General features: G+C 43.3%; 1 protein-coding gene across 1 annotated transcript; it reads left to right on the forward strand.

The window, feature by feature from the left end:
- The first annotated feature begins 17,860 nt into the window (after nucleotides 1-17,860).
- Nucleotides 17,861-145,949, forward strand: KCNG1 (potassium voltage-gated channel modifier subfamily G member 1). Its single transcript, XM_085619143.1, has 3 exons — nucleotides 17,861-17,994; nucleotides 141,850-142,655; nucleotides 144,705-145,949. The coding sequence occupies exons 2-3, from the start codon at nucleotides 141,897-141,899 to the stop codon at nucleotides 145,473-145,475; spliced, it is 1,530 nt and encodes a 509-aa protein (XP_085475269.1). The 5' UTR covers nucleotides 17,861-17,994; nucleotides 141,850-141,896; the 3' UTR covers nucleotides 145,476-145,949.
- Nucleotides 145,950-288,358: the final 142,409 nt, after the last annotated feature.

A 288,358-nucleotide genomic window follows, 5' to 3' on the forward strand; every position in this document is an offset into this window, starting at 1 on the left:
TGGTTGCCAAATGTCACGGGGGTGTGATGTAGCAGTCATTTTGTTTTTTAAATTATATATGTCTATTACATTTGTTTCTGAAATCCGGTTCGGAAATAACCATAAATAGAAATATTACTGTCCCTGAGCTTGCAATATGCATTTATCACACACTTTCGGCTAACTAGCCTCACACTAAAACTTATAAGAGCTATGTCAATTAGATTATATTCATGGGTTTGATGAAGGGGGTCCCCAAATTAAGTTAAATCTCCATTTTCTCACTTGTACTTACCCCCAAGGTGCAGGACTTCGTATCATATTTGAATATCATTTATACTTAGAAATTTGTGTCTTTATAGAAACAATCTAAGAAGTAAACCAAGTTTGATTTAGTCAGTTGAGCAGGACCTCAAAAGAGAACGATTATAGAAAAATGATACAAGAAGCTCTCCATACCTTCATTCCTATTATTTTCAGGGATTAAAATGAAAGTCCTACCGAGTTCGGCCTTACATTCTCCGCCCCCATCAAAAAATAGTAATGTAATGGGGAGCCACGGCCAACGGCCAATTGGTCAAAGGAGCCGCGGGTCAAAAAACTTTGGGAACCACTGGGTTAGGGGACTGCATACATTTTGTACATTTGAATGTAGCACTGTGTGTCTTAATGCCTGAGTCATTCTACAAGTGCATGGACAGTGACTGGATAGTTAGAGTGCTGGTAGTTGACAGCAGGGTGAGTTTATAAGTGCTTGTCTTACGGCACGGTGATTAGATAAGGTCATGGTTCTGTCAGAATGATAGCAGAAGTGGACAGAGAGTGACACTATGATTGCTGAACTGCATGCCTGCTACCTGTATTTTTGCAGGAGTGAATCAGTAGTCTGCATGGGGTTAGGGGACTGCATAGATTGTGTACATTTGACTGTAGCACTGTGTGTCCTAATGCCTGAGTCATTCTACAAGTGCATGGACAGTGACTGGATAGAGTGCTGGTAGTTGACAGGAGGGTGAGTTTATAAGTGCTTGTGTTTCTGCACGGTGATTAGATAAGGACATGCTTCTGTCAGGATGATAGCAGGAGTGGAAAGAGAGTGACACTGTGATTGCTGAACTGCATGGCTACTACCTGGAGTTTTGCAGGAGTTAATCAGTAGTCTGCATAGGGTTAGGGGGCTGCATAGATTGTGTACATTTGGGTGAACACCCTAAATATCGATTCCAAAATATCGACTGCCCAGAATATCGAAGTTAAAATATAGAGTGGACAGAATATAGAATTATCAAAATATAGATAGGTCAGAATATCGAAATTGGGGTACAAAATATCGATTTCCATAATATAGAATTAAAAAATATAGAATTCCATAATATCGAATTTTAAAATATGGATTACCATAATATCGAATTTAAAAATATAGATATCTATAATATCGAAAAAATTTTAGTGTTATGTATAGTAGTATATGTGTTAAAATTATGTATTATTTTTGTAATGTATGTTTAATTTATTTAAACTAATGAATGTTATGTAATTTAATTTTTGCATAATTTAATTCCGTAGCGGGTTGTGGGTTTATAGGGGAATAGGGTGGGAAGTAATGTAATTATGGTTAATTAAATATTAATTATATTTATATGTTTTGATAATTAATTGATTGATAATTAAAATTGGTAATTAATTTTCATTAAGTGGTAATTAATTTATGTTAATCGATTAATTGATAATTATGTTAATTGTATTTTTTATTATTAGGAGCGGGTTGTGGGTTTGTAGGGGAATTGGGTGGGAAGTAATTTAATTGTAATAAAGTGAATAATTCTTTTTTTATTTATGTGTATTGATAATTAATTGATAATTATTTATTATTTGGTAATTAATTTGTATTAATGGGTACATAATTTGTATGAATTGCTAATTAATTTTTAATAATTGCAAAATTATGTTTATGAATTGATTAATTGATAATAATGTTAATTGTATTTGTTATTATTGGGAGTGGGTTGTGGGTTTATAGGGGAATTTGGTGGGAAGTAAATTAATTGTAATAAAGTAAATATTATTTTTTTATTTACGTGTATTGATAATTGATAATTAATTAATAATTGGTAATTAATTTGTATTAATTGGTAATTAATTTTTATTAATTGTTAATTAATATTTTTCAATGCTAATTAATTGTTATTAATTGGTAAATATTTTAATTAACTTTTTATTGGCATTGACAATTAATGTAATCTTATTTTAAATTTAAATCATTACTTTCCCTACTTTTGCACTCTCAGGAGTGGGAATAGTATTTGTTACCCTCCGCTATCCAACTCTTTCCCTACTGTTGCACTCACTGGAGTGGGAATAGTAATTTTTACCCCTACGCTATCTAACGCTTTCCCTACTGTTACACTCTTTGGAGTGGGAATAGTAATTTTTACCCCTACACTATCCAGAATGTTCCCTACTGTTGCATTTACTGGAGTGGGAATAGTAATTTGTACCCCTACGCTATCCAACGCTTTCCCTACTGTTGCACTCACTGGAGTGGGAATAGTAATTTTTCCCTTCCCACTATCCAACGCTTTCCCTACTGTTGCACTCTCTGGAGTGGGAATAGTAAATTTTATCCTCCCGCTATCCAACGCTTTCCCTTCTGTTGCACTCTTTGGAGTGGGAATAGTAATTTTTACCCCTATGCTATCCAACGCTTTCCCTACTGTTGCCCTCATTGGAGTGGGAATAGTAATTTTTCTCTTCCTGCTATCCAATGCTTTCTGTATTGTTGCACTCTCTGGAGTGGGAATAGTATTTTTTACCCCTACGCCATCCAACGCTTTCCCTACTATTTCACTCTCTGGAGTGGGAATAGTCATTTTTACCCCCACGCTATCCAACGCTTTGCCTACTGTTTCACTCTCTGGAGTGGGAATAGTAATTTTTACCCCTACGCTATCCAACACTTTCCCTACTCTTGCACGCTCTGGAGTGGAAATAGTAATTTTTACCCCTACGCTATCCAACGTTTTCCCTACTGTTGCACTCACTGGAGTGGGAATAGTAATTTTTACCCCTACGCTATCCAATGCTTTCCCTACTGTTGCACTCTCTGGAGTGGGAATAGTAATTTTTACCCTCCCACTATCCAACGCTTTCCCTATTGTTGCACTCACTGGAGTGGGAATAGTAATTTTTCCATTCCCGCTATCCAACGCTTTCCCTACTGTTGCACTCTTTGGAGTGGGAATAGTAATTTTTACCACTACGCTATCCAACGTTTTTCCTACTGTTGCACTCACTGGAGTGGGAATAGTAATTTTTACCCCTATGCTATCCAATGCTTTCCCTACTGTTGCACTCTCTGAAGTGGGAATAGTAATTTTAACCCCTCCGCTATCCTGCGCTTTCCCTACTGTTGCACTCTCTGAAGTGGGAATAGTAATTTTTACCCTCCCGCTATCCAGCGTTTTCCCTACTGTTGCATTCACTGGAGTGGGAATAGTAAGTTTTACCCCTACGATGTCCAACGCTTTCCCTACTGTTGCACTCACTGGAGTGGGAATAGTAATTTTTCCCTTCCCGCTATCCAGCGCTTTCCCTACTGTTGCACTCTCTGAAGTGGGAATAGTAACTTTTACCCCTACGCTATCCAACGCTTTCCCTATTGTTGCACTCTTTGGAGTGGGAATAGTAATTTTTACCACTACGCTATCCAACGGTTTCCCTACTGTTGCACTCTCTGGAGTGGGAATAGTAATTTTTCCCCTATGCTATCCAACGCTTTCCCTACTGTTGCACTCTCTGGAGTGGGAATAGTAATTTTTACCCTCCCGCTATCCAACGCTTTCCCTATTGTTGCACTCACTGGAGTTGGAATAGTAATTTTTCCATTCCCGCGTTCCAACGCTTTCCCTACTGTTGCACTCTTTGGAGTGGGAATAGTAATTTTTACCACTACGCTATCCAACGTTTTCCCTACTGTTGCACTCACTGGAGTGGGAATAGTAATTTTTACGCTCTCACTATACAACAAAAGCTCGACTTTTTTTACATTACTTTTATTATGTTTACATTTTAAGCTTTTTATATTATATTATGCATGTTTTATTTAATTGCTTTTAATATTTAATTACTTTTATATTATTTTTAATACATTTAAAAAATTCGATATTTTAGCTAACTATATTTTAACATTCTATATTTTGGAATCGATATTTTAGTACTTACCTGTTTGTAGATAGGGAGTCGATATTCTGTCCTTCTATATTTTGGCGTCGATATTTTGGGCATTGTATATTATGTCCCTCGATATTTAGTCACTGAACCGTACATTTGACTGTAGCACTGCGTGTCTTAATGCCTGAGTCATTCTACAAGTGCATGGACAGTGACTGGATAGTTAGAGTGATGGTAGTTGACAGGAGGGTGAGTTTATAAGTGCTTGTGTTTCTGCACAGTGATTAGATAAGGGCATGGTTCTGTCAGGATGATAGCAGGAGTGGACAGAGAATGTCACTGTGATTGCTGAACAGCATGGCAACTACCTAGATTTTTGCAGGAGTGAATCAGTAGTCTGCATGGGGTTAGGGGACTGCATAGCTTGTGTACATTTGACTGTCGCACTGCGTGTCTTAATGCCTGAGTCATTCTACAAGTGCATGGACAGTGACTGGATAGTTAGAGTGCTGGTAGTTGACAGGAGGGTGAGTTTATAAGTGTGTGTGTTTCTGCACAGTGATTAGATAAGGACATGGTTCTGTCAGAATGATAGCAGGAATGGACAGAGAGTGACACTGTCATTGCTGAAATGCATGGCGACTACCTGGATTTTGGCAGAAGTGAATCAGTAGTCTGCATAGGGTTAGGGGACTGCATAGATTGTGTACATTTGACTGTTCCACTGCGTGTCTTAATGCCTGAGTCATTCTACAAGTGCATGGTCAGTGACTGGATAGTTAGAGTGCTGGTAGTTGACAGGAGGGTGAGTTTATAGGTGCTTGTGTTTTGGTACTGTGATCAGATAAGGTCATGGCTCTCTCAGGATGATACAAGGAGTGGACAGAGAGACACTGTGATTGCTGAACTGCATGGCTACTACCTGGATTTTTGCAGGAGTGAATCAGTAGTCCGCATGGGGTTAGGGGACTGCATAAATTGTGTACCTTTGACTGTAGCACTGTGTGTCTTAATGCCTGAGTCTTTTTACAAGTGCATGGACAGTGACCGGATAGTCAGAGTGCTGGTAGTTGACAGGAGGGTGAGTTTATAAGTGCTTGTGTTTTTGCCCAGGGATTAGATACGGTCATGGTTCTGTCAGGATGATAGCAGGAGGGGTCAGAGAGTGACACTGTGATTGCTGAACTGCATGGCTACTACCTGGATTTTTGCAGGAGTGAATCAGTAGTCCGCATGGGGTTAGGGGACTGCATAGATTGTGTACATTTGACTGTAGCACTGTGTGTCTTAAAGCCTGAGTCATTCTACAAGTGCATGGACAGTGACCGGATAGTTAAAGTGCTGGTAGTTGACAGCAGGGTGAGTTTATAAGTGCTTGTGTTACGGCACGGTGATTAGATAAGGTCATGGTTCTGTCAGGATGATAGCAGAAGTGGCCAGAGAGTGACACTATGATTGCTGAACTGCATGCCTACTACCTGTATTTTTGCAGGAGTGAATCAGTAGTCTGCATGGGGTTAAGGGACCGCATAGATTGTGTACATTTGACTGTAGCACTGCGTGTCTTAGTGCCTGAGTCATTCTACAAGTGCATGAACAGTGACTGGATAGTTAGAGGGCTGGTAGTTGACAGCAGGGTGGGTTTATAAGTGCTTGTGTTTCTGCACAGTGATTAGATAAGGACATGCTTCTGTCAGGATGACAGCAGGAGTGGACAGAGAGTGACACTGTGATTGCTGAACTGCATGGCTACTACCTAGATTTTTACAGGAGTGAATCAGTAGTCTGCATGGGATTAGGGGACTGCATAGATCGTGTACATTTGACTGTAGCACTGCGTGTCTTAATGCCTGAGGCATTCTACAAGTTCATGGACAGTGACTGGAAAGTTAGAGTGCTGGCAGTTGACAGCAGGGTGAGTTTATAAGTGCTTGTGTTTCTGCACAGTGATTAGATAAGCACATGGTTCTGTCAGGATGATAGCAGGAATGGACAGAGAGTGACACTGTGATTGCTGAACTGCATGGCTAGTAATTGGATTTTTGCAGAAGTGAATCAGTAGTCCGCATGGGGTTAGGGGACTGCATAGATTGTGTACATTTGACTGTAGCACTGTGTGTCTTAATGCCTGAGTCATTCTACAAGTGCATGAACAGTGACTGGATAGTTAGAGGGCTGGTAGTTGACAGCAGGGTGGGTTTATAAGTGCTTGTGTTTCTGCACAGTGATTAGATAAGGACATGCTTCTGTCAGGATGACAGCAGGAGTGGACAGAGAGTGACACTGTGATTGCTGAACTGCATGGCTACTACCTAGATTTTTACTGGAGTGAATCAGTAGTCTGCATGGGATTAGGGGACTGCATAGATTGTGTACATTTGACTGTAGCACTGCGTGTCTTAATGCCTGAGGCATTCTACAAGTGCATGGACAGTGACTGGATAGTTAGAGGGCTGGTAGTTGACAGCAGGGTGGGTTTATAAGTGCTTGTGTAACGGCACGTTGTTTAGATAAGGTCATGGTTCTGTCAGGATGATAGAAGAAGTGGACAGAGAATGACACTATGATTGTTGAACTGCTTGTCTACTACCTGTATCTTTGCAGGAGTGAATCAGTAGTCTGCATGGGGTTAAGGGACTGCATAGATTGTGTACATTTGACTGTAGCACTGCGTGTCTTAATGCCTGAGTCATTCTACAAGTGCATGGACAGTGACTGGATAGTTAGAGTGCTGGTAGTTGACAGGAGGGTGAGTTTATAAGTGCTTGTGTTTCTGCACGGCGATTAGATAAGGATATGCTTCTGTCAGGATGATAGCAGGAGTGGACAGAGAGTGACACTGTGATTGCTGAACTGCATGGCTATTACCTAGGTTTTTACAGGAGTGAATCAGTAGTCTGCATGGGGTTAGGGGACTGCATTGATTGTGTACATTTGACTGTCGCACTGCGTGTCTTAATGCCTGAGTCATTCTACAAGTGCTTGGACAGTGACTGGATAGTTAGAGTGCTGGTAGTTGACAGGAGGGTGAGTTTATAAGTGTGTGTGTTTCTGCACAGTGATTAGATAAGGACATGGTTCTGTCAGAATGATAGCAGGAATGGACAGAGAGTGACACTGTCATTGCTGAACTGCATGGCGACTACCTGGATTTTGGCAGAAGTGAATCAGTAGTCTGCATGGGGTTAGGGGACTGCATAGATTGTGTACATCTGATTGTCGCACTGCTTGTCTTAATGCCTGAGTCATTCTACAAGTGCATGGTCAGTGAATGGATAGTTAGAGTGCTGGTAGTTGACAGGAGGGTGAGTTTATAGGTGCTTGTGTTTTGGTACTGTGATCAGATAAGGTCATGGCTCTCTCAGGATGATATAAGGAGTGGACAGAGAAACACTGGGATTGCTGAACTGCATGGCTACTACCTGGATTTTTGCAGGAGTGAATCAGTAGTCCGCATGGGGTTAGGGGACTGCATAAATTGTGTACATTTGACTGTAGCACTGTGTGTCTTAATGCCTGAGTCTTTTTACAAGTGAATGGACAGTGACCGGATAGTCAGAGTGCTGGTAGTTGACAGGAGGGTGAGTTTATAAGTGCTTGTGTTTTTCCCCAGGGATTAGATACGGTCATGGTTCTGTCAGGATGATAGCAGGAGGGGTCAGAGAGTGACATTGTGATTGCTGAACTGCATGGCTACTACCTGGATTTTTGCAGGAGTGAATCAGTAGTCCGCATGGGGTTAGGGGACTGCATAGATTGTGTACATTTGACTGTAGCACTGTGTGTCTTAATGCCTGAGTCATTCTACAAGTGCATGGACAGTGACTGGATAGTTAGAGTGCTGGTAGTTGACAGCAGGGTGGGTTTATAAGTGCTTGTGTTTCTGCACGGTGATTAGATAATGACATGCTTCTGTCAGGATGACAGCAGGAGTGGACAGAGAGTGACACTGTGATTGCTGAACTGCATGGCTACTACCTAGATTTTTACAGGAGTGAATCAGTAGTCTGCATGGGGTTAGGGGACTGCATAGATTGTGTACATTTGACTGTAGCACTGCGTGTCTTAATGCCTGAGGCATTCTACAAGTGCATGGACAGTGACTGGATAGTTAGAGTGCTGGTAGTTCACAGCAGGGTGAGTTTAGAAGTGCTTGTGTAACGGCACGTTGTTTAGATAAGGTCATGGTTCTGTCAGGATGATAGAAGAAGTGGGCAGAGAGTGACACTATGATTGCTGAACTGCATGTCTACTACCTGTATCTTTGCAGGAGTGAATCAGTAGTCTGCATGGGGTTAGGGGACTGCATAGATTGTGTACATTTGACTGTAGCACTGTGTGTCTTAATGCCTGAGTCATTCTACAAGTGCATGGACAGTGACTGGATAGTTAGAGTGCTGGTAGTTGACAGCAGGGTGGGTTTATAAGTGCTTGTGTTTCTGCACGGCGATTAGAGAAGGATATGCTTCTGTAAGGATGATAGCAGGAGTGGACAGAGAGAGACACTGTGATTGCTGAACTGCATGGCTATTACCTAGGTTTTTACAGGAGTGAATCAGTAGTCTGCATGGGGTTAGGGGACTGCATAGATTGTGTACATTTGACTGTAGCACTGCATGTCTTAATGCATGAGGCATTCTACAAGTGAATTGACAGTCACTGGATAGTTAAAGTGCTGGTAGTTCACAGCAGGGAGAGTTTATAAGTGCTTGTGTTTCGGCACAGTGTTTAGATACGGTCATGGTTCTGTCAGGATGATAGAAGAAGTGGACAGAGAGTGACCCTCTGATTGCTGAACTGCATGGCTGCTACCTGGATTTTTGCAGGAGTGAATCAGTAGTCTGCATGGGGTTAGGGGACTGCATAGATTGTGTACATTTGACTGTAGCACTGTGTGTCTTCATGCCTGAGTCTTTTTACAAGTGCATGGACAGTGACTGGATAGTCAGAGTGCTGGTAGTTGACAGGAGGGTGAGTTTATAAGTGCTTGTGTTTTTTCCCAGTGATTAGATACGGTCATGGTTCTGTCAGGATGATAGCAGGAGAGGACAGAGAGTGACACTGTGATTGCTGAACTGCATGGTTACTACCTAGATTTTTGCAGGAGTGAATCAGTAGTCCGCATGGGGTTAGGGGACTGCATAGATTGTGTACATTTGACTGTAGCACTGTGTGTCTTAATGCCTGAATCATTCTACAAGTGCACGGACAGTGACTGAATAGTTAAAGTGCTGGTAGTTGACAGCAGGGTGAGTTTATAAGTGCTTGTATTACGGCACGGTGATTAGATAAGGTCATGGTTCTGTCAGGATGATAGCAGAAGTGACCAGAGAGTTACACTATGATTGCTGAACTGCATGCCTACTACCTGTATTTTTGCAGGAGTGAATCAGTAGTCTGCATGGGGTTAGGGGACTGCATAGATTGTGTACATTTGACTGTAGCACTGCGTGTCTTAATGCCTGAGTCATTCTACAAGTGCATGGACAGTGACTGGATAGAGTGCTGGTATTTGACAGGAGGGTGAGTTTATAAGGGTGATTGCTGCCCGATTGGGGAAGTCCGGAGGTGGAAATATGAGGTATTGTTATACTAAGAAACAGCTGCTTGAGATTGGGGAATCGGGGGTAGGAGGGGCAGGTTTAAGCTAGAAGAGACCGCAGGGTCTGAATCTGATTTTACGAGAAGAGGTAGTCTCAGATGTGGTTTGCTTAATGTCAGATCCTTGCCTAAGCACCACCTGGAAACCCAACTGTTAATAGAAACCCATGAATTACATGTGCTGTTCATGACAGAAACGTGGACACACCCTGGTTCTGATGTGGAACCGGGATTGGCTTGCCCACCTGGCTATAAAGTCTTCCATAAGCCTCAAACCAGTGGGAGAGGAGGCGGAGTGGGGGTTATTTTTAAAGAAGTATGGGACTTCGTCCCTTTCTATATTAATGAGTTAGAGGGCATTGAAGTTCTGGGATTTTGCATAAACGATCCTAAGGGACAAGTACTGACCCGTATAGTCTGCTACAGGCCTCCTGGGACAGCTATCCCTCAATTACAACAGGGGTTGATTGAAGTCCTGAGTTATTTGGCAATGACCCACTCTAAACTGCTTATTGTGGGGGATTTTAATTTGTGGCCCAATGGGGACCTGGATTTGGGCTATAATAATCTTATCCAATCCTGTGGGAATGTAAATCTACAACAATGGGTTACCGAGCCAACACATAAGGGGGGACATACGTTGGACCTAGTGTTTTCTGATGAGCAGTTAATGGGAACAGTGGATGTCCTACCGGTGTGCTGGTCAGACCATCATCTGATTGCTTTTCAGATATATAACCCCAGAATGAATAAACCGATTATCAGGGAAGTCAGGAACTTTCAAAGTAGGGATTGGAAGGGACTCCTGAAAAAGGCAATTATATCTCCAATATTTCTGACAAACGAGGGCTGTGATGTAAATAAGCAGGTGAAAGAGAACTATGCAATATTCTGTGAGCAAATAAATACTAGGTTGGACCAGATTGCTCCGGTAAAAAGTCTTAAAAAATTAGGCAGACCGTCAGTCCCGTGATTTAATGAAAAATTGAGAAACCTGAAATGGGGCTGTAAGCAAGCAGAGAAGAAATAGCGAAGGGGATATGCAGATGAAGATAAAATCATCTGGAGAATGGCAATAGCTAAGTATAAAAAATAAATTTTTGTAGCAAAAGCAGAGTTTTTTGTGGATACTTTTCAAAAGCCACAAAATACTAGTACTAGAAGTGTCTTTAAGATAGTGGATGATATGGTCAACCCGGACTGTTCAAAAAACGAGATTCTGCCTAGCCAGGAATTATGTCACAGTCTAGCAACCTTTTTTGAGGACAAGATTAGTAATTGATGGACTCAAAATGGGTAATACGCCTAAGGAATTACCACCTGCAATAGGAGCGAGACGGGTAGGGGTGGACAAATCATACTCCTTAGACCACTTCAACACACGCTCTATGGAAGAGTTCAATAAAATGGCCTTGGGGGTCTCTACTGGATCCCTTCTGGACCCACTTCCACATAAAATCTTGAAGGAATTGGCTCCTGAACTCTTTCCAATACTTCGGCAAATCTGTACTCAATCCCTGACTAGTGGAACTGTGCCGACCTGCTGGAAACAGGCGCTAGAAACAGGCGCTGGTGACACCCCTCTTGAAAAAAGCATTGCTTGACCCAGCTTGTCCTAAAAGCTACAGACCCATTTCTCTACTACCATACCCAGTTAAAATCCTGGAACGAATAGTCAGTGAATCACTCTCTCAGTTTTTAGAAACCAACAACATTCTGGACGATGTGCAATTTGGTTTCCGTCCTGGTTATAGAAAGGAGAGGGAGACCGCCCTGGTGACCGCTATGGACGATCTACGTATGCGAGCAGACAGGGTGCAGTCAGCTATCCTGATTCTTCTTGACCTGTCTGCCGCATTCGAAACGGTAAACCAGGAGGTCCTTCTGTCCAGGCTTGAAGAGGTTGGGGTTGTGGGCACTGCCCTGAAGTGGTTTCAATCGTATCTATCTAATAGACAACAGGCAGTAGCCCTCCCCTTTTCGTTCCAAGTTTTCCAACATCTTGCATGGTGTCCTACAAGGATCTGCGATTAGTCCTATATTATTGAACATCTATATGAGCCCTTTACTTGCTGTTATGAGGGCTCATAATATTAATCTTGTGAACTACGCAGATGACACTCAACTTATTCTGGCTCTAGAGGGAGATCAATCTGTATTTCTGGAAGACTTCCATGCTTGTCTGCGGGACACAGCACTTTGGCTCAGAGAGAATTCTCTTCAATTCAACGCCGACAAGACAGAGGTCCTGCATTGTGTAGTAGGTAGAATTCCCCCTACACTCCCGTCTGATTTCTGGCCTATTCCCACTGCTACCCCATTGGCCCCCAGCAATACGGTACGTAACCTGGGAGTCATGTTCGATAATAGACTAACTCTTGAAAACCATGTAAATAAAACAGCTGGGAGCTGCTTTTCTTTGATCAGAGCATCTTGGAAGATCCTCCTGATGTTCTCAAAACAGGCTAGAATATTGACAGTTAGAAGTACCATCCTTAGTAGGCTGGATTATTGTAACGCTCTGCTGCTGGAATCTCCAAGATATTTGATTGAGAGACTACAGAGAATACAGATCATGGCGGCTAAGTTGGCACTAATAAGACCAGGTCGCTCCTCTGCCTGTCAGGCACTCTCAGAGTTACACAGGCGCCCAATATCGCAAAGGAAACAATTCAAGGCACTATGTATAGTATTTAAAGCTTTGCATGGCCTTGGACCCAAATCACTGCAGGACAAATTTACATGGTATGCCCCTCCCCGAATTCTTCGTTCCTCTTCGGCTAATTTGGTGAAGGTGCCCATAGCCAGAAATACTAAATCAGGAGGCAGGGCCTTTAGCACGGCAGCTTCACGCCTCTGGAACAAACTTCCACTTGAGATTAGACAAGTGGATGATGTTTTCCAGTTCAGAAAAAGGATAAAGACATGGTTTTATCCTCAAGTATGTCCTTTGCCATCTTGTTAACTTCTTTCTTCTGGTAACTGCCTTCCATTTGCATCTATGCTCAACTAGACACTAGTATCACAGCGCCAGGGTACCCATAGGGTGACAGTTGCACATTACAAGTATTGATAATAATAATAATAATAATAATAATCTTGGCCTCTTTTACACTCACTGCCTTGCTTCTTTCACACAACTCTTTTTCTAACCACGTTTCTCACAGGTACTTTCACTTTTTTACTCTCTCTTATCTCACAGGTACTTTCACTTTTTCACCTCTCTCTCACCCAATAACACACATGAGGAGGATGTCTGTTTCATACACTCCCTTTCAAAATTGTAAGATTTTAATGATCACTTTTAGGTCTGAGGTGACAGTGCAGCTATATCCAAGACCTATTGCTTATAATAGAAACAGAGTTGTTTGTGTGTCCGCCCATTTCCACTATCAGCTTATTAGGAAAAGCCCCTTTAAGCCATTCGCTTGCAACACATTTTAGATCTGCCTAGAGGAGTGTACATCTGCCGCCTCATGCAATTAGCTGTTTGGGGTACCATTCTGCCTGCATTGCAATGCATAAAGGGCTATTTTAAACATTAAAATGTGCACTCAGCCATCTCCCTTTTTGTCACATTCATGTATTTGACCCATGCATGCGCCGTTTACAGATACAAGCTTTTTTTGTACTGCAGCATATTTTTTTTTTAATTATTTTATCATGACATAGTTGGGTGCCTCACTCTAACACAGCTTTTCCATCCTTCTAATTGCTTTATTCATGACATCAAAGGGCCACCTTGGGAGTCAGACCCTTCTGATAAGATAACCAATAAGCAACTTAGGAGGTATATGTCCTAGATGTGTACATGTTAATATGTGAGCACTTGATCAGAACTATCAATATCACACCCCATTATTATTGCCATCATCACGACAAACACAATAACAATACCTAACCACCACTACAAATTCCACAACCACCAATACCCCCACTACTAACATGACCACAATACCACCATCACCATCAATACCACCACCATCACACATAATATCACACCAATAATACACACAACCAATATCACCCACCACCACAACCATCAACATTGCTAGCACACTAAAAAAATAAACACCCACCACCATTGCCACCACCAATACCCCACCTTCACAAATATCACCACAAATCCAACTCCAACCAACACCACCAGCAGCTGCACAACTAATAACATCATCTATACCGCCACTACCAATTTCACTGCAATACAAATACCAACATCACCATCAGCATCACTGCATAAACTAAGACAAACACCAATTCCAAAAACAACACTACGCCACCACTCAAAACACACATCAGTGATACCACCAATAGCACACCAGTAATGCTATCCCCACCAATATCACCTACACCAAACAAATACATAGCCAGCACCACCCATATCATCACTACCACAAATACCTCATCATAAGATATCACCTCCAACAATGTTACCAACATTACCACTGCCACCATCAAAACCATGAACACCACCAACACCCCTAGTTTCACTACCAAGAGCATAACATTCAATAGCCACCACCCACCCCACCCCACTACCAATACCATCACCACTATACCAATGCCACCACCAATAAAACCACCAATACCACCACCCCCATTATCATCACCATCAAGTGCTGGCAAAGCCATTTCATATGTCTAACTTAAAAGTCCTATTGCATGGAAACCTTTTCACTGCATGCCTTTGTTTGCATGTGATAACACATTAAACCCAGACCTATTGTATTTACCAATATTTCTTCAAACTTGCAGTGGGGAAAACAAAGCTGTATTCCACAGTTTTGAACTTTTGACTTATAGACCCTGCAAACAGGGCTTCAAGTGGACCAGGTCCTTCTCTGTCATACACCCATCAGTAATTAAAAACTGACATTGAAACGAGTCCCCATTAGGTCCTTAACTTTACTGGCAAAAATTCGGGCTGAGTACTGAACAATGACTGTAAAACATGTTAAGAGAATCCATGCAGGAATACAGTTCCTGGTTACATTCTGCTTGATTTACTTAATATTGCAAGGACTAATAATGTTTGCTTTGGCTGGATGTTGCATTTCTGTAGTTTTATTTTTGTGCAGCATATTACTCTCATATAGTGCATACTGTGATTTGAGATGCCTCTAGCTGTCTTTGTGAGTCAGAATGTGGGTGGCTGTTTATGGTAGGGCATAATTGGGTGCTCTGGAGTTCAGGCTGAAGGCAGTGCAAGTGTCCAGAGTACTTGTCAGTGGGTCATACAAGTGTTCAGAATACTTGCTCATCCAGTGCTCGGCCTCTCTGCAGTGCACACATACGAATGGTCTCAGATGGCAATTGTATTTGTGAAACTATGTGAAAGGGTGTGAAGGAGGTATACAGCTGTTGACATATTGACAGGGCAAAAGAAAAAGAAAGAATAGTGCTTACAAGTGAGTTGGTGTGTACACAGCATTGGTGAAGTGAAGGAGTTGCAAGAATGTATATGCAGGAGAGAGTGGAAAGAGGGTGCTGAAGAGGAACAAGATGAGGTATGAGGTGTGCAGGTGGAGGATTTCAGAAAGATGTGAGGTGAACAAAATGTGTATGTGTCTGAAAATAAGACTCTATTGGAAAGAGGTGTAAAAGGAAGAACAGGAGTCATCAAGACTCCGAAGACCACTCCTGTTAGACCTGGCATCACTTGGCTTGATTTTCCCTGTCTTTTTGCTTCTGACCTCCTGTTTTTGACTGTGAGCTGCATTTTGTTTTTGCTGGTTTCAGGCAGTAGCGGCTCCTGGAGGGACTGCTGCGGGGCGGCTGGTGGTGCGGGGGAGGGTCAGGGTAGGGGGTAGTAAACTCCAGGATGCGGCCAAACGGAGGTAAGTAAAGAAATAAATAAATAAAACTAATTACATTGCACGCGCTGCATCGCCATTTGGCAAAGCAGCGTGCGCAATGAATTTTTTTTTGTTTCTTTGTTTACTTACCTCTGTTCGGCCGTATTCCGTAGTTTACTACCCCCCACCATGCCCCACCCCCGCCCCACCGCCCTGCAGCACTCCCTCCAGGAGCCGCTACTGGTTTCAGGACTTTGGATACTTTACTACTGCTGACTAGTGCTAAAGTGCAAGTGCTCCAAGTGCAAATTGTACTGGTGATTGGTTTAGCCATGATTAGCATATCTGATTTACTAGTAAGTCCCTAGTAAAGTGCACCAGGTGTGCCCAGGGTCTGTAAACAAATGAAACTAGTGGGCCTGCAGCACTGATTGTGCCACCCACATGAGTAGCCCTGCAAACATGTCTTGCCCACTTTTTCATTCTGCTTAAAGCCCTGCTTGCAAATTATATCTAACTACCAGCTAAAGATTAAAGACAAATCAAGCAGTAATTATTTCAAGATCTAATACGGACATACTAAGGGGCATATCTACAACGCAGTGATAGAAAATTATCGCCGCTTTTGCGGCCGTTTTCGGCCGAAAATCGGCGATAATTTTATCGCCTAATTAGCAAGCTCACGCTAACGCGTGAAACCTTGCGTTAGCGCAGGAATTCCTAACGCCCAGCTTTGCATCTCTAATGAGATGCAAAGTGGGCGCTCCTGACCTGACATGACAGGAGAAATGTCGCTAAGCGACATTTCTTCTATCATCAAGCCCCACGCCATGAAGCATGGCGGCAAACAAAGTAGCGATAACCCCTGTTATCGCTACTTTCCTTACGCCTGCTTCAGGACTGACTTAGCCATGATATCCTATGAAAGGTGGATATCATGGCTAAGTTTGTGAGGCCCTATCAACAAGCTAACGCCACATTTTGTGAGATTATCGCTGGGTTTCCAGTGATAATCTCACGTTAGGCAGTTAGCGCTAGGATTTTTATCGCTTTTGAGATAGCGTTGCTAAAAGCACGCTATCTCAGCGATAAAAATCCATGCTTGCCGGCGATAATTATCCTAGCGCTAAGTGCGCTTAGCGATAATTATCGCCGGTTGTTGCGCTTTAGCAGCAGAGAACTGCCGCTAAAACGTCGATAATGGGCTTGATAATATGCTCTATGGAATTCCAATTGAAACCCATGTTAGATGTGAAGGACATCTAACCTGAGCTTCAATTGGAATTCCATAGAGCATATTATCAAGCCCATTATCGCCGTTTTAGCGGCAGTTTTCTGCCGCTAAAGCGGCGATAATTTTATCACCTGGCTTGATAATATGCCCCTTAGTTGTGTAAAAATGCCACATAAAAGGTCATTTACAAACAGCTGGACTTTAAGGGAAGGATTTTTGTTTTCCGGGTAGAGTAGCAAGTGTACGCTGTTAGAGCAGTGACATTTCGGGCAACCCTGCCATCCCTCAACCGCTCTCACCCCACGGACACGTACCCATCTCTGCGACAAGGTTGATGACCGCGCGCACTGGACACCTTGCTTGCTCAGTCTCAGTACCGCTTAAAATCGCATTGTTGAGAGCCGTGGACTCACATTGAAGTTTAGAACGCAAAGTTCATAAAAGAACGTCAGATGCAGGCAGGGCAAAAGGAAATGCAGGCGAAAGGTCGCTGTGTGTCAGGGCTGTGATGATACTCCTGTGGCACGGAAGTGCAGAGTCACAACTTTCCATTCCAGTACACTGGCTCGGTTAATGTTTTAGAGGGTTGCGTCAGGAAATGTGCGTTTTTAACCACGGATTAGCGCACCAGAGCCAGCAAGTGACCAACACTCTGACCATGAGTCTCACCCGCCTCGTTAGAAATTAACACAATGCAGTGCAATGTGGGCACATGCTTCTCAGCACATGGAACAGTTCAAAGGCGAAGTTTATAAAAGAGCGCCCAAGACAGGCAGAGGGCACAATGAAATACAGGCGACAGGGTCAGGGTGGGGCTGCAGCAGGGGACAGTCAAGAGCATGTAACTGGGTTCAATCACAGAAGTCGTTGAGGCGGCTGGCTGGAGGCTCGCCACGGCTGGGGTTTAGCAGCACGCAGTCCTGCAGCCCCGGCGGCGCCTGCCACCCCCCTCAAGCTCCCTCCCTCTTGCGCTCTCTCCCACTTGCTTCTCTCTCTATATGTATTTCTATTCCTGTCTTGCCCCTCTCCACCATCCCTTCCAACCCCCTAATTCTGGATTTCTCTCAACGCATCCGCCTCCCTGTGGCCCCGCCCCTGGCTCCTCGCGGCGCACACACAGTGAAGTGGCTGCCGTCTCTGCAGCACGCGCACAGGCTGCGGCGCCCAGAGCCCGCGGAGTGACTTAAGTGAGCGGAAAGAGGAACACCGGAGCAAGTAAGTGCAGCGCGTGCCAGGGTCCCTGTCTGTGCACCCCTCTCCGGCATAGGGAGCTATATGTCCGATCGTTTTGCAACAAAAGCGCAGGCCCCCTCATCTGTGCATTAATTTCGCTCATGCAGAATACTGCGCTATATCCGTAAACTGGTTTACTCTTAGTGCAGGCAGCTAAGCGTGTGCTAGATTTTCAGCCAGTTCACTTGCATGTATATGTGCACCATGAAGCCCCCCTCATACATGCATCTGCAGACGGATCACGGGACAGACGTAGAATTCACGGCGCTACATCCATGCAATCGGGGCGCTACACTTTTTGAATGAGATGACCGCTCCTATATGGCGCCTACATTTAGCAGTCTGTGCACTCTCTACGGAAATAATTTAGCAGTTCAGAAGGAGGAATCAACCAGGAAAGTAAGCACTGGCCAAGCCAGGGGTGACTCGTGAGCACGCTTGAAGTTTGCTCCCGACGGTATCTGGCGAGAGCTCCACAGCAGAGAGCGCGTACCGCATACTGTGTACTGGCGATAAATCCCGATCAAGGGGCACATTATCAAGGACGGCGTTAACATTATCGCCGGTTTAGCGGCAGAAAACTGCCGCTTTTAAACCGGGGATAATGGGCTTGATAATATGCCGTAGAGAATTCCAATAGAAGCCCCCGTTCACACCAGAACATGGGCTTCTATGGGAATTCCATAGGGCATATTATCAAGCCCATTATCGCCGCTAAACTGGCGATAATTTTTAACGCCGTCCTTGATAATATGCCCCTTAGTTACTTTGTAACGCATGCTGCGGATGTGGTTTCAGGCAAGACTCTCCTTTTTCAACTTTATACTGCTTAGCAGTAGCAGCGTGTGCTCCAGTTGACCAGTTCCACATGGCACCGCACAATGGTTCCCATATGGATAGGGCAAAAGCACCAAGCGATCAGACGAGCACAGCCGAAAACACAAGATTAGGACTGGCTGACTGCGCCACGCGGAGGGGTGACCTAGGTACTCTTCCTGACACACAGGCGGTCTCCACCAGCCTCTTATGTTTTTAACCCCCTCTGTTTTCATTTAGTGTTGAACGTTACCCACCCACCTGTTAGTGATCAACATAAAAGAAATAATTGTCTACATGTGCTCTCTTTTTCTTTATTTATACGTTCTTTGCTTTTTAAGTTTTTTAATGAATTGTCTTTTTTATTGAGCTCCCTTTGTCTCCTTTCTGCTTTTACTTATCTGAAGCTACTTTTTTTTTTAAAAAAAACAACGTGTGCCTTGTCACGTGGGAGAAAAGGTTCGCATCTGTTTTATTCTTGACCTAGGCCTCCAATTTCACACTCACGCGTTTGGCACGGGTCTGTAAGTGCCAAAGTAATGGTCATACTTTGGACGTATCATTATGTGCGATCAAAGTTTGGAAGAACACTTCGCGATGGCTCTAGTAGTCACAGAAATATGTTGGTGGTACCGATATTTATTTAACTTATAATTTGAAAGACCAACCATAACTCAAGCAAGCAGATTTTGGAGGCTGTGATAAAGGGAAATCAATGATAAAACCTTATATGATACGGACGTTGATATTGCCGAACACTTTTACGTCAGCGCTCTATCCAGCGATATGCAGGTTGCTCACCCATATATGTTCACGAATGTGCATTAACCCACTGAGCAACCACATTGAGCGCAGTGCATGTTCGGCTCATTTCAGACACCAAATGGACATGGGGTAAGTTACTGTGTTGTTTCCAAGCTGGAATTAAAGTGTCTTGGGTCTGTCCGCTCTCGTCTCTGTTTCCCAGTCCTCTTCACCTCCACCCTGAAGTCTCCCTTCTCCTCCATGCTCCCTTAAGTATACTTTCTTCTCTTGGTTATTGTGGACGTTCCTGCTTTTTCAAGATTTCTCTGTTTTTTGGAAGTCAAACGCTGATCTAGACGCGCGCTTGCTTGATTAGTCTAAAGTTGAGAGACCCTGTGGTTGGTGTGGGAAATGTCATTGTTTGCTTACACCAGAGCTTGAAATGGAACCGTACAGGTAGTTGTTAGTGTCACAGAATGCCTGCTTGTCGCTCAGAAGTCCCCGTCCTCTCAGGTCACTTCTCCCGACCAATAATCAAGTCGATGTGGAAGGAAATGTCTCCCAGAATGGCAGACTCGCTTTATATTTACTGTGCTCATGATTGCAGATTGCAGTGCTCTGTGCGTTTCAAAATAGTACGGTGCAGATTTACAAGCCCCTTGACGCAAAAGTGGCGCAAGGGACTTGTAAATCTGCCCTACGTTTTCAGCACGTTACGCACTCATCCGAGTAGAACACCGCATCTGCTCCACTCACGAGCGCACCTGACGATTTGACCTGGTCTTCAGCGCTTAGAAGCAGTCCCAGGCTGCCACGGATGCTATACAAACCGTAACATAAAACAGCATACCAGAACAATGCCGAGGTGGCATTCTTGTGCGTTGTGCCTTTCCAGCACTGGTGGCGATGTCCGGGCGGCTGCAGCGGGGGTCTGAAAAAGATGCCCGTGGTTGCCATGGGGAAGAAAGTGCAGGCGCTCGCAGTGTTTGCAGCCTCACAAACCGGGTGCGGGCCCTTTAAGAGTAGAGCAGCTCCTCGCGATAGATCCCGGTACCAGCGCTCACTAAAGGAGAGTCGTAGACACAGTACCATGAGTATTCAGGGCCTCATTTATGAAAAGTGACGCATCACTGCGTGAAAACAGTGATGCGCCACTTTTCACTGCGCCCTCCCTGCGACTCCAGTGATGCGTCATATTTACAGTATGACGCATCATGTCGCAAGGAGTCACAGATACGTCAGTATTTCTGACGTATCTGTAGGCGCAAAAGTGACGCATCGCTGGAGTGTGTCACGAAAGTGACGCAACTCCAGCAATGTGTCCTTTCACATGGGGCAAGCCCCATGTGAAAGGGCCTGCGTCAGTGTTACGCCTGCTGTGAGGCAGGCGCAAGAAATTGACGCATTTGCACACTAGAAGTGGCGCAGTGAAATCTCGTAGATTTCACTGCGTCACTTCTACGACCCTTTGTTGCGTCAAAACGCCCCCCTTGCATACATTATACCTGGCACAGGTATAATGTGGCGCAGGGGTTTACAAAGTGACGCATCTACCTAGATGCGTCACTTAGTAAATATGGCGCAACATGGCGCATGTTTTCTGCCACTGGTGCGTCACAAAAAGTGACGCACCGGCGGCGCAAAAGTGACGCAGGGGCTCATAAATGAGCCCCTCAGTCTCTGCAGCAGCACTGCTTGAGTAGGGGGGAGCCACCCCCTTTCTCTTCCTAGCTCGAGCAGACTTCCCACGTACCTAAACTAGGATTTTTTTTCCGCTTTGTTTATTTACAAGCTGTTTTGCTTTGTAAATGTAGTGATAGTAATACATTTTGTTGTGTATGATTTAAAAATAGTCCACAATGCCTGCAATAAAAAATTCCCGTCTTTACCTCGCACCATACATTCTTACACCAGAGTTGTAAAAGTACCCCACCCTGTACCAGTGATTCTCCAGTCCACGTGATGCACAGAACTGTACGGGATTGGGAGCGGGACTTTTGCAAGAAAAGGGGTGTTGTATTTTTTAAAAGTTTACAAGCCCTTACTTGTGTATCTTAGTTATGATTATTATTCTCATATTGGTAGTAGTATTCCATTACTAAGTGATACTCATAACAACTTAGCATGGATGAATGGATGGATAACTTATGTTCGATTAACAAATTCAGCTACCAGTCTTCAAACCTGTGGCCTACAGTGTACAGTTCTCTGCAGTAAATGCGTTAACCTTCTGAGCTATCTTATGCGTTTACTAAGACAGAATTAACAGGCGTGCGTGCGATTTTTAAGTCAGGGTCACCGAACTTTTAGGGTTCAGTAGCTGCAGTTGCTCGTTTTTTTGCACATTGTGGTGCGTGTGTTTTTCTCGTTCTCTCCCTTGTTGCTCGACACAGCACTGAACGTGGGTCCGAGGCAGGCTCATGGCCCCTGTCCAGTCGCGCAGCATGGATGCCACGGACCCTCCTGCAAGCAATGAAGGTGTCCCCTTTGACTGCTGTTGTAGTAGACTGCAGCAATTGTCAGGATTCAATCTGCCACTTAGGGCCCCGGTGCCCTTGCACCTGCTGCACCACTGGCAGCCACGCCCCTGCTCCTGTCATCCTGTTGTCAGACCTTAGAAAACAACAAAGGGGCATATTAACAAGGCGGCAATATGAAATTAGCGCCGCTATTGCGTCCGTTTTCGGGTGAAAAGCGGCGATAATTTCATCGCCTTATCAGCAAAGACGCACTATCGCGTGTCTTGCTGACTTAGCGCCCGTTTCCAGCACGCCTCCGATCGCATCGCTAATGAGATGCAAAGGAGGCGTGCCTGACAAGACTCCCTTGGGAAAATATCGCGAAGGCAGCTTTGCGATATTAACAAGGAAGGGTAGCGATTTTCAAAATCGCGTTAAGTATGCCTTAATGCAGGAATTTAACGTCTGTTAAATTCCTGACTAAGGCATACTTAACAAGGGGGGGGGTGGATTTTGTGGCTAAGACCACAGGCCCTATCATCTAGGATATCGCCGTTTTCCACCATGGAAAACGGCGATATCCACACTATCTCTGGAATTTTTATCACCTCGGCGATGCGTGTTGTTAATAACGCGCAAACCGGGCGATAAATTCCAGAGATAGCCGGCGATAAATATGCAAGTGCTAAGCGCGCTTTGCGATATTTATCGCCGGACCTTGATAATATGCCCCAAAGTGAGCTACGGAGGTCCTACACACCTGCGAAATAGAAACCTTACAGGTGGAATCTGGATTTTTCTAGAACATAAACCTAACGCAGTCCACTTTCACGAAAATGAGGCCAACACCCCCTAAAGCAAAATCCGAGTTATGACTTCAGTTTCGCAGACCTTTAAGTGGGCCGGGTCCCGCCGGTGCTCAGCACCTGCAGTTCTAAACAGCAGGTGCTGAGACGGGTCCCTATCGGGCTCTCCATTTTTGCCCTCACCATCGGGGTGAAAAAAAAAATCTTAACTCTGCAAAAGTGACACCCTTCACTGCCTTTGGGGTAACTTCGAAGAGACTCATTAAAGTTCTTTCACGGTCTCATCATTTCAGGACTGAAGGATTGTCATACTATATTAAACGAAGTCATAGTTCTTGCTTATGCAACTAACAACCACTGCCAAACCCATATTTTGGCTTGCTGTAGGTGTAACGTCACTTGTTGTATTATGTACCTACCTGGATGCAATGTCACAGATTTTTCGTTTACGTGTTTTAAGCCACGCCCTTAATTACATTGACGACGCCCATTTGAGAGACCCCCTAGTATTTTCATCCCACTTAAAGCGCCGAGTCTCTGTTATACTTTCGCTGCTGCCAGAGTATGAAAGACGTGGCGCTGTAGGACAGACACTTGCTCCCGCCCTTTTCTTGAGCGTGAAACATGTTCACACATTTCCGTGTGATATTCGACCCGTTGTACTTCTTGCGGGAAGGTATGTGTGTCCCCGCTAACCCTCCTTTTAACAGATGGACCGCCGCTGCTGGTTGGTTGTACTCTCGCGCAGCACCAGTGTCTTGGTATAGCGCTCCCTGCAGCAGTCTGACTCTCTCACAGAGTGATATGAAAGGGTCATTAAGGCGTTCAGATTTCACGCTCGTAAACTCCTTGGCCGCTCTGCAGGGACTGCCCAGAGGGACGGTGACATATATGTCGATACTAATTACAATTTTACAGGAAAGTGACTGAAGTAGGTACACGGACGTCAAATGACTGACAGCCGCAGAAAGAAACTACGGCGTTTACAGGGGGAGTGTCTTTAAGTGAGTGAGCGAAGAGAGAGGATACTGATGTGGATGGCAGTGAATAGACTTGACATGCGGAAGTAGACTGCGAAGAGACCGCAATGAAAAGGAAGCGTGAGAGACCTCAAGATGGCAGGCAGGGTCACAAATGAAGAGACAGCAGGAAGAAGAGAAATGGTGCGTGAGACTAAGGCGGGGAGAGTGATTGCAGAGACAATGATATGAAGAGGGCGAGCAGGAGTGAGTGAGTCTCGAAGGGAGCCCCACCGCTCGCACACATCAGAGTAAGATGATGTCTCTTCTACTTTAATAATGACGCATATGAACACTGCTGTGATGCACCAGCAGTCTCCCCAGCAGAGCCACCTTTCAGTTTGTGAGACAGTTTCATCCCAAGGGGCTGATTCCAAGGTGCGAGTGCAGGAGGGGCGGAAGTTCACGGTGATTATCCAAATGGTCCCGGACGGAAAGGGGAATAACAGGTCGTTATTCTGCCCATTCCTGCAAATTTTTCTCTCTTCCGGTCGACCTTTCAGCGCGCAGATGTCTCCTGCATTTAGCAGGAGGTATCCAGTGCTCAGTCGGGGAACCAGGCGGGTGGACGGCGTCCCCCCACTTATTTTACTGGGAGCTCGATAACTGGAGCAAATGGAGCCACACATTCACTCTTTGGCCTCTCTGGGGCGAGATCAGAGCTCACGCGCTGGCTTCTCTGATGCAATCGCATCTAAGGGGTGAGCGAGGGGAGGCAATGAGTCTGATGGTGCAAGCCACATTTTGTGACATCACTTCCTGTCGTGACGTCAGTGTCCCCCCATCTGTGAGGAAAAACAGCGAGGCCGATACCAGGCAGGGGTACAGCTTCGATTGGTGCAGCAGGCGCAGTGGCACCGGGTCCCAGGGGCCTGAAGGGGCGAAGAACCCCTGATTATTGATGCATTATGTCTTTCAAACAGCAGATTGGGAGCCAACTTATTTCCATGTACTAGGCCCCATGACACACTTGCTACGGCACTGATGCCAGATGAGGGTTCGCATCCTGTGAAAAGCAGAATTGGTCAGGGTGGTATTCCCACCGCCCCTTCCCCGGGGATGCCATGTACCTTACTCGTGCTTGAGGTACTCTCAAGGCCGTTGTACCTGTAGCTGGACAGGATCCCCATGCTTCATCTGAGTTGCTGTAGCTGCAATGGGTGTGTCCTGCAGCTCTCACCAGGGATAATATACTGGCAACGGACAGCACCAACAGCAGGAAGTTGCTATACTTGTAATCAGGGAACTAGTCCTGAAAAACAGAAGTGGGGGGATTGATCAAGTTTGGCAGTATGCAAGTAACATCATGACGTGTGACATCACAGTGCGTGATATTACAGCGCGTGACACAACGGTGCGTGGCAACGCATGTGGCAACACAAGAAGTGGCATCACAACCAATGATCTTAAAGGAAGTGACATGATAAGAAGTGACATCAGATCTTAAGCCCTAACATACATTTTTAGCAGGTCTATCATGAGTACGTTTGAGCGCATTACAATAGTTAGCAAATTACATTTTGCGTCAGGGTTGAGCCAAATAAGTGACGCAACCCCGACGCAAAAACTGGGCCTCAACTTATACATTTGCTTTTTAAAACTCTGCCACAAAGAAATTGGCAACAAGGAGAATAATTACACTAAATTTGTTCAGCTTGATTGGTTGCAAAGTCTGCATTTAAAAATATTACCTGCTGTAGAGCTCTTTGAGTGCCAAATAAATCTCAGGGAATAATAATAATGGTAAAATAGCTCTGGATGTTAACGTATTTGCTGGAGAGGTCTGTGTTTTGTCTAGTTCTAGTTTTGAATCAAAGTAGCATAAAGGGTTATTATGTCTCCTGCAAAGCACATTATGTAACATGCAGAAGACAGATTTTTATTTTAGGTAAATGAGTGAGGTGGGTTACAGTTTATAACTCAGTTCCTTTTATTACATGCAGTTCATGAATTGTCGCTGGCTTATGTTGCACATCCTGCACATTCATTTACACAATTGTCACTGCATGTTGACCACAACAGTAGCCCCACAAGTGAGTCACTTGAGACATAAAGTATGATTTATACAGTAGATTTATGTAATTAGGATTATCCAAACGCAATTGTTTTCCCTTTTCCATTAGGTACAGATACCACGGATCTGACTTCTAAACTCAACTAGTGGATAACTTCCACTACATAAGGAGCCACAACGCGTCTCCTTTATTAAATCGGTCCTGACGAAAGCCTTTAGACTACCACAGAAGGCTGAAACATGTTGTCCCTCGACATTTGAAAGTACGGCAGACCAGTAACTCGGTCTTCATCCGCACTCCAACTTTTAATTTCTCTTATCAATATTCTTCAAATAAAGTTTCATCAGAAAAAACGATTTTGAGAATTTTAACACCACTACACCTGAGCACTATCACACCCTCTTCAATTTTTATGCCTGGACGCTACTGTAAAACCAGTTGGTCTTCCTCCTGGCGGAGGTCAGCACACATACAAATAAAAGACCCTATGATGATGCTGTACTAGTACACTCAAGCGGTGACTCAGTACATACCGCCATTTCCACCTGTGTACAGTTATGAGGGTTCTTTTATGACGGAACCAAGACCAAAAAGACCCTGGCTACACAGGACAAGTGGTCCATTCTTTATTGATTTTTTACTGTATAATGTGTATGTGTGATGTAAAGAGCTCTGACACCCTACATTGGGATGAGTAGCACTATAACACTGTAAAAGTAATACAACAAAATAGTGGTATATAAATTGTTATTTTGGTAAAATACTGACATTCTCATGACTGGCTTTAGGGCAGTGTGACTGGTGCCACTGCACCAGGTGCTGACTTCAGGGGGTGCAGAGTTTGCAAGTTTATTTTGGTTCTAAAAGCACCTGCTGACATGTTCCTTGCCTCCAGCAATTTCCATGCAACAATAAAAATGTCAAGTTAACTCCGGTGATTAATGTTCTACCTGGAGATAGATCTGAGTTTTGTCTAGTTGAAGTTTTAACTAATCATAAAATTGCACAGAGGGTTAATATGCCTGCTGCAAAGAATGTGTACCATGCAGATCACAACATGCATATAATGTAAATAGGTCGGCGGGTTACTGCTTTTCTAGGAGACAACCTTTTGTTACTTGCAGTTTATAAGTTAAAATCATAATATAGAACAGTTAATTATTACAGCATGCACACTGCAAACTCTAGATTAGAGCATAGATTAATGCTGCAAAAAGGATCATTTGGGTAGAAATTGATTCTTATTATTAAAGAGAAACCCCAATTATAGTGTTCCGGTTTCAATTCTGAGTTTGTGCTTTTCCAGACCAAGCACTGGATCACTGACATAATATCGACTACAAAAATATAGACTTACAAAAATATCGATGCCAAAATATAGAATGCCAAAATATCGAAGTCCTATCTCCAAACAGGAAATTACAAAAATATCGAATCCAAAATATCGTTGTAAGTAATATAGTTAGTCAAAATATCGAATTTTTTAAATGTTTTAAAAGTAATGTTAAATAAATGAAATAATACATATAATTAACTGACACATACTTAAAAATACTTAAATAACAGTAAACTTAATGAATAATTAAAGTAAGTAAAAAAAAAAATTAATACATATATCTTAACGTGATATTAATTAAAAATATTCAATATTTTCTGTGTAGGATAGCGGGCGCGTAAAATTTACTATTACCACTCCAGTAAGTGCAATAGTAGGGAAAGCGTTGGATAGCGGGAGGGTAAAAATTACTATTCCCACTCCAGAGAATGCAACAGTAGGGAAAGCGTTGGATAGCGGGAGGGTAACATTTACTATTCCCACTCCAGTGAGTGCAACAGTAGGGAAAGCGTTGGATAGCGGGAGGGTAACATTTACTATTCCCACTCCAGTGAGTGCAACAGTAGGGAAAGCGTTGGATAGCGTAGGGGTAAAAATGACTATTCCCACTCCAGAGAGTGCAACAGTAGGGAAAGCGTTGGATAGCGGGAGGGTAACATTTACTATTCCCACTCCAGTGAGTGCAACAGTAGGGAAAGCGTTGGATAGCGTAGGGGTAAAAATTACTATTCACACTCCAGAGAGTGCAACAGTAGGGAAAACGTTGGATAGCGGGAGGGTAACATTTACTATTCCCACTCCAGTGAGTGCAACAGTAGGGAAAGCGTTGGATAGCGTAGGGGTAAAAATTACTATTCCCACTCCAGAGAGTGCAACAGTAGGGAAAGCGTTGGATAGCGGGAGGGTAAAAATTACTATTCCCACTCCAGTGAGTGCAACAGTAGGGAAAGCGTTGGATAGCGGGAGGGTAAAAATTACTATTCCCACTCCAGTGAGTGCAACAGTAGGGAAAGCGTTGGATAGCGGGAGGGTAAAAATTACTATTCCCACGCCAGTGAGTGCAACAGTAGGGAAAGCGTTGGATAGCGGGAGGGTAAAAATTACTATTCACACTCCAGAGAGTGCAATAATAGGGAAAGCATTGGATAGCGTAGGGGTAAAAATTACTATTCCCACTCAAGTAAGTGCAATAGTAGAGAAAATAATAAATGTATTTTTATTTTTAAATTAATTAATTATTAATACAAAAACAAGTATTACCATTAATTACCAATCACACAAGAATTGATCATTTTTAAATACCAATACATTTTTGTTTAATTAATTAATAATTAATAATTAATTAACAAACAATTGTTTTTCAATAACAATCATTAATAAATGCAAATAATACCAATTAATAATTAATTTATAATATATTAATTAAGGATATACACAAATTATTTAAATAAATTTTTTTTCCAATTATATTACTTCCCACCATATTCCCGTATAAACACAATACCCGCTACAAATATTAATTGAATACAATTAACATAATTATCAATTTACCTATTAATACTAATTAATTACCAATTAATACTAATTATTTACAAATTAATAATTAATCAACAAACAATTAATTTGCAATACCAATTAATAATTAACTAATAATAATTAAATTACTTCCCACCCTATTCCCCTATAAACCCACAACCCGCTACAGAAGTAAAATGCAAAATTAAATTAAAGATATATTAATTAACAATATACACAAATAAATTACATAATTATTTATGTACAATTATATTACTTGCCACCATATTCCCCTATAAACACACTGCCCGCTACAAATATTAAATGAATACAATTAACATAATTATCAATTAAACAATTAATACAAATTAATTACCAATTAATACTAATTATTTACCAATTAATAATTAATCAACAACCAATTAATTTGCAATACCAATTAATAATTAACTAATAACAATTAAATTACTTCCCACCCTATTCCCCTATAAACCCACAACCCGTTACAGAAATAAAACACAAAATTAAATTAAAAATAATTAATAATTCCTATAAATTATTATTTAATAATATATAATTAAATTACTTCCCACCCTATTCCCCTATAAACCCACAACCCGCTACAGAAGTAAAACACAAAATTAAATTAAAAATAATTAATAATTCCTATAAATTATTATTTAATGTACTATAATTAAATTACTTCCCACCCTACTCCCCTATAAACCCACAACCCGCTACGGAATTAAATTACAAAAAAATAAAAAAACATAAAATTCAATAATTTAAAAATATTCTAACATACATTCCAATATTAATACATACTTTTAACACATATACTAACACTTAAAACACTATAACAAAATCGATATTTTTAACAACTATATTATTGCAATCGATATTTCTTACCTGTTTTTCGATATTCTTCACCACTATATTTTTGCAAGTCGATATTCTGTCCATTCGATATTAAAAACTCGATATTCTTGCTACTCGATATTTTTTTTTCGATATTATGTCTATTTACCCAAGCACTCTTAAACCATACTGCCTACCAGTATGGATGACATGTGACTCCTACAGCTTGTGGTCCTCTGGCTTATGTAACAATTCTTACACACTGATTCACATAAATATGATTGATTATCGCTGTGCAATTTGTGTGTGATGCAAAGTGCTCTTGACACTCTACACTGGTATGAGTGGTACTATCTAAATTATTAAATGCATCTGAAAGAGACTTGTTATCAGGGCACGAGTCGAGGGTACACGTGGGTCCACGGCGTCCACCCACTATTTTCACAGGGTGGACGCTGTCCCCCCTGACAAAAAGTTGGGCCCCACAGAAATATCTTGGACGTGTCCGGTGTAAGACGCGGGGGCACGTTCAGCAGCGCCTGTACGTTGTTTGCTTTCCATTCCCAGCAGCAACGTGCAGGCAGCAAGGAGCCTTCTCTTTCCACCTCCAGGTGTGCCAAAGATAAAGGCAGAAGTTAAGTAGCCATCAGGCCTCCTTTTGACCTAGTATCAGATCGGAGGCGGCCTGGCACCTCACCCTGAAATGCAAGGGAGAAGAAACAAAAGCACAGCGCTTGTTATCTCATCACAACTACTTAAGAGATGCATTCTTTTTACTTTGTTCAGGCCCTGCATATAAGTACATGCACTGTAAGGATGTCAGATGGGTTGGTGTGCCCCAATATTTACACAAATAACAATTTAAATCGCAGTATTTAATTTCTTTTGTAGCGCTACTCACCCCAATGCAGTTTTAGAGCACTTTACATAACATACACATTATCCATTCAAAATAAATCATGTAAGTGTGCAAATCAATGTTCAAGATGTGTTACTTGAGAAATTCAGGGTTGCAAGGTGTAGGAGTCAAATGCCCCTCATAGCTTACTGTGCTCTACTAGAAGGATTACAATTTATGAACTGCAAGCAACAAAAGGATCTCTGTGTTCAAAGCAGTAATCCACTTACCTATCTACTTAAAATAAAAATCTGTGAGCTGCATGTTACATGATGTGCTTTGCAGGAGACAACTTAAAAAAACCCAACATATTTATTGCATTTTCATTTGGCATATGTTATAACATACACATATCAGAGCACTATTGCATAATTGAGTGGTACATTTATGCTCACAATATTGTATAAGATGCACACCATGTGTGTTGCGATATCATGAATATTAAACCCGAAGAGGGTAGCAACAAAATAGAGGTTCAACAATCCCCAAACACCCTGTCCTCCTCCCTGCCAAGAACATTGGGTGATTATGTTTTGCAGGAGACAACTTCATCTTCTTCCTGCTGTGATTCAAATTTGGGACGACACAAAACACAGATCTCTCCAACAAATGAGTAAAACCTTCAGAGTTATCTCACCATTATAATTATTCCCTGAAATTTACTGGGCACCTCTGCAGCACATGCCTTATTCCCATAAAATATTTAAAAATGCAGACTTTGCAACCAATTAGGCAGAACAGATCTACTACCATGCTTTCCTAGTTGCTAATTTCTTTATAGCAGGTGATTAAAATAAATGTATTAGTTGAGGCCTAGATTTTGCGTCAGGATTGCGCCACTTTTTTGGCACAACCCCAACTCCCAATCTCATTTGTCAAATATCATAAAGCACTTAAATATACTTATGATACACCTGATAAACATATGCGTAAGATCTTAGTATCTGATGTCACTTCTTGTGATGTCACTTCCTGTGATGCAACATGGAATGTCACACGTCGTGATGTCATGTGCTGTGATGACACGCGTCATGATGTCATGTGTATACTGCCTCACCTGGTCAGTCCCCCCACTTCTTTTTATAGGACTTGTGCCCTGGTTGATATGGAGACTTGAGGGGCACTGTTAAAAAAGTTGGTGGTGAGGGAATCTGTGGTGGTGGTGGTCATCACCACCACGGTGGATGGGGAGGCACCAACAAACATTGTCTCACTGTGCGCCACCAGCGCTAAAGCCAGCCCCGGACATTCTTACAGTGCATGCATATCTCTTATATTTAGGGATTGAACAAAGTCAAAAGCAGGCCTCTCTTAAGTATGTGTGAAGTGATAAGGTGTGCCTTAGTTTCCCTTCCATTGCATTTAGGTGTGAGGCTCTTGATAGCCCCGTACCAGGATACACCAACAAAAGGAATCCTGATGGCCCCTTAACTTCGGTCTTTGTTATGGGCCCAGCTGGAATTTGATAAGCCCCCTCCTGGCCTTTGAATCAACGCAGATAACTTGCAGGTGCTGCTGAATGTGTCCCAGTGTCTGAAAATTACACCAGGTCATGTTTAGTATATTTCTGTGGGGCCCAATCACATGGCAGGTTGGACCGCATCCACTTTGTGAAAAGTGTGGACAGATGGCATCTACACGTGTGTGCCCTTGGCGTTTGTCGTGCTTTTCACCAGTGCTGCTGTACTTGTAATCAACAGCAATAACACATTAGCAGATCGCTGTACATGTAATATATAAGAGCAGCTCTACTCAACAGTGCTGCTGTTGTTAAGGATGTCACCAATACTTCAGGAGAGCTTCTGTTCTTGTAATCAACAGCAGTAGAAACACAGTAGAGCTGCCAAAATAGTCATTTAAAGCACCAACACTTTAGCAGAGATGCCATACACGTAATGAACAGCAATAGTTCTATTCAACAGTGCTCCTGTAATTGTAAATGGTGGCACCAAAACCTCAACAAAGGTGTTGTACTTGCAATTAAAAGCACAAACATTTAAGTGGAGCTGGTGTACTTGTAAATGACAGCACACGCTCTGCTCAGCTGCTCAAATTGTAAAGGGTGATACCAGCACTTCTGCAGAACTACTGTACTTACAATCAACAGCATGATCACTTCAGTGGAACTACTGTACTTACAATCAACAGCATGATCACTTCAGCGGAGCTACTGTACTTGCAATCAACAGCACCAACACTTCACTAAAGCAATTGAACTTGCAAACAACACCAACATTTCAACAGAGCTACTGTACTTGTAATCAACAGCACCAACACTTCAGCAGAGCTACTGTGGTTGTAATCGACAGCATCAATACTTAATCAGAGTTACTGTACTTGTAATCAACAGCATCAACAATTCAGCAGTTACTGTACTTGTAATCAACAGCACCAACACTTCAGCAGAGCTTCTGCACTTGTAATCAACAGCATCAACAATTCAGCAGTTACTGTACTTGTAATCAACAGCACCAACACTTCAGCAGAGCTACTTCACTTGTAATCAACAGCATCAACAATTCAGCAGTTACTGTACTTTTAATCAACAGCACCAACACTTCAGCAGAGCTACTGCACTTGTCATCAACAGCATCAACAATTCAGCAGTTACTGTACTTGTAATTAACAGCACCAACACTTCAGCAGAGCTACTGCACTTGTAATCAACAGCACCAACACTTCAGCAGAGCTGCTATACTTGTAATCAACAGCACCAACACTTCAGCAGAGCTACTGCACTTGTAATCAACAGCATCAACAATTCAGCAGTTACTGTACTTGTAATCAACAGCACCGACACTTCAGCAGAGCTACTGCAATTGTAATCAACAGCATCAACAATTCAGCAGTTACTATACTTGTAATCAACAGCATCAACAATTCAGCAGTTACTGTACTTGTAATCAACCGCACCAACACTTCAGCAGAGCTACTGAAATTGTAATCAACAGCACCAACACTTCAGCAGAGCTACTGCACTTGTAATCAACAGCATCAACAATTCAGCAGTTACTGTACTTGTAATCAACAGCACCAACTCTTCAGCAGAGCTACTGCACTTGTAATCAACAGCATCAACAATTCAGCAGTTACTGTACTTGCAAACAACAGCACCGACACTTCAGTAGAGCTGCTAAATGTTTGATAAACAGCACCAACATTTCAGCAGAGCTACTGAACTTTTATTCAACAGCACCAACACTTCAGAAGGGCAACATGTGCGCCAGAGCTATCATGAGAGGGCGTTTCCTCATGTGCATGCTGGGGAGTGGCCCCATGCATATGAGGGAATCACTTTGCCTCTGCATCTGTGCCATATTACTGACGTGGGCGCAGAAGCAAACATGACTTTAAGAGGTTCACTGAAAGTGCGCCATAAAAAAGGTGGCACACTTTCAGTGCACCTCCTAAAGGCAGCCCTCTGAGGGGGGAGAAACAGCATACCATGGACCCCTCATACATCTCCCTTACAGGCGGGTGCAGTCACTCACTGCGCTCGCCTGCATGGGGATCTCTAATCCCACTAAAAAAGGCAAGCTGCACAGTGAAACACACAGCAGCATTTAAACAGCTGCTCCATATTTCATTCGAATGCACTGCCACGTGAGTTTGTGGCTGCCCTGTGGGCCGTGTATTCATTCCAATACGGTGCACTTTCCTTGTTTGCGCAGGGCACACCTTTTAAAAGGTGCGCCGTGGCGCAAACAAGAAAAGTTCATCGTATTTGCAATATGGTCGCAGGTTGGAATGATAAAAAAGTTTTTCTTAATGGGAAAAAATGAAACAAGAAATGCAGTGCTATCCGAAGTAAACCAAGATCAGCACCTGACAGCGTAGAAAGATAGGCGGAATATTAAAAACAGTCCACTGCAGCAAGATAAAGTAGCAAATGGAGCAAAGAGGTGGACACAGAAACACAGAAATACTAAACATGACACATTGCATGAAGGGAATTAGCTGGGCTTCTGAAAGTAACTAATAGAACACTAGGGAAGGGACAATAATCAGTGTATGTGATGGCATCAGACATTATGAAAAGATAGGGAAGATGGCCATCAGAGACTGCCAGTGATGGAACTTCAGTTTGCTTAGAAATGTGTGAATGTTTCTTTAGAGGAGAAATACTTTGGGCTGAAAATGCTACTAAAGAACTAAAGGAGTAAAGAGATGATCCTGTGTAGATCAGGAGCAGACCTAGTTACTTTTTCCCCACTGTGGGCTTGATCATGTGGTCTAGAGGCTACATTGGCATATGGGTTTTGATCCAGACTTCCCCTATCTGCATTATATTCTATTGCAACATTTATATAGCACTTCATACCCTAATGTGGGTCACTGAAGCACTTGCCTACATGAGTAGCATTCTACACCATGTAGGGTGTTTGATTGCAAGTGTGTTGTCTTTGTTTTGATATTATGTGGAAAGTGTTTCCATGTTGTGCTTGAGTACCACTGAGGTGTGGTTACCGTGTTATGGGACGTAGCGCTTAGCAGTGTGATGGATGAAGGAGAATGAGAGTCTACTACACAGTTTATGATTTTCCATAAGTTGGCAGCTTTGAGCAGCTCTGCAAGTCCCTTTTTGGTATTTCATAAGTTCATATGTTCATAGTCCACTTAGATGTAGCTGGTTACTGCATTGGGTTTTTCATTCTAAGATATATATATTTTTAAAGTTTATGGTCCTGTACAGGCAAAGGTTATCAGGGAGAAATGGTGGAGAGATCTGCTGGGATGGACTTTGTAAATATCATCCTAAATCTGTGTCATTGTGGGATGACCTGAGGTGGCTGTACTATGTAGCTAGTTGTGACCTGCAGTGTTGGACTAAATTAGAATGCTCCATTGGCCAGCGGCATGTGGCAGATCTCTTTAATTATTCCACATCTGATAAAATGGTAAGGGGCGGATTCGTGCTGTGGATTAGTACACTGCTGGGTGATGGATATGACCCTTGGCAGTTTTGTCTTATGCTAGTGTAAGAGTGTCAAGCAGTAAAGGAAATGAATAGGCAGCATGTACAAACTAAAATCGACTGCCTAACTGCTGAGTGTTATGGTTGTAGTTTTAGTGTGGGTGATATCTTGTATTGTGCTTGCATTAGATTGCATTTGAATGAATGAATGAATGAATCTGAGTTTTGTATAGCGCATAGTTACCCTAGGGCATCCCAGCGCTTGTCCAGGGCATTTAAAACCCTAATGAGGTATTATGATTTATGTTGGGCATCAAGTTGCTCCAGGTCCCAGGGTTAGCATTTATTTGTAGTCATTGTTGGTTATTGGGATTAGGTTTGTGCAAGAACCATTCCAAAGCCTCTACTCCACCTTCTATGTGGTTAAGTACACTAGTAGGAAATTAGGTGTGATCATCTGTGGGAGAGAGGGGTATGGGAATTTCATGCATTGGTTAGTGGGATTAATAGACGAGCTGCAGGATATTTAGTTTTGTAAGGTGGCAGGGGTATGACGTTTAAAGGAGAGGTTGTTATCTTTGAAATAAAGTGTGGTCAATGTGCAGAGATACAATAAAAGGGATTAAGGCAAAAATGCATGTGACATAGAGTAGGCTGGACTAAGAAAGCGTAAGCGTATAGAGGATGGAAAGGAAGGAGAGAGACAGTTAAAATACAAAGTTGACAATCAGAGGTTTTAAGTTGAGGTTGGTTTTTCATGCAGTGTTTGTAGAAATGTTGTCAAGGTTTCCTGTGATAGCATGCAAAACTGTAGAAGGAAGCATTATTCCCATATGTTACAATGCTAGTGTACATCATGAGAATCCAAGAGTTCACACACACTACCATCACCCACCGGGTAAATACAGTTAAATGAATGTGTTTTCATGATTACACAAAACTGATGGAAGGAAACCACAGAACAGGAATGGACTATTTTTAAAATGTTTGTGCTCAATATGCTTCCCCCCTTTACCTCTGTTGATCAGGGTGGGATGAAGCAGAACCGAGTCTGTTTTAGTGGATTTGTTTAAAGTAATGTTTCACAGAGGGGGTAGCACTGAGCTGTCTCCAGTCTAGAGCACCCATACCATAGGCACAATTAATTGTAAGATCCTGCATTTTGCTGACAATCAACCTCTCTGTAGCAGTAATCAAGACACATACACAGAAAAGCCCTTCTTAGAAACATCCTCACCTGAGCAGTAGAAACTGCAGCCCCGCTCTTCATCCTTCCTAACGTCAAATCTTAGAGTGTTCAGAAAGAACAAGTCATCAGTAGCCCCTCTCAAAGGAGGCCCCCTTGATTATCAAAGGGGGGGCCTGTTTTATATTCCTTCCCAACCAGGAATGGAGGCACATGCTGCATTTAAACTTCCTCTATAATTGGAATCTATGGCAGTACATCAGCCCCCATCCCACACAAAGGTATGAACATACATTGTGTTTTTTGGGTAAATTTGTGTACATAGTGGTCTAAGCCCATGGAGCTTCTTGGTGCTAATGAGAAGGAATGTGTAGGTTAAAGAGCTCTTCTGTGGAAAAGCAGAGGTCCACTCTATAGTGCTGCCTTTGAAATAATCATCTATATAATTGCCTATAAGTAAGTCTTGTTGACCCTATTATAGACCTTTTTGATGTATAGACATTTGTAAAGCAATAAACCTGAGCCAGAGCAAAATCACGCGTAGAAAGGAAAAATCAGTTGCAGATGAACCCACAGTACATCCATGTTACCATGTGTAGAGTGAGAAGAGAAAACAGATTGGCCAAGATTACAGCAATAATCTTACCCTACCTATTAACGAGAAAAATTGGGCGTTAAGATATGCACAGACTGTAACATTTGCTTACACTGAGGTAATTTACTACACACGCTAGGGCGTGTGGGAGGACTTTGGTCAGAGCCTGTCAGGAAGGAAAATGTACACATTTTTGAGATGTAAATATGGCTTAGATTGCATCCTCGTGCTCATATTTGGGCAGTCATTTACAGTTTGTCAGAGTGAGCACTGTAATCTCTTGGGCTCTGACCATATCAATCTTGTGGTTACCCCTTCCATTTTAGAGGCAGAGCACAGGTGGGTTCGGTCAGCGTAACCTCATCTGGATCCACTGGTGGAGACCCTTAACTGGGCAGCCAATCCACCACTGAGCTGCCAAGTCCTAATGATGGCCACGCTGCCATATTTAGCATTGTACAACTTCACCATATTTTCCCGCCCAGGACCTACATGCCTCGCAGGGGAATATAGTGTCTCACACGGCAGTCTTGGCCAGGGAAATTGCTCTTGACCCACAGGAGCAGGGAGAAAACTCCCAAAACAGCTGGGCACCTCAGGGTTTGATTCTTGAAAACAAAAACTTTGCCAAACAGGAATACCTAGCAAAGTTCACAGCTTTTACTACAACCACTGTGCAAGTGGTGGCAGTGAAGGCTTTAGAGATCATCGGGCAGGGAGGACCCTCTAAATAGATTGGCTGGAACTTCAGCAGAGGAGGGAGGCCATACCCTCTGCTGACCTGGTGCTCTAAATGAGCCCTTTAACTTCTTTTTTCCCAGGTAACAGATGGTAAAAATAATATGGTATTTTTAATTATGTGAGATTATGTAAAAGTGGAGGAAAACAAAGAAACTGAGTTCCAAATTAAAAACGACTCACAAAGGAAAGTAAGTATTGGTGACAAGTTGAAGTCGGATAATAGTGAATCTAGACAGGTCATTTAGAATTTGGGGAGCAGGAGCACGCCCATAAATCAGCGTTCCATTTAGAGGTGGAGGAACCTCTGGATTTCTGACAGCAGTGCCTCACTGTGTTTACTAGTGGAAACCCTTGACCTCCTCCACTGGGCTGCCATGCCCTGTTGATAGCCACCTTCCCTAGTTTAAGGCATGGTGGTTCGAGGAATTGAAACTGTTCAATGGCCCCCAAACAGAGGGAGAAATCTGTGCTTAGCGAGTGCCTCATACAGGACACAAGTTCGGCAACGTTTAAAGCTTTTACTGCAGCCACCATACCAGTAGTTGTATTGAAGATTTTAGAGATCCCAGACAGGCAGGTTCAGATCTCTACATAGAGGAGGTGGTCCGCTGCCTCCTGAGGAGCAGGGCAATAACCTTCATTGACCTGGCTCTCTGACGAGTCACCCATTTGCCTCCAAATAAAGCCCAGGACCTGCAATAGGTGCGAAAATGGTTAGACCAAGTAGAACTGTACATACTGTGTGCCGTGGATGGGGACTGGGTAGGAAAAGTACATGTCTCCAAACACCATTTGAAGAAAACTACATGAGTCAATTTACAAGTTCACTCATTCATGATGTGTGTCTTGTCTAGAGAAATGAGTTTGAGACTTAGCCTGTCCTGCAAACCTGCCCAGGCATATATGTAAGGAAGCTTTGCTAACTAAGGCTTAACCACAACACAGAACTTGATTTTGTGACAGTGATGAGTATATCTGAACACTTGCATATGGCTTTTCCACAAAATGTCAAGCATCAGAATACCAAAAGAATAAGAATGTGCCATTTAACCAAGGCACATAGCAGTCTAACATTTAGGTTTTTTGGCATGACGTGCGGTAGACATGGAGGTAATGCATCTTTGATTCTTTTAGAGCTCTCTGCAGCGTTCAACACTGTTGTAACCACTGCTTGCTGATAACTCGTCTTCAGAGCCTGAGTATTGGTGGTTCAGCTCTATCCTTTCTTAAATGGATCGAGAGCATTGTTGTAGAAATAGGTAATCTGGTGTCCCATTCCTTTCGACTACCATTCGGTATGCCACAGGGTTCTTCACTTAGCTCTTTTCTTTTCAACTTGTATGTCACTTCTCTGGCTCAACTAATCAAATCCTTTGGATTTGCCATGGTATCGCACACAGACGACACTCAGGTTATTTTCAGTAACCAGTTCTATTCACAACACAGCAACCTGATTTCACAACTGTATGCAACAGATCAGTCAGTGGATGCTGGAGACCTGCCTACAATTGAATTCAGGGAAGTCTGAGGTCTTGCTTTTTGGATCCAATGTCTCCTTTTGATCAACTAATTTGTGGCCCCAGGAACTTGGGAATCTTCCTACCCCAGCAATAAAAGCAAAGAATCTAGGAGTAAACTTTGATACAGCCTTATATTTCAAACATCGAGTAAATGTCATCTCTTCATCTACCTTTTTATATAATAAAAAATGCTTAGAATATTTTTCGCTTCTTACCTCAGGTTCTCCAGAAAACAGTTGATGTAGCTCTCATCCTTTCAAAGTTGGATTATTGTAATGCCCTTTTTCTTAGCTTACTAAAGGGTCTTCTTGCTGTCATTCAGATTCTTCAGAATGAGGGGGATCGACTACTGTTAAAGATTCCCAGGCAGCAGTCCGTCAAACAAGCTCTCTTTTCTCTTCATTGGTTTTCCATGAAGAAAAAGCCTTATGTATTGCCTTCAGGGCCCTACATAATGCCGAACATGAATATCTTAAACACCAGGTCTGCTTATACATCCCACAAAGAAATCTTCACTCTTTCAAAGGCAACTTGGTTAGGGATCCAAGCTTTCAGCTTTCTAGGTGGGGTGGTAGGAGTTTCATCTCCTCCACTTCCATACTATGGAACACCACCCTCTTATCTGCAGAACTCGCTTGATCTGCTTTCATTCAGGAAATCCCTCAAAACATGGCGTTTTACTCTGTTTGCTCACAGATTCACATCTTTTTCTTTTTTTTTCTTTCTCATAATCTTTCTGCTTTCTAGTTGGTAGTGCCTAGACGCCTTCGGGCATTAGCTTGCGCTTTATAAATATCAAATCAAATCAAGTTAGTGGCACCCATAGTCCAATCAACACATTCAGCTTTTTGTTTTCTCTAAATAGCAAAGAGTGTGCATGTGCCAACATTTATTTGAAAATAAACATTACTGCTAGACTGTAACAATGCTTAGCAATATGGCCTTGGCCTACATATGTCTGTAGAGAATATGTAGGTCTTGTTTTAAATGCAATGGCCTATATTTTCCGTCTGCTGGCTATGTAATCTAGTAGTGTCAACCTAAGCCAGATTTTTCTTGGTTATTCAAAGGGGTTACATTATATACAAATATTCCAGTTGGAATAATGTGCATACGCACTTGTTGCTCCAAAGAAGTTGCATGAATCCAACAACCCTAAATTGAACACCCCCTAATTTAATCCCAATCCACCTAAACCTGATGTTTCAAATAGTAAATTGTTATCCTGACCTATGTTATTCCAAGCTGTTTTTATCATAATCTCTTCTGTCCTATTACAATTAAGGTGCTCATATTTACATTTTTACAGATTTTTACAGAAAATGCAGACAGAAAACTATATATTTTACCCACCTGTAATTATTTTTCAAATCGGAAAACAAGTTCTTTTTGATTGATTGTCAAAGCTGACAGAAATTTCTTCTAGACCAGTGGCTCAAATGGACAAGTCAGAAAGCTATGAAAATTGAGAAAGTTCGCTAATGGAGCTTAAATAGCTGCAGGCGTGTGTATACTACTACATGTATATTTTCATATGTGGTTAAGGATCCATCACATGTGGGTTTTTATAGCATTACAACCCATTAGATATTCAAGTATTAGTGTACCTTTAGCTGTTAAATAAATGCAGAAATATACTGTAGGAAAGTTGAGTATTATGTTAGGTCGGGTTAGACCTCACCTTGTCATACTATCACAGTACCCTAAAGATGGTCCTTGGATTCACAATAATAAATCCTTAGCTCAGTCCTTGTATTGTGTCAAACAGCAGTCAGGCTTTACTAGAGAAAAATATGTTAAGCATTTCAGAGTACCAACATGGACAATAAGTAATTGACACGACTTGAGAGAAATCCAACACCAATTTATAAAAATAAAGTGTATTTTATTTTAAATTATACCCCAAAATGAATGGAATTGCATAAATATAACTGGAGTTATAGATTGTAGAGGTAATAGAAAATCAATGCAAAATAATACAGTGAAAATGTAACATTGTGGTCAATGGGAAAAACCACTAGTGACAATCTGCTACTTGTAGGTCGAGTTGCGTTGCACCCTTGCAGGGTAAAGATGATGTGGGCCCCATGACCAAGACATGACAGAAGTTCACTTTTACCTGGCTTGAGAGCCCAGGTGCAGAGTTGTCCTGGCTGTCCTTGGTCCTGAACAGGAGCCGCGGAAGAGCTGCTTGTACATCATCCTGCTGGATTCGATCCTCCAATGTGATTGGACAGACCACTACTGCATCACCTTCCTCATCCTGGAGTCGGTAAGAGCTAGTAGAACCCAGCCAAAGAAACCAAAACAACTGAAAAGATATCCACGGAACATGAACTTGCACTATCTGAATGCGCTCTGCGTTAACATCCTGCCCCCTCCTATGAACATGTCGGATGTCCATGACCTTACGGCCCATTATAACCGCTCAATGGCCAAAGTTTTAGACTCTGTTGCGCCACTGCAGCTTAAAAGACTGTCCTCCAAACTCTCCAAATCTTGGTTCAATGATAGTCTTAATTCCGAAAGCAGGAATTTAAGACTTGCAGAAAGATTGTGGCATACCTATCCCTCCCTTGAACATCTCTACCATCTGAGATCCCTAAGAAGCATCTACAACAAACGCATCAGATGCTCAAAGGCCACCTTCTTCCGAAATCAACGAGAGCAAGCAAAAAAACTGTCCCAAAAAACTGTTTGAACTCATCAAGTCCCAAGCTAACAGTCATCCTAATCTATGGGCACTGGGTAGAGGGTCACTGCCGAACTGCGATGAATTCGCTGACTTCTTCACTGATAAGACCACTAAGATCGAAGCTGAACTACGCTCTGCCCTTGAACAACTGTTGATCAGTCCACTGAATGCCCTCCTTCCCACAGGGTTGGATGTCACTGGCCCTGCGCAGGCTTACCTTCCCAAAAACAAAGCAACCTGGAGCCTTTTCTAAACCTTGGATGAAAGCTCTATACGCAAAACGCTGGCTACTCTGAAGCCTTCTAATCACTACAACGACCCCCTGCCATTGAACCTCTTCTCCGAAGTTAGACCCTGATTACTCCCACTTTGGACTAAGATCGTCAATGCATCACTTCGACAAGGTGCAATTCTGGATTTCCTAGCATAAGGTCAAGTGACCCCGATTCTAAAGAAACCATCTGCAGTTTGCCCAATCTCTAACATCTCCACATTTGCAAAGCTCCCGGAGAAATGTGTGCTTGCCCAACTCTGTAACCACATCGATCACTTCTAAACTGCTGGACCAATGCCAATCTGGTTTCCGCCTGGGCCATAGTACAGAATCTGCGTTAATTCAGATTGTCGATGATGCGCTAAGAATGTTGGATCACAATTAATCTTGCCTACTGATCTTTCTCGACCTTTCATCAGCATTTGATACTGTCAAACATGATAACCTAATTAACCTCCTGGAACACAGGATGGGGTTGTCTGGGTCTGTACTAAACTGGTTCTCCTCATTCTTTCATAACAGATCCCAAAGCTTCAAGGTGAACCAGTCCCTGTCTCATCCTTCGCCGGTCACGCCAGTGGTCTCACAGGGTTCAGTGCTCTCACCCACACTCTTTAACCTGTTCATGGAGCCTTTGAAAGAAATTCTGATATCATCCAGCATTCACTATCACATGTATGTGGATGATACCCAACTATGCCTGAAGATCGCCTCAGATGAGGACATCTGGTCCCTCAACTCAGTCCTACTGGAAACTCATAGCTAGCTGACACGCAACCACTTGAAGTTAAATTCTCTCAAAACGGAATTCCTCCTAATCGCACCACAGAAGCAATCCCTGGTCATCGAACAATGGTTGAATCATCTCACTGCTTTTAACTGTAGGCCGACAATGTTGATTCTGCAACCTCTCTGGGAATTATGCTAGACAAAAGTCTGAACTTGCAGAAACACATCAGCCCCCTCTCCAAAGGAGCGAACTTCCAACTCAGCATTCTAAGGAAACTCAAACCTTATCTCCCTGCTCATGACCTAAAGGTGGCAGTGCAAGCCTTGGTGATCTCAAAGCTGGACTATGGTAGCGCAACCCTTTGCGGCCTACCTAGAGTGAAGACTGCTCCTCTTAGGGCTGCCCTCAACTCTGCTGCCAGGCTCGTAACAGGCACCAAAAAATACAACCATATCAATCCGACCAGTTGTCCCTGAACTGGCTTCCATATGAAGCTCGGATACAGTTAAAAATTGCATGCATGGCCATGGCACACAAAGCCATTCACTTTAATACCCCACTGTACCTCGCTCAGAAACTGGAACTCTCATGTGGTTCGAGAGCCTCCAGAAGCGCCAGCACCTTATTGCTTAAACCACAAAAATTCAAGAAATAAAACCTACTATCGAGCCTTCTCAGGTATGGCACAGAGGATTTGGAACTCCACCCCCCTGAAGTCAGGGTGAATCCTTCCATTGTCCTCTTCAAAGAGGAAGCCAAAGTGCTCTTGATGAAGACATTTCTGCCTCTGACTGGCTATTCCATTGGATATTGAGGTCACAGTCGCAGATCTGTGGCCCAGCTGCCAGGGTCACGAGAATGCCTTGGCTTTACATGACTGTGTATTTTTCGTTTTGTTGGTTCTGTTTTTGATTGTTTGTATCCCTCTTGATGTATAAACTGTAAAGCGCTCTGATACCCGCGGGTGTCATGTTCGCACTATAGAAAACTTTCAAAACAAATAACTAAAATAAACAGATGAAAGGGTGCTGCGGGGGAAAAGAATGCAACACAACAATGGCTTGGTTGCTGTTGTGAGTCGAAGGTTGGATGGATTTCCCTCATAATGCAGTGTTGAGTATAGGGGTCGGTTACCAGACTGGTGACCATCAAGCCCTGGCCGCGGTAAATGGTGCAAAAAGTAACTTCGATGTCTGGTGGTCCCGGGGTACACAGTAACTGCTTGTAACTTCATGGAAGTCAGGGCTCCAATTCTCACAGTGCACTACACCATCTGGATTTGGGCGATCCCTAAGAGAGCTCGATGGCCAGTGATTCTTTGGATCCGGAGCGTTGTTCTAACTGTAGTTTGCAGGGGACTAGTATCCCTCTTTTGCTTTGGTGATGTGGGGAAAGTCATGTTGTCGTCAATACGGGTCTCTTCTTGGTCCTTCCTCGATGCAAGTTGTTCAGAATTGAGGTTCTGCTGTCAGGGGGGTCCCTTAAATTCCTAGATTTAGCGGATTTAGGGGTGTGGGAGCTAGTTGCCAATGGGCAGTTAGTCTGCTCCTGAGGTGGCCACAACCGGGGTGAGGACCACTTTTTCTACCCAGAACCCTCTATTTTGCCTCTCCTACAGGTGGCAGAAATCTAATTTTATCAGACAAAGGAGGGACTAGGGTCTAGTTTAACGAGGTCTAGTGTACATGCCCCAGCAAGCTTCCTCTACGGTAGAAGGGTTGGAGCCTGTGGAGGCAGTAGGGTCACAGAAGGACCACAAATATGTAAGTGCAGGAGAGGGAATTCTCCTTGTTGGAACTAGGGCTCTCACACACCCAGCAAGCTAGGTGTCATGCTTCTTCATTTGAGCCTGCCCCTCGTCAGGTCGGCGCTGCAATACCTGACGGGCACCTGGAACCGTGGCTCTTTATCGGGGATCTTTTGTTCCTGCCGGTGGGTGCAGTAGCGTTGAGGGGCCTAGCGGAGTCAGCGGCAGGGTAGGTCGAACGCTGAATAGCGTTACACATGCTGGACCCAATCGGTGTCCTCAAAAAACCGCCAACCACTGTTGCAAATAATATTTGCAGACAGTATAGGTCTACCACCAGAATACGGGGTATGTAGATTCCACTTACCTTGTAGTGTAGATAGTGTTACTTCGATCCTGAAGAAGTGTCCTGATCATAATGACATTAGAGACACAAAACATGTTGATCACGTGAGAGCTGGGCATACACCACTAGACACATTACGACTAGTTTTTTGCCCCTCTCCATCTTTTCAATTAGGCAGTTTACCTTCGGAATAAATATTGGTTAGGACTAACTGACCTATTTTAACTCACACATTTCCTTACATCTACACACGCTAGGGCCGACCTGACGAGGGGCAGGCTCAAATGATGAAGCATGATACCTAGCTTGCTGGGTGTGTGAGAGCCCTAGTTCCAACAAGGAGAATTCCCTCTGCTGCACTTACATATTTGTGGTCCTTCTGTGACCCTACCGCCTCCACAGGCTCCAACCCTTCTACCATAGAGGAACTCCGTACCCACTTTGTACACCGAAATCTAATTTTCACATAAAGACTAGGCTGCTCACCTTAAAAGTGTGGGTAGCCATTTGGGGGTGTACACATCCCTGATTAGTAATTTCCCAACTGCCTAGGTGCAATTGTGCCTGGGGCAAGATGGTGGCTGTTTCCCCCACTGGGAGTCAGCAATGATGCATATCAGAGGCTGTGCAGCCTTTGAAGCTCACTGCCTTGATGTGCCACTTCACGAGCCTGCCCAAGCCTTTGTGCCTGACTCCTGGGAGTTATCACACTGTCTGGCGGGAGATCAGAATCCTGTCTTGGCGGTAGCAGGTGCGAGAAACATGGGCTGGCCAGCCCGAGCATAGTGGAGCTGGGGAAACTAGGTGGACAATCTCTGAGGTAGCCACCTAGGTGCATGACACATCACCCAGGACAAGAGATTTATGTCAGGGGTGAGAAGGCACTTTGTTTGAAACCAAACATGACATGTTTTGGCAGTACTGAAATGAAGCTGCCAACCTTGAGAATGGACAGTTGGCAGCCCATTTTATCCTATGGACTACTAACACAAATAATGGTTTCCAGTGGGAAGCGCCTCTATAAGGACATATAGGCTTGCACTTAAATGCCCTTGCCTTAAATATATTATACCCGGCCTCCTAGGCAGTGGAGGCCTTCCTTAGGGACGTCTGACATATATTAAAGCTAGTGTAGTGATTGTGCCACACATGGTGAGGGCACAGGCGAGTTCAAGCAGTTTGTACTGCTCCTGCAGTGTGCAATGGCAGGCCTGCTGTCCATAGTTTGCTTGGGTCGCCCAGGCTGGAATAAAAAGCTCTAGGGACCCCTTTACCACCTATGCCCTGAATACCATGCTTGGGACTTATAATGGTGCCAAATTGGGACTACCAAGTCGAACATAACAGTTTTGGGAGAGAGCACAGGCACTGGGTTCTGGGCAGCAGACTCCAGTGTACTATCAGAGCCATAAACTGGAGCAAAAAGTGGAGGCTGACCATACAAAAAGGGCACTTTCCTACATATACCATTTGCAACTTTGTTTTATTTCATAACCCCCAAAATAAACAAATATAAACACGGAAAAAATGAGCAGAAAATAATTGGTGCATAAATACAGACTGAAATGCTTCGAAAATAACATAAATCCTGTAACCATAATTGCCCTCCATCTTATCCAGATATATTTAGCACAGGAAACTCTTGCACAACCCATTGTGGATAAGGTGTTGATTGTTGTATCAGAGACTGAGGTACATAAACCCTTCTCCGGCTGTTATTGGCATAAAGAATGTCTTTGTTTTAACTAGTCTTTTGAACTTGCTGAAAAGGCATTTGAAGGTGCTAGATACATTGCTTGGTGCCCTTGGTAGTGGTGGTGATGGTGGAAGGGAATTGAAAGTAAAAAATACTAGGAACAGCAAAGGCAGCAGGGACAGTGGAAATGTCTTTCGGCACCAACAGCAAGTCTAGATGTTCCTAACTTATGCCACAGAAGTACTATTTTATTTATTTCTCAACTCTCAGGAAAGTGGTTATCCATATATCAGTATGATGAGGGTGGTGACAAGTTCAAACAGATCTGAGGTCTTTCTAGTGAGCCCAGTGATGTGTGTACTGGTATTTTGTGTTTTACATGGATGTTTGGAGTTTGCCAAGCTGATTGAAGTAGCTAAGATGTAATTGAGTGCACAATTGTAAGCAAGGAGCCTTTGATTATCTGGTTGTGCAGTTTGTTTGCAGGGGTCTTTTTTTGCCAGCCTCTTTTGGTTTGTTTCCTGAGAGGGCGCGAAAACCTTTGTTAATAGCAAATGTCTTTTGTTCTTATGGGAATGTGTGTGTGAAATGCTTTGTTTGATTTTTGTTGTGGAAGAAATGCACAGGATGTTGTATATTGAGTTCAGGCTGGCTACGAAACAGGGCTGCCACTCCCTGAACTTGTTCAGGTTGTGTCTTCTTTTGGTGATTTTTGGGTGGAGATTAGGGAGCTGAGGGGGTACATACGTTTTATGTGCTGATTCCACTTGCCCTGCGTGCACAAGACTATGGGCATATTATCAAGAAACGGCGTTAAAATTATCGCCACTTTAGCGGCAGCGGCGATAATGAGCTTGATAATATGCCCTTGAGAATTCCCATAGAAGCCCATGTTCTGATGTCAACATGGGCTTCTATCGGAATTCTCTGCGGCATATTATCAAGCCCATTATCACCGCTTTAGCGGCAGCTTTCTGCCGCTGAAGCGGCGATAATTTTAACGCCGTTTCTTGATAATATGCCCCTATATTCGTACATCAAAGCAGTATCTCTGTAATATTCGTAGCAGAGAAAAACCTGTGTGACTGCACATATCCGGTACTTTCATCAGAGCAAAAAGTGGATTTGCACTGAGCGCATTTTTGCTTGGCAAGCAAGTGCCATGCTTGTACCAGCTGCCCCCTTGCCCATTTTTAGCAGAGTCAAGTGGACTTCAGAAGTATCTGGCTCTGATAGTAGGCTGCAGCGTGGACAGCCTTTTGTTTGGGTCACAGAAATAACTTGTTTTGTATCAACAGTGTCAATTATCAACAATGTGCATACATGCACACTGTGTAAACTTGCTAAATAAAATATTTGACATTATATAATATTGACTTCTGCTGGGGGTGTTAACAACTGTTAATTGCCCATCTTGCAATTATGAGCCCAAGCACAAGGCAAATAAAGAGAGAGGAAAGGGTACTCAACTGCTCTTTACACTCCGCATGCAGATTATAGGACTATTAGCCCCCTATTTCACACTCTGTAAACAACAATCCTGCAGTCCCTGCTGCAAGTCCCCTAGCTTCACCTGGAAATAAGAATGCATACATTCAACATTACTTAATGCCAGGAATATAAGCTACGTGATTGGCTAAGCCATTCCCAGCATTCAATCGAAGATTCTGATTGTCAGTTTGGAAACTAGTAATGAATGTTAGTAGACATTCTAGATTCGATTAATGTATTTTACCAGAAAATATGGAAACTGACAATGTTCATGACTGCTCATTATAGAAAATAATTCCCAAAATATCTAGGGTCTAGCAAAATCTTAAATATAAACAGGTACTATTGATGCATATCGACGTCATTGAGTATTGTTGCATGATGAACAACCTCCTATTAATTAATCTGTAGTCTATAGCACTTATAGAATGCCAGCATCTTAAGGTGTGCATGTGCTGTTTGCATGTTTCCTGGATCACTCTTATCTGAAATACAGTGTTTTGAAATTCCTCCTGGGGCATGCAAAGTCCCATACTATTTTGATTTTCTTTGGAAGATTGTCCCATAGTCGTGTACCTTCCACGTGCAGCATTTTCCCACCAAGTGTACTTTCTTGTACCATTATAATAACTAACTACTTTTCCCATTCAGATGTAGTCTCTAAGCCTACAACTCCAGAGCTACCCCTTTATACATTGTTTTGGAGCCCAGTGTACTCTGATATCTTAAAAATGGAAAATGCTAAAAGTCGACTGATGGTGAACTCTGTCAGCAAAATATTATGTGTCTGCCTCTTAATATTATGGTCCTTGTGAGCGCTAATCTGCTGAAAACTACATTGGTAAATTCACTCTTACATGAAAAATGGAGCTGTCCAGCTTCTCTAAAGAAAAGTATCCTCTTTGGAAATTGTATGAAATCCTGTTGCAATTGTACCACAGAAGAAACATTTAAAAAAAGAAAATGCAAACTTAATTTCCTGGTAATGGAAAACGTGATTGCTATAGGGACCCTTTAAATTACATTAAAAAATGTGTGCTACCCCATAAAAGAGAAACCCCATTAGTTAGCAGACGGCTTAACAATGCTCTAACACAAAGTACAGAACCAAACTCTTCCAGATCATTACCCATCTTCATAATAATATGTTAAAAAAATAGGCATTTGATTAATAGTGATTCTGATCTGATTTCGACCTCTTTTCCACAGATAACATACAATCTACCCAATGCTGGTGATGCAATACCATGTAGTCATTATTCAAGATGTAATAAGACAGACACTTTACTCCTACGATTTCCAAATGGATTATGTCATTGTGGGCAGTGTACGTCTTGTCCCTTTTCCCACAACACAATTATTAAGTTTGACAGTTAGGTTAAAAAAATATAGGATCAATCAGTTTTTAAATTGGTTTCCTACATTAACTGTAGGAGTGTTGATGTGTGACTGTGGAGACATATATGTGGAGAATACTACTGCACCAATAAAAGGGAGAATATTTAAACATCTGAGACAGATTAAAATATTGATCTCCAATATGCAACTGTATCTCACATCACAACAAACATCAACAAAAGTGTCATCAAATGATTTTCTTTGTTATTGTTTGAATATGTCCGAATGTTGGAGGTAGCAACTGAGGGAAAATATGTTTTGCATTTAAGAGCGTATAACATTGGTTTTATAAAGTCCAAGAACAATTAGTGAACAATGGAAATAACAGCACTAAGGGTCTGAGTCAGACTATGGTGGACAGAGACAAATCTGTCATGATGGCAGAGTACTTTAATCCTGACATATGGAGGGTCCTCTGTCTGAGAAATTTAGCGATGTTTGCCAGCCCAGTGGAAATCTTTCAACATTGGCGTGAACCACCATGACAGCAGTTCCAGTCAATGTACTAAAATTTTGATGGACTGTGCCATTAAAATGATATTACAGTCCATCAAACCTTTAATATGTCTTTGTATTTCCCCCCAAAAAATCTTATAGCATGATTATGTTTTTGAAAATACAACAGTTAATGACCCTGACTCCATGTGAGTTGTAAGGAATTACCCTAAATTAGGTGGATGGTCAAATCACCAAACCTCAGATGGGCTGCCGGAGTAAGGAGTATGTCAGTGATGAAGTTGGACATAGTTAAAGCCCACCCAGTTGTAAATCAGGCATCTGGACCTTCAGTTTGGCGGATAGGGTACTCAAATGCGTCAGAGTACCCTCTACGCTAAACTCGAAATCAGCCCCTATCAAGGTTTTCCATAAAACACCAATTTGCTGTCCATATTAACATGAGCAAAGCTACTTTGTGTTGCAGAAACACAAATGTTGGTATAGTGAATGTCCAAATAATATGTCCAGACTCTGAATGGTTTAACCTAAAGGAAAGAGTACTCTCTGTAAGTTTGTGGTAGTGTTAGTGTAAAGAACTGAATATACTGAGACTGGAATAAGTGCACATTTGAAGTCAAGAACATTTGTTGCAGGGATTCATGTGCCCTGAAATATTTACTGCATGGAACATTGTAAAGCAGTGCCTAAACCTAGAATTGCTAATAGGCAAATTCAGCAAGAAGAAAGAAGGGCTTCCTCTGCCTGACCTTTATGGACCTTCTGCAGTGCATTCGACTGCGTCACCCATGATACATTATGGTACATTACGAGATCATTGGGAGTAGACACTGAAGTCATTCATCCCTTGAGTTATCTTTATAAGAAGACTGCAGCTAGAGTCCATGACCTTCACAAAGGAAATCAGTCATTGCCTCCTTCCTCTATATGGAAAAAAGATTCCTTGGTGGCTTACAATATCCTTATAGTGTATGGTTGGAGATAGTTTAAATCCTATGTACAAGTCTGCGGCCTGCGATATGGTCTCCCACTTAAAACTGCTATCCTGTCTCATAGAACTAGTGATTTACATAAAGGCTTTACATTGGTTACAGTCTTTCCTCTTGGACAGAACACAAACAGTTGCCTTCTCCCATTTCCGATCAGCTAATTTCTTTCTTAAGTGTTAAGTCGCTGAGTAGCACATTGTTCAACATTTATATGTCCTCTCTTGTGTACTTGGTCAGATCCATTGGTTTTAGTTTGGTATCGTACACTGATGATACCCAATTATTAGTGTCAATATTGAAAACTTTCTAAGACACAAAAGCCAAATTTGTCAACTGCATGACTAGGGTTGCAGAATGAAGGAGGAAACATTGCCTCAAATTTAACAGGGACAAGACTGAAATATTACTCTTTGGCAGCCTCTCATGATCATGGTATTTTGATTAATGGGAAAGTGAACTTTTTCATAACGTACTTTCTCTGGCACAGCTGGAGAACCTTTAGCGAAAATGCAATGGTTGCTGAGAAATCAAGCAGGCATTAGAAACGTTTTCAAAACTAAGGATTAAAGTGTTACTTCTGCATTGAGACCATGCCTTGTCATAACTGTGCAAGTGAGTTTAAAGAAATGGATTTTGAATTGTATTGTTCAAAATGTACATGGAGCCACTCACCACCATTCTCAAAAAAGCCAATGTACCCTTACACCTTTATGCCGATGACACCCAGATCGACCACGAAACCTCCACCATAGCGGACATGCAAAGACTCAATGACACCCTAACAGAGGTCTAAATATGGCTGTCCCAAAACCATCTGAAACTCAATCAAGACAAAACAGAAATCATCCTATTAGCCAACAAAGAGCAGACCCTCCGAATCACGGAATAAATAAAGTCTAGTGATACTCTCAACTGCACTCTCATCCCGGCTGACTCCATGAAATCACTGGGAATCACACTGGACCCCAACCTTGACTTGATCAAACACATCAAGAACACTTCAAGATGTGCCTTTTTCAACTTAACACTACCAAACAAAATCAAACCCTTCATCCCTTCAAAAGACCTTAAGCTAGTGACGCAATCCCTCGTGCTATTCAGATTAGGCTACGGGAACGCCACCCTCACAGGCACAGCAAAATCACACCTTGCTCATCTTAGATCAACCCTAAATGCAGGAGCCAGATTGGTGATGGGAGTAAAGAAATATGAACACATCTCACCCGCTCTCAAAGAACTTAATTGGCTCCCAATAGAGATGCGTGCTAACTTCAGAACTGCCTGTCTCACCCACAAAGCTCTGCACACTGGTAAACCCACCTATCTAGCCACCAAACTCAACAAAGCGGGACAGACAAGAAATCTCAGGAGCACCAATGGTATGCTACTCATCCCCCCCAAAAACCCACAAACAAAAGACCTTATCTCGGTCTTTCTCTGGAAATGCACCCAGAATTTGGAATGCCATCCCAATACATATCAGGACTAACCCTTCCTTTAAAGAAGTCAAAATCCAGCTCAAAGTGCTCTTCCTCAATTGAGCTTTCAAGAAGTGACAACGGACCTACATTACCAAACCGCCACCAACTGAGTATCCAGTCACTACGATAGGAACAACTCCTTACAGCATCTTCCTCTTGACCCGCACCTTACCCCCTTACTTTTGCCACCACCACTACTACTCGGCATTCGAATGCTACGTGACTTATGCCGATCAATGACCCGTCTTTAAACACTGTGGGGCAGATTTACAAGAAAGTGACGCATCTGTACAGATGCGTCACTTTCCCTGTGCCACCCTTAGAAACCCTTGCGCCACCATAGATGCGCCGTATTTACAATACGGCACACTATGGCGCAAGGATTGACAGATGCGTCAGCAATTCTGACGCATCTGTTGGCGGAAAAGTCACGCATTGCTGGAGTCGTGTCGCAAGCACGGCGCAACTCCAGCAATGCGTGTTGAGGCCTATTCCCACTACACTACGTCACTACTTATGCCTGCTTGAAGCAGGCGTAAGGTTTTGACGCAGTGGCGTCCTAAAAGTGGTGCAGTGAAATCTTGTAGATTTCACTGAGTCACTTTTACGAGGCCTTCCTGCGTGGGAATGCCCACTCTGCATACATTATACCTGATGCAGGTATAATGTGATGCAGGGCTTTACAACGTGACGCATCTCCCTAGATGCGTCACGTTGTAAATAGGCCGCATTGTTTGCGCCGCTGTTGCGTCAAAAAGTGACGCAACTGCAGCGCAAAAGTCACGCATGGGGCTTGTAAATCTGCCCCCTAGTTTACTGTTCCACTCTTTGTATACTCGACTGTCATTCGACAAATGTTGTAAAGCGCTCCGATACCTTCGGGACTGGCTAGCGCTATATAAAACTCCTAAATACATAAATGAATGAATAAATAAATAAATAAATATTATACTTTAATTCTGAAATATAGGAACAGTGTGCAGTGTCCAGCTTGGATGATTCCTCTTGACTGGCTGAAGTGGGTCATAAAAGCTTCCTTAGGCCTGCAGTGAAGCTGCATAGTAGGAAGGGATTCTGAGCCATAAGAATGGGGATACAAACATCCTTTTTTCTGGAAATCAATTGATTTGAAGCAGGTTTGTTTGTTGCATTTCTTTGTTTACTGCCCCAGTAGACAGTCAAGACATTTCCTTGTCTTCTGCTGCTTCCTAGTATCTGAGAACTAAGGAATAGTGTAGTGAGTTGAAAATAGATTTGTCTAAGGAGGTGGTATTTACTTACAAGATGATGAAAAGTAACTAAAAGTACAGTGGAAAAACCATGAGGCAGAAAGTGAGCAGCTTGGAGTTGAAGAAAAGAAAAGAAAGTTGGACTTCTCCATCTAAGAAGCCAGCATCAAGAACAGCATCTCATCAACATCAGAATGGCTCCTACCCTCCTCAGTTCAGAAAGAAATTAAAGAACCAACCATCTACTCAAGGAACACGTCATGCCCACCCAATAAGAACATCCATATACCCTTCCTTTATGAAACGATGATCACACACCTAGCTCTGTATGTCTGATAAGTAGAGACGCTGGAGCAGTGACAAGGTTAACACTGTCAAATTCCCCTGGTCATGTTTCCATACTCTTGTGTAACCACCCACCAGAGCCCCCAGTCTCTGTTCTTGATTGGTTCTCCGCCTATCTTGAAAATCAGAGGTAAATAGTCACTTTTGGCTAGTATATGTCCTTTCCCATCACCCTCATAAGCATGATCCCCATGGATCCACAGAGTACCCCCTACTTGTTCAAAGTTTATGTGCAACCACTTTCTCTTCTCATCTGTTCTCTTGGACTGCAGTTTCACATGTATGCAGATGATATTAAGTTACTTGTTTTCGTAGATGGAAACCGTCCAATGTGTCCACTCTCGGGTGCTGTTTGCCCCAGGTTAGAAACAGAATGGGAAGAAATTAGTTACAGATTAATTTTGACACAACGAATCATGCAGGTGGTAGGAGACAGCGTGCACCCTGATTCCCCTCCACAGATGATGCCAACAAGATTCGAGACCCTGCCACTCTTGTCTTTCCTTCGTTAAGAGCCTTGGCATCAAAGAGGATGCCAAACTTAAAATGTCAGTATATGTGTAAATTTCAATCCATTCTCCTTGCTCAGAATTCACGGTCACTAGGGAGCAATTTTTGCAGCCGTTGGCTCATGCCTTGATTACTGCAATACCTTATACCGCAGCATCAATAAATGTTTATTAAAAGTCAGGAGGCAAGACTGGTCACTCTTTCACCCAGCTTTGACCGAGCCACATCTCTTTTCATATCTACTTCATTGGCTTCCAATACAAGCTAGGCTTAACTTCAAAACCCTGTGTATTGTTCACAGGTGTGTCATGGAAAGGTCCCTCCCCTTCCTGTCAGGATGGATCCGTAGCTATTTCCTGGGGTGAACTATTTGCTGATGTCAGCATTATTTCTGATGGTGCTACTGATTGTCAAATCTACTGATGAAGCACTCGCTTTCTCTTACCCAGACTCCCAGGTTGGTAAGTCTGTTCCCGTTGACCTCAAAACCACTTGTTTTCATCTGGCATTCAGAAAAAAATCTTAAAACTCTTCTCTTTCAAGACCACTTTTATACTCTTTCTTTGACCTTCGGCCTTCCTTTCTCCTCATCTTTCTTCCTAGCCCCACGAGTCCTTCCATCGAAAGTGTGCTTAAAATATCCCCACTAAGATTAAGTAACACAACATTACAGAGGCCCAATTTGGAAAGTTAAAAGGTAAATTGCAGCAATTGCAATGAATTGTCCTTTCCTGTCTCTGCAAGCTAATTTAAGAGCATGGTGCAGAGAAACAAGATGGAAGCAATAAAAAAAAAGACATTTTGTTCAATTATGTTGCTTTTAGTTGTCTAGTTGTCAAAACAAGCTGCTATGTTAACACTGTGCAGACCTAGAAGAGCGTTGGCCAGCTCCTTGCAGAGGAATGTATTTACTGTTTGAAAGGAAAGTTTATTAAACCATCGATATATACAAGATATTAATGAGTGTGTCTTCTACTTACATGGCATGGAGGGCTCATTGTTAGAAATATTTCAGAATGTTTGACAGAAGCAGAGTTATTTTAAGTATGCAATTCTCATTTACAAAACATATATAAATAAACTTTATTTCAGCAACTTGAGCAGCTTCGATTCAAAATACAAAATAAATAAATCAATTTTGTTAGTTACACAATATTTACTTTAAATACTGAATATATTTTTTGTCAAGCAGCCGACTGGCTGTCATAGAGAATCACTGCATATGTTTAAAAACGATGTAGTTTTTATTCTTTATTTGTCTCAAACTGTACAGTTTTCAGAGGAAATGTTTTGCTTCACGGGGCTCGTTTAGGATCATCATTTCTCAGTATGTTCTTTTACAAAATGTCCTGAGATCTAAGAAGCACGTGTTGATATTACAATTGGGCAGCAGCAAAACAGAGCAACGCTTTTAAAACCTGTCTGATTGCTGACTTTCACACAAGGGAAAACATGTCCTGACTTGTCTGTTTCTCACATAAGACGTGCAACCTGCAAAATTAATCTCTTAACAGATTCTTTTTTTATAAATACACATGTATTTGTTGTGTATGAGTGTCCATGCAGGAAATGCAAAGTATTTGTCAGGATATGGCAGTATTGTATTGTATTGAAGCGTCTATATAGCGCTTATTACCTCTGTATGGGGCGCTGCAGCGCTTGTAGAAAGGGACAGAGTCACAACAGGAAGACTCGCGAGGCGCGGAATCAGAAAGTCAACGTGTACACAGATTTCTTTTGTAAACTCTGCCCTAAAGATATTGACAACAAGGAAAATTTGAAAGTAGATCTGTTAATACTTATTAAATTGGTGACACACGCAGGATGCGTTTTAAAATATCTTAGTGGAATAAGGCGCCTGCTGCATAGATCTTTATGCGCTCATCGAGTTCCAGGGTTAACAGCAGTAAGGTAACTGTGGTGGTTAATATAGTTAGTTAGAAACCTGCACTAAGAAGCTGCATGCAAACTGCATGGCATGCGCTAAGAACCTTAGAGTTTTTCTCATTCTTTCATTAGTTTAAGTTCACTAGAAAGGGTTTCTTTGGGTAGAAAGAAACAACAATTATAAGTGCTAAATGGTCATTGGTGTAATTACTCACACATAGAGACACATCAGATGTTTTTAAAGTGCATGTATATCTCTTCAATACATGGCTTTGAAAACACTAAACCTGTCCCCAAATCAGAGTTTGTATTAAGTGACAAGCTGAGTGCCTTTGTTACATTGATGCCATTGGCATCAAGATATTAAATTCCAGATGACTTTCAACTAAGATGAGAATCAAACAAAAGATGTGTTGATGGCCCTTTAAGTGAGGCATTTGTGTTGGGTCTAACTGGAACTGAAAATAAGAGACCTTCCTGGGCCCCTGCAGTTTGCTGTTCTGAACTCAATGCTCTCAAAGTGTGGGATACCACTGACTGTATCCTGGTGCTCTGTGACCACAAATGATGGACTGAATGCAGGATAAATCAAACATTTGCCCCAAGTCATGAGATCTGGGTTAAATCCATCATTCCTATGCTCACTACGTCACCCCAGTTTGGTCCCAGCCACATGCAAATCAGTCTTGACCCTGCTCCTCATGGGAACAGTCCAGCCTGAACTGCCAAGCGGCATCCTCCCTGGACCGGAAACAAGCATCCTGGGACCGGTCTTGGGATATCACCCCTCATCAGCTAGGCTAGTTTGAATCCAGTGGCACAGCAAGCAAGGGACCCCCTTCCTGCGAGGGGGAGGTAACACCACTCTCTGCAGCAGGCATCTACTGTTCCTGTGCTTGGGAGTCAATCACACTCCTCCCCAGAATGGTAGAAGGCCGTCTGGTGGCCAGCATGATCGAATGGCCACCGGAATAACTGGACAATAGAGTGGCAACTTTCTAAAAGTTGCCTTTCCTTAAAAGTGACATTAAATCCGACTTAGTCAAGTCAGGTTTTATGCCACGATTATTTTGATACTTTGAAGTACCAACTTTAGTAGTCCCATTTAGAAGTTAGCATGGCTGAGATGTCAGACTGTAACTGTACTTGCCAATGGGGTTAGTAGACATTCCACTGTAAAAATGACAATTTTGAACTTTTATTTATATATTTGATAGGTTTTTATAGCGCAAACTTGACCCTTCCAAGTATCAGAGTGCTTTACAAATTTGCAGAGGAAAGCACAATGAAAACAATAAATTCATATATGAAGAGGAAAAATACAGGATATAGTTAGCACCAAGAGAAGGAAGGAAATCATATGCAATGTTCAAGAGCAGAGGGTATAACTCAATAAAAGCCAAAGAATCATAGCCATTGGAACTTTAGGATCAGGCAGTGTCAAGAAACGGGAGGGTAGAGTCAGGACTGCTAGGTTTAAAGCACTGAAGTCACTGGTGAGGGTATTCATGATGTGACAGAGGGAAGACAGGTATCTTAGTATCTAGGAAAGAAATTTGTTCCTAAGGAGTACTTTGACTACTTTTTTGAAGGAAATAGTTGAGGGATTCTTTCTGACTTCAGGGGGCAAGTAGATCCAAATTCTCGGGGCCATCCCAGAGAAAGATCGCTTGTAAGTTTTCTTCTTGTAGAATCTCTGTGGTTTCAGAAGAAAGGTGTTGGAGCTTCTTGATGGACTGGAACCCCCCAAAAGTTTGAGCTTCTGCGCAAGATACTTAGAGGATGTGACATGGAGGGCTTTATGTGACATGCCGGCAATTTTTAGTTGTATTCTAGCTTCATATGGGATCCAGTTGAGGGATTTCAGGTCAGGGGTGATGTGGTTGTTTCTTTTGACCCAGTGATGAGCCTTGCAGCAGCGTTGAGCAAAGCTCTTAGGAGAGCCAGTTTGGATCTGGGCAATCCAGTCCAACCTAGTAATCACTAGGGCTTGCATTGCATTCTTGAAATCATTGGAGAGGAAGGGTTTTAGTTTTCTTAGAATGTTCATTTGGTGATTTGCCCCTTTGGTGGCGGCACTGATGTGCTTCTGCATGTTGAGGTTCTTGTCAAGAATTAAACCCTGTGATATCCTTGAGTCAATGACCTGTGGAATGCAGTTGAGGGCTTTTAGATGTTTAAACCATTTTTCAATGACAGGTGACTGGTTGTGTGGGGATTTTGTTTTTTTGAGTATTTAGTTTAAGGTGATTGGATGCTAGCCAATTTTGAGTTTTTTGAAGCATTGTGTTGAGGGAGCTGATGTCTTCTGGGGTGGCAGCTTTTAAGTAAAGTTGCATATCATCAGCGACCATGTGGTAGTGGATATTGAATGAGCTCAGAAATTCCGTTAGAGGCTCTATGAACAGGCTGAAGAGAGTGGGCGAAAGTGAGGAGCCCTGAGGGACACCTAATGTGACCAGAGTGGTGTGCGATATGGAGTTATTAACCTTGACTCTTTTAGTCCTATTTTGGAGATAGGGGGTGAGCCAGTTAAGGACTGTTCCTGTTAGCCTCATGTGGTGTCCCAAGAGGTCTGGTAGGTTGTCATGCTTACACGTATCCAATGCCAACGACAGGTCAAGGAGGTATATGAGACAGGATTGGTTCTGATCCAGCATATTAAGTGCATTGTCCACTATGTGTGTCCTAGCCAATTCAGTGCTTTACCCTGGACGAAAGCTGGATTGAAATTGGTCTAATAGTCAGAATTGTTTGATGTGGTTACAGAGTTGTATGTGAACACGTTTTTCAAGGAGCTTCGCCAGGGTAGGAATATTGGGGATAGGTCAGAAGTTGTTTAAGTCAGTTTGATCTGGTTTTGATTTTTTTAGAATAGGGGAAACCTGACTGGATTTTAGACAGTCCGGGATAGTACTTTGAAGGAGCGAGGCATTAGCAATCTTGGTCCAAAGTGGGAATATTGAGATAAGATCTCCTTGTAAAAATTGGGAGGTACAAGGTCATTGAAGAGCCTACTAAATTATGCGATAAGCAGACCATCAGTTTTATGACGGCTGTGCTCCTGCTTTCTCCAATGTTGAAAATGTATTCTGATGGAGTGGGAGCTGTTGGAGTAACAACATCAGATCGTCCATCCTATTGAGAGCAGAAAGTCTGATGTCCTGTTCTTGTCCACTGAATCCAGGCAGTTACAAACAGAAAACAAATAGTGACCCCCCCACACCCTGTAATTTTTTTTATTTTTCAGAAACATGCTCACACTTTGGGAGTTTGTTTCTGAAAAACAAAAACTGTTTGGTGTGTGCCATCAGAAAATTCACAGACATCTCACCAAAATTTTTATGCTTTCATGGGAGAATTCCAGATATGGTGGGCAGAAGTCCGGCCATGGTGATAGAGGGAATAACCTCTGCCACTTTGATAACAGTGCTGTAGCGCCACTGTGCGCATTTAATATTGGTCATTAATGTCCCTGTCTCTACACCTTACTGTCATTTACTACGGTCCTCTGTTGGATCTTGAACCGTGCCGAAAGGGGTCGGCTATAGGGGATCCCATCTAGTGATCTAATGAGGACCAGGAATTGGATAACTGACTTATAAACAATCAATTAGATTCATATATAACTCTCAAAACTACACCATACAAATACCTCTAGACAAAATCTCCTAAAGAAATGTAGTCGAGCTAGAATCATACAAATGAGTAACTCAGTTAGAGCCATACAAAATAGAAACATCAAGACCTGTTGACTAAAAACTTCTCTATTAGAACTCCTATCTCTCATTAAGACTATGCACAATCAATCAATCACTGGAGACCAGGCATAAAGAGATATAAAAGGATTTATAAATAGTTAGATTTTATCAGAAATTTAGGAAGTAAATACACAAAAAGTAGGCATTAAAGTAAGAATACAGAATAATCAATTTGATCTCTTTGGGCTATCAATAACCAACGTTCTAGAAGGAAAGTACATGAATCGTGTCGGCTCAAAGATTCTCTTCCATGGGGAGGAAGAAGTCCGGAAATAATGCACACAGCCTGTGCACCAGCCAGGAGAGTCCACCTGTCCGATAGTTGTCTCTCAGTCCAATAGGAAGTTACCCCAAAAATTAATGGATGAATGAGTCCTGCTTATTATCAATCCAGGGGCTAATATATTTTTCTCAGAGCCGGGGTGGCAAATCCTAGGTTACCTCATCCGATCAGACCACTCAGTCCATTGGTCAGTTCATATAGGATGCTTGTCAAGAGACCTAAACAAGACACATTTTACTGGAATATGGGTGTTTCAGGTTACATAAATGATCCAATTATCCAGTAGTGGTGGACTTAAACAAAGACCATTTAACTATGCAGATGAATGAGTTTGAAAGTGCAATTCCCCAGGCAGATGTTCCTGGTGTAACAACATTTGTACTGAATGGTCCGTGTGGGCGCATGAGAACCCCTGAAACAGGATACAGCTGCAATACTTTTGAAATACTGAGATATTCTCCCATGGAGACTGAGGGGCATATTTACAAGGGCTTTATCTAGAGATAAAACTAGCGCCCTATTTACAAGAAGATGGTAACATGCATAGTCGCATGTTAGCACCCTTTTTCCCAACGCCTCACTTTGCATCTCCAATGAGATGCAAAGTAGGTGTTACTGGGCGTACCCAAGATGGACTACCTTCCAAATATCGCTGATGTTTACATCGCGATATTTACAAGGCAGCCCACATGATTTTAGCACACATTAGATTTTGGTGAAAACAGCCGTTTTCGCCAAAACCAAACATCTGCTAAAATCCTGATTTAGCCATCCCTAACATAGGGGGTGGATTATGCTGATACGACCCTGTGGGTCGTATCAGCAAGGTTATCGCCCTTTTGCAGGGAACATCGCTGGAAAACCAGCGATGTTCCCTGCAAAAGTGCGATAACCTCGCTATCTCTGGAATTCTTATCGCCCTGGAGTAATGCGTTGTTAGTAACGCGCTACCAGGGTGATAAATACCAGAGATAGCCTGCGATAATATAATTATCGCTAAGCACGGCCAGTGATAATTATCGCTGGCCGTTGTTAATATGCCCCAGAGTCAGGCAAGAAGAAAAGGGAAAATATGCATAAACAAACCAAAAAGCCTATTATATTTTTAGCTAATATAATACAAAATATAAGCCTTCAAATATACATTTTCGTTATGAATTATGAAATTTGGATATGATTTGTGGTGTAAATATGTTCTAAAAGTAAGTTAGTCATTTGTAAATAACATGTGTATCTGAGAAGGTGGCCTGAAATATGCTGTCCACTAGTTCTAGTGGGCACCTTGTATCAGTCCAAACAACCCCTTATGGTGATAGGTTAAAGACAACCTTTATTGAAAGCTATCCTAGTGGTAGCTATGGAGAGCAGTCTCCATGCTATATCTTGAAGGAATGTAAAGCAGCTTGTTTTACCAGTCTATAATCTCTTGAATGATCAAATGAAAGGACAACCACACCAGGTATATATTTAAAATATATGTATTTAGGTTCAAACACACCCCTCTAGTCTCTTTATGAGACTGGAGTTCGAAGTACTTAAGTTACAAGTGATCAATCATCAGTAATAGCACAAATACATGTTTGAGCCATAGGGGCGTACCAAACCATATACCAATAAAGTGGTATAAGAACCATGACTGAACTAGACACAAGGCCTAGAGCCTGGAAAATCTTTGGGACCCCAAGGAACCACCCAAGGTAGTGACACAGGGGACCCACAGGGACTGTGTGCAGTGTGTAAACACAACCGCGGGTTCCCATTAGCTTCTATGGGCAATGTCGCGGTTGGAAATTTAAAGATTAGGGACACTTCTAATTGAGTCAGGACCAAACCCTTTTGGACTTAAGACGTTCTAGGACTAGCACCCACGGTAGCACTGGAGTACTCGAGTTACCTCACCCAGGGAAGCCGGGTGCATAGGTGTCTTTTGGTGTCGGGTCGCGTCGTCGATTGTAATGGAAGCCTGCAAAGAACTGCTGCTGCCGTGAAGATGAGAAGTGTCCGAAGAGATCCAAGCCTGGATCTAGGATGGAAGGAATCTGAAAGCAGAGGGGTCAGAGTCTGGGTCACTTGCCAGTGACCGAGGGCAGGATGGACCAATGCCCACAGATGTCGGGTGCTTCAGGTGAGTTGATGGATGTCTTGACTTTTCAGCCACGAGGTCCAGGAGGTGTCAACGAAGGCCACGAGCCGGATTCAAGCTGTCCCACAAAGTTTGTCGAGTGCTGCGGTGTCGGCATCCAGAAAGGACCCAACAAGCCTTGGCAACGGCAAGTCATAGGAATTCAGAGAAAGGACTGCGGTGCAGACCAGCAAGGTCTGAGGGACTCACCCAGTGAGGGTAAGTCAAGGCACGTCTGGAGCAACCAGGAAACCCCAAGCGGAAGAGGAGTTGCCTTCGTGGGGACCTGCTAGCCAATGGGCTAGTGATCGTGAAGGAGCCTCAAGTGGTTGCACTTTAAAACTGGCTCACGGGTCACTCGGGGAGTGGAGGCCAGCAATCTTTGGTACAGGAGGTGCTCAAGGCTGAGGCTACTCGGAGCCCAAAGCACAACTTCGAGGAATCCCAGGAAGATGCTGTTGCTGCTAAAGATCACGGTGTCCAGGGGTCACGGTTCCACATCACCCACGATGGCCATGGGCCTCAGCTTTGCTGTGGACTCAGGGTAGCCTCGGTGAAGTCTGGAAATCTACCTCTGGTGATGCAAAGACTTTGGCGTCCGGCGGGAGCTTCAGCGATTCAAACCAGTCAGTTGCTTCTTTGGTGCCTGCCAAGCAGGGGAGTCACTCCTTGACCCCAAGGGAGATTTCTTCAGTCTTCTATTCAGGATAGAACGTCGAAGGTCCAGGATGTATGTTGCAGAGTTTTGTCCAGGGTAATCTAAAGTCCTACGGACTGGATTCCTAATCTTATACTAAGTTTAGGGGATGAACTAACTCGAAGGCACCACTTATGGGTGGGTCTGAAAAGAGGGGTGGTTTTACCCATTTCCTTTGTCCAGTTTCAAGCCAGAGCAGGGGCAGGCAGCCCCTGCAACTGGTTTGAACTGAACTATGCACAGGGACACCAAATGTGCCCCAGTGCACGACTTGAAAACACCAGAGAGTGCTCCCGCCCAGCCCCAATACACCCCCCTTCGACAGGAAACCTATTGTCCAGGCCTCCCCTGCCAGAGTTTTGGTCAACAGCAGGAGGCCAGACCCATGTCTGTGGCAGAGGCATCCATTTTGTGATGCCAGGGCTCAGGAAAGTCCTACCGGGTTTGGCCAGTGTGAACATGTCTCTCCCTCTAGAAGGGTGGAATTCTACCCCCGCCACCAGAATTGGCGGGGGTGGGGTAGTATTCCAAAGCGTTTGACACCAAACACAACATGTTTCGATGCAGCCATTCAAAAGTTAGCATTTACCGCGAGGTTATAACGCACTTAGGAGTATATGGTATGGCTGTATCACAGAACAGCCATAAGGAAGTATTTACAAAAGCTGCAGAGGGACTCAGCTCATGCTTGGGCACCCTCTCACACAAAACCAAGCACTCTGCCTTCAGGATTGTCAAGGCCTGCCATAGGAGTGACTTATAGGTTTATATGTGCCTGTATATATATGTGGATATAGGTAGCCTATACCACTGTAAGGGGTGCACGCACACCCTTACCCAGGCTGCAGTAGCAGACCTGTGGTGCCATTTTGGAGTGCTTCCCAGGGGTGGCATAATACATGCTTCAGCCCCTGGTAGGCCTCTGAGGTACCTATGCCCTAGGTACATAGTATACCATATACTAGGGGCTTATAAGGCACTCCAGAATCCAATTAGATATGTACATAATGTACATGGAAACCATTTTAGAGAGGAAGCAGCTAGGCTGTGGTCCTGAATAGCAGGGCCACAGCCAGACTAAGGTCGAAAAACAGTGAAACACCAGCAAAAAGTGGGGGTACCCATGTGAAGCAGATCCTACTCTCCTACAGTGTAACTATAACGTACTACTTCATTTCGAAAGTACCAACACGTAACTTTATCTCGCAATCTTAAAAATAAATTTGTTTTAGGCACATTACATTAGTGCATATATAAATATTATTCTGTGAAAGTTTCATTGAAATTAGAATTAGCATTTACATGCAACACCATTAATTCTTCTCAGTTGATGCTCACTTTACCATGAGCAAATATAGTAATAAGCAACTCTTGAATAATCATTCATAATGCCATCTAATTTGCATTTTGTTCTGTTAATTCTTCGCATATGTCATTATCTACAGAAAACTATTTATTAATATATCCACATATGAGTCATCACTTTCACATTTCTAATTCACGTTAAAAGAATGCCATAGAATCTTAGTAAGTTCAGACCTATGTTATTCAAACGAGCAGTTTTACTTCTACTCTCCTCTTTTTCTGCAAGCTTTTATGTATATTATATGTGGTTGGGCTGCTCCAGACTTTGAGTCCCCATTGTTTAACCCACCTCGAATAATGCTTTATCGAGACATTAATTTGCAGGCACATTAGACTTTGGTTTTATGTTTGTATATGTGTATGTGCATTTTTGACAGTTAAATCATTTCTCATGGGAACTGAATTAATTATATAAAGAGCGAAGGAGAGAGAGAGAGAAAATAGACTAATATGAGTGTCGACTCCCTAAAAATATCAAGGTGTAACATCTTGCAGCCAGAGTAAACAATATTTTTGAGTGCCTCACTTCTTATTTCCAGTTGTCTCCTCATTGCTGATTGCTGTTATCTTTCCTGAAGTTCAAAATTCAATTTGAAGTCAACGACAGAGCACCACAGATAAATTCACAACCAATGCCTTCTATGCCCCGGACAGCTTGGCTTCCTTTATAACTAACCACAGAATTCTCCACTCAATTGTAAAAAAAGAGGTTAGATAGAATGGCCACTGGTTTTCCAGAGTTACTCACAGGATGAAATAGGTGTTGTATAAATGTGGCTTTGCTGTTGAACTCTGCAGGGCGCCATTTTGGACTAGCGAGATATTGTCGTGCGTGGGCTTTCAAAACAGTAGATGAGCTGAAGCGCTGTTGGAAGTGCTGTGCGGGTTTGGGGATATTCGCTTAGAAACTGGTGCAGACAACTTTCAGCTTTCTCCCCTCATTCTACCAAATTCAGAGTGCTCGTATGAAGCGCTCCACTTCACCTTTTGCCCGGGGCCACTGTGGCGTGATTTTCCTATGTCGTATGGCGCGAGAGGCAAGGTATTCCTGGAACTCGTGGCCCTGAAATGGAGACCGTTATCAGATTTTGCCTCCTCCGGCAGGCCCAGTATTATGAAGGTTTTATCCAGCACTGCTTTGACTTCAAGAATGCTGTGGATGACATCACTTCCACCATTGGGACCTTCGAGTGTGAGTCCATCATTACAAGGGTGCTGCAACCATCGTGAAAACTCCTGAAGTCAATACTGATTTTTGTCCATGAATTCAGGCTGGGTTTTCCAGTGAGGACAGGTCCGGGCAGCTGCTTCCCGCCCGGGATAGCACAAGAATGGCATTGGCATACGATCACGCCAACCAGAGTATCCATCCCTGGGAACCACACCTTGCTGCAAAGCCTAGCCTTAGTCTTCACCGCCCTTGTTGTCACTTTTGGGCAAGGTTAACTACCTGGGCCCACAGTTCTCTCGGGACCACAATCACCTAGCCACGGAGTAGTATTTCATGCATCCCTTCACTGAACTCATGGTGTCCCTCCACAGCTGCTGTCTTGTGAGCTGGTCATCCGCGGTAAACGACCATGAGCAGTCGAGGAAATATTGCCATCTTTTTATCTAATGCTTCTTTGACCCTAGCCAGGTTCCCATCCCGGTTGGTTACCTCTCCAAGCTCTTTCAGCCTCAGTGCCTTTGGACATGATTCTTGGAGGATCATTCTGATGAATTCTTCAATGTGCTCTTTTTCCTGGTTTAACCACAGGGCTTTTGTCGGCAGGGAATGACAAGACAGATAGTCGGCCAGGATGTTGGCTTCAAGGCGATAAGCAATGTTGAACCTGTGCCCTTGCAGTTGTACCACCCATCGTTCTATCCTGTGGGAGCTAGGCGTGTGGTCCCTGTGAACTGAGGGATGAACAGTTTGTGGTCAGTTACCATCCTAAACTCGTGGCCGTAGAGGTGGAAGTGTTGACAGGCCCACTTTATGGCTAGGGCCTCTCTCTCTCGATCTAGGTATACCTCATTTCAATTCCTGAGAGTGCTCTACTGGCGTGGGCTGTTGGCAACCAGTCCTTGTTGGTGTTTTCCTGCATGAGCACGGCAACTGGGCCAACAGGTCTAGCATCGAATATGAGCTTTGTCCTTTTTTCTGGGTGGAAATAAGCCATGGTGGTCTTGTCCAGGATGGCTTCTTAGATTGCCGTTAAAGCCTTGGCGGCCTGTGGGCGCCATTCCCAAGACACACCAAAATGTGTGAGAGCTCTCAGGGGCGCGGATAGAGACCCCAGGTTGGGTATAAAATGTCCACAGTAGGCAGCCATCCCCAGAAAACTGGGGACTTCCGTTGGGTTCCTGGGGGTTTGCGTGGTTTGGATGGCTATAGCCTTTTTCAGGTCTACTTGGAGGCCCTTGTGGGAAAACAGATACCTGAAGAATTCAATCGATTCCTGGTAGAAAGAACACTTCGCTTTGTTCAGGGTGAGGCCACAGTCGGACAGGCGGCGCAGCGTGTCTCAAAAGCACATATAGTGTTCCTCCCGGCTACTTGAAAATATCAGGATGTCATTGCTTAAATTGAGGACCCCCATCAGGCCAGATAACATCTCCTTGATGGCTTTTGGAATATCTCGGCTGCTGAGGAAATGCAGGAACTCAGCCTCTTGTACCGGCTCAAGCCCACGTGCATGAAGAAAGTCGTAATGTACCTGCTCTCCGGGGCCAGCTCCAGTTGGTGGTATCTGGAGTTGAGGTCGAGCTTGAAGTACCACTTGGCCCCGTTGGACTCCGCCACAATATCATCCATCATGGGCTTGAGGTGGCACTCCCTCTTGACGACCTGGTTCAGGAGGAAGATGTCGATACAGAGTCTGATCGCTCCCGGTTGCTTCGGCGCGATGTCCAGAGGCGGCACCCACGGGGTGGGGACGGTGACCTTCTCAATGACTCCCAAAACTGCAAGCACCTGTAGCTCTTTCTCTACTTGGCGTCTCAAGTGGAAAGGAACTCTCCTGTGTCACAGGGCCATTGGCTTGATGGAGGTGTCGATGTGCAGTTTGAATTGCTTGTGTTTGAGCTTGCTTAACCCCTTGAACAGTTGCAGGAGTCCGGCCAGTATGGAATACACATGTGATTCATGGCTCTGATTCACAAAGAATATCAACTCCAGATCTTCGGTCCTTTGGCAGCTTAGCAGCATGCCTTTCTTGCCTTCGGTGATTGGGAACTTAGCCCTGGTTGTCTGCTTGTCATTGGTCACTTCCACCTTGATCACGCCTCGCAACAGTATGGGTTCTGCCCCTCCATACGTGTGGATTTTTGCTGTGGTGTGAGCAAGAGAAGGTCATGGTGTAAGGAGCTCGTACTGCTCCAAGTCCATAACATTTACTGCGCCCCTATATCTATGAGGGCTCTCGCAGTTGTTTTCGTGACCTTCGGCAGCCGTCAGTGGCAGTCCATGCAGCCAGCAAATGACATGACAAACTTGTCCTCCTCCTTAAAGTGGGGTTGTGCACACCGGACTAGGTGTGTCATCCAGTGACAGCTGCTTGAGGCTTGCAGGTGTGGCTTGCAGTTTTACGAAGGTAGTTCTCGACCTCCCGCTGTGGCACACCTTGGCAAAGTGATTTGGTTTGCTACATCTGGAGCCGGTCATGCCTTTTGCACAGCATATGCCCGGCGATGAATGTTCAAGCCTGCAATTTCCTCACGGCCCATTGGAGGGCGTTTGCAGTGGTGGCCGTGTTGGACCTGGGCGTTTTTGTATAGCATCCACTCTTTCTTCCTTAATAGCGATAGTTCTGGTGGGGCAAAGCGTGTACTGGTATTTGTTGAGGACTGCTTCCATCTCTTCTGCCCTTAAGTTTGACAGTTCATGAGATCTGTCTAGTATGAGCATGTCATCCACCGACTGCTTGGCTAGGCGCAGATTGTAGTGTTCGAAATCTGGGTTGAGCTGAGGATCAAAGTGCTTGTTGAGAGCCCTTACTGCTACGTTCAAATAGTTTTCATTGCCCGTGTCAGGTAGCATCTCAAACAGGTCGTACAGCTCAGTGACTCCATAGTGCATGAACTGTGATCTTTTGATGGCGCTGTCCATTTCCCTAGTGCCTCGGAAGTATTGATTGACGCATCTAATCCATGACTGCCAGCATGGGGCAGCAGTTGCAGGGTCTGATTGCTTGCAGAATGGAATCTCTTGGGGGAGCTTCAGCGCCTGCTTGCTGTTGAGTGCCCATGGTGCGTAATGCCCTGGGCTATGGGTGTGCTGCACATTAATGAAGACAGCACACACACAGTGACTGTGGGTGAAGACCCCATGCGGTCAAACACCCCTTTAATTATCTGCTTGGGCTGCACCTGGCCCGGGTGTGTGTTACAGGTGGCAACTATGTAGCACAGAGGCTGAGTGGCTCTCTACAGATGTGACTACTTCTAATAGCTGATGGTCCACTAGCTATCTAGGGAAACGGCCACTGTCAGTTGAAGAACAGAGCTCAGACGGGCCTGGGCCAGTCTTGGGAAAAAAACAAATCCATGACTAGCAACAGTGACACCGCCCCTGTCTGACATCCATTTTCCTCCAGCCTCCTACCGTACGTAATTGCTTTAGCCAATGTTCAGCAACTCACACGTAGCATAGTAGAAACATCGGAACAGTTAAAAACAAGGTTAAAAATTGGCTTTGCAAAAAAGGTTCATCCTAACATCCCTTATTCTGAAAATGTCTTCATGGTGCGAAGGTTTGGGTCGGTGGGAGTGGGTAGGAGAAGTGTGGGTGGGCTCATTAACAAAGAATTTTAGTAGGGATTGTGTAGTTGTCAACTTCAGGCCAGCAACGATAGGGAAGGCCTCCTGCACCATTCTTATTTAAAGCCTAATTACTCAGACCTAGTATAACTCTCATCCATAGGCTTTTCCTACAGGCACCTCAGATTGTTACTGCAAGACCCAATTCAGAATTCTGGTGTCACAGACCACCCTTTTCATATTACCACTGAAAACCAGTACGCTGCACTTTTGGATCTGCTTGAGAACAATTGATGCCCTAGTGAGGGGTCTGTTTCTGTTAACACAATTCAACTAGTTGTAGTGCACAACGTAAGTGTTGGCGGAGTCTAGTTACCCAAGAGTGCAGGGTGTTGTGCAGGGTGTTGTGCAGTGTAACATTGTTTGCAACTCAACCCACCAACAAGCATGTGGTCCTGCCTTCACAGGACCATTTGCCACTTCTATTCAACCTCCTTTGAAAACTTCATCTATCATCAGCTGGGCTATTGCGGGTCTAAGGTCCAAGCTGAATTATAGCGTCTGGGATCTGTTCATAGATGCATTTGACTTGTGTATTTTGCAGGAGACATGGGCCATGGAGATTCTCCGGACATGTTTATGTGAGCTTTTCAATCCCTGAGGACCATACACGTTGTGGGAAAGCCTATGGGGGCCTATTGGTCTGGTCGAGAATTGCACTGACATGCACTGTTAAAGAGTTGTTTTACAGGTTCTCCAGACTTACGGGGCCTAATAATAATGTGTGATTATGCAAAGCCCCTTTTTATATTTAGCATTTATAACAGAAACACTAAGCATTCACACAAGTTGACCACTCAGCGATTACTGAATAATCTATTATATTTAACATAGTTATTTTGTAATCATTGCAGGCAACACAAATATTGCATTTGAACCTTCACCTATTATGCAAGATCTGACTAAACATCAGTATCATTATCGGCACCTACCTAACCTATTAGGTGCTTAAATAAAGTATTTGAGCAGGTCTGCACTGCAATTTGCTGACCTATCCATCAATTATGGCCTATGTGCTAGCAATTGTAGATCTAAGTCCGACAGTATTGTGAACCCAACTTTTTGGAGGGGTGTTATCAAAGTAACATTGCCAATATCTTATTAGATCCTAGGGTCTGAAGAGCAAGAGTGACTTTGGGGTCATCACTTTGGCTACAAGGATTAGTTTATTAATTTGGTGAACCCTCCCAAACGTGGGGCTGACTTTGTGTCATCAAGTAAAAACTGAAGAAGTATAAATTGAAATGCTGTTTGTAACTCCCATGTAGTTACTGTAAACTTTTATGGTCTAGTACCTACCCACTTGGGTCTAATAGGAAACAACATACAACCTGAGTTGATCATTGGGTTCCACAACAATCTTTTTGAGAAGCCTAAAAGGTCTTTTAAAAAAGATTATACATTGGTTGCTAGAGTACACAGGTCTCAGGAATTGGGCACTCCAGCATGTAGAGAAGCTAAATCACAACTCTTAGAAGCCATTAAGCTTGGAGACAGGGCCAAAATTGCTGAAGTCAGAGCCCATTTTAATCAAATCTCACTTGTTGTAAAATAAAACTGTGAACAGAGAACTTAGGAAAACCTGTTAAAATCTGCCAAAACAAATGATGTCAGAACCTTCTGATGTTCAAGGCAGCTGCCAAATAGCTATGAGACTGGAAGTGAATATTTACATGGGTAGATCATTTGAAAACTTTCTGATCTTAACCATTGCCGAATACCCTTATTAAAGACACAGTTAAATGCATGCTTTATTGGCTTAGAAAAGCCACCAACCATCCTACTACTTTTTCCTTGGGCGATAAGGTTCCAGCTTACATTAATGTAATTTTTAATGGTATTGCTGCCAGTGCTTCAATTGCCCCTTCATTGAAGGGTGCATCGATTTTTCCTGTTTTAAAAAAGAGTCGCCATAATGTTCCAGCAAGCTACCTTCCTATCAGTCTCTTCGACAATCTTCAAAACATTTTTTGTAAGCACCTTCTTGACAAGCTGATTGATTGAATCATGGATAATATTATTCTGAGGTATTACCATGCAGGATTAAGGAGGGAAACAGGCACTGTAGATTGGGTCTTCCGTTTCCTTATGGGCAAATGAAGAGTGGTGGACATTGATATGGGGGAACCTCTATCTTGGATTCATTGCTCTACAATCTTAGCTGGTCAGAAGGTTACGGCGTTATCCTTCAATGATGATACTGTTCTTATTTTCAAATCTCACAAGGGCCTACAGACCCTCTTTTCTTTATTTTGTGATACTAATGCCTTATAAATAAATGTAAATAATTTACAATTTATGGCCTTCAACTGGTGGAAAACTTCATATACAACTGGATGAAAATTTGCCTGTCTTTGAATCAGATTGGCCAGCTCCAAATTGTATTTTGGGAGAGGGTCCCAAATCCTAACAAACATTAGTAATGCCAATAGGTCTGATTCTCTCAAGCCAGACCTAAAAATCAATGTAGGTTCATGACGACCTCCCTCTTATCCATCCTGCTGCTGGAGAAAAACACCATCAATTGTCTATTTATCTAAGACACTACAATTAATGTGTGTGCCCTGAAAGTGCAACCTTAGGCAGCTGGATAAATAAACAAAATGATCACAGCTGCTTGGAGAAAAGCTCTTTTTGGTGGAAGCAGTACTCCTGCCTTCCAACCTGTGGGCTGAGCCAAAGCCCCTCTCCTGGTATTCCTCACAATAGTGTCACATCTGCACCGTCAAGCCAAACCATATAATCAGCCCTTTTGATCAAGGATAGGGACTCAGCTACACTTAGGTTTGCCAAAAAGGGAAACCCTTCATCTATTTTCCATGCTATAAAATTTTATAAAGCTCAAGCCATAAGTGCAGCTGTCTTGGGCATGAAGCTCTGGCATCACTGCAACAAGGCAAAGTTGGGGGGTAAATGAGAACCACTTTGTGAGGTCCCTCTTGATCTTAAGCCTGGGTAATCCACTACTCCCGTTAAGATTACATTTTACTTTGAAGTCAACTACTAAGATTGTATATCTAAGACCGGCCCTATATCGGTTTCATAGCTGGTCCACAGAATAGTTGCTCCCTTACAGAGACGCACTCAGTGATATCATCATTCGCCCAGGATTTAGTGATTGATTCATGTCAAGATGTCCATAATCAATGTAGGTTTAAGCGATTGCTGGCATAATACAGTAGTTACTAGACCAACACTAGTTGTTATTGCAAAGGAGAGTTATTGGGGTAATTTTAAGGATAGTATTGAAACATCAGACTCTTTGGCAGCCAGTCTCAAGCCTTCTTGCTTCATAAATGTGTATTCAAGAAAGAGGAATTTTAAAACTATATCAGCCCTTCGTTTGTTAGATCACTATTTCTAAAATTCAGATATGGCGTGCTTCCCATTGCTACTTTTACACCTTCAGGGGGGTCCTATGTCAGTAAGTTTAAATTGTGCCCTATGTGTGATAATTCAAAAGAATTGGAAATACATGTATTGTTCTTTGTATCGCTTATTCAAAACCTAGGGCTAGATGGATTGTGCCCTTATCTCGCTCACTGGGGGAGTCTAATCATGTTAATGCTCTCCGAATATGTCAAACTGATTCTGCAATGCTTGTAGTCCTTACTGTAGCCAAACTTTTATATGCCCGTTGTCTCAAAAGAGTCAAAATCCTGAACATGGGTATGACTTTTATCTGTTTAAATATTGCAAACTTTGTACACACTGTTATGACTCTTTTTTTAAGAAATGTGCTATTTTAACTTTTAAGGTTTTATATTGTTTTTAAATAATTTTGTATTTTGGTGATGGATTCAAAGATTGGACCTGACAATAAATACTGACTGACCCAATATCGTACAGAAACAGTATTTTCCTGTACCCAGTTTCACTGCTGCACTGAGATAAGATACAATGTACCCTCTTTTACTGTCTTAACTCTTTTTTATTATTTACAAACATCTGTAGGATTCTGACACAACAATGTGTTCCTTTCACTGGAAATTTGTCATCATGCATTATTGTATTACATGCTGCAGACTCAATTGTATCATGTGTACACTGCATCCTCTTCTGTCTCCTCAATTGTCGAGGTTCCATTCACATTTCTGTACTTACTATGCACCTAATATTTCTTTCCTAATTCCGTTTATTCTGCCTAACTTTTCTCTGCTCCTGATATTTAATTCATCTAGTATGGCTACCGTTTTCTTTTCTGTTTTTCTCTGTAATATGAAAGTAAGCTTTCATACACTTGTGGTAAGTAAACACTTTGGGTTTTCTGACAAATGCCAATGCAGCCATATGTTTTCTCCCCATGGCTATTTTCAGAGACTTCCAAATTTGGTTACACAATATAGAAAGATGAATACTCATATGAAATGCAAAAGAAAAGTTTCCAGCTAGCGCTGTGCTGTTCTTTCAGTTAATATTGTGTAATGATGTCCACAAGATATTTCATTAAAATGTAAACTCGTTATGTGAATATTTCTGTCTAGACAATGTGATCCGTACCAACAGACTGAAGAAGCTTACCAGACAGCTACAAATGACAGACAACAGTGACAAGTGTAATCTGTGGGCATACCTCACTAGACTCTATTTCCTTCAACTTTATTGTTTTATTACACTGTCCTTTGGTGAATTTATGTGAAGATTTCTCTGTGTCAATTTATGTAAATAATTTCTCACTGAAGACTGTAGATTTATTATATAAATACTTCATTGCATTCCGTGACATCAGATTGCAGTCTCAGAGATACTTTTTAAGTTTGTACATTTAGGTTTAGGGCCATAACTACTAACCTTTTATATGGTTGCAAACTCTATGAATGGGAGTTTGCAACAACACCAAAGTGGCTTCCTATGTCTCAATCTCATTTTAGAAGTTGGTAAAGTTTTAACAAGTTCAAAAATAGGATTGCTACTGGATACTAATTTAGTCTTTGGAAGGGCTCTTTATAGCAATGGTTTGCAAACGTAATTCTGGTTGTAAACTATGGAAAATTTACTGACCTACGACATGGGTGGTAATATATTTGTAAAATGTAAACGCTTCATTTAGACTCATTCCCCTTTGTGAATTGTGGAAAAATGGTTCTGAGGGCTTCAGTCAGAATACCACTGCCAAATTTCAAAGAAACTTTAAAAAAAGAAAGCTTCTTCATTAAAGCAGCCCTGTTTCCTTTAACAAAAAACTGCTTTAAAAACAAATCTTTATTTTAAATGCAGTCCTATACATGGTGGTCTGCCGAGACCTACAGTCCACCATCCTATAGCTGGGAGTAACAATTTGTAACATACCTAATGAATATTCATTGGGTAAGTTGAATTCCAACTCACACCAAGTAAGAATTTTAAGTACTGCCCCATCAGTAAAATATGACCACTTTTTATGACCAGCATAATAATGCTTCCGGCCATTAGAGACATTAACTTTTATTTGAAGAGAAAATGCACCAACTGGCAGAGGACAGATTTCCATGAGCCCAAATGGCAAAGATTTTGCTATGACTTACTCCTATAGTACACCTGCGTAACACCTGAATTCCAGGAGATAGCCATGATTCACTCAGGAGTACTCCTGGCTTACATCCGGGATTCAGAAATGCCAAGCAATGCTAGAAGAGTAAGTCATACATACCCATAGCAAAGTCTATGTGAATCGGACCCCATGTGTTTACATTTTATAGACTGGCAGTGCTGTTACATTCTCGAGAGCTTCTGACCCCCTGGCAATAATGACTCAGTCAATAAGCCAACCCAAATCAGAAAACCAGTTGAGCTGTAACCCATACACAATTAACAGCAATGTTTGCATTAGATGTGCTTCAGGTAATATGCCGTCCAATGAGATACGACAAGGACAGTAGGAATCTTTCATACATGAACAACACACTCAAGGATCACTATAATATGGGATATACATTTAAAAGCTTTATTTTAAAACTAAAACTGTAGTCTAGTTCAGAGAAGATGAATTGTTACCACAATGAATATGAACAGTAAGTCAGTAAGAAAGTTTATGAGTAACGGAAACAATAAAAAATATTCCAACATGGTTAATAAGTTATAGCACTAACACCTTCTTCACTACTTCTAATAACTATACTAGTTTTGCATCCAGTATATTAATAACACATTAACATAAAAGTCTCTTTTGAGTTTCAAAGATGGGCCACATCTGCATAACTTTTTCCTGAACAATAAGTTATATTTTCAACTTACAAAGGCATTTGTGTCATTGTGATAAGGCGCAGCCTACAGTACTACTGACCCGGCAGCCAATGAAGGCTAAATGCTTTGTTGCTTTAGTTATGACGAGTGTGCAATCAAGTCCTTCTGTGACCTGGTGTAAAGTCCTCTCTGACTTCTAGCTCTCTGTCTGGTTTTTATCGATTATTCCAGGCTTTGTTGAAGACTTTTACGATAGATATTCATCAAAGAGAATTGTTATGGCCTTTCAGCTATCTTCAATATTCAGACAGTGTTCCCTTGGACAACAAATGTAACAAGTAATTATCAATTTTCTAAAAACTCAATCATTTCATAGTAATGCTGAACATTATAAATGATCAAAAGCAATGATTAAATACTATACATATATTCATTAACCTTGATTAACATGTGTGCAGGAACAGGAACATTATGAAAAAGACTGTACATATGATTTCATCACACGTATTCATTTTTGATTAAATAATTAGCACGCACATGACATTCTCAAAATGGGAATTCAAAAAAGGAAAATTCAGGTCCTAAGAGGGGAAGACAAAACATGATATGTATGGCAGTGAACTGTGTGAAATAGTTTTGGTCCATGTAAAATAAAATTCTATATATTTATCACATTTAAGAATTTTACCCTCTTTCGAGCAGCTATAGCCTATCTTACAGGTGAACACGAAGGGGCAGATTTATATCGGACTTGCGCCACTTTTATGCCGCCGTTGCGTCACATTTGTGACGCAGCTGCTGCATCAACCCTGCGCCATGTTGCGCCCCATTTACAACGTGACGCATCTAGGGAGATGCGTCACGTTGTAAAGCTTGCGCCACATGTGGGTGTACCTGCACAGGGGGGGGGGCTTTCCGGCGCAGGAACGCCTCAGAAAAGTGGCTGAGTGAAATCTACAAGATTTCACTCAGTCACTTTTCTGGCCATGCTGCGTCAAAACCCTGCGCCTGCTTGAAGCAGCGTAAGGATTGACGCAGCATTGTAACGATAGGGCACCCCCGAGCCTTGCTGGAGCTGCGTCGCGCTTGTGATGCAACTCCAGCAATGCGCCAACCTTCCGCCATCAGATGCGTCACGCATCTGTTTATCCTTGCGCCACGATGCGCTGCATTGTAAATGCGGCGCATCTATTGTGGCGCAAGGGTAAACTTTTGTGACGCATCTTTCCTGGCGCATCCCTGCTGATTTGCAGGGATGCGCCAGGAAACATAAATCTGCCCCAACCTTTCTTGTAAAATTTTATTGATTTTACACCATCCATATATCCATGAAAATACATTTGTAACAGGATTTTCATCTGCAAGGAAGTTAAAGCATAGGCCTGAAAGAGCACAGAAATGCGAAAACATCGCAAGAGTGTGATATCAAGGAGCTTGAATAGGACACTATTAGACTAATGAATAACACTCCTTATAACAACAAACAACCTGTTGGATTATTCTGTATGCTTGAATAATGACAGAACAAAGTTTATGTTTTTTCTTTAAACATCATTTTTCATAAATTAGGATGAGTGTGCCGTGTTTACACACATTTTCTACTCAGCCTAATACTCTCAGTAATTGTGAAGTGTACTGAAATTTCCTACCCCATAGCCTACACACATAATAACAATGCAGTGCGATTAATTTCTTGTTAGGTTAAAGGATCACTTTTAGAGAACACACAGTCGTTTGAGATGTCATGAGTGATGTCTTAAATGATGTCATAGAGCATGTCATGAGTGATGTTAAATGTGAGGTCATAAGCAGTGCATGGTGGGGGCGTGAGTTATTGTAACTGGTGAATATCTGTTTCTTTTATTTTTAGTTCAAAACGTTAGTGTTGACACTGACAAATTCACCTAACTATAACGTTCCTTTAACCTTTGTTTCTGTCAGTGAATTTCTACGTTATTTTATAATCGAAAACCCATATTTTTTATTACACCTAACTATAATCTTTAATTAACCTTATTTTTCTTCAGTGGTTTCTAAGGTTATTTAAAGTAAATCAATTATTTGTGTGAATGTATGTAAGTATGGTAGTATTACTTTTAAATATATGTTGTGTTCTGACATTATTTTAGTAAAGGAATGTTTTGTATTGTAACAAAACAGAATATGGTTCACAGTTTGCAAAATCTTTGTAAAATGTGTGTGAGTTTTAAACATATATTCAATAGAAATTGTTTACTTGCTCAGTTATTTTAACTCTGACATCAAGACATGTCACAAGCAATCATTTTTTGAGGTGTCATTACTCTCATAATGACGCCTGTGCATAGCAGGTGTGCTGAAACCTCTCTCAAATGACGGAAATGCGTAGTGGGGAATGGGGAGGGACTGCCCTCTCCTTTTAGACCTCTCTCTCAAATGACGGGTGTGTGTAGTAGGGTGTGGGGATGGACTTCTCTCTCCTCTCTCTCAGATGAGGGTGTGTGCCTCTAAAACTATTCAAAGGATACACCAAATCACAAAATGCACAATCTGTGACCCAAAATCAAGCTTCCTGTTGAATTTGATGTAATTCCGTTCAGCAGTTTTTGCTAAAACCTATGTTAAAGTAGTTTATGAAAAATGCATAGGGATTTTGTGTTTTGGGATCCTCCTTTTTTTCTTGCCCCCTGTTTGACGGATCACCCTGAAACTTTCCAAAAAGGAGCTGAGGTAGATGAACTTTTTTTTAGGAAGATTTGTCAAATGAGGCAAAAGTTAATAGCAAACCAAAAAACGCTCTGTCTATGGAAAAGCAGATCTAACTATAACTATCTACTAGCTGACGACAAGTGGGTAATATACATATAATATACAAGTATATATGCATACAATAGATCCATCTGGATGCCCATTGTTTTCAGCAGTGGGTAAATGCAGTGCGATGCCCCACTGCCCAGTGTAGTGTTGAAAGAGGATTGTGTGTGGGTGTTGAGATGTATGGAGTGGTGAGTATGTGGTCCAGGAACTGCACTATTTAAACACTTAAAACTCCCCTGGAAGGGGCACAGGCTGGAGCAATTGAATCCCCATGCAGAGTGGTGAGGCACCACCAGGGTTCGGGCACCTGAAGAGGTGATTCATAGTGCCTTTCCCGCCTCGACACCAGTTAGTCGGACCCCTTCAGACTCCCCGGCCCCTCAACGTGTGGGTCCCTTTGAGTGGGACACATGCCATACTCAAAGCTTGCGAAGCGGCGATGTCCTCATAGCACCTTAATATAAAAACATCTTGACGCTATGCGAATCATATCATGGTAACAGCATGTTTCTCTTAACCACAGAAAGTGAGAGCAGAGGAGGATGCATGGAGTGAGTGATAGGAGATCAATCAATAGGGCACCAAGGGGCTGCGTGAGTACGTCACTAGAGAGAGGTAGTGGTATATACAAGAACAGCGACAAGGAGGAGTGAGAGGCGATTGAGGGGTGGAGGTGCAGGGAGAGACATGCAGATTGATAGAGCATGGCTTGATAAATCTAGGGATACCCAATTGATAAATAGATCAAGAGGAGAAAGTGTGAATGAAGATGGAGGGGGAAGTGGGGGCAGAGAGAGGAATGGAGACGCATGGAAGTCTGTGGATGGATACGTGGGTGAGTGTGTGGTTAAGTGGACAGACAGACACTTTGTCATAATCTACCAGGGACGCTATTAATTGGCAGTGTCCCTATCACGTTGCCATACCTTTGACCAAGCTAACGCCACATGCTCGGAGAGAGAACGATCTGCACCCTCTCCATCCCACAACAAGTGGGCCCTCACAATATATGAATTACCAAATGCACTTGCATATATATATATATAACTAATTAAGCATGCAGTAGGTGTTTGTGAGTGAACTGCAAAGTCTCATTAAGCCTGTGAAGAAGGAGCATGGGGAGCTCCGAAACGCGTCAGGAAAGAGAAGTTTCAGACTGGAGATGCCGGTTTTGCTTTTAGAAGATAAATGAATTAGAAGAAATCAACTGCTGTGGAGTGCATCTTCACTTTGAGGGCAACCCCCCGCTTGGAACAAATATATATTTATATATATATATATTCACTGAAAAAACCATAGGTTTCACACACGTTATAGTTAGGAATTAGCATTTAAAAAACCTTAGAAATTCAGTGAAAAAACCATAGGTTTCACACATGTTATAGTTAGCTGGACATTTTACTCGTAAAAAACCAATGAAATTGCCCCGTTATAGTTAGTTCAGCTAACTATAACTCACGCGCCCGCAATGCACTGCTGATGACGTCACATATTACATCACTCATGACATGGTCAGTGACATCACTCATGACATCACTGATGACATCTCAAATGACATCACTGATGACCTCACTGATGACATCATCCTTGTGATAGAGTGGCAGACCTCCTCTCACCTTAATATAAGCTTTGATACACACATTCAAAAATAGAGACTAAAATTTTCAAAACAATGGACATACCAATACCAGTTACAACAACCTCTTCAGTAATTCTAAGATCCACATACACATCCACTCATTCACCAACAGTCCTATACAGTCACTCATACATGTACTCACTCATCATATGTACTCATACACCTATACATCCTGTTACATAATGCCACTCATCCATAGAGTTACTCACACACATAGTCACTCATGCTAATAAAGAATCAAACATACATTCACCTGCATATACAGTTATACACACACCACCACACTTACTTCTACGGAAACTTACACATACTTAGTCTTTTAAACAATCACTTATAGAAACACATACTTATTCATACAGGAACTCTTTCAATCTGTCCCTCTCACATATACTCACATATATACACCAATAGTCACATATACTAGTTTAAAACATATGTAGTTACTCCTGAAGACACTATTGGGACAGTCATTCACTCACTAACACACCCATACACACACTCATCCACCCATACAGTCCTGCACACATGCTGTCTTCAACACATACAAACAGTGAGTCACTCATTCATGCACCTATGCACTACGTAATACCCCCCACCGAACCATACAGACACTCAGACTGATACTCAAAAAAACAACTACTAACCTATATAGACACCCATGTAGCTACTCACCAACCCATGCAGCCACTTATACATAAAGTGAGAGATACACTTAATCAGTCAGTTACACAATCAATTTTTTAAAAACAAATCATCCATTTAGACACTTATATACCCATTTATTCTTCCATCGACCTTGAGATATACATATATAAAACATATTTAATTTTCAGAAAAACACACATTCACTGGATGATGTCATCAGTGAGGTCATCAGTGATGTCATTTGAGATGTCATCAGTGATGTCATGAGTGATGTCACTGACCATGTCATGAGTGATGTAATATGTGACGTCATCAGCAGTGCATTGCGGGCGCGTGAGTTATAGTTAGCTGAACTAACTATAACGGGGCAATTTCATTGGTTTTTTACGAGTAAAATGTCCAGCTAACTATAACATGTGTGAAACCTATGGTTTTTTCACTGAATTTCTAAGGTTTTTTAAATGCTAATTCCTAACTATAACGTGTGTGAAACCTATGGTTTTTTCAGTGAATTTCTAAGGTTTTTTAAATGCTAATTCCTAACTATAACGTGTGTGAAACCCATGGTTTTTTCAGTGAATTTGCAAGGTTTTTTAAATGCTAATTCCTTACTATAACGTGTGTGTAACCCATGGTTTTTTCAGTGAATTTGCAAGGTTCTTTAAATGCTAATTTTTTTTTTTATTCTTCATTTTTTTCAAACATATTTTTAATTTAATTTTCTTTCATTATATAAAGACTATGCTTAAATTTTTAAAATCCTTAAATATTTTTTTTTAATATATTTTTTAAAATAAACAAGTAAAATTTATTACCAGTTTTTTTTTTTTTTTTTTTTTTTTAGTACGCGTACCGTAAGCTCACGGTAAGCGTACGGTTTACGCAACGTCCGTAATCTATCTACGCTGCTTGCGTATAGTTACGCAATTTGCGTAGCCGCGCGTACTGCGCGTGGGACGCGTGCGCGCTTACGCCACACGCGCACGTTACGCGGAAGTGCCGGGGAGTGACTGTTATGCGCATGCGCGGAAGCGCGTGTCTTTTTTACGCGCACGCGTACTTTTTGCCGTAAGCGTACCGTAAGCGTACCGTAAGCGTACGGTAGGTCATGTGATCATGAAACACAACTTTTGATTGGTTGAAACTACTTTCAGTTCTAGAACTCTCCTACACCACACCCATTCCCCTCATTTCTGCTTGTGATCCCTTGGGAGAAGGAGCTGGTTTGTCTTTGGGATACGATGGCAGAACAGCAGAGCTCTTCTGAGAGTGAGCCTAGCACCAGCAGCACTGTCTTGAGGCAGAGATCGAGGAAACAAAAGCCTTCTTATGTTTGGGATTATTTTACTTTTCCAGAAGGCCAGCAAAAGGTGAATGCACCCTTAGTTACTTGCTGTCTGTGTAAGCATGTACTTTCTAGAGGTAATCCTAACAGGAAGTATTCCTTTGGGAATCACACCATGAAGAGGCACCTCCAGGATGTACACGGAAGGACACATGGTCATCTTTTTGGAGGTAACTCTTCAGAAAGACGAGCCAGTACATCCACAGCAGCTCAGCCTGGACCATCATCTGCAGGGCTGACTCCTTCTTCTGCAGGTCAGGTGAGCCCTTCATCTGTGGGGGGAGAATCTCCTTTTGCTGGCCCTCTGGAAATGAACCTTCGATTTCGGAAGGTTGATATTCATTGCACATTTTGTAAAGGTCTAATTTGTCATAGGGAGACCAGTGTTTCCCTAGTGAACAACAAAATAGATCAGCACATTTGTAGCTTTGAATGATTTTCCCATGCTTCCTTTCCTCTGTCCCTGCATGAACACAACGGTTCTTTTAAGAGCCAACCTTATCTTTCATCTTTTTTTTACATATGTTTTTTAAAACCTTTTTTTTTTTTTTTTTACCAAACGCGTACGGTGCGCGTACCTTTTTTTTATTTTTTAAAAATAACACTAAAAATCAATTATCACATTACAAGGTCCTTGAGAGACTACAATTATTATTATTGACTTACCATACTCACTCCAAAAAATATTTATTCATTTGTTTTTTTAAAAAATAGTTTTAAAAATGGTTGTAGTTTTCGAAAATTTTCTATATCGATCTGAAAAAAAAGAAAAAAGTATTAATATTTTTTTAACAATTTATAATACAGTATACATATTTACATTTTTTTCAAAAAAATATTTTTGCCTTATTTTTGCTGTTTTCAGAATATATTGCATTTCACTATAAATTGTGAAAGCAATTGCATTCATCATTTTACAGCGGGCAAAAAAAAATAACAATCTCAAAGATTGTATTAAAAAAGCCCAGAATCTCTTCTCACTTAAACTTATCATTACAGAAATGCATATTATTCTAAAAAAATATCATCTAAAAACAATACTTATTTCTTTAAAATACCGTCTGATATGTTTGTTTCAGAAGTATATTCACAATATTATATCTCAAATAACTCCAAAATACATCTGATTTCATTTCCTTTAGGCCAAATAGTATTTTTTTTTTTTTTTTTGGAATAAATTTCCAAGGGAAATCCATTAAAATTCTAAAGTTTAATCTGTCCAGATCTCACCGATTCTCTGTAACATTTTGGTTCACGAACATTTTTTGAATAATTTATTTAGTCCACAATAGAATTGCTTACTTTTCCACATGGCCAAATAGTAATTTTTTAAATCATTTTTGAAAAAATTTCCAATGGCAGTCCAATAGCATTCCAAAATTTAAAATGTGCAGAAGTTACCGATTATCTATAAATTATTGGTTTTTCAAAATTGCATTAAAAATTAAAAAAGTCCACATTACAATTGGTTATCTTTCCTTTAGGCCAAATGATAATTATAAAAATATTTTTTCTACAAAATTGCAATGGTAATCCAGTAAAATGGTAAAATTATTTTGTCCAGATCTTGCCAAGTCTCTCTAAAATTTAGGTTTCAGGAAGATTAGATAGGAATTTGCTAAATCAAAAGGCAAACGTTGTTTGAAAATCAATTGGGAATCATTACACAGTGTCCAGCCTTTTTCACATTTTAGATAAACTGTGTAATGTCCAGAAGTAACAGTAGGTCCATCATGGAAAATTATTGCAACAGTTACAAAAGTTTTTCCTGAAATTGATAATTGCTGTCCTGTAAACTTCTTTATTAAAGTATCCAATTTTGAACCATCAGCTCTACATCGTTGCATCATTAAAATTACATACTGTCCGTATTCCCTTAAAATTAATGATGAAAACATGTCAGAATTACACTCACCACATTTCATGCTATGATTAGCATCTTTAACTAATTTTGCAAAAGTGACTGTTTTACTCTCTGGCAATGTCAAATAAATAAACCTTTCATTATCAACAATAGAGCCACATATATTATAACAATTATCACAACTATGTTCCCATTTATAAGAGAGACCAAAAAAAATGTCAATGGGAACTCCTTCTTCTTCCACTACCTGAATAAAATACATCAAAAATTCGTGTGCATCTTGCTGTTCATTTTGTGAAAACTGTGTTCGTCCTGAACATACATCTAAAAGTTTTCTAATGTCAGTAGCACTTTCTATTTGAGTTTTATCTTTACTCAGCTTTTGAAAAAGGAGACTCAGCTCTGAACAGAATCTTTTTCCCTGATTTACTATTATCTGCTCTTGCAAACTTTCCAGATAAAATGCAACATTCAGCACTACATTTGCGTAGCAGTTGACACCAGAGCTATTTTCAAAATGACATCCTACAACCTGTTCTTCATTTTCCTTTTTCTTTTTGCTTGCAATTACATCACTCCTCTTTTTTTTCCTCTTCTCTACATCTTCATTACAGATATTCTCATTTCTCCTTTTACGAGAAACTACACGTTTCTCCAACACAGGATACTGACCTAAATGAGGAGCATAGCTTCTTCTTAATCTATTATACTCCTTTACACAGTTTGTATCAGCACTAACTTTTGAGTCATCAAAGTCTATCATGAATAAACCTGATAATGTTTTGACTCGTGACAAAGCTACATATGCCATACCTTCTTTGAACACAGTTGAACCAATGTTCACAAATGCACAATCTACAGTCAATCCTTGAGACTTGTGGATAGTTACAGCATATGCTAGTGAAAATGGAAACTGCTTCCTACGTACATATAAGTCTTTCACAAGCATAAAACGAACTGTACAACGACAAATATCTTTAACTTCATCTATCTGATCAAATTTTATCTGTAAACATTCAATTCCTTCTTTTTTCTGATAATTAATAAAACCCACAACTCTTCCCATCGCTCCATTCACTAAGCCTTTCTCAACATCCAAATTTCTCCTTAAAAACACTCTACAGTTCATGCAAACATATAGATTTTTTTCTAATCCTGCTGTTTTGGAGATGTTCTTCTCTAGTGAGTCCAATTTATTTTTCAGTTTGCCTGTTACTGTGACAGTAATTCTTCCATCCTCAATTTTGTCCACTGCTTCCAATTTCCTGATGTCTTCCTTTTCCAATTTCAAAAGCTCCTCATTAAATATTGAGCATTCACGTAGAGTTGGCATTAAGCAGATGACACTTTTGTTTTCTGCAATATTCTTGTATATTTTCTCTGCAACTATTTCTTCCTTTGGAAATAAATTATGTAGCAGCCGACTCTGTAATGCTTTTTTCCCAACTTCTGTGAGTAGTCCAATCCTGATATCTTTCAGAATACTTCCATATTCTTCATCGTTTGCTTGCCTCATATTAGTTGTAAGTTCCTTGTACTCAAAGAAGGACCAAATATTTGTATTTCCAATGCTTCCCAATGACTTCTTCGTGTCTTCATGTGTCACAGTATTAAACACTGGTTGTCCTTTAACTGGAGTAAGTTGCAAAAGATCCCCAAAAACTATGACGTGTTTTCCACCAAATAACACGTCATAGTCTGTCTTCAAAATTTGCTGCATTCTTAAATGCACAAAGGCAAGCATTAAGTTTGATACCATGCTCACCTCATCAATAATGAGAACTTGCATCTTCTTCAATACTCTTGAAACTTCCAAGGATGCTTCTCCAGTTAGCTTGTTGAATTGTATTTTGTTCTCATGCTCCACTGGTAACATTAGCAAACGATGTAAGGTGATTCCTTTTATGTTATATGCTGCTAACCCAGTTGGAGCAGTAACCACACAAGACAAAGTAGAATCCGTTTTTTGCTTTAGGTAGCTTCTGATGACTTTAATTAGGAAACTTTTTCCAGTGCCAGCTTGTCCGCTTACATACATCCTGATTGGATGAAATGATGTGCATGAGCACTCTTTTTTGATATGTAGAAATCCGTGATCAATTTTGTTTTTGATCTCTTCATAAATTTGTTGCTGCTCTTGATTCAGTTGTCTTTCCAAATTTTCTAAGTCTATAAATTCTTCTTGACCTTGATTCATAGCCGTTTCCACTTCATTCATGGCTATTGATGCTTCATTTTCAACGATTGGTTGTCCTAGGGGATCTTGACTGTATGTTCCTGAACTTTGGCTGTCCTGAGAACTGTCTCTAGCTATTTCTGCTGCAATTGTAGTTTCCTGTTCAATTTCTTCATTTAACATTTGCAGATAAGTTGAGAATGTACTGCATTGTATGCTGTCTTTGCAAGCATTAAAAGAATCTTCATAGCTCTGGAATTCTCCCAGTAGTTCATCCTCTGTACGCCATGGTTTAAACAACTGTAAAAGAGCCAAGTAGTAAAATTCTTTCTTGTCGGTAGTGTCGCAACTCAGCTTCCGGTGATTTATCAAACTTCCTTTGGTTTGCTTCACCAAACATCCTTCTTCACCAACAACTTTATATTTTCCACTGTTGATGTCTTCTGCAGCTTTCCGTGAATAAATGTAGTTCTGTAACACTTCATACAGACACATGTTCTCCAGATGATGACTTCTCTTGGGATAATATGTGTCCAACATGTTTGTTTTCAATATATCTGTACTTTCTGGGTCATTCTCAGCCAAATATTCAATTTCTCCAACAGATTTCAGTACCCGATTTCTCATTGCTGCAAGGCCTAAACTTGCCCAAATTATTCTTCTTGACTTCGAGTAGAGACTTGCAGAAGATAACCTATCTGAACATTCGTAGGATCCAATTTCTCGATGCGATAACATCTTCAAACTGAAACTGTACAGCTTCTTACTGACAGTCTTCTCGTGAGAAATCTCTTCCCACATTTCCTTCAATTCTGTTTTTTCTGATTTCGTAATGTAAGACGTTACATATCGAGCAACAGCAATGGAATTGTCAGCAACATACTGTATATCCATGTTAGCGTTCCACATGGATAAAATGACTGGGTTGTAGTCATTTATATTTTTTGATTCTTCTTTTCTTTTAAGGTTGTAGGTATTCTTAGGTGATTTTCTTGTGATACTATGTCTCACAGCTGACATAAAACTGTTGACTCTTCCATTTGAAAGAACAGGTCTAGGAAATCCAAATCGACATTTAGTGTAGTATTTTTCTTTGCTCTTGTATTTCCGTCGACAGTATTTTCCACACCGATGACTTTGGAAACGTAGAACTTGCTCCTTTAACTTGTTCTCTTCTGTGCTTTTAGGTATAGCACATGTTGCATATTCTTCAATGTAAGATAACACTGCTTCATCAGTATCTGTTCCAAACTTTGGGGCATCCTTGATCCACAGCAGCATATGAATATGAGGAGCACCTCTTGCCTGGTACTCTTTTCTCCAAAAGAAATCCACTACTTCTCCAAGGGGTGGATTTTTTTTATTGCAGATGAAGGATATCATAGCCTCAAATCTATGATTGAAATATCTGCAAACATTAACCGGATCCAATGAGCACAGTTCTCCTGCTGTCTTGTATTCGATGTTTTTAATGTTTGAATTGGCCTCTCGTAGAAAATCCAGTAAATCATCCCAAGCGTACTCGGCACAGCTTAGGGTAAGGAACCATGTTGGTGTTCCTAAATTGCGTAACATGCATTTTAGTTCACCATGGCGTCGGTACCAATATTCATTTGTCCCACGCTGACAAGCCATCAGATTGATCAGTTGTGTTTCCAAATGATCATCTCGGTGCTGCACTTTCTCCATAAAATCCTTAGCAGACACATTTTGTAAATGTACTCCACTTTTTAAAATGTGATTTACTGCATAAGACTGTGCAGACAAGTCGCTTTCAAATAAAAGATGGAACAAATAAGGAATACTTTGTCGAAATCTGGGATCTTCAGCATATAGTCTTGTAGTTCGATACTCTGAAGCTGGAATCTGTTCTGGACGTTCATCGTATCGTCCTCCTTTTCCTTTAGGAAACAGCTGGGGAAAACATCGAGCTTCCAAGCTCTCCTCCCATACACTCACGGGATTTCCTTTTGCTTTCTTCATCTGAAAGAGATCAAAATTGTCTCCCATAACTTCTTTCGAATGGAGAGGATGTATGCTAAAATGTTCATAAATTTCTTCTTCCTTTGACTTGTCCACTTTTTCAATTTGTCCAGTTGGTGTTTCTGTGTCTCCTTGTAAATCTTCTTCTTCTTCTTCTTCTTCTATATAAATTGATTCATACCATTTGTTATTTTTTTTCAAATACAAATTTGCTCTTTGTACTTTCCGCACATCTACCAGCTCCTGCCAAATCTTCTTATTCTTTGTAGGTACACCATTAACCAGAATAATTAATGGTTCAGTTTCCAAAGTATCCGCATCAATAGTTTCCATATTTTTTTTCAAATCCAAGGGCAAATACACCACTCTACCTTTTAAACCTCTCAGTAAATCTGAAGGAGGTAATTTACCAGTTTTGGGCTCCATACGTACTATGGTCTGGAACGGATGAACACATTGAATGAGTATAGACTCATATGTATTTAATTCAGAAAGTTCAGCAGGAATAGCATCCAATTCTAAATTATTATGTACAGCTCTGGTCGGCATTCTATTTTCCTCTAACTTGTTATAACAGTATTTACAAATACGCTGATCTTCACCCAATTCAAAACTATTTTCTAGAAATATATATGTGGCAAAATCCTTCCACTTATAATTATCTTCATTTTCACTCTTTCTGTAGAGATGAACATTCCTAGTTTGTTTTCTATAATGAGTTCTGCGGCAACAAATACAAGTAAAATTTGGTCTTTCATTAGAGATTTTTTCAAATTTTGTTATGTGATCATTAAATGTGTTACTTACAGAGGGTTCTACATTGTCTTCCACTTCTGCCTCATTTACTGTGTCCTTCTCTGCACTGTTTTGTTCAGGACCAAAGTAACAAAACTGAATTTCATCAACAACCTTCTCTACATCTGATACCGTTCCTCGGAACAGAGCCCTATTCAATTCATTTAACTTTATTGCTGGACTTTTGGCAAAATACAACCGTCTCACAAACTTTCTCATTCCAGTATGATGAACAGCCAGCATCCTAAAATGATGGAAAACACTATTGCACACTTTTCTAGATAGACAAGCAAGAGAATGACCCTGCAAACCAGTATTCTCTCTCACTCTGCATGGATCCAGACTTTGAAGCACCTTAATCTTTTGTTTTACACTTTTTTTACTATATTCTCTTAGAAACTCTCGAAATCTGTCAATAGATTCCTGACGCACAGTGCAAATACTACTACAATTCCAAGTGTACACTGGGGCTTTAGGACGTCTCCCCATTGCCTCATCTGCCATCACTTGTACCTCATCTCTTGGAACCATTATCTCCTTCTCCATTATGCAACCATTTTTTACTTCGTATGAACGACCTCTGGTGTCAACTGCATGCAGCAAACTATTACTTTGAAAATAGCTCTCTTCATTAAAAAAAGGTTCACTACTTGAACTATGCATCCACTTTCCTAAAAACACTTTACAAAAGTTTGTTCTGTTCACTACTCTTTTGCTTTTGCTTTGTGATTTCAGTACATTAACCATTTTATCTAATGTACGCATCCTATTCAAAATTAATATGAATAGTTTCCTTTTTAATTCTAATGCTTTTGCTGCAATGGCTTCAATTTCTTTTTTTCTCTTGTAATATTTATCCTTTTGCTTATATTTCTTTATACCCTTTATCAAATTGGACAAAACTCTTCTCTGAAACATTTTTCTACGTATCTCTTTAAATGCTGTTTTTCTGTTTATGTTAAACTTTTCAATTGCAGAAGGTATATTTGCATTAACAAAATTCTCTATTTTTTGCTGTTCTCTATGTTTTGTTACATTTTTCCGAGAACAGATATTTTGTACATTTTTCTTTGTTTTGAATATTTTGTTTAGAAATTGTTTTTTTTGCTTACCAGAAGATTTTTTCTTTTTCCCAACATCAGCATCTTCTACTAACTTTGGTCCTCCAGTTGTCTTCAAATATACTTTTTTTTTTAGCGTTTTTTGAACTCGAGATTTTGTAGGCATCTTAAATTTTGTTCACTGTTCTTCAGCAATACCTGAAAAAAACTAAAAAAAAAATCTGTTATTGTATTTAAATATATTACTACATTTCTTTTCACAATAGTCACAAAACGAAATTTCTTTGCCAATTTGAATGCACACAAACTGCTCTTTTTTTTGGGCAAGTGAAAATCTCTTTTACAAACTGTCACATTATGAAACCACTTTTCAGATTTTATAAAAAGCCCATGTCCACAGTGCTACACTCCACCAAGGGCAACCAGCCTTAGTGATGCTGAATGTATTTGCATTACAGACTTAAACCAGAAAACCCCACTGGCTTGTAAATGCTGTGCATGACTATACACGGCAAGGACATGGGTGTGTGCTAAGCCTCTGCTTCTTCCCCCAATAATTCGCTCCCCCTTTCCATCTAATGCAACTGTGAAATCACCAGAGCAAGACGCAATAAATCTCTGCCTATAATTCTTCTATGCACACAGAGTCATGTTTTCACATTAGTGCCAAAACGAAATTTCTTTGCCAATTTCAAAGCACACTTACTGCTCTTTTTTTTTCGGGCCAAGTGAAAATCTCTTTTTACAATTTGAAATCACTTTTACAGACTGACACATTATGAAACCACTATTTTTGATTTATTTAATTGCACGTGTCCAAGCTGTTTTTTTTTCAGACCACCACCATGTGCATTCTCTGTGACTGCCTACACTCCACCAAGGGCAACCAGCCTTAGTGATGCTGAATGTATTTGCATTACAGACTTAAACCAGAAAACCCCACTGGCTTGTAAATGCTGTGCATGACTATACACGGCAAGGACATGGGTGTGTGCTAAGCCTCTGCTTCTTCCCCCAATAATTCGCTCCCCCTTTCCATCTAATGCAACTGTGAAATCACCAGAGCAAGACGCAATAAATCTCTGCCTATAATTCTTCTATGCACACAGAGTCATGTTTTCACATTAGTGCCAAAACGAAATTTCTTTGCCAATTTCAAAGCACACTTACTGCTCTTTTTTTTTCGGGCCAAGTGAAAATCTCTTTTTACAATTTGAAATCACTTTTACAGACTGACACATTATGAAACCACTATTTTTGATTTATTTAATTGCACGTGTCCAAGCTGTTTTTTTTTCAGACCACCACCATGTGCATTCTCTGTGACTGCCTACACTCCACCAAGGGCAACCAGCCTTAGTGATGCTGAATGTATTTGCATTACAGACTTAAACCTGAAAACCCCACTGGCTTGTAAATACTGTGCATGACTATACACGGCAAGGACATGGGTGTGTGCTAAGCCTCTGCTTCTTCCCCCAATAATTCGCTCCCCCTTTCCATCTAATGCAACTGTGAAATCACCAGAGCAAGACGCAATAAATCTCTGCCTATAATTCTTCTATGCACACAGAGTCATGTTTTCACATTAGTGCCAAAACGAAATTTCTTTGCCAATTTCAAAGCACACTTACTGCTCTTTTTTTTTCGGGCCAAGTGAAAATCTCTTTTTACAATTTGAAATCACTTTTACAGACTGACACATTATGAAACCACTATTTTTGATTTATTTAATTGCACGTGTCCAAGCTGTTTTTTTTTCAGACCACCACCATGTGCATTCTCTGTGACTGCCTACACTCCACCAAGGGCAACCAGCCATAGTGATGCTGAATGTATTTGCATTACAGACTTAAACCTGAAAACCCCACTGGCTTGTAAATACTGTGCATGACTATACACGGCAAGGACATGGGTGTGTGCTAAGCCTCTGCTTCTTCCCCCAATAATTCGCTCCCCCTTTCCAACTAATGCAACTGTGAAATCACCAGAGCAAGACGCAATAAATCTCTGCCTATAATTCTTCTATGCACACAGAGTCATGTTTTCACATTAGTCCCAAAACGAAATTTCTTTGCCAATTTGAAAGCACACTTACTGCTCTTTTTTTTTTCGGGCCAAGTGAAAATCTCTTTTTACAATTTGAAATCACTTTTACAGACTGACACATTATGAAACCACTATTTTTGATTTATTTAATTGCACGTGTCCAAGCTGTTTTTTTTTCAGACCACCACCATGTGCATTCTCTGTGACTGCCTACACTCCACCAAGGGCAACCAGCCTTAGTGATGCTGAATGTATTTGCATTACAGACTTAAACCTGAAAACCCCACTGGCTTGTAAATACTGTGCATGACTATACACGGCAAGGACATGGGTGTGTGCTAAGCCTCTGCTTCTTCCCCCAATAATTCGCTCCCCCTTTCCATCTAATGCAACTGTGAAATCACCAGAGCAAGACGCAATAAATCTCTGCCTATAATTCTTCTATGCACACAGAGTCATGTTTTCACATTAGTGTCAAAACGAAATTTCTTTGCCAATTTGAAAGCACACTTACTGCTCTTTTTTTTTTCGGGCCAAGTGAAAATCTCTTTTTACAATTTGAAATCACTTTTACAGACTGACACATTATGAAACCACTATTTTTGATTTATTTAATTGCACGTGTCCAAGCTGTTTTTTTTTCAGACCACCACCATGTGCATTCTCTGTGACTGCCTACACTCCACCAAGGGCAACCAGCCATAGTGATGCTGAATGTATTTGCATTACAGACTTAAACCTGAAAACCCCACTGGCTTGTAAATACTGTGCATGACTATACACGGCAAGGACATGGGTGTGTGCTAAGCCTCTGCTTCTTCCCCCAATAATTCGCTCCCCCTTTCCATCTAATGCAACTGTGAAATCACCAGAGCAAGACGCAATAAATCTCTGCCTATAATTCTTCTATGCACACAGAGTCATGTTTTCACATTAGTCCCAAAACGAAATTTCTTTGCCAATTTGAAAGCACACTTACTGCTCTTTTTTTTTTCGGGCCAAGTGAAAATCTCTTTTTACAATTTGAAATCACTTTTACAGACTGACACATTATGAAACCACTATTTTTGATTTATTTAATTGCACGTGTCCAAGCTGTTTTTTTTTCAGACCACCACCATGTGCATTCTCTGTGACTGCCTACACTCCACCAAGGGCAACCAGCCTTAGTGATGCTGAATGTATTTGCATTACAGACTTAAACCTGAAAACCCCACTGGCTTGTAAATACTGTGCATGACTATACACGGCAAGGACATGGGTGTGTGCTAAGCCTCTGCTTCTTCCCCCAATAATTCGCTCCCCCTTTCCATCTAATGCAACTGTGAAATCACCAGAGCAAGACGCAATAAATCTCTGCCTATAATTCTTCTATGCACACAGAGTCATGTTTTCACATTAGTGTCAAAACGAAATTTCTTTGCCAATTTGAAAGCACACTTACTGCTCTTTTTTTTTTCGGGCCAAGTGAAAATCTCTTTTTACAATTTGAAATCACTTTTACAGACTGACACATTATGAAACCACTATTTTTGATTTATTTAATTGCACGTGTCCAAGCTGTTTTTTTTTTCAGACCACCACCATGTGCATTCTCTGTGACTGCCTACACTCCACCAAGGGCAACCAGCCATAGTGATGCTGAATGTATTTGCATTACAGACTTAAACCTGAAAACCCCACTGGCTTGTAAATACTGTGCATGACTATACACGGCAAGGACATGGGTGTGTGCTAAGCCTCTGCTTCTTCCCCCAATAATTCGCTCCCCTTTTCCATCTAATGCAACTGTGAAATCACCAGAGCAAGACGCAATAAATCGCTGCCTATAATTCTTCTATGCACACAGAGTCATGTTTTCACATTAGTGCCAAAACGAAATTTCTTAGCCAATTTGAATGCACACTTACTGCTCTTTTTTTTTCGGGCCAAGTGAAAATCTCTTTTTACAATTTGAAATCACTTTTACAGACTGACACATTATGAAACCACTATTTTTGATTTATTTAATTGCACGTGTCCAAGCTGTTTTTTTTTCAGACCACCACCATGTGCATTCTCTGTGACTGCCTACACTCCAGCAAGGGCAACCAGCCTTAGTGATGCTGAATGTATTTGCATTACAGACTTAAACCTGAAAACCCCACTGGCTTGTAAATACTGTGCATGACTATACACGGCAAGGACATGGGTGTGTGCTAAGCCTCTGCTTCTTCCCCCAATAATTCGCTCCCCCTTTCCATCTAATGCAACTGTGAAATCACCAGAGCAAGACGCAATAAATCTCTGCCTATAATTCTTCTATGCACACAGAGTCATGTTTTCACATTAGTGCCAAAACGAAATTTCTTTGCCAATTTGAATGCACACTTACTGCTCTTTTTTTTTCGGGCCAAGTGAAAATCTCTTTTTACAATTTGAAATCACTTTTACAGACTGACACATTATGAAACCACTATTTTTGATTTATTTAATTGCACGTGTCCAAGCTGTTTTTTTTTCAGACCACCACCATGTGCATTCTCTGTGACTGCCTACACTCCAGCAAGGGCAACCAGCCTTAGTGATGCTGAATGTATTTGCATTACAGACTTAAACCTGAAAACCCCACTGGCTTGTAAATACTGTGCATGACTATACACGGCAAGGACATGGGTGTGTGCTAAGCCTCTGCTTCTTCCCCCAATAATTCGCTCCCCCTTTCCATCTAATCCAACTGTAAAATCACCAGAGCAAGACGCAATAAATCTCTGCCTATAATTCTTCTATGCACACAGAGTCATGTTTTCACATTAGTCCCAAAACGAAATTTCTTTGCCAATTTGAAAGCACACTTACTGCTCTTTTTTTTTTTCGGGGCAAGTGTAAATCACTTTTACACACTGACACATTATGAAACCACCATGTGTAACTACAACAAAAACAATTCCCATTTCTATTATTCATTTCTTAAGTTACCACATACATCCCCTCTCAAACTGTAAACTCACCTTTAAAATTAGTTAGTTGTGAAAGAAATGTGACACTCAAACAGCAGATTATCAGAGCCAGGATCTCTGTTGTGTTCACCTCTCTCCTCTCAGCAGAACCAGATAATGGCAAACTTTCCCTCTATTTTTCCACACATATACATGTAAGTTTCAAATCTCAGTGCTTCCCCCTTTTTTTCACATGTATTCACACATTTCTATTGGTTGAAAACGAACCCTTTTCCAAAAGTACCCTTCCCCCAACTTGACTTCTGCCTAGTACCCTTCCCCCAACTTGACTTCTGCCTGCTACCATAGCAACAGCTCATGGAACACTGCTGTGTTCAGTTAGGTCAGAAGTTCGACACACAATGTTTCAATTCCACAGAGCAAGAGTGCTTGACTTTTCAAACCTAACAGCAAATCCATAGTACTGTTCTTTGGTTACACATTTTTTTGTACCAATACAAAACATGCTTCTATTAATTTTCACATACAGCCTAGTTTTTATTCTGGAATGGTATGAAACAGCCAATCAGTTCTTTTTGTTTTAAAAAAATATGTATGCCTCCATTTCCAAACTGTCTTTCTTTTCATATTGCCATTCTACTGAAAGACACCTCCTGAGTGCATCCAGTTCTCCTTTGAAGATGTTCACAGTGTGGATTGTAGGGCACAGCTATGTCTTCTGGAGTGAAAAGTTTGCAGAGAAAACAGATATGGTGAGAGACCTTGCTTTGCCAAATGTAGACATTAAATGGATTGGTCAGAGAGGGTTAAAGTGGCACCAATTGATGCCATTGGTGAAATCCTTCATTCAAATCCAACACCCTGACCTCATAATAGTGCACTGTGGTGGCAATGACCTAGGCACTTTGACTGGGGTAGGTCTGGAAATGCTTATGAAGGACACCTTTGCACAACTGTTTACACTTTTCCCTAAAACTGCCTTTGTGTTTTCCAACATATGCCAAAGGCAAAAATGGAACTGGTCCAATCATTTCTGTCCACAGATTGACAAAGCAAGAAAGCACGTCAACAAATCTGTTTCTGCTTTCCTCCGTGACTATGGTATGGGTGCCATTTACCACAACAACTTGCGTTATGACATGCAAGACATTTATAGAGGAGATGGTGTGCACTTCAATGATGAAGGGAACAGAGTCTTCCTCTTGAACCTTAGACTCTGCATCGGTACTTACTTGTAGGTACCACTAAAAAAATGACTTCATAAACACAACAGCTCTTTTTAGAGCTCCCTAATTTCTAAACTCTTAAATCTGCTTTTCATTTATTTATTTTTATTTTTTTACCGTACGCTTACCGTAAGCTTACCGTACGCGTACCCCGTGATTTTTTTTAAAATCAATAAATGTTTTTTTTGTACTTTTCTGACCTTCTTTGACCCCCTTACAATTGTTAGGGGGTCTGTAACTCTCCTCATTGCCCCCTTTCCTTGTTTTCACTCTTTTTTTTCAGAGTGAAATACACAAAATGGCGGCCGCCGCTTCCTGGTTTCGGCCGATTCGAATGTTTACTAAGATCTAAGAGCCAATCAGAATCGCGCTCGCGCACGCCACCGTACGCTTACCGTAAGCGTAAGGTAAGCGTACCGTAAGCGGGCTCAGATATATATATTGATTTAAAGGCTATTTTCTCAGAATCTACTGAACAGATTTACACCAAACCTACAAAAGGCACTTCCTTGACCTAGGGACTACCTCTCTGCAAAATTTTGAGTAATTCTGTTCAGCCGTTCGGGCTGTAGCTCGTTCTAAAGGTCCTATGGAAAAATGCATGGGAAAAACGTGTTTTGGGACCCCCCTTTTATCTCAGCCCCCGCTTGACGGATCCCCCCGAGACTTTCAGGGTAGGAGCGGAGCATAGCGCCCCACCTATTTTGAGAAATTCGCGAGGATTCGTCGACCGGCGCCAAAGTTATTCAAAATAGAATGTTGAGGTTTTCCTATGGAAACGTGGTCCTAACTATAACTACCTACTGGCGACCGCCAGTAGGTAATATATATATATATATATATATATATATATATATATATTCCAGATCTACATTGAAATAACTCCAAACCAAAGGAAAAACAACGCTTCACGGCACCCAATGCTTTTAAGGCAGAGTTTTATTTGGCAACACCAATAATTACATAATTACAATAGAGAACAGGCAATCTGTTGTTATTTAAACAAGAATCTTCTAGTGTATTCGTCATTTGGTGGTAGAGTCTGTTTTCACTCTTTATCATTTGGGAACGAAAGGTCACATGACTAGTGTTGCTTATTTGTTTTTTTCACTATTCCTGTATACTCGTGAACAAGGGACCAAGTTTACCGAAACGCGTAGAGTTGGTGTTGCCAAATAAAACTCTGCCTTAAAAGCATTGGGTGCCGTGAAGCGTTGTTTTTCCTTTGGATTGGAGTTATTTCAATGTAGATCTGGAATATTAGGGTTTCGCTAACCCGTCACGGCCCGCCATCGTTAAGCGGCTCGAGTTGAAGCGACTTCGTTTGTTGGATATTAATATATATATATATATATATATATATATATATATATATATATATATATATATATATATATATATACATATATATATATATAAAGACAAAGTTGTGCTCCCAAGGAATAAGGTGCGTACCCGAGGCTGTTAGAATAAGGCTTTTTTATTTTCTTGGGTCTCCCTCGACCCGAGATTAGAGATATATATATATATATAATTCAAGGTTAGGCAATCCCTTCTCCCCTTACTCTCCCCTTACTTGATTTTACAGTAAAACCCCTGGGCCTGCTCTGCATATGTGCACATCCCTATGCACACAAGCACACAGCAGGCCAGAGCGCAGATTTTTTTGTACTAAAGGTATTTTCACATGTGCTCATGTGCAGACCATGTCGTTTAGGGCAGCCACTCAGCCCTCTCCACTATTACTGGTTTCTCTTATTAAAGAGTACCCCCCGCTCCACCCCCCACACACACAAGTTCCCATCCACCACTCACCACACAAAGCTGGGACAACCTGTGTCTTTCACGCATATTGTAAAGGTATTTATTTTTCTATAATCATTTTTTCACCTCTGGCCTCAAAAAGTTGTAGTGGGTTCGCTATATTGCGAACCCACTACAATTTTTGAGTAAGAACTTTATTCAACTTTCTTATTGTCAAACAATATAAACCTCTGCAGAGGACTTTCTCAATCAGCCCCCTGGGGACATATACCAAGAGTTTGGGAATGCAGCCAGATTTTTACGACACCACTCACATTCAGAGAGTGACTCCCAGGCGTCACTGAACTAACAATTCAACTTCAGTTATAGATTGGCTGTGCACGTACTACTGTCTTATATCGATTAGCTCATCAAGATTAGGACATTTTAAAGGAATTTGGGGAAATTGAAGAATTGTGGTAAATATTTCGTTACCGGTACTATTTTTTATGCGGTAAAATCTATCAAGAATAACTCAGTAAATATAAGAGGCAGAATCCGTGGTATTAGAGGTTTTAAAAGGCTTTATTCCTATACAAAGGAAGACAATTCGAATTGTGGGCCTTCTGTTCCATCACCACGAAAGTTCAGGAAGGAAGGGAGCCTATATTATTGACAGATAGGCAGTTTTATAGAAAATACATTACAGTGAAACAGATGCAAGAGGCGTAACAGCTGATAAAAGGTGCATACGTAGCTAATAGAGGGCGTAATTCAAGAAACGTCACTAAACATGATGTCATAAGTGGGTGGATCCATAAAAGAATCCTGTAATGTCAGCAGAAATGTTTGGCAAAGATGCGCACGCAGCCGCATGACGTGTGATTGACGTGCAACTAGAGGGTGAAGGGGACTTGACATTTAGCTTTACAGATGGAGACAGAAGTCTGGGGTTATGTCAACCTAATTCCAAATCATATCTAATATCCTATGTTTAAAGAACTGTGTTATCCAAAAGGAAAGGTCTCTTAGGATAGAATCTTATTCTATACTGACTATACTGACTGTTAGTGCGTGTACAAGCGTCTAAGTGTCTACACTAGATGCGAGGGGGTAGGAATATTCCATGGTAACGGGGCTATGAGTTATTTGCATGAGGGCAGCGAGGCCTGGCCCTTTGCACGGGAGCTGGAAGAATGTTTACCTAAACTACTAGACAGGAATGCATCGGATGAGGAGCGAAGGAGATAATCTCGAAGGTGAAATACAGTTTTTGGCATGCGACAGGCTGGATCAGGCACCGTTAGCCGCGCAGGGAGTAAGACAAAGTTCATGGTCACGGATGCAGGCTCAGACTGGAGCTTTCAGAGGCAGAAGGCAGAAAAAGGCTCGATGACAGAATTCGGGCCTACTCGCCTGAATCTGTGAGATGTGGAAAGTGAACCACATAAAGTCGGTGGCCTTTCATACTTAGGAATGGAATATCTGACCCATTCATGGCTGATCTGAAAGAGGACATGTTGACGGTGGACACACATATATTTGCGTCTTCAAAACTGGAGCAGGAGGGAACATATATGTACTTATAGCATGCACATGGAGCCGTTGGGGTCTACGATAGGGGACATAACTGATCAAAAAATTCATATTTCCTCATTCCCTCCTTGTCCCCTTCGGACCCTTAGGAGATATCGATCTTCATCAATCCATCGATCTGTTCATATAGCATCATTTGTTCTTCTTTCTTCTTCCGGGATCTCGAACGAAAACTTGGATGTGGGATACACGAGGTGGCACACAGACCACAAATCGCTGGCCCACATTGTAGACATAAGCAGCAACTGAATAGTATGAGAAAGCCAATACCTAGGAAGGATAGAATTCTCCATCCCCAGGCTGACAACACGCCCCAGAACCAACCGGACCAAGTCCAGGTGCCTGGACTCTGGTGTATCTGGCTTACAATCTTATGAAGGCGAGTTATGGCTTTATATACTGACGGTGAATTTTCTGGTATGAAAATGCAACAACTTGATCCGATGATCCTACAAGCTCCGCCCCTATCGGCCAGGATGACGTCAAGGACAAGACGGTTTTGAAGCACAACAATCCGCATAGCAGACTGCTCTTCTGTTAAATTGCCTAAGGCGGAAATAGTTTCGTTCACTACTGCTTCAAGGGTTCTGGTTAATCTACGTATCAGCTTACTATTAGTGACTGTACCTATATAGGGAAAGAAACCTTTATTGAAATCTGTGTATTTCTCCCATGCTGTTTCAGTGTAATCGACAATTGGGAGATCTCTCTGCCGTCTATTGTGTACTAAATGGGTATTTCTGTGATAATCAGGAGGAGCTAGGAAAACAGGTGGCAGAAGGAATGCTATGTAACAGGTACCATCCCAATCTAAAGGTAGACATATATATGCGGTCTGGCCACATATGAAGTAGGAATGATGGGAAGCTCTAAATGTAGACTTGCCTTGATCACTGAATTTTATTACAGTGGTGCATTTACTATGGCCCATATGTATGGAACCATTCTTTCTTATACATAATTCCCCTTTTACTGGGAATACTGACATGGCGGGCAAGATTGGTGTAGCTTCAGATTCAACGTTCAGGATCATGAGGTTAAGTGTAAAATTACCTAATCCATATACTTCATTTTCTAGATCAGTTCCTGTTCTTTTGGGAAGTCCCTCCTTGTTATGGTAGCAGACTTTAAGTAAAGCTAGGTTCAGGTTTCCCCATACCCAGTTGTCTTGATAAACTGCGGAATTTGAATCTAGGGTATTAATCAAACTAAACCATGCTCCACAGGAGCCATTGTGTGTGAACGGATAGGAAAAGAGGGGCAAGACTCCCTTATAGTTCTGATAGGGAGGGAGTCGGCCACATATCCAACAATTTGTGGCATTGCTGGTTTGATAGGAATGATGTAGCATACTAATGAATGTGTTGTTGCGCAGCGCAAATCTATATGACAATTCATGCGGAGGAAATTCGCTAAAAGAATGTTCTGCAGTTATATTATAAGCATGTTTAGGAATAGGGTAATACATGTGCAATAGGATGCTGGCAATGATGATCAAAAGATTTAGAAAAAACAAAATTAATAATGTTACTGTACAGTGACTACGAAGTGATTTACAATACGCATGCTTTTTCAGCTGCTTTCGCTGATTTCTCTCTCTATTTCGGTCTAGAGGATACATGTCAGAGACAAATTCAACCGATTCACCTTGGAGAGGACTTAAACAATCAAATTGTCTGACTTATTAGACCTCAATTTTAGTTTATAGATTTCTGAGTTCGATTGCTCAACCAAGGGGAGCTTTGAGTCTGTCTTTGAGGAAATACAGGGTTTAGTCTCTATATTGGATGGTAGTCCATAAAATTTCTTGATATGACTTGAGTGCAACCATCCTTTTCTTCCCTCGATTTTCACGGCTGTCCTGGTGGTAAGTAAAACTAACTTCGGTGACTTCCACCTAGGATCCAGTTGGGTCTTCCGGTCAAAGTTCCTGACCAGCACCAAGTCCCCAGGAACCACGTCATGGGGCTTCACCTCAGTATTGTCGGGAAAAGCTGCGGATACCTGTGAACGACAAGATTGTAGTGCAGACATCAAGGAAGCCAGGTAATCTGTCAGCATATTACAGTCAACGTCAGTGATTTTACGAGGTATAGGCGTCCCCCACATATTTGGTGGTCTACCGAAGATCACCTCATACGGGGATAGCCCTGTTCGAGAATGTGCTACCATTCTCATGTAAAAGAGCGCAACTGGTAAGGCTACTATCCAATCGACTCCTTTTTCTCTACATATTTTGGACAATCTAATTTTCAAAGTTTGATTATGGCGTTCTACGAGACCTGCTGCCTCGGGATGACGGACACAGTGAAATTTCCATTGATACCCTAATAGAAGGGAAACGTGTTTCATTAGTTCGGATGAGAACGGCTGGCCGTTATCTGAATAGACAACACGTGGTAAACCGTACCGTGGGAAGAATTCTCAAACTAACTGTTTGGCAGTAGTCGGGGCAGTGTAATCTGAAACTGGGTATGCTTCTGTCCAACGGGAAAGAGCACAGACAACTACGAGAACATATTTGAATCCTCGACATCGTTCCATCTGGATATAATCCATCTGGAGGACTTCAAAAGCATGATCGGGAGTTTGGAATCCACCCTGTTCTACGGGGATGCTTTTACCTGGATTAAACTGACAACATATCATACAGTACGAACTTTTTGTTTAGCTGCGGCTCGTAAATGTTTGTTGAACCAAATGTGTTGAATGCTGTCTAGCATAGCTTTTTCTCCTAGGTGCGCTGGACTATGTATAGTGTTAATGATGACTTGGACCATTGAGTCGGGAAGAAACCATATAGATTTTTCCTTCGTCATCCATCCCTGATCTGTTTGGATCCCTCCTAATTCAGTCCATTTCTTTATTTCTTCTGGTGTAGCGTGTGTCTGTATATCAATTACATCAAGGGCGGGATCCTTAACTGTCATGCAATGGGTTGGTGTCGGGACTATTGTCTTTGTCATGTCAGTTGTGTGAGTCTGATTCTGAGCAGTCTGTTTAGCTGTTCTGTCAGCTAGGTCATTACCCTGAGAAATGATATCGGTAACTTTTGTGTGGGCTTTGCATTTCATAATCGATATTGCAGTAGGTAGATGAATCGCGTCTAATAGGGCTTGAATGAGGGGTCCGTGTTGAATGTGGGCACCGTGAGAAGTTAAATAACCTCTCTCTCGCCACAGTACGCCGAAGTCATGGACAACTCCAAAGGCATAACGTGAATCTGTGTATATGTTGACTTTTTTATTTTTGGCTTGAATACAGGCTTGTGTCAGAGCGGTGAGCTCTGCTGCTTGAGCTGACAAAGTGTTAATACAATTTGTTTCAATGACTTCAGTGTCTGTTGTGACTGCGTAAGCGGCCACTAACTCTCCTGTACTTGTTCTCATACATGACCCATCTACATACAATGTCAAGTCTGGATCTGTCAAAGGGATATCTGTCAAGTCTTGTCTGGGTTTCGTCGTGATAGTAATGACTTCGACACAATCATGTGCCAATGGATCTGTTCCGCCCACTGGTAACAGTGTGGCAGGATTTAACGTATTACAACGTCTGATTTCTATATGTGGCTGAAACAATGTTAATTCGTAACCAGTGAGTCTTGCTATCGTCAAGTGTTGTGTTTGTGTGCGGTTCAAGAGAACCTCTACTGCGTGTGGTACTTGTACTGTTAATTGATGTCCTAACACTATGGCATCGCTTTGTCTGATTGCTAAAGCTGTTGCTGCCACTGATTTCAGGCACGCTGGAAGTGCCTGAGCTACTGGATCTAATGTACTAGAGAAATAAGCACATGGTTTATGTGATCCTGCTTGTTCCTGAGTGAGTACTGACAAAGCAGTACCTTCGCGTTCTGTAACGAAGAGTGTAAACTGTTTACTGTAACATGGTGTTGCTAGGACTGGTGCTTGGCATAAAGCTTTCTTTAAGCTTTCAAAGGCGTGTGTATGTTCTGGAGTCCAAGGGAGGACAGTCGATGTGGCTGCCTCCTGTGTTGTCAACTGGATGAGTGGTTTTGCTAGAAATGCATATTGAGGGATCCACTGCCTACAGTATGAAGTGAGGCCTATAAAAGCCCGTACCTCCTTTTGTGTCTTGGGTGGTGGCATGTTAGCGATTAACTGGATGCGGTCGGATGTAAGCTGCCTTCCCTCCTTGGACAGCGAGTGCCCAAGGTAAACAACTCGCTGGACACAGAATTGCAGCTTAGAGGGGGACACCTTGTGCCTCTTGTCAGCCAAAAATTTTAAAACCGTCAGTGACGCTTTTTCACATTCAGGTTCGCTTCGGGCGGTGATCAGCAGATCATCGACATATTGAAGCAAGGCAGTGTTAACTGGCATATGGATACTGTCAAGTTCTCGTTTCAGTGCTTGGCTATAGATGCTGGGGCTTTCTGTAAATCCTTGAGGTGCGCGTGTGAATTTAAAACTTCGTCCATTTAAACTAAATCCGAATAAATATTGACTTTCCGGATCAATTGGGACACTAAAGAAAGCATTCTTGAGATCAATTACAGTGAAGAACGTTGCTTCTGAGTCAATAGCTGTGAGTAATGAAGAGATATCTGGGACCACGGGGTATTGTGGCACAATACATTTATTTAATTCGCGCAGATCAATAACTAATCGATATACTGGTGGAGCTTTTGGATCTGTTCTTTTAAGAATCGGAATTATCGGAGAATTACATACATTGGAGTCTGTTTCGACAACCACTCCTTGTGCAATGAGCTCGTCAATGATTTGCAGTAAAGCCACTACAGCATCTGGTGGTAACTTGTATTGTCGTATTCGTGGTAGTACTATTCCTGATTTCAGTGTAACTCGATATGGTGTAATGTTCATGCAACCAACATCAGTGGGGCCTTGTGCCCATAAATGTGTAGGTAAATTCTGCAGTCGGTGATCCATGTCTCTGGATACGTAGTGACCTTTAAAGTCACGTAAAAATAGTCGTACTCCTTCCGGAGAACAACATATTATAGCTCCTAGAACTTTCAATGTTTTTATACCTAACAAGTTTTCTGGACATGATTTAGTAAGCAATAAATCTGTTGTACGTGTTAATGGACCTACTGTGAGTGCAAGAGGTTGTGTTACGTCATTAATTATAGGTTTTCCTGAAAATCCAAGGGAAATATTCTGTGAGCCTGAGAGGGGTGCCCCTGGAACTTCACTACGTCTTATAGTTGTTCTGCTTGCCCCTGTATCAAGTAAAAACTTTCTGTCTTCCCCTAATAGTTCACTATGTACATAAGGTCCCTCTTGGTCTACAGGAACCTCAATAAGGGGTAAGCCAACTTCCCTCTCTAGGCTATCTCATGAGTATCGCTGATAATCAGGATAATCTGTTTGTGCATACTGATACATTTGTTGTGTTGTTGCTTGAGTTGCAGCAGTAGGCTGCGCTTGTGGTGGTACTACAATTTGTTGTGGAGCTGCCTGTTGCGGAGCTAATTGTTGCGGAGCTAACCTAGGTTGTGCCTGCTGAGGCGTCTGTTGTTGATTCTGATCCTGTCTAGGTGGACGTGGTCTCTCATGTGTTCTACCTGTAGCAATATTATGTTTCAGGACTGGACAATCGTGTATATAATGACCTGGTTGTTTACAATAGTTGCATGTCCCTTTCGCAGGGCCTGCGGAATCACCCTTTTGATGACTATCGGCTGGAACTGACTGTGCAACGAGCATTTTCATTTTCGTATCTTTCATACGTCTTTGTTCGTGTTCTTGTTCTTCTCTAATTCTATTGTGATGATATTGTAACATCTGTAGCATCTGTGATGGGGTATTACCTTGCCAGGTACTTTCGAATTTCAATACTCTATTCTTGACTTGTAGCAGAGAATTTTCAACTAATTTTGTCACAAACAGATGTGGATATGACTCACTACTGGCTTTTATACCACTATTTATACTGAAACATTTTTCAAATCGGGAATAGAAATCACTAGTGTCTTCATCTGGTTTTTGTTTACAGGCTGAGATTGCACCCCAGTCTTCCTTTTTCGTAGTTAATAAACGTGGCAATACCTGTATTAGTAATCCTGCTAGTGCTGTAGTCTTATCCCCAAGCCCTGCTCCTGCAGCTCGGGCCTTTTCTTCGTTTTCTAATGCTGTCCAATCTATCTTTTGGTCTCCTACCTCCCATTCTTTTTCTTTGAGTTTTTCATAAACTCCTGCGGGTAATAGGACTTTTAATATTTTCATAATGTCGGGGTAGGTATACTCTCCCATGAGTAACATGTCTTTTATCTCACGGTGGAAACCTGCTGGATCTTTATCATGACTGGGTACTACTTTCTTCATTTCTAATAATTCCAGTTTAGTTATAGGCGTGTACACAAACACACGTGTGAAATTATCGTCGGCACCTCTGATCGGGTGCACTACGCGTAACGGGTTCTGTCTATCTATGTGATACATTTTTCTTCCCATTATGGGAACTGAGACGTGTTCTGGGCATACGAAATTTAAATATTGGTTTCGGGATTCTAGTATTTCCTTAATCAAATCAGTACCTGACCCTCTCCATATGTTCGTGAGTAGTTCTGTCAATATGTCAGGTAAGGGTCCTGGATCGGAGTGTTGGCTTTTATATAATATAAGGAGGTGTTGAATCATGTATATACTAGCCAAACGCTGTTCATATGGGTCTAGATTCAGAAACGTGTGTGCAAGTACATCATCATTGTATTCGCCGGGGCGTCAGCCCACTGTACTGCTGACCTGGCTAATTCTTGTTCGTCCATGGAATCGAGCACGTGGTACCCCCTTCGATCTCGGAGTAATTTATCAGCGGCTTGGAATAGGTTTTCAGGGGATTTTGTATTTAGCATAGTGTTTGGAAAATGTCTTTTATATTCTGGACGTATTGGACGTATTGGGTCGTTAAAACCTCTGGTATTATTATGGGGTCTTCCTTTACCTACATAAGCTATCGTGTCTACTTGCTCTGATTCTTGCTCCTCCTCCTCTCTGTTTAGATCAGCGGCGTCTACCTCTAATCTTTCTTCGTGCATTCGTTCTACCTCTTTGCGGATCTTTCGGTACATAGCTACTATACATAACTGTTTATCATGTCTTCCTTCTGATATATTCCGGCCCCAGGTGACAAGTGTTTGCATTTCTTCCGGATTTACCCCAGGCCGGTCTTGATTTCTAATTACACAGTTTATGAGGAAACGTAACAGTTGTCCCTGTACCTCCGCTTTCTGGTACTCCATGGCTCTGCTAATACTTTCAGGGCCTCGCCCTGACTGGACAAAGTGATATATATTTTCTAAATGTGTATTCATTCCTGGTAACTTCGTTAAATATATTGCAGCTCGTCGGATACGTAATGATGACAGCAGCATTTCGTCCCGTTTACCGGGCACAGGGTCATATCTACAATCTACTAGAAGTTCCTTAAGCATGTCAGGAGTGGCTAGTTTGGGCGTACGTTGGAGGGCTAAATCTCTAAGGGAAAATTTATTTCCTCTGGGTGGTGTAGAAAAAAGGTCTGTCGTACCTCCTGTAGCACCGTCTGGGGTGCTGGACGTGAAAGGATTTGTTGAGGGTGAGACAGCAACCGTCGTTGTGGGAAAAGCTGTAGAAACAGATGTGCTTGTCGGAATGTGTGTCGAAGCGTGTTGTTGCGGAGGTACAGACGAAAGATCTTGGTGATGAGCATCACCGGCAAGCGGTCTATGTGGTGCGGTATTAGCATACTCAGGAGCTGCGTCATCTAAATAGCGGGAGAGGAAAACATCTTCTGCGGTTCTGGGATGTCCCTTGGGATGTGCTTTTATCGGAAACAATGGGGTTGGCAAGTCTTTTGGTATTTCCGGAGTAGCCTTAGGTAACCCTTCGGCCAGAAGTGGATACATACCATTCATAAGGGCGTTTCTTTGTCTATCTACTTGTTCTGAGTTTACTCGAGTACCTTCCTCAAGTAATAGATTTTCTCGGACTTTATTTGAATTCTCTTTACTCTTATCTTCCTGTCTAAGTGCTTTTTCTGTACGTCTATATGATTCTTTACGCCATAATTCAATGGCATCTTTCTGTGACTGTCTGGCTTTCTTTTTCCATAATTCTTCTTCTACTCTTATGATGCAATCTGCATCCCAGGTCCCCGCTGCGGGCCATCTCTGACTCTCTGGTAATTCTTTGGTGTAATCTACCCATAAATCAAGAAATAATACGCCATCTAGGCCATGCTTATGATACATGAAGTACCCTGGAGTGTCCCTCGGTGGGATGGGAACAGCTTCTTCGAGTACACTTTTTCTAGTTTTGATTTGTCTTAGTTTCGAAAAGAGCGGCATTTTTAGATCTTATTACTAGAACACACTTTATACAAGAAAACACAATAATGAACAGTCATTCACACCACAATATATAGAACGTTTTTAAAACATTTAACATTTAACAGTTTTTATGAACAATGATAACTAATAGAAAACTGGTTACTGACATTATACTGACACTGGATAATACTTATTTATATGCAAGACATACTATATTACTATATATACTGCTAAACAGTACAGATACACTGCTAGAACAGTGCAGACCGGATTTGTGTACCCAAACCCGTCTTGACCGGCACAGACTATGTGCACGTTAAATGCCTCCCCGGTAATGGTACTCACCGGGTAGCTCGGAACGGAAGGCCTCGGAACGGAACTTGGAACTGGACCGGACTGGATTCGACTCGACTGTACTTGGAACTTCGGAACCTGGCGGGTCTCTGTATACCTCGGATCTTGCTCTCTCAGCTAGGCTCTGGTCGGGATACTTCGCACTTCTCACCGCCTCGTCTGGGTGTTGATCGCAGCCTCAGTCGTCCCCGCTTGGCCGGAAGGAGACACAGGAAATCCTGCAGATACGCGTTTTTGTTGTCCGTTCAGCTGTGGCAGGAGACCGGGCCTGCAACGCACCGCCGGCGCGTGAGATGAGAAAGTGTCCCTATTCGGGCGCCAATTTATGTGGTAAATATTTCGTTACCGGTACTATTTTTTATGCGGTAAAATCTATCAAGAATAACTCAGTAAATATAAGAGGCAGAATCCGTGGTATTAGAGGTTTTAAAAGGCTTTATTCCTATACAAAGGAAGACAATTCGAATTGTGGGCCTTCTGTTCCATCACCACGAAAGTTCAGGAAGGAAGGGAGCCTATATTATTGACAGATAGGCAGTTTTATAGAAAATACATTACAGTGAAACAGATGCAAGAGGCATAACAGCTGATAAAAGGTGCATACGTAGCTAATAGAGGGCGTAATTCAAGAAACGTCACTAAACATGATGTCATAAGTGGGTGGATCCATAAAAGAATCCTGTAATGTCAGCAGAAATGTTTGGCAAAGATGCGCACGCAGCCGCATGACGTGTGATTGACGTGCAACTAGAGGGTGAAGGGGACTTGACATTTAGCTTTACAGATGGAGACAGAAGTCTGGGGTTATGTCAACCTAATTCCAAATCATATCTAATATCCTATGTTTAAAGAACTGTGTTATCCAAAAGGAAAGGTCTCTTAGGATAGAATCTTATTCTATACTGACTATACTGACTGTTAGTGCGTGTACAAGCGTCTAAGTGTCTACACTAGATGCGAGGGGGTAGGAATATTCCATGGTAACGGGGCTATGAGTTATTTGCATGAGGGCAGCGAGGCCTGGCCCTTTGCACGGGAGCTGGAAGAATGTTTACCTAAACTACTAGACAGGAATGCATCGGATGAGGAGCGAAGGAGATAATCTCGAAGGTGAAATACAGTTTTTGGCATGCGACAGGCTGGATCAGGCACCGTTAGCCGCGCAGGGAGTAAGACAAAGTTCATGGTCACGGATGCAGGCTCAGACTGGAGCTTTCAGAGGCAGAAGGCAGAAAAAGGCTCGATGACAGAATTCGGGCCTACTCGCCTGAATCTGTGAGATGTGGAAAGTGAACCACATAAAGTCGGTGGCCTTTCATACTTAGGAATGGAATATCTGACCCATTCATGGCTGATCTGAAAGAGGACATGTTGACGGTGGACACACATATATTTGCGTCTTCAAAACTGGAGCAGGAGGGAACATATATGTACTTATAGCATGCACATGGAGCCGTTGGGGTCTACGATAGGGGACATAACTGATCACAAAATTCATATTTCCTCAGAATCACGATCCTATATTTTGATAAAGAAATAGAGGCCGCGTAAGAAAGGAGCAGGCAATGTGAGTGTGTCTGAGAGAGAGTCAGGGGAGGTGGGATTTATTTTGAAATGGCCCCTCACATGGGCTCGTCTTCAGGAACACCTTGTTGTCACGTGGCCTCATCAGTAAACCCAAGAATCCTCTATCGCCCCCTCTGCCTTGTACTTTGGGTGGGGTGTTTACATGCCGGTGACACTTGTACATGAGCTTCATCAAAAGAAGACATTAGGAGTTTTTTTTTAAAACAAATATTTGAGGTTACAGATGAAGGCATGACTAGCAGCCCCCCTTACCCGAAATGATTAGTTAATTAGGGGAGCTATCAATTGCCACTCAAGTCTGTTCAGAGATGATGAGGCATCTCGTAGGAGGAGTCTTCCTGTTTTTATTTTAATAGAATATAATGCCATATTCTGAGCAGGTTTTTGTAGTGTGTGCATGTGAGCCCTGGTGCCTAGTTCTTGCTCCTGGATGCGGCAGGGCAAAGCTTCTGTTTTTGGTAGCACGTGACTTCATTTTCCCTGTGCAGGTGACAGTGTTTACTGGTTGGAACAGAGCCAGAAGAGATTCCTGTAGTTACGCAATATGATAGCGCAGTATCAGTGCCTGTTCGGATCAATGTCCAGCCTGTGCACTGCTGGCCAAGCCCCCTGTGCATTCAGGCCATGTGCAGGCAAGGGTGGCCTCTCCTGTCTCTTCCATCCCAAGAGGGAATGACATAGCTTTCAACTCCTAAAATGATCTTTAGACAACAAACAAAACCAGAGGTATATGGGACTGGGCACCAGGCACTGAAATATTCATAAAGAAACAAGTGTGTATATGTTGTGCAAATAGGACTTAACAGCACCGCAGTCACATACAATATATTTACTACACATAAGGTCAGTTAAATGTTCTTTATTCAGTTCTTTTCACAACCATAAAAGAGAACATCGAATATAAAAACAGACAATATAATAACATTCAATAAAAGCAATATAAACTGTGTGGTAAAATAACATTCCAAATGACAGCATCAGGGCATAGGCTTCCGGATGTTAAATATAAAAACAATTCCAATACGTCAAGCATGTGTTTTTGAACATCCGTAAATAAGTAAAGTGCATAGTGCCATAATGTAAAAAAGAAAAAAATGAACAGGTACACAATAAAATGATTTCAGTAAAGACATTGAGAATTACCAATATTAGGTGAGTAGATATCACATAAATTTCAGGGATCATGATAAAAAAAAATGTAAAGTTATAAAATTAAGATCACAATACATTGTGCATCCTTTAAAAAGATATACTTCATCTCCTAGCGATATGGAAATCCCCATTTCCCAACTAAATTCTGTAAATAAATTGCTGTAGAGATGAATCTATACACCATTAGGCATGTATATTCATCTTTCAGGAGCTGGAGATGATACAAGGCCGGCCAATATTTCCTAATATTCAAAACCCTTAATAACAGAATAATAAAAACCCTCCACGGCTTGCTTGGTGTATAGCCAGCAAAAAAACTGGAAATGCAACATATTCTGAACTGACTTAGAGTCACATGGACATGAATCAAGTTCAGCATCACAGTAGGACTTGCGAGGGTAAGATACCAACAAATGTGCGATGCTATTCCTGAATCTAATAAGATAAACCCTTTTCAAGTGGCAATAGAAAAAAGAAAGGTAGTGCTCTAAATGTTCAGGGCAAACTAGGGGCAGATATTCCGCTGCTCTCTTATTCACAGTCTCCAAGCGCTCCCTGTTCTCCTTTAAAATAAATAAAAGATCCCCTTTCACCTGGGTTTTCGAGATTTTAGTGATAAGTTCAGGGTTGTAAAAACAATCTACTTTCTCTGCTAGCTCTAGCTGCTTTTTAATGTAGCTAAGCCATGGTATTTTCTGCATAAAATCAAGGCTCATTCAGTCCAATATTATAGCACGATTAAGAGTCGGCTTGTCCTTTGCCCATACAGAGTGCCATAACAAAGTTTGTGCAATTTGTATCAAATGGATTAGAGAAGTCAGACCTAATTTCATATGACAAAGTATGATCGGGAGACTACTAGGAACTGTTAATAATCACCTAAGAAAGGAATTCTCTACCGCCTGAAGGTATGACCAGTTGCACAAGCCCCAATTTCCTGCCTCATACAGAATTACAGAGCAAGAATGCGCCTTATAAATGTTAATTATCGTATCAATTGGTCTGAATCCCAGTTTTCTCACAAACCTAAATAGTGCCTCCAAGCTTTGGTTGAAACATCTTACCCTGGTTTCAACCAAGTGGTGCCAAGATCCTTTCTAGTCAAAGAGGATACCTAGGTAGCAGAAATTTGGAACAAAGAGAATCCTATTATCATTAATAAAACAAGACTTTAAGAGCGGAAGGGTATCCGCAGCCACCATGGCATAAGCTTTAGCTGTATTGGTCTTTAGACCCAAGTAACACATAAAATCATAAAATCTGGTTAAAAGCATTTGCAGACCCACACCAGTTGTGGACATCAGCATGTAGTCATCAGCATAATGCAACACCAGGGGATTTCTAATCCCTACCCTTGGAACATCGACCTGCCCTTGGTTGAGGTAATTAATGTATAAACAAATAGAAAATTTGTTGAGGTCATTAATGTATAAACAGAATAAAAAATGGGCTAACACGCACTCTTGGCATACTCCGTGTTTCATTTTGACAGGGGTGGTGAGTTCCCAATCCACCCCATACCTGACAAGTGGATGTTAAATCCATAAATCCCAAACAAAGGGAGCCATTCTGTGGTAGTGTATACTTGCTTATGACCAGGTGGAGTTTGAGGCACTGCTCGACAGTACCCAGGCCCCTCCTGAAACCATATTGTATGTCAGAAAGTTTCTCTCTTTCAGTTACCCACACTTTCAAACGATCCAATATGACCCTGCCCATTAATTTTACATGTACAGTCAAGCAACGAAATTGACCGATAACACTTGGGGTCGGATCTGTTTCACTTTTTAAAAATAGGTACTATAATCGCAATGGACCAAGATTTTGGAGGGCTGAGGCGTGCTACACAGCTTAGAATGTTGTTTAACAGTGGGAGACAAAGATCAGGGTTAGCCAGGAAGAAATCAGCAGAGACACCATCCGGGCCAAATGCCTTATTCTTTATGGTTTGGCTTAAGACTTTTGTGACTGCCTCATAAGTGGGAGGTGCCAGCTGTATAAGAGTCGCACCTACTTGATTTTAAATAGACTCTATGGTGCAGAGGTCCTCCCCCTCACTCCTATATACACCAGCAAAATGCTCAACCCATTTCTCAGGCATGATTGTAACTTATATGAGTGTCGGGGGAAAAAAGGTAGCATTAACAGTCTTCCAAATGAGGCTGGGGTCTTTATTAAGACTTGCTTCATGAAGTTTTCCCAAGCCTCATGCTTTTCAAAATTGCCTGTTTGTATTGGTGTCAAAGATGTCTCACAGATAAATTATCTCTGGGTTTTTGTTTCAACGCCATAATGAGGTTACTGTGGGACCATGAGCAATCACTATTAAACCATTTATAAGGTCTTTGAGAACTATTTGTTCTGTCCCCTTGTAATACTATGTTGATTGTCTTGAGTGTGTCAGCAAAAGCTGCTAACATACTTAATGCGTTTATTCTACTCTTTGGGCACTCCAAGATTTGTGCCTTATTGGACATCATTATCTGCTTCAATACAATGCCCGGGTCCACAAGTGCCAAATTACGTAAAAGACCCTTATTTTTATTATGAATTATGGGATGTAGCTTTAATTTCCCAACAGATTTTCGGGTCTGAATCTCATGGAGAATGGCTAATGGAAAGTGGTCTCTAAAACACTCCTTTAGAATGTAAAAACCGACTAATTGCGGTTTGTAATATTCAGAAAAGGCAATAAAATCAATGAGGCTACCTTGGCCTCTATCCATATACGTAACCTGAACTGATGTCGGTTGTTTAATGAGATCTATTTTTAAAAAAATAGAAACTTTAGAGAGTATAGAATCAAAAATGCCCTCACAGGGGTTATGCCCAAAATGACAATTGCCATCCTTTGTCCCACCTCCCAAGCTACATACAGACAACTTGGATAAGGGGCATAGTCTACAATTCAAATCCCCCCCAAAGAAGGATAAAATCCATATTAAGTTACATTACGTGTTTACTGAGAGAATGTTCAAGTATCTCGGATATGTCAATGGTTGTAGTGACAAAATTATCATGATTAAAATTGACAATAATTAATGTTACATTCTGCTCATACAAAATATTAATGAATTGGAAATGCGGAGAATAGAGCATGAGTTTGCCAACCCTATTTGCCAAAGTAGTTTCCAATAGGGTAAGGAGTTCCCCCCTTATGGTGTCCTCTCAATGCCAAACCAGCTGAGGTATGAATGCATACATATCCATCAATATGAACTATTTCCCTAGCTCAGGTTTCTTAGTGGCAGATAAATCTATAATCCACACTTTGTTTGATAAACCTGCCACATTCCAAAACAAACACCCAAAGACAGTGAAGTTATTTTAGGGGATACACCATGACTTCTTGGGAAACCACTGTTCTGATGGTCATCAACAGAGCTCTGTGCTATAATTGGCGATGCCATGTTTACAATCATTTCTGATCCCAATTCAGTTAGAGTTTCCAAATTCACAATAACATTGGCCACAGGTTTATCTATACGACCTTCAATATCCATCATCACGGCCTAAAAATAAAATTTCCCACTATACAGTCTCTCTATCTTATGCTCTGTGTGTGTATAAAGGCTGCCAACTTCCGAAAACAGTCATAGCTGAAGGGCTGAATAGATTGTGATGGTATGGAATCAATTACCGAAAGTGCAACACACACATTATGATGAAATAGAAAACAAATTCCTTACATAGTGGATAGGTGAATTGTAACAAGTGTGCACAGTGAGCGCTGATGCATCACTGTCCCTTTAAGGTGGATAGCAGCAGTCGAACTTACAAATGGAGTGGAGAGTGATTCTTAAAAATGTGTAGAATCGAAGAGGCAACTAGAGAATGCTGCCAGATTTCAGAAGCAGCGATGTCTGAAAGGCTGTTTGGACTGTGATAAAATGAAAGTTATTTAAAGCAATAAAGGACGAACGCTCACACTATGATGAAATTGAAATTGAAGTTCACACTGAGAGCATATAAACTGCAAGAATGTTCCACTGCATAAACAATTTTAATTTTACTTTAAATTCAACAAGTGACAGTAAAACGTAAATATTACAAAACTTAGAAATAAACACTAAAATATAAGCAACATTTTTTATGTTTATGTAATTGGCATCACCTGTTGTGAAGGTTTAAATATGGAAAGAAATGGTGTACCTTTTAGGCTGGTTACATCAAACAGGGGCAGCACTATTATCCAAACCTAGGGCAAATAAAGATTATAATACTAACAATGGTTCAAGCACAAAATTACACAAAAAGTAAATATAACTAATATTGAAATCAATATAAATGAAGCAAACGTAATAGTGAATCAAAAAAGATATATAAAGTGGACAAATTATACAAAATTAGGAAAATGATACCCATACACAATTAAACAATGTGTACTGCAAAAAAACATCTTTTACTAAGGTAATGATATAAAAGGACAATAAAACAGTTGACAAATGGTGCTCATACAGTTACACAACAGACATTATAAAAGAACACAATTGACAGTGTAAACAATATGAAAATGGCAGAGGCAGAAAAATTAACATAAAACTGATCCTACAAATCACAAGAACAGAAGTGGCAATAAATGCATCCTCTTCAATGTATGCCAAGGATAAGCATTGATGGCATTCCAACCAAACTAAATTGGTATGGTCATCATCAGGAGAAACAAAATAAATATCAGAGCATCCAATCGAGAATTCTGAAAAGAATATATACCACGATATCATAAACAGAAAAACAAATTCAATGGCATCAGCATAGCACCAGACCAAAAATCAGTGTCATGCATTCAAAGCTGATAAAGTGCTAATCAAGAAAAAAGAGCGAGAACCATATTAATCTTAAAAGAGCAGCAAGTAGGAAAAATCAAATCAGTGTGCTCACAGTGTCATGCATATTAAAGAAGGCAGTGTGAATGAAAAACCAAAGTATGGTCCACCAACAATGCACGCATCAATCAATCATAGACCGAGGGCCCATAGGTGATCAACCATGTGTGAAATCCTACTTGCTCACTCGAAGTCAGAAACTCATTCAGGAACATGAGCATGTTTAGTTCTGGCGAAAGAGAAGAAACCACATCAGTGGTATTGGAGTTAATCTGGAGTCCTAATCATCAAGACAAAGGAACAATAAGGGTCGGAACAAGGCAGTAGCTGAAACGTTTCAGAAACGACCAAAATAATTTAAAACTCACTTTTCACAAGTATGGTAGGAGAGCGTGTGAACAAATCAGGGCCCTCACACAAGAACAGATACGAGCTTAAGATCCGACCTGAGAAAAATTAGATGGAATTCTTCTAACAAGAAAGGGAATTAATAAAGTCATCTTAACCCAAGAAAAACTCAAAAAACATCAAATCAGAGTTGAAAGGTACTATAAGTAAATAATCCACAAAACTCACCTGCCCAGCCATTCGGGCCTGTATATGCTTCATTCGCCGTACATGCAATGAAGGCGTGACTGGAGCAGTGTCTTATGAGACACTGCTCCCCTCAAAGACGGAAAAAAGACTCAACGTGTATGCGCTGTGTCTAACCAAAAAAACTACTGACTGATTGTCTAAATAAGTGAATCAAAATAAGGCCAAATTGGGAATAAAAATGAGTATAGAAAAAACAACTGAATTATTTTATAAATTCGAAAAGGGAAAAACCAAACATGACAGTACGCGCATGCATAGAGGTAGTGCTACTGCTTTTCGAGTCATAACCGAATCCCTGGAAGAACAGAGATTAACAATGGTTCATCCATATCAAGGTAATACGATCAGGAAAAGGGGAAAGAATAACACCAACAAGAGTGTTAGTCTGTGAAGCAAGGTCAGATTTGGAATCAAAGACTACGAGTTTTCTAAAAAACCAATGCCGCCATACAATCCGAAAAATATCGTAAAGAATGCACCAAGAAATTATAACACCAATAAGGATTTACCAAATTTGGCATTGTGCTATGCTTGTCAATCCTGAAAATTTACAATACATACATGAGAAACTTGGAAGGAAAGAAGGCCTATCAGGTTCACTGTATCATCTCATTCCATCATAATCAGCTAGGTTGAATTTGGAAACTAATCATGAAAAGTCATATAATACAGAAAATCACAAAATAGAAGTCTCATAAAGTTCTTGGTAAACGAACATAACAGTGTTAAATTCTTAGGTTATATTGATCCAATATGTATAAACAGAAGTAGCATAGAATCTTTAATAAGCAAATAGGACATCAATGTAAGAATATAGAGTTACATTCCTCCAGTGTGTTTAGCCCCATATTGATGCTGTCACATCTCAAAATCCAGCGACATTCAGCTTTGTTAAGTATCAAATGAATATCACCGCCGCGCAGAGGTTTCTGTACAAGTTCAATCACCTGCCATCTTATTTCAATCGGAGAGTGATTGAATTCAAGAAACTGGGACACCAAAGGGGTTTGTTCATTTTGACATCCGATGCAGCTTTTATGTTGTGAAAGTCAAGTCTTTACTTTCTGGGTAGTCTGGCCTACATAGATGAGCTTACAGGAGCAATACAACGCATAAACTACATTTTGAAAATTGAAGTTAGTGTGGTCCCTGAGATTGTACACTATGTCATCATGTTTAATTGTTTGGTGTTAGATGTAGATTCGCACATTAGACAATTGCAGCATTAATAATGGCCCACAATCCTAATGAGGCCCCACATAGAGAACAAATCAGGGAAATTAACCTGGGACAAAGAAGCTCATACCAGATGATCACCTATATTCCAGACACTTTTGAAGGAAAACAAAGATTGTTCCTTAGAAATGCTGATTGATTGAATTAGTGGCCAATATTTTCTGATCATTTTAGTAATCTCATTACTTTGTGTACCAAATGTGGTCACACATAGAATTCTCTCCATCTTTTCAAGTTTTTGGGCTAAAATGTCCGCCTCCTGAAAGAAGTCTGCTCAAAATCTACAGTTTCTGCGGATACACAGAAATTGCCAGAAAAACAATCCATCCTTTAGGCCTTTAGAATGATGACTTGTGTATTGTAATAAGGTATTACGAGTCGTCGGTTGGGTGTAAAGTTTTGTGGTTAATTTGCCATCATGGGGGACAATTGTGAGATCTAAAAAGTTCACCTGCTCATTGTTTGAATGGGATGTGAAATTTAGATCAGGAGAGCAGGAAAAGAGCCATTCAAGAAACAGGGATAAGCTGGATTCATTGCCAGTCCAGATGAAAAACAAATCATCAATGTAGCGTCTCCAATGATGCACATTGTCAAAATAAGGGTTAACTGTACGATCATATATGTGGAGTCTTTCAAAATTATCAACATAAAAAATGTCAACGTTGGGGGCATAAGAAGGCCTGATCGAAGTACCCTTCAGTTGTAGAAAATACTCACCGACAAATTCAAAATAATTGCGAGTGAGAGGTGGTCAAAAGGTCAATATTAAACTCAGTCAAAACACTCACTGGGCCAGTTCTAGTTTCAAGATCTTCATTAATCACCTGAATCCCTTCAAACAGAGGAATGATGGTATACAAGGACTCAATGTCCAAGCATACCAACAATTCCTCATCAGGATCAAAATCCATATGCTCAAGCTGGATAATAATATCACCATTATTTAGAACATAACTCTTGGTATGGACAACTAAATTCTTGATGAAGACATCTATATACTTTCATAGTGGTTCAGGTACGGAGCCACAGCCGGAGACAATAGGTCGACCTGGCGGGCTAACAAGGTTCTTATGAGTATACAGGCCAGGTGTCCTTGGTGATTTTGCATTAAGATAGTCAAATTCATGGGTACTTAAAAAAACACTATGTTTGGCCTTGGTCGCAGTATCAGCAATTAATCTTTAAATTTCCATTAAAGGATTCGATCTCAATGTTACATAATGGTTAGTGTTGGACAGCTGTTTTGCTATCTCCGTCTTATATGCCACAACTGGTTGGATAACACGACCGCTGCCTTTATCGGTGGGCTTGATGATCATTTTGTTGTTGGTCTTTAGATTATGGAGGACTTTTCTTTCCTCAAGAGAAATATTGTATGGAATGTATTCAAAACCTTTTCCAAGAGCAGTAACATCTTTCATAACCATAGTTTCAAAGGCCAACTATTAAACAGGCATTTTATTACTCTGCAGGTTGAACATTGAAGATAATCTTAGTTTCGAAGGATGGATTGAAATTTTCAGTATATTCTTAAAGCTGTAATTTTCAAGAGAATTGTAGTAATTCCATTCGGGTATCAAAGAAACTAGTTTTTTCAGTAGGTACAAAGCTGAGCCCTTCGCTGAGTAATGGCATTTCGGCCGAAGACAGAACATGGCCCGAAAGTTAGAAGTTTGGGATAAGAGCCAGATCTTGATCACTAGGGGGACTCTCAACTATTGGGGTGGACCACATTGGTAAAATTTCCTACGAGTCTGGCGTTCTCCTGGCTGGAAATTCCATTCCGAAGGTCTCGTCTTCACCGGCCCTCTTCCCTGACTACGTTGGCTTAAACAAAAGGCTGACAAAGACTGTGAAGACAGCCAAAACATGTTCCAAATATGCTAATGCTATCTATTAATAAAATGGAATTTTCTAAAAGGGTTGGAGTTCAGGCTTTGTCTTGATGAGGAGGAAGGAATCTTGGGGAGACACACCTTTAGTCGCAGCTACAGCCCGAACGGCTGAACAGAATTACGTGAAATTTGGCAGAGAGGTAGCCATAAGATCAAGGAAGTGCCTTTTGCAGGTCTGGTGTAAATCTGTTCAGTATTTCCTGAGAAAATAGCATTTAAAAGCATATCAATATCTATACGCGCGCACCGTGCCGTGCGCGAGCGCAATTCTGATTGGTTGTTAGATGTCGGTAAACGTTCGAATCGGTCGAAACCAGGAAGTGTCGGCCGCCATTTTGTCTCTCGCAGTCTGAGGGGGTGAAAAAAAAAGGTGGAGAACGTGAAAAGGGGACAGAGTGGACAGTTCCTGACCCCCTAGCCTTGGTCAGGGGGTCACAGAAGGACCCCCAAGGGAGAAAAAAACAATTTTTATTTTTTTTAAAAATCGCGAGGTGCGCGCACCATGCGCGCACGGCACGCAGTGCGAACCGTAGGTGCTCGAAACGCACCGTGCGCGCAGGGTACGCGCAACTCGCGATTTAAAAAAAAAAAAAAAAATCACGGTGCGCGCACGGTGAAAAACCTGAGAAAAAAAAAAAAGAATAAATACATAACTTAGCATTTAAAAAAACGTACAAATTCACTGAAAAAACCATAGGTTTCACACACGTTATAGTTACGAATTAGCATTTAAAAAACCTTGCAAATTCACTTAAAAAACCATAGGTTTCACACATGTTATAGTTAGCTGGACATTTCACTCGTAAAAAACCAATGAAATTCCCCCGTTATAGTTACTGCAGGCAACTATAACTCACGCGACCGCAATCCTCTGCTGATGACGTCAGATATTACATCACTGATGACATATATGTCTTTATGAAAAATAAATATTTGTAATATATGTATAGCTAAAGATTAATGGAAGAAGACATGGGTAAATAAGTGTCTAAATACAGTGATGTAATATCTGACGTCATCAGCAGAGGATTGCGGTCGCGTGAGTTATAGTTATCTGAACTAACTATAACGGGGGAATTTCAATGGTGTTTTACAAGTGAAATGTCCAGCTAACTATAACATGTGTGAAACCTATGGTTTTTTAAGTGAATATAGATATATATAGATATATTTATATTACCTACTGGCAGTCGCCAGTAGGTAGTTATAGTTAGGACCTATTTTCCATAGGGAATCCGCAACATTCTATTTGGAATAACGTTGGTGCCGATTGACAAATCTTCGCAACATTTTTCAAAACTTTTGGCCAGCTCCGGTCTGCTCCTATCCTGAAAATTTCACGGTGATTCGTCAAGCGGGGGCCGAGAAAAAAGGGGGGTCCCAAAATGCGTTTTCCCCACGCATTTTCCCATAGGACCTGTTGACGCAGCTACAGCCCGAACTGCTGAACGGAATTACACCAAATTTGGCAAAGAGGTAGTCCTCAGTTCAGACTCGTGCCTTTTGCTTAAATGGTGTAAATCCATTCAGTAGTTCCTGAGAAAATTAGAGTTAAAAAGATAGATATATCTGGGCGGAGCCTAACCACACATCTCATCGTGAGATCTGATTGGCTGTGAGTACTTCATCCAAGAAATGTTGGCAGCCATCTTGGGACCAATATACATGATAGCACCTCATTAAAAAGCATTGCAGTTAATAGAAGGTTTTAAGACTTTAGTTATATTATAAATCATTTGTTGATGGTACCATACTCATTTTAGGAATTGTGGTGTGTTCTAAGGTGATTTTACCATGTGAAAAAGCCTTCTGCTGTGATATCATGAATCATGTTTGAGAGAAAACTATTGTCTCATGCTTTTCCCACAGTGGTTTGGAAGGTGATCTATAAGCTAAACTGAGAGCATATTTTCTGTGAATTCACATTATCTTTCTCAATCAAGTGAGAATGAAAACTGACATTCTCAGTAAAACATGTACATCCATCAAGGGCAGAGACTGTCAGTTGATTCCTTTGTGTTTTACTGCAGCTTCCCAGAGTGTTCTAAAGAACAACTAGAGCGCTAACAGTCCTACTTATGACAAACATATTGCACACCTGAAGCCATCTTGATTGGAATAAAGTGGTAACTTTTAAAACATTTAATTTAAAAAAGAACAACATGAGGGGGTTCATTTTGCCATAGAAAGTATGGTTAGTGCTGCAGAAAGAAAAATTAGGGCACATTTTGAGTGACTTCTCAAATCCTCTTCTATTTCATTTAAGAATTCTGACATGCAGACTGAAAAATGCACTTTCAATACCAGCAGCAGACTTCCCTGGTGAGCAGTAGCTTTACTACAGTGATCTAATGAGCAACTAGAGTGCTAACATTCTGAATGTATGGCAAATGTGTGACACATCTGAATGCCTTCTTGATGGAATCAAAGTAAAAAACTGAAAGTATTTCCTACTGAGGAGACTAGTAAATGAGGAAATTAGGAAACTTCATAACAAATAAGTCTTTCAAAATGGCCACCAGAGACAAAAGAGCCAAAATGTAGCCCAAATATCACCCAGATGTAGCCCAAGTATAGCCCAATGACAGAATGTCCCAGAGCGTTCTTAAGAACAACTAGAGCGCTTTCTGTCTTACTTATGACAAAAGTATGGCAGACCTGAAGCCATCTTGATTGGAATAAAGTGGTAACACTTAAAACATTTAATTTACAAAGGAACAAAATGAGGGGGTTCATTTTGCCACAGAAATTATGATTAGTGCTGCAGAAAGAAAAATTAGGGCACATTTTGACTTCTCAAATCCTCTTCTATTTAATAAAAAAATTCTGACATGCAGACTGAAACATGCACTTTGAATACCAGCAGCAGACTTCCCAGGTGAGCAGTTGCTTTACTACAGTGATCTAATGAGCAACTAGAGTGCTAACATTCAGAATTTATGACAAATGTGTGACACATCTGAATGCCTTCTTGATGGAACCAAAGTAAAAAACTGAAAGTATTTCCTACTGAGGAGACTGCAGTAAATGAGGAAATTAGGAAACTTCATAACAAATAAATCTCCCAAGATGGCCACCATAGACAAAAGAGCCCAAATGTAGCCCAAATATCACCCAGATGTAGCCCAAATATAGCCCAATGACAGAATGTCCCAGAGTGTTCTTAAGAACAACTAGAGCGCTTACTGTCTTACTTATGACAAAAGTATGGCACACCTGAAGCCATCTTGATTGGAATAAACTGGTAACACTTAAAACATTTAATTTACAAAGGAACACAATGAGAAGGTTCATTTTGCCATAGAAATTATGATTAGTGCTGAAGAAAGAAAAATTAGGGCACATTTTGAGTGACTTCTCAAATCCTCTTCTATTTCATTAAAAAATTCTGATATGCAGACTGAAACATGCACTTTTAATACCAGCAGCAGACTTCCGTGGTGAGCAGTAGCTTTACTACAGTGATCTAATGAGCAACTAGAGCGCTAACATTCAGAATTTATGGCAAATGTGTGACATATCTGAATACCTTCTTGATGGAATCAAAGTAAAAAACTGAAAGCATTTACTACTGAGGAGACTGCAGTAAATGAGGAAATTAGAAAACTTCATAACAAATAAATCTCCCAAGATGGCCACCAGAGACAAAAGAGCCCAAATGCAGCACAAATATCACCCAGATGTAGCCCATATGTAGCCCAATGACAGAAGTGTGCAAAACACTTATTTTTTGTGTTTTTGCAGTTTTATATAGTGCAGACTTGTCAGGTATTGGAGAGCTTTACATGAGCATTGGTTACATCACACAAGATCAAATTCATTTTGGTTGTAGACATGGGGAGATTAAGTGATTTGGTCAGAATCACAGAATGTTGAGCTGAAGCAGAAACTCCAACCTGGTTCCCCAGTTGCAAAGTCTGCAGCTCTGGAAGTAACACCACATCCTCTCCCCTAAGTGCAACATTTAATCAAGTGGTCAACTGGATAAAAAAATATAAAGATTACAAATAATTTAAAAGTTCTTTGTCACTGTTTGAAAACTCAGAAAATACGTCCTCATTTTAGTTGTTTAGAGCACTAACCATAATTTTGATGCAAATAAGACCCTCTCATATATGTAATTTCTAAAGGAAATGCTCTAGGTATTACAGTTTTGATTACATCAAGATGAAGTCCACACTTTTGTAATAAATATAGAATGTTAGCAATCTAGTTGTTCATTGGGATACTGTTGAGAGGCAGAGGCCAGGGGCACGGACTCTGAAAATTGAAGGCAGGTAGGAGAGTGCAGAGGCAACAATTTGACCACACTGGGCAGGCAGGAAGGGCAGTGGCAGCACAACAGACTATGGAGGGCAGTGGAAAGGGGGGCAGGGGCAACATACCAACAATACAGGACTGGCAAGAGAGGCTGTGGCAATATAATAGACCACTGTGGGCAGAAGGAAGAGGCAGTGGTAGTACAACCATACATGCCAACAGACCCGTTTCAGCCAGGAAACGTCCAATGTTTTTAAGCTCAAATGGGCTTTATTTGATCTGTCTCCTGTCTACAATATCTTTTTCAATGTAACTCAAAGGGGAAAATCAATACCCCAGTTTTTTTTCAAAATCTCCCTCTTAGCAAGTTCAAAATGTTCGCAAGTATGGTACATTGGACCATGGTAGGCAGGAGGAATTGGGGTAGGGACATGGACTCGGATAACAGAGGACAGGAGGGACATGGAGAGGTGCACCAAACTGACCCTACAGGGCAGGCATCAGGGTTTGCAGCAGCACAATACACCACACAGGGCATGCAGGACGGGAGTGCAGCACAACAATCCATAGAAAGCAATAGGGAGGGGACAGGACCATGCACATGGACAACAGAGAACAGAGGGCAAGAGGCAATGGTAGCTAGCTGACCATAATGGACAGACAGGAGAGAAAGCTGCAGCATAACGGACCATAAAGGGAAGGAGGAACGGATCAGGGGCATTACAATGGAACAGACAAGCCAGGAGGGAGGGAATAGGGGTCTGCACATGGAAACAGAGGGCTGAGCGCAAGGGGTCAGGGCAGGAGCAGCAAGATGACCATGGAGGTCAGGCAGGATGGGCACTAGAAACAAGACACACCATGGAGAGCAACAGTGAGACTATGATGGCATACACACAGACCATGGAGGGAAGGTGGGAGGGAGTCAGGGGCAGCTAGCTGACCACACCCACACAGGGAAGATGGGAGGAGCCATGGCAGCACAGAAGACCATGCATGGCAAGCGGGAGGGTTAGTGGCAGCACAATGGCTATGATGAGCAAGAAGGAGGGTGCAGGGGCATGCACAAAGGACCATGGAGGATAGAAGGGATGGTCAGGACCTGGGCACAGACAAGAGAGTTCAGGGGAAGGGGCCTCAAGGCAGGAGGAGCAGTTGCAGCACAACAGACCAGGGAGGGCAGAAGGGTGTGGCAGTAAAATGGACCATGGAGGACAGGAGGAAGGGGATAGGGGCATGGCATGTAGACAGGCAGGGTGGAAGTGGCAGGGACAGGTTACAGTCATCTGACAATGCTAGGCAGGTGGGAGGGGAGTGGCAGCTCAACAGAACACTCAGAGTAGATAGGAGTGGCAGGTCCATGGAACATGGTGGGCAAAAAGGATGGAGCAGGGGCATGCACAAAGACATCGGAGGGCAGGGGGAAGGAGAATATGGGCAGCAAGCTAAGCACAGAGGCTAAGCAGGAGGTCAATGATGGGCCATAGAATTGGGCAATGGAGGGCAGGAGGAGTGGGCTGGTACATCATGCTAAATGGAGGGCAGTGGCAGCACATCAGACCATGCATGGCAGGAGGGAGGAGGCTAGTCCATGGATACAGACAACAGGGAATAGGGAGGAGGTGGAGGGGGCAGCAAGCTAACTGTTCAGAGAAGGTGGGTATTAGGAACTTTATTGTTTTTAAAATGTGTGTCTGTGCAAACTACTTAAAATATGAACAAGCATGCAGCATAATCTCACTTTTATTAAGGAAGAAGAGGACGTTTGTGACTGTGACTCCGGGCTCACTTGGCAGAAACCCCCCCTGACCCTCCACCCCCATCGCAAAATGTAATGCCCGTGAAAAGGGTAGGTGGACGCAGTGTTATATAGAACATAGTCCTGAGAGCATTATTGAAAATGAAAACTAGATATAGTATATGGTATAAACTATGCACCAAAAAGTGTGATATAAGATGATCCGGGCGTGAAATATAATATGCAATACATTGTGCGCAATGACAGATTTATTGGAGAGCGCGAGATAGCACAGGCACTAGCGCGTGCTATGCGATATGCGCCTTGGAGTGTAATATGCACAGGGCAGTGTTGTGTAGCCTAACTAGTCTCTAAAATTGTAATATAAAAGATGTGCTGGGGAGTGTAACGTTGCCTATGCACTGTGACAAAGATATGGATCCCAGATTGTAATATGTATGGCATAGCGCTGTGCGTTATAACATAGGCATTGAGGAAGGGACGTTAGATGGGGCAATATAACCCGTGCGAAGGCAAGTGTGGCATGACATATTCACGGGGTGGTGTTACAGTGCACATGGGCTAGAGAGTGTCATAGCATACGCACTAGCAGGTGGAATACAACACAGAGGTGTGTGGCACTCGGCGGGCACTGGTGGGTGTAACACAGCATTGGTCTCAGCCAGGAGCATGCTGTGACTCTCAAGTGAGGTTTGTCTCCTTTCCAGAGAGTAAAATAAAAAGTATTACACATCCGGCGGTGGATGTGTGTTTTTTTAACCGTGAGGGGGATTTATTGCATAGTTTGGTCGAATTTTGTCGAATCCCCTTTGAATGGCTTGGTGTGCGTGTGTATTAAATATGCCCGTCAATAGCTACCCGTGTTTGTATAAATAAACGACAAGGGTGTCTACTTGGAGAGTACCCACTGGCGGGGGCGCGCCGGGATTAGGCACGGTAGGGCGTCTGAGACGTCAGAGCTTCACTAGCGGTGTAAATACATTCCACATGGATTCATTGTATGCATAGTCGCCTTTTAATGAATATCACACAAATCGTCATGGTGATAGGTACATACGGTTTGTCCAGCATGTCCTAGGTGTTTCTATAAATATATTTTAAAAAAATAATAATAAAAAACAAAGGCCAGCCCCGGGGCATGGGGGATGGGGTCCCCGGGGCCATAAGTGGCCTGAGGAGGGGGGCAACGCAGCCCCCCTCCTAAAGAATAAAAAAAACAAAAAGGCCATGACCCGGGGGTTGGGGTCCCCGGGGCCGATTAAGGCCTTGGGAGGGGGGCCACGTGGCCCCCTTCCAAATTAATTTTTTTCAACAAAAAAATTAGGGTGCAGGCCCTGGGGGATGGGGTCCCCAGGGCCAATAAACTAGAAAAAGAAGGGGGGCCACACAGCCCTCCTTCTTAAAAAAATAAATAAATAAAAGACCGGCATCGTGCCGGAGGCCACGCCCCCTCCTTGCAGCACTCTGCAAACGCGCCTTACTGGAGGTACCTAGTGGGCTAGTTTGACCCTAGGGACCCTTAGGATTCAAGGGGACTTAACCTCTCAACTTAGAGAGGCCACAGGGCGCGTTTACACAGTGGTGAAGGGAGGGTACGGGGCCTGAGGTGACGCCCTGTGGCGCGTTTTAAATTGGGGAAATAATTCCCCTTCAATCCTGAGGGGCCCTGGGGGCTAACTAGCTCACCAGGTGCTTTCAGTAAGCGCCACTCAGCTGCGTTGCAGAGAGGTGGTGCAGGCCGTGCCAATTTTTACACCTCTCTGCAACGCAGCTCTGTGGCACTTACTGGAGGTACCTAGTGGGCTAGTTGGACCCTAGGGACCCTCAGGATTCAAATGAACTTAATCTCCCAACTAAAAACGGCCACAGGGCGTGTTTACACAGTGGTGAAGGGAGGGGACGGGGCCTGAGTTAACGTGTGCAAACACGCCCTGTGGCGTGTTTTAAGTTGGGGAAATAATTCCCCTTCAATCCTGAGGGACCCTGGGGGCCAACTAGCCCACCAGGTGTTTCCAGTAAGCGCCACTGCGCTGCGTTGCAGAGAGGTGGTCTAGGCCGTGCCCCTTTTTACATCTCTCTGCAACGCAGCTCTGTGGCGCTTACTGGAGGTACCTAGTGGTCTAGTTGGACCCTAGGGACCCTCAGGATTCAAGGGGACTTCATCTCCCAACTTAAAACGGCCACAGGGCGTGTTTACACAGTGGGGAAGGGAGGGACAGGGCCTGAGGTGACGTGTGCAAACATGCCCTGTGGCGCATTTTAAGAGGTAGTTTTAATCCCCTGCCCTATTATATACTAGGGGCTTACAGAGGAGGTCATGCTAATCACAGGGGGACCCCAACGCATAGTGTTCCCTTGTGTATGTAGGTGTTTTCACTGTATTCTGAGTGTCTTTTAACATAGCACTGGCTCTAGGACTGATTAGTCAGACTCAGTTACCACCAGTATATGTCTGAAAAAGTTGAGGGTACAGGATGATTTTCAACAAGGCTTCTTTCTGCTCTTCCGTTTGTTCTTTCTGCACGTTATCCCTCTTCCTGCACTTTTCTTCGTCTTTGAGGACTTCTGTTGCTTCTTTCTGCATTTCTTTTTTTTCTTTCTGTGCGTTTTTTCTTCTTTCTTCACATGTCCTATCTCTGTAGGCATAGTTAAAAATTAGCATTTAAAAAAACCTTGAAATTCAATGAAAAAAACATAGGTTTCAGGCACGTTATAGTTAGAAATTAGCATTTAAAAAACCTTAGCAATTCACTGAAGAAACCATAGGTTTCAGGGTCGTTATAGTTAGCTGGATGTTTCACTCGTACAAAACCATTGAAATTCCCCCGTTATAGTTAGTTCAGCTAACTATAACTTGCGCGCCCGCAATGCACTGCTGATGACGTCACATATTACATCACTCATGACATGGTCAGTGACATCACTCATGACATCACTGATGACATCTCAAATGACATCACTGATGTATATATGGGTTTTTTTCTACAGTATATTCACAGTTCCTCTGCTAAATTACAGCAGAAGTGGGAACAAATTTTTTTGGCGCCCGGCAGGCCTGGAGGTCAGGGTGTTCATTAACCACCTTTTTTCTTGAGAGTCTGATGAGTCCGAGTCCCAAGATGGCTGCCAACACTTCCTGGTTGAAGTATTAGCCGCCAATCAGACCTCGGCATGAGACCAGCCAGTTCCGGGAACCATTCGCATCCTTGGATCTCTATAAATCTTTTTTTTCAAATACCTTCAGAACTATTGAATGGATTTACACCAAAGTAGAAAAAAGGGCTGTTTCTGGACCAAGAGCTAGCATTCTGCCAAACTTGGTGAAATTCCATTTAGTCGTTCAGCCTGTAGTCGTGTTCAAATCTCCATGGAACTTTGCATGGGGAAAATGTGTTTTGGGACCCCCACTTTTTCTTGGCCCTCACTTGAGAAATCAACCCAAAACTTTCAAGATAGCAGTTGAATACATTGGCGTACTAGTTTAAAAAATGTCATGAACATTTTTCAAATAGCACCAAAGGTATTAGCAACAAAAAAAATTCATCTATGGAAACTAGGTCCTAACTATTGCAAACTACTGGTGACCACGATATATCTATCTAATTAAGATCTTGGAAAGTGCCTCCCAAAAGGCTAGGATGTTAACTAGAGAGAACTTGTTATCTGAGCCATCCAAAACAGCTGTAAAACAGAATAAACATAGCCAGGAAGAGAAAACACATAGATTCATAACAGAGTGCAACACAAAACTTGAAGAAATGAGGTTAATTTTTAAAAAGCACTGGCACTTTTAAATGTGACCCTATAATAGGATCACAGGTTAAGAAGTATCCAGAAATAACCTATAAAAAAAACTAAGGGGCATAATATCAAGACAGGCGATAAAATTATCGCCGCTTTAGCGGCAGAAAACTGCCGCTAAAACGGCGATAATGGGCTTGATAATATGCTCTATGGAATTCCAATGAAGCTCAGGTTAGATGTCCTTCACATCTAACATGGGCTTCAATTGGAATTCCATAGAGCATATTATCAAGCCCATTATCGCCGTTTTAGCGGCAGTTTTCTGCCGATAAAGCGGCGATAATTTTATCGCCTGTCTTGATAATATGCCCCATAATCCTTGAGAGATCATATAGTAACAAGTGAATATAGGGAGAGTGCTGGAAGACAAATCTGGTTAAAACAGAAAGAAGGTTTTAAAAAATGTTTGAAATGTAAAGCCTGCCAACATGGGGAAAATCTTTCAAATTTTAAGACGGTTTTTAACAAAACTGTAAAAATAAGAGGATTTTAACCTGTAAATCAAGTTTTGTAGTTTACATTTTAAGGTGCCCATGAGAAAAAACATATGTGGGCAGTACTATGTTGCCAGCCCACAAAAGGACCCTGCAACACAGGAGAGCTATAAGTAATAACGATCGAAGCTATCCTGTGGCAAGGCATTTTGAAAAGAAGCATCAAAGTGATCCTACATTAATGCGTTATAGCTGTATAGCAGAAGTACCCAAAAGAGAAAAGAGGCGGCAATAGAGAAAAAGAGTTACGGAAACTGGAAACCTATTAAATCTTGGAATTAGACAGCAAAGAGCGAAATGGACTGAACGTGGACGAGGATTTGTTCACATGTCTTTATTAAATATGCTGTAAGAACTGCACATTCAAGGAAGCCAATTTTTAGTTTTAACAAAAAAATGTTTTTTACAATTAGGAGGAGGACAATGGCACTAGCACTTTATAAACATTAGCACTGCACTAGCACTTTATTAACATTAGTACTTTAGTTATAAATAGGAAGCACTAGCACTTAAATCAAGAAAAAATAATACAAAGAAAAAGTAATAAAATGAGATATAAATGTATGAAATAAATACATTAATTAATCACCAGCACTTTAGATACGAGAGGTATGAAATTGAGATTAACACTAGAGGAAACTGAGCGAAAAAATTAAGGCAGCTTAATGGACAATTAGCACTAACGCACTTTATTGAGAACAGTATTTGATACTTTCTTTTTCCTGTCCTGCTCCTATTAATACAAGCTCACATTCCTGAAGTTTTCTAATACATTGATAATAGATAAGAGTGAATGTATTAGAATGATATATCAAATAGAAAAAAATGTCTTTAATATTTGCCATATTAATGTTTTCAAATTTGAAGCACTGAAGCACTTTAGAGATAGGGTAACTGTCCCACTTCTATTTTTCAAACGACAAGTTTTTAAATTTGTTTTTTTTGATATCATGGCAATATTGTAACAATGCTGTTTCTTTCTGAAATTTGTTTACAAATGACGATCAACATGAATCTTTTGTGGCAACCCGGTTACTCTTTGAAATGAGCTGACAATCTAAACGGGGAAAGCAAGATGGCGTGCGCTTGAGGCCGCTGGAGCGGACATGCCGATCAAAGCACCGTGAATTATATCTTTGACAAGCGGGGGAATTGGCCTAAAAAAAAAAAAACAACACTCGCCCATGTAAATGTCTGCCAATCTACTCGGCTCTGAGGAGGTTTGGCCGCGGGAGAATATCGCGGTGCTGGGATCGCAGGTTGAGCTCACGTTTGCTGGCTGCCGTCGCTGCCGGCGCAGAGTATCGATAAGAATGGCTCTGAAAGCAGGTGATAAGTTAAGAAGAGTTTTCCCTTTGGATGAATCATACACTGACCATTTCTCATTCATACATACATATCCAACTGTGGACCATATAGTTTACACAGACAATTGATAATTGAGGCACTTATCGACCAACCACACTCTCGTAAAAATATCAATTATCTTTAATCAAAAATATATCAATATAGGATACTCATATGAGTTCAATCACATTTAAAATCATCAAGATAGACAAGCATTGACTAAATAAAACATATATTGCGAAAAAAGGTTTTTCACAAATACAAGTAAAATACAAAACAATATAGAACAATATGAAATGAGGAAGAATACAAAAAGAGACAATATACTATGTCATTTACAGCGTTAATTTGGACATTTGCATAGGCAGCAACAAGCATGGGTCTAAATCCCCTGTCTTCAACTGTTTGCTGACTTCGCCAAATTTAATCGCGTATGTAGGCGTCGACGCGTTTTGATGGTGTAGTATCAATTAAGACCACCTTCTTTAGGACAATATTTTTAGTCTTCCTCAATGGTTAAAATGACCACATCACATATAGGCCTAAATGGAAATTACATAAATTAGAACAAGAACAACAATTTATAATTCTAACATGTTTGTCATCTGAGCACAAACAAATTTTTAATTAAAAAACCTTCACCAACTAATTTGGAAGCCATAAGTGCGACAATCATCTATATTTGCCTTGTCAATGGGAACCATTCATTCAGAACATTCACTTATTCATATTCTCAACATTTAGTTTAAGAAGGGACTTATAAAAGTCTCATAGGTGCAGCTGCACTAATTTGGAGTGTGTTTAATCACTCTCTTAGCCATGATTCAATAGTCATCTACTTTATATCTGCACCATCAAGCACTCTATACTGGCTTTGTGTACCCCAACTCCAAATGGACACCTTAATATGCACTTAATCAAGAAAGTACCTTATAAATTCATTCCTTATATAGGTATCAGAGAATTGGTGTCAATTTCACAGTAGGCCACTTCTTATACAGGCCGTTGTTCTAAAACAGAGGGGAAAAGTATAATACTCAATCGTTGTTTAGCCAAACTAGATTTTCTAGGGTGTGGCAGAAGTCAACGTTCTCACCTGTGTTTTATTTCCAAAGTACGAACCGCATTGCAGTTTAGTTTATTTGGATCACGTCCTCCGCCCCTTTAACGGATAATATGTTTCAGGCGTGGATCTTTTCTATTTGCTCGCTTACTCGTGGCTAATGGAATGTAGAAAAAAGACAAGGAATGCCTATTCAGACCCATATATATTTATTACCATGGCCAAATAGTTATCCTGCTTGCCTACATCCTATTCTGGTTTTTCAAACTCGGTTATAAATCCGGGCAGTGGGCATTTATTTTAAACTACCATTTTATCTGAGAGCGCGTAATATTTATGTTATTTCTAACGATATGGGTTAACAGAGAGACAACCCTGTCTTTAGCTCCTCCACACAATATATAATTTATGTTTTACTACTCCTAATGCAATTCAAACTTTTCATGGAGCTTACTAAAACCTCGACTACGTCGGTTAGTCTCACATTACATCGGTCTTGAATAACTCACTTTTTTTATCCGGCGAGGTCAGCTCTTCAACAGTGTTCACCGCGTCTACCGTCCGCGTTCTGTTAGCTGCGTCTACCGTCCGCGTCCTGAACAATGGGTTGTGTGGTAACGGTTCTTTTTATAGCCACTCAGAATCGGTGGATCAATTACATGTTTTTTTAAAATATGAAACCCAAACTTTATTAAACTCTTAGGCAGCTTTTACATAGCGGTCACATCGTCAGTTTGGTCGCCATCTTGGACTGGTTCGTATGTTATCGAACTAGCCCATTCGTGCTCTGTTCATTCAAGTAGATTCTTTACAGTGAATCCAAACTGATATATCATTTCAAGTTTTGTCTATTATTAATTAAGAGGTAATTTCTCTTTTTCTTAAAGCTTTTAATAAAAATCTATCTCGTTATGTTCTAATCGCGGTCGCCATTTTGGATTGGGTTGTATCTTTCTTTTTCTCCGAGCCGCTGGCCTCAATATGTTCATCCATATGTGCACTCTAAGCAGCTGCCTCATCCAAAGGCAGGACTGGAGCAGCAATGGACTCTGTGGCCCCCGAAGCAAAGCGGGGCGGTCGGCGGATGCCGCTTACAACTACGCCGGCTCCAGAGAAGGATAGGGAGCCGGTCTCTGTCAGGGGAAGAAGCGGGCTTCGCTGGGACGATGGGCGCCGGGTGGCTCTGTTTTGGAAATGCTGCGTGATTCTGCCCTTGAGGACAAGCAGCCTGACAAACAGGTCACAGCCAAATTTACAGGGGTGCTGCGGCTGAAGGTGAGGCGGTCCTACCGGGCAAGGATACAGTAGCAGCTGAGGAGGAGACTCTGCTGGCTAAATCATCTGTTGGAGGAGAAGAAGTAAGTCCTGAACTCATTCAGAATGCAGATGTATTACAGGGTATAGCGGGGTTGAACAGAGATACAGCAAGATATCAATGGGGCTTAACAGCCAGGAGAAACTTTATGAGGTCGCAACAGATATGGCACTGACTATTACTAACACAGAGTCAGTAGCTCTGGCGTCATCCAGGACTCCAACCAGAAAGGTAAATCAAAATCCTCAGGGGGGGGGTCGCTAATAAATTTAGAAGCAGAGGCAGACCCTAATGATTGCTTCTTCTCCCTGTCTGATGGCCCTGAGTGGTCAGCCAATGATTCAGAGGTGGGGTAAGGGAGAAGGGGGGGCCAAGGGGTTTGGGGTGGGGGGCACAAAACAGGGGGAAAAAATTCAGAGAGTTTACGGAAAAAGAATCGAAAAAATGTGCTAAAACGCTGAGAACGATAACAGAAATGAGAGTCAATCATACATATCTAGATTTATATTTGTATGTCAGGAAAAACAGAAATAAAATAAAAATAGAGGGACAACATATCAGTCTTTATGGGTAAGATGACAATCTGTTCAGTCAATATATGTGGCTTAGGAGATAGGAGTAAACGAGATAGGACCATGGAAATGGCCAAATGTATCAATCCTGACATAATTGCTTTTCAGGAAACACATTTACCATGGGAAAAGAGGGTACTAATTATGATTAAGGGCTATTCGTTAATGGCTTGCTCTACGCAAACCTCCAATATAAGAGGGGTGGCTATCTTGGCTAAAAATCGAATAGGATCTGCTAGGCATACAATGGGAGATGCCGGAGGGAGGTGGGCTCTGGCTGAGCTTGAATGTGGAATAACAATAGCCACGGTGCACAGATCAAATCAAGATGAGCCTAAATTATTTGAAGATTTGGAGATGGAGTTAGCGACCTGGCCCATGCCTATTATAATGTGTGGGGATTAATATTCATTTAGGAGCAGGCAATTTGATGTTTTATAGATATCAAGGGCAGAAGCCCATGGTATTTCGATCACTAGTATCACTGATTAAAAGCCACGGGTTGATAGATGGGTGGGCAGCTAAATTTCCCAATAATCCAGGCTATACATACTTCTCTTACCCCCATCAGAATTATGTACGGTTGGACTATTTCTTTATTTCTAGTCACATTACAGGAGCAGCTGAGGTCGAAATATTGCCCAAACTAATATCTGATCATAATCCTTTGATCCTTAGGGTAGGATTACCGCAACTTTATATGTACCAAGCACAATGGACATTTGATCGAAAACTGCTGGTTGATCAGGAGTATATCCGTTACTTTAAAATCTGGATAAGGGATTTTTTTAATTTGAATAGATATAGTGCTCTGCGTAACGTGGTTTGGGACGCATTAAGGCTGGAGTAAGAGGGGAGATGGTAAGCTTTGTATCTAACCAAAGACTACAACAAGGGAAGAGGATTAAGCAACTGTATGCCAAACTTAGAGATCTGGAGAAAGAGCATCTGGGCAAAATAATGCGGGGAATGGAAGCAGCAACAACCCAATTAGATATCACGGTGGTCAAAGCTGAGATAGGCTCCTATTACTCCCAAAAAGCCGCGGCAGGATATCAGACTCATAGGGCAGAGTGCTACGAATATGGCGAAACTGTTGGGAAGTTACTGGCCCTAAAGACAAGACAAAAAACAATGAAGTGCCAGATATCCTCAATATGTAATCGGGGGACTCTATATACTGACCCAGGGGATATAGTAAAAGTATTTCATGAATTTTACCAAGATCTTTATATGGAGGGGAAGCAAGGCCCCCGCAGTGATATCTATGTGAGGGCTAGTGAAGAATATAGGACATTAGGGGAAGATGTCAGTGAGAACCTCGAGACTGAATTCACACTTGTAGAGATACGAATAGCAATACAGCAGTTGGCCTCGGGGAAAGCAGCTGGCCCTGACAAGATTCCATCGGAATTTTATGAAATCTTTCAGGAAGAGCTAGCCCCCTGATCTGGGATCTCTTTTTGGGAGTACAACATCTTGGGAAGCCTCCAGATTCTTGGAAGGGCACTAATATTGTCATCTTCCCCAAGAAGGGTAAACCATTGGATAAGCCCACCTCGTATAGACCCATTTTCCTAATAAACGCAGACGCAAAAATCTATTCTAAAATATTGGCGAACCGCCTCCAGAGGGTCATAGCGAGCCTCGTGTCACCTTGGCAGCATGGTTTCGTACCTGGACGAGATACAACTGATCATATAAGACGAGCAGTGGCCCTATTTGACATCATTGGGGAGACTAATGGACAGTTAGCTATGATCCTTCTGGATGTGGAAAAGGCATTCGACCGGGTGTCATGGGAGTATCTATGGGGCATTTTGGCAGCCAAAGGGTTTGGACCCTGAGTTATTACAGCAATTAAAGCTATGTGTAGAGCTCCCTAGGCAGAGAATCAGAAATGATAAGGGTCTCTCGAGGTACTAGGCAGGGATGTCCCTGCTCACCAATTTTATTTGCCCTTTATATTGACCCATTTATCCAAATGATAATTGAGAATAAGGTAATTGTACCAATCACGACTCAAGGGTATAGAAATAAAATACTTGCTTACGGAGATGACATTGCGATATTAACACCTAACCCTGAGGAAGCTATAAGGGAAATCGAGGATATTGCAATTGTATTTGGGAAAGAATCAGGGTACTTATTGAATAAATCAAAACCCAAATAATCTGTACCGACAATATCACCTTTATGGACAACCGAAGAGTAAAGACTGCTAAGTATCTTGGAGTCAAGATTACACCGGATATTAGACAGATTGTTCAAATAAATCTAAACCCTGTGATCAGTAAAATAACCCTAGATCTTAGGCGAATTAATGCACTTCATTTAACTTTTATAGGGAGGGTGAACGTTCTTAAAATGATAATGTTCCCCAAGGTGTTATACTTATTTAGGTCACTCCCAGTGGAAATAGAAGGACCTATAATTAAAACGTTAGATTCAATATTTAGTAGATTTATTTGGCAATATGGCAAGGTTAGGAGATCTCTTAAATTTCTTACTCAACCACAAGCACGGGGCGGGTGGGACGTTCCTAACTTAACCTTTTAGCACTGGGCTGCTCTGCTACAATGAATGAATATACTTTTTTTTTTAATTATGTTAATAATGCACAGGATAAAGAGCTCCCAACAATTTACGAATTGGCACTAGGGGAAGAGGCTAAGGCATTATTTCTACGTAAGGTGGAACCAAGCTATTATAAGAAAGTACGGTTTAAGATTATTTTCAGCGCTTGGAAAAATTGGGTCAGAATACAAAAACACATGAATATTGAAAAGATAACCAAATATACACCTATTTGGAAGTCAATTTTGTCTCTCCCTGAGTATTATGATGTAATAGCTAAACAATGGGAACAACTAGGATTTCGGACGATGGGGGATATTCAGCTAAACGGACAAGTATATTCGTTTAGGGAACTGCAAAAAGAAGTTGGAATTTCGAACGGACACTACCTTAAATACTTACAAATTAAGGGGGTGGTTGGTAAATTGAGACCGACGATATCTAATGTTAAAATAGCGCTGTTCGAAACTATGGTGAAATCTGCTTGTAAAATCAAATACATATATAGCTTGATGATGGAGCAAGCACAAGATGATATAGACAAAACTGAAAGAAAATGGGCCAACAAACTAGAGGATGAAGATATTGACATTGATATGACATTACAATTAGTGAAAAAAATGGTCCTATCAGCTAATTCAAAATCACAACATTATAAGACGATCTATAACCTATATTTTCCTCTGGATAAATTATTTCAATGGGGAAAAAGGGAGGATGACAAATGCCCTAGATGTGGGGTAGGACCAGCAGAGGATATCCATATGTTTTATGGGTGCGTACAACTAGATCTGATAAAAACTGAATTGGTAAAGTTTTGGGTAAGGATCCTTGGCTCAACTGTAGAATTAACCCCTACGCTTATGCTGATTGGATATGATAACAAGTTAGAACTAGATCGACTTCAGACCAGCATCATATTTATCTCGGTTACCATAATCAGATTACTTATTGCTACCAGATGGAAGGATACATTGCCCCCATCTTTTCATGAATTTCTGGCTCGCTTTATAGCTGTCTATAACCTTGAACAGGCTCTGTACACCTGTAAGGGATATCAGGCTAGAAAATGGGGCATTAAATTATGGGCTCCCGTAATAAAATGGTTAAAAGGGTAAGGGTAAAGTATAAAAGATTTTTGTCTGCTTCTATGAATGCTTTGGCTATATTATCACTTTTCTGTTACTTTCATTATTAATTTGGATTAATTAGCAAGCATTGACAAAATGTTAAAAAAAAATAAAAATGAAATGACTTCTTATATGTATTTAAGTGTAATAATTCTCTGAATACTGATAAATAAATAAAAAAATTGATCTTTTGTAAATAGTTTCAATTATATGGAAAAGGAATGTGAAAGTATTTTACTATACAGGAGAGTTGTAATTAATCTGAACATGTTCCAAGATGGCGCCAAAATACTTTAACCCGAATACCTCACGTTTACACTGAGAAATGTCCTCTGTCTATGTTAATTTCCTGTCCTTTCCCCTCCCCTTGTGGGGTAAAGGTGCATGTATTTAAAAAAAGAAAATAATGTGGCTTAGTATGATGACCAAGGCTGGGGGCGGCAGCTGAAGCCCGTAGATAATGCCATCACTGTAACAATAAAGGATTCAAGTGGAACAAACCTCTAGAGTGCCGGTCTTTTCCTTGGATCGAAGGAATTTGCTTGACTAAATACAAAGAGACGCGGTGGACGTCTCGTTACCAGCGCCACCAGCGCTTGGAAAGCGCGCCAGGAACTGCCAAAAGGAAGAAACACTCAAAGACAGGCATGCCCCCCGCTGAACCAAGATCGCAACCCGTGAAGTGACACAGAGGGAGAGAGTTCCCAGGACTGGAATCGGAGGATCCCGGAAAGCGTTGGAACAATCGAACGCTCTAGTGAGTCGGGCAAGTGGAGGGAAGGCGGGACGCTCTCCCCGTGATCAAAAGGCAAGAGAGAGTCACTAGCAGATAAAGGTTAGTCGCCGGAACAGGAAGAAAATGAGTGATGATGAGTGTGCAGTAAGGCAGCAAGAAGCAAACAAGCTCTTTGGTGAAATTGCCACATCCACAACTTTAAATGAAATAACAAGGGAAAGAGTTCTAGCAAACAGCAATGAATTAAGTAGAATGTTGCAGGACTTAACAAAATTAAAGAAGAGAGAAATTTAACGTTAGTGGGAGGTTGCCTCCCTCAAACAGTATATACAAGTGGGCAGAGTTCCAGGGGAACTAAGAATCATGATAACATCTACTTATGAAAACCCCAAACCAGGCCTCCTAAGAGAGTGGGCAGATAATAGTGCCGAAAGCTCCACAAATATGATTAAAATACTAATAAAGTATGCAGAGTTGGAAAGAGAGGAAATCATGAAGAAAATGGAAGAACTGAATGAAACTTTAGCTCAAGGAGATCGAGCGAGAATTAACAATTTTAAACTTGATCTAAAAGGGAGATTGGATACATTTGAAAAACTAATCAAAGAAAGGAAGGCAGCAACATTTTTAAGAGACTACTTGGACTATGAAAATGGACGTATATATATGCGATTGCAAAACGTTTCGATACAGTAAGAAGGCAAAATGTTCAGACCAGTATAATAACAAGTCAGGAAACCTTGCAGAGTGAAATGAGCTTGGATACTGGTTCTGAGGTCAAACAAGAATAACCCACAAGGAGAGGAGCAGTGGGTACAAAACTCAGGGTAACAGACGAACTCCGTTTTTACAAATGGATCAGAGATCAGACCATCAGATAACGAGGGGTCGGTGGAGACCAGGAGGAAGGGGAAGAGGAAGCAGAGACGCATAGGACAAGGATATTGGAGGAGCACAAGGAGGAACAACAGAGAGATCCATGCGCTCCAATGTGAAACAGAAAAGGAAGAAGTAGCACAGAGCAACACGATCATCAACTTCAGTAGTATCGAATTAACGAACGAGGATAAAGCAGTGCTTAAATTAGGACTTTCCTATTGTTATAAAAATGAATTTGATTATGCAAACAGTAGGATGAACCTTTACAAATTTGTTCAAAAACTAAAGTTGATAAAGCAACATAAAATGAAGAACTCCCTTGAGCCGCCACCAACATCGAAACTGACCACCACTATACCTGAGAACCAAAATAATCTAACGGTATCGGACATTCCCATTCTAGGAGACATGTGGTCTCTAGTAAATGATAATGACAATGTTAGCCTATCAGGAAAGGAAGATGTGGGAGCAGAACTAATAAGCGAATTAACATTCCTAACCCTGAATAGTGACGATCGAACACCCTTTCGTTCAAGATCAAGATCTATACCTTAAATGGCGAGATCCCTTGGGGAGAAGATTGCCCCATTTGGTATGGGGGATAGAGCTGAGGTTGTTTTAGTGTACATAGGTGACAAAGTGATGGTGCCCAAAGCCTACATGCCTACTAATACTTCCAAGTATAGGAAGGGGTTACCATCGATGGGCAGAGGGGGAGGCTCTGAGTGACACAGTAAGTATGCCTACACATTACTCTAAGTTAACCCTGACTGCTTTTGTGCCAAGGTACCAGAGGGGTAGGCAAAGGTTAATTTAGTTATTTTTCGTGATTCACCATGGCTGGGATTGTGGTTGTTGTTTGAGGAGGCTTAACATCCCCCTCAACCAAAACAACAATTACCTACAGTTGTTCTGATGGAGGACCCCAATTTTCACTTCCTTCATTCCACTACCTTTCTTCAATTAAAGTTTCTTGTTCCTTCTTTCCTCCTCTTCCTCCTCCTTTCTTCCTTCCCCCTTTTTAGGGTGGGGGAAGATGTGCGCACTTTTAAAATTTGTTTATTTATTATGGTCGCAATGCTACTTCTGTTTACCATTTTTTTCTTCTTTGTGCGCTCCTTCCATATCCCCATAAATCCTGTTAACTCTATCCCTACTCTGGTTTCCTCTATCTTTGTCTCTTTACTTTGTACCCTGCTTTAATACTTATTCAGTGTACCCTATGAAGATTTGTCTAACGGGTAGTATTTTTTTCTTTTAAAAAGAGGATATTTTTCCCCAAAACAATATTACGTTTTAATTATTCCAGAGTTTGATTTTGCTATTTGTTTGTCCCTAACTTTATTTTTTTGAATATGTTATTCCACTAAATGAGTTTTCTCAAATTTTGGTTCTCAGAAACGTGCTGCCACTATTTTATTTTTCTATAAATGGACAATTTTCCTGTAGAATCAAATGGTGGCAGCAGATATCTGTTGAGACCGTCCCAATGGTATATTACATACTCAAAAAAGTATACACTGAACACCACTCAGTGTTTGGAGTTATGAGTAAGGTGTGCAAAGGTTAATGTTTACATCTATTGTACAATCACAATACAAAACTCCCTAAACATTACAAATCTTTCCCCCATTTTTCACAGCACAAACTGTGAATAAATAAAGAGTAAATTGCATTTACCACCCAATCTTTGCTTAGCTGGTGTATTTAAACATTGATTGAAGATGTTTGTTCTTCACAGCATATGGAACTACCTATATTTATTTCCAAATGTAACTGCACTGGGCTAAATAATCCACAAATGTATAGTCACTAAATTTTAAGTTAGCAGTTCGTATTAACATGTAAGCTGTACATTTTCTTTCCATAGCATGATGCAGTTTATTTGATATACAATAACCCTGAGCTCGTCAGCTCTCCAAATAGTGTAATCCAGTTAGGTATTCAGCACGACCAACATGTAAAAAATATTCCCTAGTGAAATGCATTTTATTTAGATCCCTCTCATACATATTAATTGTGGATATTGTGAAAAGCTGTCTGGATGTACCATTTGTGAAGTGTCGTGGGTGCCCCTCTATAAATTCAAAACAAGATGTTTAGACCTGGCTAGGATTCATATTTAAAACTCTTGTTCTGCGTTTCTCCCAAATCAAAGTATTTTCATTGTGGGAATAATAAAATATGTTTTTTTTTTCATTACAGATTTCTATGATTAGACTATCACAGTGATGTGAGGCTCCATAATCAAGATGACTGTTCTTGGAGGAGAAAATTCTGATTATGACTACAGTGCCATTAGCTGTGCCTCTGATAACTCGTTCACTCATCCAATCTTTCAAGAAACAGAAGCGCTAAAGGGGGTGTTTTATCAACGCGCAAAGCTCATCCAACCAGAAGAAGATGTCTACCAAAGCTCTCGCCTTGAAGATCGCAAACACCATGCGATCATAAACGTGGGGGGGATAAAGTACCTACTCCCATGGACTACCCTGGAGGAATTCCCGTTGACGCGGTTGGGACAGCTCAAATTTTGCAACAATTTTGATGAAATCTTGAACATTTGTGATGATTATGATGTCACCTGCAATGAGTTTTTCTTTGACCGCCACCCAGGAGCTTTCAGAACGATTTTAACTTTCTTACGTGTGGGTAAGCTGCGACTCCTGCGGGAGATGTGCGCGCTCTCATTCCAAGAAGAGCTTCTGTACTGGGGCATTGAGGAGGACAGCCTGGAATGGTGCTGTAAAAGAAGGTACCTGCAAAAAATTGAGGAGTTTGCAGAGTTGAACTTAAGGGAAGACGAACTGACAGAGAATGAAAATGCCTCTGAAACAGCAGAGGAGTCCAGGTCTAGTGTATGTATGAGAAAATTACGGGATATGGTAGAAAAGCCTCAATCTGGACTTCCCGGGAAAGTGTTTGCATGTTTGTCTGTATTATTTGTGACCATTACTGCAGTAAACCTGTCTATCAGCACCATGCCCGATTTAAGGGAAGAAGAAGAAAAAGTAAGTGGTCTATGGCAGAACGCGTAACTTGGTCAAAAGTAGGCAGAACTGTAACACCGCTTAAGAGTGAACTGGATACACATGCATAGTTCCTATTTTAAAGGATATTTTGCAATTAAGGCTCTAATAATCTCCACTAAATTGGTAATGTGTTAATTCATATAATAAATGTTAATTGGAGATATCCAGAAAATAGCTTGTTTGATTTTACTATTCTGTGGATGTCAGCGTATCGAGCACAACAATTGTGCTACAAAAATGTTGCAGCCAGAATATCGACTACAAAAATAATGTGAAGTATGTTTAGAATTATAGCTGGGTACCTGAATAACGGGGTTGCCATTCACCGAGGCATTCCGAGTCACATCAAATAGGGAATAAGAGTGAAGATCGACTGATAGATGATGGCACTGAGAGCCCCGAGTTGAAAATCATGCCCATTAGTCATAGTTTACCCATTGGGTAATTTATATTGCATATGGCATCTCCAAGGCATCTGCCCTGGTTTCCAGTAAGTACAAAGGATACATAAGAATTGGCGGGATCCATATATATCACAGGTAAGAGCGGTGGGGCTGGGTTGGGGGGATTCAACAGACGACCACGAGGGAAAATGAAATAAATCATTAATTTTCCCTCGTCGTCTGTTGAAATCCCTCCCCACCCGGCCCCACCGCTCTTACCTGCATGGGCCGTGGCTGATATAACATATAGGAACATGTGGCCTCCCACCATCGCCCCACCACCCTAGAAATATACTCCCACTTATGTAAATTAGAAAAGAAATCCCTGGACTTCAACTAGGTACTCACACCATGCTCTGAATAATCCCTCCCCAACCCATCTCCTAATATTAAAAAAATACCTGGGCTCTTGCTATCCACCCAGCATATATGCCCACAGCTCATTTCTCTATATGTAATGGACCAAAAAGTTGCTTGGACTGCTGCCACATAATCCCGTTGCCCTCTGCCAACCCCACAAAAATTGAAGTAAAAATAATCTGATGTTATTTCATCCACCCCTACCACCCACTACATGCTCTCACCCCCTCCCAGCCCAAAGTCAGGCTCTCCACTCTTACATTGAGGGCAGCGAGCCAACACTGTACGGACAGTGGCTCTTTGAGAGCAGCTTGTCAGCATGGCTTCATTTCCTCTCTCAACCTGGGTGTGCAAAGACCCATGCAGACAGGGGCGAAGGCGGGTGGCACAAGGACAGTGTTGCTCCCGTTCTCCTGCCTCCCTTGGACCTAGAGAGGTTGGAGAAAGCTGTCAACATCACCAACTGTCATTCTGACCCCACTCTTGGGTGTCTGAGACCTGGGCGAGGAAGAGGAACAAAGAGGAAGCAAGTGCTTCCCATGTGTTAGTACATCAGTGGTTCACCAGATTGTTTAACCAGTGTTGTGACATCATAGCAGTGAATTACCAGACCCCAATCAACCCTGCATCAACACACATTGATTTTATATATCATCAAGGTACAGATTTGTGGAGTTAACTATAGCAAATGTACACTTACCCATACTTTTTCCATTGCAATATGTTTGTTGATGATATAATGGCTACAATACTTTTATGACACAATGTTTCAAATTTGATATGGTGGTAGTATACCCTTTCGGTGGAGCAACAAGCCCACATCTGTATATTATATTCATAATGACCATTTCACTTTGAATCCCCATGTTCATGCATGAAAATATGTATGTTTAAGACGCTCGAGCCTGCTTGAAAGGAATTGCGTTCTGAAGGAGCTTCCATAAAAAGCTGTCAACAAAATGTCCCCAGGCTTGACACTGCATGGCTGTTAGTAGCTTCTGTTCTAATGGAGAAGTCTAGTCCAGCCCCCGGCTTACTTCAGCATATAATAAGACAAGATGGAAAATCAGATATCTTAATTCACTTGAACCCCTGACTTTCCACCAACTTACTTTTAGCAATAGAAGTTGCTCAGAAAGTACTTTATTTGAACAATGCTTTCAAATTGTATATTATTTATGCCTTTCTGTGATGACGAGAATGTTGTTTTTTTGTTTTTTTTCAGGGTGAATGTTCCAAGATGTGCTACAACATTTTCATTGTGGAATCTGTTTGTGTGGCATGGTTCTCGTTAGAGTTCTCTTTAAGGTTTATTCAGGCACCGAGCAAATTTGCATTTCTAAGGAGGCCACTGAACCTTATCGATATTGTTGCGATTCTTCCCTATTATATCACTTTGATTGTGGACAATACTTCAGCTGACAAGAAGAAGTCGGGGACTGGCAACATTTACTTGGACAAAGTAGGTCTGGTGCTGAGGATACTGCGGGCCTTAAGAATTTTGTACGTCATGCGCTTAGCCAGGCACTCCCTGGGGCTGCAGACATTGGGCCTCACTGCTCGGCGCTGTACCAGGGAATTTGGGCTTCTTTTGCTGTTTCTTTGTGTAGCTATTGCACTCTTTTCACCCCTGCTGTATCTCATTGAAAATGAAATGGCAGAAACACAGGAATTCACAAGCATCCCTGCTTGTTACTGGTGGGCTGTAATCACCATGACAACCGTCGGATATGGGGACATGGTGCCCAGAAGCGTTCCAGGCCAAGTTGTAGCGCTGAGCAGCATACTAAGCGGGATTCTCCTCATGGCGTTTCCAGTGACTTCTATTTTCCATACTTTTTCGCGCTCTTACATTGAGCTGAAACAAGAACAGGAAAGACTTATGTGCCGGAGAGCCCAACTGCTGCTGAAAACAAGGTCGCCCTTAAGTAATATCGCACACGGGGGCGACATTTTATTTGACAGTATCTCTTCCGATACCAAGGACAACGATTAAATCAAAGATGACCTTTACAGTCCAGCGCTGGGCGCCATTTTGCGGTTATAAAACACTTCTTACCATTCACACAGCAAGCACTTGTTGAAAATCCCTGTACTGCAGTAGCAAGAAAAAAAAAAGTCATAAAACCAACACAGCCTAAAAGTCTTTTTATATTTTTGCTTTCAGTATATTTTAGCTACTCTTTTTTTCTTAAAGTGAATTATGTATATATTCATGAAGCACAAAAAAAGGTGTTTGCTACGCGAGCTAAACATACTGTACAGAAAATTAAATGTTCTTTGTGTAGGCCGTTTTATTATTTATTATGTTTCTATAGGTATATAACTTGTACATACTTTACATATGCATTTTTTCACATAATTATGAGATTATTATGAAAAGGTGGAACAATGGCTTTATTTTTATTTATAGAAAGGTCTACAAAAGCGCAAATCCATAGATACAGAGCATTAAAAGTATACAGTGCAATCTGACGTCCATTGTTTCCTATATTTAGAGACAGTGAAAGTACAGACGTAAACATTAGAACATACATATTACATATGTTATGAAGGAAGTTCTTTCAGGAGAATGCTGAACGGTAGTTCAGGTTGCCAGATCCAAGGATTCAACAGGCTTCTTCTAGGTATATAGATCCAAGCTTATTCAGGGGCTTAACACTGGTTCCTGCAGCCCCTGTGGCGAAAAGGGGCCCCCTTCCCTTCAGGGGCCCCCCAATACTTCAGAGGGCCCCACCTGTAAATTGCCTTACATAATCCTTTTTTGATCTTACGCTGCTATTACTCTTATGTTGGTGCCACATTCATGGGGTAGTGCATCATTTGTAAGAAAAATAAATAGATAAAAGTAATGTTTTTCTTAGAACCGTTGGCGAACGCAGTTGTTGTAGAATGCCAAGGCTGCCTAGTCTTGATTGCACCTCATGCCTCTCTCTTTTTCCAGCCTAAACTTCCTGGTTCTTTTACCATGCATGCTTCCTAAATTTGTTACAGCGTTCATGTCTTTTTCTTCCTCCTTGATTCTCCCTTTTATGCCTTTCTCTGTTGCTTTGGGCGAAGGTCTGAAATGAAAAATATGTCCTGGTCTCACAAAATGAGTGCTGGTGTCCACCACCGGCAACCACAGGCATAAATTAAGCACTGATGATACTGTGAATCACATAGGAGAAAAGGAAGCGTAGTTTCAGGAAGAAATTCACATAATCGTTAGCTAATTTCACCAATCCAATGTCTTTCTGTCTGCCCTTTACTTTGGGGCTGATTACCAGAGGAGGCTCCTCCGCATAGGTGGATGAACGTTGCCCCACTGCTCTTTGAGCAGGCAAAATAAAATTATAATAACATAGTTATAATTTTATTTTTCACACGTTTGGGGCTGGGTTAGGGTGGGAGCACAGGGGGAGTAGTGGTTTACACACTCCAAGTGGGTATGACTGCTTGCCGGCCATCCTGGCCCGGCCAAACAGTCATGCGCACTTTGCATGTTCCTCCCTGGTGGGGAGCATTCCCATGCCCCCAATCCTCATCTGAGCAACGATCAACAGTGCTCAGACCAATCACATCACTGCATTGCAACGTTGTGTTTGGCTATGGGGAGCTTGGGTGCTTCCTGGTTCCGGAGAAGCGGAAGAGAGATACTGCCGGGAGACGAGGTAAGTGGTATTTGCTTTTTGAATAATTTTGTCCCACACCTCTGCCTCTCCACCCTCATTCCCTGCCAGCCACTACTGGTGATTACTAGACAATTGTTGTGGGTCTAGGCTTAGTTCTCCACAAAAGGCAGCACAAAGCCAAGAAACATACTGGTTCGATGTAGGACACTGGAATTGGTAGAACGCTTTGTTACTCACTACATGTACCAATGACAAGTACAGAAATATATGCATGGAATTCTGGAAGATCTTACAATTAAATTAATTATTAATTCTGTTGTCATAGGGGAAATAGACACTATGTGACCCTTGTAATATAGATTCTCTTCTAACACAAGCTTTGGAGGTTCCAATGTACTCACAGAACGTGTGGGCCAAGTGTGGACACCAAAAATACCCCAGTTCTAGTTTTGATAATTTCTGCATAACAAGATGGCAGGAAAGTTTGGTGTTGTGACAGCGCTAAATCACCTTCAGTTGCAATTTTTGAATTAGAAAATACAGAGTAGTATCATAATGTTGTAGTTCTGCTTAATCTCACACCTAGCATCCTTTGTCCCCCATTGGACCATATCAGTAAGTGACATATTGATAGGTTGATTAATGAGGTTATAGAGTGCATGGGTACCAAATGGTGTCCTCGTACTGAATTAAATTAATCAAACTGGAGGGGGAAAAACAGACATTTCTTAACGAGAACTGGTAAAGTTTGAGTTCCTCATGGAAAGTTGTGATCTGGAGAAGGAGATTTAACTTATTCAGCGGCCAAGCAAGAAAAGGGTGGCCTTCAAGCAATGGTGTAACATAGGCCCCCGCGCTGAGGAGGGCCCGAGTTCCAGGGGGCCCCTTCAGCACAGTACCCTGGCCTGAGAGCTCCTGATTGAGTCTGGAGGGGGGCTCTCCATGTAACTTGCAGGGGGGGCCCCTCAAGTTTCGTTACACCACTGCCTTCAAGCTGCATATGCCTAATGGAAGGAAAATGGTGCAGATACAGAGAGGTGGAGTGTGAGCAGGTGTACGATAAATCAAGATCTCACAAGGGTACTTTGGACCAAGAGGAAGCATGTCATGTATATTCTGCCCCAAAGTTAACCCAGCACTCTCAAGTATGTCCCTGAACAAATTACTCAATGGTATTTTAGAGGAGAACTGACCAGGGCTGGCTTTAGCACTGGTGATGCCCTGTGCGACAATGTTTGTTGGCATCCCCCCCTCAATGATCACCTCTGCCATGGATTCCCTCACTACCACCATTTAACAGTGCTGCTCGAGTCTATGGTGTCAGAGCACTTTACATCACACACACATTGCACAGATACAATCTTACGTTTATAAATAAGTGTATAGGAAATGTTACGCAAGACAGAGGGCAACAAGATGTAGGGGTCACGTCATCCATACTGGTAGGTAGTTTAGTTTAGGAGTCTTTGGTCTGGAAAAGCAAGAATTCAGAATCTAAACGTAACACCATTGTTGGATGTTCTCTTTAATAATAATAATAATTGAGTTCCACCCAAATGAACTCTTTTTGCAAGATTCCGATAATGAAAGACTGGGCAAAAATAAACATATAGCTCTAATATATACCTTGCAGTCTGCATGCAGTTCTTTGAAGACAGTTAATAGCTCTCTGTTCTATATTAGGATTTTAACTCATAAACTGCAAGTAGCAAAAGGATCTCTCTGACAAAAGCAGTAACCTGCTGACCTATTTATATTAAATGCACTTTGTGATCTGCATGGTACACGTTCTTTGCAGCAGGCATGTTAAACCTCTGCGCTACCTTATGATGAGTCAAAACTTCCACTAGACAAAACTCCAGTCTCTCGCTAGGAAGAACATTAATCACCGGAGTTATCATGACATTTTTATTGATGCATGAAAATTGCTGGAACGCGGCAGCAGGTGCTTTTAAAATGATAATAAACTTGCAAGCATGGCGCCCCCACCCAAAGTCAGCGCCTGGTGCGGTGGCACCGCTCGTACCTCCCTAGAGCCAGCCCAGGATCTGACAACTGATAGTCCTGCTATATTGTGCTTTTTATTGCTTGCCCCAGGGTGAAAAGTACGTTTGAAGTTATACTCTGCAAGAACAGAAGCAATACATTTATGCTGTTTAGGTTTAACAGGCACTGGGAAGTGAGATATCTGGGTTCTGAGAAAGCTGTTACCTGGAGCTTTGGGATTATTAAGATATTGTCTCTGTTCCTAAAATGCTGCCTTTACTGGTAACATTTTTTTGTCTGCAATAGTGTAGTGTGTTTCTACTGGAGTTAACTTTCAAATGAGACCAAATAAAGATGTTATTTAATTTATGGCGTTGGCCAAGACCTTTTGATTTGACCAAAATGACATGCAGTTAGTCCTTGATATGTAAAAATGTGTCATAGCTCAAGGTATTTCAGTGTACCTGGCACTACACGCAACTCCTGCCTCTGTCGTCAAATGCCAGTGTCAGTATTTCTCCATAGTGCTCACACTTAAATAAGTGTGACATTTTGGACTATTCCAGGTCACCCCAAGCTATAGAGGTGGCATGGAAATTGTAGTTTTATCATTGTTTTAGTACATTTAATTTTAGAACACTATACTGACGTGCTCTGCTCAAAAATCGTCTAATTGTCTGAGAGTGTCACGTTTGGTTTACTTTTATAAATAAGTGCTAGTGTATTGATATAAGTGAAGGTGTTGGACACCAGTAAACACAGACACAAATTAAGCACTGTGTTGAGGATACTTATAGGGGCTTTCAGCAAGCTCTGTTCATTCATTGGGCTATTATAATGTCATTCACATTTTTCTTCTGCATACTACAGGATAAGCTGTGGGGCATCCGACTACAGACACTGATTAACTTCACTGTGAGTGACGCCATTCTTCCCTTCTATGAGGAGCACAACCACACACATAGGAGTCCCTTTAGTGCCAGTGAGTACTATGCTAATATTTGCTTTTTGAGCAGTTGTGTAGCAAGGGGGTGACGGGGCGGTCCACCGCGGGCAGCACGAGTTTGGTGGCGGTCGCCTCCCCCGCTCTTAGATGCGGCCGTCGTGGGGCGGCAAACGAATGCATCGCCAGCACACCCACACCCCGCTCTTACATTCAGCCACTGTGATAAACGCAGGGACCCCCATGGGGGACCAATGGTCTAGCTACGCAACTGTTTCTGAGACCAAAACACTTTTTTGCTAATAGCCAATAATTTTTGGGGATTGATGAGAGGCCTTGTGGCTTTTCTAACAATAAAGTTTAGCAAATACCATAACAATACAAGCATTGACAAAGCCAAAAGACTGGCAGTCAGCACCAGACCAATTAGTTCTGCCAAGGCTTCTTTTTTGTTTTTTTCATAAAATGCCACCTATAAGCATCTTATTCTATGCAGTGTTGAAGGCATGGTTGTGTATGTAGTGTTGTGTGAGTTAGAAATGATAGAACCCTTTTGGCTCCTGATGGACTCCCTTGACCTGTGACGTAAATGTTAGAGTGTAGTTAAGTGAATGAAATTTTAGAATATTGAGTTCACGATTACACACTGATGAATAAAGACGTGTAGAACTACCCTCTGTGTGTGGCATAGTCATTAGGGAGTGCCCAGGCTTGGGAGGAGGCTACAACTAGCGATGAGATAGGTGATAAGTAAACCGAAGATCGACAGTGCTCTCCCAGAGATTTTCCGCGGTCCAGCAGACTACTCATGCGTGCATCCTGTGCCTCAGACAAAGTGCAGAATCGACTTTGGAGTATGTGAGTCACAGCACAACTCCAGCCTGTGTAAAGCATTTGAAGATAAAGAAAGTTTTATTGAGAAGGCTACATATTGTTGGCCGAGAATTGAATGAGAAGGCCGCGAACAGAGGTACTGCGCTACTATGCAATTGCTATACATGATACGGAGTGATAATGTTAAAGGCGGATATAAGGAGGTTTTGAGAGAGCAGCACTTGGAGACAGCCATGCGCAAGTTGAAGCTGTGATCAGACATGCTGCAAGGCAAAGATCAACCAAGTGTCAAACAGTACAAAGAGACGCATAAACGCAAAGCCATTTACATTTAAAATGATTGCCTACTTAATAGAACTGAGGAAACCGAGTCATCATACCACTGCACTGGTTGAAGTCGCCGCAGAAAAAGCACCCAGTTCTGTGCTTACAAAGCTGTCACTATATGAAGCAGCAAACCACCCAAACTACTGAGTGTGACACAGAACAACTCCATCAGTCTCCACAAAAGTAAAGGGCTCCAATGAAGACCAAAAGGGAGGTCAAAGCTTCACAGACTGTCCATGATGACCCCAAGGCCAGCGCAACACTGGGCCTTAGAAATGGTATGGAGGAAGCAGGTCCTAGTGGACAGCAGATAGTGCAGCACAGATTCCACCCTCAGCGTCAGACATTCTCATAAATGGTTACAATGCCGCGGCCTTTCTGTGGGATATGATTAAACAACAGGAGTATACCCATAGACTTAGTTGAGATCTGGGTGAAGTGGTATGTATGGACAACAATAGCTCAACAGATATTATTTTATAGGCTAGTAAATAAACATGCACATGTAATTGCAAAGAAGGCAAGGAGGGAGACTAATTGATTAAGCAAACGTGCCAGAGGCATCACGCATTGAAAAAACGTAAGAGAAACATTTTAATGAAAAAATAATAGCAAATTGGTAACAGTTGTATCAGCACTGTTAGCATTGAATATGTAAGTAACCCAACGTACTTTGTGCACACAAGTGCTCATGACACTCAATGTGGACAGCGTAGGTGACAAGTGGAACAGCGATAGACGGCGCAAAGTTAGAAGATGACAATAATAAATGGTACTTAAGGTTTACAGGTATGTATTTACAAAAATGTGTAAAAAATTGGGCATATTTGGTGAACCAGAGTATAAGGCGCCACAAGTTGCGCTGGGATGTCGACGGCACTTCGAACCATAACAGTTGGGATCATCATGAGGACCAGGTAACAGTTTGGTAAGTGCTGTACAAAAGAAGAAGGAAGAAAATGAGGGCAAATCGTAAGGCGGGCGGTATAAGGTAATGGGAAAAGAATTAGGACACTGTGGTTATAAATGAATACCTGCAGGAGAATGGAAGTGGTATTGAAGTAGGAAGGTGCATTTGGGGTAGTTCGGGGGAGAGAGCAGGGCCTGAATGCACCGGAAGGCCACCAGGGGGAGAAGGCAATGATTGCTGTATAGAAAGTAGAAAAAAGGGGGAGTTGGAGAGGGAGTTAGACAGTGAATCACCCAATATATACAAGGGGCACGAGGTATTTGCAGCATGGGTACTTACCGGTAGGTAGATCAGTAAGTCAGTGATAGTATGGGGGGCCCGTGTAGGGTTGGCTTGGGTCGAATACGAGGCCCGTAGAATCCGATGAGTTGATAGGCAAAGGTTTCTGGACGGTGAGAAACCCTGTAAGGTGGGAGGAGGAAACGGTGAGGAGGGCGGGAGCACATATACCTGCGTAAAAAAGGTAGCGCCGAGTGTTAAGGAGGGAAGGCTTACCCGCGTCTATTTAGAAGTTTGGGTGAGGCGGGAGCTGCAATATAAAAGGGAGGGCGCAGGTTCGGGAGGAATGGTGGAATGGGTCGGGTGAGCGATCGTGCAGGATGTCACAGTGGGAGAAACTCACCAATTTGCTGAACTATGATCAATGGAGGTCAGGGCAGGATCCTCTGGGGTTCTGTTGGGGTGTAGCAATCACCGGAGGTCGGAGTACCGATCCTCTGGGAGCCATCAGGAACAATTGGCTTCTGAACTGGTCAGCGCGCACGTCTGTAGAGCGTCACAGTCAAGTACCTGCGTCACAGGGGTGACATCATGGCGTCAGGGGTGTCTACGTGAGGTAAGGAAAGGAAGGGGCCGTGGTAAAGGATGTGGGCCACACAAAGATGCGAGGGACTGTCAAAAAGACCACAGTGTTCTGACAGGCAGATGTACAGGAGAAGGAAAATGCGGAGTCGAGGGGGCCGCAATAGAAGATGAATGGAACACCAATAAAGTATTAAACCTTGCACTTGGATGTGCATATACATTCTTGCTTTTTGGACAAATTATAACACTTCCTGGATACACGAGATAAACAATAGTGGTGAAGAGTAACAAGAGAAATATTAAATCGTGCGCTTGGTTATGCATATACATTCTTGCTTTTTAGAGAAATTAAAGTACTCCATGTATGCAAGAGATAATCAGGGGTGGTGATGAGTAACAAGCAAATTATTACAAATAATCAGGACATGAAATACTCAGTGGTAATACACTGTAGTACAAAGTATCTATTATGGTCCAAAGGTGGAGAAAGGGGCATGTGGGACCACAATTATTTACATCATGCATGATGGAACAGCAGTGCCTGAGATTTAAGAACAAAATCATGGGTGGAGCTGAATAGAGTACAGGATAGGGGTTGCCCAGACTCAGGGGGGATTGTAGTCAAAAGAGTACGCACTGTGACATATTACAGCTATATAGTATTGTTCCATTCATCAATGGTGTTCAAACCCTGGTTAACAGAGTTGCATTGTGTAATCCATTTACATTTGCATTTGTTGAGCAGTAGTTGGTGAGTGCCGCCTCTGGTTGGAAATTTAGGTTGGTCTATAACCTGTCACATCATATCCAATTAATTGTGTTGTTTGTCCAGGTAATGGGCAACCAGGGGGGCAATCATGACCTTGCGGCTTTTGTGTTGAAATATGCGTTGTTTCACCATTTGTGTAGTTTGGCCAATATAGACAAGGTTGCATGGACAATCTATGGTGTAGATCACATTAGAGGATTGGCAGTTAGTAAAAGTCCTTAGTTTGTAGGTCATTTTGTTGGTCACAAATTCTTTGGTATTTACTGTGAGGCAACAGACAACACAATTTTGGCACTTATAGTGTCCCACGACTGGTGGAAGACCCCATGATGATGTGATAGATTCCGTGCTGTTAGGTTTGGTAGGCCATGTGATAGCATGTAACAGGTGATTGGATAGGTTGTCGCCCCTTTTGTAGGAGAACAGGGGCGTTTGTTGCAAGGGTTCATGTGTGGGAAGGATCTGCCAATTTCTCTTGATGATCTTGCTGACCTTGTTACTGGAGGGGCTGAAAGTAGTGACAAAATGGATCCACATATTTTCACGCCTGTTCTTGGAGGTGAGCAGAATCTCACAGTGGCAGTATCATGGCCATTTCCATGCTTGAGAGACCAAGCAGGATGTGTAGCCCCGTTGAACGAGTTAGCTGGCCAAGATGGCTGCTTCACGAAAATAATTCTTTCTCCACTTGCAGTTTCTTCTGATATGGAGGAACTGTCCATAGAGGAGGCCATCACGAAGGCCACATGGATGGTAACTTGAATAGTGCAGGAGGGTGTTGCTTTCCGTGGGGTTCTTATAGAGGGTGGTGGCAATTTTGCCAACTTCAGCATGAAGGGTAAGGTCAAGAAATGGGAGATCTTTGGATCTACAATCCAATGTGAATCTCAAGTGAGGTTGGCTCAGCGCCTTGAGACCCTCATGGGTGAGGAGCGCGCTTACAATTCCCTGATTGATTGATAGATTGGGACTGGTTGAGCCAAATCAAAAAGGCGTCTAGGGTATCTGTAGTGCCTCTCAATACTAGGAGGATATCGTCTATGTACCTGCACCACAAGTGTGTGTGGACTAGGAAAGGGTTGTGGGGCATCAAAATGTGAGTTTTTTCAAGGTTATGAACAAATAAAATGGCAAAGTTGTGGGCAAAACAGGCTTACATAGAAACACCCTTGATTTGGAGGTAGAAGGTGTCTCTGTATAGGAAATAGTTGTTACTGAGAGCAATTTTTAATAAATCCATGATAAATTCTGTGGGTGTTCGTGTGAGTTTGGGTCTTGTATCCAGGAGATTCTGGATGGCAAGTAAGACTTCATGATGAGGAATATTGGTGTAGAGGGACTCAACGTCTAGTCCCACCATGAGTTCAGTGTTGGTGTCAAATGGTTTATCCTCAATTGCATTATTGAGGTCCATACTGTTGCACACAAAGGTGTCCATCTGTGGTACAAAGTCTTGGATGACTACGTCAATGTATTTTCCGAGAGGTTCCAGAATGGAACCACAACCTGAGACGATGGGGTGTCCCGATGGAATGATGGCATCTTTGTCTATTGTTGGTAGAACATAGATGACAGGAGTATGTGTATGTTGGTTATTCAGGAAGAGGAATTCTTTCTGTAATATGATGTTCAATGTCCTAGCCTGATTGGTCACAGTTTGGACTTTCGGTTTGATGTCTGGTAGCGGGTCCTTCAACAGTGGGCGACAATGGCAACCACTGGATAGTTGTCTTTTGATTTCCAGATAATATTTGTCAACATTCATAACTACAATTACCCCTCCTTTATCCCTACTTGCCTTCTTTGCAGTTACATGAGCATGTTTATTTACTAGCCTATAAAATAATACCTGTTGAGATATTTTTGTCCATACATGCCTTTCTGCAGGAAGCACTTGAAAGAGAACTTGAAACGTAGATCAAATACGATATCATTGAGCATTCCACTGGTCCGATGCCATGCGTTTCTCTCATAGTGGTAGTACCCAAAAGAAACAGTGAAGGAGCTGGACGCATCTGTGTTGATATGCAGCAGGTGAACAAGGCATTGAAAGAGAGTGACATCCAGGTCCACATATTGCTGACATGATAATGCAATTAAGTGATGCAAAGGTTTTCTCTCGCCTTGATTTAACTAAAGGATGTCATCAGTTGGAAATCAAGGGGAACGATAGGTACATTACAACCTTTTCAACACATATATCGGTTTGTTCTGATATAAAAGACTCAGTTTCAGTGTGTCATCTACTGCAGAGTTCTCAATTATAGTGATGACATATTGGTTTTTAGAGCTACTCAAAAGGAGCATGATAAAGCTCTCATGCCAGTGTGTCATTTGCGAGCTGGTGGTGGTTTAACTTTGAATGGTGATAAATGTGAGTACAGTAGGACAAAGTTAAATTCTTCGGCCATCTCTTTTCTGATGGGGGCATGACACACGGTCCAGATAAATTACAAGCGTTGTCTACTGCCAAGCCCCACAAGACCTTTCCATGTTGCGTTTATTTCTTGACATGGCCAGTTACTACTCCAGATGCATATGAGACTTTGCCACTGTGAAACCTAATGAAAAATAATGTTTTATTCCATTAGTCACATGAGCAAAGCTTCAAGAAACTTAAACAAGCCATAGAGAACGCCACTGAAATGGCATACTTTGATCCTGAACTTTATACAGAGGTTGTTGTTGATGCTAGCCCTGTCGGGTTAGGCACTATTCTTGCACAGCAGACACCCAAATGCTAGAAGACATATTGTGGCATGTGCAAGCAAAAGTTTGTCCCAAACTGATAATGCATACTCACAACCTAAGAAGGTAAGTTTAGATATGGTTTGGGCTTGTGGACATTTCCACATATTCTTATATGGAAAGCCTATTACACTTGTGACAAATCATCAAGAATTGTTGACCAGCTCTGGCAATCCAAAGGTTAAAATGCCTCCTCGCATTGAACCCTTGGGTCTGAGGTTGCAAGAGTACAACTACACAATTGTGCACCGCACAGGACGGATGAACACCCTGTTGACTATTTCTCAAGAGTGCCATTGCAGTGCCCTGGTAGCCCTTCAAAGATGGCTGAAGCTTACATAATCTATATTGTAAAATCAAACACACCAGCTGCCATTTTGTTCTATCAATTGCCACTGCTACGAGTCAAGATGGTGACACATGTTAAAATTGAAAGAAATTATTACTTATCAGTCTTGGACCCAGCACTCTCGACCTCTTGGCAGTGACAGTGAATACACGAAGTTCAAAAATGTCAAAGATGAACTGCAAGTCACACAAAAAGGCATTAGCTTGAGAATTGTTATTCTTGAGAGCTTGCGACAACAGATAATCAAGCTGGCCCATGACAGACATCATGGAAACATTACCACAGAATAAACTCTGTTTGGTATCCTCTTCTCAATGAGAGGTCTGAAAGAGAGTCTAAGATGGCTGCCAACACTTCCTGGTTTCAACGTGTTGGGAGCCAGTCAGATCTCAGGCACAAGATCAGTAGGGGTCGCGGATCCACAGTTGCCACAGTTGTATACATTTCTCAAAAACTACTGAATGGATTTACACCATTTAACAAAAAGGTCGCTTTCTGGTCCATTCTTACCTTTTTGCCAAATTTGGTGTAATTCCGTTCAGCAGTTCGGGCTGTAGCTGTGTCTAAAGATTCCTATGAAAATTAACAGTGAGAAAAATCATTTTAAGAACCCCCTTTTTCTCAGCCCCCGCTTGACAAATCACCCTGAATTTTTCATGAGAGCAGTCTAAGTGACTGCCCCGATAGTTCTGAAAATTTAGCAGAGATTTGTCAAATGGCGCCTAAGTTATCAGCAAATCAGAAACAGCTTTTTTATAGAAATCAGGTCCTAACCATAACTACCTACTGTGGGTAATCTGTATATATATATATATATATATATATATATATATATATATATATATATATAAACCGAGCACCCCACTAGTTTTGAAAATTTCATGAAGATTCGTCAAACGGCACCAAAGTTATTGGGAAAACAAAAAATGCTTTTCCTATGGAAACTAGGTTCTAACTATACCTACCTACTGGCGACCACCAGTAGGTAATATATATATATATTTGGCAGGCCTTAATTTACAAAATTTTGGAAGCCAGCGAGAGAATGTTTTCAGGCTGAATGGATCTCACTGATATTCATGAATCCCATAGTTGCCTCTATGAGCAGTCTTCGATTTTTCACTCCTGAAAATCATCAATAATGATATGAACACTGTATTAATAACAGCAGCAAGCTATTTCTAATCATTATTGTATTACATGCTTGATAATCGATTCAAGCACAATGTTCCATATTGAATTAACGGACAAACAACAACAGAGAGACATTCAGAGATAGCAAGTCACAGAAGAATCCAAAATATACGATAATAGCTGTTTTCAGATATGCATCCTCTAGCTGATAGGACAATATGCTTCAAATACCAGTTCCATCTTTAAATCACAATCAAATCTGAAATTTTGTGAATAAATTATTTACCACATTTTTGTCTGACACTGCATACAAATCCATGTAGATATTGGGTAAACTTCAACCAACGGCACAAACCATAGATGTGGAAATAATCTAAAAAATTGTTTCTACATGACTATACACTCCATGATCTGAAGAGAGAGAGAAAGAGAGAGAGAGAGAGTGTGTGTGTGTATATGCAAACACACATTTTTGAGAAAAGATTTTCTTTTATTATACTGTGGGGAGTCCTTTCTAACTTCGAATATGTAATTATGCGTTGGTCATAGAACCAGATGAGACTGAGGTTTCTTCTCCATAGTGGAGCAAAACACAGTGTGTATGTAAATATGTAGATATGTATATATATATATCTATATATATATATATATATATATATATATATATATATATATATATATATATATATATATATATATATATATATATCCAACAAAAGAAGTGCAGAGCCTGATTCCGGATGAAAAACCATGCGTTTATTTTCATAATGAAAAGTGACTGCAAACTCATTTCCTTACGCGTTTCAGCTTAATAAAGCCTTGATCACAGGTGAGTTGAATTGCAACACAGGGAGGTGCTTGTGTCCATTAACCCACGTGGTTTGATGTCACACTACTACAGATCCCAAGATGCACCAGTGTTGTAATAATAATCCAAATATATGGTGCGATATTTAATTAAACTGCATAGCGTCCAAAACACCATATTTAGGTTTGTAATGTAATCAGTGCATCTTGTCTGCTTTAAATAAAGTGCTCACGTGCATGTTGATAAAATGGCAAAAGCACATTGTCATGATGATGAAATCCGAAATTGTCCAAGAGAGGTTGTTGCCTCTCTCTTCTCCCTTTCTCACCTCGTGTCCAGAAATACCTCGGCAAATCCATTTACGTCTGGCACAAAACAAGCAGGTCATGCCCCCATAGATATGTCACCATATTTCAACAAAACACTCCATGAAAGGGGGCCCCCAACCTTGCAGGGTGGCTGCTGCGAACAGGAATGGAGATCCTGTGACATTAATCCAACAAAAGAAGTGCAGAGCCTGATTCCGGATGAAAAACCATGCGTTTATTTTCATAATGAAAAGTGACTGCAAACTCATTTCCTTATGCGTTTCAGCTTAATAAAGCCTTGATCACAGGTGAGTTGAATTGCAACACAGGGAGGTGCTTGTGTCCATTAACCCACGTGGTTTGATGTCACACTACTACAGATCCCAAGATGCACCAGTGTTGTAATAATAATCCAAATATATGGTGTGATATTTAATTAAACTGCATAGCGTCCAAACCACCATATTTAGGTTTGTAATGTAATCAGTGCATCTTGTCTGCTTTGAATAAAGTGCTCACGTGCATGTTGATAAAATGGCAAAAGCACATTGTCATGATGATGAAATCCGAAATTGTCCAAGAGAGGTTGTTGCCTCTCTCTTCTCCCTTTCTCACCTCGTGTCCAGAAATACCTCGGCAAATCCATTTACATCTGGCACAAAGCAAGCAGGTCATGCCCCTATAGATATGTCACCATAATTCAACAAAACACTCCATAAAAGGGGGCCCCCAACCTTGCAGGGCAGCTGCTGCGAACAGGAATGGAGATCCTGTGACATTAATCCAACAAAAGAAGTGCAGAGCCTGATTCCGGATGAAAAACCATGCGTTTATTTTCATAATGAAAAGTGACTGCAAACTCATTTCCTTACGCATTTCAGCTTAATAAACACTTGATCACAGGTGAGTTGAATTGCAACACAGTGAGGTGCTTGTGTCCATTAACCCACGTGGTTTGATGTCACACTACTACAGATCCCAAGATGCACCAGTGTTGTAATAATAATCCAAATATATGGTGCGATATTTAATTAAACTGCATAGCGTCCAAAACACCATATTTAGGTTTGTAATGTAATCAGTGCATCTTGTCTGCTTTAAATAAAGTGCTCACGTGCATGTTGATAAAATGGCAAAAGCACATTGTCATGATGATGAAATCCGAAATTGTCCAAGAGAGGTTGTTGCCTCTCTCTTCTCCCTTTCTCACCTCGTGTCCAGAAACACCTCGGCAAATCCATTTACGTCTGGCACAAAGCAAGCAGGTCATGCCCCCATAGATATGTCACCATATTTCAACAAAACACTCCATGAAAGGGGGCCCCCAACCTTGCAGGGCGGCTGCTGCGAACAAGAATGGAGATCCTGTGACATTAATCCAACAAACGAAGTGCAGAGCCTGATTCCGGATGAAAAACCATGCGTTTATTTTCATAATGAAAAGTGACTGCAAATTAATTTCCTTACGCGTTTCAGCTTAATAAAGCCTTGATATACATTTATATATACATATATATATATATTACCTACTGGCGGTCGCCAGTAGGTAGTTATAGTTAGGAAATCCGCAACATTCTATTCCCAATAAGTCTGGCGCTGGTTGACGAATCTTCGTGAAATTTTCCAAACTTTTGGCCAGCTCCGGTCCACTCCTACCCTGAAAGTTTCGTGGTGATTCGTCAAGCGGGGGCTGAGAAAAAAGGGGGGTCCCAAAACGTGTTTTCCCCATGCAATTTCCCATAGGACCTGTTGACGCAGCTACAGCCCGAACTGCTGAACGGAATTACACCAAATTTGGCAAAGAGGTAGTCCTCAGTTCAGACTCGTGCCTTTTGCATAAATGGTGTAAATCCGTTCAGTAGTTCCTGAGAAAATTAGAGTAAAAAAGATAGATATCCATGGCCTCGGAGGATCCGCGCACCCTAAGCGCACCCTAAGCGCACTCTCCCCGAACCGAGCGCGCACCCTCCTGCTCACGCACTGAATGCTAATTGGCTGTCAAGTGTCTGTCTACATTCGAAACCAGGAACTGTTGGCAGCCATTTTGTGCCTCGGTAGAAGTGAGGCTGCAGAAGTAAGGGGAATAAGTGTTTAAAACATATAAAGGGGCAGGGTAGAAATACTCTGACCCTCTAGTGTTGCTTAGGGGGTCCCAGAAGGACCCCCTGGGGCCCTCTTTTTTTTTTTAAACAGCGAAATGCGCGCAGGATGTGCGGTTCCTAACGTGTTGGGTGTGCGGATCCCCAAAAAATGGAAAAAAAAAATAACGTTTTGAAAATATTTTAAAAAATATTTTAAAAAATATAAAACTATATTTTAAAACATTAACAATTTTTTTTTAAATGGTGAAATGCGCGCAGGGTGTGCGGTTCCTAGCGCGTTGGGTGCGCGGATCCCAAAAAAATGGAAAAAATAAAATAAAAAATAATGTTTTGAAAATATCGTTTAAAAAATATTTTAAAAAAATATAAAACTATATTTTAAAACATTAACAATTTTTTTTAAAAACCCAATAAAAACAAATATTTTTTTATTTTTAAAAGAATTAATTGAAAAAATACGTTTAAAACAAGGTGATAAAAAAGTATTTTAAAAAAACATAATTAAAGGAATTGAAAAATTTTGAAATTCAATGAAAATCATTAAACATCATAGCTTTAGAGATAAATTATAGATATGAATTAGCATCATCATAGTCATCATCATAGTCTTTATTCGAATTTAAAAAAAAATTCATACAAGACACAAACATATACAAAAAAAAATTGCTAATGGCATACCCTGTACAATACATAAAATCATCAATAAATACCTAAAAATTACTATTTAAAAAAGCATTAAACATGTCAATAGACTAAGGATGAGTTACAATTTGTAAAAATACAATGCTAAAAAAAATAAAAAATAAAACATCCATTGGGACGAAGAATAATTCAGCCAACATCCCAACGACATGTAAACTCACGGGGGTACTCCCACAATTTTCTTTAAAGCCTTATGCCTTAAGGACCAAGCTCAACCCAAGTATTTAGCTAAAGCGATTGAGACAACCGGAGAAGTGCTTGTACATAAAAGTCTTAAAGCAACGGCAGAACTCCTTGTGGCCAAAGTTTTGCACATAGGGGACAACCAAACTCGTCTGGGGATAGCGTATGCAGGGCAAACAAACAAAAAGTGGGCAGTTGTTTCGTTGTTGGAGCCGCAAGCAGGACATGTTCCTAAGCTTGCTCCAAACCACCCACCTGTAAGGGCCCTGAGTGGAAGAGAGCTGGCTCTAAGTTGGAAGTAAAGTTTCCTATCTGTAGGTAGAGTGATCAAATCCCAATAGGGTTCTAGAGCTGGTGTGACCTTCGCCTCCAAATATCGACCAGTCTTCGTAGAGGAGTTGGTATCCCTCCAGACTCGATAATCAACCCGTTCCCAGTAGAGCATTTTCAAGAGTCTCTTGGAAGGAAACAAGGCAGCCGCCGGGTCACTCCATAGCCCCTCCAGTCCCAAATCTATCAAGGACACGTGGAGGTTCCTCAGCCACCCGATCTTATGGAACGTATCAGCTTGTATTACGTCCATAAGACCCATTGCATATGAAGTAAGCTCCGGAGTGGTCCAGAGCCTCCGCCAGTATAAGACCGAGCAGGGTTTGGCTAGGTCCTTGATAGCCTTCCTCCCTAGATCAAATTGCAGTGGTACCTGGGGCGTGCTCTGTGGGAGGCCAGTTATGCTACGGAGGAATTTATTTTCGACAGCGGTTAAAGAAGTTATTGCATCAAAACCCCATAGCTCAGCCCCATACAACACAGAGCTTAAAGCCTTGGCCTCATAAACTTGGAGCACAGGTTTAATAGGCTTAGTGAAAGATTTTTTGTGCTCACTAATCAAGGGTCCCGTTATCTGTCTAAATTTCATTGTGGACATTTCGATGTGCCTATTCCACTTATTATCATTAGTCACATGCATGCCTAAGTAGACAAAGTTATTAACCTCTTCAAGTGGCTGCCCATTCATAGAAAACTTTCCTGCTCTGTATCTTGAGTGCGGATTGAAAACCATGAGTTTGGTCTTGGTCACATTTACCTCCAAACCGTAGTCGTTGCAAAAATCTTCAAACACTGACAATGCCCTTTGCAGGCCACTCAGAGTTTTAGATACAATAAGAGTATCGTAAGCGAACATCAATATAGGGGTGGTAACTCCAGCCAGCTTGGGAGCGTCAGAATTGACACGTAGCATACAATCTACTACCCCATTAATATACAGGGAAAAGAGCGCAGGTGCCATGGTGCAGCCTTGGCGCACACCACGCTCTACTGGAAACTCAGGGGTAACTTCACCCGGTCCACCCCACTGAATTTTGGCAAAATTAGACTCATGGAGCCGCATAACCAAAGTCAGAAGTTCCAGGGGAAGCCCCAGTTTTTCAAGAACGAACCACAACCGCTCGCGGGGGACGAGGTCAAAGGCGGCTCTTAAGTCTACAAAAGCGACATAAAGACTGCCTTTGCCTAAGGTTACTACCCTCCAATGCAAGTGGACGAAGCGAAAAACCTGATACACAGTGCTGGTAAATTTACGGAAACCAGCTTGAAAAGTGGACAGTATCCAATGTCACATTCAGGACCATCCTCCCAATGATCTTTTGGATTGTGTCTATTAAACTAATAGGTCTATAGTTTCCTGGGAGTGTTTTATCACCCTTTTAATAATTGGGAATTATAATGGCACCCCCCCCATGATTTGGGCACTGGAGCGCCTTCAGCCACGGCATTAGCCACTAGTGCAATATACTCCAGCAAGTTTTGTTATGAAGGAAGAGATCAGATGGGACCCCATCTAATCCTGGTGCCCGCCCTGCGGCTACACAACTCAAGGCAACTAAAACATCCATGGGACTAAAAGGACCTTGCGAATAAAAAACATGAGATATCGTCCCCGGACATTTATATAGGAGATTGCATGCATATTGTGTTTTAAAATACCTTAGCCACTCCTCTTGGGTGACGTGGTTTGTTGGTCTATCTGGCAAGCCACCTCTGTTCCACTTGATCACATTCCAGAACAGTCTAGAGTCCCGGGCATAACATGCTTCCTTCAAGTCTAGCCAGTACAAATCATCCCATCTCTTTTTCGCCTGGACAATACATTTCTTGTAGGAGTGTCTGGCTATTTGAATAGATATCTTATTCCCGCTAGAAAGGGCATGTGCCAGGTTACCTCTGGCTCGTCTACAATGCCCGTCGTACCACCGTAATCGCTTGGGAGGGAGCTTGTTACCCTTGCTCGTTGGCTTGAAGAAAAACCCACGTAGTCCCTCAAAAAAGGACTCGTGTAAGCTGGTAACTTGATCTCTACCTTCTTTGGTGGCCAGTGCATCCTCCAATTTCAACGTAGTTCGGGCAAGCTCAGTGTCAAAGCCAGAAATAACCTTATCATTGGTCTTGATCTGAATCCACTTAAGTCTACGCATATCATTGGTAGGGACGCTATCAGGAGGAACTAATTTCAGTTCTTCTCCTACCGTACGAGTGTCCCCCCACCAGCGGTAAGTAACACAGATTGGATTGTGGTCGCTCTCGACTCTTGGTTCAACCGCCATGTCAATAATATACTGCCATAACCTCATACAGCAGAGAACATAATCGATCCTACTGTCGGAGCGGCCATTATCGAAGGTACTTGCGCCCCTCTTGTCCCCTAGAGTCCTACCGTTCAGTGCCCTTAATCCTTTCTCGTAGCAGAGTGCATTTACCTGCACTACCACCTCGGACCATCTTTTGATTGGGTCAAGCGCCAAGTCGGGTATGCCCCACAGCCGGTCTTCCTCAGGGTCAAGGCCCCAATCGGAGTCCAGATCTAAAAGGGGTTCGAACGTGACATTAAAGTCGCCCGCATAGATCAAATCCCTATCACTCGAGTTAGTTTCTATAAGGCTGGCCAAGGTATCCAATACCCGTGACCTTTTCCCCTTGGTCCCTCTAAGATATAGATTGTAAATATCTAGTGTGCCCGTGAGGCCAAGGGTAAGTCTAACTAGTTGAATATTGGGAGATCCCGTGTATATCTCTCTAGCCCTAGAAAAAAAATCCTGTCGGGCCCAGTTGATTAATCCGCCCATAGGGCGACCTTTAGGTCCCTTAACGGCTGGGACGTAAAAATTCAAGTAACCCAGCAGGAACTGGGCTTCGGTGGACCATGTTTCCTGTAAAAGGCAAACATCATGTTTGTTAACAAAATCAACCCATTCTGGGGAGTCCATCTTAGCCTTTAAGCCAGCAAGATTCCAAGAAATCAATGTACCTGGCCCATAGCCCGTCGGTGCGCCATGGTGTGCAACAGTTGAGCTTTCCACACTTAACCTCACACTCGCCCTACACAAGCCTAACGTTGGATCCCTGTGCAAAGTAGACGTCCCAATTGGGCCCAGAGGAACGACATCGGGTCCACCAGAGAGCTCGCTTTCAGTCGTCATAACATCTTCGAAAATTGAAAGTTTCAACTCTCTATTTGTTGGTCAGTACTGAGAATCTAAGTTATAGAAATAGTGTAAATCATGCACCTCTATCCCTGATCTGAGCCCACGAGGTGCATGGTCACTGATAAACCTCGGTATGCATCTGTCCACAAAGTTAACAATTATGGAATCACCCGAGACATCTTTGGGTCTTGAGCCCACCCAATTAACTCTTCTGACGAATAAAATCCTCCCATTCAGGTTATTAGGGATTGGTCTGTTCTTGTTTAACCAATGGCTCACTTTATTTTTTAGCTCTTGAAAAGATTCAGATTTGCCACCTGATAATTCAGGAACACCAGTTAATACTACTACATAGGGCAGGGATTCAGGTGGTAGATGGATGTGTACTAGGGGTGGTCTTAGGGAATTTTTGGGGGTGGCTAAGTTAACAGTTTCGTTCTCTCCCATAATTTCCTTAATATGATTACCCCTGGGTGCATTACTTATCTCTCCCTCCCTCCCAAGAGACTGTTGAGTATTCACATCTTGATTTAGTGGACCAGGGCCTAGACCTGTGTTGGTTATTGTAGAGGATTTATCAGTAGAGGGCGATGTAAAAGTCAAAGACTTTTCAGGGGGTGGGCAGTTGGTTTTAACAATGTCTTTTGTGGCCAGTTTGACGACATTCTTTAATGAACAAAAGTTGTCCAGAATAGTTTGCTCTAAACGATCAATTTTTTCAGTAATTAATTTTACCCTTTCTAGAAGGGGGAGAATTAAGGATCAAGCCGCCTGTTCGATCAGGGGAATCATGACACCACTATTTAGCGAGGCGGGGGTACTTATGCTAGCATCCTCCACAGTCAGGCAATCATCAAAAGACAAAGCATCAGGCTTAGCCATGCTTTTTGTTATTTTTGACATTTTCGCCTGCCTAGTACCATCAACAGCCCCCCCGTATTTCCTATTCGGGTTAGCAAGTCTAGATGATTTGGTGCCAGCCCTTGTCTGGGGACGAGTGGTCTTAGTGTTTAGTAAATTCACAACGACCGCAGCAGGTACACCGTCAGTGGCACCAATGCCTTCATTGAACCTCACTGCAACTGGTGATACATTAGAGATCATTTGAATGCCACCAGGCGCAGGTAAATCACCACAGTTGTATTCCCCCAGCCTGTTTGGAGATTTAGACAAAGCCAGTGGGCCTATTGAAGAACGTCTGGCATGCAAAGGTTCTGTTGAGAGACGCCGCTCGGTGATGGCAATCTCGTGTTCTAATACCGAGACGGCTCTGGTGATAAATTGGTCCAGAGTACCAGACACTGTGGCAGAGCCCGCAAATCGCTTCCCTGCCATTTGTCACAATACTTACAGTTTCACAATATCTTACAAGGTAGTCAGAGGGGCAAAACCAATAACGTTTAGCGTATAGTACCAGGAACGTCTTCCTGAGTCTCTGCCTGTAAAGGGGATTGCCCAGCCCAGCCTTGTACAGCCCCGGACGTCCACAGACGGCCCGCCCTTTGTCCGGGCTTTGTCCGGCACGTCCCGCGCGCGTCCCGCGCTGCGACTGCGGAATGAGTTTTGAAGGGGCGTCAACCAATTGACAGGTGGGCGGGGAGGAGCACAGCTGCTGGAAGGCATGGACTCCTGGTAGCTGGAGTCCCGTGCAGTGCCCTTCCTCCCCGCAACAACGGCTCCAGGCGCAGCAACAAGCAAAGCCCCTCCTGGGACAGCAGCAGAGTAACAAGCAAACGGCAACCAGGTACGAAGCGGGACCCGCGCCAGCGGGTTCCGCAAGGTTTTATAAAGTGATTGTGGCAGGTGGGCAGGGAGGAGCACAGCTGCTGGAAGGCACGGACTCCTGGTAGCTGGAGTCCCGTGCAGTGCCCTTCCTCCCCGCAACAACGGCTCCAGGCGCAGCAACAAGCAAAGCCCCTCCTGGGACAGCCGCAGAGTAACAAGCAAACGGCAACCAGGTACGAAGCGGGTTATAGTTAGGAATTGGCATTTAAAAAACCTTAGAAATTCACTGAAAAAACCATAGGTTTCAGGGGTGTTATAGTTAGCTGGACATGTCCCTCGTACAAAACCCTAGAAATTCCCCCGTTATAGTTAGTTCAGCTAACTATAACTCGCGCGCCCCCGCAATGCACTGCTGATGAGGTCACATATTACATCACTCATGACATTGTCAGTGACATCACTGATGACATCACTGATGACATCTCAAATGACATCACTGATGACATCACTGATGACATCATCCATGTAATAAATTAGTGCATCTTCTCACACCCTAATATAACCTTTGATACACCGACTCAAAATTTCAGACGGCCATTCTCAAAACCATAGATACTGCAATACCAATAACTACATACACACTCATTGACTCTTAGGTCTACACACACCTCCACTCACTCACCTGTAGAGTCACTCATTCTTACAGTCACTCAGTACAGGACTATCGTATGCATTTATACATCTATATAGACACTCAGACACCGCCAATCATCCATAGACATACTCACACACCTAGTCAATCATGCAAATAATTAATCACACTTCAATTTACTCACCTATACAGTTATACACACACAAGTTCACGTACTCATAAAAATACTACCACATTCTTACGCTCTTATACAATTACTGATACAAGCACACACTCATCCATACAGCCACTCTCACAATCACACACTCTCACATATACCACTCTTACACACATATACCCTGCCTTTCACATATGTAGTTACTCACGCATGTACCACTGAGATATACATTCAATCACTAACACACCCATCACAGATGTACTCTTAAAACCATGCACCCATAGAATCACCCACTCACCCATCTATGCACAGAGTCACACACACCCTACCCACACAAACACTCAGGCACCCATACAGATACTCAGACAACCAATCAATAATCCATATAGACACTCATATAACTATTCACAAAACCATGCAGCCACTTATACACCAACAGACAGACAGATACAGACGTTCACACAGTTTAGTCACTAGTCTGCAGTAAGATACATTTAATGACTCACTTATAGAGTCAGTCACACACCTAGAAAATCATCCATTCACACACTTATACAACCACTCATTCTTCCATAGGTCTTTCCTTATATATATTAAACATATTAAAACCCTACAGAAACACAGACTCACTGGATGACATCATCAGTGATGTCATGAGTGATGTCATTTGAGATGTCATCAGTGATGTCATCAGTGATGTCACTGACTATGTCATGAGTGATGTAATTTGTGACGTCATCAGCAGTGCATTGCGGGGGCGCGCGAGTTATAGTTAGCTGAACTAACTATAACGGGGGAATTTCTAGGGTTTTGTACGAGGGAAATATCCAGCTAACTATAACACCCCTGAAACCTATGGTTTTTTCAGTGAATATATATATATATATATATATATATATATATATATATATATACATATATATTCACTGAAAAAACCATAGGTTTCAGGAACATTATAGTTAGGAATTAGTATTTCTAATTCATTTGAGATGTCATCAGTGATGTAATCAGTGATGTCACTGACCATGTCAAGAATGATGCAATATGTGACATCATCAGCAGGGCATTGAGGGCGCGTGAGTTATAGTTAGCAGAATTAACTATAACGGAGGGATTTCTATGGTTTTGTACGAGTGAAATGGCCAGCTAACTATAACACCCCTGAAACCTGTTTTCTTCTGTGAATTTCTAAGGTTTTTTAAATGCTAATTTCTAACTATAAGGTCTCTGAAACCTATGGTTTTTTCAGTGAATGTAAAAACTTTTTTAAATGCTAATTTGTAACTATAACGTCTCTGAAACCTATGTTTTTTTTCAGTGAATTTCAAAGGTTTTTTAAATGCTAATTTTTAAGTGTGATAGTAGTTATACCTATTTTTTGTACTGATTTTCTACATTTTTTTAACTGTTTATCTATAAATATTTTATTCATTAAATAACATTATATATTTTTCTGAAAATTGCAAAAAAATTAACTCAAAGCGTACACATCACAGTGGGTGCGCGCATTCTAGCCGCCATTTTAGAAAAGTCGTGAAGGATCCGTGTATGGTGTGCGACGGCTGCGTGTTTTTCAGTTACATCATATACATTTAATATTACGTGATGTGCGCGATTGGTATGCGACCAGTCCGCGACTCCTGCTCCCGTGCATTCGCAACACATGCGCATTATGGTACGAGATGCTTGCAGGTCCCGCGTGTCGTCATATACATGCTGGGGCGCACTGGGTGCGTGACTCCCACAAAAAAAATGTATGTTCCAAAATGATATGTATGTGTCTTTAATATACATATTAGGGCAAGAGATTATCTAAGATATTCATAAAAATAATATATTTGTACTGATAATAAACTTATATTATTTTTAAATAGATGTTCGCGTCAGGTCAGCAGAGCCGTTGTAGAGCCAGAGAACCAGGTCAGCAGAGCTGCTCCAGAGCCTAAGAAGCAGGTCAGCAGAGCTGCTCTAGAACTAGAGACCCAGGTCAGCAGAGCTGCTCTAGAGCCAGAGACTTAGGTCAGCAGAGCTGCTCTAGAGGCCGAGAACCAGGTCAGCAGAGCTGCTGTAGAGCCAGAGAAGCCAGGTCAGCAGAGCTGCTTTAGAGGGAGAGAACTGGGTCAGCAGAACTGCTTTAGAGCCAGAGAACCAGGTCAGCAGAGCTGCTCTAGAGCCAGAGAACCAGGTCAGCAGAGCTGCTTTAGAGCCATAGAACCAGGTCAGCAGAGCTGCTCTAGAGGCAGAGAACCAGGTCAGCAGAACTGCTTTAGAGCCAGAGAACCAGGTGAGCAGAGCACTTTAGAGGGAGAGAACCAGGTCAGAAGAGCTGCTTTAGAGCCAGAGAACCAGGTAAGCAGAGATGCTTTAGAGCCAGAGAACAAGGTCAGCAGAGCTGCTTTAAAGACATAGAACCAGGTCAGCAGAGCTGCTTTAGAGCCAGACAACCGGGTCAGCAGAGCTGCTTTAGAGGGAGAGAACCAGGTCAGCAGAGCTGCTTTAGAGCCAGCGAACCAGGTCAGCAGAGCTGCTCTAGAGCCAGAGAAACCAGGTCAGCATAGCTGCTTTAGAGGGAGAGAACTAGGTCAGCAGAGCTGCTTTAGAGCCAGAGAACCAGGTCAGCAGAGCTGCTCTAGAGCCATAGAGCCAGGTCAGCAGAGCTGCTTTAGAGCCATAGAACCAGGTCAGCAGGACTGCTCTAGAGGCAGAGAGCCAGGTCAGTAGAGCTGATTTAGCGGGAGAGAACCAGGTCAGCAGAGCTGCTTTAGAGCCATAGAACCAGGTCAGCAGAGCTGCTCTAGAGCCAGAGAACCAGGTCAGCAGAGCTGCTGTAGAGCCAGAGAAACCAGGTCAGTAGAGCTGCTTTAGAGCGAGAGAACCAGGTCAGCAGAGCTGCTTTAGAAGGAGAGAACCAGGTCAGCAGAGCTGCTTTAGAGCCAAGGGACCAGGTTAGCAGAGCTGCTCTAGAGCCAGAGACCCAGGTCAGCAGAACTGCTTTAGAGCCATAGAACCAGGTCAGCAGAGCTGCTTTAGAGCCAGAGAACCAGGTCAGCAGAGCTGCTGTAGAGCCAGAGAACCAGGTCAGCAGAGCTGCTCTAGAGCCTAAGAACTAGGTCAGCAGAGCTGCTCTAGAGCCAGAGAACCAAGTCAGTAGAGCTGCTGTAGAGTCAGAGAAACCAGGTCAGCAGAGCTGCTTTAGAGGGAGAGAACCAGGTCAGCAGAGCTGCTTTAGAGCCAGAGAACCAGGCCAGCAGAGATGCTTTAGAGCCAGAGAACCAGGTCAGCAGAGCTGCTTTTGAGCCAGAGAACCAGGTCAGCAGAGCTGATCTAGAGCCAGAGAACCAAGCCAGCAGAGCTGCTTTAGAGCCATAGAACTAAGCCTGGGCGGTGAACTACGCTCGCTTGCGGAACTTGCGAAGTTTAGGTAACTTCGCGATTCGCGTAGAGCGCGAAGTTGCAGATTGCTACGCAATGTACTCTGTAGCGTAGTTGTTTTGCTTCCTCGCACGCGCAATATTCATTCTCGCGCGCGAGGTAACATCTTACCGTGATTCTGCGTTCGCCAACTCGCTTTTCTGTCGGTTCGCATGCGCCACAAGATTTGTAATATGGCCGCCCGATCCCTCGAGAGTGTGCGAACGCGAACACGTCATTCGGACACGCGAGCTGACTTCCAGCGGCTATCTTGGTAAGATCGCGATCCCGAACATGCAAAAACTACAACCTGCCGAAGAATATCTCTCGAGCATCATAAAACCTTCTGGAAAATGATCATTTTGCTCAGGAAAACTCCTCAGTTTGTGATTTGGCTGTAGTCTTTTGTGCAAGGAGTCCTTTTTTTTTTTACTCTCTTTTTCAAGAGGAAGGAAGTACCCCTGAGTCTCCAACTTCCTGTTCCTGTCCAGCAGGCTCCTCACAGTGCTTTGTCCATGTGCTGTTCAATTTCATTTGGATTTGGAGCTGGAAGGATCACTTTTTGTGTCTGTCTGCTGCATCATATCATTGGATTGGTTTATTTGAGGACTTTTTGATTTGAGATGTAATTTTACAAGTAAGTTGGAGAATTGGTGTACATGTTTGTTTCATTGGGGCTTGTTTGTACCTACATTTTTCTGGGATTTTCATTGTTTTTAAAAATTATTGTTGTGGGTGGCCTGTACTTTCAATAGGGGCCTAGTTGTTTTTCTTTGCAATTTCAGCCAGTAGGGTACCCATGGGTCCATGTTTCTGTGGTGTCTGTTGAATTTAAACATCATGTAGGGCATGGATGGCATAGGATTGAAATGCTAAATGTGGCTGTTGTGTATTTCACTGTGTATGTGTGTGTGTGTTAAATACCTTTGTTGGATGTGTGTATGTGCTTGATGTGTAACTTCTTTCCAATCCTTTCGTAGCCCTGTTGATTTTCATTTTTGTTTTAAAGCTGTGTTGTTTAGCAGGCCTCCATTGTCCGGTCATATATAGGCCTGCTTCAGTTCATTGTTTTCCATGGCCTGTTGTGACTGTGAGTGCCCATTTGGCTTGTGGCAATTTTGTGGTGGTAGTTTAGTAGTGTGTTCTTCTTTTTCCATAAAGGCCTGCATGTCTTTTCTTTGTTCCCCTTGGCTTATGCTTGTTGTTGTTGTGTCCTGGCCATGTGTGTGGCGGCCATTTTGTGAAGACAGGCAGTGTGCTTTTGGCATAGGCTTACATTGTCTGTCTTCCATTTCTTGCTGTTGTGGGTGGGTAGCGGCCATTTTGTGGAGCCATCCAAGCAGTGTGCTTGCTTTTGCCATTCTGTTCCAAGCTTCGGGCCTAGTCTGCCAGTAGGCCCAGAGGTAGCCATCATCAAATCATGGGTGCATAAAAACAGTTTGTGTTGTCTGTTCAACTTTAACACCATGGATGGCTTTGGATTGAATTGCAAAAGGTGGTTTTTGTGGTGGAATTGCAGTTTTTGGGTGTGTGTTAAATAAATAGGGCTTTTCAGCCAGTAGGTAACCCTAGGAATTCAGCTCGTGTACTTTTGGCAACTCTGCACAGCGCGACAACGCGGACTTACAGTTTTTGTCATTTTCGTGCTCTCAATATGCGTGTTCGCGCACGTGATAACGACTTTTTGTACAGTTCGCGATGCCGAACACGCAGAATTTGCAATCTGGCAAACAATATCTCGTGAGCAACATAAAATTTTCTCGAAAACGCTGATTTTGTGCATTTTGCTAAAAAAACTCCTCAGGTTGTCATTTTGCTGTAGTTTTGGAGCACGGAGTCACTTTTATTTTTTGAAATTTGTTTTTAGAAGAGAAAGTAAGTTCCACAGAGACTCCAACTTCCTGTTCCTGTCCTTTTTATTCACTTTTTTGTTATTATTGTGGTGGGTGGCCTGAGCATGTGGGTGGCGGCCATTTTATGAAGGCAGGCATTGTGCTTTTGCCATAGGCCTGCATTGTCTGTCTTGTACTCCTGACCTGGCCATGTGGTGGCGGCCATTTTGTGGGACCAGCCACTGTGCTTTTTCCATAGGCCTCCAAGCTTGTGGCCTAGTCTGCCAGTAGGCCCAGGGGTGCTACTCATCAATCATCACGGGTGCATGGAAGTTAAACAACTGTTTTTGTGTTGTGCGTTGAATTTCAACATCATGTATGGCTTTGGATTGAATTGCAAAATGTGGGCTTTACTTTTTTTGGGGGGTATATTTCACTTTTTGGGTGTTGTAAATAAATGCCTTTTTATGTGTATATGTTCGTTGTTGTTGCTCCCTGATGCTGCATCCATCCCATGTGATGCACACATTTTTATTTAGGGCAAACAGGCTACACTACATTTATGTTTTTGTTCTTTGCTATTCTTATTCTTCTGAGTGTACACAGTACAGTAGTACACCAGGAGCCCTGGCCTTGTTGTCAGTCTCATAAATGGCTACACTGTTGTTGTTCACTGACTTAATAAAATGTAATAATTGTGACCACCCACCACACACTAAAAAGTTATATATTATATTAGTTTGATTGTACTACCTTTTGACTGATGTTCTTCTGGCTTCTTTGCTTTTAGGTGCACAAAAGACGGAGGAGGTGTGTCATCATCGCCCGTTGTGGTGCCAGACCAACGTCCTGCTGCTGTACACGACGTGACGTGTGAGTGACCAGACCAGCCATCTCTGCAACTTGTGCAACTGAGTGCTGTTGACATCTGAAGAAGATGCCCCCAAAGAAAGCAGGTAGCAGGTCCTCCGGTACCAAGAAAGTTACCGTGGAGAAGAAGGAACAGAAGAAGAAGGAACTGTCACTTAAGTCTGGTGTGCCGCCCAAAACCTTTTTTGGGACACCAAAAATGACGCCTGCAGCAGCGGTGTCCGGGGGCCAAGCTGGGGGCAGCACCTCCGCATCAGTGGGCCCAACACACCAACCCAGGCCCAAGCAGATGAGTGTGGAAGAGGTAGCCAGCCTAATGGTGGAAAGCAGTGATGCTGAGCCTAATCTAAACTTATTGCTATCTCAAAGTAGTACACAATCAACGCAGGAGGGAACACAGCAGATAAGTGGTCAACAACAACAGCTGCAACCACCACCCGCAATAGTAGCTGTTGTTCCTCCCGAAGTAGGGGCAGTTCAGGAAATTTAGCCTCATACAGAGGAAGAAGAGGAAGCCACTCCTTCAGAAGTTCCATTGTCTTCCAAATCCCCAGCAAGGAAAAGGAGGGTTAGTACATCAAGCTCTTCGCCAAGCCCCCCTTCTGATGATCTAGATGCCACTTGGAAGCCACAAACTGAGTCTGAGAGGGAGACACGTCACAAGAGCAGGCATGGGAAAAGGAAGGTTCCAGAAAGCCTTACACTTATGGAGGTTGATGTAGAAGAGCAGGATGATGATGATGATGAGCCAGTCATCACGAACATCACTCCCAGCCCAGAGGAGATGGAGACCAACATTTTTACCCTATCCAAAATGGCTGCGCGGGATGTAGCACGCTTACCTCCAACACAGGTGACACCAACACAACCTCCAGCTTCCATATTTACATTAGCAAAGGGCCGGCAGCGCCCTACATCCAGCACAAGCACCACCTCAGCAGAAGTAGGTAGTGGTACTGCACAGAGTCAAATTCAATGCACACCTTCCAGTTCATCCGGCATTGGAAGTGGCACCTCCAGCAGGAGACAAAAGTTAAGCTCCCCAGTGTGGGACTTCTTTACGGTTAGCGAAAAGGAGGAGAACATTGCTATATGCTCCATTTGTCATACCTCTGTTAGTCATGGTAAGCTTGGTACAAACTATGGTACCAGAGGCCAAATGACCCATCTGAAAAAAACCATGCAATCCATTGGGAGGAGCACCTTCGTCGCATAAAAACTGGAACCATTGCTGTTGGTGGGGATAAACGAGTAGAAGGTCCACTCACAGTGGAACAGGAAGAAGAAGAAGAGGGAGACATTCTCTGTGGTAGTGGTACACAAAGTAGCCCTGTCCCCAGCACTGCAGTGGTAACGCCCACATCCTCAGCAACATCTCAGTGCCACAAGAGTAAGAGACAGCCTGAGACACCAAGGAGGACTGCTTTTTAAAAAAGTGCGACGTTGAGCACAGGAAGGAATACCACGCAGCCTACCATTCTTAGCATGTTTACTAGGCCGGAGGGGCAGTACGAACGCAACCACCCAATAGCACGTTTGTACAATGCGAAGCAGGCTAAAATGTTAGCACTGGACCTTCTCCCTTTTTCTTTTATTGAAGGGGTGGGTTTTCTGGAATTTGTGACAACCATCTGCCCAAAATGGAAGGTTCCCAGCCGCTACTATTTCGCCAGAGTTGCTTTTCCAGCACTACATCACGACGTGCTGGAATTGCTGTTCAGAGAATCCACCTGATAACAGACATGTGGACTAGTTGCCAAGCCACTGATTCTATGGAGAAATCTCATACTGCTGCAAACATTTTGGATGAGTTTAACAGCCAGGTGTTTGAGTGGCTGCGACCAAGAGGGCTTAACATTGGTTTTGTTGCCACGGACAATGGCAGTAATGTAGTTAGGGCCATGAAAGATGGTGGCTATTTCAGGGTCCCGTGTTTGGCACACTGCATTAACATTGTTCATCAAGACTTTCTGAAAAAGACTTTCTGAAAAATGAAAGCAAAGTCAGCAACTTACTGACCACCTGCAGAAGAATATGCACACATTCCAGCAGCTGAGGGTCATTCAACGTGAGCATAAAATGCCAGTCAAAGCACTCATCCAGGAGGTGCCAACACATTGGAACTCAACTTATTACATGCTTGAGCGTCTGTTTGAGCAGTACATACCACTCAATGCTTATGTCATGAAAAGGTCAGGAGATCCTACTGTGAAAGGCATGACCGTTGAGATGGCCCAATGGGACCTCGTTAAATGCCTGACAGAGATGCTACTTCCTTTTGAGGTCTTCACACTTGAAGTCAGCAGGGAGGACTGTACTATGGGCCAAGCTATCCCATTGTTGTACATGCTAGAGCAAGAGCTGAAGGAGGTGTCAGAAATGTACGCAGGTGTGGATGACAAAGTAGACGCATATTATTTGGCGGACAAATTAGCCGTTCGCTTATCTGACAATACAAGGATTCCAAATAACATTGTGTCACATCGACATTACATTACTGCCTCAATTTTGGATCCACGTTACAAATTATTGCTGAGCAGTAATGAAGTAATTCCTTTTTCAGAAGTGGATGTTGCCAAGTACAAAACTTTGATAGCTGAGGAAGCCACTGACTTTGAAAACGATATTGAATAAGATATTAATTAGAGGCCCGCCACCCCAGGCCAGAAAAAGTACTACAGGGCACCCAGAGTCAAGTTCTACTTCCGAGCCCGAGAGCAGTGCGTTTGCCTCCCAGCAATCACCAACACTACCAGCAATAACATCAACAACAGCACCAACAGGATCATCAGCCACATTTAAAAAAACGGCAGGTGGTTGGTTTCTATGGAAAGGGTTTTGTACGTCCATTACTGATGCAAAGACAAAAGAGGCCAAGCAAATCGAAGCACCCCTGAACATTGAGCGGATGGTTCAGGCCTATCTGGATGACACAACAGAGGTCTTCATGGAGCAAAGCCCATTGGTGTATTGGTATGGGAAAAGAAGCCAATGGCCAGTGCTCAGCAGGCTGGCAATAAAGTATGTGGCTTGCCCTGTTGCAAGTGTCTCTTCAGAGCGTGTTTTCAGGGCTGCTGGTGCCATTGTTACTATGAAAAGGACCAGTCTCTCACCCAAAAGCGTGGAGAGGTTAACCATGATCAAAATGAATCAGCACTTTATACCACCGGAGTACAAAATACGTGAATCACAGCAGGAAGAGGAGCGCCACTTCGATGACATAAGTAGTGGGTTACATGACGTACTTCTGTCCGAACCACCAGAGTTTGAGGACAAGCTCCTCTTCCCTGACAACTAGGCTTTCAAATTGTTCTTCCTTCCTTTATTTGTGTGTGTATCTGTTTTTCTGGTTCAAATCTAATCACAACAAATCCATCAACACCGTCTCCTCATTTTATTTCCCTATTGGAGTTGCACGTCTGTGCATAACTGTCCACTCCACTCCTCGGAGTCCTGCTCCATCTTCCTTACACTCCCTAAATACATTTCAAGCAAGCCAGACCTTGGATGGAGATGGAGAATAGTACAATACATGTTGCCCTAACAGTCTCTCCATAAGAAGTGAAACGTGACTACATCTATCTTCCGTTTTGTTTCCAAGCCGAAACCCATCACTGTCAGAAGGCTAGGCATCTAATCTGACAGCCAAAGAGAAGAGCAAGACAGGTAATGATTATTATGAATGATGGCATGCATTGCATTGGATGCTTGCTGACTACGAGTGAATGTTCATGACGTCGAACTATACTAGTTTATCTGCAAAGTAAAAGTGACTCAGGTGACAGTCAATGTTTCCTTGTTGTTTAATAACCACATTGTACTCCTACTACTGCAGGTGCCGGCCAATATCCGTTGCAATTTTGTAATATGGAATATATTATAATCTTAATCAGTCAGTACAGACTGAATTGGTGTTGGAGAACCCATACCACACAGTCATGATGCTGACCATATTATCTTTGCACACAGTCAGTCAGTTGGATCCGAGATAATTGATGGAATAACTGCGTTTCATGGACTGCCTTAAAAGGTAAACAGTTTCAACAAGAACCACAGCAGACCTAGGCTACATGTCCGTGTAGTGGTATGGACTGGAGTAGAGTGTAGTGGTATGAGTGACAGTGGCGCATTGATTTAGTCACTTCATTTGGAAAATGCTAGGTTGCTGCAGTGCATATGCCTTTTGTCTGGCTCTGTCAAAATTTAAGGTAAATGGGGGTAGGGTGCCTGGCCTGAGCCATGGTTGGCCTGTTCTGTGCTGGCTCCTGTCCCGTTGTTGTTGTAGCTTAATGCTGTAGAGTAGACACTATGTAAACAAGCCCCCCTCAGTCTGAAAGTGTTCTCTCAAGAGTCTTGTCTTCTCTTCTTGCACTCCACTGTAGAGTTTATTTTTTTTAATTCAGTTATTTTTCAATACCCCTTTTGTTTTTCCATCTACACTTACAGGCCGGGCTTTACCCTGTGCTATAGTGGGAGAAACAACTCACACTTACCTTACCAATCTGCATCAGGCAGGCAGTGGTACCCATGATTGATGTGCGGAGGGTCCATGGAAGGGAGGACCAAGATGAATGATGAGAATGATGCAACTCCACATTTGGACCAGGATAATACAGTAACTTTAGTATCCTTCATCATTCGTCTTTAAATTTATTTGATTCCTTTTTTCTCTTATATCATTACGACTGTGTGTTGTGGTTTGTTTGGTAATTGATCCCTACAACAATTTTTTCATTTCCTTTGCTAGCTTGAAAAATAAAAGTAAGCCCGGTACAGCATGTAATTTGGTTCGCTCTGAGGGCAGACAGGCAAGGCAAATTTCATATAAATAATTTCTGCCCTGCATAGTCTAATTGTGTAGTAGTAGTTAGTAAGTACAACTCATTAACCATCAAGTTCTCTTCATCATCATTAGGCCTGGGCAAAAATTTTGTTCCGTTCGCGGAAATTGCGATAACTTGACATTTTCGCGTTCCGCGGAGAGCGCGAAAATGTCAAAATTTCTTGCTCGTGCTGTAAAATAATACATTCTCGCGCGTGCGTGATCACCTTACCTGAATCCCTGCGTTCGCCGACAAGTTTTCTTGATCCGGTCACGTTCTCCATGAGATGTTGGATTGTTTTTAGCCATTTGCGCTGTCTCGCGACAGTTCGCGCCCGCAGTGACGTCATACGTCGCGCAATCACGTCTTACTTCTCGCGATCATGCACCGCGAGACAACTCAAAACAAGATGGCCGCGCCCGCGAGCAACCACATGGGTAAGTTGGCGACCCGCAACCATGCAGAAAATCTCGCGAACATGAGGGAAAAAAAATTCTGCATCTTCGCGATATTTCCGCTTGTTTGCGATAATTTTAAAAATTTTCGCGATAATTTGCGAAAGTGGATTTCGCAAATTCCGCCCACCCCTAATCATCATGCATGCATTTCCTTTTTCTCCCTTTATAGATTCCTTTGATAATGGATCATAGTCGTCTTCCAATATTGTGTTTTACTTTTGTTGTGTCCATGCATACTGTCTGTTTTTCTTTGTCAAACCTTTCCCAAACCCCCCTTCCCATCCATTCATCAATCCCTAACCCTCTTCCCCGGCCTGTGTGATTTATATTGAGGTGTGATGTGACTACATTAAATGTACACCAACAATTGATCACACGCTTGCTGGGGCAGATGTGGTGAAAGCAACACCAATTGAATTTCAAGGCAGTGCAAGGATCTTCTTCTGCTTGCCCACCCATGCTGTACTTTACTTTGTTCTACTACTCCTCCCACAGTCTCTCTCAGTCAAGTGACTTTCTCTTATTTTCTCAAATGTTATTGCCAGTGTCTACTACTACCACCACCACAATAATGGCATCTTCTCCATTCATTTGGGAAACCAACCATGCAGCCATGACTGTGCCGAACTTCATCATCATCAATCACAGGTAAGATACGTTTGGTGGGAGGTATAATGGACTAGGAGGAGAAACTGACAGTACTAGTAGGACAAAAAAAATAACTCAGTGAAGGGTACCGCATCTATCTGTTTGTGTGTTACAAAATCGGCAAATCTTTTAAATCAAACACTGGCTGCGGGCATGCAGCAGCAAGGAAACAAAGTAACAAACCATGTGACGTACATTGAATTCGTAAAACAGTAACCCACCACAAAACATTAACATCGCATGTTTAAGTAAATAATATATAATTTAATATACCCTAACAAAAATAAACTATCCCACTCTGACCTGACCCACCCCCTCCCTAACCCCAACCAATGTCCAAAAGTCAAAGTCCAAAATGTCCGTAAAAAAGTTAAACCCCAATGCCCAAAACCCACCCACCAACAAAAGGAATTAAAAAAAGAGGCAAATCGACAAGGTCCTAAATTCGGTGGGCTTTCAGGTGTTTGTCAACCAGGATTTTGACACGCTCCTCTAGGTGCTCCTCCAAGCGGGCCATCCGGCGGAGCATCTGGCGGCGAAATGCCCTGCAGTTACATACAGGGTGGGGGGCAGCAGTGCTAGATATAGAGGCACGGCGGTGGGCAGCTGCCGGACAACAGCACCGTGCCTGAATAGGGCCCGGGGTATTGGAGGAGGCTGCAGCTGTAGCCGCCTCCTACTCCTCCTCCGCCTGAGCCACCAGCCGCCGATATTCCTCGCAAATGGCCTCCAGTTTACGGCGCCGGGCCCTGGCTGCCAACTCCTTCCTCGTAGGTTTTGGTTGGGAAGGAGTATCTATATCAAGAAAGAAAAAGAACATTGTTGTAACCAATACTCTTAGCAAAACAGAAACACAAAATTCATTCAACACATAGTGGCACAGTATCACTAGCAAGCACAGTACAGAACATTTGGGATTTTGTGGTAAGTATCTATACACACCAGTCATCTTGTTCTTATCTCTAGTTTAGCAAAATTACATAACCTTGTTGTAGCCGGCATGCCAACTCAGTCAACTAAGCTTGCACCCAAGAAAAACAGATATGAGACACATGATGCAGACTCACGTTAGTTTTATTTACTACTACTGTCTGCAGGTGGGGAAGCTCATATTTTTGTATTACGGGTGGCACTGGCCATACTCTGTCTGTTACATGAGGGTAATTGCTCAATTTCACTTTCACCCTGCCCTGGGTACTACAAAAAAGCTGATTATTTATCGGATCCAATGATCATTGCTTATATTATAGATGGTAATACGACATCAGGTCAGTAGCGGTCGGTGGTGGGAGTGCTGCCGGGCGGTGACGTGGAAAGGTGCAGGGTGGGGGTAGTAAACTATGGATTACGGACAATCACAGGTAAATAAACAATACATATAAATAAATAAAACAAATTTCGTTGCACGCACTGCATCGCAGTTGGCGGTGCAGTGCGCACAATGAAAATCATTTTATTTATTTTTATGTTTACTTACCTGTATTTGGCCATAATACACAGTTCACTTCCCACCCACCCTGCCCCTCCCCATGTCACAATCCACCAGCACTCCCACCACCGACTGCTACTGCATAGGCTACTTTGCTTTCATTGATTGTGTAACCAACCGATAGGCCACCCTTTGCAGGCTGGCTGACACAATCGAAAATACATTAACATAGGTAGGGAGTGGTCCTCGGAGTCGGAGGAAGGTGCTTCGGCTTGATAATATATATATATAAGATGTGCTTGCAAACTACTGCGAGTCAACTGTATTCTGAAAATACTACTTATATTTCCCTCTGCTTTGCTACTCTGGCGCAGTTTCTTTTACATTTTCTTCAAAGTAAGACTCTCCAGTGACAGTCTCCACCTATGCTGTCTATTGATGATAGTACATCCAGGCATACATCCATTAAAGTAAATGTCTACCATTCTTTTTTATATATCTCTTAACAAACCTTAGTTGGTTTCACCAACAACCACCAATGTGTCCGCTCCTTCCTTGCTTGCCTTGGCTTTGAGTTTGAACCAAACACCACTGATTCTTGCTATCTAGTACTATCCACCCATACTGTGTCGCCCACCCAGGCAGGCATCCTCTTTCACCTTCCACCCATCCTTCAACAACCCATGCATCTGATCTGATTACTATCAGCCACCTATGCATGCTTCCAACATATCCTTCTCTGCCAGTCAGTCATAGTATCTCGCCCGTTCTTCCACCCTTCTTTCCCTCTTTGTTCAACACATCCATCAAGGTCATCTGATCTGAGTTTGTCTTCTCCATAAAACCTTCACAGCTGAGTTGGAGTCAGATAGAAGAGGCCATTGGTTACTCAACTCACGCTGCTAATGCTAAGTAAAGGGTGTCTTCTTCAACTGTTGTATAATGTTCACTACAACTTAATAAGTCGCACAGTACAGTGAGTGAAGTAGTGAACACACTTCCATCTAGTAGTAGTGTCAAGAAGTAATGAATATAACTTACCACCGCCCGCCACTGCTGCTGGCTCCCCCCCTGTAGCTCCTGCAGGTGCCACCTGTTCTCCCGCCCCCTCCGGAATGGCTGCATCGCCATCGCCGCTGGCCCCGCCGGCACTGGTCATTGGTAGTATGCCTAGAAAAAACATTACACATTTTTAGATGCCTGGAAACCTCGCCCTATTTTATTATTGTTCACATGGAAGATTGAAAAAAAAGTTAATACAACCTACATCAGCACTAGAATAGTACAGTCAGTAGACAGACACTAGTAGTGTTATATGGTTCCTAGGGTCATCTAGTCCTACTCTACTCTTTTGAAAGTTAGCCTGAGCCATGTGTAACCCTTTTAGATTCATCATGTCTACTACTCTTTTTGCGTATATTTACTTAGACCTCGCAGCTTATTGACATGTGCAGTAGACGCCTTTGAGGCCACATGACGGTTGCGTACAAGTGAAGAGGTCGAAAAACAAGCCACTTTGTTATGGAGTTTGGTTAGTCCGTATTGCTTAGCCATCACATGTACATGTTACACTTTTTGCTATGACTGCGAAATGCTTGCATTATTGCAGTATACTATCTAACGCGCAGCATTTTTCTCATAATAGGCGGAAGATTCCCTTCTACAAACCAGAGATTTGCAGAGCTTATGATGCATGATGTAACCAGTATTTCTACGCTCTACGGTGAGGGGTCTTCCAGAATTCACACAGATCTTTTGTCTTGTTCTTGTTGTCCTGCACTTGTAAATGTTTACTGTTTTAATCTTATGCTTTTTGCTGTTGACGATGGCTGTAGTAAAATGTCATATAACAACGTACAGAGCTTGTTACTTATTTCAAATAAACCTTTTGAACTTACACATAGACTCTGTGGTATTTGGTGTGGTGGGGTGGACTTACACAAGTGAGTGAGCAAAAGGGTGTTATTATGTTCTGGGTTGTCTGTCTCAGTCATCATCATTGCATATCTTCTTCGTGTGGGGGTCGGGAGTGGGACCTAATGTAAGACACTATAGCTAGTCGGTCAGGGGATCATGGGTTCTTCTGACAGAGGTGTGATGAGTAAGGTCCAACCTCCCATCACCAACATCCTATTTTGTTGTGCATAGTTCTGTATGTGGCTCTGCAGAATCACTACAACAGTAGTAGTATGTACTATCCGATCCAAAATGCTAGTCAAATATCTGGTTGGGCATTTTGTTGGTGGGAATTGTCAAAGCCTCAACATTAAGAAGACTAGAAGAGGACAACCCAAAGGACAGGACACAGTGGCTAGAGCTATTGGTCAATCTGAGTTTTATTATTCCAAAGAAAACCTTCAATAAAGAGTGGCCAACTGTGCAAGCTTAGCTACAGACAGAATAATAGTAGTAGTAGTAGTAGTATAGAGAGTCACAGCAGAGGCAGTTAGAAGGAACTTAGTTAGAGGCAGGGATAACCAGAATTTGGAAACAGATAGACAAGGTCAAAGAAGCTTTTGTAAAAAATAGAATTTAAAAGTGGAACCATAATTTATAGTTTGGAAAAAAAAGATGCAGTAAAAGTTAGGGAAATATAATTGTTAATATTAACCACTGGAGAACTTACTCGGGCCAGCAGCAGGAGCCTCAGTAGAGGAGCGGTCCTCTCCTGGTTGATGCTGTCCCGCCGACTCAGACCCTGTCTTCTTTCCCCTGGGTGGTGCTGATGTTCATGTAAGATATAATAAAGAAAGAGACAAACATTAATGAGTGCTGTGAAACAAATAAATCATTTGGAAAAATAAGTCAAAAAACATTTTAGGAAACAACAATTGCAATAAAATTGACCTATCTAATCAGATGGATCGACTACTGGGCTGCTTGCTGGATTCACTGATCGTCTACTTATTTATGAACACTCCAGTGTTCCATAATCATTCTGATTATAAATACTAACGAAGCCTAGTAAGTACCACCTGACCTAGACCACCTATTCCAGACGGGCCAATTGTTCACTAAGTCTGCATTTCTATTTTTTTTAGCCATCAAATGCATAGATGAGATGGAGGACACATGCATAAATTTGTGCATACATACACCAAATTGTGGGTTGGTTGCATCTGATCTAGTTCTGCTACTGACTGACCCTGCTAAGCCTACCACTCACTAAACAAACTACAAAAGGTTCTACGGAGGACTGGGGTAAGCAGCACTCAGTGACAGAGGAGGCGTCACGCAGACCGTAAAACAATTATTAACTAATACTAACTAAACATAGTATCCAATATCCATCTACCACTATTTCACAGGAGGACAATGGAAGGACTAGAGTCTCTCTAGCAATAGCATCACCTAACTTCAGTTCTCTAAAATAAACTCCTACATTAATCAGCAAAAGCTAGCACAAAGATGCAAACAAGTAAGAGTAGCACCGAGCACCTGGGTCCTACAATCACAGAAGATTTTGAAACGTAATTTACCAGCAACGCGTTAGCAGCAGTAATCTTGTTATTCGTCAAAAATGTATACACAACAATACCTAAACTAAGTTACTCACCAAGCCCAATGACCTCGACACCTAGCAGGTCCAATAGGTACTGCTCCCGGTCCAGGATGTCAGACCACCGGTGGGCCAGCTGATTATGGGTGCGCCGGACCCCTGTGCACCGGAACACTGCCCAGCGCAGCTTCGCCCACCGACGGTGACGCTCCTGGGTAGCGTACCCGGAGCCGGGCCTGCCGGCTGCTGCCAAGGTCAAGGGTAGGTGGCGCTGGATGAAAAAAACCAAAGGGCGGCCGCCTCCGCCTCACCACAAGGTTGCCGGGCCTGCACCCCTGCAGGAACCATTCTGCCGCAAGGCAGGCGGCTCTTGGGCGCAGGCCCCTTGCCCTTTGATGCGCTAGAGCTAGACGTGCCCTTGGCCATGGTTCTGGGTTGGGTGGGAGGCGGAAAAGAAAAGTTAGAAGAGAAAAAAGAAAGTCAGGGGGAAGGAGTCAGAAAGAAGTAATAAAAGTTAAAAAAAACAGTAAAAGTAGAAATAAAATGCAAAATATAGACTTAGGGAAAGAGAGAGACAGAGGATAACTAAAAAAAGTCAGAAAATATGTGTAAAAAACTAAGGATTCCAAAGATTAAGGGAGGATAGAAAAGTAGGCCCAGAACCATAGCATTGAGTTCGCGACCGCGTAGGTAAGTTTGCGTGCTATTTCTCGCGAACATGCAATAATCGTCGCGAACAAGTAAAATGTGCTCCCGAACACGACATGCGCATCGCGAACACGCTATACATGACCCGGAACAGGAAATAAGGCATCGCTAGCGGGCGGGACAATTGAAAAACAAGATGGCCGCACACATTGGCGACCGCATGGGTAAGATCACAAGATATTATCCCCCGAGCATGCAAACAGCTCCCCGAACACGCACAACGCGCTCCCGAACAAGAAAAAGGCATCGCGAACGGGCGTCCCAAGCAACTACGCACGCTCACGAAGCTACGCGTAGCTTGCGTAGTGCAAGATCATCTTCGTGTAGCTTCGCGTAGCGCGGCTACGTGAACTACACCCAGGGTTACATAGAACCAGGTCAGCAGAGCTGCTTTAGAGCCAGAGAACCAGGTCAGCAGAGCTGCTCTAGAGCTTAAGAACCAGGTCAGCAGAGCTGCTCTAGAGCCAGAGAACCAGGTCAGCAGAGCTGCTCTAGAGCCAGAGAACCATGTCAGCAGAACTGCTTTAGAGCCATAGAAGTTAGAACCAGGTCAGCAGAACTGTTGTAGAGCCAGAGAACCAGATCAGCAGAGCTGCTCTGTAGCCTAAGAACTAGGTCAGCAGAGCTGCTCTAGAGAAACCGGGTCAGTAGAGCTGCTTTAGAGCGAGAGAACCAGGTCAGCAGAGTTGCTCTAGAGCCAGAGAACCATGTCAGCAGAACTGCTTTAGAGCCATAGAACCAGGTCAGCAGAACTGTTGTAGAGCCAGAGAACCAGATCAGCAGAGCTGCTCTGTAGCCTAAGAACTAGGTCAGCAGAGCTGCTCTAGAGCCAGAGAACCAGGCCAGCAGAGCTGCTGTAGAGCCAGAGAAACCAGGTCAGCAGAGCTGTTTTAGAGGGAGAGAACCATATCAGCAGAGCTGCTTTAGAGCCAGAGAACCAGGTCAGCAGAGCTGCTCTAGCTGACACTGACTGACTGCCACTGACTGATTGACACGGACTGACACTGATTGACTGAAACTGACTGACTGACAATGACTGACACTGATTGACTGACACTGACTGACTGACACTGATTGACTGACACTGACTGACTGACTGACACTGACTGACACTGATTGACTGACACTGACTGACACTAATTGACTGATATTGACTGACACTGACTGACTGACACTGACTACTCTCTACTATTGCCTCTCTACTACTCCCTCTCTACTACTCACTCTCTACTACTCTCTACTACTCACTCTCTACTCCTCTACTACTCTCTACTACTCACTCTCTACTATTCTCTACTACTCACTCTCTACTTCTCACTCTCTACTACTCACTCTCTACTACTCTCTACTACTCACTCTTTATTACTCACTCTCTACTACTCTCTACTACTCACTCTCTCTCTACTACTCACTCTCTACTACTCTCTACTATTCACTGTCCACTACTCGATACTACTCACTCCACTACTGTCTACTACTCTCTACCACTCACTCTCTACTACTCTACTACTACTCTCTCTACTACTCACTCTCTACTACTCTACTACTCTCTATTACTCGCTCTCTACTACTCACTCTCTACTACTCACTCTCTACTACTTTCTACTACTCTCTACTACTCGCTCTCTACTACTCTCTACTACTAATCTCTACTACTCACCCTCTACTACTTTCTACTACTCTCTACTACTCTCTACCACTCACTCTCTACTACTCTACTACTCACTCTCCACTACTCTCTACTACTCTCTCTCTACTACTCAATCTCTACTACTCACTCTACTACTATTCACTCTCTACTACTCACTCTCTACTGCTCACTCTCTACTACTCGCTCTCTACTACTCTCTACTACTCACTCTCCACTACTCACTCTCTACTTCTCTACTACTCTCTCTACTAATCTCTACTACTCTCTACCACTCACTCTCTATTACTCTACTACTCACTCTCTACTACTCTCTCTCTACTGCTCACTACTACTCACTCTCTAATACACTCTCTACTACTCTCTCTCTACTACTCACAATCGACTACTCTCTACTACTCACTCTCTCTACTACTCACTCTCTACTACTCTCTACTGCTCACTCTCAACTACTCACTCTCTACTACTCTCTCTCTACTACTCTCTACTACTCACTCTCTACTACTCTCTAATACTCTCTCTCTGCTGCTCACTCTCTACTACTCACTCTCTACTACTCACTCTCTACTACTCTCTAATACTCTCTACTACTCTCTACTACTCACTCTACTGCTCACTCTCTACTACTCTCTACTACTCTCTACTACTCACTCTCAACTACTCACTCTCTAATACTCACTCTCTACTACTCTTACTACTCACTCTCTACTACTCTCTACTACTCACGCTGTACTACTCACTCTCTAATACTCACTCTCTACTACTCACTCTCTACTACTCACTCTTTACTACTCACTCTACTACTCTCTACTACTCACTCTCTGCTACTCTCTCTACTACTCTCTACTACTCTTTACGACTCACTCTCTACTCTCTATTACTCACTCTCTACTCTCTACCTCTCTACCTCTCTCTACCACTCTCTCTACTACTCTCTACCTCTCTACCTCTACCTCTCTACCTCTACCTCTCTACCTCTACACCTCTACCTCTACACCTCTACCTCTCTACATCTCTCTACCTCTCTCTATACGCATACATATGCACATATATATATATGCATATATATGGATATGCATTTATAAATATATATGTGTGTGTATACATATATATACATACATATATAAGCATATATATAATCTGCATATCTATATAAATACAAATATAAATGCATGCATACATATATGCATACATAACACACAGCAATCTTCTTCAAAGAAGGACTCGCGCTCAGAATGAATCCAGAATTTATTCAGGAAGGTTACGCGTTTCGACAGCCAGGCTGTCTTGATCACACAAAGTAATACACATTACAGGTAAATCTATATAGGTGCTGATACAAAGAAAGGACTATTGTTTGACAAGTGGTGGTAGAAACCACGGCGGCCATTATTGAATGTAACCTGAACATGAAGATTCATGTGTATAACTGCAATAGATCTCTTCTCATTATGTTATAATACACCACATATTATTATTTCGATAATCAAGGTTCAAAACCCAGTACCAAGTCACATGATATGGTGCAAACATAACAATAAAAATAAATATGCATGATTATCCAAATGCAATGCAACCGATTTAGACGCGACAACTAGCGCGATGACTACAATGCTGCCAAAACATAGTTGAATGTTTAAAATGATCAAACAGGCAATAGTGCCCCAAATATACAGCGTGTGATGAAAAGCAATAAACACAAACAAATTCATGTCATAAGTCTATAAATTATAACAAATATGATTATTTGCCTATGGTAACAAGTATGCAATAAAAATATTAACTGTATATTGCCTATGAATTATTTGCAAACCTCTATGGCATGCATGCATATTTGACAATGTTGCCTCAAAAAAACGCAAAATTCATGCAGTAGAGCTACAATAATAGCATATGAGGTCATCTTCCCACAATAACATGTTCGCAATGAAAACAGCTTAGTGCTGTAACATGGAAAATGCTAGCGGCATAGTGCCCATGTAGTCAGCTGCATACACTATTCAACTATATGTTTCCAGGCAGACAAATTGGATGACGTAAACAAGGCACTGTTACATTGTTATATCTTTGGGCACATGACATATAAGAGATCATGGCAATATTAATCGGCTGACTACAACAAGTCAAATATATAAGAACATATTAACCAGCAACCTAAACAAGATTCCTGAAACAAAAAAGAGGAAAGTGCCCAAAGATAAATATGTGAAAATAGAAAATCTTATCTGGGATGGACCCACAAGACGGGGAAGAAAAGGGTAGGGTAACCGGAAAGGATGAGACAGTCCGCAACTGAGGTGACCCTTCCTTTCCTCCTATGTAAAGAAAAAGCGTAGAGTGATATTAAAATCTAGTAGTTCAAACTATTACTTCATAGTTAGTACCCATAATTTAAAACATATCAAACATTAAGAATACATGCAGTAACAATCAGAATAGCTCGTAGCACATAGAAGAACCAGTGTTAATCATAGCGTAAATGTGAACTCAATTCTTCATCGAGATTATGACCCTTCGGATACATAGTTTCAAGTTCAATTATTCACCTAGATTCTCGTTTACGTAGGAGTAAAGTTCTGTTACCTCCTCTGGGACCAGTATGGACTTGTTCCATAGCAAAATAACTGAGCAGAGAACTGTTTGACAAATGGAACAGCTCAAAATGTCTGGCAATAGGGTAATGAATGTCTTTTTAGGTCTCGCGAGCCAAAGGCTCGAAGAGACATTTTATATGTGAGATTTTCAAAGTGCTACCCACACTTTTGGCTGGCCTAAACCTTGAGTGCACGAGATCACATGCACGTGCACAGCTGCTCCTCTGCTAATTGCATTCCCCCCTCCCTTCTCACCCAGTCCTTTGATGCTCTGCTCGATTACTTTCACTTTCGCTGCTTTGACCCCTGCATTCCCCCCTCCCTTCTCACCCAGCCCTTTGATGCTCTGCTCGCATCTCCCTCCTCCCTGGGCGTGAAGGGAGACAGAGACATCCTCCTTAATTGCTGTTTCCCCTCTGAGCCGAGAACACATCGGGTCCTGTGGACACGTTATTGATCAGCTCCAAACTCCGATACATTGCTCTCAAGTGACCATCTGTCAGAGGAAACAAGCAGCAGGCACTTAAATGACCTCTATACATAATTATGCTTTATTATATGCCACATAATTTTACACCACTCAATGCAACACAATTCCACTCCATGCTACACAATTCTATGTCACATAATTCTACTCCACATCACATAATGCCACTCCACATCATGCCACATAATTTGACAGAACACCACATAATTCAACAAAGTGTAACATAATTCCACTCCTCCCTACATGACTCCACTCCACACAATGGCATTCCACATCACACAATTGCACTCCAAGTTACACATCTGCCCTTCATGCCACACAATTGCTCTCCATGCTGCACAATTCCATGTCTCACAATTCGACTCCACACCACAGAATCCCACGCAACCAAGTTCCACGCAACGTAATTCAACTCCACACCACATAATTTCATGCCATATATTACCCCTCCTAGTCACATAATTCCACTCCACCTATTTTCAATCCACTCCATACCACATCATTTCACCCCATGCCACATAATTCCACACCACTCAAGGCCTCGCAGTTCCATGCAACACAATTCCACATCTCATAATTCCACTCATGCCACAAATTTCCACTCACACAATTCCATGCCACATAATTCTACTCCATACCACATAATTCCACTTCAGTGCACAACATATTATTCCACATCATGCCACATACTATGCCACATAATTTCACTCCCTACAACATAATTCCACTCTGTGTCACATAATGCCTCTTCCCTTTCGTGCCACATAATTCAGATCAACATATTTCCACTCAACTCAATTCCTTGCCATGCGACACAATTGCACATCACATAAATCCATGCCACATAATTCTACTATATGCCACACACTTTCACTCCACACCACATAATTCCACACCACGTCACGTAATTCCACTCCACATCACTTAATCCCACTCCACACAATTGCACTCCATGTCACACCGTGGCACTCCTCACAATTCCATGTCTCAAAATTTCACTCCATGGCACACAATTGCACGCCATACAATTTCACACCACACAATTCCATGCCAAAAAATTCTGCGCCACTTAAAGCCAATCCATGGCATGTAATGCCATGCCACACAATTCAAATCAACATAATTAGGCTCCATGCATAATAATTCCACGGCACGTAATTCCACTCAACACCACACAATTCATTACCATGTCACGTAATTCCACTCCATGCTATATGATTTCCACTCCACTCAGTGACACTCCATGTCACCCAATTGCACTCCACATCACACAATTGCATTTCACGCCACACAATTCCACGTTGCACAATTCCACTCCAGTCAACACAATTACACTCCATGCAACACAATTCTGAACCACACAATTCAACTCCATGCCACCTAAGTGCACTCCACCCTCATATTTCCAATCCAAGCCACATAATTCCACTCCATGTCGCATAATTCCAATCCTCTCAATGCCGCACAATACCATGCCAAACAATTCCATGCAACACAATTCTTCTCCACATAATTTCACGCCACCTAATTCTACTCTACACCACATAATTCCACTAGTCAACACCCCACAATTCCATGCCACACAATTCAACTCCATTCCACATAATTTCACTCCATGCAACATCACGACTCCACATCATGCTACATAATTCCACTCCATGAGACATAATTCCACTCCATACCACATAATTCCACATTGTACCACACTGTACCACCTAAATTTAATCTTCCCAAACCAACATAATTTCACACCACACAATTCCACACCAGACAATTCCATGCCAGACCATTCCATGTCACATCTCATAATTCTACTCCACGGAGCATAATTCCACTCCTTGCCACCTAATCCTATGCCACACCACTTGATTTCACACCATGTCACATAATTCCACTTCACGGCACTAAATTCCTCTCCACACAATTGCACACCACGTCACATAATTGTAGTTCACGCCACACAGTAACATGTCTATCTCAGTGAATGCAAAATAATTCCACTCCACATAATTCAATGCCACATAAAGTGCTCTCCACTTCTCATAAATCCACACCACATAATTCCATTCCATGGCACACAATTGCATGCCACATAATTCCATACCACACCCCATAATTCCACACCACATCACATAATTCCACTCCACCCCCATACTTCCTCTCCGCAGAATTGCACTCCATGTCACACAATTGCATACCATGCCACACAATTCCATGTCTCACAATTTTCCTCAACACCCCACAATTCTAGGCCACACCACACAAATCCACACCAATTAATTCCATACCACATAATTACACTCCATGGAACGTAATTCCATGCCACATAATTCCACTCCACTATTAATGAATCCACTCAATAACATAATTCCACTTAGCGGCACATAATTCAAGTCCACCACATAATTTCATTCCATGCCACATATTTCCACTCCATTCCATGACACATACTTCTATTCCTCTCAACACAATTCCATGCCACACAATTCCATGCCACACAATTCCACTCCACACAATTCCACACCACACCATATAATCCTACTCCACGCCATGCCAACTAATTCCACACCACATCCCTTAATTCCACACCATGCCACATAATTTAACTCCAGGTAACATAATTCATTTCCATACAATTGCAGTCTATGCCACACCACGCCAAAGAATTCCACATCTCACTATTCAGCTCCATGCCACACAGTTCCAAGCCACTCAACATACTTTCATGCCACATAATTTCACCCCACACATCATAATTTCACTCTGCATATTTCCACTCTACTTGACAACACGTAATTCTACTCCCCTCTACATTTGCAGAACAAGCATTTGCAATGCAATAGGTCTCGCATTTACGCAAGTTTGAGCTACTCACATTACAAATAACAATGCCTTTTATTTTTGTTTTCTTTTTTAAAACTTAAATAAAAGGCAGTGTCATTTACAATGCCAATAGCTTAAACTCGCGTGAATGCGAGACCTATTGCATTGCAAATGCTTGTTTGTTTATGGCACGCATATGCTCAAGTACTCTTTTCTTTGTCATAAATGTCGTACTGCCTACATACCACATTTGACATGGGCACACCAGGACATACACACAATGTGTAGAACTACCCGTAAGAAATTGGTTAATAATCTTAGGTGAACTGTGACCTGGGATTGGAACTGTTTTTATCATGCAACTGTTACAGCAGGCTTTACAATGCCCACAGGGATAAAAACCTTTAAGATTATGTTCACCTGTAGGTTTGCTAGATGTTATATCATTATGGACAAGAATATCCCTGATGCTACGGCCTTTTCTGTAGGTTATTTTGGGTCTCCGATGAAATGATTGACCAATAATGGGTCTGATGTCTCAATTTCCACAGTAAAGTTCAATTTCTGAAAGACAAGCCCCAGCAAGAACGGCGACTATTTTAGACGAGTTCAGGGTCTACAGAAAAGGCCGCCAGATACCAATATCAGCACCCCAATCACCATCGGGAAGAGGGAAACCACGAGGCAGAGGCCGTGGAAGAGGAAGAGGGAGGGGAGGAGTAAACAGAGACGCAAACGAAGAAAACAAAGGGAAACAAAAGAACAACGCAAAAGAGCCCATGGGAAGCAAGACACGCGGCTCCAGAGGCAAGAAATAATGGATCCGGACACGGTAAATAAAACTATTGTCAATTTGAGTAAAAGACAGTTAACATTCTCTGAGAAAAGTACATTATGCCTGGGTTTAACTTTTTGCCCTTCTGAAGTTTTTAATTATGCGGATACACGTATTGACCTTTATAAATTTGTTAGGAAAGCAAAACTGAAGAAATTGCACTTTTTGTACAAACATGACAATGGTAATAAACCACCTAGAGATGAGAACATAAACCGTCCTTTTCCAAATTTAAACATTGCTGATGCCCAAACGTTACATGAGATGCACGACTTAGCAATGGTGGTAACACTTAAAACATTTAATTTGCAAAGGAACAAAATGAGGGGGTTCATTTTGCCATAGAAATTATGATTAGTGCTGCAGAAAGAAAAATTAGGGCACATTTTGACTTCTCAAATCCTCTTCGATTTCATTAAAAAAATCTGTAATGCAGACTGAAACATGCACTTTGAATACCAGCGTTACAACAAACAAATGATGGACGGAATGCTGACAATGCATACATTCTCCCCCAGTGAAGAGATCTGGGTTAAATCCATCGTTCTTTTGCCCACTACACCACCCCAGTTTAGACATGGCCATATGCAAATCAGTCTTGATCCTGTGCCTCATGGGAACAGTCCAGCCCGAACTGCCAAGCCATGTCTTCCCTGGACCGGAATCAAGCATCCTAGGACCAGTTTCTGGCTATCAGCCATCATCAGCCAGGATAGCTTGACTCCAGTGGCGTAGTGAGCACGGGTCCCACGTCTGGGAATACCCATCCCACTTAGGGCGAAAAGCGTTACAACAAACAAATGATGGACGGAATGCTGACAATGCATACATTCTCCCCCAGTCAAGAGATCTGGGTTAAATCCATCGTTCTTTTGCCCACTACACCACCCCAGTTTAGACATGGCCATATGCAAATCAGTCTTGACCCTGTGCCACATGGGAACAGTCCAGCCCGAACTGCCAAGCCATGTCTTCCCTGGACCGGAATCAAGCATCCTAGGACCGGTTTCTGGCTATCAGCCGTCATCAGCCAGGATAGCTTGACTCCAGTGGCGTAGTGAGCACGGGTCCCACGTCTGGGAATACCCATCCCACTTAGGGCGAAAAGCATTACAACAAACAAATGATGGACGGAATGCTGACAATGCATACATTCTCCCCCAGTCAAGAGATCTGGGTTAAATCCATCGTTCTTTTGCCCACTACACCACCCCAGTTTAGACATGGCCATATGCAAATCAGTCTTGACCCTGTGCCTCATGGGAACAGTCCAGCCCGAACTGCCAAGCCATGTCTTCCCTGGACCAGAATCAAGCATCCTAGGACCGGTTTCTGGCTATCAGCCGTCATCAGCCAGGATAGTTTGACTCCAGTGGCGTAGTGAGCACGGGTCCCACGTCTGGGAATACCCATCCCACTTTGGGCGAAAAGCGTTACAACAAACAAATGATGGACGGAATGCTGACAATGCATACATTCTCCCCCAGTCAAGAGATCTGGGTTAAATCCATCGTTCTTTTGCCCACTACACCACCCCAGTTTAGACATGGCCATATGCAAATCAGTCTTGACCCTGTGCCTCATGGGAACAGTCCAGCCCGAACTGCCAAGCCATGTCTTCCCTGGACTGGAATCAAGCATCCTAGGACTGGTTTCTGGCTATCAGCCGTCATCAGCCAGGATAGCTTGACTCCAGTGGCGTAGTGAGCACGGGTCCCACGTCTGGGAATACCCATCCCACTTAGGGCGAAAAGCGTTACAACAAACAAATGATGGACGGAATGCTGACAATGCAGACATTCTCCCCCAGTCAAGAGATCTGGGTTAAATCCATTGTTCTTTTGTCCACTACGCCACCCCAGTTCAGACATGGCCATATGCAAATCAGTCTTGACCCTGTGCCTCATGGGAACAGTCCAGCCCGAACTGCCAAGCCATGTCTTCCCTGGACCGGAATCAAGCACCCTAGGACCGGTTTCTGGCTATCAGCCGTCATCAGCCAGGATAGCTTGACTCCAGTGGCGTAGTGAGCACGGGTCCCACGTCTGGGAATACCCATCCCACTTAGGGCGAAAAGGCCAACCCCTGCATTTGAGATGTCAACAGTTATGTCATCAGTGATGTCACTGACCATGTCATGAATGATGTAATATGTGACATCACCAGCAGTGCATTGCGGGCGCGTGAGTTATAGTTAGCAGAACTAACTATAATGGAGGAATTTCTATGGTTTTGTACGAGTGAAATGTCCAGCTAACTATAACACCCCTGAAACCTATGGTTTTTTCTGTGTGTGTGTATATATATACATATATATATATATATATATATATATATATATATATATATATATATATATATATATATATATATATATATATATATATATATATATATATTCACTTAAAAAACCATAGGTTTCACACATGTCATAGTTAGGTGGATATTTCACTCGTAAAAAACCAATGAAATTCCACCGTTATAGTTAGTTCAGATAACTATAACTCGCGCGCCCGCAATCCTGTGCTCATGACGTCACATATTTCATCACTCATGACATGGTCAGTGGCATCACTCATGACATCACTGATGACATCATCCTTGTGATAGAGTGGCGGTCGCGCGAGTTATAGTTATCTGAACTACCTATAACGGTGGAATTTCATTGGTTGAAAAGTTCGCGAGGATTTGTCAACCGGCGCCAAAGTTATTCAAAATAGAATTTTCAGATTTCCTTTGGAAACACGGTCCTAACTATAACTATCTACCGGCGACCGCCAGTAGATAATATATATTATCTACTGGCGGTCGCCGGTAGATAGTTATAGTTAGGACCGTGTTTTCATAGGAAATCTGAAAATTCTATTTTGAATAACTTTTGCGCCGGTTGACAAGTCCTTGTGAAATTTTCAAAATAGGTGGGGCGCTCCGCTCCGCTCCTACCCTGAAAGTCTCCGGGGGATTCGTCAAGCGGGGGCTGAGAAAAAAGGGGGGTCCCAAAACGCGTTTTCCCCATGCATTTTTCCATAGGGACCTTTAGTCCAAGGTACAGCCGGAACGGCTGAACAGAATTATTTGAAATTTGGGAAAGAGGTAGTCCTCAGGTCAGGGAAGTGCCTTTTGAATATCTGGAGTCAATCTGTTCAGTAGTTCCGGAGATTTACAGTTAAAAGTACATACATATCTATAGGCGCGTACCGTACGCGTACCGTACGCGCACGGTGCCTTGCGTGAGCGTAATTCTGATTGGTGGTTACATGACAGTAAACATTCCAGTCGGTCAAAATCAGGAAGTGACGGCCGCCATTTTGTGTGTCTCACACTGAAAAACAAAGGTAAAGAACGTGAAGAGGGGGCAAGGTAGAGAGTTGCAGACCCCCTAGCCTTTGTCAGGGGGTCCAAAAAGGACCCAGAAGTGTGAAAAATAAATTTAAATTTTTTTAAAAAAAATTGCGGCGTACGCGTACCGTGCGCGTACTGTACGTGTACGACGGTAAAAAAAAATAAAAAAAATAGAATTAAAAATCAAAATTAAATATTTAGATGTTGGTTGGCTCTAAAAAGAGCCGTTGTGTTTATTGAGTGTTTTTTTGGTACCGACAAGTAAGTACCGATGCAGAGTCTAAAGTTCAAGAGGAAGACTCAGTTCCCTTCATCATTGAAATGTACACCATCTCCTCTATAAATGTCTTGCATGTTGTAACGCAAGTTGTTGTGGTATATAGAACCCATACCATAGTCTCTGAGGAAAGCAGAAACAGACTTATTGACGTGCTTTCTTGCTTTGTCAATCTGCGGACAAAATTGGTTGGACCAGTTCCACTTTTGCCTTTGGCATATATTAGAATATACAAAGGCAGTTTGTGGAAAAAGTGACATCAATTGCACAAAGGTGTCCTTAACAAGCATTTCCAGACCTACCCCAGTTAAAGTGCCTAGGTCATTTCCACCACAGTGCACAATAATAAGGTGAGGCTGTGGGAGATGTAGAAAGGTTTTCACCAAAGGCATTAATTGGTGCCACTTTAACCCTCTCTGACCAATCCATTTAATGTCTACATTTGGCAAAGCAAGGTCTTTCACAATACCTCTTTTTTCTGCAAACTTTTCACTCCAGAAGACATAGCTATGACCTACAATCCACACTGTGAACATCTTTCAAGGAGATCTGGATGCACTCAGAAGGTGTCTTTCAGTAGAATGGCAATATGAAAAGAAAGATAGTTGTAAAATGGAGGCTAAAATACTTTTTTTTTTTAAAAAGAACTGATTGGCTGATTCAAACCATTTTACAGTTAAAACTAGGCTGTATGTTTAGATTTTTACAAGCATGTTTTGTATTGGCTCAGAAAAATGTGTACCCACAGAACATTACTTTGGATTTGCTGTTAGGTTTGAAAAGTCAAGCACTCTTGCTCTAAGGATTAGAAACATTGTGTGTTGAACTCACAGCAGTGTTCCATGACCTGTTGCTATGGTAGCAGGCAGAAGTCATGTTGGGGGAAGGGATCATTTGGAAAGGGTTGAAATTTGCAACCAATAGAAATGTGCGTTTCCATTTGAAAAAAATGTGGGCAGCACTGTGATTTGGAGTTAACATGTATATGTGTGGAAAAAGAGAGGGAAACATTGCCATTAACTGGTTCTGGTGAGAGGAGAGAGGTGTACAGCTCAGAGATTCTGGCTCTGATAATCTGCTGTTTGAGTGCCACATTTCTTTCTGAACTAACTACTTTTAAAGGTGAGTTATGAATTTGAGAGGGAATGTATGTGGTGCATTTTGATATAAATAATAGAAATGTGATTCTTCTTTTAAAGATGTTTTTCACATTTTGTGTTTTGGGAGATATTTAACTGTCTTGAACTTGTAAGATATTATTGAGTATGTCTTCACCATAAGTTAAGGTGTACTGGTATCACCCAGGAATACTGTTTTCTGCCTAGAATCACACCATGAGACAGTGTGCACACAGGAATTGTTATCAGAGATTTAATTTGTGTTGCTCTTGCTCTGTTAGCCTTGCACTCGCAGGAAAGGGGCAGTTTGTTTTCTTGAACTGTGATGGTTAGCATTCAGCAGAAATCACTTTCTCACAAATGAGAGGCAAATGCTAACACATTTGAAATTAACATGGAACATTTTCCTTCCACTTTTAAAGTTGTGTTTTATATTTTAAGATAAGGAAGATATTTAAGTGCCTTGAACTTGTAAGATATTATGGAGTATGTCTTCTCTAGAAGTTAAGGTGTACTGGTATCACCCAGGAATACTGTTTTCTGCCTAGAATCACACTATGAGTCTGTGTGCACAAAGGAATTGTTGTCAAAGAATTAATTTGTGTTGGTCTGGTTCTGTAAGAATGGCATTCGTAGGTAAGGCGCAGCTTGTTTTTTAGAACTGTGATGGTTTGTATTCAGCATAAAAAAGCTGTTTGGGCATGTGCTATTTTCTGTTTCTGAAAAATAAAATGAAAATGTGTCAGACTGTTAGAGTAATTATCACTTGCTCTAAGTGTGCTTTCAAATTGCAAATCAAATTTCGTTTTCTGCCTAGAATCACACCATGAGTCTGTGCGCACACAGGAATTGTTGTCAGAGATTCAATTCGTGTTACTCTGGTTCTTTTAGAATTGCATTCGTAGGAAAGGGGAAGCTTGTTTTCTTGAACTGTGATGGCTAGCATTGAGCCCAAATTAATATGTCACAAATGAGAGGGCAATGCAAACACATTTGAAATCAACATGGTAGATTTTCCTTCCACTCCTGCAATAGGTCATGTAGTTTGTACATGTTCAAAAGTCCAATTAACCCTTACCACACATGTAGTGTTACATACATGTCTCCAATGTTTATGCAGTTGTGCAAGCGTCCATGGAGATCTCTTTTGCACCTGACAGTAGACAGTCTCCAGAAGCACAATCTTAGCAGAGAGCAAGCTGTTTCTCATGTACAGTCATGCTTACTATTCAGCGCTGTGTGGTGTTTCAAATAGCAGTGAGTAACGCTAATACATTGAACATCACCAAGGCTCATTTCCTTTGCTAGAGTGTAGCACGTCATTCAGGTTGCACATGTTCATGGTCTCAAAAAGCTGTTTGGGCATGTGCTCTTTTCTGTTTCTGAAAAATATAATGAAAATGTGTCAGACTGTTAGAGTAATTATCACTTGCTCCACCACAGTAGTAATTGTGCTTTCAAATTGCAAATCAAATTTCGTTTTCTGCCTAGAATCACACCATGAGTCTGTGCGCACAGAGGAATTGTTCTCAGAGATTCAATTTGTGTTACTCTCGTTCTTTCAGAATTGCTTTCGTAGGAAAGGGGCAGCTTGTTTTCTTGAACTGTGATGGCTAGCATTGAGCCCAAATTAATATGTCACAAATGAGAGGGCAATGCAAACACATTTGACATCAACATGGTAGATTTTCCTTCCACTCCTGCAATGGGTCATGTAGTTTGTACATGTTCAAAAGTCCTATTAACCCTTACCACACATGTAGTGTTACATACATGTCTCCAGTGTTTATGCAGTTGTGCAAGCGTCAATGAAGATCTCTCTTGCACTTGACAGTAGACAGTCTCCAGAAGCACACTCTTAGCAGAGAGCAAGCTGTTTCTCCTGTACAGTCATGCTTACTATTCAGCGCTGTTTGGTGTTTCAGATAGCAGTGAGTAACGGTAATACATTGAACATCACCAAGGCTTATTTCCTTTGCTAGAGTGTAGTACGTCATTCAGGTTGCACATGTTCATGGTCTCAAAAAGCTGTTTGGGCATGTGCTCTTTTCTGTTTCTGAAAAATATAATGAAAATGTGTCAGACTGTTAGAGTAATTATCACTTGCTCTACCACAGTAGTAAGTGTGCTTTCAAATTGCAAATCAAATTTCGTTTTCTGCCTAGAATCACACCATGAGTCTGTGCGCACACAGGAATTGTTCTCAGAGATTCAATTCGTGTTACTCTGGTTCTTTCAGAATTGCATTCGTAGGAAAGGGGAAGCTTGTTTTATTGATCTGTGATGGGTACCATTGAGCCCAAATTAATATGTCACAAATGAGAGGGCAATGCAAACACATTTGACATCAACATGGTAGATTTTCCTTCCACTCCTGCAATGGGTCATGTAGTTTGTACATGTTCAAAAGTCCAATTAACCCTTACCACACATGTAGTGTTACATACATGTCTCCAATGTTTATGCAGTTGCGCAAGCGTCCATGCAGATCTCTTTTGCACCTGACAGTAGACAGTCTCCAGAAGGACAATCTTAGCAGAGAGCAAGCTGTTTCTCATGTACAGTCATGCTTACTATTCAGCGCTGTGTGGTGTTTCAGATAGCAGTGAGTAATGGTAATACATTGAACATCACCAAGGCTCATTTCCTTTGCTAGAGTGTAGTACGTCATTCAGGTTGCACATGTTCATGGTCTCAAAAAGCAGTTTGGGCATGTGCTCTTTTCTGTTTCTGAAAAATATAATGAAAATGTGTCAGACTGTTAGAGTAATTATCACTTGCTGTACCACAGTAGTAAGTGTGCTTTCAAATTGCAAATCAAATTTCGTTTTCTGCCTAGAATCACACCATGAGTCTGTGCGCACACAGGAATTGTTGTCAAAGATTCAATTTGTGTTACTCTGGTTCTTTTAGAACTGCATTCGTAGGAAAGGGGAAGCTTGTTTTCTTGAACTGTGATGGCTAGCATTGAGCCCAAATTAATATGTCACAAATGTGAGGGCAATGCAAACACATTTGACATCAACATGGTAGATTTTCCTTCCACTCCTGGAATGGGTCATGTAGTTTGTACATGTTCAAAAGTCCTATTAACCCTTACCACACATGTAGTGTTACATACATGTCTCCAGTGTTTATGCAGTTGTGCAAGCGTCAATGCAGATCTCTCTTGCACTTGACAGTAGACAGTCTCCAGAAGCACGCTCTTAGCAGAGAGCAAGCTGTTTCTCATGTACAGTCATGCTTACTATTCAGCGCTGTGTGGTGTTTCAGATAGCAGTGAGTAACGGTAATACATTGAACATCACCAAGGCTCATTTCCTTTGCTAGAGTGTAGTACGTCATTCAGGTTGCACATGTTCATGGTCTCAAAAAGCAGTTTGGGCATGTGCTCTTTTCTGTTTCTGAAAAATATAATGAAAATGTGTCAGACTGTTAGAGTAATTATCACTTGCTCTACCACAGTAGTAAGTGTGCTTTCAAATTGCAAATCAAATTTCGTTTTCTGCCTAGAATCACACCATGAGTCTGTGCGCACACAGGAATTGTTGTCAGAGATTCAATTCGTGTTACTCTGGTTCTTTCAGAATTGCATTCGTAGGAAAGGGGAAGCTTGTTTTATTGATCTGTGATGGGTACCATTGAGCCCAAATTAATATGTCACAAATGAGAGGGCAATGCAAACACATTTGACATCAACATGGTAGATTTTCCTTCCACTCCTGCAATGGGTCATGTAGTTTGTACATGTTCAAAAGTCCAATTAACCCTTACCACACATGTAGTGTTACATACATGTCTCCAATGTTTATGCAGTTGCGCAAGCGTCCATGCAGATCTCTTTTGCACCTGACAGTAGACAGTCTCCAGAAGGACAATCTTAGCAGAGAGCAAGCTGTTTCTCATGTACAGTCATGCTTACTATTCAGCGCTGTGTGGTGTTTCAGATAGCAGTGAGTAATGGTAATACATTGAACATCACCAAGGCTCATTTCCTTTGCTAGAGTGTAGTACGTCATTCAGGTTGCACATGTTCATGGTCTCAAAAAGCAGTTTGGGCATGTGCTCTTTTCTGTTTCTGAAAAATATAATGAAAATGTGTCAGACTGTTAGAGTAATTATCACTTGCTGTACCACAGTAGTAAGTGTGCTTTCAAATTGCAAATCAAATTTCGTTTTCTGCCTAGAATCACACCATGAGTCTGTGCGCACACAGGAATTGTTGTCAAAGATTCAATTTGTGTTACTCTGGTTCTTTTAGAACTGCATTCGTAGGAAAGGGGAAGCTTGTTTTCTTGAACTGTGATGGCTAGCATTGAGCCCAAATTAATATGTCACAAATGTGAGGGCAATGCAAACACATTTGACATCAACATGGTAGATTTTCCTTCCACTCCTGGAATGGGTCATGTAGTTTGTACATGTTCAAAAGTCCTATTAACCCTTACCACACATGTAGTGTTACATACATGTCTCCAGTGTTTATGCAGTTGTGCAAGCGTCAATGCAGATCTCTCTTGCACTTGACAGTAGACAGTCTCCAGAAGCACGCTCTTAGCAGAGAGCAAGCTGTTTCTCATGTACAGTCATGCTTACTATTCAGCGCTGTGTGGTGTTTCAGATAGCAGTGAGTAACGGTAATACATTGAACATCACCAAGGCTCATTTCCTTTGCTAGAGTGTAGTACGTCATTCAGGTTGCACATGTTCATGGTCTCAAAAAGCAGTTTGGGCATGTGCTCTTTTCTGTTTCTGAAAAATATAATGAAAATGTGTCAGACTGTTAGAGTAATTATCACTTGCTCTACCACAGTAGTAAGTGTGCTTTCAAATTGCAAATCAAATTTCGTTTTCTGCCTAGAATCACACCATGAGTCTGTGCGCACACAGGAATTGTTGTCAGAGATTCAATTTGTGTTACTCTGGTTCTTTCAGAATTGCATTCGTAGGAAAGGGGAAGCTTGTTTTATTGATCTGTGATGGGTACCATTGAGCCCAAATTAATATGTCACAAATGAGAGGGCAATGCAAACACATTTGACATCAACATGGTAGATTTTCCTTCCACTCCTGCAATGGGTCATGTAGTTTGTACATGTTCAAAAGTCCAATTAACCCCTACCACACATGGAGTGTTACATACATGTCTCCAATGTTTATGCAGTTGTGCAAGTGTCCATGCAGATCTGTTTTGCACCTAACAGTAGACAGTCTCCAGAAGCACAATCTTAGCAGAGAGCAAGCTGTTTCTCATGTACAGTCATGCTTACTATTCAGCGCTATGTGGTGTTTCAGATAGCAGTGAGTAACGCTAATACATTGAACATCACCAAGGCTCATTTCCTTTGCTAGAGTGTAGTACGTCATTCAGGTTGCACATGTTCATGGTCTCAAAAAGCAGTTTGGGCATGTGCTCTTTTCTGTTTCTGAAAAATATAATGAAAATGTGTCAGACTATTAGAGTAATTATCACTTGCTCTACCGCAGTAGTAAGTGTGCTTTCAAATTGCAAATCAAATTTCGTTTTCTGCCTAGAATCACACCATGAGTCTGTGCGCACACAGGAATTGTTGTCAGAGATTTAATTCGTGGTACTGTGGTTCTTTTAGAATTACATTCGTAGGAAAGGGGAAGCTTTAATTCGTGTTGGTTTTATTGTGTTTTTCACTTGTAGGAAAGGGGTAGAAAGTATTATAAGATTTGAAAAGCACAAAAAAAATATAGTAATAAATTTAAATTACATAAAGGTATTTTTTTTTTTAGTTTCTTTCAGGTATTGCTGACCAACAGTGAAATAAATTCAAGATGCCTCTAAAATCAAGGAAGAGAAAAGAACAGAAAAAACATTTATATTTGAAGACAACTGGAGGACCCAAATTAGTTGAATATCCTCATGTTGGAAAAAAGAAAAAGTCTTCTGGTAAGCAAACTAAGGATTTTTTTAAAAATATCTTCAAAAAAAGAACAAATTTGAAATATGTCCCCACTGCAAATAGTGTTTCAAGTAGAAAACAACAGGACAAAAGTGAGAAATTACAAAACGCTAATGTAGAATTAGAAGCAATAAAGATTGACTTAAAAAGAAAAACAGCATTTAAAGACATTCGTAGAAAAATGTTTCAGAGAAGAGTGATGTCCAATTTGCTAAGGGATGTGAAAAAATATAGGAAGAAAGCAAAATTTTATAAGTGAAAAAAAGATATTGAATCAATTGTAGATTTGAAAAGAAAACTATTCATTTTAATTTTGAACAGGATCCGTACATTAGATAAAATGGTCAATGTAATGAAGTCACAAAGCAAAACGAAAAGAGTAGTGAAAAGAAATAACTTTTGTAAAGTGTTTTTAGGAGAATGGATGCATAGTTCAAGTACTGAACCATTTTTTAATGAAGAGAGTTATCTTCAAAGTAATAGTTTGCTGCATGCAGTTGACACCAGAGGTCGTGCTTATGAAGTGAAAGATGGTTGTATAATGGAAAAGGAGAAAATGGTTCCAAGAAATGAGGAAGAAGTGATAGCTGATGAGGTTATGGGGAGACGTCCTAAAGCCCCAGTGTACACTTGGAATTGTAGTAGTATTTGTACTGTACGACAGGAATCTATAGATAAATTACGTGAGTTTCTAAGAGAATATAGTAAAAAAAGTGTTAAACAGAAGATTAAGGTGCTTCAAAGTCTAGATCCATCTAGAGTGAGAGAGAATACTGGTTTGCAAGGAAATTCTCTGGCTTGTCTTTCTAGGAAAGTTTGCCAAAGTGTTTTTCAACATTTTAGGATGCTGGCAGTTCATCATACTGAAATGAGAAAGTTTGTGAGAAGATTGTATTTTGCTAAAAGTCCAGCACTAAAGTTAAATGAGTTGAATAGGGCTCTGTTCCGTGGATCTGTATCAGATGTAGAGAGGGTTACTGATGAAATTCAGTTTTGCTACTTTAGTCCGGAACAAGAAAGTGCAGGTAATGACACAGTTATTGAAGAAAATGTGGAAGAGAATGTAGAACCCACTGTTAGTAAAACATTTGAAGATCAAATGACAAAATGTACTATCATCTCTAATGAAAGACCAAATATTACTTGTATTTGTTGCCGGAGAAACCATTATAAAAATCAAACAAGGTATGTTGATCTCTATAAAAAAAAGTGAAAAAGAAAATAATACTAAGTGGATGGATTTTGCTACATATTTATTTCTGGAAAATTGTTTTGATTTGGGTGAATATCACTGTATTTGTAAATACTGTTATAACAAGTTAGAAGAAAATAAAATGCCAGCAAGAGCTGTACATAATAATTTAGAATTGGTTGAAATTCTTGCAGAACTTAGTGATTTAAATACATATGAGTCTATACTCATTCAATGTGTCCATCCTTTTCAGACTATAGTTCGTATGGAGCCCAAAACAGGCAAATTACCTCCTTCGGATTTACAAAGAGGTTTAAAAGGAAGAGTTGTCTATTTGCCATTGGATTTGAAAAAAATATGGAAACTATTGATGCAGATAGATTGGAAACTGAACCATTAGGTATTTTGGTTAATGGAGTACCAACAAAGAATAAGAAAATTTGGCAGGAGCTGGTAGATGTACGAAAAGTACAAAGAGCAAATTTATATTTGAAAAGAAATAATAAATGGTATGAAACAATTTATATGGATGAAGATGAAGAAGTTTTACTACCAGACTCAGGAATACCAGCTGGGCAAATTGAAAAAGTGGATAAGTCAAAAGAAGAAGAAATTTATGAACATTTCAGCATACATCCTCTTCATTCAAAAGAAGTTATGGCAAACACTATTGATCTGTTTCAGATGAAAAAAGCACAAGGAACTCCCGTGAGTGTATGGGAGGAGAGCTTGGAAGCTCGTTGTTTTCCCCAGCTGTTTCCTACAGGAAAAGGTGGACGATATGATGAACGTCCAGTACAGATTCCAGCTTCTGAGTATCTAACTACAAGATTATATGCAGAAGATCCAAGATTTCGTCAAAGTATTCCTTATTTGTTCCATCTTTTATTTGAAAGTGACTTGTCAGCACTATCTTATGCAGTAAATCACATTTTGAAAACTGGAGTACATCTACATAATGTGTCTGCAAAGGATTTTATGAACAAAGTGCAACAGCGAGATGATCATTTGGAATCTCAATTGATTAATCTAATGGCTTGTCAGCGTGGGACAAATGAATATTGGTACCGACGCCATGGAGAATTGAAATGTATGTTACGGAATTTAGGAACTCCTACATGGTTTCTCACCCTAAGCTGTGCTGAGTACGCTTGGGATGATCTTCTGGATTTTCTTCAAGAGGCAAATTCAAATATTGAAAACATCCAATACAAGACAGCAGGAGAATTGTGCTCATTGGATCCGGTTAATGTTTCCAGATTTTTTAATCATCGATTTGAGGCTATGATGTCCTTCATCTGCAATAAAAAAACTCCACCTCTTGGAGAAGTTGTGGATTTCTTTTGGAGAAAAGAGTACCAAGCAAGAGGTGCTCTTCATATTCATATGCTGTTGTGGATCAAGGATGCCCCAAAATTTGGAACAGATTCTGATGATGCAGTTTTAAGTTTCATCGAAGGATATGCAACATGTGCTATACCTAAAAGCACAGAAGAGAAAAACTTAAAAGAGCAAGTTTTACGTTTCCAAAGTCATCGGTGTGGAAAATACTGTCGACGAAAGTACAAGAGTAAAGAAAAATTCTACACAAAATGTCGATTTGGATTTCCACGACCTGTTCTTTCAAAAGGAAGAGTCAACAGTTTTATGTCAGCTGTGCGACATACTATTACAAGAAAATCTCCCAAAAATACGTACAACCTAAGAAGAAAACTAGAGTCAAAATATATAAATGACTACAACCCAGTCATTTTATCCATGTGGAATGCTAACATGGATATACAATATGTTGCTGACAATTCTATTGCTGTTGCTCGGTATGTCACATCTTACATCACTAAATCTGAGAAAACGGAATTGAAGGAAATGTGGGAAGAGATTTCTCACGAGAAGACTGTCAGTAAGAAGCTATACAGTTTCAGTTTAAAGATGTTATCGCATCGAGAAATTGGATCCTACGAATGCTCAGATAGGTTATCATCTGCAAGTCTGTACTCCAAATCCAGAAGAATAATTTGGGTAAGTTTAGGCGTTGCAGGAATGCGAAATCGGGTACTGAAATCTGTTGGAGAAATTGAATATTTGGCAGAGAATGACCCGGAAAGTACAGATATTTTGAAATCAAACATGTTGGACACATATTACCCAAAAAGAAGTTGTCATCTTGAGAACATGTGTCTCTATGAAGTGCTGCAGAACTACATTTTTACACGGAAAGCCACAGAAGACATCAACAATGGAAAATATAAAGTCATTGGTGAGGAAGGATTTTTGGTGAAGCAAACAAAAGGAAGTTTGATTAATCACAGGAAGCTGAGTTGCGACACTCCTGACAAAAAATAATTTTACTACTTAGCACTTTTACAGCTGTTTAAACCATGGCATTCAGAGGATGAATTACTTGGAGATTTTCACAGCTATGAAGATTCCTTTAATGCATGTAAAGATACGATTGAATGCAGTACTTTCACAAATTATGTCCAAATGTTAAATGAAGAAATTGAACAGGAAGCTACAATTGCAGCTGAAGTAGCTAGAGACAGTTCTCAAGACAGCCAAAGTTCTGGAACGCTCAGTCAAGATCCCCTAGGACAACCAATCGTAGAAAATGATGCTGCAATAGCAATGACTGAAGTGGAAACAGCTATGAATCAAGCTCAGGAAGATTTAATAGACTTACCAAATTTGGAACAGCAACTGAATGAAGAACAAAAACAAATTTATGAAGAAGTCACAAAAGAAATTGATCATGGATTACTACATGAAAAGAAAGAGTGCTCATGCGCATCATTTGAACCAATCAGGATGTATGTGAGTGGACAAGCTGGAACTGGAAAAAGTTTCTTAATTAAAGTCATCCGAAGCTACCTACAGCAAAAAACAGATTCAACTTTGTCTTGTGTTGTTACTGCTCCAACTGGGTTAGCAGCATATAACATAAAAGGAATTACCTTACATCGCTTGCTAATGTTACCAGTGGAGCATGAGAACAAAATAGAATATCACAAGCTAACAGGAGAAGCATGCTTCGAAGTTTCAAGAGTGTTGAAGAAGATGCCAGTTCTCATTATTGATGAGGTAAGCATGGTATCAAACTTAATGCTTGCCTTTGTGCATTTAAGAATGCAGCCAATTCTAAAGAGAGACTATGATGTGTTATTTGGAGGAAAACATGTTATAGTTTTTGGGGATCTTCTGCAGCTCACTCCAGTTAAAGGACAACCAGTGTTTAATACTGTGACACATGAAGACACGAAGAAGTCATTAGGAAGTATTGGTAATGCGAATATTTGGTCATTCTTTGAGTACAAAGAACTCGCTACCAATATGAGGCAAGCAAACGATGAAGTCGGTTGCTACATAATTTATTTCCAAATGAAGAAATAGTTGCAGAGAAAATATACCAGAACATTGCTGAAAAAAAATCTGTAATCTGCTTAATGCCAACACTACGTGAATGCTCGATATTCAATGAGGAACTTTTGAAATTGGAAAAGGAAGAGATTAAGAAAATGGAAGCAGTGGACAAAATTAGGAATTACTATTACATTAACAGGCAATTGAAAAATAAATTGGATTCTCTAGAGAAGAACATTTCGAAAACAGCTGGATTAGAAAAAAATCTTTATGTTTGTATGAACTGTCGAGTATTTTTAAGTAGAAATTTGGATGTAGAAAAAGGTTTAGTGAATGGAGCTATGGGTAAAGTTGTGGGTTTTGTGAAATACCAGAAAAAAGATGGAATTGAATTTTTAAAAATAAAATTTGATCAGATTGAAGAGGTTAAAGACATTTGTCGTTGTTCAGTTCGTTTCTTGCTTGTGAAAGACTTATATGTACATAGGAAGCAGTTTCCGTTTTCTCTAGCATATGCTGTAACTATTCACAAATCTCAAGGATTAACTGTAGATAGTGCTTTTGTAAACATTGGTTCTACTGTGTTCAAAGAAGGTATGGCATATGTTGCTTTGTCACGAGTGAAAACATTATCTGGTCTATTCATGATAGACTTTGATGACTCAAAAGTTAGTGCTGATGCAAATTGTGTAAAGGAGTATAATAGATTAAGAAGAACCTATGCTCCTCATTTAGGTCAGTATCCTGTGTTTGAAAAATTTGTTGTTTCTCGGAAAAGGAGAATTGAGAATATCTGTAATGAGGATGTACAGAAGAGAAAACAAAAGGAGAGTGATGTGATTGCAAGCAAAAAGAAAAAGGACAATGTTCAAGAGGTTGTTGGTTGTCATTTTGAAAATAGCTCTGGTGTCAACTGCTACGCTAATGTAGTGCTGAATGTTGTATTTTATCTTGAAAATTTGCAAGAGCAGATAATACTTAATCATGTAAAAAGATTTTGTTCTCTGCTGAGTTTTCTTTTTGAGAAGCTGAGTATTGATAAAACTAAAATAGAAAGTGCTTCTGATGTTAGAAAACTTTTAGATGTATGTTCAGGATGCACACAGTTTACTCAAAATGTCCAGCAAGATGCACAGGAATTCTTGATGTATATCCTTATGGTACTGGAAGAAGAAGGGGTAGAAATAGAAAATATGTTTGGTCTCTCTTATAAATGGGAACATAGTTGTGAAAACTGTTTCAACACATGCATCTCTAATGTTGATTCAGAAAGGTTCATATATTTAACATTACCAGAGAGTCAATCAGTGACTTTTAGTAAATTAGTTAAAGATGCCAATCACAGCATGGAATGTTCTAAATGTAAATCAGACATGTTTTCAACGCTATTTTTAAAGAAATATGGACAGTATGTAATTTTAATGATGCAACGTTGTAGAGCTGATGGTTCAAAATTGGACACTTTAATAAAGAAGTTTACAGGACATCAATTATCAATATCTGGAAAAACTTTTGTTGCAGTTGCAATAATTTTCCATGATGGACCTTCGATAACTTCTGGTCATTACACAGTTTATCTTAAATGTGAAAAAGGCTGGACACTGTGTAATGATTCTCAATTGATTTTCAAGCAACGTTTGCCTGCAGAATTACCAAATTCCTATTTAATTTTTCTGAAACCAAAATGTTAGATACAAATTGCAACATCTGAACAAATCATTTATGCGATTTTATTGGATTACCATTGGATATTTCATCAAAAAAGAATTTAAAAATTACCATTTGGCCTCATGGAAAGGTAAAAATTTCTCTTGTGGACTTCTTTGACAGATATTTTTTTGGTGTATGTGCTTTGCAACAAGATTTACAGACGATATTTATTGCAAATATTTGTTGTTTTTAGATGATGTTTTTATTAAATATGTTACATTTCTATAAAGGTATGTTTTACTGAGAAGAGATTCAGGGCTTTTTTTAAACAATCTTTCAGATTGTTAATTTTTTTGCCCGCTGTTAAGTGATGAATGCAATTGGTTTCACGATTTACAGTGAAATTCAATATATTCTGAAAACAACAAAAAAAGGGCAAAAATGTGTTTTTTTAAATAACAAAATATGTGTACTGTGTTTTTAAAATGTATTGTTAAATATTAATACTTTTTTTCTTTTTTTACAGATTGAGAAAGAAAATTTAGGAAAATTTGTACTTTTTTCTAGCAATTAAAAAAAAACAGTTATTGATTATTAAGTTATTTTGTTGGTCAGGTAAGTTTGAAATATCTGTAATTATCACACATTTACTTTCATACTCCCTTTTTTTCACTTCTCCTCACTCTGCTTTTCTCATTTCCCTTGTGGTCACCCAAGTACATTGAAGGGTGAAATAAATATATATATTTTTTTTAAAGGTGCGCACGGTAAAAAAATATTTTTTTAAAAAAGTGATAAAATAAATAAAAAAAATTGTGAGGTAGGGTGGCTCTTAAAAGAGACCTTGTGTTAATACAGGGACGGAGGAAAGAAAGAATGGCAATATTAAAAGGTACTGCACTTGTGCTGCTCAATCTTATTGTCTATTAGAGGAATACTAGTCTCCCCCATAGCAATAAGAGAGTAACAAGTGTTGCACCTTATATGTACTCTCTGAAACCGAGGGTAGATGTCCAGAGGAGAAGAAGAGGGTGACGCTCCCACCGCAGAGGAAGTGCTCGGCTGAGCTGCCGAAGATGTACTCGGCTGAGCTTCTGCAGATGTGCTCGGCTGACTTACTGGCGGGGTTGCTTCAGTATGTCGAGCAAAAGTCGTGGGATGTACATCCCTAATGTGTCTAAACATAGAGAAAATTCCAAAAGAATACTTCTTCTTTGGATTCCCTCTAGATAAGACACGTCCACAAAGTGAGCAGGAGCATTGACTTTTTTCTGCCCCTCTGGAAATGTGAAATATTCCCAGACAAAAGAATTCTTCTGTTTCCTCCTTCTCTGTCTAATAATGCTGTCCTGCTCACTCCCAGAAGAGGACTGCTGCTCTGCCATTGTATCCCAAAGACAATTCAGCTCCTTCTCCTAGGGAATCACAAGCAGTAATGAGGGGAATGGTGTGGTGTTGGAAGTTTCTGGAAATGAAACAAGTTTAAACCAATGAAAAGTGTTGTTTCTGGATCATATGACCTAACGTGCGTGCACCGTACGCGCACGGTAAAAGTACGCATGCTCGTACGTAAGACGCGCGCACGTGCGCATGTGCATTAGAAGCACGCGCACACGCGCGCATGCGCATTAGAGACACGCGCGCACGCACGTACGGCGGTTCCGCGTAACGTGCGCGCGCACTTGCGCGTGGGAAGCAAGTGCTTACGCGTCGCAGACGAAGTACGGATGCATATGATAGTTTTGTATGGAGTGACTGTAAGTATGAGTGACTGTACAGGTGAGTGTGTGGAGGTGTATGAAGACCTAAAAGTTAATAAGTGGGTATGCAGTTATTGGTATTGCAGTATGTATGGTTTTGAGAATGGAACTCATAAATTTTGAGTCGGTATATCAAAGGTTATATTAGGGTGTGAGAAGATGTGGTAATTTATCACATGGATGACATCATCAGTGATGTCATGAGTGATGTCATGAGTGATGTCACTGACCATGTCATGAGTGATGTAATATGTGACGTCATCAGCAGTGGATTGCGGACGCGCGAGTTATAGTTAGCTGAACTAACTATAACGGGGACATTTCAATGGTTTTGTACGAGTGAAATGTCCAGCTAACTATAACATGTGTGAAACCTCTGGTTTTTTCAGTGAATTTGCAAGGTTTTTTAAATGCTAATTCCTAACTATAACGTGTGTGAAACCTATGGTTTTTTCAGTGAATATATATATATATATATATATAGCTATTCTATCTAATAAACACTGACTGGACTCTCTGTGATGAGTACAGCTGGGGACTTCCATGTTTGCATTGGATGTGGGCCTAACAGCCGAACGCACAAGAACCCAGTTGACTGAGTAAAGCTTTAGAAAATCCTTGCAATCTGCTTTAGGGATTTAATTTCTATGGAAAGAATTAAGTCATGTTAAAACGAAAATATAGATATTAGTAATCTGCCATCCTCTATCAATGACAGTTTAATCTGCTGCTTAACATGTCATATGGCTCCAGGCTTAAAGTCTGCTGAAGAAAAATATCTTATTTTAAATGCGTGGGAAAAGGCCTCAGCTAAAGTTCTTTCTGTTGCAGAAACTGGATCAACTTCTGATCTTCCACTTTCCTAATATTATAATGTCACTAAGCCCTTTTCTCTCATGTCTGCATTTACTCTAATCTACCTGGACTAGTTACTAAATCTACAGCTGATCAACCGGGTTTAGCTAATCAACTCAGCTGAACCCAGATCTTCATCTTTTCATCATTTTCAAAATTTTCAGCAATTACCTAAAATAGTAATCCACTAAGTAGGCACTTTAAGGTTTATTGGATACTTTGTGGTCGTATCACAATTAAAAAACTGCATAAGTGCAACTGCTAATTGTGAAGTTATGGCACATTTAGCATTAATTGCGTAATACCATATAGAAGCAATTTTTCCACATTCAAAAGTACAAAGTTAGCACCACCTTTGTGATGGTGCAAACAGGCATTACATTCTCAGCCCCTGAAATGAGATTAACACATTTTCTATTGCAGTAATACCACAGGACTTTAAAGAGCAAAAACACTTTAAGTACTTAGAAATCAGTTTACCAATAGTTTCCTCTATGCGACATTCTATAACTGAGCCTCTGAGATTTAGATTTACAAAGGACGGCATGGGCAACCATGTGGTAGTAAATTGATGCAATACTCTAAACCACAGAAACGCCTACTCAAAAAAGTTAGTAAATAGCCCAGAAACACCATCTTTATGAATGGCCACATAATCCCGAGAGACTGTAATGGCAGAAATTGGCAAAGAAACAAGCCAAAAACTTGTAATCACCTTTATTTCTCCACACCAGGAATTAACCGGACCCCCAGTGACAGCAATTCTTGAGTTGGGAAATAACAGGATTATTCCACAACACTGTAATGATGGCCTAAGGGTCTGGAGAGCCTTCTATTTTTTCACTGTGAATGGCCTCTGATCTGTCTCCAAGCTCATTCTGCAACTTATTGCTCCAGCTTGTATGGACCTTGTCATCCCTCAGCCTTCTCATTTGGATCAGAGTGACCACAGTGGCTGTCTAGAATTTTCAGTGAAGCTTGACGGCTGCAGCACTCCCTTGACTCTCCAACAGGTCATTTTCAGGTGTCAAATGCATCTGGCCTCAGAGGACGCACCCACGCCTCACCGTAGAGTGAGCAGGGGAGCAATGTTTTAGTATGTCAGTGTGTCTGTGTTTTTTTCTCTCTCCTTATTCCTGTTCAACCATTACTTAAAGGGTCCCCTATTTCTAATAGGTGACCCTTTAGGAATGGTGTCTAGTAATTTTATTGACAATGCGACTTTCATGCAGTTTGCCTAAATCAGACGAAGACTCTTGCAATGTTTAAAAATAAATAAAAGCAGAAAAAAATAGTGTAACGGGTCAAGACACTAAGGCACTAAAGACACTTAAAACACAAAGGAGAGTTTGCAAAGCTGTGTCACCAAATGTAAAGCACATTAATGCCAATCTCAAACTAAGATCCTATCAATTCAACCCAGAGTTCTTTCCCTTTAATCACTTGATGAGATCCTAGTTCCCCCAAATGCTGTCTTACTTGGATGGGATCATTTCAGACATTGTGGTAAGTTGTAGTTGCTGTCTTCATTTGGCCATGGTAGCTTATTGGAGACAGTGAGTCGAGCAGATGAAGGTATTTACTTTCAGCACAAAAGGTATTTTACGTTGGAAATATGCCCTTTTCTCAGCACACAAAGCACTTTGTGACGCTTTGAGTCAAGGCGGCGTTGCTGGATTATTACCTGGGTGGATCAGTGCAAATACACATGGGTTTTGATGAAAAGCTCGATCTACTACGATAGCCAGAACAGGCATTGGATCAAAACCTAATGCTTCCTAATAAATAGGCATTAACATGCAGAAATGTTTCAAATACAAAAAAAAATGTTGCATCAATCAATCAGTCACGATTTATAAAGTGTGGCTAATCACCAAATAGGGTATCCAGGCGCTTGCAAGCCCGGAGGCTTATTCAAACAGCCAGTTCTTGAGGGACATTCGGAATTCTGGAAGTGAGGTGATGGTTCAGAGGTGCGTAGAGAGGCTGTTCCAGGTCTTTGCTAAGATGTGGAGGAAGGAGGATCCTCCACTTCTACTTTGGTAGATGCAGGGAGTATGGACAAGTGAAAGGAAGGCGAGCATAGTCTTCTCAATGTTTGGTTGAAGTTCAGGCGGTGGCTAATGTAGGCGGGTCCTTGGTTGTGGAGAGCCTTGTGTGCATGGGTCATCAGCTTGAACTGGCATCTCTTCCTTCTGCACACGGAGCCAGTGGAGTTTCCTGAGGTAGGATGGGATGTGGGTTCATCGGGGAAGGCAGAGGGTGAGTTTGGGTGCAGCGTTCTGTATGGTCTGAAGTCTCTGTAGAAGGTGTGCAGCGATTCCTACGTAGAGGGCATTGCATTAGTCCAGTCTGCTGGTGATGAGGGCTTGTGTCACTGGGCATCTTATATATAGGGATAGCCACTTGAAGATCTTACGTAGCATGCACTGAGTGAGGAAGCAGGCAGAGGAGACACTGTTGATCTGTGATTTCATGGTGAGCTTGTTGTCAGTGATGATTCTGAGGTTTCTGATGTGGTTGGAGGGGGTGAGTGCGGGTCCTAGGTCTGATGGCCACCAAGAATCATTCCATGAGTTGCTGCTGTTGCCAAAGATCAGTGTTTCCATCTTGTTTGTGTTCAGCTGCACGCAATTGTTGTTCATCCATTTGTTGACGTTTGTCATGCATCTGTGGAAGATGGTTCTGGTGGTGGTGGGGTCGTCGGTGAGTGAGAGAATGAGTTGGGTGTCGTCTGTGTAGGAAATTATGTTGAGATAGTGGGATCTGACAATGTTGGCCAGTGGGGTCATATATGCGTTGAAGAGTGAGGGGCTGAGAGATGAGCCCTTCGGGACACCGCAGGTGATCTACTTGGGTTCAGAGGTGAAAGGTGGGAGGTGAATCCTCTGGGTTCTTCCGGTAAGGAAGTAGATGATCCACCTGAGTGCTTCCCCTTGGATGTCGAAGTGGTGGAGTCTTTCGATCAGTGTGTGGTGGGAATTTGTTGTCAAAGGCTGCAGAGAGGTCAAGGAAGATCAAAGCTGATGTTTCTCCTCACTTAAGGAGGGTTTGGGTGTTGTCTGTGGCTGCGTTCAGAGCAGTTTCGGTGCTGTGATTGCTACAGATGCCAGATTGGGAGGCGTCGAGTAGCTGATTCTGCTCCAGGCGTGTCATGAGTTGATTGTTGATGATCTTTTCCAGTAACTTCCCTGGGAATGGGAGCAGGGTGATTGACCTGTATTTTTTTAGTTCTTTCGGGATGGCGGAGGTTTTTTTGAGTAGTGGTCTGACTTCAGCGTGTTTCCAGGCATTGGGAAATGTTGCAGTGGTTATAGAGGAATAGAGTAGGGTGGTGAGTTCCTGGCCGATCCTTTAGTATCCGAAATTGAAGATGTGGTGCGGGCATGGTTCTGTGGGAGCTCCAGAGTGGATGAATTTCATGGTGGAGGGGGTGTCCTGGGTGGAGAGGATGTTCCAGGTGGTCAGTGTGTGGTTTGTGTCAGTTGTGGAGGTGACATATCTGTCGAAGTCTGTAGGTGTGGGTCGGGTTCGAAGTATCCGTACATGGTTGCAATCTTGTCATGGAAGAAGTGGGCGAGTTTGTCGCACAGCTCCTGTGAGCATGTGATGTTTTTGCTGGCAGGTCTTGAAGGCTGCCCTGTTAAAGGTGTCCTTGCTGGTGTGTCATCTCCACCCCAACTGTGTGCTACAGGGTTGGATTGGGATTATATAATCAGCCCAGGCATGCTAAAAAAAAGTGACACACGTTTTCATATTGTCTTTCCTCAAAACACTGCTTCAGCAAAGTTTTATAACCACCTGAAAACAAGTAAGGCCACTTCTGCTCAGGCCCCCTGCCCCCACTCAGTATGCACACATTAATTGGCCAACCCAGTGAGAGAAAGGGAGGGACACCTCTGCCCGTTATTAAAAGGGAGATAATGGACGACCATCTGCCTCCAGAAAGGAAACTCAGGCACCCACTGGGCCGCTGTTGACATCTGAACACACCAGACACAGCCAAATTCGGCCCCCTAAGCTGCCAGAAAAAGCAGACCACAGCTGAAACCTCAATACCGGCCTCTCGTCCATTGCCCAGGGGCCCACCTTACCAATCCGACCCTGTTTGCAATCTCATTTTGCTGCATGCTAAAATGAACAGCACACATCTACTGTATGGGTTTCTTCTGTTTATCAAAAAATAAAATGTGTACATGATGGGTGTGCTTCCCGTACAAATCCTATGTTAGACAGCTCACACTGACCTCTCAAGTTGGCAATGCATGGCAGCCTTTTGCAGGGTGAGCAGAGGAGATGACAGCCCCTGCAGCCCAATCTTAGTAGATTTGGCTCTGTCCTATATATTGTCCCTTGTGCAATACAGCACAGCAAATTTGGCTCCTACTCTGAATTGCATGAAAAATGATTAAATAGAGTGCCTCAGTCAGGTTGGTCACAATGCAGACCACAAATAGGGAGAACAGGTCTCTCACAAAATCAAGCGGACTCTGGGTGATACAGGAAGATGGAAGGGGTGACAAAAGTTTAGCCTCTAGTCTCATAATGGCCAGTCACACTTTAAAGTCTGATTCTTTGCTAGGGGCAGCATACAACTATAAATACCGGGTTTTCTTACATAGGTAGATGCCAGCACTATCATAAAAGCCCCTCCTCCTGTGAAAGTAGATGCTATCAGAGAGAGCATCAACATATTTTATAGTCATAAAGCACAGCAAGGAGTGATAGCAGAAATGGGCTAAAGAACAGCCATCTATGCTTGTTTTTTTCTAAATCAGTGCCTGATGGACTTTACTTTAGGTGACTAGACCCCTATGGTTAAGCCCTATTCCATTAAACTATTAGCATTCTTTATAGAACTGTGTTGATGGTGACTCTATTAGCCTAACAAATGTATAAATACTTACGGGGGCAGACAGGTGATGCCCACTCATCCAGTGATATTTGTGGGACGTCAATACTTTGAAAATAAGCTGATTTCTCATGGAAATACAAAACAGGGCTCTTAATGCTGTAGGGATTAGCTCTCCATTAACACAAGCTTTCAACAGCCTGCTGCAGACTTAATTGCATGGGGTTTGCAGTCTGGGAAGCCAATTTAGGATACATTCAGTGATGAACGATTGACAGTGAGTACAGTTACCATAGCTGAACAAAAAGAGCCGTCTTTTAGGTCTCGCCTGCGTTGCAGCACTTGTGCTGCTTCGCCTTGGCGAGATCTATTGTTGTTGGTTTTGTGTCGGGCTTCTTTGGAAGCGGTGTTGGTGTCCACCCTGTCTCCCTCAGGCCCCGCCCACCCTGACTGGATATTTTGCTCAGATGTGCTTGCGCTTATGAGAAAACTTTCTCGGCGTTCGTTGTGTGCATTTTTTTGGACAATAACATGTATCTCGGCGTTGTGTGGCTAAACACTTTACTTTAGAGCAATAGCGGCCGCGCTTGTCAAAAAACATTGTCGTGTTCGTTGTGTGCTCTGAACGGTTTATAACCCCAAATGTACAAAATGTATTTTCTCTATTATGGCCACCCTCTGAGAGTGGCAGCATACGTTTCCCCTCAGCGACTCCCGGAAAGAACGCTCGCCTGCTCAGCAGCCCAGGTTTATGTATGTTTTGCCTCTTCCTGAAGCTGGTCCGCTAATGTGGGGTCTGCTGTTACCCCGGAAGGTGTGTGAGGGAGAAGGCCAGCTGGGGGCACGTGACCTCGCGGAGCGCAGCCGAGCTACAACCAGTGACGGGCCTGGGATCACACCTGACCTCACCACACCGCTAGGGCTCACTCCAGCGGGCCAGTGAGTGGGGATAGCCATGCTGCCCCCCTGGCAGGGTGCCACGCCAGACCCCCCTCGCTTTTGGCCATTGAGCCAATGACCGTACAGGTGTTGTGTCCTGGGGTGCGGGTCCCCGGGCCAGGAGGGGGCACCCCCGCAGAGGACCTGCAGCTCAGTATGGATCTGGAGAGGAGCGGCGGGGGCTTCTGTCTGACCCTAAGGTATGGTCAGGTCCGAGGCTGGTAAGAACACGGGGCGGGTAGGGAGAACGGATGGGGTGTGCCAGCCCTTACGTATCCCACCCCTACATAACAATGATCTATACTTTCTGCTTTTAAATCGTTGCGGGCAGGGCCCAAGCCCAGGGCACCAATTTCCAGAGGGGTGCAAGGAGTTGTCTGCATTAAAGTCTTTCAGACAGCAGAGTCTCTGGCTCCTGTGCTGCTAGCACAGTTTTTAACACCCTTCCACCTGCTTTCTTGCACTCCCTTCTCCTCTCACCCTCTTTTGACACACACTTATATTCTCAGTTATTAGAAAACTATAAGGTGTAATGTCACAGCGACCTCCGTTACAAAAGCTTGTACTTTTCCCTGTTCCTAAAGGGATTTGAGGGGCGTGCTGGTAGGGAGTGTTAATAAACTACCAAAATATGATTATTCCAAGAGTCAGAGATCCACTGTACCCGATAAGAGAGTTCTCTCTGGTAACTTATGGTTTACAGCTCTAACTTTAGTAACCTCTAAGCTGTTGAGCCTAGGGCCTGTCCCACATTTTTAGCCTAGTGAATTTTGCCTGGGTGAGGCTTACTTTTCCTATAACAAAAATCCTGACTGCAAAATTACAATTAAGTCCATACCGTAGATATACACTCGCCATACAACCAGTATTCAACACAAGCCAACACCCTTCATAAAAAATTCAACAATATTCCACTCAACAACTTTCCACACGCTACCACATATTTCTACACCACAAAATTAAACACAATATTAAATTAAAAACCACATACATTCCACATCACACAATTTCACTACACAACATATTTTTACAAAACACCACATAACTCTTTTACACAACACATACATTTAAACCACACCACAAAATTAATATGTCAGCCTACAAAATACAACACATAACCATATAATTCAGCTACAATACATAACACATAATACCACTCCACATAATTCTACTACATTACACACAATCACACTACACATCATTCCACTACACAGTCCACATAAATACACTCCACACCATATACACTTCCACTCGGTGCCACACATTTTCACAGTACACAATTCAACCTCAAAGCCCCAACCCAAGTAGCCTCTTTGTGACGCCAGCTGCAAACTCATTCAAAGAAGCAGAAACGGTCCTGGTGAGTCCGCACAGCTACAGCTAAAAAGGATGCACTTTTAATGCTGGCATTTATTCTTTTTAAAATACTGTTGCCCTCCTCCTTACTCCATGTGATCTTTGTATCATGTTACCTCTGGCTTTCTATTAACCCACCCCACCATCCTCCTCCCGCTGCACATTCTTTGTTCCCCACCCTCCTCATTTGTGTTGTTTTCTGGCCCCAAATCACCCCGGCTGTTTTAAAACACTGCACTTCACGTTGTGCAGCAGCACTGTCTGTAAAATTACAAAAAACACCAACAAAATTGCTATTATCCAGTCCATACTGGCTGCGTCAACGCACTTTTTCATTATTAAGTTGCAGTTGTACTCTTGTCTACAATTCAAGCATTGTCTCCAGATAAAAATATGATTGTTGACTTATCACCGTGGGTCTCAATGGTCAATCAGATCACAGGGAAGTGTTCCAGTATCTAACACTTAGAACATTCTTAAAGCCTTTATACATTTTGAAATATTCATACCAGTACGCTTAAGCACACCTCTTTTAATGATCAGGTTTTTCAGTTTACAGTGGGGCTATAATCCCATACCATCCTTTGCCAGCTCACGGTCCTATACCTCAAGTGTGTTAAAGTTGCAAAATCACTCGGTGTAGTGCTCCATTATTCACTGTAATAGTAGATTAATTAAGGCAAATAAAAAGTCACTCTGTAAATACAATTTTTATTTATTCTTTTTGGCCCAAAATCTTATAAAACAGCCTTCAGCCACCTGTGTTTTTTTTTTATACATATATTTTTATTAAATAATAGGTAGTGCCTGTCACCTGTTATACATTCCATCCTACATTTTAAGACTTCTTCTTTATATTTTAATTCATCCATTCACACCCCTTTACATTAACATAGCCATACCTTTACTGTACAGTTGCTATACCAGCTTATAATATAGTGTGCACTTTCTTTCTTTAAATAATCACTCCACTGCAAACATAAAACAAAAATAAATACATTTGCCATTTACAATGCCAATAGCTCAAACTCCAGAAAATGCGAGACCTATTGCATTGCAAATGCTTGTTCTATGAATAAATAGTAGTTTAGTAGTTGTGGGACAGAACTGTAGCCAAAACAGAGCAGTGCGTAGCATCCTTGAAAAACCACATCTATTTGCAAAAAGCTCTTGGTGCAAAGTCAGCAGGATTCGGGTATCACATTTTGGAGTTAAAGCTCATGTAAGTATAAAATCACATTTGGTGTATCATCTGCAAGAGTGCAGAAATCTTCTAGGTGCAAAATCACATATCGGTGCAAAATCACTTGTAGTACAAACACACATTTATGTGCAGCATTACTTTTAGGTGCACAATCATATTTGGGTGCGAAATTACATTTCAGTATAAAACCACATTTAGGTACAACATCGATTTTACATGCAAAATCACTTGTTGGTGTCAAATTACTGTTGCATTGGTTAAACTTTGGAAAGTTTTTAAAGGTGTAAAAATATCCTCTGTGCAAAACCACCTGAAATAGGCATCGTATTTTGGTGCACAGTCAACCAGTACAAAGAAAGAAATAGTAGTAATATATCAGATTAAGCGTAACATGTGTAAAAGGTAGCATTAGAATGACAACACATTTGGTTGATAGCACATTAGGCTGCGAAATCACCCTTAATGCAACATGAGTATATGTATGGAAATCTTTAAGGAGAAAAAAATGACATTTACTTGTAAAATCACATTTAGATGTTAGATCACAATAAGGTACAAAGTCGCCCTTAATGAAGAGCAGAAGTATGGTATCCCACATAGGAGCAAAATCATATATTGGTACAGAATCTCATTAAAGAGTGAAACATTTCTCCAGGCACCTTCAGAGGGGGTAAACAATCAATTCAGGAGCAAAAAAAAGGTTTAGGTGTAAAATCACATTTAAGGACAACATAACAATTAGGTGTATAATACCCCTCTGGTGCAAAATCCGCTGGAGTGAGAAAGCATGTTTAGGTACAAAATCACATCAAGCATGAAATTACTCTTAGTGCAACATCAAGAGGAGACGCTTTAGACGGAAGGAAATAGTCATAACCTAAATCATATTTATGTCTGCAAACATATTTTTCTGCAGATTACCCCTTGGTGACAGGTCAGCTGAAGTGTGGTATCGCTATTAAGGTCAAGAAAAATGCTGTAATTAGGAACATTAGTATTATAATATTGCTTCATAATGAAGAAAATTCAGAGGACTGTCAATAAAGGATTTATTGTGAACCTAGAGCATCGTTTGGTGCACATGAAATGTTTTCTGAGCCTCCATTTTGACTTGGACAAGCTTGGGATCAGAGTCAGGATTATTGTGGTCTGTGTGAGCAATCGTGCTTAGCCACACTGGATTAGTCATTAACTCAGAAAGAGCTGTTTTTTTTTGTTGTTGTTGCATATTTATATAGCGCGAACTCGACCCGAAGGTATTGGAGCATTTTACACGAGCACCGTCCGTCAGGCACTGGTAGATTAAGTGTATTGCCCAGAATCTCAGAATGTGGACGAGTCCCCGAGGCTCGAACCCTGGTTTCCAGCACCAAAGTAGGCAGTCTAGCTGTTGAGAGTTGTAAGAGACAGCTGTGCTAGAGGTGAAACGCTCTGAGAATAGCCTGTCATGAGTCAACCCTTCCAAATGTCTGACAGGACAAGCCACCACTTAAGGAAGAAGCTAATATTGACTGAGATCGCTCACCCTTGTAGAAACTTAGGCCGCCCATTGTGAGTGCACTGTAGGAGAGTGTGATATTGTTTGCGCCCGATAAAATACACAGGGGTCCGAATTTATTATGTGAGTGAGATAACTAGCAAATATTACAAATGTTACCTTAAAAATTGGGAATGACTTTGGATGTTGGTGCTTGCTGCACTAAAATAAGTGTGCCCCAGTAATTGTTGGGAAGAGGTGTGGCGCCGTGGCCAGGGTGACTGACTCCAGAATCTGGGGGTCAAGGTTCGATTCCTGGCGCCGGTGGCAGGTTAGCCCAGCACCAAGTGACTCTGGCCAATAGCTTGCTTAATCTTCCCAACAGCCCCCAGCGCCTAGAGACCCTTACGGGTGATTGTTCGCGCTTTACAAATGTGGAATGTGGATTAGTATTGGGCATTTATTCCCATGCCATGTTCTGGATTAAATGTATCCGGGGGTGCGGACTTGATGACACATGGGGGGATATTCTCAAGAATGTGCAATAATCATCGCCAAAATAGGTTAACGCAATTTTTCATATTGCCGTCTATCGCGGAAAAATAACTCAGTGTTAACGTTGTATTCTCAACACAGCGGTAACATGCAATAGTTTCCCAATAAAGCGTCAAATGTCCACGATAAAATGAACGGGACGGCGATAAAAATCTAAAGCCGAACGTGAAAAAAGTGGCAATGGGCCCAACCGCATTAAAAAAATCAGCGATAAGCTGCGCCAGCCCTGCAATTCACACTCCACTGTCTTGGTACCATCAGCGTGTGGGCAATGTGGGACAGGATGTGGAGGATGGTTGTCCTTTTGAGCCTGTAGTGAGCAATGGCATCCTCTGGCATTGAGTCTCTAAGGCTGGTGCGTTTTAGGAATGCCGCTGTCTTTTTCTGCGCTGCTTGGTGGTAGTCCCGGGGGTCAACCGTGTGGGGGGCCTGGGGGTGGTGGCGGTGGGTGTTGTGGCCCTCTTGGGTCTCCGAGCTGCATGATGAGTAGCTCCATGACATGTGTTGGTCTTAAGAAGTGGCTCTGGGCTGGGCTTCCTTTCATACTGCAGGTTGTCATCCTGCTTAACACCAGTAAAAGGCAGGGGTTAAATCCCTGCTGCTAACGCGCCTTATCGACTGTTTTTGGATCGCTTCACCAATCTGGCTGGTCGTTGAGAATATCGCGAAGTTGTGTTTTCGTGTCTTTTTGCACAGGAACGCCTACTCTGCATATCATTAGATGCTCTCATCCGTGGCGATGTTTTTTGTGGCAGCTATCGCTGTAAAAACTGGCGATATCGGCAGTTTGCACCAGCTTGACAATAGGGCAAAAAATCTATCACCACATTTGCGGTGCTAAAGTGCCGATAAATCTGCGATAAGTCCTTGAGAATATGCCCCATAGTAAATACTATTATCCTATTATCCCATAAAAAGTGATGCACAGGTGGCGGAATGGTCTTGGTAATATGCCCTCTTGCACACTGTGGCCGCAAGGTACAAAGTGTGGGCTACAACTCTCCCTCAGGAGAGGAGCGTGAGGTGTTTTTCTTCATCCTATGTTAAGATGAGTGAGGGGCAGAGTGCAAAAATAAATCAAAATAGTGAGTTAAAACTATCTCCACAAAGGACAGAAGAATTTATTAGTTGTCCCAGGCGGGTAGAGCTGAAAAAACAGAGTGAAAAATAATGCAATGGATGTTCCCTATATGACTAGGTCAACATGTTTCTGCCTGTGCATTTAGGACCTTTTAAAGGAAGAAGTAGACGATCAGCCAGAAACTGGTGAGGTGATAAATTCCATCTCTCACGTGTGCAGTGATGTGGATGTTGCACTGCTTTTCACATACACTGGGTGATCTGGTTGTTTATTGGGTATATTGAGCAGGTTTAATAGTGAATGTTTTATATTTATATTCACAGATTATGGACCAGACTGCAGCTGGTTCCCTGGCTCTCCATACATATTAAGTATGGCAATGTTATTATAATTTTTTCACATTGACAGCAGAGTGACATGATGTTGGTCCTGACAAATGCCACAAACGTTTGGTCATCAAGGCAGAAACATGTTGACCTAGTCATATAGGGAACATCCATATCCCTATTTTTCACACTGTTTTTTAGCTCTATCCGTCTGGGACAACTAATACGTTCTTGTGTCCTTTGTGGAGATAGTTTTAACTCACTATTTTCATTTATTTTTGCACTCTGCCCCTCACTCATCTTAACATTGGATGAAGAAAAACACCTCACGCTCCTGTCCTGAGGGAGAGTTGTAGCCCACACTGTGTACCTAGCGGCCACAGTGTGCAAGAGGGAACCCAATGATGAAGCATGTCACCTTTGGGTGAGTGAGGGTTCTCGTCTTTACAAAAATAATTGTCTTTCCAATTTTCAACCTTTCTCATTATTTCTCAACTTACATTTTGGTATAGTTGTCACACCATCCGGGTATTTTTTTGTTAGTATCTCAAATAACGCTAGCAGCAGGCAGATGTGCTGTTAAAACCGGCATCTGCAAATGAACTGTGTTGGACCTGGCCCTTTCTGCATGGTCACTCCAGATTTTTGCCCTCCTCTGCATTTCTTTAATAAGCTCATTTTTGTTGGCTTTTAGGACTGTCTTCATGTTTCCCTGCTGATCAGTGGTAAACTGCTCGTACTCTTCCTTGAAAATATGGTAAAATTGAACTACACCTGATTGTTTTTTTTTACTTTTAAGTCTCTAGTATATGGTACGACTTTTACCCAGGCCTGTAAATTAAATGCCACTAGTATGCTGCGGCTCTCATTGTGACCTTTAAAAATATGTTTTAAGCCTGCTCTGCAGCCTGTAGTGCAGTTTTAAACTGCTATTTCAACCTGGAAAAATAAACTATTTGCCACGCCTTAAACCTCCTTTTTAAACTTATAAGTCCTCCCTAAGGCAACAGAAGAGATCAGCAGGAATTAGACCAGGGAAAAGGGGCTGCCCTGATCCTGCTTGATCTCTCGGCGGCGTTTGACACTATTGACCACAAACTACTTCTAAACTGCCTAGAGACATGTGAAATCACAGGTCAAGCATGGAAGTTTCTGAAATCCTACCTAGCAGATCGGGAACAAGTTGAGAAATTAGTTGAGAACTTCTCCTCCCATTCGTTTTCCTTGCCTTGCGGAGTTCCACAGGGTTCTTCACTTAGCCCTACTCTTTTTAATATTTATGTTTCCCCATAAGCAGCGTTGATACGAAAGTTTGGTTTCTCGCTTACGTGTTATGCGGACGAAACCCAAATTGTCGTCTCCATAGGGAAAAATGTTGGTTGCACTGGAAACAGATTTCTCCACCCGTCATGTTGCCCCCCTCTGCACCTGCTGTCCCCCTGATATTTGGTGGTCGCTTCAGCCCTCAATCTTATATGACCGGCCTGTCGCTGGTATGAGTCGCCACTGATGCTGCAAGCTGGGCCCCTGTACCCTTTTGAAGCTATGCACTGCAAAGCGCCCCAGTGATGTGTGGAGCGGGAGACACCCCTCCCCTAGTGCACATCTGCCGCCGTGTAAGGGGGCCCAGTGTATAAACAAGGCATGGTGTCCACCGCGGGCGCCATGTTGAAGTCAGGCACCGCTGAATTTACTGATTTGGGAAAAAGGGGGTGGTGATGGACAGAGTTTCTGAATGATGCAGAATACTCTTACCAAGTCAAGAGATCATGGTTTTAATCCATCACCGTTTTTTAGCTCACTGCACCATCCCAGCTCAGAACCTGGCTACATGCAAATTAGTCTGTACCTGTCCCAGAGCATGATGGGAACAGGGCAAACCAAACTACCAAGCCAATTCTTATACTGGGAAGGAAACAAGCTTCCGGGGACCGGTTTCTGGCATCACAGCCTTCGTCGGCCCGGCTTGCCTGAAGCCTGATGGTGCAATGAGCAAGAGACTCACGTCTGAGCATACCCTCCCACACTGAGTGTGGATAAAATCGATTTGGGGAAAAAGGGGGTGGTGATGGACAGAGTTTCCGAATGATGCAGAATACTCTTACCAAGTCAAGAGATCATGGTTTTAATCCATCACCGTTTTTTAGCTCACTGCACCATCCCAGCTCAGAACCTGGCTACATGCAAATTAGTCTGTACCTGTCCCAGTGCATGATGGGAACAGGGCAAACCAAACTACCAAGCCAATTCTTATACTGGGAAGGAAACAAGCTTCCGGGGACCGGTTTCTGGCATCACAGCCTTCGTCGGCCTGGCTTGCCTGAATCCTGATGGTGCAATGAGCAAGGGACTCACGTCTGAGCATACCCTCCCACACTGAGTGTGGATAAAATCGATTTGGGAAAAAGGGGGTGGTGATGGACAGAGTTTCTGAATGATGCAGATCATGTTTTTAATCCATCCCCGTTTTTTAGCTCACTGCACCATCCCAGCTCAGAACCTGGCTACATGCAAATTAGTCTGTACCTGTCCCAGTGCATGATGGGAACAGGGCAAACCAAACTACCAAGCCAATTCTTATACTGGGAAGGAAACAAGCTTCCGGGGACCGGTTTCTGGCATCACAGCCTTCGTCGGCCCGGCTTGCCTGAATCCTGATGGTGCAATGAGCAAGGGACTCACGTCTGAGCATACCCTCCAACACTGAGTGTGGATAACATCGATTTGGGAAAAAGGGGGTGGTGATGGACAGAGTTTCTGAATGATGCAGAATACTCTTACCAAGTCAAGAGATCATGGTTTTAATCCATCACCGTTTTTTAGCTCACTGCACCATCCCAGCTCAGAACCTGGCTACATGCAAATTAGTCTGTACCTGTCCCAGTGCATGATGGGAACAGGGCAAACCAAACTACCAAGCCAATTCTTATACTGGGAAGGAAACAAGCTTCCGGGGACCGGTTTCTGGCATCACAGCCTTCGTCAGCCCGGCTTGCCTGAATCCTGATGGTGCAATGAGCAAGGGACTCACGTCTGAGCATACCCTCCCACACTGAGTGTGGATAAAATCGATTTGGGAAAAAGGGGGTGGTGATGGACAGAGTTTCTGAATGAAGCAGAATACTCTTACCAAGTCAAGAGATCATGGTTTTAATCCATCACCGTTTTTTAGCTCACTGCACCATCCCAGCTCAGAACCTGGCTACATGCAAATTAGTCTGTACCTGTCCCAGTGCATGATGGGAACAGGGCAAACCAAACTATCAAGCCAATTATTATACTGGGAAGGAAACAAGCTTCCGGGGACCGGTTTCTGGCATCACAGCCTTCGTCGGCCCGGCTTGCCTGAAACCTGATGGTGCAATGAGCAAGGGACTCACGTCTGAGCATACCCTCCCACACTGAGTGTGGATAAAATCGATTTGGGAAAAAGGGGGTGGTGATGGACAGAGTTTCTGAATGATGCAGAATACTCTTACCAAGTCAAGAGATCATGGTTTTAATCCATCACCGTTTTTTAGCTCACTGCACCATCCCAGCTCAGAACCTGGCTACATGCAAATTAGTCTGTACCTGTCCCAGTGCATGATGGGAACAGGGCAAACCAAACTACCAAGCCAATTCTTATACTGGGAAGGAAACAAGCTTCCGGGGACTGGTTTCTGGCATCACAGCCTTCGTCGGCCCAACTTGCCTGAATCCTGATGGTGCAATGAGCAAGGGACTCACGTCTGAGCATACCCTCCCACACTGAGTGTGGATAAAATCGATTTGGGAAAAAGGGGGTGGTGATGGACAGAGTTTCTGAATGATGCAGAATACTCTTACCAAGTCAAGAGATCATGGTTTTAATCCATCACCGTTTTTTAGCTCACTGCACCATCCCAGCTCAGAACCTGGCTACATGCAAATTAGTCTGTACCTGTCCCAGTGCATGATGGGAACAGGGCAAACAAAACTACCAAGCCAATTCTTATACTGGGAAGGAAACAAGCTTCCGGGGACCGGTTTCTGGCATCACAGCCTTCCTCGGCCCGGCTTGCCTGAATCCTGATGGTGCAATGAGCAAGGGACTCACGTCTGAGCATACCCTCCCACACTGAGTGTGGATAAAATCGATTTGGGAAAAAGGGGGTGGTGATGGACAGAGTTTCTGAATGATGCAGAATACTCTTACCAAGTCAAGAGATCATGGTTTTAATCCATCACCGTTTTTTAGCTCACTGCACCATCCCAGCTCAGAACCTGGCTACATGCAAATTAGTCTGTACCTGTCCCAGTGCATGATGGGAACAGGGCAAACCAAACTACCAAGCCAATTCTTATACTGGGAAGGAAACAAGCTTCCGGGGACCGGTTTCTGGCATCACAGCCTTCGTCGGCCCGGCTTGCCTGAATCCTGATGGTGCAATGAGCAAGGGACTCACGTCTGAGCATACCCTCCCACACTGAGTGTGGATAAAATCGATTTGGGAAAAAGGGGGTGGTGATGGACAGAGTTTCTGAATGATGCAGAATACTCTTACCAAGTCAAGAGATCATGGTTTTAATCCATCACCATTTTTTAGCTCACTGCACCATCCCAGCTCAGAACCTGGCTACATGCAAATTAGTCTGTACCTGTCCCAGTGCATGATGGGAACAGGGCAAACCAAACTACCAAGCCAATTCTTATACTGGGAAGGAAACAAGCTTCCGGGGACCAGTTTCTGGCATCACAGCCTTCGTCGGCCCGGCTTGCCTGAATCCTGATGGTGCAATGAGCAAGGGACTCACGTCTGAGCATACCCTCCCACACTGAGTGTGGATAAAATCGATTTGGGAAAAAGGGGGTGGTGATGGACAGAGTTTCTGAATGATGCAGAATACTCTTACCAAGTCAAGAGATCATGGTTTTAATCCATCACCGTTTTTTAGCTCACTGCACCATCCCAGCTCAGAACCTGGCTACATGCAAATTAGTCTGTACCTGTCCCAGTGCATGATGGGAACAGGGCAAACCAAACTACCAAGCCAATTCTTATACTAGGAAGGAAACAAGCTTCCGGGGACCGGTTTCTGGCATCACAGCCTTCGTCGGCCCGGCTTGCCTGAATCCTGATGGTGCAATGAGCAAGGGACTCACGTCTGAGCATACCCTCCCACACTCAGTGTGGATAAAATCGATTTGGGAAAAAGGGGGTGGTGATGGACAGTGTTTCTGAATGATGCAGAATACTCTTACCAAGTCAAGAGATCATGGTTTTAATCCATCACCGTTTTTTAGCTCACTGCACCATCCCAGCTCAGAACCTGGCTACATGCAAATTAGTCTGTACCTGTCCCAGTGCATGATGGGAACAGGGCAAACCAAACTACCAAGCCAATTCTTATACTGGGAAGGAAACAAGCTTCCGGGGACCGGTTTCTGGCATCACAGCCTTCGTCGGCCCGGCTTGCCTGAATCCTGATGGTGCAATGAGCAAGGGACTCACGTCTGAGCATACCCTCCCACACTGAGTGTGGATAAAATCGATGTGGGAAAAAGGGGGTGGTGATGGACAGAGTTTCTGAATGATGCAGAATACTCTTACCAAGTCAAGAGATCATGGTTTTAATCCATCACCATTTTTTAGCTCACTGCACCATCCCAGCTCAGAACCTGGCTACATGCAAATTAGTCTGTACCTGTCCCAGTGCATGATGGGAACAGGGCAAACCAAACTACCAAGCCAATTCTTATACTGGGAAGGAAACAAGCTTCCGGGGACCGGTTTCTGGCATCACAGCCTTCGTCGGCCCGGCTTGCCTGAATCCTGATGGTGCAATGAGCAAGGTACTCACGTCTGAGCATACCCTCCCACACTGAGTGTGGATAAAATCGATTTGGGAAAAAGGGGGTGGTGATGGACAGAGTTTCTGAATGATGCAGAATACTCTTACCAAGTCAAGAGATCATGGTTTTAATCCATCACCATTTTTTAGCTCACTGCACCATCCCAGCTCAGAACCTGGCTACATGCTAATTAGTCTGTACCTGTCCCAGTGCATGATGGGAACAGGGCAAACCAAACTACCAAGCCAATTCTTATGCTGGGAAGGAAACAAGCTTCCGGGGACCGGTTTCTGGCATCACAGCCTTCGTCGGCCCGGCTTGCCTGAATCCTGATGGTGCAATGAGCAAGGGACTCACGTCTGAGCATACCCTCCCACACTGAGTGTGGATAAAATCGATTTGGGAAAAAGGGGGTGGTGATGGACAGAGTTTCTGAATGATGCAAAATACTCTTACCAAGTCAAGAGATCATGGTTTTAATCCATCACCGTTTTTTAGCTCACTGCACCATCCCAGCTCAGAACCTGGCTACATGCAAATTAGTCTGTACCTGTCCCAGTGCATGATGGGAACAGGGCAAACCAAACTACCAAGCCAATTCTTATACTGGGAAGGAAACAAGCTTCCGGGGACCGGTTTCTGGCATCACAGCCTTCGTCGGCCCGGCTTGCCTGAATCCTGATGGTGCAATGAGCAAGGGACTCACGTCTGAGCATACCCTCCCACACTGAGTGTGGATAAAATCGATTTGGGAAAAAGGGGGTGGTGATGGACAGAGTTTCTGAATGATGCAGAATACTCTTACCAAGTCAAGAGATCATGGTTTTAATCCATCACCGTTTTTTAGCTCACTGCACCATCCCAGCTCAGAACCTGGCTACATGCAAATTAGTCTGTACCTGTCCCAGTGCATGATGGGAACAGGGCAAACCAAACTACCAAGCCAATTCTTATACTGGGAAGGAAACAAGCTTCCGGGGACCGGTTTCTGGCATCACAGCCTTCGTCGGCCCGGCTTGCCTGAATCCTGATGGTGCAATGAGCAAGGGACTCACGTCTGAGCATACCCTCCCACACTGAGTGTGGATAAAATCGATTAGGGAAAAAGGGGGTGGTGATGGACAGAGTTTCTGAATGATGCAGAATACTCTTACCAAGTCAAGAGATCATGGTTTTAATCCATCACCGTTTTTTAGCTCACTGCACCATCCCAGCTCAGAACCTGGCTACATGCAAATTAGTCTGTACCTGTCCCAGTGCATGATGGGAACAGGGCAAACCAAACTACCAAGCCTATTCTTATACTGGGAAGGAAACAAGCTTCCGGGGACCGGTTTCTGGCATCACAGCCTTCGTCGGCCCGGCTTGCCTGAATCCTGATGGTGCAATGAGCAAGGGACTCACGTCTGAGCATACCCTCCCACACTGAGTGTGGATAAAATCGATTTGGGAAAAAGGGGGTGGTGATGGACAGAGTTTCTGAATGATGCAGAATACTCTTACCAAGTCAAGAGATCATGGTTTTAATCCATCACCGATTTTTAGCTCACTGCACCATCCCAGCTCAGAACCTGGCTACATGCAAATTAGTCTGTACCTGTCCCAGTGCATGATGGGAACAGGGCAAACCAAACTACCAAGCCAATTCTTATACTGGGAAGGAAACAAGCTTCCGGGGACCGGTTTCTGGCATCACAGCCTTCGTCGGCCTAGCTTGTCTGAATCCTGATGGTGCAATGAGCAAGGGACTCACGTCTGAGCATACCCTCCCACACTGAGTGTGGATAAAATCGATTTGGGAAAAAGGGGGTGGTGATGGACAGAGTTTCTGAATGATGCAGAATACTCTTACCAAGTCAAGAGATCATGGTTTTAATCCATCACCGTTTTTCAGCTCACTGCACCATCCCAGCTCAGAACCTGGCTACATGCAAATTAGTCTGTACCTGTCCCAGTGCATGATGGGAACAGGGCAAACCAAACTACCAAGCCAATTCTTATACTGGGAAGGAAACAAGCTTCCGGGGACCGGTTTCTAGCATCACAGCCTTCGTCGGCCCGGCTTGCCTGAATCCTGATGGTGCAATGAGCAAGGGACTCACGTCTGAGCATACCCTCCCACACTGAGTGTGGATAAAATCGATTTGGGAAAAAGGGGGTGGTGATGGACAGAGTTTCTGAATGATGCAGAATACTCTTACCAAGTCAAGAGATCATGGTTTTAATCCATCACCGTTTTTTAGCTCACTGCACCATCCCAGCTCAGAACCTGGCTACATGCAAATTAGTCTGTACCTGTCCCAGTGCATGATGGGAACAGGGCAAACCTAACTACCAAGCCAATTCTTATACTGGGAAGGAAACAAGCTTCCGGGAACCGGTTTCTGGCATCATAGCCTTCGTCGGCCCGGCTTGCCTGAATCCTGATGGTGCAATGAGCAAGGGACTCACGTCTGAGCATACCCTCCCACACTGAGTGTGGATAAAATCGATTTGGGAAAAAGGGGGTGGTGATGGACAGAGTTTCTGAATGATGCAGAATACTCTTACCAAGTCAAGAGATCATGGTTTTAATCCATCACCGTTTTTTAGCTCACTGCACCATCCCAGCTCAGAACCTGGCTACATGCAAATTAGTCTGTACCTGTCCCAGTGCATGATGGGAACAGGGCAAACCAAACTACCAAGCCAATTCTTATACTGGGAAGGAAACAAGCTTCCGGGGACCGGTTTCTGGCATCACAGCCTTCGTCGGCCCAGCTTGCCTGAATCCTGATGGTGCAATGAGCAAGGGACTCACGTCTGAGCATACCCTCCCACACTGAGTGTGGATAACATCGATTTGGGAAAAAGGGGGTGGTGATGGACAGACTTTCTGAATGATGCAGAATACTCTTACCAAGTCAAGAGATCATGGTTTTAATCCATCACCGTTTTTCAGCTCACTGCACCATCCCAGCTCAGAACCTGGCTACATGCAAATTAGTCTGTACCTGTCCCAGTGCATGATGGGAACAGGGCAAACCAAACTACCAAGCCAATTCTTATACTGGGAAGGAAACAAGCTTCCGGGGACCGGTTTCTAGCATCACAGCCTTCGTCGGCCCGGCTTTCCGGAATCCTGATGGTGCAATGAGCAAGGGACTCACGTCTGAGCATACCCTCCCACACTGAGTGTGGATAAAATCGATTTGGGAAAAAGGGGTGGTGATGGACAGAGTTTCTGAATGATGCAGAATACTCTTACCAAGTCAAGAGATCATGGTTTTAATCCATCACCGTTTTTTAGCTCACTGCACCATCCCAGCTCAGAACCTGGCTACATGCAAATTAGTCTGTACCTGTCCCAGTGCATGATGGGAACAGGGCAAACCAAACTACCAAGCCAATTCTTATACTGGGAAGGAAACAAGCTTCCGGGGACCGGTTTCTGGCATCACAGCCTTCGTCGGCCCGGCTTGCCTGAATCCTGATGGTGCAATGAGCAAGGGACTCACGTCTGAGCATACCCTCCCACACTGAGTGTGGATAAAATCGATTTGGGAAAAAGGGGGTGGTTATGGACAGAGTTTCTGAATGATGCAGAATACTTTTACCAAGTCAAGAGATCATGGTTTTAATCCATCACCGTTTTTTAGCTCACTGCACCATCCCAGCTCAGAACCTGGCTACATGCAAATTAGTCTGTACCTGTCCCAGTGCATGATGGGAACAGGGCAAACCAAACTACCAAGCCAATTCTTATACTGGGAAGGAAACAAGCTTCCGGGGACCGGTTTCTGGCATCACAGCCTTCGTCGGCCCGGCTTGCCTGAATCCTGATGGTGCAATGAGCAAGGGACTCACGTCTGAGCATACCCTCCCACACTGAGTGTGGATAAAATCGATTTGGGAAAAATGGGGTGGTGATGGACAGAGTTTCTGAATGATGCAGAATACTCTTACCAAGTCAAGAGATCATGGTTTTAATCCATCACCATTTTTTAGCTCACTGCACCATCCCAGCTCAGAACCTGGCTACATGCAAATTAGTCTGTACCTGTCCCAGTGCATGATGGGAACAGGGCAAACAAAACTACCAAGCCAATTCTTATACTGGGAAGGAAACAAGCTTCCGGGGACCGGTTTCTGGCATCACAGCCTTCGTCGGCCCGGCTTGCCTGAATCCTGATGGTGCAATGAGCAAGGGACTCACGTCTGAGCATACCCTCCCACACTGAGTGTGGATAAAATCGATTTGGGAAAAAGGGGGTGGTGATGGACAGAGTTTCTGAATGATGCAGAATACTCTTACCAAGTCAAGAGATCATGGTTTTAAACCATCAACGTTTTTTAGCTCACTGCACCATCCCAGCTCAGAACCTGGCTACATGCAAATTAGTCTGTACCTGTCCCAGTGCATGATGGGAACAGGGCAACCCAAACTACCAAGCCAATTCTTATACTGGGAAGGAAACAAGCTTCCGGGGACCGGTTTCTGGCATCACAGCCTTCGTCAGCCCGGCTTGTCTGAATCCTGATGGTGCAATGAGCAAGGGACTCACGTCTGAGCATACCCTCCCACACTGAGTGTGGATAAAATCGATTTGGGAAAAAGGGGGTGGTGATGGACAGAGTTTCTGAATGATGCAGAATACTCTTACCAAGTCAAGAGATCATGGTTTTAATCCATCACCGTTTTTTAGCTCACTGCACCATCCCAGCTCAGAACCTGGCTACATGCAAATTAGTCTGTACCTGTCCCAGTGCATGATGGGAACAGGGCAAACCAAACTACCAAGCCAATTCTTATACTGGGAAGGAAACAAGCTTCCGGGGACCGGTTTCTGGCATCACAGCCTTCGTCGGCCCGGCTTGCCTGAATCCTGATGGTGCAATGAGCAAGGGACTCATGTCTGAGCATACCCTCCCACACTGAGTGTGGATAAAATCGATTTGGGAAAAAGGGGGTGGTGATGGACAGAGTTTCTGAATGATGCAGAATACTCTTACCAAGTCAAGAGATCATGGTTTTAATCCATCACCGTTTTTTAGCTCACTGCACCATCCCAGCTCAGAACCTGGCTACATGCAAATTAGTCTGTACCTGTCCCAGTGCATGATGGGAACAGGGCAAACCAAACTACCAAGCCAATTCTTATACTGGGAAGGAAACAAGCTTCCGGGGACCGGTTTCTGGCATCACAGCCTTCGTCGGCCCGGCTTGCCTGAATCCTGATGGTGCAATGAGCAAGGGACTCACGTCTGAGCATACCCTCCCACACTGAGTGTGGATAAAATCGATTTGGGAAAAAGGGGGTGGTGATGGACAGAGTTTCTGAATGATGCAGAATACTTTTACCAAGTCAAGAGATCATGGTTTTAATCCATCACCGTTTTTTAGCTCACTGCACCATCCCAGCTCAGAACCTGGCTACATGCAAATTAGTCTGTACCTGTCCCAGTGCATGATGGGAACAGGGCAAACCAAACTACCAAGCCAATTCTTATACTGGGAAGGAAACAAGCTTCCGGGGACCGGTTTCTGGCATCACAGCCTTCGTCGGCCCGGCTTGCCTGAATCCTGATGGTGCAATGAGCAAGGGACTCACGTCTGAGCATACCCTCCCACACTGAGTGTGGATAAAATCGATTTGGGAAAAATGGGGTGGTGATGGACAGAGTTTCTGAATGATGCAGAATACTCTTACCAAGTCAAGAGATCATGGTTTTAATACATCACCATTTTTTAGCTCACTGCACCATCCCAGCTCAGAACCTGGCTACATGCAAATTAGTCTGTACCTGTCCCAGTGCATGATGGGAACAGGGCAAACAAAACTACCAAGCCAATTCTTATACTGGGAAGGAAACAAGCTTCCGGGGACCGGTTTCTGGCATCACAGCCTTCGTCGGCCCGGCTTGCCTGAATCCTGATGGTGCAATGAGCAAGGGACTCACGTCTGAGCATACCCTCCCACACTGAGTGTGGATAAAATCGATTTGCGAAAAATGGGGTGGTGATGGACAGAGTTTCTGAATGATGCAGAATACTCTTACCAAGTCAAGAGATCATGGTTTTAATCCATCACCGTTTTTTAGCTCACTGCACCATCCCAGCTCAGAACCTGGCTACATGCAAATTAGTCTGTACCTGTCCCAGTGCATGATGGGAACAGGGCAAACCAAACTACCAAGCCAATTCTTATACTGGGAAGGAAACAAGCTTCCGGGGACCGGTTTCTGGCATCACAGCCTTCGTCGGCCCGGCTTGCCTGAATCCTGATGGTGCAATGAGCAAGGGACTCACGTCTGAGCATACCCTCCCACACTGAGTGTGGATAAAATCGATTTGGGAAAAAGGGGGTGGTGATGGACAGAGTTTCTGAATGATGCAGAATACTCTTACCAAGTCAAGAGATCATGGTTTTAAACCATCAACGTTTTTTAGCTCACTGCACCATCCCAGCTCAGAACCTGGCTACATGCAAATTAGTCTGTACCTGTCCCAGTGCATGATGGGAACAGGGCAACCCAAACTACCAAGCCAATTCTTATACTGGGAAGGAAACAAGCTTCCGGGGACCGGTTTCTGGCATCACAGCCTTCGTCAGCCCGGCTTGTCTGAATCCTGATGGTGCAATGAGCAAGGGACTCACGTCTGAGCATACCCTCCCACACTGAGTGTGGATAAAATCGATTTGGGAAAAAGGGGGTGGTGATGGACAGAGTTTCTGAATGATGCAGAATACTCTTACCAAGTCAAGAGATCATGGTTTTAATCCATCACCGTTTTTTAGCTCACTGCACCATCCCAGCTCAGAACCTGGCTACATGCAAATTAGTCTGTACCTGTCCCAGTGCATGATGGGAACAGGGCAAACCAAACTACCAAGCCAATTCTTATACTGGGAAGGAAACAAGCTTCCGGGGACCGGTTTCTGGCATCACAGCCTTCGTCGGCCCGGCTTGCCTGAATCCTGATGGTGCAATGAGCAAGGGACTCATGTCTGAGCATACCCTCCCACACTGAGTGTGGATAAAATCGATTTGGGAAAAAGGGGGTGGTGATGGACAGAGTTTCTGAATGATGCAGAATACTCTTACCAAGTCAAGAGATCATGGTTTTAATCCATCACCGTTTTTTAGCTCACTGCACCATCCCAGCTCAGAACCTGGCTACATGCAAATTAGTCTGTACCTGTCCAGTGCATGATGGGAACAGGGCAAACCAAACTACCAAGCCAATTCTTATACTGGGAAGGAAACAAGCTTCCGGGGACCGGATTCTGGCATCACAGCCTTCGTCGGCCCGGCTTGCCTGAATCCTGATGGTGCAATGAGCAAGGGACTCACGTCTGAGCATACCCTCCCACACTGAGTGTGGATAAAATCGATTTGGGAAAAAGGGGGTGGTGATGGACAGAGTTTCTGAATGATGCAGAATACTCTAACCAAGTAAAGAGATCATGGTTTTAATCCATCACCGTTTTTTAGCTCACTGCACCATCCCAGCTCAGAACCTGGCTACATGCAAATTAGTCTGTACCTGTCCCAGTGCATGATGGGAACAGGGCAAACCAAACTACCAAGCCAATTCTTATACTGGGAAGGAAACAAGCTTCCGGGGACTGGTTTCTGGCATCACAGCCTTCGTCGGCCCAGCTTGCCTGAATCCTGATGGTGCAATGAGCAAGGGACTCACGTCTGAGCATACCCTCCCACACTGAGTGTGGATAAAATCGATTTGGGAAAAAGGGGGTGGTGATGGACAGAGTTTCTGAATGATGCAGAATACTCTTACCAAGTCAAGAGATCATGGTTTTAATCCATCACCGTTTTTCAGCTCACTGCACCATCCCAGCTCAGAACCTGGCTACATGCAAATTAGTCTGTACCTGTCCCAGTGCATGATGGGAACAGGGCAAACCAAACTACCAAGCCAATTCTTATACTGGGAAGGAAACAAGCTTCCGGGGACCGGTTTCTGGCATCACAGCCTTCGTCGGCCCGGCTTGCCTGAATCCTGATGGTGCAATGAGCAAGGGACTCACGTCTGAGCATACCCTCCCACACTGAGTGTGGATAAAATCGATTTGGGAAAAAGGGGGTGGTGATGGACAGAGTTTCTGAATGATGCAGAATACTCTTACCAAGTCAAGAGATCATGGTTTTAATCCATCACCGTTTTTTAGCTCACTGCACCATCCCAGCTCAGAACCTGGCTACATGCAAATTAGTCTGTACCTGTCCCAGTGCATGATGGGAACAGGGCAAACCAAACTACCAAGCCAATTCTTATACTGGGAAGGAAACAAGCTTCCGGGGACCGGTTTCTAGCATCACAGCCTTCGTCGGCCCAGCTTGCCTGAATCCTGATGGTGCAATGAGCAAGGGACTCACGTCTGAGCATACCCTCCCACACTGAGTGTGGATAAAATCGATTTGGGAAAAAGGGGGTGGTGATGGACAGAGTTTCTGAATGATGCAGAATACTCTTACCAAGTCAAGAGATCATGGTTTTAATCCATCACCGTTTTTTAGCTCACTGCACCATCCCAGCTCAGAACCTGGCTACATGCAAATTAGTCTGTACCTGTCCCAGTGCATGATGGGAACAGGGCAAACCAAACTACCAAGCCAATTCTTATACTGGGAAGGAAACAAGCTTCCGGGGACTGGTTTCTGGCATCACAGCCTTCGTCGGCCCAGCTTGCCTGAATCCTGATGGTGCAATGAGCAAGGGACTCACGTCTGAGCATACCCTCCCACACTGAGTGTGGATAAAATCGATTTGGGAAAAAGGGGGTGGTGATGGACAGAGTTTCTGAATGATGCAGAATACTCTTACCAAGTCAAGAGATCATGGTTTTAATCCATCACCGTTTTTCAGCTCACTGCACCATCCCAGCTCAGAACCTGGCTACATGCAAATTAGTCTGTACCTGTCCCAGTGCATGATGGGAACAGGGCAAACCAAACTACCAAGCCAATTCTTATACTGGGAAGGAAACAAGCTTCCGGGGACCGGTTTCTGGCATCACAGCCTTCGTCGGCCCGGCTTGCCTGAATCCTGATGGTGCAATGAGCAAGGGACTCACGTCTGAGCATACCCTCCCACACTGAGTGTGGATAAAATCGATTTGGGAAAAAGGGGGTGGTGATGGACAGAGTTTCTGAATGATGCAGAATACTCTTACCAAGTCAAGAGATCATGGTTTTAATCCATCACCGTTTTTTAGCTCACTGCACCATCCCAGCTCAGAACCTGGCTACATGCAAATTAGTCTGTACCTGTCCCAGTGCATGATGGGAACAGGGCAAACCAAACTACCAAGCCAATTCTTATACTGGGAAGGAAACAAGCTTCCGGGGACCGGTTTCTAGCATCACAGCCTTCGTCGGCCCAGCTTGCCTGAATCCTGATGGTGCAATGAGCAAGGGACTCACGTCTGAGCATACCCTCCCACACTGAGTGTGGATAAAATCGATTTGGGAAAAAGAGGGTGGTGATGGACAGAGTTTCTGAATGATGCAGAATACTCTTACCAAGTCAAGAGATCATGGTTTTAATCCATCACCATTTTTTAGCTCACTGCACCATCCCAGCTCAGAACCTGGCTACATGCAAATTAGTCTGTACCTGTCCCAGTGCATGATGGGAACAGGGCAAACAAAACTACCAAGCCAATTCTTATACTGGGAAGGAAACAAGCTTCCGGGGACCGGTTTCTGGCATCACAGCCTTCGTCGGCCCGGCTTGCCTGAATCCTGATGGTGCAATGAGCAAGGGACTCACGTCTGAGCATACCCTCCCACACTGAGTGTGGATAAAATCGATTTGGGAAAAAGGGGGTGGTGATGGACAGAGTTTCTGAATGATGCAGAATACTCTTACCAAGTCAAGAGATCATGGTTTTAATCCATCACCGTTTTTTAGCTCACTGCACCATCCCAGCTCAGAACCTGGCTACATGCAAATTAGTCTGTACCTGTCCCAGTGCATGATGGGAACAGGGCAAATCAAACTACCAAGCCAATTCTTATACTGGGAAGGAAACAAGCTTCCGGGGACCGGTTTCTGGCATCACAGCCTTCGTCGGCCCGGCTTGCCTGAATCCTGATGGTGCAATGAGCAAGGGACTCACGTCTGAGCATAACCTCCCACACTGAGTGTGGATAAAATCGATTTGGGAAAAAGGGGGTGGTGATGGACAGAGTTTCTGAATGATGCAGAATACTCTTACCAAGTCAAGAGATCATGGTTTTAAACCATCAACGTTTTTTAGCTCACTGCACCATCCCAGCTCAGAACCTGGCTACATGCAAATTAGTCTGTACCTGTCCCAGTGCATGATGGGAACAGGGCAACCCAAACTACCAAGCCAATTCTTATACTGGGAAGGAAACAAGCTTCCGGGGACCGGTTTCTGGCATCACAGCCTTCGTCAGCCCGGCTTGTCTGAATCCTGATGGTGCAATGAGCAAGGGACTCACGTCTGAGCATACCCTCCCACACTGAGTGTGGATAAAATCGATTTGGGAAAAAGGGGGTGGTGATGGACAGAGTTTCTGAATGATGCAGAATACTCTTACCAAGTCAAGAGATCATGGTTTTAATCCATCACCGTTTTTTAGCTCACTGCACCATCCCAGCTCAGAACCTGGCTACATGCAAATTAGTCTGTACCTGTCCCAGTGCATGATGGGAACAGGGCAAACCAAACTACCAAGCCAATTCTTATACTGGGAAGGAAACAAGCTTCCGGGGACTGGTTTCTGGCATCACAGCCTTCGTCGTCCCGGCTTGCCTGAATCCTGATGGTGCAATGAGCAAGGGACTCATGTCTGAGCATACCCTCCCACACTGAGTGTGGATAAAATCGATTTGGGAAAAAGGGGGTGGTGATGGACAGAGTTTCTGAATGATGCAGAATACTCTTACCAAGTCAAGAGATCATGGTTTTAATCCATCACCGTTTTTTAGCTCACTGCACCATCCCAGCTCAGAACCTGGCTACATGCCAATTAGTCTGTACCTGTCCAGTGCATGATAGGAACAGGGCAAACCAAACTACCAAGCCAATTCTTATACTGGGAAGGAAACAAGGTTCCGGGGACCGGATTCTGGCATCACAGCCTTCGTCGGCCCGGCTTGCCTGAATCCTGATGGTGCAATGAGCAAGGGACTCACGTCTGAGCATACCCTCCCACACTGAGTGTGGATAAAATCGATTTGGGAAAAAGGGGGTGGTGATGGACAGAGTTTCTGAATGATGCAGAATACTCTTACCAAGTCAAGAGATCATGGTTTTAATCCATCACCGTTTTTTAGCTCACTGCACCATCCCAGCTCAGAACCTGGCTACATGCAAATTAGTCTGTACCTGTCCCAGTGCATGATGGGAACAGGGCAAACCAAACTACCAAGCCAATTCTTATACTGGGAAGGAAACAAGCTTCCGGGGACTGGTTTCTGGCATCACAGCCTTCGTCGGCCCAGCTTGCCTGAATCCTGATGGTGCAATGAGCAAGGGACTCACGTCTGAGCATACCCTCCCACACTGAGTGTGGATAAAATCGATTTGGGAAAAAGGGGGTGGTGATGGACAGAGTTTCTGAATGATGCAGAATACTCTTACCAAGTCAAGAGATCATGGTTTTAATCCATCACCGTTTTTCAGCTCACTGCACCATCCCAGCTCAGAACCTGGCTACATGCAAATTAGTCTGTACCTGTCCCAGTGCATGATGGGAACAGGGCAAACCAAACTACCAAGCCAATTCTTATACTGGGAAGGAAACAAGCTTCCGGGGACCGGTTTCTGGCATCACAGCCTTCGTCGGCCCGGCTTGCCTGAATCCTGATGGTGCAATGAGCAAGGGACTCACGTCTGAGCATACCCTCCCACACTGAGTGTGGATAAAATCGATTTGGGAAAAAGGGGGTGGTGATGGACAGAGTTTCTGAATGATGCAGAATACTCTTACCAAGTCAAGAGATCATGGTTTTAATCCATCACCGTTTTTTAGCTCACTGCACCATCCCAGCTCAGAACCTGGCTACATGCAAATTAGTCTGTACCTGTCCCAGTGCATGATGGGAACAGGGCAAACCAAACTACCAAGCCAATTCTTATACTGGGAAGGAAACAAGCTTCCGGGGACCGGTTTCTGGCATCACAGCCTTCGTCTGCCCGGCTTGCCTGAATCCTGATGGTGCAATGAGCAAGGGACTCACGTCTGAGCATACCCTCCCACACTGAGTGTGGATAAAATCGATTTGGGAAAAAGGGGGTGGTGATGGACAGAGTTTCTGAATGATGCAGAATACTCTTACCAAGTCAAGAGATCATGGTTTTAATCCATCACCGTTTTTTAGCTCACTGCACCATCCCAGCTCAGAACCTGGCTACATGCAAATTAGTCTGTACCTGTCCCAGTGCATGATGGGAACAGGGCAAACCAAACTACCAAATCAATTCTTATACTGGGAAGGAAACAAGCTTCCGGGGACCGGTTTCTGGCATCACAGCCTTCATCGGCCCGGCTTGCCTAATTCCTGATGGTGCAATGAGCAAGGGACTCACGTCTGAGCATACCCTCCCACACTGAGTGTGGATAAAATCGATTTGGGAAAAAGGGGGTGGTGATGGACAGAGTTTCTGAATGATGCAGAATACTCTTACCAAGTCAAGAGATCATGGTTTTAATCCATCACCATTTTTTAGCTCACTGCACCATCCCAGCTCAGAACCTGGCTACATGCAAATTAGTCTGTACCTGTCCCAGTGCATGATGGGAACAGGGCAAACCAAACTACCAAGCCAATTCTTATACTGGGAAGGAAACAAGCTTCCGGGGACCGGTTTCTGGCATCACAGCCTTCGTCGGCCCAGCTTGCCTGAATCCTGATGGTGCAATGAGCAAGGGACTCACGTCTGAGCATACCCTCCCACACTGAGTGTGGATAACATCGATTTGGGAAAAAGGGGGTGGTGATGGACAGAGTTTCTGAATGATGCAGAATACTCTTACCAAGTCAAGAGATCATGGTTTTAATCCATCACCGTTTTTCAGCTCACTGCACCATCCCAGCTCAGAACCTGGCTACATGCAAATTAGTCTGTACCTGTCCCAGTGCATGATGGGAACAGGGCAAACCAAACTACCAAGCCAATTCTTATACTGGGAAGGAAACAAGCTTCCGGGGACCGGTTTCTAGCATCACAGCCTTCGTCGGCCCGGCTTGCCTGAATCCTGATGGTGCAATGAGCAAGGGACTCACGTCTGAGCATACCCTCCCACACTGAGTGTGGATAAAATCGATTTGGGAAAAAGGGTGTGGTGATGGACAGAGTTTCTGAATGATGCAGAATACTCTTACCAAGTCAAGAGATCATGGTTTTAATCCATCACCGTTTTTTAGCTCACTGCACCATCCCAGCTCAGAACCTGGCAACATGCAAATTAGTCTGTACCTGTCCCAGTGCATGATGGGAACAGGGCAAACCAAACTACCAAGCCAATTCTTATACTGGGAAGGAAACAAGCTTCCGGGGACCGGTTTCTGGCATCACAGCCTTCGTCGGCCCGGCTTGCCTGAATCCTGATGGTGCAATGAGCAAGGGACTCACGTCTGAGCATACCCTCCCACACTGAGTGTGGATAAAATCGATTTTGGGAAAAATGTGGTGGTGATGGACAGAGTTTCTGAATGATGCAGAATACTCTTACCAAGTCAAGAGATCATGGTTTTAATCCATCACCATTTTTTAGCTCACTGCACCATCCCAGCTCAGAACCTGGCTACATGCAAATTAGTCTGTACCTGTCCCAGTGCATGATGGGAACAGGGCAAACAAAACTACCAAGCCAATTCTTATACTGGGAAGGAAACAAGCTTCCGGGGACCGGTTTCTGGCATCACAGCCTTCATCGGCCCGGCTTGCCTGAATCCTGATGGTGCAATGAGCAAGGGACTCACGTCTGAGCATACCCTCCCACACTGAGTGTGGATAAAATCGATTTGGGAAAAAGGGGGTGGTGATGGACAGAGTTTCTGAATGATGCAGAATACTCTTACCAAGTCAAGAGATCATGGTTTTAATCCATCACCTTTTTTAGCTCACTGCACCATCCCAGCTCAGGACCTGGCTACATGCAAATTAGTCTGTACCTGTCCCAGTGCATGATGGGAACAGGGCAAACCAAACTACCAAGCCAATTCTTATACTGGGAAGGAAACAAGCTTCCGGGGACCGGTTTCTGGCATCACAGCCTTCGTCGGCCCGGCTTGCCTGAATCCTGATGGTGCAATGAGCAAGGGACTCACGTCTGAGCATACCCTCCCACACTGAGTGTGGATAAAATCGATTTGGGAAAAAGGGGGTGGTGATGGACAGAGTTTCTGAATGATGCAGAATACTCTTACCAAGTCAAGAGATCATGGTTTTAATCCATCACCGTTTTTTAGCTCACTGCACCATCCCAGCTCAGAACCTGGCTACATGCAAATTAGTCTGTACCTGTCCCAGTGCATGATGGGAACAGGGCAAACCAAACTACCAAGCCAATTCTTATACTGGGAAGGAAACAAGCTTCCGGGGACCGGTTTCTGGCATCACAGCCTTCGTCGGCCCGGCTTGCCTGAATCATGATGGTGCAATGAGCAAGGGACTCACGTCTGAGCATACCCTCCCACACTGAGTGTGGATAAAATCGATTTGGGAAAAAGGGGGTGGTGATGGACAGAGTTTCTGAATGATGCAGAATACTCTTACCAAGTCAAGAGATCATGGTTTTAATCCATCACCGTTTTTTAGCTCACTGCACCATCCCAGCTCAGAACCTGGCTACATGCAAATTAGTCTGTACCTGTCCCAGTGCATGATGGGAACAGGGCAAACCAAACTACCAAGCCAATTCTTATACTGGGAAGGAAACAAGCTTCCGGGGACCGGTTTCTGGCATCACAGCCTTCGTCGGCCCGGCTTGCCTGAATCCTGATGGTGCAATGAGCAAGGGACTCACGTCTGAGCATACCCTCCCACACTGAGTGTGGATAAAATCGATTTGGGAAAAAGGGGGTGGTGATGGACAGAGTTTCTGAATGATGCAGAATACTCTTACCAAGTCAAGAGATCATGGTTTTAATCCATCACCGTTTTTTAGCTCACTGCACCATCCCAGCTCAGAACCTGGCTACATGCAAATTAGTCTGTACCTGTCCCAGTGCATGATGGGAACAGGGCAAACCAAACTACCAAGCCAATTCTCATACTGGGAAGGAAACAAGCTTCCGGGGACCGGTTTCTGGCATCACAGCCTTCGTCGGCCCGGCTTGCCTGAATCCTGATGGTGCAATGAGCAAGGGACTCACGTCTGAGCATACCCTCCCACACTGAGTGTGGATAAAATCGATTTGGGAAAAAGGGGGTGGTGATGGACAGAGTTTCTGAATGATGCAGAATACTCTTACCAAGTCAAGAGATCATGGTTTTAATCCATCACCGTTTTTTAGCTCACTGCACCATCCCAGCTCAGAACCTGGCTACATGCAAATTAGTCTGTACCTGTCCCAGTGCATGATGGGAACAGGGCAAACCAAACTACCAAGCCAATTCTTATACTGGGAAGGAAACAAGCTTCCGGGGACCGGTTTCTGGCATCACAGCCTTCGTCGGCCCGGCTTTCCTGAATCCTGATGGTGCAATGAGCTAGGGACTCACGTCTGAGCATACCCTCCCACACTGAGTGTGGATAAAATCGATTTGGGAAAAAGGGGGTGGTGATGGACAGAGTTTCTGAATGATGCAGAATACTCTTACCAAGTCAAGAGATCATGGTTTTAATCCATCACCGTTTTTAGCTCACTGCACCATCCCAGCTCAGAACCTGGCCACATGCAAATTAGTCTGTACCTGTCCCAGTGCATGATGGGAACAGGACAAACCAAACTACCAAGCCAATTCTTATACTGGGAAGGAAACAAGCTTCCGGGGACCGGTTTCTGGCATCACAGCCTTCGTCGGCCCGGCTTGCCTGAATCCTGATGGTGCAATGAGCAAGGGACTCACGTCTGAGCATACCCTCCCACACTGAGTGTGGATAAAATCGATTTGGGAAAAAGGGGGTGGTGATGGACAGAGTTTCTGAATGATGCAGAATACTCTTACCAAGTCAAGAGATCATGGTTTTAATCCATCACCGTTTTTTAGCTCACTGCACCATCCCAGCTCAGAACCTGGCTACATGCAAATTAGTCTGTACCTGTCCCAGTGCATGATGGGAACAGGGCAAACCAAACTACCAAGCCAATTCTTATACTGGGAAGGAAACAAGCTTCCGGGGACCGGTTTCTGGCATCACAGCCTTCGTCGGCCCGGCTTGCCTGAATCCTGATGGTGCAATGAGCAAGGGACTCACGTCTGAGCATACCCTCCCACACTGAGTGTGGATAAAATCGATTTGGGAAAAAGGGGGTGGTGATGGACAGAGTTTCTGAATGATGCAGAATACTCTTACCAAGTCAAGAGATCATGGTTTTAATCCATCACCGTTTTTTAGCTCACTGCACCATCCCAGCTCAGGACCTGGCTACATGCAAATTAGTCTGTACCTGTCCCAGTGCATGATGGGAACAGGGCAAACCAAACTACAAAGCCAATTCTTATACTGGGAAGGAAACAAGCTTCCGGGGACTGGTTTCTGGCATCACAGCCTTCGTCGGCCCGGCTTGCCTGAATCCTGATGGTGCAATGAGCAAGGGACTCACGTCTGAGCATACCCTCCCACACTGAGTGTGGATAAAATCGATTTGGGAAAAAGGGGGTGGTGATGGACAGAGTTTCTGAATGATGCAGAATACTCTTACCAAGTCAAGAGATCATGGTTTTAATCCATCACCGTTTTTTAGCTCACTGCACCATCCCAGCTCAGAACCTGGCTACATGCAAATTAGTCTGTACCTGTCCCAGTGCATGATGGGAACAGGGCAAACCAAACTACCAAGCCAATTCTTATACTGGGAAGGAAACAAGCTTCCGGGGACCGGTTTCTGGCATCACAGCCTTCGTCGGCCCGGCTTGCCTGAATCCTGATGGTGCAATGAGCAAGGGACTCACGTCTGAGCATACCCTCCCACACTGAGTGTGGATAAAATCGATTTGGGAAAAAGGGGGTGGTGATGGACAGAGTTTCTGAATGATGCAGAATACTCTTACCAAGTCAAGAGATCATGGTTTTAATCCATCACCGTTTTTCAGCTCACTGCACCATCCCAGCTCAGAACCTGGCTACATGCAAATTAGTCTGTACCTGTCCCAGTGCATGATGGGAACAGGGCAAACCAAACTACCAAGCCAATTCTTATACTGGGAAGGAAACAAGCTTCCGGGGACCGGTTTCTGGCATCACAGCCTTCGTTGGCCCGGCTTGCCTGAATCCTGATGGTGCAATGAGGAAGGGACTCACGTCTGAGCATACCCTCCCACACTGAGTGTGGATAAAATCGATTTGGGAAAAAGGGGGTGGTGATGGACAGAGTTTCTGAATGATGCAGAATACTCTTACCAAGTCAAGAGATCATGGTTTTAATCCATCACCATTTTTTAGCTCACTGCACCATCCCAGCTCAGAACCTGGCTACATGCAATTTAGTCTGCACCTGTCCCAGTGCATGATGGGAACAGGGCAAACCAAACTACCAAGCCAATTCTCATACTGGGAAGGAAACAAGCTTCCGGGGACCGGTTTCTGGCATCACAGCCTTCGTCGGCCCGGCTTGCCTGAATCCTGATGATGCAATGAGCAAGGGACTCACGTCTGAGCATACCCTCCCACACTGAGTGTGGATAAAATCGATTTGGGAAAAAGGGGGTGGTGATGGACAGAGTTTCTGAATGATGCAGAATACTCTTACCAAGTCAAGAGATCATGGTTTTAATCCATCACCGTTTTTTAGCTCACTGCACCATCCCAGCTCAGAACCTGGCTACATGCAAATTAGTCTGTACCTGTCCCAGTGCATGATGGGAACAGGGCAAACCAAACTACCAAGCCAATTCTTATACTGGGAAGGAAACAAGCTTCCGGGGACCAGTTTCTGGCATCACAGCCTTCGTCGGCCCGGCTTGCCTGAATCCTGATGGTGCAATGAGCAAGGGACTCACGTCTGAGCATACCCTCCCACACTGAGTGTGGATAAAATCGATTTGGGAAAAATGGGGTGGTGATGGACAGAGTTTCTGAATGATGCAGAATACTCTTACCAAGTCAAGAGATCATGGTTTTAATCCATCACCATTTTTTAGCTCACTGCACCATCCCAGCTCAGAACCTGGCTACATGCAAATTAGTCTGTACCTGTCCCAGTGCATGATGGGAACAGGGCAAACAAAACTACCAAGCCAATTCTTATACTGGGAAGGAAACAAGCTTCCGGGGACCGGTTTCTGGCATCACAGCCTTCATCGGCCCGGCTTGCCTGAATCCTGATGGTGCAATGAGCAAGGGACTCACGTCTGAGCATACCCTCCCACACTGAGTGTGGATAAAATCGATTTGGGAAAAAGGGGGTGGTGATGGACAGAGTTTCTGAATGATGCAGAATACTCTTACCAAGTCAAGAGATCATGGTTTTAATCCATCACCGTTTTTTAGCTCACTGCACCATCCCAGCTCAGAACCTGGCTACATGCAAATTAGTCTGTACCTGTCCCAGTGCATGATGGGAACAGGGCAAACCAAACTACCAAGCCAATTCTTATACTGGGAAGGAAACAAGCTTCCGGGGACCAGTTTCTGGCATCACAGCCTTCGTCGGCCCGGCTTGCCTGAATCCTGATGGTGCAATGAGCAAGGGACTCACGTCTGAGCATACCCTCCCACACTGAGTGTGGATAAAATCGATTTGGGAAAAAGGGGGTGGTGATGGACAGAGTTTCTGAATGATGCAGAATACTCTTACCAAGTCAAGAGATCATGGTTTTAAACCATCAACGTTTTTTAGCTCACTGCACCATCCCAGCTCAGAACCTGGCTACATGCAAATTAGTCTGTACCTGTCCCAGTGCATGATGGGAACAGGGCAAACCAAACTACCAAGCCAATTCTTATACTGGGAAGGAAACAAGCTTCCGGGGACCGGTTTCTGGCATCACAGCCTTCGTCAGCCCGGCTTGCCTGAATCCTGATGGTGCAATGAGCAAGGGACTCACGTCTGAGCATACCCTCCCACACTGAGTGTGGATAAAATCGATTTGGGAAAAACGGGGTGGTGATGGACAGAGTTTCTGAATGATGCAGAATACTCTTACCAAGTCAAGAGATCATGGTTTTAATCCATCACCGTTTTTTAGCTCACTGCACCATCCCAGCTCAGAACCTGGCTACATGCAAATTAGTCTGTACCTGTCCCAGTGCATGATGGGAACAGGGCAAACCAAACTACCAAGCCAATTCTTATACTGGGAAGGAAACAAGCTTCCGGGGACCGGTTTCTGGCATCACAGCCTTCGTCGGCCCAGCTTGCCTGAATCCTGATGGTGCAATGAGCAAGGGACTCATGTCTGAGCATACCCTCCCACACTGAGTGTGGATAAAATCGATTTGGGAAAAAGGGGGTGGTGATGGACAGAGTTTCTGAATGATGCAGAATACTCTTACCAAGTCAAGAGATCATGGTTTTAATCCATCACCGTTTTTTAGCTCACTGCACCATCCCAGCTCAGAACCTGGCTACATGCAAATTAGTCTGTACCTGTCCAGTGCATGATGGGAACAGGGCAAACCAAACTACCAAGCCAATTCTTATACTGGGAAGGAAACAAGCTTCCGGGGACCGGTTTCTGGCATCACAGCCTTCGTCGGCCCGGCTTGCCTGAATCCTGATGGTGCAATGAGCAAGGGACTCACGTCTGAGCATACCCTCCCACACTGAGTGTGGATAAAATCGATTTGGGAAAAAGGGGGTGGTGATGGACAGAGTTTCTGAATGATGCAGAATACTCTTACCAAGTCAAGAGATCATGGTTTTAATCCATCACCGTTTTTTAGCTCACTGCACCATCCCAGCTCAGAACCTGGCTACATGCAAATTAGTCTGTACCTGTCCATGATGGGAACAGAGCAAACCAAACTACCAAGCCAATTCTTATACTGGGAAGGAAACAAGCTTCCGGGGACCGGTTTCTGGCATCACAGCCTTCGTCGGCCCAGCTTGCCTGAATCCTGATGGTGCAATGAGCAAGGGACTCACGTCTGAGCATACCCTCCCACACTGAGTGTGGATAAAATCGATTTGGGAAAAAGGGGGTGGTGATGGACAGAGTTTCTGAATGATGCAGAATACTCTTACCAAGTCAAGAGATCATGGTTTTAATCCATCACCGTTTTTCAGCTCACTGCACCATCCCAGCTCAGAACCTGGCTACATGCAAATTAGTCTGTACCTGTCCCAGTGCATGATGGGAACAGGGCAAACCAAACTACCAAGCCTATTCTTATACTGGGAAGGAAACAAGCTTCCGGGGACCGGTTTCTGGCATCACAGCCTTCGTCGGCCCGGCTTGCCTGAATCCTGATGGTGCAATGAGCAAGGGACTCACGTCTGAGCATACCCTCCCACACTGAGTGTGGATAAAATCGATTTGGGAAAAAGGGGGTGGTGATGGACAGAGTTTCTGAATGATGCAGAATACTCTTACCAAGTCAAGAGATCATGGTTTTAATCCATCACCGTTTTTTAGCTCACTGCACCATCCCAGCTCAGAACCTGGCTACATGCAAATTAGTCTGTACCTGTCCCAGTGCATGATGGGAACAGGGCAAACAAAACTACCAAGCCAATTCTTATACTGGGAAGGAAACAAGCTTCCGGGGACCGGTTTCTGGCATCACAGCCTTCGTCTGCCCAGCTTGCCTGAATCCTGATGGTGCAATGAGCAAGGGACTCACGTCTGAGCATACCCTCCCACACTGAGTGTGGATAATATCGATTTGGGAAAAAGGGGGTGGTGATGGACAGAGTTTCTGAATGATGCAGAATACTCTTACCAAGTCAAGAGATCATGGTTTTAATCCATCACCGTTTTTTAGCTCACTGCACCATCCCAGCTCAGAACCTGGCTACATGCAAATTAGTCTGTACCTGTCCCAGTGCATGATGGGAACAGGGCAAACCAAACTACCAAGCCAATTCTTATACTGGGAAGGAAACAAGCTTCCGGGGACCGGTTTCTGGCATCACAGCCTTCGTCGGCCCGGCTTGCCTAATTCCTGATGGTGCAATGAGCAAGGGACTCACGTCTGAGCATACCCTCCCACACTGAGTGTGGATAAAATCGATTTGGGAAAAAGGGGGTGGTGATGGACAGAGTTTCTGAATGATGCAGAATACTCTTACCAAGTCAAGAGATCATGGTTTTAATCCATCACCATTTTTTAGCTCACTGCACCATCCCAGCTCAGAACCTGGCTACATGCAAATTAGTCTGTACCTGTCCCAGTGCATGATGGGAACAGGGCAAACCAAACTACCAAGCCAATTCTTATACTGGGAAGGAAACAAGCTTCCGGGGACCGGTTTCTGGCATCACAGCCTTCGTCGGCCCGGCTTGCCTGAATCCTGATGGTGCAATGAGCAAGGGACTCACGTCTGAGCATACCCTCCCACACTGAGTGTGGATAAAATCGATTTGGGAAAAAGGGGGTGGTGATGGACAGAGTTTCTGAATGATGCAGAATACTCTTACCAAGTCAAGAGATCATGGTTTTAATCCATCACCGTTTTTTAGCTCACTGCACCATCCCAGCTCAGAACCTGGCTACATGCAAATTAGTCTGTACCTGTCCCAGTGCATGATGGGAACAGGGCAAACCAAACTACCAAGCCAATTCTTATACTGGGAAGGAAACAAGCTTCCGGGAACCGGTTTCTGGCATCACAGCCTTCGTCGGCCCAGCTTGCCTGAATCCTGATGGTGCAATGAGCAAGGGACTCATGTCTGAGCATACCCTCCCACACTGAGTGTGGATAAAATCGATTTGGGAAAAAGGGGGTGGTGATGGACAGAGTTTCTGAATGATGCAGAATACTCTTACCAAGTCAAGAGATCATGGTTTTAATCCATCACCGTTTTTTAGCTCACTGCACCATCCCAGCTCAGAACCTGGCTACATGCAAATTAGTCTGTACCTGTCCCAGTGCATGATGGGAACAGGGCAAACCAAACTACCAAGCCAATTCTTATACTGGGAAGGAAACAAGCTTCCGGGGACCGGTTTCTAGCATCACAGCCTTCGTCGGCCCGGCTTGCCTGAATCCTGATGGTGCAATGAGCAAGGGACTCACGTCTGAGCATACCCTCCCACACTGAGTGTGGATAAAATCGATTTGGGAAAAAGGGTGTGGTGATGGACAGAGTTTCTGAATGATGCAGAATACTCTTACCAAGTCAAGAGATCATGGTTTTAATCCATCACCGTTTTTTAGCTCACTGCACCATCCCAGCTCAGAACCTGGCAACATGCAAATTAGACTGTACCTGTCCCAGTGCATGATGGGAACAAGGCAAACCAAACTACCAAGCCAATTCTTATACTGGGAAGGAAACAAGCTTCCGGGGACCGGTTTCTGGCATCACAGCCTTCGTCGGCCCGGCTTGCCTGAATCCTGATGGTGCAATGAGCAAGGGACTCACGTCTGAGCATACCCTCCCACACTGAGTGTGGATAAAATCGATTTGGGAAAAAGGGGGTGGTGATGGACAGAGTTTCTGAATGATGCAGAATACTTTTACCAAGTCAAGAGATCATGGTTTTAATCCATCACCGTTTTTTAGCTCACTGCACCATCCCAGCTCAGAACCTGGCTACATGCAAATTAGTCTGTACCTGTCCCAGTGCATGATGGGAACAGGGCAAACCAAACTACCAAGCCAATTCTTATACTGGGAAGGAAACAAGCTTCCGGGGACCGGTTTCTGGCATCATAGCCTTCGTCGGCCCGGCTTGCCTGAATCCTGATGGTGCAATGAGCAAGGGACTCACGTCTGAGCATACCCTCCCACACTGAGTGTGGATAAAATCGATTTGGGAAAAATGTGGTGGTGATGGACAGAGTTTCTGAATGATGCAGAATACTCTTACCAAGTCAAGAGATCATGGTTTTAATCCATCACCATTTTTTACCTCACTGCACCATCCCAGCTCAGAACCTGGCTACATGCAAATTAGTCTGTACCTGTCCCAGTGCATGATGGGAACAGGGCAAAAAAAACTACCAAGCCAATTCTTATACTGGGAAGGAAACAAGCTTCCGGGGACCGGTTTCTGGCATCACAGCCTTCATCGGCCCGGCTTGCCTGAATCCTGATGGTGCAATGAGCAAGGGACTCACGTCTGAGCATACTCTCCCACACTGAGTGTGGATAAAATCGATTTGGGAAAAAGGGGGTGGTGATGGACAGAGTTTCTGAATGATGCAGAATACTCTTACCAAGTCAAGAGATCATGGTTTTAATCCATCACCGTCTTTTAGCTCACTGCACCATCCCAGCTCAGAACCTGGCTACATGCAAATTAGTCTGTACCTGTCCCAGTGCATGATGGGAACAGGGCAAACCAAACTACCAAGCCAATTCTTATACTGGGAAGGAAACAAGCTTCCGGGGACCGGTTTCTGGCATCACAGCCTTCGTCGGCCCGGCTTGCCTGAATCCTGATGGTGCAATGAGCAAGGGACTCACGTCTGAGCATACCCTCCCACACTGAGTGTGGATAAAATCGATTTGGGAAAAAGGGGGTGGTGATGGACAGAGTTTCTGAATGATGCAGAATACTCTTACCAAGTCAAGAGATCATGGTTTTAATCCATCACCGTTTTTTAGCTCACTGCACCATCCCAGCTCAGGACCTGTCCCAGTGCATGATGGGAACAGGGCAAACCAAACTACCAAGCCAATTCTTATACTGGGAAGGAAACAAGCTTCCGGGGACCGGTTTCTGGCATCACAGCCTTCGTCGGCCCGGCTTGCCTGAATCCTGATGGTGCAATGAGCAAGGGACTCACGTCTGAGCATACCCTCCCACACTGAGTGTGGATAAAATCGATTTGGGAAAAAGGGGGTGGTGATGGACGGAGTTTCTGAATGATGCAGAATACTCTTACCAAGTCAAGAGATCATGGTTTTAATCCATCACCGTTTTTTAGCTCACTGCACCATCCCAGCTCAGAACCTGGCTACATGCAAATTAGTCTGTACCTGTCCCAGTGCATGATGGGAACAGGGCAAACCAAACTACCAAGCCAATTCTTATACTGGGAAGGAAACAATCTTCCGGGGACCGGTTTCTGGCATCACAGCCTTCGTCGGCCCGGCTTGCCTGAATCCTGATGGTGCAATGAGCAAGGGACTCACGTCTGAGCATACCCTCCCACACTGAGTGTGGATAAAATCGATTTGGGAAAAAGGGGGTGGTGATGGACAGAGTTTCTGAATGATGCAGAATACTCTTACCAAGTCAAGAGATCATGGTTTTAATCCATCACCGTTTTTTAGCTCACTGCACCATCCCAGCTCAGAACCTGGCTACATGCAAATTAGTCTGTACCTGTCCCAGTGCATGATGGGAACAGGGCAAACCAAACTACCAAGCCAATTCTCATACTGGGAAGGAAAAAAGCTTCCGGGGACCGGTTTCTGGCATCACAGCCTTCGTCGGCCCGGCTTGCCTGAATCCTGATGGTGCAATGAGCAAGGGACTCACGTCTGAGCATACCCTCCCACACTGAGTGTGGATAAAATCGATTTGGGAAAAAGGGGGTGGTGATGGACAGAGTTTCTGAATGATGCAGAATACTCTTACCAAGTCAAGAGATCATGGTTTTAATCCATCACCGTTTTTTAGCTCACTGCACCATCCCAGCTCAGAACCTGGCTACATGCAAATTAGTCTGTACCTGTCCCAGTGCATGATGGGAACAGGGCAAACCAAACTACCAGCCAATTCTTATACTGGGAAGGAAACAAGCTTCCGGGGACCGGTTTCTGGCATCACAGCCTTCGTCGGCCCGGCTTTCCTGAATCCTGATGGTGCAATGAGCAAGGGACTCACGTCTGAGCATACCCTCCCACACTGAGTGTGGATAAAATCGATTTGGGAAAAAGGGGGTGGTGATGGACAGAGTTTCTGAATGATGCAGAATACTCTTACCAAGTCAAGAGATCATGGTTTTAATCCATCACCGTTTTTTAGCTCACTGCACCATCCCAGCTCAGAACCTGGCTACATGCAAATTAGTCTGTACCTGTCCCAGTGCATGATGGGAACAGGGCAAACCAAACTACCAAGCCAATTCTTATACTGGGAAGGAAACAAGCTTCCGGGGACCGGTTTCTGGCATCACAGCCTTCGTCGGCCCGGCTTGCCTGAATCCTGATGGTGCAATGAGCAAGGGACTCACGTCTGAGCATACCCTCCCACACTGAGTGTGGATAAAATCGATTTGGGAAAAAGGGGGTGGTGATGGACAGAGTTTCTGAATGATGCAGAATACTCTTACCAAGTCAAGAGATCATGGTTTTAATCCATCACCGTTTTTTAGCTCACTGCACCATCCCAGCTCAGAACCTGGCTACATGCAAATTAGTCTGTACCTGTCCCAGTGCATGATGGGAACAGGGCAAACCAAACTACCAAGCCAATTCTTATACTGGGAAGGAAACAAGCTTCCGGGGACCGGTTTCTGGCATCACAGCCTTCGTCGGCCCGGCTTGCCTGAATCCTGATGGTGCAATGAGCAAGGGACTCACGTCTGAGCATACCCTCCCACACTGAGTGTGGATAAAATCGATTTGGGAAAAAGGGGGTGGTGATGGACAGAGTTTCTGAATGATGCAGAATACTCTTACCAAGTCAAGAGATCATGGTTTTAATCCATCACCGTTTTTTAGCTCACTGCACCATCCCAGCTCAGGACCTGGCTACATGCAAATTAGTCTGTACCTGTCCCAGTGCATGATGGGAACAGGGCAAACCAAACTACCAAGCCAATTCTTATACTGGGAAGGAAACAAGCTTCCGGGGACTGGTTTCTGGCATCACAGCCTTCGTCGGCCCGGCTTGCCTGAATCCTGATGGTGCAATGAGCAAGGGACTCACGTCTGAGCATACCCTCCCACACTGAGTGTGGATAAAATCGATTTGGGAAAAAGGGGGTGGTGATGGACAGAGTTTCTGAATGATGCAGAATACTCTTACCAAGTCAAGAGATCATGGCTTTAATCCATCACCGTTTTTTAGCTCACTGCACCATCCCAGCTCAGAACCTGGCTACATGCATATTAGTCTGTACCTGTCCCAGTGCATGATGGGAACAGGGCAAACCAAACTACCAAGCCAATTCTTATACTGGGAAGGAAACAAGCTTCCGGGGACCGGTTTCTGGCATCACAGCCTTCGTCGGCCCGGCTTGCCTGAATCCTGATGGTGCAATGAGCAAGGGACTCACGTCTGAGCATACCCTCCCACACTGAGTGTGGATAAAATCGATTTGGGAAAAAGGGGGTGGTGATGGACAGAGTTTCTGAATGATGCAGAATACTCTTACCAAGTCAAGAGATCATGGTTTTAATCCATCACCGTTTTTCAGCTCACTGCACCATCCCAGCTCAGAACCTGGCTACATGCAAATTAGTCTGTACCTGTCCCAGTGCATGATGGGACAGGGCAAACCAAACTACCAAGCCAATTCTTATACTGGGAAGGAAACAAGCTTCCGGGGACCGGTTTCTGGCATCACAGCCTTCGTCGGCCCGGCTTGCCTGAATCCTGATGGTGCAATGAGGAAGGGACTCACGTCTGAGCATACCCTCCCACACTGAGTGTGGATAAAATCGATTTGGGAAAAAGGGGGTGGTGATGGACAGAGTTTCTGAATGATGCAGAATACTCTTACCAAGTTAAGAGATCATGGTTTTAATCCATCACCGTTTTTTAGTTCACTGCACCATCCCAGCTCAGAACCTGGCTACATGCAAATTAGTCTATACCTGTCCCAGTGCATGATGGGAACAGGGCAAACCAAACTACCAAGCCAATTCTTATACTGGGAAGGAAACAAGCTTCCGGGGACCGGTTTCTGGCATCACAGCCTTCGTCGGCCCGGCTTGCCTGAATCCTGATGGTGCAATGAGCAAGGGACTCACGTCTGAGCATACCCTCCCACACTGAGTGTGGATAAAATCGATTTGGGAAAAAGGGGGTGGTGATGGACAGAGTTTCTGAATGATGCAGAATACTCTTACCAAGTCAAGAGATCATGGTTTTAATCCATCACCATTTTTTAGCTCACTGCACCATCCCAGCTCAGAACCTGGCTACATGCAATTTAGTCTGCACCTGTCCCAGTGCATGATGGGAACAGGGCAAACCAAACTATCAAGCCAATTCTTATACTGGGAAGAAAACAAGCTTCCGGGGACCGGTTTCTGGCATCACAGCCTTCGTCGGCCCAGCTTGCCTGAATCCTGATGGTGCAATGAGCAAGGGACTCACGTCTGAGCATACCCTCCCACACTGAGTGTGGATAAAATCGATTTGGGAAAAAGGGGGTGGTGATGGACAGAGTTTCTGAATGATGCAGAATACTCTTACCAAGTCAAGAGATCATGGTTTTAATCCATCACCGTTTTTCAGCTCACTGCACCATCCCAGCTAGGAACCTGGCTGCATGCAAATTAGTCTGTACCTGTCCCAGTGCATGATGGGAACAGGGCAAACCAAACTACCAAGCCAATTCTTATACTGGGAAGGAAACAAGCTTCCGGGGACCGGTTTCTGGCATCACAGCCTTTGTCGGCCCGGCTTGCCTGAATCCTGATGGTGCAATGAGCAAGGGACTCACGTCTGAGCATACCCTCCCACACTGAGTGTGGATAAAATCGATTTGGGAAAAAGGGGGTGGTGATGGACAGAGTTTCTGAATGATGCAGAATACTCTTACCAAGTCAAGAGATCATGGTTTTAATCCATCACCGTTTTTTAGCTCACTGCACCATCCCAGCTCAGAACCTGGCTACATGCAAATTAGTCTGTACCTGTCCCAGTGCATGATGGGAACAGGGCAAACCAAACTACCAAGCCAATTCTTATACTGGGAAGGAAACAAGCTTCCGGGGACCGGTTTCTGGCATCACAGCCTTCGTCGGCCCGGCTTGCCTGAATCCTGATGGTGCAATGAGCAAGGGACTCACGTCTGAGCATACCCTCCCACACTGAGTGTGGATAAAATCGATTTGGGAAAAAGGGGGTGGTGATGGACAGAGTTTCTGAATGATGCAGAATACTCTTACCAAGTCAAGAGATCATGGTTTTAATCCATCACCGTTTTTTAGCTCACTGCACCATCCCAGCTCAGAACCTGGCTACATGCAAATTAGTCTGTACCTGTCCCAGTGCATGATGGGAACAGGGCAAACCAAACTACCAAGCCAATTCTTATACTGGGAAGGAAACAAGCTTCCGGGGACCGGTTTCTGGCATCACAGCCTTCGTCGGCCCGGCTTGCCTGAATCCTGACGGTGCAATGAGCAAGGGACTCACGTCTGAGCATACCCTCCCACACTGAGTGTGGATAAAATCGATTTGGGAAAAAGGGGGTGGTGATGGACAGAGTTTCTGAATGATGCAGAATACTCTTACCAAGTCAAGAGATCATGGTTTTAATCCATCACCGTTTTTTAGCTCACTGCACCATCCCAGCTCAGGACCTGGCTACATGCAAATTAGTCTGTACCTGTCCCAGTGCATGATGGGAACAGGGCAAACCAAACTACCAAGCCAATTCTTATACTGGGAAGGAAACAAGCTTCCGGGGACCGGTTTCTGGCATCACAGCCTTCGTCGGCCCGGCTTGCCTGAATCCTGATGGTGCAATGAGCAAGGGACTCACGTCTGAGCATACCCTCCCACACTGAGTGTGGATAAAATCGATTTGGGAAAAAGGGGGTGGTGATGGACAGAGTTTCTGAATGATGCAGAATACTCTTACCAAGTCAAGAGATCATGGTTTTAATCCATCACCGTTTTTTAGCTCACTGCACCATCCCAGCTCAGAACCTGGCTACATGCAAATTAGTCTGTACCTGTCCCAGTGCATGATGGGAACAGGGCAAACCAAACTACCAAGCCAATTCTTATACTGGGAAGGAAACAAGCTTCCGGGGACCGGTTTCTGGCATCACAGCCTTCGTCGGCCCGGCTTGCCTGAATCCTGATGGTGCAATGAGCAAGGGACTCACGTCTGAGCATACCCTCCCACACTGAGTGTGGATAAAATCGATTTGGGAAAAAGGGGGTGGTGATGGACAGAGTTTCTGAATGATGCAGAATACTCTTACCAAGTCAAGAGATCATGGTTTTAATCCATCACCGTTTTTCAGCTCACTGCACCATCCCAGCTCAGAACCTGGCTACATGCAAATTAGTCTGTACCTGTCCCAGTGCATGATGGGAACAGGGCAAACCAAACTACCAAGCCAATTCTTATACTGGGAAGGAAACAAGCTTCCGGGGACCGGTTTCTGGCATCACAGCCTTCGTCGGCCCAGCTTGCCTGAATCCTGATGGTGCAATGAGCAAGGGACTCACGTCTGAGCATACCCTCCCACACTGAGTGTGGATAAAATCGATTTGGGAAAAAGGGGGTGGTGATGGACAGAGTTTCTGAATGATGCAGAATACTCTTACCAAGTCAAGAGATCATGGTTTTAATCCATCACCGTTTTTCAGCTCACTGCACCATCCCAGCTAGGAACCTGGCTGCATGCAAATTAGTCTGTACCTGTCCCAGTGCATGATGGGAACAGGGCAAACCAAACTACCAAGCCAATTCTTATACTGGGAAGGAAACAAGCTTCCGGGGACCGGTTTCTGGCATCACAGCCTTTGTCGGCCCGGCTTGCCTGAATCCTGATGGTGCAATGAGCAAGGGACTCACGTCTGAGCATACCCTCCCACACTGAGTGTGGATAAAATCGATTTGGGAAAAAGGGGGTGGTGATGGACAGAGTTTCTGAATGATGCAGAATACTCTTACCAAGTCAAGAGATCATGGTTTTAATCCATCACCGTTTTTTAGCTCACTGCACCATCCCAGCTCAGAACCTGGCTACATGCAAATTAGTCTGTACCTGTCCCAGTGCATGATGGGAACAGGGCAAACCAAACTACCAAGCCAATTCTTATACTGGGAAGGAAACAAGCTTCCGGGGACCGGTTTCTGGCATCACAGCCTTCGTCGGCCCGGCTTGCCTGAATCCTGATGGTGCAATGAGCAAGGGACTCACGTCTGAGCATACCCTCCCACACTGAGTGTGGATAAAATCGATTTGGGAAAAAGGGGGTGGTGATGGACAGAGTTTCTGAATGATGCAGAATACTCTTACCAAGTCAAGAGATCATGGTTTTAATCCATCACCGTTTTTTAGCTCACTGCACCATCCCAGCTCAGAACCTGGCTACATGCAAATTAGTCTGTACCTGTCCCAGTGCATGATGGGAACAGGGCAAACCAAACTACCAAGCCAATTCTTATACTGGGAAGGAAACAAGCTTCCGGGGACCGGTTTCTGGCATCACAGCCTTCGTCGGCCCGGCTTGCCTGAATCCTGACGGTGCAATGAGCAAGGGACTCACGTCTGAGCATACCCTCCCACACTGAGTGTGGATAAAATCGATTTGGGAAAAAGGGGGTGGTGATGGACAGAGTTTCTGAATGATGCAGAATACTCTTACCAAGTCAAGAGATCATGGTTTTAATCCATCACCGTTTTTTAGCTCACTGCACCATCCCAGCTCAGGACCTGGCTACATGCAAATTAGTCTGTACCTGTCCCAGTGCATGATGGGAACAGGGCAAACCAAACTACCAAGCCAATTCTTATACTGGGAAGGAAACAAGCTTCCGGGGACCGGTTTCTGGCATCACAGCCTTCGTCGGCCCGGCTTGCCTGAATCCTGATGGTGCAATGAGCAAGGGACTCACGTCTGAGCATACCCTCCCACACTGAGTGTGGATAAAATCGATTTGGGAAAAAGGGGGTGGTGATGGACAGAGTTTCTGAATGATGCAGAATACTCTTACCAAGTCAAGAGATCATGGTTTTAATCCATCACCGTTTTTTAGCTCACTGCACCATCCCAGCTCAGAACCTGGCTACATGCAAATTAGTCTGTACCTGTCCCAGTGCATGATGGGAACAGGGCAAACCAAACTACCAAGCCAATTCTTATACTGGGAAGGAAACAAGCTTCCGGGGACCGGTTTCTGGCATCACAGCCTTCGTCGGCCCGGCTTGCCTGAATCCTGATGGTGCAATGAGCAAGGGACTCACGTCTGAGCATACCCTCCCACACTGAGTGTGGATAAAATCGATTTGGGAAAAAGGGGGTGGTGATGGACAGAGTTTCTGAATGATGCAGAATACTCTTACCAAGTCAAGAGATCATGGTTTTAATCCATCACCGTTTTTCAGCTCACTGCACCATCCCAGCTCAGAACCTGGCTACATGCAAATTAGTCTGTACCTGTCCCAGTGCATGATGGGAACAGGGCAAACCAAACTACCAAGCCAATTCTTATACTGGGAAGGAAACAAGCTTCCGGGGACCGGTTTCTGGCATCACAGCCTTCGTCGGCCCGGCTTGCCTGAATCCTGATGGTGCAATGAGCAAGGGACTCACGTCTGAGCATACCCTCCCACACTGAGTGTGGATAAAATCGATTTGGGAAAAAGGGGGTGGTGATGGACAGAGTTTCTGAATGATGCAGAATACTCTTACCAAGTTAAGAGATCATGGTTTTAATCCATCACCGTTTTTTAGCTCACTGCACCATCCCAGCTCAGAACCTGGCTACATGCAAATTAGTCTATACCTGTCCCAGTGCATGATGGGAACAGGGCAAACCAAACTACCAAGCCAATTCTTATACTGGGAAGGAAACAAGCTTCCGGGGACCGGTTTCTGGCATCACAGCCTTCGTCGGCCCGGCTTGCCTGAATCCTGATGGTGCAATGAGCAAGGGACTCACGTCTGAGCATAACCTCCCACACTGAGTGTGGATAAAATCGATTTGGGAAAAAGGGGGTGGTGATGGACAGAGTTTCTGAATGATGCAGAATACTCTTACCAAGTCAAGAGATCATGGTTTTAATCCATCACCATTTTTTAGCTCACTGCACCATCCCAGCTCAGAACCTGGCTACATGCAAATTAGTCTGTACCTATCCCAGTGCATGATGGGAACAGGGCAAACCAAACTACCAAGCCAATTCTTATACTGGGAAGGAAACAAGCTTCCGGGGACCGGTTTCTGGCATCACAGCCTTCGTCGGCCCAGCTTGCCTGAATCCTGATGGTGCAATGAGCAAGGGACTCACGTCTGAGCATACCCTCCCACACTGAGTGTGGATAAAATCGATTTGGGAAAAAGGGAGTGGTGATGGACAGAGTTTCTGAATGATGCAGAATACTCTTACCAAGTCAAGAGATCATGGTTTTAATCCATCACCGTTTTTTAGCTCACTGCACCATCCCAGCTCAGAACCTGGCTACATGCAAATTAGTCTGTACCTGTCCCAGTGCATGATGGGAACAGGGCAAACCAAACTACCAAGCCAATTCTTATACTGGGAAGGAAACAAGCTTCCGGGGACCGGTTTCTGGCATCACAGCCTTCGTCGGCCCGGCTTGCCTGAATCCTGATGGTGCAATGAGCAAGGGACTCACGTCTGAGCATACCCTCCCACACTGAGTGTGGATAAAATCGATTTGGGAAAAAGGGGGTGGTGATGGACAGAGTTTCTGAATGATGCAGAATACTCTTACCAAGTCAAGAGATCATGGTTTTAATCCATCACCGTTTTTCAGCTCACTGCACCATCCCAGCTAGGAACCTGGCTGCATGCAAATTAGTCTGTACCTGTCCCAGTGCATGATGGGAACAGGGCAAACCAAACTACCAAGCCAATTCTTATACTGGGAAGGAAACAAGCTTCCGGGGACCGGTTTCTGGCATCACAGCCTTTGTCGGCCCGGCTTGCCTGAATCCTGATGGTGCAATGAGCAAGGGACTCACGTCTGAGCATACCCTCCCACACTGAGTGTGGATAAAATCGATTTGGGAAAAAGGGGGTGGTGATGGACAGAGTTTCTGAATGATGCAGAATACTCTTACCAAGTCAAGAGATCATGGTTTTAATCCATCACCGTTTTTTAGCTCACTGCACCATCCCAGCTCAGAACCTGGCTACATGCAAATTAGTCTGTACCTGTCCCAGTGCATGATGGGAACAGGGCAAACCAAACTACCAAGCCAATTCTTATACTGGGAAGGAAACAAGCTTCCGGGGACCGGTTTCTGGCATCACAGCCTTCGTCGGCCCGGCTTGCCTGAATCCTGATGGTGCAATGAGCAAGGGACTCACGTCTGAGCATACCCTCCCACACTGAGTGTGGATAAAATCGATTTGGGAAAAAGGGGGTGGTGATGGACAGAGTTTCTGAATGATGCAGAATACTCTTACCAAGTCAAGAGATCATGGTTTTAATCCATCACCGTTTTTTAGCTCACTGCACCATCCCAGCTCAGAACCTGGCTACATGCAAATTAGTCTGTACCTGTCCCAGTGCATGATGGGAACAGGGCAAACCAAACTACCAAGCCAATTCTTATACTGGGAAGGAAACAAGCTTCCGGGGACCGGTTTCTGGCATCACAGCCTTCGTCGGCCCGGCTTGCCTGAATCCTGACGGTGCAATGAGCAAGGGACTCACGTCTGAGCATACCCTCCCACACTGAGTGTGGATAAAATCGATTTGGGAAAAAGGGGGTGGTGATGGACAGAGTTTCTGAATGATGCAGAATACTCTTACCAAGTCAAGAGATCATGGTTTTAATCCATCACCGTTTTTTAGCTCACTGCACCATCCCAGCTCAGGACCTGGCTACATGCAAATTAGTCTGTACCTGTCCCAGTGCATGATGGGAACAGGGCAAACCAAACTACCAAGCCAATTCTTATACTGGGAAGGAAACAAGCTTCCGGGGACCGGTTTCTGGCATCACAGCCTTTGTCGGCCCGGCTTGCCTGAATCCTGATGGTGCAATGAGCAAGGGACTCACGTCTGAGCATACCCTCCCACACTGAGTGTGGATAAAATCGATTTGGGAAAAAGGGGGTGGTGATGGACAGAGTTTCTGAATGATGCAGAATACTCTTACCAAGTCAAGAGATCATGGTTTTAATCCATCACCGTTTTTTAGCTCACTGCACCATCCCAGCTCAGAACCTGGCTACATGCAAATTAGTCTGTACCTGTCCCAGTGCATGATGGGAACAGGGCAAACCAAACTACCAAGCCAATTCTTATACTGGGAAGGAAACAAGCTTCCGGGGACCGGTTTCTGGCATCACAGCCTTCGTCGGCCCGGCTTGCCTGAATCCTGATGGTGCAATGAGCAAGGGACTCACGTCTGAGCATACCCTCCCACACTGAGTGTGGATAAAATCGATTTGGGAAAAAGGGGGTGGTGATGGACAGAGTTTCTGAATGATGCAGAATACTCTTACCAAGTCAAGAGATCATGGTTTTAATCCATCACCGTTTTTTAGCTCACTGCACCATCCCAGCTCAGAACCTGGCTACATGCAAATTAGTCTGTACCTGTCCCAGTGCATGATGGGAACAGGGCAAACCAAACTACCAAGCCAATTCTTATACTGGGAAGGAAACAAGCTTCCGGGGACCGGTTTCTGGCATCACAGCCTTCGTCGGCCCGGCTTGCCTGAATCCTGACGGTGCAATGAGCAAGGGACTCACGTCTGAGCATACCCTCCCACACTGAGTGTGGATAAAATCGATTTGGGAAAAAGGGGGTGGTGATGGACAGAGTTTCTGAATGATGCAGAATACTCTTACCAAGTCAAGAGATCATGGTTTTAATCCATCACCGTTTTTTAGCTCACTGCACCATCCCAGCTCAGGACCTGGCTACATGCAAATTAGTCTGATCCTGTCCCAGTGCATGATGGGAACAGGGCAAACCAAACTACCAAGCCAATTCTTATACTGGGAAGGAAACAAGCTTCCGGGGACCGGTTTCTGGCATCACAGCCTTCGTCGGCCCGGCTTGCCTGAATCCTGATGGTGCAATGAGCAAGGGACTCACGTCTGAGCATACCCTCCCACACTGAGTGTGGATAAAATCGATTTGGGAAAAAGGGGGTGGTGATGGACAGAGTTTCTGAATGATGCAGAATACTCTTACCAAGTCAAGAGATCATGGTTTTAATCCATCACCGTTTTTTAGCTCACTGCACCATCCCAGCTCAGAACCTGGCTACATGCAAATTAGTCTGTACCTGTCCCAGTGCATGATGGGAACAGGGCAAACCAAACTACCAAGCCAATTCTTATACTGGGAAGGAAACAAGCTTCCGGGGACCGGTTTCTGGCATCACAGCCTTCGTCGGCCCGGCTTGCCTGAATCCTGATGGTGCAATGAGCAAGGGACTCACGTCTGAGCATACCCTCCCACACTGAGTGTGGATAAAATCGATTTGGGAAAAAGGGGGTGGTGATGGACAGAGTTTCTGAATGATGCAGAATACTCTTACCAAGTCAAGAGATCATGGTTTTAATCCATCACCGTTTTTCAGCTCACTGCACCATCCCAGCTCAGAACCTGGCTACATGCAAATTAGTCTGTACCTGTCCCAGTGCATGATGGGAACAGGGCAAACCAAACTACCAAGCCAATTCTTATACTGGGAAGGAAACAAGCTTCCGGGGACCGGTTTCTGGCATCACAGCCTTCGTCGGCCCGGCTTGCCTGAATCCTGATGGTGCAATGAGCAAGGGACTCACGTCTGAGCATACCCTCCCACACTGAGTGTGGATAAAATCGATTTGGGAAAAAGGGGGTGGTGATGGACAGAGTTTCTGAATGATGCAGAATACTCTTACCAAGTTAAGAGATCATGGTTTTAATCCATCACCGTTTTTTAGCTCACTGCACCATCCCAGCTCAGAACCTGGCTACATGCAAATTAGTCTATACCTGTCCCAGTGCATGATGGGAACAGGGCAAACCAAACTACCAAGCCAATTCTTATACTGGGAAGGAAACAAGCTTCCGGGGACCGGTTTCTGGCATCACAGCCTTCGTCGGCCCGGCTTGCCTGAATCCTGATGGTGCAATGAGCAAGGGACTCACGTCTGAGCATACCCTCCCACACTGAGTGTGGATAAAATCGATTTGGGAAAAAGGGGGTGGTGATGGACAGAGTTTCTGAATGATGCAGAATACTCTTACCAAGTCAAGAGATCATGGTTTTAATCCATCACCATTTTTTAGCTCACTGCACCATCCCAGCTCAGAACCTGGCTACATGCAAATTAGTCTGTACCTATCCCAGTGCATGATGGGAACAGGGCAAACCAAACTACCAAGCCAATTCTTATACTGGGAAGGAAACAAGCTTCCGGGGACCGGTTTCTGGCATCACAGCCTTCGTCGGCCCAGCTTGCCTGAATCCTGATGGTGCAATGAGCAAGGGACTCACGTCTGAGCATACCCTCCCACACTGAGTGTGGATAAAATCGATTTGGGAAAAAGGGAGTGGTGATGGACAGAGTTTCTGAATGATGCAGAATACTCTTACCAAGTCAAGAGATCATGGTTTTAATCCATCACCGTTTTTTAGCTCACTGCACCATCCCAGCTCAGAACCTGGCTACATGCAAATTAGTCTGTACCTGTCCCAGTGCATGATGGGAACAGGGCAAACCAAACTACCAAGCCAATTCTTATACTGGGAAGGAAACAAGCTTCCGGGGACCGGTTTCTGGCATCACAGCCTTCGTCGGCCCGGCTTGCCTGAATCCTGATGGTGCAATGAGCAAGGGACTCACGTCTGAGCATACCCTCCCACACTGAGTGAGGATAAAATCGATTTGGGAAAAAAGGGGTGGTGATGGACAGAGTTTCTGAATGATGCAGAATACTCTTACCAAGTCAAGAGATCATGGTTTTAATCCATCACCGTTTTTCAGCTCACTGCACCATCCCAGCTCAGAACCTGGCTACATGCAAATTAGTCTGTACCTGTCCCAGTGCATGATGGGAACAGGGCAAACCAAACTACCAAGCCAATTCTTATACTGGGAAGGAAACAAGCTTCCGGGGACCGGTTTCTGGCATCACAGCCTTCGTCGGCCCAGCTTGCCTGAATCCTGATGGTGCAATGAGCAAGGGACTCACGTCTGAGCATACCCTCCCACACTGAGTGTGGATAAAATCGATTTGGGAAAAAGGGAGTGGTGATGGACAGAGTTTCTGAATGATGCAGAATACTCTTACCAAGTCAAGAGATCATGGTTTTAATCCATCACCGTTTTTTAGCTCACTGCACCATCCCAGCTCAGAACCTGGCTACATGCAAATTAGTCTGTACCTGTCCCAGTGCATGATGGGAACAGGGCAAACCAAACTACCAAGCCAATTCTTATACTGGGAAGGAAACAAGCTTCCGGGGACCGGTTTCTGGCATCACAGCCTTCGTCGGCCCGGCTTGCCTGAATCCTGATGGTGCAATGAGCAAGGGACTCACGTCTGAGCATACCCTCCCACACTGAGTGTGGATAAAATCGATTTGGGAAAAAGGGGGTGGTGATGGACAGAGTTTCTGAATGATGCAGAATACTCTTACCAAGTCAAGAGATCATGGTTTTAATCCATCACCGTTTTTCAGCTCACTGCACCATCCCAGCTAGGAACCTGGCTGCATGCAAATTAGTCTGTACCTGTCCCAGTGCATGATGGGAACAGGGCAAACCAAACTACCAAGCCAATTCTTATACTGGGAAGGAAACAAGCTTCCGGGGACCGGTTTCTGGCATCACAGCCTTTGTCGGCCCGGCTTGCCTGAATCCTGATGGTGCAATGAGCAAGGGACTCACGTCTGAGCATACCCTCCCACACTGAGTGTGGATAAAATCGATTTGGGAAAAAGGGGGTGGTGATGGACAGAGTTTCTGAATGATGCAGAATACTCTTACCAAGTCAAGAGATCATGGTTTTAATCCATCACCGTTTTTTAGCTCACTGCACCATCCCAGCTCAGAACCTGGCTACATGCAAATTAGTCTGTACCTGTCCCAGTGCATGATGGGAACAGGGCAAACCAAACTACCAAGCCAATTCTTATACTGGGAAGGAAACAAGCTTCCGGGGACCGGTTTCTGGCATCACAGCCTTCGTCGGCCCGGCTTGCTTGAATCCTGATGGTGCAATGAGCAAGGGACTCACGTCTGAGCATACCCTCCCACACTGAGTGTGGATAAAATCGATTTGGGAAAAAGGGGGTGGTGATGGACAGAGTTTCTGAATGATGCAGAATACTCTTACCAAGTCAAGAGATCATGGTTTTAATCCATCACCGTTTTTTAGCTCACTGCACCATCCCAGCTCAGAACCTGGCTACATGCAAATTAGTCTGTACCTGTCCCAGTGCATGATGGGAACAGGGCAAACCAAACTACCAAGCCAATTCTTATACTGGGAAGGAAACAAGCTTCCGGGGACCGGTTTCTGGCATCACAGCCTTCGTCGGCCCGGCTTGCCTGAATCCTGACGGTGCAATGAGCAAGGGACTCACGTCTGAGCATACCCTCCCACACTGAGTGTGGATAAAATCGATTTGGGAAAAAGGGGGTGGTGATGGACAGAGTTTCTGAATGATGCAGAATACTCTTACCAAGTCAAGAGATCATGGTTTTAATCCATCACCGTTTTTTAGCTCACTGCACCATCCCAGCTCAGGACCTGGCTACATGCAAATTAGTCTGTACCTGTCCCAGTGCATGATGGGAACAGGGCAAACCAAACTACCAAGCCAATTCTTATACTGGGAAGGAAACAAGCTTCCGGGGACCGGTTTCTGGCATCACAGCCTTTGTCGGCCCGGCTTGCCTGAATCCTGATGGTGCAATGAGCAAGGGACTCACGTCTGAGCATACCCTCCCACACTGAGTGTGGATAAAATCGATTTGGGAAAAAGGGGGTGGTGATGGACAGAGTTTCTGAATGATGCAGAATACTCTTACCAAGTCAAGAGATCATGGTTTTAATCCATCACCGTTTTTTAGCTCACTGCACCATCCCAGCTCAGAACCTGGCTACATGCAAATTAGTCTGTACCTGTCCCAGTGCATGATGGGAACAGGGCAAACCAAACTACCAAGCCAATTCTTATACTGGGAAGGAAACAAGCTTCCGGGGACCGGTTTCTGGCATCACAGCCTTCGTCGGCCCGGCTTGCCTGAATCCTGATGGTGCAATGAGCAAGGGACTCACGTCTGAGCATACCCTCCCACACTGAGTGTGGATAAAATCGATTTGGGAAAAAGGGGGTGGTGATGGACAGAGTTTCTGAATGATGCAGAATACTCTTACCAAGTCAAGAGATCATGGTTTTAATCCATCACCGTTTTTTAGCTCACTGCACCATCCCAGCTCAGAACCTGGCTACATGCAAATTAGTCTGTACCTGTCCCAGTGCATGATGGGAACAGGGCAAACCAAACTACCAAGCCAATTCTTATACTGGGAAGGAAACAAGCTTCCGGGGACCGGTTTCTGGCATCACAGCCTTCGTCGGCCCGGCTTGCCTGAATCCTGACTGTGCAATGAGCAAGGGACTCACGTCTGAGCATACCCTCCCACACTGAGTGTGGATAAAATCGATTTGGGAAAAAGGGGGTGGTGATGGACAGAGTTTCTGAATGATGCAGAATACTCTTACCAAGTCAAGAGATCATGGTTTTAATCCATCACCGTTTTTTAGCTCACTGCACCATCCCAGCTCAGGACCTGGCTACATGCAAATTAGTCTGATCCTGTCCCAGTGCATGATGGGAACAGGGCAAACCAAACTACCAAGCCAATTCTTATACTGGGAAGGAAACAAGCTTCCGGGGACCGGTTTCTGGCATCACAGCCTTCGTCGGCCCGGCTTGCCTGAATCCTGATGGTGCAATGAGCAAGGGACTCACGTCTGAGCATACCCTCCCACACTGAGTGTGGATAAAATCGATTTGGGAAAAAGGGGGTGGTGATGGACAGAGTTTCTGAATGATGCAGAATACTCTTACCAAGTCAAGAGATCATGGTTTTAATCCATCACCGTTTTTTAGCTCACTGCACCATCCCAGCTCAGAACCTGGCTACATGCAAATTAGTCTGTACCTGTCCCAGTGCATGATGGGAACAGGGCAAACCAAACTACCAAGCCAATTCTTATACTGGGAAGGAAACAAGCTTCCGGGGACCGGTTTCTGGCATCACAGCCTTCGTCGGCCCGGCTTGCCTGAATCCTGATGGTGCAATGAGCAAGGGACTCACGTCTGAGCATACCCTCCCACACTGAGTGTGGATAAAATCGATTTGGGAAAAAGGGGGTGGTGATGGACAGAGTTTCTGAATGATGCAGAATACTCTTACCAAGTCAAGAGATCATGGTTTTAATCCATCACCGTTTTTCAGCTCACTGCACCATCCCAGCTCAGAACCTGGCTACATGCAAATTAGTCTGTACCTGTCCCAGTGCATGATGGGAACAGGGCAAACCAAACTACCAAGCCAATTCTTATACTGGGAAGGAAACAAGCTTCCGGGGACCGGTTTCTGGCATCACAGCCTTCGTCGGCCCGGCTTGCCTGAATCCTGATGGTGCAATGAGCAAGGGACTCACGTCTGAGCATACCCTCCCACACTGAGTGTGGATAAAATCGATTTGGGAAAAAGGGGGTGGTGATGGACAGAGTTTCTGAATGATGCAGAATACTCTTACCAAGTTAAGAGATCATGGTTTTAATCCATCACCGTTTTTTAGCTCACTGCACCATCCCAGCTCAGAACCTGGCTACATGCAAATTAGTCTATACCTGTCCCAGTGCATGATGGGAACAGGGCAAACCAAACTACCAAGCCAATTCTTATACTGGGAAGGAAACAAGCTTCCGGGGACCGGTTTCTGGCATCACAGCCTTCGTCGGCCCGGCTTGCCTGAATCCTGATGGTGCAATGAGCAAGGGACTCACGTCTGAGCATACCCTCCCACACTGAGTGTGGATAAAATCGATTTGGGAAAAAGGGGGTGGTGATGGACAGAGTTTCTGAATGATGCAGAATACTCTTACCAAGTCAAGAGATCATGGTTTTAATCCATCACCATTTTTTAGCTCACTGCACCATCCCAGCTCAGAACCTGGCTACATGCAAATTAGTCTGTACCTATCCCAGTGCATGATGGGAACAGGGCAAACCAAACTACCAAGCCAATTCTTATACTGGGAAGGAAACAAGCTTCCGGGGACCGGTTTCTGGCATCACAGCCTTCGTCGGCCCAGCTTGCCTGAATCCTGATGGTGCAATGAGCAAGGGACTCACGTCTGAGCATACCCTCCCACACTGAGTGTGGATAAAATCGATTTGGGAAAAAGGGAGTGGTGATGGACAGAGTTTCTGAATGATGCAGAATACTCTTACCAAGTCATGAGATCATGGTTTTAATCCATCACCGTTTTTTAGCTCACTGCACCATCCCAGCTCAGAACCTGGCTACATGCAAATTAGTCTGTACCTGTCCCAGTGCATGATGGGAACAGGGCAAACCAAACTACCAAGCCAATTCTTATACTGGGAAGGAAACAAGCTTCCGGGGACCGGTTTCTGGCATCACAGCCTTCGTCGGCCCGGCTTGCCTGAATCCTGATGGTGCAATGAGCAAGGGACTCACGTCTGAGCATACCCTCCCACACTGAGTGAGGATAAAATCGATTTGGGAAAAAAGGGGTGGTGATGGACAGAGTTTCTGAATGATGCAGAATACTCTTACCAAGTCAAGAGATCATGGTTTTAATCCATCACCATTTTTTAGCTCACTGCACCATCCCAGCTCAGAACCTGGCTACATGCAAATTAGTCTGTACCTGTCCCAGTGCATGATGGGAACAGGGCATACCAAACTACCAAGCCAATTCTTATACTGGGAAGGAAACAAGCTTCCGGGGACCGGTTTCTGGCATCACAGCCTTCGTCGGCCCGGCTTGCCTGAATCCTGATGGTGCAATGAGCAAGGGACTCACGTCTGAGCATACCCTCCCACACTGAGTGTGGATAAAATCGATTTGGGAAAAAGGGGGTGGTGATGGACAGAGTTTCTGAATGATGCAGAATACTCTTACCAAGTCAAGAGATCATGGTTTTAATCCATCACCGTTTTTTAGCTCACTGCACCATCCCAGCTCAGAACCTGGCTACATGCAAATTAGTCTGTACCTGTCCCAGTGCATGATGGGAACAGGGCAAACCAAACTACCAAGCCAATTCTTATACTGGGAAGGAAACAAGCTTCCGGGGACCGGTTTCTGGCATCACAGCCTTCGTCGGCCCGGCTTTCCTGAATCCTGATGGTGCAATGAGCAAGGGACTCACGTCTGAGCATACCCTCCCACACTGAGTGTGGATAAAATCGATTTGGGAAAAAGGGGGTGGTGATGGACAGAGTTTCTGAATGATGCAGAATACTCTTACCAAGTCAAGAGATCATGGTTTTAATCCATCACCGTTTTTTAGCTCACTGCACCATCCCAGCTCAGAACCTGGCTACATGCAAATTAGTCTGTACCTGTCCCAGTGCATGATGGGAACAGGGCAAACCAAACTACCAAGCCAATTCTTATACTGGGAAGGAAACAAGCTTCCGGGGACCGGTTTCTGGCATCACAGCCTTCGTCGGCCCGGCTTGCCTGAATCCTGATGGTGCAATGAGCAAGGGACTCACGTCTGAGCATACCCTCCCACACTGAGTGTGGATAAAATCGATTTGGGAAAAAGGGGGTGGTGATGGACAGAGTTTCAGAATGATGCAGAATACTCTTACCAAGTCAAGAGATCATGGTTTTAATCCATCACCGTTTTTTAGCTCACTGCACCATCCCAGCTCAGAACCTGGCTACATGCAAATTAGTCTGTACCTGTCTCAGTTCATGATGGGAACAGGGCAAACCAAACTACCAAGCCAATTCTTATACTGGGAAGGAAACAAGCTTCCGGGGACCGGTTTCTGGCATCACAGCCTTCGTCGGCCCGGCTTGCCTGAATCCTGATGGTGCAATGAGCAAGGGACTCACGTCTGAGCATACCCTCCCACACTGAGTGAGGATAAAATCGATTTGGGAAAAAGGGGGTGGTGATGGACAGAGTTTCTGAATGATGCAGAATACTCTTACCAAGTCAAGAGATCATGGTTTTAATCCATCACCATTTTTTAGCTCACTGCACCATCCCAGCTCAGAACCTGGCTACATGCAAATTAGTCTGTACCTGTCCCAGTGCATGATGGGAACAGGGCATACCAAACTACCAAGCCAATTCTTATACTGGGAAGGAAACAAGCTTCCGGGGACCGGTTTCTGGCATCACAGCCTTCGTCGGCCCGGCTTGCCTGAATCCTGATGGTGCAATGAGCAAGGGACTCACGTCTGAGCATACCCTCCCACACTGAGTGTGGATAAAATCGATTTGGGAAAAAGGGGGTGGTGATGGACAGAGTTTCTGAATGATGCAGAATACTCTTACCAAGTCAAGAGATCATGGTTTTAATCCATCACCGTTTTTTAGCTCACTGCACCATCCCAGCTCAGAACCTGGCTACATGCAAATTAGTCTGTACCTGTCCCAGTGCATGATGGGAACAGGGCAAACCAAACTACCAAGCCAATTCTTATACTGGGAAGGAAACAAGCTTCCGGGGACCGGTTTCTGGCATCACAGCCTTCGTCGGCCCGGCTTTCCTGAATCCTGATGGTGCAATGAGCAAGGGACTCACGTCTGAGCATACCCTCCCACACTGAGTGTGGATAAAATCGATTTGGGAAAAAGGGGGTGGTGATGGACAGAGTTTCTGAATGATGCAGAATACTCTTACCAAGTCAAGAGATCATGGTTTTAATCCATCACCGTTTTTTAGTTCACTGCACCATCCCAGCTCAGAACCTGGCTACATGCAAATTAGTCTGTACCTGTCCCAGTGCATGATGGGAACAGGGCAAACCAAACTACCAAGCCAATTCTTATACTGGGAAGGAAACAAGCTTCCGGGGACCGGTTTCTGGCATCACAGCCTTCGTCGGCCCGGCTTGCCTGAATCCTGATGGTGCAATGAGCAAGGGACTCACGTCTGAGCATACCCTCCCACACTGAGTGTGGATAAAATCGATTTGGGAAAAAGGGGGTGGTGATGGACAGAGTTTCAGAATGATGCAGAATACTCTTACCAAGTCAAGAGATCATGGTTTTAATCCATCACCGTTTTTTAGCTCACTGCACCATCCCAGCTCAGAACCTGGCTACATGCAAATTAGTCTGTACCTGTCCCAGTTCATGATGGGAACAGGGCAAACCAAACTACCAAGCCAATTCTTATACTGGGAAGGAAACAAGCTTCCGGGGACCGGTTTCTGGCATCACAGCCTTCGTCGGCCCGGCTTGCCTGAATCCTGATGGTGCAATGAGCAAGGGACTCACGTCTGAGCATACCCTCCCACACTGAGTGAGGATAAAATCGATTTGGGAAAAAGGGGGTGGTGATGGACAGAGTTTCTGAATGATGCAGAATACTCTTACCAAGTCAAGAGATCATGGTTTTAATCCATCACCATTTTTTAGCTCACTGCACCATCCCAGCTCAGAACCTGGCTACATGCAAATTAGTCTGTACCTGTCCCAGTGCATGATGGGAACAGGGCATACCAAACTACCAAGCCAATTCTTATACTGGGAAGGAAACAAGCTTCCGGGGACCGGTTTCTGGCATCACAGCCTTCGTCGGCCCGGCTTGCCTGAATCCTGATGGTGCAATGAGCAAGGGACTCACGTCTGAGCATACCCTCCCACACTGAGTGTGGATAAAATCGATTTGGGAAAAAGGGGGTGGTGATGGACAGAGTTTCTGAATGATGCAGAATACTCTTACCAAGTCAAGAGATCATGGTTTTAATCCATCACCGTTTTTTAGCTCACTGCACCATCCCAGCTCAGAACCTGGCTACATGCAAATTAGTCTGTACCTGTCCCAGTGCATGATGGGAACAGGGCAAACCAAACTACCAAGCCAATTCTTATACTGGGAAGGAAACAAGCTTCCGGGGACCGGTTTCTGGCATCACAGCCTTCGTCGGCCCGGCTTTCCTGAATCCTGATGGTGCAATGAGCAAGGGACTCACGTCTGAGCATACCCTCCCACACTGAGTGTGGATAAAATCGATTTGGGAAAAAGGGGGTGGTGATGGACAGAGTTTCTGAATGATGCAGAATACTCTTACCAAGTCAAGAGATCATGGTTTTAATCCATCACCGTTTTTTAGCTCACTGCACCATCCCAGCTCAGAACCTGGCTACATGCAAATTAGTCTGTACCTGTCCCAGTGCATGATGGGAACAGGGCAAACCAAACTACCAAGCCAATTCTTATACTGGGAAGGAAACAAGCTTCCGGGGACCGGTTTCTGGCATCACAGCCTTCGTCGGCCCGGCTTGCCTGAATCCTGATGGTGCAATGAGCAAGGGACTCACGTCTGAGCATACCCTCCCACACTGAGTGTGGATAAAATCGATTTGGGAAAAAGGGGGTGGTGATGGACAGAGTTTCAGAATGATGCAGAATACTCTTACCAAGTCAAGAGATCATGGTTTTAATCCATCACCGTTTTTTAGCTCACTGCACCATCCCAGCTCAGAACCTGGCTACATGCAAATTAGTCTGTACCTGTCCCAGTTCATGATGGGAACAGGGCAAACCAAACTACCAAGCCAATTCTTATACTGGGAAGGAAACAAGCTTCCGGGGACCGGTTTCTGGCATCACAGCCTTCGTCGGCCCGGCTTGCCTGAATCCTGATGGTGCAATGAGCAAGGGACTCACGTCTGAGCATACCCTCCCACACTGAGTGTGGATAAAATCGATTTGGGAAAAAGGGGGTGGTGATGGACAGAGTTTCTGAATGATGCAGAATACTCTTACCAAGTCAAGAGATCATGGTTTTAATCCATCACCGTTTTTCAGCTCACTGCACCATCCCAGCTCAGAACCTGGCTACATGCAAATTAGTCTGTACCTGTCCCAGTGCATGATGGGAACAGGGCAAACCAAACTACCAAGCCAATTCTTATACTGGGAAGGAAACAAGCTTCCGGGGACCGGTTTCTGGCATCACAGCCTTCGTCGGCCCGCCTTGCCTGAATCCTGATGGTGCAATGAGCAAGGGACTCACGTCTGGGCATACCCTCCCACACTGAGTGTGGATAAAATCGATTTGGGAAAAAGGGGGTGGTGATGGACAGAGTTTCTGAATGATGCAGAATACTCTTACCAAGTCAAGAGATCATGGTTTTAATCCATCACCGTTTTTTAGCTCACTGCACCATCCCAGCTCAGAACCTGGCTACATGCAAATTAGTCTGTACTGTCCCAGTGCATGATGGGAACAGGGCAAACCAAACTACCAAGCCAATTCTTATACTGGGAAGGAAACAAGCTTCCGGGGACCGGTTTCTGGCATCACAGCCTTCGTCGGCCCGGCTTGCCTGAATCCTGATGGTGCAATGAGCAAGGGACTCACGTCTGAGCATACCCTCCCACACTGAGTGTGGATAAAATCGATTTGGGAAAAAGGGGGTGGTGATGGACAGAGTTTCTGAATGATGCAGAATACTCTTACCAAGTCAAGAGATCATGGTTTTAATCCATCACCGTTTTTTAGCTCACTGCACCATCCCAGCTCAGGACCTGGCTACATGCAAATTAGTCTGTACCTGTCCCAGTGCATGATGGGAACAGGGCAAACCAAACTACCAAGCCAATTCTTATACTGGGAAGGAAACAAGCTTCCGGGGACTGGTTTCTGGCATCACAGCCTTCGTCGGCCCGGCTTGCCTGAATCCTGATGGTGCAATGAGCAAGGGACTCACGTCTGAGCATACCCTCCCACACTGAGTGTGGATAAAATCGATTTGGGAAAAAGGGGGTGGTGATGGACAGAGTTTCTGAATGATGCAGAATACTCTTACCAAGTCAAGAGATCATGGCTTTAATCCATCACCGTTTTTTAGCTCACTGCACCATCCCAGCTCAGAACCTGGCTACATGCATATTAGTCTGTACCTGTCCCAGTGCATGATGGGAACAGGGCAAACCAAACTACCAAGCCAATTCTTATACTGGGAAGGAAACAAGCTTCCGGGGACCGGTTTCTGGCATCACAGCCTTCGTCGGCCCGGCTTGCCTGAATCCTGATGGTGCAATGAGCAAGGGACTCACGTCTGAGCATACCCTCCCACACTGAGTGTGGATAAAATCGATTTGGGAAAAAGGGGGTGGTGATGGACAGAGTTTCTGAATGATGCAGAATACTCTTACCAAGTCAAGAGATCATGGTTTTAATCCATCACCGTTTTTCAGCTCACTGCACCATCCCAGCTCAGAACCTGGCTACATGCAAATTAGTCTGTACCTGTCCCAGTGCATGATGGGAACAGGGCAAACCAAACTACCAAGCCAATTCTTATACTGGGAAGGAAACAAGCTTCCGGGGACCGGTTTCTGGCATCACAGCCTTCGTCGGCCCGGCTTGCCTGAATCCTGATGGTGCAATGAGCAAGGGACTCACGTCTGAGCATACCCTCCCACACTGAGTGTGGATAAAATCGATTTGGGAAAAAGGGGGTGGTGATGGACAGAGTTTCTGAATGATGCAGAATACTCTTACCAAGTCAAGAGATCATGGTTTTAATCCATCACCATTTTTTAGCTCACTGCACCATCCCAGCTCAGAACCTGGCTACATGCAATTTAGTCTGCACCTGTCCCAGTGCATGATGGGAACAGGGCAAACCAAACTATCAAGCCAATTCTTATACTGGGAAGAAAACAAGCTTCCGGGGACCGGTTTCTGGCATCACAGCCTTCGTCGGCCCAGCTTGCCTGAATCCTGATGGTGCAATGAGCAAGGGACTCACGTCTGAGCATACCCTCCCACACTGAGTGTGGATAAAATCGATTTGGGAAAAAGGGGGTGGTGATGGACAGAGTTTCTGAATGATGCAGAATACTCTTACCAAGTCAAGAGATCATGGTTTTAATCCATCACCGTTTTTCAGCTCACTGCACCATCCCAGCTAGGAACCTGGCTGCATGCAAATTAGTCTGTACCTGTCCCAGTGCATGATGGGAACAGGGCAAACCAAACTACCAAGCCAATTCTTATACTGGGAAGGAAACAAGCTTCCGGGGACCGGTTTCTGGCATCACAGCCTTCGTCGGCCCGGCTTGCCTGAATCCTGATGGTGCAATGAGCAAGGGACTCACGTCTGAGCATACCCTCCCACACTGAGTGTGGATAAAATCGATTTGGGAAAAAGGGGGTGGTGATGGACAGAGTTTCAGAATGATGCAGAATACTCTTACCAAGTCAAGAGATCATGGTTTTAATCCATCACCGTTTTTTAGCTCACTGCACCATCCCAGCTCAGAACCTGGCTACATGCAAATTAGTCTGTACCTGTCCCAGTTCATGATGGGAACAGGGCAAACCAAACTACCAAGCCAATTCTTATACTGGGAAGGAAACAAGCTTCCGGGGACCGGTTTCTGGCATCACAGCCTTCGTCGGCCCGGCTTGCCTGAATCCTGATGGTGCAATGAGCAAGGGACTCACGTCTGAGCATACCCTCCCACACTGAGTGTGGATAAAATCGATTTGGGAAAAAGGGGGTGGTGATGGACAGAGTTTCTGAATGATGCAGAATACTCTTACCAAGTCAAGAGATCATGGTTTTAATCCATCACCGTTTTTCAGCTCACTGCACCATCCCAGCTCAGAACCTGGCTACATGCAAATTAGTCTGTACCTGTCCCAGTGCATGATGGGAACAGGGCAAACCAAACTACCAAGCCAATTCTTATACTGGGAAGGAAACAAGCTTCCGGGGACCGGTTCCTGGCATCACAGCCTTCGTCGGCCCGCCTTGCCTGAATCCTGATGGTGCAATGAGCAAGGGACTCACGTCTGGGCATACCCTCCCACACTGAGTGTGGATAAAATCGATTTGGGAAAAAGGGGGTGGTGATGGACAGAGTTTCTGAATGATGCAGAATACTCTTACCAAGTCAAGAGATCATGGTTTTAATCCATCACCGTTTTTTAGCTCACTGCACCATCCCAGCTCAGAACCTGGCTACATGCAAATTAGTCTGTACTGTCCCAGTGCATGATGGGAACAGGGCAAACCAAACTACCAAGCCAATTCTTATACTGGGAAGGAAACAAGCTTCCGGGGACCGGTTTCTGGCATCACAGCCTTCGTCGGCCCGGCTTGCCTGAATCCTGATGGTGCAATGAGCAAGGGACTCACGTCTGAGCATACCCTCCCACACTGAGTGTGGATAAAATCGATTTGGGAAAAAGGGGGTGGTGATGGACAGAGTTTCTGAATGATGCAGAATACTCTTACCAAGTCAAGAGATCATGGTTTTAATCCATCACCGTTTTTTAGCTCACTGCACCATCCCAGCTCAGGACCTGGCTACATGCAAATTAGTCTGTACCTGTCCCAGTGCATGATGGGAACAGGGCAAACCAAACTACCAAGCCAATTCTTATACTGGGAAGGAAACAAGCTTCCGGGGACTGGTTTCTGGCATCACAGCCTTCGTCGGCCCGGCTTGCCTGAATCCTGATGGTGCAATGAGCAAGGGACTCACGTCTGAGCATACCCTCCCACACTGAGTGTGGATAAAATCGATTTGGGAAAAAGGGGGTGGTGATGGACAGAGTTTCTGAATGATGCAGAATACTCTTACCAAGTCAAGAGATCATGGCTTTAATCCATCACCGTTTTTTAGCTCACTGCACCATCCCAGCTCAGAACCTGGCTACATGCATATTAGTCTGTACCTGTCCCAGTGCATGATGGGAACAGGGCAAACCAAACTACCAAGCCAATTCTTATACTGGGAAGGAAACAAGCTTCCGGGGACCGGTTTCTGGCATCACAGCCTTCGTCGGCCCGGCTTGCCTGAATCCTGATGGTGCAATGAGCAAGGGACTCACGTCTGAGCATACCCTCCCACACTGAGTGTGGATAAAATCGATTTGGGAAAAAGGGGGTGGTGATGGACAGAGTTTCTGAATGATGCAGAATACTCTTACCAAGTCAAGAGATCATGGTTTTAATCCATCACCGTTTTTCAGCTCACTGCACCATCCCAGCTCAGAACCTGGCTACATGCAAATTAGTCTGTACCTGTCCCAGTGCATGATGGGACAGGGCAAACCAAACTACCAAGCCAATTCTTATACTGGGAAGGAAACAAGCTTCCGGGGACCGGTTTCTGGCATCACAGCCTTCGTCGGCCCGGCTTGCCTGAATCCTGATGGTGCAATGAGGAAGGGACTCACGTCTGAGCATACCCTCCCACACTGAGTGTGGATAAAATCGATTTGGGAAAAAGGGGGTGGTGATGGACAGAGTTTCTGAATGATGCAGAATACTCTTACCAAGTTAAGAGATCATGGTTTTAATCCATCACCGTTTTTTAGTTCACTGCACCATCCCAGCTCAGAACCTGGCTACATGCAAATTAGTCTATACCTGTCCCAGTGCATGATGGGAACAGGGCAAACCAAACTACCAAGCCAATTCTTATACTGGGAAGGAAACAAGCTTCCGGGGACCGGTTTCTGGCATCACAGCCTTCGTCGGCCCGGCTTGCCTGAATCCTGATGGTGCAATGAGCAAGGGACTCACGTCTGAGCATACCCTCCCACACTGAGTGTGGATAAAATCGATTTGGGAAAAAGGGGGTGGTGATGGACAGAGTTTCTGAATGATGCAGAATACTCTTACCAAGTCAAGAGATCATGGTTTTAATCCATCACCATTTTTTAGCTCACTGCACCATCCCAGCTCAGAACCTGGCTACATGCAATTTAGTCTGCACCTGTCCCAGTGCATGATGGGAACAGGGCAAACCAAACTATCAAGCCAATTCTTATACTGGGAAGAAAACAAGCTTCCGGGGACCGGTTTCTGGCATCACAGCCTTCGTCGGCCCAGCTTGCCTGAATCCTGATGGTGCAATGAGCAAGGGACTCACGTCTGAGCATACCCTCCCACACTGAGTGTGGATAAAATCGATTTGGGAAAAAGGGGGTGGTGATGGACAGAGTTTCTGAATGATGCAGAATACTCTTACCAAGTCAAGAGATCATGGTTTTAATCCATCACCGTTTTTCAGCTCACTGCACCATCCCAGCTAGGAACCTGGCTGCATGCAAATTAGTCTGTACCTGTCCCAGTGCATGATGGGAACAGGGCAAACCAAACTACCAAGCCAATTCTTATACTGGGAAGGAAACAAGCTTCCGGGGACCGGTTTCTGGCATCACAGCCTTTGTCGGCCCGGCTTGCCTGAATCCTGATGGTGCAATGAGCAAGGGACTCACGTCTGAGCATACCCTCCCACACTGAGTGTGGATAAAATCGATTTGGGAAAAAGGGGGTGGTGATGGACAGAGTTTCTGAATGATGCAGAATACTCTTACCAAGTCAAGAGATCATGGTTTTAATCCATCACCGTTTTTTAGCTCACTGCACCATCCCAGCTCAGAACCTGGCTACATGCAAATTAGTCTGTACCTGTCCCAGTGCATGATGGGAACAGGGCAAACCAAACTACCAAGCCAATTCTTATACTGGGAAGGAAACAAGCTTCCGGGGACCGGTTTCTGGCATCACAGCCTTCGTCGGCCCGGCTTGCCTGAATCCTGATGGTGCAATGAGTAAGGGACTCACGTCTGAGCATACCCTCCCACACTGAGTGTGGATAAAATCGATTTGGGAAAAAGGGGGTGGTGATGGACAGAGTTTCTGAATGATGCAGAATACTCTTACCAAGTCAAGAGATCATGGTTTTAATCCATCACCGTTTTTTAGCTCACTGCACCATCCCAGCTCAGAACCTGGCTACATGCAAATTAGTCTGTACCTGTCCCAGTGCATGATGGGAACAGGGCAAACCAAACTACCAAGCCAATTCTTATACTGGGAAGGAAACAAGCTTCCGGGGACCGGTTTCTGGCATCACAGCCTTCGTCGGCCCGGCTTGCCTGAATCCTGACGGTGCAATGAGCAAGGGACTCACGTCTGAGCATACCCTCCCACACTGAGTGTGGATAAAATCGATTTGGGAAAAAGGGGGTGGTGATGGACAGAGTTTCTGAATGATGCAGAATACTCTTACCAAGTCAAGAGATCATGGTTTTAATCCATCACCGTTTTTTAGCTCACTGCACCATCCCAGCTCAGGACCTGGCTACATGCAAATTAGTCTGTACCTGTCCCAGTGCATGATGGGAACAGGGCAAACCAAACTACCAAGCCAATTCTTATACTGGGAAGGAAACAAGCTTCCGGGGACCGGTTTCTGGCATCACAGCCTTCGTCGGCCCGGCTTGCCTGAATCCTGATGGTGCAATGAGCAAGGGACTCACGTCTGAGCATACCCTCCCACACTGAGTGTGGATAAAATCGATTTGGGAAAAAGGGGGTGGTGATGGACAGAGTTTCTGAATGATGCAGAATACTCTTACCAAGTCAAGAGATCATGGTTTTAATCCATCACCGTTTTTTAGCTCACTGCACCATCCCAGCTCAGAACCTGGCTACATGCAAATTAGTCTGTACCTGTCCCAGTGCATGATGGGAACAGGGCAAACCAAACTACCAAGCCAATTCTTATACTGGGAAGGAAACAAGCTTCCGGGGACCGGTTTCTGGCATCACAGCCTTCGTCGGCCCGGCTTGCCTGAATCCTGATGGTGCAATGAGCAAGGGACTCACGTCTGAGCATACCCTCCCACACTGAGTGTGGATAAAATCGATTTGGGAAAAAGGGGGTGGTGATGGACAGAGTTTCTGAATGATGCAGAATACTCTTACCAAGTCAAGAGATCATGGTTTTAATCCATCACCGTTTTTCAGCTCACTGCACCATCCCAGCTCAGAACCTGGCTACATGCAAATTAGTCTGTACCTGTCCCAGTGCATGATGGGAACAGGGCAAACCAAACTACCAAGCCAATTCTTATACTGGGAAGGAAACAAGCTTCCGGGGACCGGTTTCTGGCATCACAGCCTTCGTCGGCCCAGCTTGCCTGAATCCTGATGGTGCAATGAGCAAGGGACTCACGTCTGAGCATACCCTCCCACACTGAGTGTGGATAAAATCGATTTGGGAAAAAGGGGGTGGTGATGGACAGAGTTTCTGAATGATGCAGAATACTCTTACCAAGTCAAGAGATCATGGTTTTAATCCATCACCGTTTTTCAGCTCACTGCACCATCCCAGCTAGGAACCTGGCTGCATGCAAATTAGTCTGTACCTGTCCCAGTGCATGATGGGAACAGGGCAAACCAAACTACCAAGCCAATTCTTATACTGGGAAGGAAACAAGCTTCCGGGGACCGGTTTCTGGCATCACAGCCTTTGTCGGCCCGGCTTGCCTGAATCCTGATGGTGCAATGAGCAAGGGACTCACGTCTGAGCATACCCTCCCACACTGAGTGTGGATAAAATCGATTTGGGAAAAAGGGGGTGGTGATGGACAGAGTTTCTGAATGATGCAGAATACTCTTACCAAGTCAAGAGATCATGGTTTTAATCCATCACCGTTTTTTAGCTCACTGCACCATCCCAGCTCAGAACCTGGCTACATGCAAATTAGTCTGTACCTGTCCCAGTGCATGATGGGAACAGGGCAAACCAAACTACCAAGCCAATTCTTATACTGGGAAGGAAACAAGCTTCCGGGGACCGGTTTCTGGCATCACAGCCTTCGTCGGCCCGGCTTGCCTGAATCCTGATGGTGCAATGAGCAAGGGACTCACGTCTGAGCATACCCTCCCACACTGAGTGTGGATAAAATCGATTTGGGAAAAAGGGGGTGGTGATGGACAGAGTTTCTGAATGATGCAGAATACTCTTACCAAGTCAAGAGATCATGGTTTTAATCCATCACCGTTTTTTAGCTCACTGCACCATCCCAGCTCAGAACCTGGCTACATGCAAATTAGTCTGTACCTGTCCCAGTGCATGATGGGAACAGGGCAAACCAAACTACCAAGCCAATTCTTATACTGGGAAGGAAACAAGCTTCCGGGGACCGGTTTCTGGCATCACAGCCTTCGTCGGCCCGGCTTGCCTGAATCCTGACGGTGCAATGAGCAAGGGACTCACGTCTGAGCATACCCTCCCACACTGAGTGTGGATAAAATCGATTTGGGAAAAAGGGGGTGGTGATGGACAGAGTTTCTGAATGATGCAGAATACTCTTACCAAGTCAAGAGATCATGGTTTTAATCCATCACCGTTTTTTAGCTCACTGCACCATCCCAGCTCAGGACCTGGCTACATGCAAATTAGTCTGTACCTGTCCCAGTGCATGATGGGAACAGGGCAAACCAAACTACCAAGCCAATTCTTATACTAGGAAGGAAACAAGCTTCCGGGGACCGGTTTCTGGCATCACAGCCTTCGTCGGCCCGGCTTGCCTGAATCCTGATGGTGCAATGAGCAAGGGACTCACGTCTGAGCATACCCTCCCACACTGAGTGTGGATAAAATCGATTTGGGAAAAAGGGGGTGGTGATGGACAGAGTTTCTGAATGATGCAGAATACTCTTACCAAGTCAAGAGATCATGGTTTTAATCCATCACCGTTTTTTAGCTCACTGCACCATCCCAGCTCAGAACCTGGCTACATGCAAATTAGTCTGTACCTGTCCCAGTGCATGATGGGAACAGGGCAAACCAAACTACCAAGCCAATTCTTATACTGGGAAGGAAACAAGCTTCCGGGGACCGGTTTCTGGCATCGCAGCCTTCGTCGGCCCGGCTTGCCTGAATCCTGATGGTGCAATGAGCAAGGGACTCACGTCTGAGCATACCCTCCCACACTGAGTGTGGATAAAATCGATTTGGGAAAAAGGGGGTGGTGATGGACAGAGTTTCTGAATGATGCAGAATACTCTTACCAAGTCAAGAGATCATGGTTTTAATCCATCACCGTTTTTCAGCTCACTGCGCCATCCCAGCTCAGAACCTGGCTACATGCAAATTAGTCTGTACCTGTCCCAGTGCATGATGGGACAGGGCAAACCAAACTACCAAGCCAATTCTTATACTGGGAAGGAAACAAGCTTCCGGGGACCGGTTTCTGGCATCACAGCCTTCGTCGGCCCGGCTTGCCTGAATCCTGATGGTGCAATGAGGAAGGGACTCACGTCTGAGCATACCCTCCCACACTGAGTGTGGATAAAATCGATTTGGGAAAAAGGGGGTGGTGATGGACAGAGTTTCTGAATGATGCAGAATACTCTTACCAAGTTAAGAGATCATGGTTTTAATCCATCACCGTTTTTTAGTTCACTGCACCATCCCAGCTCAGAACCTGGCTACATGCAAATTAGTCTATACCTGTCCCAGTGCATGATGGGAACAGGGCAAACCAAACTACCAAGCCAATTCTTATACTGGGAAGGAAACAAGCTTCCGGGGACCGGTTTCTGGCATCACAGCCTTCGTCGGCCCGGCTTGCCTGAATCCTGATGGTGCAATGAGCAAGGGACTCACGTCTGAGCATACCCTCCCACACTGAGTGTGGATAAAATCGATTTGGGAAAAAGGGGGTGGTGATGGACAGAGTTTCTGAATGATGCAGAATACTCTTACCAAGTCAAGAGATCATGGTTTTAATCCATCACCATTTTTTAGCTCACTGCACCATCCCAGCTCAGAACCTGGCTACATGCAATTTAGTCTGCACCTGTCCCAGTGCATGATGGGAACAGGGCAAACCAAACTATCAAGCCAATTCTTATACTGGGAAGAAAACAAGCTTCCGGGGACCGGTTTCTGGCATCACAGCCTTCGTCGGCCCAGCTTGCCTGAATCCTGATGGTGCAATGAGCAAGGGACTCACGTCTGAGCATACCCTCCCACACTGAGTGTGGATAAAATCGATTTGGGAAAAAGGGGGTGGTGATGGACAGAGTTTCTGAATGATGCAGAATACTCTTACCAAGTCAAGAGATCATGGTTTTAATCCATCACCGTTTTTCAGCTCACTGCACCATCCCAGCTAGTAACCTGGCTGCATGCAAATTAGTCTGTACCTGTCCCAGTGCATGATGGGAACAGTGCAAACCAAACTACCAAGCCAATTCTTATACTGGGAAGGAAACAAGCTTCCGGGGACCGGTTTCTGGCATCACAGCCTTTGTCGGCCCGGCTTGCCTGAATCCTGATGGTGCAATGAGCAAGGGACTCACGTCTGAGCATACCCTCCCACACTGAGTGTGGATAAAATCGATTTGGGAAAAAGGGGGTGGTGATGGACAGAGTTTCTGAATGATGCAGAATACTCTTACCAAGTCAAGAGATCATGGTTTTAATCCATCACCGTTTTTTAGCTCACTGCACCATCCCAGCTCAGAACCTGGCTACATGCAAATTAGTCTGTACCTGTCCCAGTGCATGATGGGAACAGGGCAAACCAAACTACCAAGCCAATTCTTATACTGGGAAGGAAACAAGCTTCCGGGGACCGGTTTCTGGCATCACAGCCTTCGTCGGCCCGGCTTGCCTGAATCCTGATGGTGCAATGAGCAAGGGACTCACGTCTGAGCATACCCTCCCACACTGAGTGTGGATAAAATCGATTTGGGAAAAAGGGGGTGGTGATGGACAGAGTTTCTGAATGATGCAGAATACTCTTACCAAGTCAAGAGATCATGGTTTTAATCCATCACCGTTTTTTAGCTCACTGCACCATCCCAGCTCAGAACCTGGCTACATGCAAATTAGTCTGTACCTGTCCCAGTGCATGATGGGAACAGGGCAAACCAAACTACCAAGCCAATTCTTATACTGGGAAGGAAACAAGCTTCCGGG

Source organism: Triturus cristatus, chromosome 7 (assembly GCF_964204655.1).
Source record: "Triturus cristatus chromosome 7, aTriCri1.1, whole genome shotgun sequence".
In the NCBI taxonomy this organism is placed as follows: Eukaryota; Metazoa; Chordata; class Amphibia; order Caudata; family Salamandridae; genus Triturus; species Triturus cristatus.

Bases quoted from the DNA above. Each gene is read 5' to 3' on its own strand.
- KCNG1 (XM_085619143.1), top strand. From the start codon at position 141,897: ATGACTGTTCTTGGAGGAGAAAATTCTGATTATGACTACAGTGCCATT. The intron at 142,656-144,704 runs GTAAGTGGTCTA...GTTTTTTTTCAG, and splicing joins TAAGGGAAGAAGAAGAAAAA to GGTGAATGTTCCAAGATGTG.